The sequence below is a fragment of the Sus scrofa genome, chromosome 6, assembly GCF_054392235.1.
Source record: "Sus scrofa isolate SSC_HxYL_T2T_F1_AM1 chromosome 6, Sscrofa_HxYL_maternal_Yorkshire_Landrace_v2.0, whole genome shotgun sequence".
NCBI lineage: Eukaryota > Metazoa > Chordata > Mammalia > Artiodactyla > Suidae > Sus > Sus scrofa.
In genome coordinates, this window is record NC_139388.1 from 30,081,343 (window position 1) to 30,365,586 (window position 284,244).

General features: G+C 44.5%; 7 protein-coding genes and 4 long non-coding RNA genes across 84 annotated transcripts in view; 6 read left to right on the forward strand and 5 right to left on the reverse strand.

Moving 5' to 3' along the window:
• Positions 1 to 271: 271 nt before the first annotated feature.
• On the forward strand, positions 272 to 140,852 carry NFATC3 (nuclear factor of activated T cells 3). 14 transcript variants are annotated; one of them, XR_014805694.1, is made up of 12 exons: positions 272 to 707; positions 45,553 to 46,687; positions 48,898 to 49,060; positions 71,000 to 71,199; positions 77,282 to 77,454; positions 82,051 to 82,191; positions 86,133 to 86,188; positions 87,982 to 88,108; positions 99,863 to 99,888; positions 100,910 to 101,917; positions 118,097 to 118,200; positions 137,982 to 140,852. XR_014805694.1 is itself a non-coding variant. In XM_021094123.2 (11 exons), the coding sequence occupies exons 1-10, from the start codon at positions 605 to 607 to the stop codon at positions 118,195 to 118,197; spliced, it is 3,207 nt and encodes a 1,068-aa protein (XP_020949782.1). In that variant the 5' UTR covers positions 272 to 604; the 3' UTR covers positions 118,198 to 118,200; positions 137,982 to 140,852. The 14 variants fall into 14 exon arrangements, 10 of the variants coding, with proteins under 10 accessions (XP_020949782.1, XP_020949785.1, XP_020949781.1 ...); XR_014805695.1 differs by lacking the exon at positions 118,097 to 118,200; XM_021094123.2 differs by lacking the exon at positions 99,863 to 99,888.
• LOC146402272 (uncharacterized) lies at positions 24,532 to 30,974 on the forward strand. Its single transcript, XR_014805850.1, has 2 exons — positions 24,532 to 28,495; positions 29,924 to 30,974. It is a non-coding gene; the product is annotated as an uncharacterized LOC146402272 (long non-coding RNA).
• On the reverse strand, positions 140,628 to 147,740 carry ESRP2 (epithelial splicing regulatory protein 2). Of its 6 annotated transcripts, none has more exons than XM_084960017.1 (15): positions 147,440 to 147,740; positions 147,226 to 147,354; positions 145,298 to 145,411; positions 145,068 to 145,135; positions 144,635 to 144,733; positions 144,358 to 144,412; positions 144,177 to 144,287; positions 143,969 to 144,101; positions 143,849 to 143,891; positions 143,385 to 143,686; positions 143,058 to 143,270; positions 142,767 to 142,965; positions 142,431 to 142,533; positions 141,945 to 142,110; positions 140,628 to 141,857 (listed from the first exon to the last, which is right to left on the reverse strand). In XM_084960017.1, exons 3-15 carry the CDS (start codon positions 145,387 to 145,389, stop codon positions 141,768 to 141,770), a joined length of 1,674 nt encoding a protein of 557 aa, XP_084816143.1. In that variant the 5' UTR covers positions 145,390 to 145,411; positions 147,226 to 147,354; positions 147,440 to 147,740; the 3' UTR covers positions 140,628 to 141,767. The 6 variants fall into 6 exon arrangements, with proteins under 6 accessions (XP_084816143.1, XP_020949793.1, XP_084816141.1 ...); XM_021094134.2 differs by having other exon boundaries at positions 142,431 to 142,617; XM_084960015.1 differs by having other exon boundaries at positions 145,068 to 145,182.
• On the forward strand, positions 147,741 to 167,515 carry PLA2G15 (phospholipase A2 group XV). Of its 6 annotated transcripts, none has more exons than XM_084960103.1 (7): positions 147,741 to 148,533; positions 148,685 to 149,349; positions 159,029 to 159,185; positions 162,387 to 162,505; positions 162,733 to 162,831; positions 163,235 to 163,459; positions 165,664 to 167,515. In XM_084960103.1, the coding sequence occupies exons 5-7, from the start codon at positions 162,750 to 162,752 to the stop codon at positions 166,173 to 166,175; spliced, it is 819 nt and encodes a 272-aa protein (XP_084816229.1). In that variant the 5' UTR covers positions 147,741 to 148,533; positions 148,685 to 149,349; positions 159,029 to 159,185; positions 162,387 to 162,505; positions 162,733 to 162,749; the 3' UTR covers positions 166,176 to 167,515. The 6 variants fall into 6 exon arrangements, with proteins under 6 accessions (XP_084816229.1, XP_084816231.1, XP_084816232.1 ...); XM_084960105.1 differs by having other exon boundaries at positions 147,877 to 148,533; positions 163,360 to 163,459; XM_084960106.1 differs by having other exon boundaries at positions 147,888 to 149,349; positions 163,360 to 163,459.
• A 3,192-nt stretch (positions 167,516 to 170,707) lies between these two features.
• On the forward strand, positions 170,708 to 210,904 carry SLC7A6 (solute carrier family 7 member 6). Of its 20 annotated transcripts, none has more exons than XM_021094153.2 (11): positions 170,708 to 171,042; positions 172,478 to 172,605; positions 183,382 to 183,940; positions 195,812 to 195,937; positions 198,246 to 198,390; positions 198,992 to 199,115; positions 199,328 to 199,431; positions 202,934 to 203,030; positions 205,680 to 205,829; positions 205,952 to 206,135; positions 206,561 to 210,904. In XM_021094153.2, the coding sequence occupies exons 3-11, from the start codon at positions 183,418 to 183,420 to the stop codon at positions 206,653 to 206,655; spliced, it is 1,548 nt and encodes a 515-aa protein (XP_020949812.1). In that variant the 5' UTR covers positions 170,708 to 171,042; positions 172,478 to 172,605; positions 183,382 to 183,417; the 3' UTR covers positions 206,656 to 210,904. The 20 variants fall into 20 exon arrangements, with proteins under 20 accessions (XP_020949812.1, XP_084816172.1, XP_020949811.1 ...); XM_084960046.1 differs by having other exon boundaries at positions 170,708 to 170,976; XM_021094152.2 differs by having other exon boundaries at positions 170,708 to 170,958.
• Positions 208,970 to 218,296, reverse strand: SLC7A6OS (solute carrier family 7 member 6 opposite strand). Of its 2 annotated transcripts, none has more exons than XR_014805788.1 (5): positions 218,082 to 218,296; positions 217,689 to 217,973; positions 213,247 to 213,450; positions 211,641 to 211,769; positions 208,970 to 210,721 (listed from the first exon to the last, which is right to left on the reverse strand). XR_014805788.1 is itself a non-coding variant. In XM_021094162.2 (5 exons), exons 1-5 carry the CDS (start codon positions 218,274 to 218,276, stop codon positions 210,591 to 210,593), a joined length of 936 nt encoding a protein of 311 aa, XP_020949821.1. In that variant the 5' UTR covers positions 218,277 to 218,296; the 3' UTR covers positions 208,970 to 210,590. The 2 variants fall into 2 exon arrangements, 1 of the variants encoding a protein (XP_020949821.1); XM_021094162.2 differs by having other exon boundaries at positions 211,641 to 211,761.
• Positions 218,297 to 218,337: 41 nt separating this feature from the next.
• On the forward strand, positions 218,338 to 281,323 carry PRMT7 (protein arginine methyltransferase 7). Of its 26 annotated transcripts, none has more exons than XR_014805705.1 (22): positions 218,338 to 218,453; positions 221,804 to 221,837; positions 222,460 to 222,522; positions 222,733 to 222,911; positions 227,577 to 227,613; positions 236,683 to 236,832; positions 241,956 to 242,064; positions 251,838 to 251,950; positions 255,196 to 255,437; positions 255,657 to 255,837; positions 259,259 to 259,386; positions 259,771 to 259,906; positions 260,882 to 260,965; positions 261,337 to 261,384; positions 262,255 to 262,344; positions 266,900 to 267,061; positions 268,260 to 268,334; positions 271,134 to 271,294; positions 272,180 to 272,276; positions 272,511 to 272,719; positions 277,837 to 277,984; positions 279,600 to 281,323. XR_014805705.1 is itself a non-coding variant. In XM_021094141.2 (21 exons), the coding sequence occupies exons 4-20, from the start codon at positions 222,817 to 222,819 to the stop codon at positions 272,682 to 272,684; spliced, it is 2,121 nt and encodes a 706-aa protein (XP_020949800.1). In that variant the 5' UTR covers positions 218,338 to 218,453; positions 221,804 to 221,837; positions 222,460 to 222,522; positions 222,733 to 222,816; the 3' UTR covers positions 272,685 to 272,719; positions 279,600 to 281,323. The 26 variants fall into 26 exon arrangements, 16 of the variants coding, with proteins under 16 accessions (XP_020949800.1, XP_020949806.1, XP_020949799.1 ...); XR_014805704.1 differs by having other exon boundaries at positions 222,471 to 222,522; XR_014805698.1 differs by lacking the exon at positions 222,460 to 222,522 and having other exon boundaries at positions 271,095 to 271,294.
• LOC146402273 (uncharacterized) lies at positions 218,344 to 226,244 on the reverse strand. 2 transcript variants are annotated; one of them, XR_014805842.1, is made up of 3 exons: positions 224,116 to 226,244; positions 221,236 to 221,405; positions 218,344 to 220,653 (listed from the first exon to the last, which is right to left on the reverse strand). It is a non-coding gene; the product is annotated as an uncharacterized LOC146402273 (long non-coding RNA). The 2 variants fall into 2 exon arrangements; XR_014805843.1 differs by having other exon boundaries at positions 218,346 to 220,653; positions 224,433 to 226,244.
• Positions 245,404 to 249,581, reverse strand: LOC146402274 (uncharacterized). Its single transcript, XR_014805852.1, has 2 exons — positions 248,177 to 249,581; positions 245,404 to 247,242 (listed from the first exon to the last, which is right to left on the reverse strand). It is a non-coding gene; the product is annotated as an uncharacterized LOC146402274 (long non-coding RNA).
• Positions 273,695 to 284,244, reverse strand: part of SMPD3 (sphingomyelin phosphodiesterase 3) — an 87,426-nt gene continuing 76,876 nt past the window's right edge. For all 4 annotated transcript variants that reach the window (XM_005655777.4, XM_021094149.2, XM_021094150.2 and 1 more), the window contains exons 4-9: positions 280,911 to 280,986; positions 280,643 to 280,798; positions 279,982 to 280,071; positions 279,708 to 279,771; positions 276,934 to 277,096; positions 273,695 to 276,688 (exon numbers count right to left, since the gene is read on the reverse strand). In XM_005655777.4, coding sequence (XP_005655834.1) covers positions 276,587 to 276,688; positions 276,934 to 277,096; positions 279,708 to 279,771; positions 279,982 to 280,071; positions 280,643 to 280,798; positions 280,911 to 280,986 — 651 coding nt within the window. In that variant the 3' untranslated portion in view covers positions 273,695 to 276,586. The remainder of the gene's footprint in view (positions 276,689 to 276,933; positions 277,097 to 279,707; positions 279,772 to 279,981; positions 280,072 to 280,642; positions 280,799 to 280,910; positions 280,987 to 284,244) is intronic.
• The window catches only part of LOC146402275 (uncharacterized), a 6,639-nt gene continuing 4,576 nt past the window's right edge, over positions 282,182 to 284,244 (forward strand). The window contains exons 1-2 of one of the 2 annotated variants that reach the window (XR_014805822.1): positions 282,182 to 282,328; positions 284,039 to 284,244. The exon at positions 284,039 to 284,244 is cut by the window's right edge and continues 1,090 nt beyond it. This is a non-coding gene — a long non-coding RNA (uncharacterized LOC146402275). The remainder of the gene's footprint in view (positions 282,329 to 284,038) is intronic. The other variant, XR_014805821.1, reaches the window with a different exon arrangement.

The window sequence follows — 284,244 nt, forward strand, 5'->3', positions numbered from 1 at the left end:
AAGGGATCTTCTCCGATTGGCTGGTGGTGGGCCCCTCAATCCAATTACGTTTTGGACCCCATACCGCGGTGCCGGGTCCTATTTCAGAAATAGTTGAAAGAATACAGGCCAAACTACAAGTCCCAAGAGGTAGCAGGGCTAGCTAGCGCTCCTTAGTCACGTGACTTCCTTCTGCGGGACTGAGTCACGCGGTAGGGCAGTGAGAGGGCGGGGCCGTCGGGCTAGCCCGCGAGGCCGGTGGCCTATGGGCTGCCAGGTCAGATGGGCGCTCGGTAGGGGGCGGGGCCGGGCGCGCGGCAAGGCGCGGGAGCGCGCCGGTGGTGGTGGCGGCGGCGGCGGCTGTGGGGGGGGCGGGGAATATCGTCTAAGGCGACCGTGCCAGCTTGGGCACCGACGACTGGCGGTGACGGGGGTTCCTAGGGTGTTTCGGCCCGCGGCCAGTATTAGAGTTCGGAACGAAACGCTCGGCGTCGCGGTCCCCGCCCGGAAAGTTTGCTGTGGAGCTGCGACCTCCTGGCCGGCGCGGCCCGGCATGAAGCGGCGCTGAGGAGCCGCCGCCGCTGCCGCCGCCTGAGGAGGAGCCGCAGCACCCTGGGCCACGCCGATGACTACTGCAAATTGTGGCGCCCCCGACGAGCTCGACTTTAAACTCGTCTTTGGCGAGGACGGGGCGTCGGCGCCGCCACCCCCGGGCTCGCGGCCTGCAGGTGGGTGCCGGGCGGGGCGAGACCGCAGAGCGTCTACTCTTCTCGCTCTCATGAGCTCGTCCCCTCCCTATTCCTTTGGTTGTCCCAGGTCTGGTTGTCGTGTGTGTGTGTGTGTGTTGCTGAGGAGGCGTGTAGGTCGCAGCGACGTGGAAGTGGCCGCAGCTTGGCTGGAAGCAAACTGGAGGGGAACTCGACTCCGGGACGCTGTGGCCCCTGGACGCCCGGGGTTTGGAGTCTGAGGGTCCGGGCTGCTGCCCAAGTGGCGTCTGGTTGTCGCTGCTTTGCCAGCGTGGTGCGGAGGAAATGTCCCTATGAAGTGTAAGCAGGCTTGGTTTTTCGTCTATTCTAGGTTTTAAAAACAATCTTTATTTGAACGATGCGCATTCTGGAAGTGTAGGAGTTCTCTAAAATTCGAGCACATGTCTGTTTAAATCTACTTTGGTAGGAGAGTAATGCCTTAGTGTTAACGTCGACTTGTGCAAGTTTAATATGGCCCACATTTAATTCGAGCTGTAACTATAACGGGACTTTTCTGAAAACGATTTCTTTTCTTGAGCAAAGTGTTTCAGAAAATTTTAAGAAGTGGAGTACCTTGTTCGTAAATCTCCTAGAAAGTTCTGGAAGTACATTTTTATTTTGAGAAAAAGCTCACCTCACAAGATGTTTTAAAGGAGATCATGAATTGTGAAGAGTGGACACCATAATGCTTGGAGGTCAGACCAATCAGGAAATAGAAACAGGATGGCTGGGGACTTGGAGCTCTCCTGTGACCTGGTTTGGAATACTGTGGTTCATTAAGTTCAGTTTTCCTATTGCATTTGCAGGCGAATTTCAGAAGGAAGGTGGATATGTCTAATCTCCATTTATTCTTTCCGGGTATTAAGCGAATTACTTCATGTTGATATTGATGCTCAACAGACTGTTCTGTAGGGTTGCACTAAAAAACACATCTGAATGTATGGCATAAGGAAGTATTTGTATTATCAGTCCTGTTAGTATTTATATGTTAAATGTCTTTTTCAACGTAATAGTTTATGGTAGTAGTTATTTCTCGGTTGCGTTTATTTCAGTTCCACTGACATCATCTGAGCAGCAATTATGTTGAAGGTATGTTAGGTACTTTGTAGTGTTATGATGGATGCACATAACCCAAATAACTGTTACTAGACTGACTTGAACGGTGATGCATGTTACAATAGTGGTAGAAATGGGAAAAGTGGCATTTGTGGGAAAAGTAGCATTCAGGACTCTTGTTTGAATGAGTATTTTCATCATGGAGAAGATAGTTAATGATGTAAGCAAACTTTTGGAACACAAACTTGATTAGAGCACATTATATATATACCACATACATGATCAATAAAGATGTTGACCAAACAGGAGAATATTAAATGAGTATCATCATGTAAGTAGGAGCTGTATATACATCTGAAACAGTACGTAAATGACATTTAAAAGCTATGGAAACAGCTTTTTAAGAAATTTTTGCCATAGTCCCTGATCCCAAACCATTTTGATATCAAAATAGATCTAGGGATTAAGGTTGAACTCCCGGAATTTGCAAACTTAAGCTTGAGCAGTTTTATTTGTGACAAAAAGTTCACTATACAATAGTCTAGTAGCTATTTTTTGATAGATTTTAAAAAATTAGAGTGAAATACACGTGACATAAACCATTTCAAATTGAATGATTCAGTGGCATTTAGTACATTCACGATGCTGTGTAGCCACCACTTCTGTCTAGTTCCAAAACATTTTCATCACCAGAAGGACACCCCAAACCCATTAAGCAGTTGCTCCTCATTCTCCTTTGTCCCCTCCCAGTCTCTGGCAGCGTATTCCCTGGTCTGGGTTCTGTCTCTGAATTTACCCATTCTGGATATTTCATCTAAATGGAATCATACATATGTGACCTTTTATGTCTGGTTTCTTTCACTTAGCGTAGTGTTTTTGTGGTTCATCCATGTTGTAAAACGTAGCAGTACTTCATTCCTTTCTATAAGTGAATCATACCCTATTGTATATATATTCCAGTTTGTTTTTTCATCCATTGATGGACAAGAGCTATTTCTACCTTTTGACTATTGTAGATAGTGCTGCTATGACTACCTAACAGCTAATTTTAAAATTCTATTGAAAAGGTTGTTATGTATTCAGAACTAAGATTTCCAAGTTATTTGGAAACACAAAATTAGTTTTCTTTTTTCTTTTCTTTTTCCTTTTTTGTGGCTGAGCTAGCAGATGTGGAAGTTTTCCGGCCAAAGATCGAACCCATGCCACAGCAGCAACCCAAGCTACTGCAATGACAATGCTGTATCCTTAACCGTCTGAGCTACCTAGGAGTTCCTAGGTTTCATTTTAATAAGCGTAATTATGAATGTGTAGAACTAAGTGGATTAAATGACATACTTTTAGGATGATTATATGAGTAAAGTGGGCCATGAGAGTAAAATTGCTTGGTAGAGTTCAGATCAATATTGGGTCATATTAGTGCGTTTGTTTGTTTCTGGATTCTCTTCCTCACTGGAATGGAATATTCCATGAGGGGAGGGATAATGTCTGTATTTTTTTCATGGATGCCCATCATAGTGCCTTTAATATAGTAGGCGTCTAGTATTTGTTCAGTTATTGAAAAAGTACTGCTTACATTTTGAGTCAGTGCTTGCTGTTTCTTTGTGGTAGAGGAAGTTGATGAGACTTCTTTCACTTCTTTGGCTTTTATTGGTCAATTCTCTAAGACAGCAGATATTGGAAATTTGGGGCTGCAGGTTTTTCTTCTCTCTAAAGATTTGAGAGTACTTGCATCACAGCTAAATTTCCATACAGAAGATTTTGGGAAAATATTTGCGTGGAGGGATAGTGGATGGAGACAGATGACAGGCCAAGGAGCTGAATTTATTGAATATCCTGAGAAAGCATGTTGAATAGACATATGATGATTGGACACTTGGTAACATCAGATACACTGCGACCCAAAAGATTATTGCTTACTGAGGTGTTTTGGCATTTTTCCATTAAAGAAAATTTAAGACCCTAAAGTCTGTAGCTTTTTTTTAATATGAGGATAGTATTAGCTTTCATTTTTTTCCAGTTAAGAATGAATCAAGCTATTATGTTTAAACTTCCTTTATTTAATACCTAGTTTCAAAATGACCATATACATCAGTAGTAAATAGAAAACTTAAAATTGCTGAGTGTTTAATGTATTTCATTAACATTATTTGCCATTGTTAAAAGGGCAGCTTCTGGTATTCTATTTTAGTGTATTGATTATATATTTCCAATTTAGTTTATGTTATAATTTTCTGTTTCAGATTCAAAGTTTCATTCTCAGGATTTGTTCATTAATATTGACTTTCTAGTTTTGAATGAGAGTCACTGGGAGGAGTGTGTGCTGTAGGTGTGTTATATCTTACCTACTGCTGCTTTTTAAAAGGGGAGAAATAGCTTAGATACAATATGTATTTTTGTAAGAAATTCACTTTATGCTAAGTGTAATTTTGTCAGATATCACTTTAATATACAACTTTGTCCTATGCAAAGTTGAGGAACTTTTTCTAGATCATCATTATAGTTGTTATAGTGTTCCTATTTTTAGTGCTCAGACATTTGATTCCTGTGTTTTTTATAATTTACTATTTCTTAGATAATTTCATTTTCTCACTTTTTAGGTTTTTTTCCCCCCTTGGGGCTGCAGCAACTTGATAAGCAATCTCAGATCCCAGACCCAGGGATTGAACCTGAGCCGCAGTGCTGAATTGTAACCACTAGACGACAGGGAGCTCCCTTATTGATAATCTTTACTCAGCTTTTTTGTTTTTTGTTTTTTTTCTTTTTCTTTTTTTTTGTCATTTGTCTTTTTAGGGCCACACCTGCAAATATGGAGGTTTCCAGGCTAGGGGTCCAATCGAAGCTGTAGCCTCTGGCCTTCTCCAGAGCCACAGCAACAGAGGATCCAAGCCCCGTCTGCGACCTTACACCACAGCTCATGGCAATGCTGGATCCTTAACCCACTGAGCGAGGCCAGGGATTGAACCAGAATCTCCATGGATGCTAGTTGGGTTTGTTAACTGCTGAGCCACAACAGGAACTCCTATTTTTTAAATCTTGTTTTAAGTGAGATAATGTATTTAAAGCTCTTAGCACAGTCCTTGTTTCAGTGGTACTCATGAAGTGGTGATAGTTAATGTTCTTAAAAAACACATGCACAAAAAACTAATAGATATTTTTTATTTTCTCCTCTTTCCTAGACCTTTTTCCTGTACTGAACCAAAATACTGAGAGTAGGGATAGGTGGGAGATCCAGTCTTTTAAACCTTACTTGGATGAGTTTCAATATTTTTCTTAGATATTTTAATTTTTTCCTCTTTTTTTTTTTTTTTTTTTTTTTTTTGTCTTCTTGCCTTTTCTAGGGCCGCACCTGCGGCATGTGGATATTCCCAGGCTAGGAGTCCAGTCAGAGCCATAGCCACCGGCCTACGCCAGGGCCACAGCAACGCAGGATCCGAGCCGCGTCTGCAACCTGCACCTCAGCTCACGGCAACGCCAGATTCTTAACCCACTGAGCAAGGCCAGGGATCGAATCCTCAACCTCATGGTTCCTAGTCTGATTCGTTAACCACTGTGCCATGACGGGAACTCCTTAATTTTTTCCTCCTAATTCTATTATTCTTATCAGTGTTTACCTCCTTTCTCTTATCTTACTAAATATAAGTACTGGCAGTCACTTTCTTTTAATTATGTCTTTCTGTTTTCTTGAATTAAGTTGTTACTGACTCAGTATAGTGTGAAAGATGGTTGATTTGCTAACCATACTAAGTATAATTGGATATTTAAATCAATATGAAAAAAGGGAAGTAGCTTGTATGGTTTCCTGTAGAAATTAATGGTGTGTTTGCAGGGTGCGTTAGGTACTGTAAAGGAAGGTTATATTATTGCTGAATCTTAATGTTACACCATAAGTCAGCTTTGTCTTTAGATTTGAATGCAGTGAGAATATAGGTGATTGAGTCAATGATAAACATTTCACTTGGAGGAATAATGTAATATTCTGTTTTTTTCTTTGATACCTTTCCTGATTGGGGTAGAGGATATTGCTGGGGATATTAGCAGAATTTTGTGATGGAGATTAGTGAAAAATGTTTTAGCATGGGGAAAAGTTGAGGAAAAAAGATTTCTGTGTCATGTTGTTTTGTTAAAACTTTATCATTATAAGAGCGTTGCTATACATGCGCTTTCTTAGATTTTCCCATTTGCCAATATAGAAGGGATATTTTGGCATATATTCCAAACTTTTAGCAGAGGTAATACTGTATTAGTTCTTTTAAATGATATAAAAATGAAAACTTGGTTATTAGGTACTTTGCCAAGAAATTGTGGGGGTCTAGTAAGGCTTGAATCTTAAGTATTTAAGGGCATTTAAGATATTAACTTAAGGGAAGTGTAGAATCAACTTACTATTACTTGCCTTTCCGTGGTAACCAGTAAACAGCCTAAAATTACTGTATATACTTTTATTGAAGCAGATCCCAAACTCTGCTTTTGAGTTTTATTCTGTATTTGTTTTTTCAGTGAAGTGTCATCATCAGGATATTTTGGAAAGAAAAGGTGGAGTTCATTTTTCTTCAGAGGAAATAATAAATAAAATACTGATAAATAAAATGAAAACATTTTAAGAGAAGATAATGAATTGTGTTACTAATTGTGAAATTTAATGCATACTTTACTTTCCTTCTTAGTATTGAGTAGTTGATGATTCAGTATGGTGATATTTTATTTTAAATAAGAAATGGGTTTGGTGATTCAGTATGGTGGTGTTTTATTTTAAAAAAGAGATGGGGTTGAGGAAGCCCTAATACAGCGAAGTCAATTGCATTACTCTTAAGAGATAGGAAACCTGAGTAGGTTGTGCCTCATTTGATAGTAAGCCGCAGTTTAACTGCTCAACAGCAGTAATATAAATAAGGGAGGTGTTGTCTAAAGTTGTCCTGGTGGGTCAGGGGAGTAGACATAGCAGACTTGGCAGTAAGCCTGGCTTCTAAAACAAAATCCAAGTCATCAAATTTGCCCAGGCATGCCATATGAGGCTCAAGTAACAGTGGAATTTAAGAGGAGTGAATTTGTTCAGGGAGGCTTAAGAGTCACAAGCAATAACAAGTTTTTTAAAACATCCATAATTTTAACTCGAACATAGCATGAGTCTACATATGTTTCAGCATTTCTGATAATCTTTATATAATTGTTCTGCATAACTCTCACCTGTTTGCCTGAATTCAGTAAACTTGAGAAGAGGGGAACTCTTGGAACTGTAAGATTAAAGCACAATGATCTGAGTTGTCTATGAATTGATAGTTGAAATTTAATCATTGGGACAGTTCTAGTTAACATATTGGTATTCCTGTGTGTAAGGGAAGTACATGAAAGCATGAAATTCCCAGGTACACTGAAGAAGTAACTTAAAGGCTTCATTTTCCCTCAAAATGTACAGTTTCACTATATCTTATGTTACAGAAGCAAGTGAGATTTTTAATACTTTAAAATACAGTTTTCAGTGTCTTAAAATTTATATATATATTTAAAATGTTATAATTTTTAATTTTTCCATTATAGCTTATTTACAGTGTTCTGTCAGTTTTCTGCTGTACAGCAAGGTGACCCAGTTATACGTAGATGTACACATTCTTTTTTCTCATGTTATCATGTTCCATCATAAGTGACTAGAAAAATTTACATATTTTTAAATTTTGTTAAATTTTAATCAGCTTTGCTATTTAATTAGAAAATAGGTAGGATTATGTGAGCTTTGACATTATAACCTTTTTCAGTAATGTTGACTTGGATCACATGTAAAAATATTTTTAAAGACATTTCTTTCCCCATCATGGCCAGAATACTTTAATGGAGTGAGCTATATACTTAAATGTAAATATTTTGTAATACTGCTTTTTTTTTTTTTTTTTTTTTGTCTTTTTGCCATTTCCTGGGCCGTTCCCACGGCATATGGAGGTTCCCAGGCTAGGGGTCTAATTAGAGCTGTAGTCACCGGCCTACGCCAGAGCCACAGCAACACCAGATCTGAGCCACATCTGCGACCTACACCACAGCTCATGGCAACACCGGATTGTTAACCCACTGGGCAAGGGCGGGAATCGAACCCACAACCTCATGATTCCTAGTCGGATTCGTTAACCACTGCACCACGACGGGAACTCCTAATATTGCTTTAAAAAAGGTTGTTAATTAAAAATGACATTCAGGAAAAAAATGACATTAAAAATTGCTGAAGCTAGATGATGGGTATATAGGAATTCATTATAATGTTCTCTGTACTTCATCTGTGTTTTAAATTTTTCATAATAAAAAGTTGAAAAATGACATTTAAAAAAACTACTTCAGCTCTTTGAAGTTACTGATTAGAAAAGAAAATAAAATTTAGATTAGGATAGGAAAAACATTCCCTTTACAACATTAGTGTTGTGAAGTTAATAGAATTTTTTTTTTTTTTTTTTTTTTTTTTTTTTTTTTTTTTTTTTTGGCTGCACCTGCAGCATACAGAAATTCCTGGGCCAGGGATTGAACTCACCATTTAGTGACAACGCTGAATCCTTAATCCATTAGGCTACCAGGGAACTCTGTGAAGTTATTAATAATAATAATAATACCTCTTGCCTCTCTACTCCAAGAAAGAGTTTTAAGTACAGAAATACTCAGTTTTTCCTTTGGTGAAAACAAGACTCATGGTGAGCACATGGAATCAAATATATCTGAGCCAGGGTTTACAAGTTACACATGTATTCCTATGACTAGGTTTTCTGCTTTTGGCTTGGAATATCTGCTTGAGGGATGCTTCTGCTTTCTCTAGAAATTTTTAAGTGGTATTAATGATATAGCCAGACCAGTAGAGGGTACGATACAGCTGACTGTGCTAGGCCCAAATCTGGCTTTTGGTCTTTGCTTCCTTGTGGATCTGGAGGTCAAGAGGTCATGTTGTTCTAGATTTTAAGTAATGAGGATCTGGCCTTTGTATTTGGTAACTCCCTCCCATGTTGTCCTGATTAGGATCTGATTTGTGATCTTTGCAGGCCAAGCCAGTGTTTCATTTCTTAAAATTTAAAACATTTTTAGGTATTCCCTTGTGATGTAGCAGCTTAAGGGTCTGGTGTTGTCACTGCTGTGGCTTGGGTTTGAACCCTGGCTCAGTAACTTCCACATGCCTTGGGCATGGCAAAAAAAAAAAAAAAATTTTTTTTTTAGATGTGTCATAAATTTTGCCCTAAACCTAAATTAGGCAGAGGTTTAGAATTTAAAAAATGCGAAATTACTAGTTAGGGCAGGTTTTTTTTTTTTGTTTTTTTTTTAAGTTAACATTTTGTTTTCACATGTTCCACGAGATATGTGAGTACTATTTATTTCTTGGTTGAATTTAGAACCCAAGTAAAATTACTCTACCTTCTATAGCCACTAAAGCTGACACACTTTTTTTTCCCCTTGATATTTTAATCAGTTTGCCATCTGCCACTTATTCTTATCTCCCATGATCGTTACTGCCTTTGGGCTTCTCTTTTGTCTACGGTCTGTTTCTTTTCACACAAACCCAGTTTTCTGAGCTTTACCAGCACTCCCTTCATAGCAAAGGCAAAAAAGGCTTTTTTGTTATGTTACCTAGCATGTTAGGTTGACTGATCACTGTTTTGAAACTTTCCTTGACTTTTTATTATCTGATCGCTACTTGAAAGAAATAGTAGCACTCTTAAACATATGCCAGGTGTTCCCATCATGGCTCAGCAGAAACTAATCTGACTAGCATCCATCAGGATGAAGGTTAGATCCCTGGCCTCGATCAGTGGGTTAAGGATCTGGCGTTGCCCTGAGCTGTGGTGTAGGTCAGAGACAAGGGTTGGATTTGGCATTGCTGTGGGTGTGGCGTAGGCTGGCAGTTACAGCTCTTATTTGACCCCTAGCTTGGGAACCTCCATATGCCCTGGGTGTGGCCCTAAAAAGACAAAAAAAAAAAACCCTCCAAAAAACATATGCCAAATGGTTATTTTGGGATTGTTATTTGGTGGAGGGAGGGGAAGAGACACAAACACTGGCTTCACATGACTCTTTTCTTTTTAAGCATGAGGAAAGACTTTTCTAGAAGCCTATAGCAAATATATCCTTTCATTTCATTGACAAAATTGGGTTACATTCCCTTTCCTAAATTAGTTGATGGTAAAGACAAATGGAATTATACTTAGCCAACCAGGCTCATCCCTTGGCCTGATGATGTGATTGGCTTCCCTTGAAGTACATGGCCGCACAGGAGAGGAGTGGATACTTAGAAGAAAATCTGTTAGGAGGAAATGTATACTGGGGGCGGCGGTTGGGAGATCATCCAAAAGAATCCTCTGCGCTTTCTACCCACAGTATTCTAGCAGCTGAGGAACTGTAAAATATAAATGTGACTTTTATTATTTAGTTACTTTTACTGGAACTTGTATTTTCTCTTGTCAAATACAAGAGTGGGCATGGGGGTTCTTAGGATGCAGAAGAAGAGAATGAAGTATGGCTAGTAGGTTTCTATGAATAGTGGGCTTGGTGTCTGATGGCTAGGGTATGTGGAGTCCCAAATTCATGTTCTTTATAAAGTAGAAGTGGAATCAGATGGTCTTGTTGACAGAAACATAAAGGCAACCTTCTAGTTAACCCAGTCCGAATTTTTCTTTTTGGTCACCCTGCAGCATATGGAGTTGCTGGCCAGGGCTCAGATCCAAACCATAGTTGCGACCTAAGCCGCAGCTGTGGCAACAGTGTTTTTTTTGTTTTGTTTTTTTGGTCTTTTTGCCATTTCTTGGGCCGCTCCTGCGGCATGTGGAGGTTCCCAGGCTAGGGGTCCAATCAGCTGTAACCGCCAGCCTACGCCAGAGCCACAGCAACGTGGGATCTGAGCTGCGTCTGCAACCTACACCACAGCTCATGGCAACGCCGGATCGTCAACCCATTGAGCAAGGGCAGGGATCAAACCCACAACCTCATGGTTCTTAGTCGGATTTGTTAACCACTGCGCCACGACGGGAACTCCCCAACACTGGGTTCTTAACCCACTGTGCTGGGCCAAGGATTGAACCTGCATCCCATTGCTCTCAAGATGCTGCTGATCCCATTTTGCCACAGTGGGAACTCCAAGCCTGTTCCAATTTTAAAAAATAGATGTAGTAAAGTGCTTTTTATTTATTTATTTTTTTAAAGAATGATCAGCTTTTTATTTATTTATTTATTTATTTTGAAATTTTTTAGTAAAGTGTTTTTTAAATATTTTTAGGAAGTTCCCATGTGGCTTAGCAGTAACGAGCCCGAGTAGTATCCATGAGGATGCTGGTTTGATCCCTGGCCTTGCTCAGTGGGTTAAAGGATCTAGTATTGACATGAACTGCAGTGTAGGTCGCAGATGTAGCTCGTATGCCAAGTTGCTGTGGCTGTGGAATAGGCCTGCAGCTGTAGCTCCCATTGGACCCCTAGGTAGGGAACTTCCATATGCTGCAGATGTGGCCCTAAAAAGGAAAAAACAAAATAAAAGAAGGTAAAAATAAAATGTTTTCTTCCACCCTTTGTCTTTTTTTTTTTTTCTTTTGGCTGCTCTTGAAGCATGTGGAACTTCCTGGGCCAGGGATTGAACCTACACCAAGGCAGTGACCCAAGCTGCTGCAGTGACAATGCTGGATCCTTAGCCCACTGAGCCACAAGGGAACTCCATTCTTTCTTTGTCTTTAAGGCTAGTCTGAAAGTAACTAGCATTTATTAAAGGGTAAAATAGAAAGATATGTACAGAGAAGAGAAAGTAGAAACTAGGCAGGGACATTGTGTAAGATCTTAGAGTAACTGAGCAGGAAGGGACCTCAAGACTATTAGCTGAGTGAATATACTAAACCATTCAATCTTTTTTTTTTTTTTGGTTGCACCCACAGCATGTGGAAGTTTCTGGGCTGGGGACTGAACCCATGCTGCACTTGCAAGCTGCACCACAACTGGAACAACACCGGATCCTTAACCTGTTGCACCATGAGGGAACTTACTAAACCATTCAATCTTTTTTTATTTGTTTTTGTTTTTGTTTTTTTTAGGGCTGCACCTATGGCATATGGAGGTTCCCAGGCTAGGGGTTGAATCAGATCTGTAGCCGCTGGCCTATGCCACAGCCACAGCCATGCCAGATCCGAGCTGCATCTGTGACCTACACCACAGCTCATGACAACACTGGATCCTTGACCCAGAGAGTGAGGCCAGGGATCAAACCTGCATCCTCATGGATGCTAGTCAGATTCGTTTCCGCTCAGCCACGACGGGAACTCCAACCATTCAGTCTTTTAATACAACTTATTATGTCAGTATTATTATGTATGAATATGATTCTGTTTATTAAAATGGACATGTAATGATTACAGCAGTAGTACAGGTACACAGAAGGCCCTCTGAGAGCACAAATGATGAAGAGCTTAACTTTGAGAGGTCACAGAAGAGGTTACAATTAAGTTGAATCTAATAGGATGATCTCCCTAGGTAGATAAGGTAGGAAATAAATTTCAGGCCCACTGATGACCACTCCCCAAAATACAAATTAGCATGGTCCTTTCATTTTGGAAAGTTGAAGATGAGGCCATAGTATCCAGATGTGGCTGGAGAAGGAGAGCCTGTTATGCTGTATTGAGAAGTTTGGATTTTAGATTGAAGATAGCAGGGAGCTGTCATAGGATTTCAAGCTGGGCAAGAATGTCAGATTTGTGGCTTAGATCATTTTGCTACACTGTGGATAATGGATTGAGTAAGGCAAGAATGGAGGCCAGAGCAGTGTTGTATCTGAGAAATGATATGGGCAGAGGAGTAAAGGTGGCAGGTTTGGAATGAAGCTGAGATAGATTTAGGGGAAAGAAATTGCTAGGACCTGGTATCAGTTGAGTAAGAGGAAGGAGGCTAGGATTATTTCTCTTTTTCTAATTTGGGTCATTTGTGATAGGAGAAGCATATTTGGAGGTGGGGAGGGGGAAAGATGATTCAATTTAATAAAATGTGTCAGGCATTATGAAAAGTCTGGGAGGCTTATATTACCATTTTACCAGAGTGATAAAGTATGGAGATGAGGAGTTCCTGCTGTGGCACAGTGGGTTAAGGATCTGGAATTGTCTCTGTGGCAACTTGGGTCTCTTGATGAGGCATGGGTTCGATTCCCAGCCTGATGCAAGTGGGCTAAGATCCAGCGTTGTGCAGCTCTGGCGTAGGTCACAGCTACTGCTCACATTTCCACCCCTGGCCTAAGAACTTCCATATGCCATGGGTGCAGCCAAAAAACAACAGGACAAAGCAGAACAAAACAAAAATGTGGAGAAGAAACTAGACAAAATGTATAAAGGGGGTTTGGGCTTCTGCTGGGGTGTAAGTTGTGGGAAGTTCTGCTGGGGTGTAAGTTGTGGGAAGTTGTGTGATAAATAAGGATTATTCAGTGAGAGTTGTTATGCAGATAATAGTAGTTATTATTTTCCTGGTACAGAAGATGGGAACATCTTCACAAAGGGAAATTTCTTCCCTGCTTTAAGGGTAGAAAGGGAGAAGGCAGAGAGTTCCTGTCTGCTGTTTTTCAGTTGACTTCAGCTCAAATAATACTTATGCCAGAGTGGTCATTTTGGAGTAGCATATTCTGATCCCCATCAATAATAAACTGTATTTATTTGAAGTGTGCAGTTTGGTAAGTTTTGACTTAACAAAATATATAGACAGACATGTATATCTATGAAAATTTCATCACATTAAAAATAGCAAACATATCCGTCACCCCCAAAAGTTTTCTTGTGTCCTTTGTAATCATCCCCACCCACTCATTCCCCTTTTTCCAGACAACCACAGAAATCATTATGGGAAACGTATAAATAGAATCATGAAGTACATAGTCTTTTTGGTTTGGCTTCTTTCATTTGGTATTATTTTGAGATTTATCCATGTTAATGAACAAAACAATAGGTCATTCGTTCTTATTGGAGAGTAGTTTCCATTCTATGCATATCCCAATATTTGTTCATCCATTCACTTTTTTTTGCTTTTTAGGGCTGCACCCACGGCATATGGAGGTTCCTAGGCTAGGCGTTGAATCGGAGCTACAGCCACTGGCAATGCGGGATCCGAGAGTCTATGACCTACACCACAGCTCATGGCAATGCCAGATCCTTAACCCACTGAGCGAGGCCAGAGATTGAACCCACAACCTCATGGTTCCTAGTCGAACTGGTTTCCGCTGCGCCACAACAGGAACGCCTTATGTGCAATTTTATCACCTGTAGGTTCATGTAACACTACCACAATCAAGATATAGAACAATCAGAGTTCCTGTTGTGGCTTTCAGTGGGTTAAGACTCCAACTAGTATCCATGAGGATGCAAGTCGATCCCTGGCCTCACTTAGTGGGTTGAGGATCCAGCGTTGCTGTGAGCTATGGTAAAGCTTGCAGACACAGCTTGGATTCATCATTGCTGTGGCTGTGGCGTAGACTGGAAGCTGTAGCTCTGATTCACCCCTTAGCCTGGGAATTCATATGTTGCAGGTGCAGCCCTAAAAGTGAAAAAAAAAAAACAAAAAACAAAACTGTTTTCTTATTGTTGAGTTTTAAGAGTTCTTTAACTTTTTTTAGACACAAGTCCTTTGTCAGATAATATGCTTTGCAAAGAGTTTCTCCCAATCTGGCTTCAACAGTGTCTTTTGCAGAAGATTTAGTTTTGATGAAGTTTGATTTATCAATTTGTTCTTTTATGGAGTGTGCTTTTGATGTTATAGCTAAGAAATCTTTGCTTAACCTGTATAACAAAAAGAAGCAGACTCAGCTAAAGAGAACAAACTAGTGGTTACCAGTGGGGAGAAGGGGGGAAAAAGGGTCAATATATAGGGGTAGAGGAGTAAGAAGTACAAATTGTTAGAAAATAAGCTACAAGTATATATTTTACAACATGGGGAAATATAGCCAGTATTTTATAACAACTATAAATGAAGTATAACCTTTAAAAAATAAAATAAATTGTGCAAAAAAAAAAATCTTTGTCTAACCTAATAAGTTCACAAAGATTTTCTCGTAGGTTTTCTTTTGGAAGTTTTATAGTTTGGGATATTTTTTTCTCTTTTTGTGTTTTTGCCATTTCTTGAGCCACTCCCGCAGCATATGGAGGTTCCCAGGCTGGGGATCCAATCAGAGCTGTAGCCACCAGTCTACGCCAGAGCCACAGCAACGCTGGATTCGAGCCGCATCTGCGACCTATGCCACAGCTCACGGCAACACCAGATCATAAACCCACTGAGCAAGGGCAGGGATCGAACCCGCAACCTCATGGTTCCTATTCGGATTCGTTAACCACTGCGCCATGACGGGAACTCCAGTTTGGGGTATTATATTTAGGTCTGTGATCTATTTTGAATTGACTTTTTGTGTGTATGGTATGAGTTAATTGTCTTTACATATGGACATTCAATAATACTTCCAGCCTTGATTGTTGAAAAAGCTGTCTTTTCTCCACTGCATTGCCCTGCACGTTTGTCAAAAATCAGTTGACCATATATGTGTGAGTTTATTTTTAGACTCTGTTCTGTGTTAAGCTATGTCTCTGTCCTTTACTGATACTACACTGTCATTTCTGTACCTTTGTAGTAATTCCTAAAGTCAGATAGTGTCACGTTTCCAGCTTTGCTGTTTTCCAAATTGTTTTGGCTATTCTAAATCTTTTGCTATTCCATGTAAATCTTAGAATCTGCTTGCCAATTTCCACAAAAAGGCCTACTGAAATTTCAATTAGGATTGTGTTGAATCCAGTTTTGGGAGAACTGATAGAAATTTTGAGTCTTCCATCCATGAATAAAATGTCTCTTCATTTATTTCATTGTTTTATTATATATTACTATTATTATTTAATTTCTCAAGCAATATTTTACAGGTTTTAGTGTACAGGTCTTATATATCTTTTGTCAGATTTATCCTTATGTAGTTAATATTTTTTGATGCCATTGAAAGTGTTGCTATGAACTTTCATGTTCAAAGTTTGTGTGTGGAGATTTGGTTTAATTTCTCTTGGATATATACTCAAGAGTGGAATTGCTGGATTATATGTTAATTCTGTGTTTAAACTTTTGAAGAACTGCCAACCTTTTCCAAACTAACTGCACCATTTTACATTTCTGTTAGCAATGTACATGAGTTCCAGTTTCTCTACATCCTTGCTAGTGCCTGTTATTTTTTGATTTTGGTCTCTTACTGTGGTTTTGATTTGCATTTCTCTAATGACTAATAATGTTGAGTATCTTTTCATATCTTTACTGGCTATTTTTATATCTTTTTTGCTGAGATGTGTATTCAACTCCTAAAAATAGTTCCATTTTTAAATTGAGGTTTTTTTGGTTCTTAAGTTTTAATACTTCTTTATATATTCTTGTATACTGGATTTTTTTTTTTGAGATTATATCATATGCTTGTAACACAGTGCATTGTTTTCACATGTATGCATTCCATCCTGGAATCCCCCAAACTCCTGGTTGATTTTTTTTTTCAAAATTTGCATATGTTTGGAGTTCCTACTGTGGCACAGTGGGTTAAAGATCCTGCTTTGCTGCAGCCTTAGGTTGGAGCTCCCTCTTGGATTCAATCCCTGGCCCAGGAATTTCCATATACCTTGAACTTCCATATGCCATGGGGGTGGCCGGAAAAGAAAAAAAAATTGCGTATGTTAAAGTTTCATTCTTTGTGATACATAGTTCTTTGGGTTTTGGCAAATGCATAGAATTATGTATTCCTTATCTCAATACCATATATTATTTTAAAAATTTACCTGCTCCCACTTCATATCTGGTTTCTTCCACTTTGCAAAATACATTTAAGATTCATACATGTCATTGTATGAATTGGAGTTCCCTGGTGGCTCAGGGTAAGGTTCCTGTGTTGTCACTACTAGTGGCTTGGATCACTGCTGTGCCGTGGGTTTGATCCTTGGCCTGGGAATTAAAAAAAAAAAAAATCCATCCATGTCATTGTGTGAATAAATAGCTAATTACTTTTTATTACTATAAAGTATTCCATTGTCCATTTACCTGTTAAAAGATATTTTGGTTCCTCTTGATATTTCCTAATTATGAATAAATCTTCTGTGAAGAGTCACATGTTTTTGTGTGAAAATAAGTTTTTATTTGACTTGGTCTTCTCATAGAATCATCTTTTGGTTTCATTAATTTTTTATCTATTTTCTATTTCATTTATTTTCTGCTTTCAACTTCATTATTGCCTTTCAGGCAGAGGATTTTAAGAAGGCAGAGTGGTTAATATCTGCTTCTTCAATGAGATTGATACAGCTGCAGTGGATGCATGAGACCTGAAGCCAGCCTTACGCTGAAAAGTGAGGAAGTGGAGACAATGGCAGTATACTATTCTTACTAAAAATTAATTAATTAATTAATTGATCAATTTGTCTTTTTGCTTTTCTAGGGCCACTCCCACGGCATATGGAGGTTCCCAGGCTAGGGGTCTATTTGAAGCTGTAACCACCTGACAGAGCTAGAGCCACAGCAATGCGGGATCCGAGCCGCGTCTGCAACCTACACCATGGCTCATGGCAATGCCGGATCCTTAACCCACTGAGCAAGGCCAGGGATAGAACCTGCAACCTCATAGTTCCCAGTCGGATTCCTTAACCACTGTGCCACGACGGGAACTCCTAAAAATTTACTTTTTAGAGCAGTGTCTCTCAACTTTGGCATTATTGATGTTTTGGACTAGATAATTGTTTGTTAAATTGGGGCTGAGTTGTTTAGCAGCATCCCTGGCCCCTACTTGCTATAATGCCAGTTGTATGCCTCAGTTGTGATAATCAAAAATGCCTCTTGATATTGTCAAGTGTTCCCTGTGGAGTAAAATTGCCCCCTCTTGAGAACCAGTGTTTGAGAAGAATGAGAGAAGAGATCCTAAAGAAGAACTCAAATCTCAGGGAAGCTTTTTTTTTTCCTTTCTTTTTATAGCTGCTGCAGATGGAAGTTCCCAGGCTAGGGGTCAAATTGGAGCTGCAGCTGAGGTCTGCACAACAGCCATGACAACACCGAATCTGGGCCACATCTGCCAACCTGTGCCTCAGCTTGCCCCAACACAGGATCCTTAACTCGCTGAGTGAGGCCAGGGGTCAAACCTGCAACCTCACAGACACTGTATCAGGTTCTTAACCTACTCAGTTATAGCAGGAACTTCTTAGGGAAGCTTTTTTTTTTTTTTTTTTCGTGTTTTTAGGGCCACACTTGGGGCATATGGAAGTTCCCAGGCTAGGGGTTAAATCAGAGATGTAGCTGCTGGCCTACACCACAGCTACAGCAGTGTAGGATCTGAGCTGCATCTGCAACCTACACCACAGCTCATAGCAATGCCAGATCCTTAACCCACTGAGCGAGGCCAGGGATCAAACGCACATCCTCATGGACACTAGTTAGGTTCATCACTGCTGAGTCACAAGGGGAACTCTGAAGGAAGCTTTTTAAAGGAGATGACAGATTGAAGGGAGTATCCACTGGAGAGAAGGGGAGGCTTGAAGTTATGAAAGAGAAGATAACTCATGGAACTAGGGAATGGAATTCAGATCATAGGTGGAGAAATTAGCTTCATATCTGAGACAAGTCACTTTTTTTTTTTTTTTTGAGAAAGGAAGAAATGAAAAGGATAATTGTAGCATTTGTAGTGACACATATGTATTTGAGGGTGGTATAGGAGTCACTGGCTCTCTGCTGCCTTTGTCAAGTATGGTCAAGAAGGCTTGCTCTAGGAGTTCCTGTCATGGTGCAGCAGAAACAAATCTGAATAGGAGCCATGAGGTTGTGGGTTCGATCCCTGACCTTGCTCAGTGGGTTGAGGATCCGGCGTTGCTGTGAGCTGTGGTGTAGGTTGCAGACTTGGCTCGGATCCCGTGTTGCTGTGGCTGTGTAGCCCAGCAGGCACAGCTCCCTTTCGACCCCTAGACTGGGAACCTCCATATGCCACGGGAATGGCCCTAGAAAAGGCAAAAAGACAAAAAAAAAAGATGGCTTGTTAAATAGGGTGTCACTCTGGAGAAAGATGACTGAAGAGATTAGAGAAGGTTTGGGATGTGGGAAATGGGAGGGAGGTGCTGAGCAGAAAAAAAAAGCAAAAATGTTACTGAGTGGCATTCAGGGCTCAGCTCAGTAGGCAGTTTGAAGATTTGTGTTTTTACTAGCCTGGATGATTGTTGTCCTGTCCCCCCTATCCGCACAGCAATATTTGAATGTTTAGGTGTAATAACAGAGAAAACAAATGATTGGATTGATTCTGCGCTGAAAGTTGTTGGGTGGAAGGAAAGTCAGAGAGTGGATGAAAATGAACTGCCAAGAAGCAGTCAGTTGAATGATGGAATTTGAGAAAGCCAGGAGATGAAAGATTGAAGGAAAAGGGGGGGATTAAGAGACGTGCATCTGGATGTGGTAACACAGTGAGTATCATGGAATAAGAGAAGAAAGTGATGATTAGGACTAGTGTTCATAGATAGGAATTTGAGTTTTAAGATTATGGACATCACATGGGCTCTGGCAATGTCCACGTCCAAGTTAGATTCCTGGCAGGTGGATGCTGAAGTTAGGTGAGGGTAAAGGACGTAAGTGTTGAAGATACCTAGGATCAAGCAGACTTGGAGTTTAGAGGAAGCCTGTGCCAGATGCCAGTGACTTAGAAGACATTAGCTATTGGTGATAATAGGTGAAAGGTGATTTAGCTGGAAGGGTGCACCTTCTGAAGATGGTAAGAAATGTTCCAAAAGCTGGGAGAGGTGTGTAGGAGTAATTGAAAGAGTGCTGACTGTCTTTTGGCCCCAGAATATGAATTTCAGAATTGGTGGATGAGTAGCTATACATTATAGTGACTTCCAGAGAAGCAGTGTCCTTAAGGGAACCAGCTTTAAATTTGAGAGAGAGGCACAGAGGTAGTCTCCTCTTAAGAGATTAAGATCAGTTGAGGAGACTTGGTGGGAGGTGTCTTCCTTGTTAGTAGCTTGGAGCTCAGGGGAAAAGTGAAGTGTAGTAAGGAATTAAGAGAAAAAGATCTAAAAGAGAATGCTAGGGAGCTCCCTGGTGGCCCAGTGGTTAAAGACTCAGCATTGTCACTGCTGTGGGTTGGGTTACTCCTATGGCTCGGGTTCCCACGCCAGGGATCAAATCTGAGCCCTATCTGCAACCTGCGGCACAGGTTGTGGCAATGCCAGATCCTTAACCCACTGGCTGGGTATCAAATCAGTAATGCCATAGAGATGAGCTAGATCCTTAACCCACTCTGCCACAGTGGGAACTCTAAGCAGACTGTGTTCTCTGTCAATTTTTTTTTTTAAGTGTTAGACTGGGCTGTTTTAACAGAATAGAATGCTGAGTTTGGGAGAAAGGGCAAGATTATATTACATGACATTTCTTTCTAGAAACCATGGTTCTTGTACACTCACTGAAAGTATACGGATTAGTATTCATATCACTGTGGTTGAAGGACTGGTGTGGTTTACTAGAGGACTACTTTTTGTTTGTTTATTTGTTTTTGCTTTTTAGGGCTGCACAAGCGGCATATGGAAGTTACCAGGGTAGGGGGAGGAGGAATCGGAGCTATAGTTGCTGGCCTACCTACGCCACCACAGCCACAGCAATGCAGGGCCCGAGCCAGGTCTGCGACCCATACCACACAGCTCACCACAACACCGGATCCCCGACCTAGTAAGCAAGGCCAGGGATTGAACCCATATTCTCATGGATCCTAGTCAGTTCCTTACTGCTGAGCCATGAGACGTAAACTCCTGTTTCTGTTTTGTTAAATGTTATATATATAAGATAAGCCTTAACATTTATTTGATGTTTGTTCCAGATATGATGCTAGGTGTTAATATCTAATATCTAAAATGCTAACAACAACCTTCTAGTGTAGATATTATCCTCAGTTTACAAATAAAGTAATTGGATCTCAGACAGATTAATGAACTGGTAAGGCAGCTAGTAAGTGTTATAATTCGACTCATATATTTATCCTTCAATTCCCACCCCCCCCCATTCCCCACCCCCCATTCTCCACCCCCCAATTTGGACTTGTTGAGTTATCCCACACTACATCCTAAATAAGATATACAATACAATTTTTATCTAGTATGGTCTTACTATATTCTGTATTTGTGTCGGAATCATGATAAGACCACTTTTTTGTTTTCTCTCTGCTTTTAAGGGTTTTTCCCCGGCTTCTCATGGTCATTTTGAATTTTGTCTTCCATTATACATGGTGGCTGCCATTATGTATAATTAAAATAAATGGTATAATATTTGCAAACATGTACATATATTTGATATCTTTATGTTGTTTACCCATGTAACTTGACAAGCATAAGTTCTAAATGCTGATATCCATGTCTCTGTTTTGAAACAGTTTACCTACCTAGTTGCTAACACAGTTTCTTACCCTGTTCATGAGAATATGACATGAGATAACTCTAAGGCTTATTATTATTTTTTCTTTTATGGCCCCCTTGTGGCATATGGTGTTTTCTGGGCCAGGGGTCATATCCAAACTGTAGTTGTGAACCTTTGCTGCAGCTGTGGCAGTGCTGGATCTTAACCCACTGTGCTCAGCTGGGGATTGAACCTGCATCCCAGTGTTCCAGAGATGTTGCCGATCCTTTTGCACCACAGTGGGAACTCCAAGGCTTATTATTATAATTTAGGTAAATTTAATTTTTTCCTGTTTTTTTCTACTTAGGAGAAAATTATCCTGGCTTTTTTTTTTTTTTTTTTTTTAAAGCAGGAGTTCCTCTCGTGGCACAGTGGTTAACGAATCCGACTAGGAACCATGAGGTTGCTGGTTCAATCCCTGGCCTTGCTCAGTGGGTTAATGATCCGGCGTTGCCGTGAGCTGTGGTGTAGGTTGCAGTCGAGGCTCGGATCCCGCGTTGCTGTGGCTCTGGCGTAGGCCGGTGACTACAGCTCCGATTCGACCCCTAGCCTGGGAACCTCCATATGCTTAGAGCGGCCCAAGAAATAGCAAAAAGACAAAAAAAAAAAAAAAAGCAAAGTCAGACTACTATCTGTTGACTTCATAATTTTAAGTTATAAGGTCTGTAAATTGTAAATTGACCTTGTTTATTTTTTCCTACTTGTGGATATTAAGTTTTGATTGCAGCACCATTTCTGTGCTGTTGACTTTGTCTCCATAACCAAGCAAGTAGTGCTAAGTAAGTAAATGGATGCCAAATGATTCTCCTTTTTTTTTTTTTTTCTTTGCCTGATGAGATTTATTTTGGTCAGTTGTTCGTTATTATAATTTTCAGTAATGATAGAATCTAAAGACCGTAGAATCTCTTGCTTTTTTAAAACTCTTCTCAAGAAATATTTTTTTCTGCTTTGGGATACAGGAATCGAGTACCTGTGTGGAATCCTACATTCATTCTAGCACACCGCTTCTTAATATGACCTAGAATGAAGTGAATTTCCTTTGCTTAATGAATTTGGGCTGTAAGTTCACTTTCTCTTGCTTTATTGCATTATTTTTCAAACTCTAGCTGTGCTAATATAATCTCATTTTCCTTTTTATTACTCATTTTTTTGGGTAATGTTCTTTTTTCTTTACGAATTTCTGAATTTTGAATTTAGCCAATTGATAGATTAACTCATTTTTCCTACAAAGTACTTTTTTTTGTTATTACAAGTATTATCAAAGTTACACATGTCTTGTTTAAAGAATCAAATTATTCAGTAAAGCTTATTCTGTAAAAAGTAGTTCCTTAATTCTGCCTCTACCTCACCTTCCTTTTTCCCCCCCGCCTGGAGGTAGCTGCTTTCAGTTCTTTTAGGAGTTCTTTTAGTAATTACCTTCAGATCTTTAGATAACATGCTCATACTGCTGTTTATTGCCTTTTCAGTTTTAGCTATATCTATTGACTCCTGCTATGGAAAATAAGGTTTTGGCATGCTGTCACTCCCAATTATACATATTTCTCATTCTCCAATATGGTTAAAAGTTTCTTTCTGCTGCTTCACTTTCAGAGAAAGGTCTACACTTAGTCTAAACTCAGTACCTGTTTTCGCTAACTGAAAGGCATTTGAAGAGGATTTTTGTTTTTAAAAGAAAAGATGAAAAGCGAAAACAGTTCATTTGTTTTGCAGCAAGCCATTATAGAAGCAGCATGGCACCCAGAGCTTCGAGAGTGGCACTGCCAAGCTCCTTCCTCGGGAACTGCGCTCAGCATCCCAGCATCAAGCCACCATAGCTTTGGACTGTGTCCATGAACATTTGTGCTTTATCTCTGTTTATTTTGTGCATCTGTTGGTGAGACATCCTAGGGTAACTATTTCTTCACTTTATGCCATTTTGGGTTAGGAAGGTTTCACAGGAATGCACGCTTTCAGATCATGAAAGAAACATATCATGGAGTTCCTATTGTGGCTCAGTGAGTTAAGGACCTGACATAGTCTCTGTGTGGATGAAGGTTCAATCTCTGGCCTCCATTAGTGGGTTAAAGATCCTTCGTTGCCCCAGTCTGCAGCATAGGTCAAAGATGCGGCTTGGATCCGGTGTTGCTGTGATTGTGGCCTAGGCCAGCAGCTGCAGCTCTGATTTGACCTCTAGCCCGGGAACTTCCAATATGATGCAGGTGCAGCCCTAAAAAGAAAAACAAAGAAAACATATCATAATGGTAGTTAGACTAACATTGTTTATATTATTACAATTACATATTGTGCTATTCATAGCTAAGCCATAGCAAAAGTCATAGGATATATCACTATTATTTTTCCTTCCTTGTACAATTTATTATTGTTTCCAATACCGTTTTATGGTTCTGTGTCCTTATACTAATTCATTACTAAAGTCTCCTTCAGGCACCTGAATCTTAACTCAATATTTTCACACATGTCACTTGGTTTATCACTTTTATTTTTGGAGATTTCTCTCTCAGAGCCTTCTAAACTTAATGTCTCTAACCTTGACTGGTTGTTACCTAGGCTCTTGTACATCTGTTATTCTGAGACCTCCCTTCTCTCTCATCTTGTGGAGGCATCTTGTCCCTTTGCCTTTCTGTTGTGTTGGATCACCTGTTTCTTGGATTCATGTCACATGCCCTTTTTTTGTTTGGTTACTTTACACTCATTTTGGTAGAGTAGTTACTCCAGTAGCTTACTGAAGGTAACGGGAAGTAGATATTTGAGACTTTACATATTTTAAATTGCCTTTATTCTCCCCTCACACTTAATTATGGCTGGTTGTAGAAATCTAGATTAGATAGAATTTTTTCTCAAATTTTTTGAAGGTATTGCCCTCCATTTTCTTTAGCTTCCAGACTTGGTTTTGCGAAGTCTGATGACGTTCTAATTCTTGATTTTCCATATATAATGTTACCGCTCATCTCTGTCCTTTATATTCTATAATTTTATGATGATGTGTATCAGTATGGATCTTTTTTCTCCCATTGCGCTGGATCCTCATTGATCCTTTGTTCATTCCTCTTCATTTTCTGTTCTCTTTTTCTGGAACTTAAAATTTCAACTGTGGGATCCTAGACAGATTCTAGCATTCTCTCCCATTTACTATTTGTCTTTTTGCTGAACTCTTTTGGAATTTTTTTTTTCTTTTTTTTCTAGGGCCGCACCCGTGGCATATGGAGGTTCCCAGGCTAAGGGTCTAATCGGAGCTGTAGCCGCCGGCCTACACCACAGCCACAGCAATGCAGGAGCCTTAACCTGCTGAGCGAGGCCAGGGATCGAACCCACAACCTCATGGTTCCTAGTCGGATTCATTAACCACTGAGGCATGACGGGAACTCCTGGAAATTTCTTAAACTCGATCTTTCCATTTTTCTTTGAGTCTTCTGTTTTTGTTTTTTTTCTTAATGGCCTCCCATGGAATATGGAGTTTCTGGGCCAGGGACCAGATCTGAGCTGCACTTGAGATCTAAGCCACAGCTATGACAACACTGGATCCTTAACCCACTGAGCAAGGCCAGGGATCAAACCCAAGTCATTCATGGATACTAGTCAGGTTCATTACCTCTGAGCCACAATGTAAACTCCCCTAAAGATTCTTTCTTGTTATATCTTTTAAAATAATAAGTGCATATTCTTGTTTCAGGGTTGCAATATCTTTTTTTTCTGAGGTTATTGAGGTTGGTTTTGGTTTTATCATTGAGGTTTCCATCTTACTGCATGGTCTTTTTCCTCCACCTTTTTTTTTTCTTCTATTTTTGCCTCTTTTTTTTTTTTTTAAATCTCTGATTTTGTTTTTAATTCTTAAGCTTTATGATCAGATGTTTTACACATTTGTGCTGAAGTTACAGATTCTCTACTTTAATCCTTCTAATGAGTTGGCAAAAGCACCATTCCCAATCACACATACACAGTAGTTCTACAGTTGCATTTTTGAATATCTATTTAAAAGACAGTCCTGAATTATAACTTAGCCTGACTCTGCAAAGAATTCACAAGCAAGGAGTTCCTGTCGTGGAGCAATGGTTAACAAATCTGACTAGGAACCATGAGGTTGTGGGTTCGATCCCTGGCCTTGCTCAGTGGGTTAAGGCTTCAGCATTGCTGTGAGCTGTGGTGTAGGTTGAAGACATGGCTCGGATCCCGCCTTGCTGTGGCTCTGGCGTAGGCTAGTGGCTACAGCTCCGATTCGACCCTAGCCTCGGAACCTCCAAATGCCGTGGGAGCAGCCCTAGAGATGGCAAAAAGACAATAAACAAACAAACAAACAAACAAGTAAATAAATGAAAGAATTCACAAGCAAAGTTTACTAACATATCTTATCTCACTGACTTTTAAAAGCATCTGATCCTAAAGATCATCATCTGTAAAATATCAGAAGTGCTAAAAATACTTCATTTGATGCTGTATATAAACCACACTAAAATGCCTTTCATCAAGTAAAAGGCAGTATTTTAGATACAGAGAATTTTAATTAAATTGGCATAGTTTAGGCCAAAAAGATAAAGTGAACATTGACAATTTATCTTCAGCTCTTGCCTTAACAGGCTAATGAATACGACTTGAAACAGGTGAATCTTTTTCTGTTCTGTGAGACAGTGAAGGGATGTCTCAGTATTTAAATATATTAAAACAACCAGCTATAGAAATCTAAATATAAAAAGTTTCTTGTAAGTTTTGAGAAGGTATTCACCATCTCCCTGAAAAGTTTAACATCCTTATTCAAGTTCAGTCCTCTCTTTAGATGGGGAAAACAATGATAGTCTTTTTGAGCCAGAATTACTACCAAAATTAAAAAAACTGACCGTATTCATTTCGCCTCAAGCCAGTCTTATTGAAATCAGCACTGTCCACCAGAAATATTCCATCAGTCATTCATGATCTGAATTCTAGTATATGACATCAATTTAAATATTGTACACATAAAAAAGTCATGAGAAATTTCTGTTTTGTAATAAATAGTGATCAACGATTACTTATTAGTAACTTTAAAGATAAGCCATCAGATCTGCTTTTTCTCCCTTCTTATTAATGCTGGTGAAGATCGTTTTTGTTCCAGGGATGTAGTTCTTGGAATTCTCCAAATATTCCATCAGCCTCTCCTCAGATGATGTCTTTGTTTTTATTGGTATCTGTGTAAGGGAATCCAACAGTTTTTCTATTTGTCTTTCGCTGAGATAGACCATGGAGATTTGGCCCAGTTTTGTGCTTGCCTCCCTTTGCCACCGTATGGCACTGGGCCCACTTCTGAACAAAAATCTTCTTGCCTTTTCAACATCCCCCATTTTTTTTTAGGGCCACACCCATGGCATATGGAAGTTCCTGGGCTGGGGGTTGGACCTGCATTGTAGTTGTAGCCTGCATCACAGCTGCAGGAGCGCCAGATCCTCAACCTACTGTGCCACAAGCGAACTTCAAACATCACTCATTTTATAGATCATTCTGTCATCACAAATGACAGAGAGGTTGCTGCTCCTAAGTTGAATGTCCTGCTTTCTTTTCCTGTCTTTAATGTTGAAGCTTTTCTTGAATCTTTGGTGATCTTTGGCTGTCTGCTTATTTTTTAAAATGGGGCACCAAAATCTTAATGGTAATTTTGTGATCACAAGTAGCACTTGCTAACTACAGGCCTCACTGTAGTTTTGCTAGGTTAACTGTGATGTCAGTCTGTTGCCTGAGAGTATAAGCCCATTATGCTGTGACAAGGGAGGGAAAAGTGCTGGGAGTTTCAATATATGAGTTTTAGGGAGAATTTTTGTTTATCATTCTCTTTTCAGTATGGTTATTGCTGGCTCTCAGTTATTCTGTTTCACCTTTTCAGAAAACCTCTACTCTTCTGCCTAGAGGGACGGTTACCCAGTAGTGCAGAGTGAGGAGGTGTGGGAAATTGGGAAGGTGTTAAGTGACTCACTAAACAAACTATGTGCCGATCTTGTTTTCAGTTTTGCCTTCACCTCTACTTCCAAAAGTACCCAGTAGTGCATTTCCTGAGCGTGTAGAGTTCTTTGTTAGAAAAAAGTTTTCTTTTCACTGTTGGCTTAAGTTTTAGCTTTTTCAGGTGCTAAATTTACCACGTGTCTGCATTCCAGCTTCTGAAAGTTTTGTTGCCATGGTTTCATCTCCTATTCCTTTTGTTCTTGTGAGTTTACACCCTTAAAATCCTTTCTTTTACTATCATTTGGTGGAGTTTCATTAGGGGATTCAGTCCTCTGGAAGTTTTTTCAATTTGTTTTGTTTTTTATCGAGGTGAAATTTTCGTAACATACATTTAACCATTTTAAAGAATATGGTTAAGTGATGTTTGGTGTATTCACAATGTTGTGCAATTATCAGCTCTCTCTTGTTTCAAAACTTTTTTTTTTTTTTTCTTTTTCGGGCCACACCTGCAGTATAGGGAAGTTCCTGGCTAGGAGCTGAATCAGAGTTATAGCTGCCAGCTTACACCATAGCAACAGTAAGGCCAGATCTGAGACTTGTCTGTGACCTATACCACAGCTCCCGGCAATGCCGAGTCCTTAACCCACTGGAGGGCCAGGGATGGAACCTGTATCCTCATGGATACAGTTGGGTTTGTTTCCGCTGAGCCACCATGAGAACTCCTTGTTTCAAAACTTTTTCATCACCCCTTAAGAACACCCAATACCCATTAAGTAATCATTGTCTATTTCCTCCTCCCCCAATCCTTGGTAACCTCTAATCTGCTTTTGCCTGTTCTGTAAATATCATATAAAAGATACCATACAATATGTGAACTTTTTTGTCCCCCTTATTCTGCTTAGCATAATGTTTCCCAGGTTCATCCAGGTTCCAACATCTGTTAATACTTTGCTTCTTTTTATGACTGAATAATATTCCAGTGTATGTAGGCACCATAGTTTGCTGTCCTTTTCATTTGTTGATGGTCATTTGCTTTATTTCTACCTTTTAGCTATTATGAGTAGTGTTGCTATAAACATTTGTGTATAAGCTTTTTTGAAGACTCTATGTTTGTATTCTCCTGGGTACATACCTAGAGGTAGAATTGCCCAGTCCTGTCGTAATTTAATTTTTTGAGGCAGTGTCAAATTGTTTTCCATACCATCTGTACCATTTTACTTTATCAACATTAATGTATGAGGATTCCTATTTTTCCACATCCTTACCAACATGACACTTGTTATTTCCTTTAGTTTTTTAATTTTTATTCTTAAAATTTAACTTAATTACTTTAGTTTTTAATTTTTATTTTTTGGCTGTGCTTGTGGCATATGGAAGTTCCCTGGGCCAGGGACTGAACCTGTGCCACAGCAGTATCCAGAGCTACAGCAGTGACATCCCTGGATCCTTAACCTGCTGAGCCACCAGGGAACTCCAAAAGTTTTAAGTTTTTAATTCTTTAAATTTATTTTTTATTTTTTTGCTTATTAGGGCTGCACCTGTGGCATATGCAGGTTCCCAGGCTATGGGTTGAATCAGAGCTGCAGCTGCTGGCCTATGCCACAGCCACAGCATTGCGACATCCAAGCTACGTCTATGACCTACAGCACAGCTCAGGGCACTGCCAGATACTTTACCCACTGAGCAAGGCCAGGGATCAAACCCACATCCTTGTGGATACTAATCAGGTTCATTACTGCTGAGCCACAAGGGGAACTCCCAAAAGTTTTTAATTTTTAGGAGGTTTCAGCTAGTTCTTTCTTTTCTTTTTAGTTTTCTTTTTGTTTTCATGGTTTTAGTGTCGTATCTAAGAATCCATTGCCAAATCTAAGATCATACACCTATGTTTTCTTCTGAGAGTTTATGGCTTTAGCTCTTTTTTTTTTTTTTTTTTTTAGTCTTTTGTCCTTTTAGGGCTGCACCTGCGGCACATGGAAGTTCCCAGGCTAGGGGTCCAATCAGAGCTATAGCTGCCGGCCTACATCAGAGCCACAGCAATGCCACATCCGAGCCACGTCTTCGACCCACACCACAGCTCACGGCAACGCCACATCCTTAACCCACTGAGTGAGTCCAGGGATCGAACCCAAAAGCTCATGGTTCCTAGTTGGATTCGCTTCCGCTGCACCATGATGAGAACTCCTGGCTTTAGCTCTTATATGTAGGTCATTGATCCATTTTAATTTTTGTGTATAAAGCAATGAGATTCAACTTCATTCTTTTGTATATGTTTATTCAGTTGTCCCAATACCATTTCTTGAAGGGACTATCCTTCCGCATTGAGTCATCTTAGCACACTTGTCAAAAATCAATTGATTGGATGCTCAACATTGCTAATGATTAGAGAAATGCAAATCAAAAACTACAATGAGAGTTCCCATTGTGGCTCAGCAGTGATAAACTCGACAAGTATCCATGTGGTTGCAGGTTCGATCCCTGGCCTTCAGTGGGTTAACAATTCAGCATTTCTCTGAGCTGCAGTGTAGGTCACAGATGCAACTTGGATCTGGTGTTGCTGTGCCTGTGGCATAGGCCAGCAGCTACAGTTCTCATTTGACCCCTAGCCTGGGAACTTCCATATGCTGCAGGTGCGGCCCTTAAAAATTAAAACAAAAACAAAAACAAAAAACTACAAGGAATCTTCTTAGATCCACCTCCTAGACTAATGACAGTAAAAATAAGTGGGGGAGTTCCCATAGTGGCGCAGTGGTTAACGAATCTGACTAGGAACCATGGGGTTTCGGGTTCAATCCCTGGCCTTGCTCAGTGGGTTAAGGATCCAGCGTTGCCGTGGCTCTGGCGTGGGCTGGCGGCTGCAGCTCTGATTCGACCCCTAGCCTGGGAACCTCCATATGCCGAGGGAGCGGCCCTAGAAAAGGTAAAAAGACCAAATAAAATAAACAAGTGGAGACCTAATTAAATTTAAAAGCTTTTGCACAGCAGAGCTAAACAAAATGAAAAGACAACCCACAGAATGGGAGAAAACATTTGCAAATGAAGCGACTGACAAAGGATTAATCTCCAAAATATGTAAACGCCTCCTGCAGTTCAATAACAGAAAAACAAATGGCCCCATCAAAAAATGGGTAGAGGATCTAAACAGACCATTCTCCAAAGAAGACATACAGATGGCCAAAAATACATGAAAAAATGTTCAGCATCACGAATTATTAGAAAAATGCAAATCAAAACTACTTTGAGGTACCAGCTTAGACCAGCCAGAATGGCCATCATCAAAAAGTCCACAAACAGTGCGGGAGAGGTGGTGGTGTGGTTACACTATTGGTGGGAATGTAAATTGGTGCAACCGCTTGGAAAACAGTATGGAGACTCCACAAAAAACTGGAAATTACTGTTTGATCCAGCAGTCCCACTCCTGGCCATCTATCCAGAGAAAACCATACTGGAAAAGATACATGTATCCCAGTGCTCATTGCAGCACTGTATACAATAGCCAAGACATGGAAGCAACCTAAATGTCCACTGACACGAGGAAGGGGTAAAGAAGATGTGGTACATAACACACAATGGAATATTATTCAGCCGTAAAAAGAAATGAACTAATGGTATTTGCAGCAATATGAATGGACCTAGAAATTATCATGCTAAGTGAAATTAGTGAGGCAGTGAGACACAAACATCATATGCAGTCACTTATACATGGAATCTAAAAAAAGGACATAGTGAACTTCTTTGCAGAACAGAATCTGACTCACGAACTTTGAAAACCTTATAGTTACCAAAGAAGACAGGTTGTGGGGGGTGAGGGATGGGCTAGGGGTTGGGGATTTAAATGTTGTAAAATTAGGTTGTGATAATGGTTGTACAACTATAAATATAAAACTTCATTGAAAAAAACAAACAAACAAACCTAGGAATTCCTGTCGTGGCTGGGCGGAAACAAATCTAACTAGTATCCATGAAGACACAGATTCAATCCCTGGCCTTGCTCAGTGGGTTGAGGATCCAGTGTTGCCATGAGCTGTGGTGTAGGTCACAGACGTGGCTCGCATCTGGTGTTGCTGTGGCTGTGCCGTAGGCCAGCAGCTGCAGCTCTGATTTGACTCCTAGCCTGGGAACCTCCATATGCTTTGGATGCAGCTCTAAAAAATACAAAATACAAAAAAAAAAAAAAAAACCCAAAAAACAAAACTACAGGTGTTCCCATTGTGGCTCAGCAGTAATGAACATGACTAGTATCCATGAGGCAACTGGTTAGATCCCTGGCCTCGATCAGTGGGTTAAGGATCCGGCTGTGGTGTTCGTAGCCTGGGAACCTCCATATGCCGCAGGAAGCTGCCCTAGAAAAGGCAAAAAAAAAAAAAAAAAAAAAAAGATACAAATGAGCTTATTTACAAAACAGAAATAGATTCTTGGATCCCAAGCTGGTGTGGCTGTGGTGTAGGTCGGCAGCTGCAGCTCCATTCAGACCCCAACCTGGAAACCTCCATATGCCTCAAGTGCAGCCCTAAAAAGCAAAAAAAAAAAAAAGCTGGATAGGATGTGGAGAAATGGGAGCTCTCCTATACTGTGGTTGGAATGTACATTGGTGCAACCACTGTGGAGAACACTATAGAGGTTCCTTAAAAAAATCAGAGTTTCCTAATGATCCAGCATTCCCACTCTTGGGCGTATATCTGAAAAGATGAAAACACTAATCCAAAAAGATATCCCAGTACTCATAGAAGCTCTGTTTACAATAGCCAGGACATGGAAGTAATCTGAATGTCCATTGATAGATGAATGGATAAAGATGTGGTGTGTGTGTGTATGTGTGTGTTTATATATAGTGGTATGTACACACCTGGAAGAATATTACTCAGCCATAAAAAAGAATGAAATAATGCCATTTGAAACAATGTGGATGGACCTGGAGATTATTATTATAAGTAAAGTAAGTCAGAAAGACAAGTATCATATGATATCACTTAAAAATGATACAAATGGGAGTTCCCGTTGTGGCGCAGTGGTTAACGGATCCGACTGGGAACGTTGAGGTTGTGGGTTCGATCCCTGGCCTTGCTCAGTGGGTTAAGGAGCCAGCCAGCGTTGCCATGAGCTGTGGTGTGGGTCGCAGACGCAGATCGGATCCTGTATTGCTGTGGCTCTGGCCTAGGCTGTTGGCTACAGCTACGATTAGACCCCTAGCCTGGGAACCTCCATATGCCGCAGGAAGCTGCCCTAGAAAAGGCAAAAAAACAAAAAAACAAACAAAAAAAAAGAAGATACAAATGAGCTTATTTACAAAACAGAAATAGATTCTCCTACAGCAAACAAAGTTATGGTTACCCAAGGGCAAAAGGGTAGGGGGAGGGTTAAATGAGGACTCTGGGATTAATAAATACACAATATTATATAAAAAACAGATGAATAAGGATTTACTATATAGCAAAAGGAACTATATTCAATATCTTATAATAATCTATAATGGAAAATAATCTGAAAAAGATGTGTATATATGTATAGCTTTGATGTATACCAGAAACTAATACAACATTGTAAACTGTAATTTTAAAAAAGGAAAAAAATAAATTGACTATACATTGTACTAAATGAAGTAAGTCAGAGAAAGACATCTTAAAAACCCAACAAACTAGTTAATCTAACAAAAACACAGACTCACAGATACAGAGAACAAAATAGCGGTTGGTTACTAGTTTGAGGGAGGACAAGATAGGGATGGAGGACTGCGAGGCACAAACTGTTGGCTGTAAGGTAGGCTACAAGGATATATTTTACAAAATGGGGAATATAGCCAATGCTTTGTAATAACTGTAGATGGAGTGTAACCTTTAAAAATTGTATAAAAAAATTGGTTGGCCGTAGATGTTTTGGGTTTATTCATTAGTTTGTATGTCTTTCCTTGTGCCAGTATAGAACTGTTCTGATTACTGTTGTTTCGTAGTGAGTTTTTAATTATGAAGTGTGAGTCCTGCTTTTTTATTTTCAATATTATTTTGGCTGTTCTAGACCTGTTTCAGTTCCATTTATTGGAGAAAAAGCCATTGAAATTTTGGTAGGGATTGCACTGACTCTGTAGATTGCTTTGTGAAGTATTACAACATTAGTACTATTTAAATAGTTTTCCAGTCCACGAACAAGGGAAGTCTCTTACATTTACTTAGGTCTTCTTTAATTTCTTTCAGCAATATTTTGTAGTTTTTAGTGTGCAAGTATTTTACCTCCTTGGTTAAATTTTATTTCCAAATATTATATTCTTTTGGAGGCTATTATAAGTAGAATTTTTTTCGGTCTCCTTTTTGTATTATTCGTTGAAACATATAGAAACATAACTGAATTTTATGTTTTGATCTTCTACCCCTCAACTTTCCTGAATTTGTTTTTTAGCCCCAGTTGTGTTTTGTGGATTCTGTTAGATATTCTATATATAGAATCATATCATCATCGGCAAATAAAGATAGTTTTACTTCTTCCTTTCCAAATTGGATGCTTTCTTTTCTTTTCATTGCCTAATTGCTCTGGCTAGGACTTCCAGTACAATGTCGATGGGCAGTGATGAAAGCGGGTATCAATGTCTTACTTTCTGATCTTTATGGGAAAGCTTTCAGTTTTTTACCATTAAGTATGATGTTAGCTGTGGGTTTTTCATAAATGCCCTTGCATTTTAAGGAAGTTCCTATCTATTCCTAGTTTGCTAGGTATTTTCTTCATCATGATAGGATATTGAATTCTTCAGATACTTTTTCTGTGTCACTTCAGATGTTTATGTGTTTTTCGTTTTTTTTATTTTGTTTTTTGTTTTTGCTGTGCCTGTTGCATGTAAAGGTTCCTAGGCCAAGGATCAAACCTGTGCCACAGTAGTAAGCTGAGCCATAGCAGTGACAATGATGAATTAAAGAACTGCTCAGCTACCAGGGAACTCCTAGATGTTCATGTTTTTTCTTTCATTCTAGTAATGTGGTAATTCATTTTTGTATGTTGAACCACTCTTACATTCCTGGGATAAATTCCATTTGCTTCTTTTTTTTTTTTTTTTTTTCTAAGGTAAGAAGTAGATTTATTATGATACAAATGAATTTATCTGCGAAACAGAAACAGACACACAGACATAGAGAATAGACTTGTGGTTGCCAAGGAGGGGCTCTTCAAGTAAATAATAATTGGGTAGAATCAATAACATTTGATTACACCTTAGGAGCCAAGGAAAAACTTGAAACCTTTTGCCTTGTTTTATAATTGCCTATTGATGTTTACTACTAGTGTTCTCAATTTTTCTTTCTCTCCCTTCCTACCTACCTTCCTTCCTTCTTTTCTCTTTTTTTCCCCTCTCTTCTTTCCTTTCTTTTTTGGTCTTTTTAGGGCTGCACTCAGGCATATGAAGTTCCCAGGCTAGGGGTCGAATCGGAGCTGTAGCTGCCAGCCACAACCACGGCCACAGCAACATAGGATCCAAGCCAAGTCTGTGACCTACATCACAGCTCATGGCAACGCTGGATCCTTAACCCACTGAGCAAGGCCAGGGATTGAACCCAAGTCATCATGGATACTAGTCGAATTCATTACTGCTGAGCCATGACAGGAACTCTTTTTTTTTTTTTTTTTTCAATTGAGCTGGCAGCATGTGGAAGTTCCTGGGCCAGGGATTGGCCTGGCACCACAGCAGCGACAATGTGGGATCCTTAACCTGCTGCACCACAAGGACACTCCCTCAATTTTTCAACCACCCATTCTTGCTAATAGTTTTATACAAGCTTATTTTCTCTGAAGAAGTTTCTTCAGTTGCTGCAGACACAATTTAAATAAATCAGTCATTCACCAAAGAAATGGCTTTCTTTCTTTCTTTCTTTTTTTTTTTTCTTTTTAGGGCTGCACCCACGGCATATGGAGGTTCCAGGACTAGGGGTCCAATCGGAGCTATAGCTGCTGGCCTACACCACAGCTCATGGCAACGCTGGATCGTTATCCCCCTGAGCAAGGCCAGGGATTGAACCCGCAACCTCATGGTTCCTAGTCAGATTCGTTTCTGCTGCACCACGACGGGAACTCCTAGAAATGGCTTTCTTTGCTTGGCTAACAAATGAGCCATTCATTTATTTGGTTGCAGCATTATTTTATTTTATTTTATTTTATTTATTATTTGCATTTTAGGGCTGCACCCATGGCATGTGGAGGTTCCCAGGCTAGAGGTCGAATTGGAGCTACAGCTGCCGGCCTACACCACAGCCACAGCAATGCAGGATCTGAGCAACATCTGTGAGCTACACCACAGCTCACAGCAATGCCAGATCCTTAACCCACTGAGCGAGGCCGGGGATCGAACCTACAACTTCATGGTTCATAGTTGGAGTTGTTTCCTTTGCGCCACAACAGGAACTCCTGATTTTTTCCTTCTTTTGAAGAAATCTTCCTGTGATAATGGGCTCTATTTTTAATTTTAATTTTAATTTTGTTTTCCTGTGAGTTGAGAGCATTGTGATGAATGCTTAGTTGTAATGCTGATGTATAATGAATTCCTTTTTTTTTTAAATGCTCACACCTGTGGCATATGGAAGTTCCCAGGCTAGGGGTCAAGTCGGAGCTGCAGCTGAGGCCTATGCCACAAGCCATGGCAATGTCTGACAAGAGCCACATCTGTGACCTCTGCCACAGCTTGTGGCTGTGCCAGATCCTTAACCCACTGAATGAGGCTAGGGATTGAGCCCACATCCTCGTAGATACTAATTGGGTTCTTATCCCGCTGACGGGGACTCCTGATTTATAATGAATTCTTACAGCACAGCCATAATGTTATTGCTCAGTAAACATAATGCTTTGCCAACTGATTTGTAACAAAGTAACCCTCACTCCACTGTGCCTTAAAAACCTAAAAGCATGGGATTCAACTGGAAGTCCCCTTTTCTCTTTCCTGTTTTTGCAGTGATAAGTATATACTAGACAGTTTTTGTTTTTTTTTTAATTACATTTAAAAAAATTGTAGTGGAGGGGGAGTTCCCGAGGTGGTGCAGTGGAAACGAATCTGACTAGGAACCATGAGGTTGCGGGTTCAATCCCTGGCCTTGCTCAGGGGGATAACGATCCAGCGTTGCCATGAGCTGTGGTGTAGGCCAGCAGCTATAGCTCCGATTGGACCCCTAGTCCTGGAACCTCCATATGCCGTGGGTGCAGCCCTAAAAAGAAAAAAAAAAAAGAAAGAAAGAAAGAAAGCCATTTCTTTGGTGAATGACTGATTTATTTAAATTGTGTCTGCAGCAACTGAAGAAACTTCTTCAGAGAAAATAAGCTTGTATAAAACTATTAGCAAGAATGGGTGGTTGAAAAATTGAGGGAGTGTCCTTGTGGTGCAGCAGGTTAAGGATCCCACATTGTCGCTGCTGTGGTGCCAGGCCAATCCCTGGCCCAGGAACTTCCACATGCTGCCAGCTCAATTGAAAAAAAAAAAAAAAAAAGAGTTCCTGTCATGGCTCAGCAGTAATGAATTCGACTAGTATCCATGATGACTTGGGTTCAATCCCTGGCCTTGCTCAGTGGGTTAAGGATCCAGCGTTGCCGTGAGCTGTGGTGTAGGTCGCAGGCGTGGCTCGGATCCTGCATTGCTGGGACAGTGGTGTAGGCTGGCAGCTATAGCTCTGATCGACCCCTAGCCTGGGAACCTCCATATGCCGTGGGTACAGCCCTCAAAAGCACAGAAAAAAAAATTGTATTGGAGTAAAGTTGACTTACAGTGTTGTATTAGTTTCAGGTCTACAGCAAAGTGAATCAGTTACACATATGTATATATCCATTCTTTTTTCCCATATAGGTTACTACAAATTATTGAGTAGATTTCTCTGTGCTATATAGTAGATTCTTGTTAATTTATCTGTCTTATACAGTAGTGTGTATATGTTATTCCCATCTTTCTAATTCCTCCCTCTACCTCACAGTTTCCTCTCTGGTAACCATAAGATTGGTTTTGAAATCTGTGAGTTTGCTTGTTTTATAAATAAATTTTTTTTTGGTCTTTTTAGGGCCGCACCTGAGGCGTCTGGAGGTTCCCAGGCTAGGGGTCTAATCGGAGCTGTTTGCTGCCAGCCTATGCCACAGCCACAGCAACGCCAGATCGGAGCCGAGTCTGTGACCTACACCACAGCTCACGGCAACGCCAGATCCTTAACCCACTGAGCAAGGCGGGGGATCAGACCCGCAACCTCATGGTTCCTAGTTGGATTCATTTTCACTGCACCACGATGGGAACTCCCTATAAATAAATATTTTTGTATCATTTTTATTTGATTCCACATATAAGTAATATCATGATATTTGTCTTTGTCTCAGTATGATTATCTCTAGGTCCATCCACGTTGCTGCAAGAGGCAATATTTCGTTCTTTTTTATGGCCGATATTGGTAACTTTTAAAAAATGTTGCAGTATGAGTTCCCATTGTGGTGCAGCGGAACCGAATCTGACTATCCATGAGGGTGTGGGTTTGATCCCTTGACTCACTCAGTGGGTTGGGGATCCGATGTTGCCGTGGGCTTTGGTGTAGGTCGAAGGTGCAGCTTGGATCCTAAGTTGCTGTGGCTGTGGTGTAGGCCAGCAGCTGTAGCTGCAATTTGATCCCTAGCCTGTGAACTTCCACATGCCGAGGGTGCAGCCCTAAAAAAAAAGAAAAAAGAAAAAGTTGCAATACATCAACATGCATTGCACTCAGAATGCTGTCTAGTTATAATGAACTGTGTCATTGCAATTTGTTAGTGCACCAAGTAACAACAGGAAGCATTAATTCTCACAGCTTCTCAACTCTACCCTCGTTCTACGAACTAACCATAGACTGTATATAAATGAATGAGCATGGCTGTATTCCAATAAAACTGTATTTGTGGATGCTAGAATTTGAATTTCACAGAGTTTTGTGACATTAAACAAATGTATTATTTTTTATTTTTTCTGACCTTTTAAAACTATTCTTAGCTGTAGCCTGTGCAGAAACAGGTGGTAGGCCAGGTTCAGCCTGTGGGCTATATTTTACCAACCGCTGCTTTACAGTTTAAATAAATACATTTTATAGGCAACCTGTGTTGCCCAGATTACTGCACACTTGCCCAGGCCCCCCCACCCCTTGGTGGCTCAAGGGGGCAGTTAAGTTTTGAGATGGTCAGATTTCTTAAGCATTATGAATTTGAGAATTCTAGAGTTGGAAATATAAACTTAGGACTATTTATCATAGTGAGATTGTAGTAGGCGTTCCTATCATTTCCAGAACTTGGGGTTTGGTGACACTTAGGAAAAAGATGAAACAACACTCCCCCACATTTTGTATGTAGATCTCTACAGTGCTTTAAGACATCATTCTGGTGTAGAATGTGTTTCTTCATCTACCTTGGGGGGAAGGGTGTGAATTTCATATTATTCAACCCAGAGTGACATTGGTACAATAATGACATTTGAATGAAACTTTATCTTCCAAGGGTGACTTTCTTCCAGAGTGTTGAGGTTAATAAATTAATAATTTTTGCTACTTTATTGTACATTTCTAAATAAAATTGGATTTTTTAATAAAATCTTTTTAGGGCCGTACCCTCGGCATATGGAGGTTCCCAGGCTAGGGGTTGAATCAGAGCTATAGCTGGCCTACACCACAGCCACAACAAGGTAGGATCTGAGCCGCATCTGTGACCTATACCACAGCTCACAGCAGTGCCAGATCCTTAACCCACTGAGTGAGGCTGGGGATTGAACCTGTGTCCTCATAGATGCTAGTCAGATTCGTTTCTGCTGAGCCATACATAATGGGAACTCTAAAATTGGATTTTTTTTTTTAAACTGCAAGTGTGTGGTGGTGAAGAACTCACTGACTATATAGTTGGTTGCTGCTGTCTTGCTTTGAATTAGAGTGCAAGCAGTTCTTTGTATTTCTATTTTTTATTTTTATTTTATTTTCACCCATAGCATATGGAAGTCCCCAGGCCAGGGACTGAATCTAAGCTGCAGCTGTGACCACAGCCACAGCTGAGGCAAACAGGATCCTTTAACCTACTGTGCCACAGCAGGAACTCCTTAACCATTTTTAAGTAGTGGCATTTAGTTCCATTGTGCAACTATAGGGGTGAGTTTTTTTACTCTCCCATTTTAATTTCTTAGTTTGTGACTGGGATCCAAAAAATGAAACCTCCCTATTCTGGTCAATCCCAGATTTACTATTGTACTTTTATGAATGAAGTTATTCTCAAATTTAATGGAGATCGTGTCAGTCCCTTTTTAAACTTTGGTGGTTTATATTATCCTTAGAATAAAATTTAAAGTCCTTACCATGATCCTTCTGGTTTTGTTTCTTTTTGCTTTCCCCCTTCAGTTGTTACCTCTGGCCATGTAATTGGGCCTTTCACTTCCTCACAGCTAGCTGACTCACTGTTTGCTTATACTGTCCCCTGGTGTTGGGGTTCTCACCTCTACTCATGCTTCCCACCTCCACCTCCCTTTTCTTTGCTTGCTGGTTCCTATTCATATTTTAGGTTTTAGCTTACGTGCTACCTAATCAAAATGGCCATTCCTGTACTCTCTGTGAAATAGCTTTCTTCTTTAGTGTCCTTCCCAGTACTTGGTGATACTTGCAACTTTTAAATTTTGTTTTATCATTCTCCCCTGAGACTGTACACTTCATTAGGGACCATGCATGTTTTATTTATACCCACCATCTAGAATAATTCCTGGAAAATCATAACCATATTATAAATAGTTGTTGAATGTGAATGAGCACTTTGTTCACTTGCCTTCTGGTATGCAAAGTCCTTTGGTTCTTCTTCCATTTCACTGACTGTCCCTTCTTCTTACCCATTCTTCTTGGCTTCTCTATCCCTAAAACTTTGGAATCCCCTGTGTCTCAGTTGCCTGTTTTCTTCTCTAAATTCACTACCTGGTCATCTTTTCCAGTTTTATGGCTTTAAATATTATCTGTACATTAATAAGACACTGAAATTGACATGGCCAGGCTGAGACTTTTTAATGTAATTATCTACTTGATATCTTGGAAAGCTTATTGGAATCTCACATTTAATGTCTAGAGTAAAATTTTTAATTTCATATCTCCCAAATCTTTCAGATTTTCTCCTTCATTTGAGTAATTAGAAATACTCTTCAGGCCCAGAACCTTGGTGTCATCTTTGAATCCAAGCCGCGTCTGCGACCTACATCACAGCTCATGGCACGCCAGATCCTTAACCCACTGAGCAAGGCCAGGGATCGAACCGCAACCTTATGGTTCCTAGTCAGATTCGTTAACCACTGAGCCACGACGGGAACTCCCCCAGGTCCTTTTGCTCCATTATTTTGTACCTGGATTATTACAGTGTCTCTTAAATGTATATAAGATTTATATGTATCAGATCATGAATGACACTCCTTTGCTTAGACTCCTCCAGTGGTTGCTCATCTCATAATAAAAACCAGTCGTTGTACTGGTTTATAAGGCCTTATTTGACTAACCAGTGCCTTCTCCCCACCTCCCCAAGCCCTTATCATTTTTCCCTCTCACTCGTTCCAACTGGCATTGCTTTTTCTCATACACTCCAAAAATGCTCTGTCTCTGGCCTTTGCACTCACTATTTCCTATACCTGCCATGTTCTTCCGCTAGATTTCTGTATAGTTCATTCCTCATATCCTTTTGATGTCTTCTCGAATTATGGACAAAGAGCCCTTTCCTGACCTGTCTAAATTAGCTTCCCCTCCTTCTCACTCTCCTTACTCTATTTTTCCTTACTGCTGATATCACCACTTGACATGTAACATACTAGAATGTAAGCTCTAAGAGGATGGGAACTTTGTTTTGTTTACTCATGTGTTTTTTGGTGTCTACAACATGTCTATTATATAGTAGCTACGCGAAAAATATTTGTTAAATGAATGATCACATTACTTCTGGTTTAGGGTAAAATATACTTATCCTTGGAAAGTGAATAGCGCAAAGTTAGTACCTCTAAAATGGCAAAATGTGCATATGGAAAGAAACTGGTTGATAACCTTGTTGTGCTGAAGAAATAACCCATACTGGAGGTTTTCTACCTTTGGACCTCTTGTTGTTGCTGGATAATAAATACTATCCCTTCCCCTCAGCTGCTTTGAGTTCAGTTTTCTGTTCTTTGCAGCCTACAGACATCATATTTCATACAGAACTATTTTAGTGCTAACTCACACTAAATTTTAAAATAACATAGTGATTGAAGAAATTGAAGTAAAGTTGATTCTCACGTCCCTCCAGTGTTGCAAATTAAAACAAGTTTTTTTTTGAAACAAATGTTTCTCTGTATAGAATGAGTGCTAAAAACATGTGTGCCCTTTCATCTAGTAATTGCACCCTTAATTTATCCTTAAAGACTAATTCAAAAGAAGATAAAAACTATCGGTATAGAGATGATCAGTATTATTTATGAAAGTAAAAAGTAGGAAGTAACTATGATAATTGACTTTTGACATTTTGCAATGGCCTTGAAAACCATTTAGAAACTTTATAAAGCCCAATATAATATAAAAAAAATTGAAAGACCAAGTCGTATGTTACATAGGAAAAACAAATCTAGGCTGTTAGAAGTCCCCTATAGTAGTTACTTTTGTGGGAGAGGTAATAACTGGAGCCAAAGGAGTGACATTTTTCAAGTATAGTTGATTGATGGTGTTGTGTTTTTCTGGTGCGCAAGCAAAGTGATACAGATTTTATATACACACTCTTTTTCAGATTCTCCTCTAAGATACTGAATATAGCTCCCTGTGCTATCCAGTAGGACCTTGTTTATCTATTTTATATATAGTAGTTTGTAGCTGCTAATCCCAAACTACTAATTTATCATTCCCCTCATGTTCTTTTTTTTTTTTTTTTTTTTTTTTTTGTCTTTTTGTTGTTGTTGCTATTTCTTGGGCCGCTCCCGCGGCATATGGAGATTCCCAGGCTAGGGGTTGAATCGGAGCTGTAGCCACCGGCCTACGCCAGAGCCACAGCAACGCGGGATCTGAGCCGTGTCTGCAACCTACACCACAGCTCACAGCAACGCCGGATCATTAACCCACTGAGCAAGGGCAGGGACCGAACCCGCAACCTCATGGTTCCTAGTCGGATTCGTTAACCACTGAGCCACGACGGGAACTCCATCATGTTCTTATTTTTAAAAGGTGATATTACAGGGTATGTGTGTTTGCGACAATTTACCCAAGCTGTATAGTTATTTTTGGTTTAATTTTTTTCCTCAGAGATTTCAGTTGTCATGTTTCTGGTCACAGATCAAATACTGACATAAATATATATATATATAAATATATATATATCATAAATATAAATGTCATATATGTATTTCTGTGTATAAATGTATGTGTATATGTCTGTGTTTCTATGGGACATGCTGTATACTTATGTGCACTTTTGTGTATATACCTATACTTAAATAAAAGGTTAAAAAAAACCCAAAATATTATGGTCACTACTGTATAAAATATATACTATGTAGACTAGGATGTATATATGATAGCACTTGTTTATGATTTTCTTTAATGATTTTCTTATAGTCAGTTAAGAAACAAATGCTTTAACCTTTAAAAAACATTTGTAATCATGAGAAATATACCTAATATTATGTTCCTTACTTGTATTTTTATTGCAGCTTTATTGAGATATAATTCACATACCATACAGTTCATCCATTTCAAGTATACAGTTTAGTGGTTTTTAGTATATTCACAAGTAGTGAAACCATTACCCCAGTGTTACATCATTTCTCCGGAGAGAAACCCAATACTCATTAGCTATTTCCTTTATGCTTTTTTCCCCTTTTTTGGTCACCCTGTGGCGTATGGAGTTCTCTGGCAGGGATCAGGTCTGAGCTGTAGTCGTGACCTAAGCTGCAGCTGCAGCAATGCCGGATCTTTTACCTGTGCGGGGCCAGGGTTTGAACCTGAGTTTCAGCGCTCCAGAGATAGCACCAGTCCCATTGTGCCATAGCAGAAACTTCTTAAGTTACAGATGGGTTTTCTTTCTTTGGAGTAATAACTTTCCACTTCTCTTGATTTAGTAAGTGGGAGAGTGGAGTAAGTGGTATACTTAGAAATGTGTTTCTATTTATTAGGAAATATTTCAGAATTTAAAAAATAAGGTATGCATGGGATTCTTGCCAAATATTAGTTATTTTGTTAGGTTGCTTGCTTTAAAATGGTCCTGTGCATTTTAGGTAATATTCTACTCACTTCTTGCCAGTTTTATAGAAGAAATTCCTCAGAAAACTGAGGTTCAAAAAGATTAAGTAACTTGTCCAAGTTCACACAGTTGTGGAAAGGTAGAGCAAGAGTTTAAACCTAGGGGGTTTTGTTTTGTTGTTTTAATACATGTAAGAACTCTTTACTGAATATGTTCACTAACCACAGACCATTTTTTCTTTTCTTTTTTTTTTTTTTTTTGGTCATTTTAGGGCTGCACCCACAGCATATAGAAGTTCTCTCAGGCTAGGGACCAAATTGGAGCTGTAGCTGCCAGCCCACGCCACAGCCACAGCAGTGCCAGATCTGAACCGCATATTTGACCTGTGCTGCACTTTGCGGCAATGCTCTTAACCCACTGAGCAGGCCAAGGATCGAATCTGTGTCTTCATGGATACTAGTCGGGTTCTTAACTCATTGAGCCACAACGGGAACTCAACCACAGACCATCTTAAAGATTACAAAATTTAGGATTTATGGAAATAGTTAAGTTATAGGATGCTGGCTAATGACAGCATCACCAGGAGTCTAAAGATGTATGTAATTTTCCAGTGGTATTTAATGAAATAATGTGATATCCTTGAGTAGTTTTGAGAAGAGGCTAAAGGTTAATGCTTCTCTATATGGTATTTATGAACAGTTTTGTTTTTGGTTTCCCATTGATGATTTCTTTGGAAAAAGTGAAGGTGTTCAACCTGTACCTTGTACAAGGGGTTAGTACTACTTTTACCTCTGTGAAAATGAAAAATAATCACTCCTTCCTAAAAGTGAAGTTGCAAAATATCCTTACTGTTGCAGATGTTCCCAGTAGGTAATTTGGCAGAACTTGTTAAGTGTTAAATATTCTAGTAAGGGGCGCGTTTTAACGGTTCTGACTTGGAGTTTCCTGGTGGCTCTGGGTTAAGGATCTGGAGTCATCACTGCTGTGGCATGAGTTCATTCCCTGGCCCTGGAACTTCCACATGTCACAAGTGTGGCCAAAAAAAAAGGTTCTGTTTTTATGAGGATTACTTTTACAATTAATCAGTAGTTAAAAGCCTTGAAGAGTTTTTTTCTAGTTAAGGTAAGGAATCCTTTGGGGCGAGTTCCCGTCGTGGCTCAGTGGTTAATGAACCTGACTAGTATCCATGAGGACATGGGATCAAATCCCTGGCCTCGCTCAGTGGTTTGAGGATCCAGCATTTCTGTGAGCTGTGGTGTAGGTCACAGATGCAGCTCGGCGGACCCCCAGTTGCTGTTGCTGTGGCTGTGGCGTAGGCCGGCAGCTACAGCTCCAATTCGACCCCTAGTCTGGGAACTTCCATATACTGTGGGTTTGGCCCTAAAAAAAAGACAAAAGATTTAAAAAAAAAAAAAAAAAAAAAAGAATCCAGTGGCATCATGTGGCTTTTGTAACCTGGTCTGCCATGAACAAAAATATAAATTCTTTTTTTTTTTTTTTTTTTCCTTTTTTGGCCACCCCGTGGCATATGGAGATCCTCGGCCAGGGATGAGAATCCAAGCTGCAGTTTCGATGCCCCAGCAACACTGGATCCTTAACTCACTGTGCTGGGCCAGGGATCGAACCCAAATCCCAGTGACATCCAGAGACACCACCGATCCCATTGTACCACAGCAGGAACTCCCAAAAATATGAATTCTTGATTGTTGACTATGAAGGAAAAAAACTATTTCTGTTAATCATGAAAATTACCTTAATGAAAGGAAAAGTTCTAATTGTATTGCAAGGAAACTGAGGTCTTGGGAGGTTAAAAGATGTAGACTAAGAGCTCACAGTTAATGACAGAGTGTCTAGGTGCCGGTCTCCTGAATTCTAGTCTGTAATTCTTTCCACTAATAAACTAGTGAGTATACTTAAAACTAGAAACCTTTCAAAGACTGTTTTATCCTTTAGTCCATTTTAATCTGCAGACCGCAGATGAGGCTGAATTTATATGATCATATCATTATATAATTCTGTGACTATTTTGTAGAATCATAGATATAATTTTTTGGTACATAAAAGCATTTATTTTCAGATTCTTAGAATATATGGAAATACAGAAAAAGAAGAAATTACATATATAAATATGATAATTATATGTATCTGCAGAAATTATCAGATGAAAACACACACACCACTCTTTAGTGGACCTAATTATGTACATTTTATGTCCCACTGTTTTCTCGAAAGATTATTATTTACTTTCTCATATTGTAATTTATACATCTAAGTTTTCTGATTTCTTATTTTGTTGATTTTTTTTCTTTTTTGCTTCCCCCACCCCCCATAGATCTTGAGCCAGATGATTGTGCATCCATTTACATCTTTAATGTAGATCCACCTCCATCTACTTTAAACTCACCACTTTGCTTACCACATCATGGATTATCGTCTCACTCTTCTGTTTTGTCACCATCGTTTCAGCTCCAAGGTCACAAAAACTATGAAGGAACTTGTGAAATTCCTGAATCTAAATACAGCCCATTAGGTGGTCCCAAACCCTTTGAGTGCCCAAGCATTCAAATTACATCCATCTCCCCTAACTGTCATCAAGAAATTGATTCTCATGAAGATGACCTACACATAAATGACCCAGAAAGGGAATATTTGGAAAGGCCTTCTAGAGATCATCTCTATCTTCCTCTTGAGCCATCCTACCGGGAGTCCTCCCTTAGTCCTAGTCCTGCCAGCAGCATCTCTTCTAGGAGCTGGTTCTCAGATGCATCTTCTTGTGAATCTCTTTCACATATTTATGATGATGTGGATTCAGAGTTGAATGAAGCTGCTGCTCGATTTACTCTTGGATCCCCTCTGACTTCTCCTGGTGGTTCTCCAGGAGGCTGTCCTGGAGAAGAGTCCTGGCATCAGCAGTATGGACTTGGACACTCCTTGTCACCCAGACAGTCTCCTTGCCACTCTCCTAGATCTAGTGTCACTGATGAGAATTGGCTGAGCCCCAGGCCAGCCTCAGGACCCTCATCAAGGCCTACCTCCCCCTGTGGGAAACGACGGCATTCTAGTGCTGAGGTTTGTTATGCTGGGTCTCTTTCACCCCATCACTCACCTGTTCCTTCTCCTGGTCACTCCCCCAGGGGAAGTGTGACAGAAGATACCTGGCTCAATGCTTCTGTCCAGGGTGGATCAGGCCTTGGCCCTGCACTTTATCCGTTTCAGTACTGTGTAGAGACTGATATCCCTCTGAAAACAAGGAAGACTTCTGAAGATCAAGCTACTGTACTACCAGGAAAATTAGAGCTTGGTTCAGATGACCAAGGGAATCTTTCACCATCCCGGGAACCTTCAATAGATGATGGCCTTGGATCTCAGTATCCTTTAAAGAAAGATTCATCTGGTGACCAATTTCTTTCAGTTCCTTCACCCTTTACCTGGAGCAAACCAAAGCCTGGTCACACCCCTATATTTCGGTGAGTTGGTGGAAATGGCTTATGGACATTCTTTATGTTTATGGGTTTTTGGTAGCCTGTAACTACGTTATCTACATAAAATAATTTGATCATTTTTCCGCCTCCTTTTTTTTCTTCAGTTTCTTTCAAATAACTTAAAATTCACATTTATCTTCCTTTTAGTCTTTTTTTTTTTTTTTTTTTTTTTTTAGGGCTGCACCCACGGCATATGGAAGTTCCCAGGCTAGGGGTCAAATCGGAGCTACAGCTGCCAGCCTTCACCATAGCCACAGCAATGAGGGATCTTAGCTGTGTCTGTGACCTATACCCGATGGCAACGCCAGATCCTTAACCCACTGAGCGAGGCCAGGGATCAAACCTGCATCCTTATGGATACTAGTTGGATTCGTTATTGCTGAGCCACCATGAGAATGCCATTTTCCTTTTAGTCTTAAAAGTATCTTTGGATAGTCTCAAGTTACAGGTTTTTTTTTTTTTTTTTGTCTTTTTCTCCTTTCTAGGGCCGCACCTGCAGCATATGGAGGTTCCCAGGCTAGGGGTCTAATCGGAGCTGTAGCCTCTGGCCTACGCCAGAGCCACAGCAATGCGGGATCTGAGCCGCATCTGTGACTTACACCACAGCTCATGGCAACACTGTATCCTTAACCCACTGAGCAAGGCCAGGGATTGAACCTGCAACCTCCTGGTTCCTAGTCGGATTCGTTAACCACTGAGCCACGACGGGAACTCCTCAAGTTACAATTTTAAAAGTTGTAATGAATGGTAGGCAATAATAAATTATATTTCTTATCTAAAGAGCTTCTTGTAAAAGATTGATTATAGTATGGATTAAATTACTAATAAACCACCTTGGGGAATAGACTTTTTATATTTTTCAGAGCTTAATATGCAAATGAAATTTACCTTTTTATATTTGTAGCGATTGGGGTTTTTTTTCATAATTTATTTTTTGGTCTTTTGACTTTATAAGTTTGTGATTTTTTTTTATTACTGTAGAGGAATTTTTAAATTTTATGTATTTGAAATTTGTCTTTTCCCTTATGGTTTTTGGATTTTGTTATGTTTGAAAGCCTATCCCTTTATAAAATAATTTAAAAAACAAAAAGTTAGAGTTTTCATGTGGTGCAGCAGGTTAAGGATCTGGTACTGTCACTGCAGCAGCTCAGGTCGCTGCTGTGGTATGGGTTTGATACCTGGCCTGGGAACTTCCACAAGCTGCAGGTGACAATACCAGATCCTTAACCCACTGAGCCGCCAGGGAAATTCCATAGGTTTTTACCTCAAATTTTAATATGTTGCTAACTACAGAGGGAGGGGAAAAGCAATAGGGAGGAAGGGAGAAGCAACATGTGTGATCAACTGATTTCAATAGCTACACACCAAAGTGAGAGATATATGTCTGTTGAGACACAGGGGAGTTTGGATCCGTGGAGAGATGCTGATGGATATATACAGAGATAAGCATCTTTGCTGTAGGAAATGACATTATTATTTTGACTGTTTTTGTAATTACACATAGTTGAGATATAGTTAACAGTTTTTGTTTTGTTTTTTTTTTCTTTTTACTACTGCACATGTGGCATATGGAAGTTCCTAGGCTAGGGGTCAAATTGGAGCTGCAGCTGCAGGCCTGTGCCACAACCCCAGCAACACTGGGTCTGAGCCACATCTGAGACTTACACCACAACTTGCAGCAACACCAGATCCTTAACTGAGCGAGCCCGCATCCTCTCAGACACTATGTCAGGTTCTTAACCCACTGAGCCACAGTGGGAACTCCTGTTTACAGTTTTATAAAATGTTAGAATTTGTCCTTTTTAAAAAAAAAACCCGGAAATGAAAAAGTAGATAAAAATTGATTTTATTCTTCAGGTGAAAGTTATTTTTTAAATAGCCACCATAGCAAATGTTATAACTTACTGAATGAAGTATTATATGGTTTTTGTCTTTTTTGGCTGCTCTTGCAGCTTGTGAAAATTCCTGGGCCAGGGATCGAGCCTGTGCCAAAGCAGTGACCCAAGCTGATGCAGTGATCATGCCAGATCATTGACCAGCTGTGCCAAAGGAAAATTCCATAAGTGAAGTTGTTTTGGGAATACTTCATTTTGTAGATCACAGGAAGAAATGTTGGTACTTTCAAAGAAGTAATTTGAATCACTGCTTGACAATAATAGCATGGTGAAATGCGTCTTTGTGTGTTTTGTTTATAGCACATCTTCATTACCTCCACTAGACTGGCCTTTACCAACTCATTTTGGACAGTGTGAACTGAAAATAGAAGTGCAGCCTAAAACTCACCATCGAGCCCATTATGAAACTGAAGGTAGCCGAGGAGCTGTAAAAGCATCTACTGGGGGACATCCTGTTGTGAAGGTATGAGATTTGGTATTTTGTAGATATCATACAGCTGTTAATGAAAGAGTCTATTCAGTCAGGTACTATTGAGCCCAAAGAGAAAATTTTCAGACCTAGAAATCTTCTATTGAGGTTTTGTCTCCTTGTCGATATAGCAGCATTTCTGCATTGAGGTTTTTCTTTTTTTTGTTATTTGTTTGTTTTGTTTTGGCTAGGTTAAAAGATATTCTTCCTGGACTGACTCTCCAGCTGGTTAAACTCTGGGGAAAGAAGATTATAATGCTCAATAGTTGTTTTATGATTTAAAAAATGACTGTGTTGTTTATATGTACAATACATGCTTCTTTAAAATCGAAATAATACAGAAAACTAGAGCAAATAAAACAATAAATTAGCTAAAATCTAAATTCCTCAGATAACATTTGATTCATATTCCAAGTAGGAGTTCCCTGATGGCATAGTGGGTTAAGAATCCCATGGTGTCACTACTGTGGTGCAGGTTTGATTCCCGGCCTGGGAACTTCCATATGCCACAGATGTGGCCAAAAAGAAAATATCTGATTCCCTGTTTAAGGGGAGACTAACACTTTGGATATTATCAATATCATCAATGTTTTATATTCTCCCTGTGAGTGACATTTTTTTCTAATTTCCTTTCTTTTTTCTTTTTCTTTTTTTTTTTCCGTTTTTGGCCTCTCTGAGGCATATGGAGTTCCTGGGCCAGGAGTCACATCCGAGCTGTGGTTGTGACCTCCACCACAGCTGTGGCAATGCCGGATCCTTTAACCTGCTGTTCTGGGCTGGGGATTGCACTTGTGTCCTTGGCACTGCAGAGATGCTGTCGATCCAACTGAACCATAGCAGGAACTCCTAACTTGTTTCTTAAAGAAATAAATCATTCATTATACTTGAAATTACTGATTTAACCAGAGTATGTTTGGATGTTGATAGTTCCTTTTAGTTTCCCAGTGCATATGATGCTCCCTTTCAAATTGAGATTCTTCCCTACTGCAAGGAAAATCTACATTATGTATCTATATACATTTCCTATTCCATTTGTTTTGTCCTTTACTTCAGAGACTCCAATTGCTCCTCAGATCTTGACTTGTCTTTGTCCATCCTCCATATCTATGTTCTTTTCTCTGGATATTTTAATGTCTTTTTAAATCATTTATTGTGATTTTTTTTTTTTTTTAAGACTTCCTTTTTTTTTTTTTTTTTTGGTCTTTTTGCTATTTCTTGGGCCGCTCCCGCGACATATGGAGGTTCCCAGGCTAGGGGTCAAATTGGAGCTGTAGCCACCAGCCTATGCCAGAGCCACAGCAACGCGGGATCCGAGCCGCGTCTGCAACCTACACCACAGCTCACGGCAACGCCGGATCGTTCACCCACTGAGCAAGGGCAGGGACCGAACCCGCAACCTCATGGTTCCTAGTCGGATTTGTTAACCACTGCGCCACGACGGGAACTCCGATGTTTTTGATATATTTGTCACTTGCTGCTTCTTTTTTTTTTGGTGGGGAGTGTCAAACCTGTGGCATTTGGAAGTTCCTGGCACAGCCACAGCAACACCAGATCTGACCTGTCTGCAGCCTACGCTGGCAGCTCAAGGCAACACTGGATCCTTAACCCATGGATCCTTAACTCAGTGAGCGGGGCCAGGGAATGAACTCTCATTCTCATGGATTCAGGTTGGGTTTGAACTGCTGAGCCACATCGGGAACTCCCTGTCACTTGCTGTTTCTAATTTAGCTTTTAGATCTGCGACTGTGTTTTGAATTTTAGAAGCAACGCTGTGTGGTTATGTTGTGAGCTACAAGGGAAGTCCTTGATTTTTGTTTGTTTTGTTTTTGTCTAAAAAGGACTGCACTCGTGGCGTATGGTAGTTCCCAGGCTAGGGGTCACATGGCAGCTACAGCCGCTGGCCTATGCCACAGCCACAGCAACGTGGGATCCAAGCTGCATCTGTAACCTACACCACAATGTCGTATCCTTGACCCACTGAGTGAGGCAAGGGATTGAACCTGCATCCTCATGAATACTAGTCAGGTTTATTTCCACTGCAGTACAACAGGAACTCCGGAAGTCCATGTTTTGAATTTTAATTTGGTTCCTTGGCTCCACTTTCCAGTCATTTGATATTTTATCACTTTATTGGTCTCATGGTTTATGTTATTTTATTTTATTTTTATTTTTAGGGCTGCACCCACAGCATATGGAAGTTCCAGGTGTGGAGTCAAATCAGAGCTACCGCTGCCAGCCTATATCACACCCACAGCAACACTGGATCCGTGCTGCATCTGCGACCTACACCACTGCTCATGGCAGTGCCGGATCCTTAACCCACTGAGCAAGGCCAGAGAGTGAACCGGCATCCTCATTGATACTAATTGGGTTTGTTAACCACTGAGCCACAGGGGGAATGGTCTCATGATTTATTGAATTTATATTGTTCAAATTTTTAGTGTGGAACACTCACCAGACTCTGTTTCTGGGTTTTCTTCTATGTGTGTGTGTTGAGCGAAGGCTTTGTTTTCATTTTTATTCTATTTTTCAATTGTCTTTAGCATAATTTCTTATTTTTTTCATTAAGTAAAAACAAAAACAAAAACTGTATATTATGGTTGCCTAATTGCCATGTCTTTTCCTCCCATTTTGTTTGAGAGGTCTGTAGCCTGAGGTGGTTGGGGCAAAAAGGTAGAGAATTAGTTAGGATAGGCCTGGTTGGGTTTGGCTCAGGAGAGTGGACAATATCATGTGTACTCCCAGTACTCTCATATGTATCATATTTTCATGAGCTTTGCTTGTTCCTCTAGTATAACACAGAGTTCTGGAAGGTGGTAAGCACTCCGACCTTTTTTGTCTCTGCCAGAGGCCCTGCAGCAGAACATAGGATCTTTTCTTCTTGAGGGATTATTTTTTCCTTGACTTTCCTTAGAGCTGCCTACTTTGATCTACTCTACAAATTAGTTAGCATTCTATGCTATTTTATTTTCCCACTTTATTACTTTTATTCGATTAATTTGTTCTTTAATTTTATTTACTCACTTTTCCTTATTACTGTTCCTGGTGGATGAAGGTAGGATTTGATTAGCAGCTTTCTCATACTGTATAAGAATCTTCTGTTTCACACTCCTTACCACCTTCTTCCCCTTTTGAAATTTATAACTCAAAGTTGTTCTTTGTTTGGCTATTATTGGTAGATTTTTGGCTGTTTGTTAACCCACACACACATACATTTTGTTTATTTTTTATTTTTTTGTCTTTATTTAGGACCACACCCGTGGTATGGAAATTTCCGGGCTAGGGGTCAAATCAGAGCTGCAGCTGCTGGCCTGAGCCACAGCCACAGCAATTTGGGATCCAAGCAGCATCTTCGACCTATGCCTAAGTGTGCGGCAGTGCTGGATCAGATCCTTAACCCACTGAGCAAGGCCAGTGTTCTGACCCGCATCCTACTGGATATAGTCAGGTTCTCAACCCGCTGAGCCACAATGGGAACTCTGACATTTTGTTTATTTTGTTAGGTATTAGAGGAAGAAGATTGTGATACTACCTTATTCCATCATCTTTATCCAAAAGTTCTTTTGTTTCTCTATCAAGAGAAAAATAAGCATTGCATGATGAGAGCAGATCATCTCAAATTGGAAATGAATCTTTCCTGAGTATACATACTCTACCACACTTGCAGGGTTGTATGCTTTGTATGGAATATTCAATTTGTGTGTACTAACTTCTGAAAGCACATTTTTTCCGCTCACAGAGGTGACCCTTCTCTGGGAACTAAGATGAATATTTGTAATATTTCTTTGCTATTCTAAGAATTTTTTTGTTTGTTTGTCTTTTGTTGTTTTAGGGCCGCCCCTGCGGCATATGGAGGTTCCCAGGCTAGGGGTCTAATGGGAGCTGTTGCTGCCTGCCTACACCGGAACCACAGCAACGTCAGATCTGAGCTGCGTCTGCGACATACACCACAGCTCACGGCAACACCGGATTCTTAACCTGCTGAGCGAGGCCAGGGATTGAATCCGCAACCTCATGGTTCCCAGTCGGATTCCTTTCCTCTGCGCCACAACAGGAACTCCTATAAGAATTTTTTAATACTCAGAAAAAAGGAAAGCATCAATTGCCATTTCAGACCAGATCATCATGCATAAGAGTGGTGTGCTTGGTTCTTAAGACTGGGAAAAATGCCTGGATTTTGTTTTATATGTGCTTTTTTTTTTTTGATGTTGTATTGCTATAATTTCTCTGTCATTCTGTTCATTGACACTTGGTTTGTGTCCAATTTTGAACTATTAATGAATAAAGCTATTATATGTTTTTTTTTCCACACATAAATTTTATGGACAAAGCATTCACATTTTTTGGTATATGTTTATATGTCCAGGAGTGGAATTGCTGGTTTTTCAAAGGAGCTGTAACAGTTTTAACTTCTAACCAGTCATACATGAAAGTTCTAGTTTCTCACCAGTCCTCACCAGTACCAGCACTTGGTTGTTGGTCTTTTAATTTTAACCATTGTAGTAGTGTAAAGATATCACACTGGCTTTATTTTTTTTAATTTTTTAATTTTATTTTTAATTTTTTTTTGTCTTTTGTCGTTTTAGGGCCACACCGTGGCAATGGAGGTTCCCAGGCTAGGGGTCTAATCAGAGCTATAGCTGCCGGGCTACACCAGAGCAATGCCAGATCTGAGCTGCATCTGCGACCTACACCACAGCTCACGGCAACACCGGATCCTCACCCCACTGAGTGAGGCCAGGGATTGAACCCGCAACCTCGTAATTCCTAGTTGGATTCATTTCCACTGTGCCATGATGGGAACTCCTCACACTGGTTTTAAATTGTGGTTTCTTGATAACCAGTGGTGTTGAACATCTTGTCACATGTTTATCAGAGATTTGGTTGTTGTTGTTGTTGTTGTTTTGAAGTTTCTGTTCATATCTCTTGGCCAATTTTTAAGTTATCTTTTTCTTATTGATTTGTAGAGTTGTTAATATTTTGGATGTAAGTCCTTTGTCAGATACATGTATTGCAGATGAAATGTCTTTTCCTAGTCTGTTGCTTGCATTTTCACTTTATTTTTTTCCTTCTGTCTTTTGTCTTTTTAGGGCCGTGTCCTTGCCATATGGAGGTTCCCAGGCTAGGGGTGTAATTGAAGCTATAGCTGCTGGCCTACACCACAGCCACAGCAATGCTGGATCCAAGCTGAGCATTCAACCTACACTACAGCTCATGGCAACATCAGATCCTTAACCCACTGAGCAAGGCCGGCATGGAACCTGCAATCTCATGGTTCCTAGTCGGATTTGTTTCTGTTGCGCCATGATAGGAACTCTTTTTTTTTTTTTTTTTGTCTGCATTTTCACTTTCTTAATTGTGTCTTTTTGATAAAGGGAAGTTTTTAATTTTAATGATGTTCAAATTATCAGTTGTCTTTTTCATGAATCGTGCTTTTGTATCTTTTCAAGAACCTTTGCTTACTCCAAGGTTATGAGGATAGCTTCCTGTGTTTTGTCCTGGAAGCTTTATTGCTTTACCTTTTACCTATAGGTCTTTGCTCTATCTTAAATTAATTTTTGTATATGAAATAAAGGTAAAGATTAAGATTTTTTTTTCCTTATGGATAGAAGTTGACCCAGTACCATTATTGAAAAGCCCATAATTTTTCTACTGTACTACATTGGTCCTTTGTCATAAATCAGGTGGCTGGACATTTAAATGTGACTCTTAACTCTTCTTTCTGTGCCATTGGTCTCTTTGGTCTGTCTTAGTACCATCACTACCTTGTCTTAATTACAATGGCTTTATAGTAAATCTTGATATTTGGTAGTGTGGGTCTTCTTTTTTTTAAGGTTGTTTTGGCTATTCTAGTTCCTTTGCATTATTGTATGAATTTTAGAGTCAGTTTGTCAATCTCCACCCCACTCCCACCCCCAATCCCATTTAAGCAACACCATGCTGGGATTTTGATGAAGATTACGTAAGAGTTGGGATTCCCATTGTGGCTCAGTGGGTTAAGGATTGGGCATTGCCGCAGGCTGTGGTGTGGTTCTAAGATGTAACTTGGATCTGGCGTTGCTGTGGCTGTGATGTAGCCTGGCAGCTGCAGCTCTGATTCTGCCCCTAGTCTGGGAACTTCCACATGCTGCAGGTGCAATCCTAGAAAAGAAAAAGAAGAAAAAAAAGATTACGTAAGAGTTTTATAGTTTAGTCATACATTTAGTTCTTTTCTCCATTTGGGTTAATTTTTGTTAGGTAGGGTCCAACTTTATTCTTTTGCATGTAGGTAACCAGTTTTCCCAGCATCATTTGTTGAGAAAACTGTCTTTTCCTCATTGAATGGTCTTGACATTGTTGTCAGATATCATTTGACTATATGTGCAAGGGTTTATTTCTAGGCTCTCTTCTCTATTCCATTGATTCCTAATGTCTGTCTTTTTGCTTGTCCCATAGTGTTTTGATTATGATAGCTTTATAGTAAGTTTTGAAATCTGAAAGTGTCATCTAGCTTTGTTCTTTGTTTTTAAAGATTGTTTTGGCTGTTTAGGGTCCTTTGAGATTGTATATGACTTTTTTTATTTATATGGCTGCACCCATACCATATTGGAGGTTCCCAGGCAAGGGGTTGAATCGGAGCTGCAACTGCCAGCAATACCAGATCTGAGCCATGTCTGTGACCTATACCACAGCTCACGGCAATGCCAGATCCTTAACCCACTGAGCAAGGCTAGGGATCAAATCTGTGTCCTAATGGGTACTAGTCAGATTGTTTCCACTGAGCCACAATGGCAACTCCTGTATATTACTTTTTTTGGTCTTTTTTTAGGACCGCACCCACAGCATATGGAGGTTCCCAGGCTGGGGTCAAATCAGAGCTGCACCTGCCAGCCTACACCACAGCCACAGCAATCCCAGATCCAAGCTGCGTCTGAGACCTACACAACAGCTCATGGCAACGCCGGATCCTTAACCCACTGAACAAGGACAGGGGTCAAACCCTCGTCCTCATGGATACTAGTCGGGTTTGTTACAACTGAGCCACAACTAAGACTCCTATTTTTGGCTTTTTGATTATTGTAGGCTGTTTCTTTGCCAAGATCAACCTGAAGTATAAACTTAAAGTCTTCTCTGTTTTTTTCTGAGCCTTTCCTTGGGCATGAATGATTATTTTCTAACTTTCCTCATAAATGGACCGTTTTTTAAACAAAATATCCTAGTCTTTAATGTTCGGCTTCCATAAGGGGAAAAAGAAAAATGAGGTAGGGGTGCCAGCACTTTAAGTCTCCTGGAAGTCACTTCATCCAGAGGGGATGGGGTGTACACCAGTGGGGAAGGTGCAACAGCAATGGCTGCTCACCTCTTTGTCTCCGTCTTTATTGTCAGAAGCAGCAGTCAGTACAGTCAGTAGTCAGAGAATAGATCCCTGACATTTAGAGGATGAGCTTCTTTTTGTTTTTATTATTATTATTATTATTATTATTTTCTTTTTAGGGCTGCACCTGCAGCATATAGAAGTTCCTGGGCTGGGGGTTGAATCGGAGCTGCAGCTGCTGGCCTACACCACAGCCCTGGCAACCCCAGATCTGATTTGCATCTGTGATCACAGCTCATGGTTACGCTGAATCGTTAACCCACTGAACGAGGCCAGGGATTGAACCCACATCCTCATGGATACTAGTCAGGTTCTTAACCCGTGGAGCTACAACAGAAACTCCAAGAGGACAGGGCTTTTTTTGCCCTTTCTGATTACCGTAAGCTGCACAGGAACATGACACATGACAACGCATGGGGGATGGGTTGCTGCTACTGTGTTAATAGCGGAAGTTAACTGCAGTTAACTCTCCAGGCCTTTCTCTGGGAATTGTAAGCCTTCAGTAGATTCTGAAGGTTTGAAAAAGCTACATGAGACAGATTCTGCCAGTGCAGTTGTTGTCAAAGTGAGGAGACTGATGCTTTTTCCTCTGCCATCTTTCCAGAATCCTATCTTAATCTTTATATCTTATATTTCTTCTTTTTGTCTTATTGCATTGACTAGCTCCCCTAGTACACAGTCAAATTAAAGTGGTAGGCATTGTCTTTTTCCCAAACTCAGTGGAAAAGCCTTCATAATTGTGCCATTAAGTGATTTGTTAGGTATAGACTTTTGGTGGGTTTTTTCCTTTCAGATTAAGGGTGTTTCTTTATCCTAATTTGCCAGCACGTTTTTATTTCTGTTTTTTGTTTATTTTAAATCACAAATAGGTGTTGGGTATTATCACTTTTTCTTGCAGAAATGTCTTCTATCTGAAGAATGTTAAAAAAAAGGTGTATAGTCATTGTCTACTTTTTAAAAAAATTTTATTATAGTTGATTTACAGTGTTCTGTCAGTTTCCCATTGTCTACTTTTTTTTTTTTTTTTTTTTTTTTGGTCTTTTGTTGTTGTTGTTGCTATTTCTTGGGCCGCTCCCGCGGCATATGGAGGTTCCCAGGCTAGGGGTTGAATCGGAGCTGTAGCCACCGGCCTACGCCAGAGCCACAGCAACACAGGATCCGAGCCGCGCGTCTGCAACCTACACCACAGCTCACGGCAACGCCGGATCGTTAACCCACTGAGCAAGGGCAGGGACCGAACCCGCAACCTCATGGTTCCTAGTCGGATTCGTTAACCACTGTGCCACGACGGGAACTCCTACTTCTTACTTATATTTTCTATAATCTGATGAATTCATAGATGGAGAGTACAAAGTAGAAATGAATGTTCTTTTATTATCAAATTGGGCTGATAGATGAAAGATAAGAGTCTTTTTTTTTTTTTTTTTTTTTTTTTTGTCTTTTTGCCTTTTCTAGGGCCGCTCCCATGGCATGTGGAGGTTCCCAGGCTAGGGGTCTAATTGGAGCTGTAGCTGCCGGACTACGCCAGAGCCACTGCAACGCCAGATCTGAGCCGCACCTGCGACCTACACCACAGCTCACAGGAACACCGGATCATTAACCCACTGAGCAAGGCCAGGGATCAAACCCGCAACCTCATGGTTCCTAATCAGATTTGTTAACCACTGCTACATGATGGGAACTCCGAAAGATAAGAGTCTTTCATCTCTTTTAATAGTTTATGGTTAAGAACTATAGAATTATAAAGTCCTATTTAGAAACGTCTTCCAAGTTCCCAGTGGTTTTTTGGGTTTTATACATTCCACAATATTTTTAATGTGGTGAGAGTAAAAAATTTCTTTAGTGCCTTCAGAATGTACAGACACAATTGAGAAGTAGATGCAGTTTAATCTAAAACAAAAATAACTTGTTTACTTATTGCTAGGAAATTAATCTTTAATAAAGTTAACTGTATAATATATATGAAGCTGTTGAAAAATACCACCTGCCTTCTAGCCAACTAATAACCCTTTCTTTTATTGAAGGTAAATAATCTTATTTATTAATATGGTCTGTAAATATGGTCTGTAATACATTCAGAGTAGTTTGTTTCTGTAGCTGGAGATTCAGGGAGGGGAGTGGAATCAGACATGTTTCCTATAGTTCAGTGAGATTTGCAAATGAGATAATAACAAGAGTATGGTAAAAGTTTAATGGAGGAAATTCAGATCTCTATGAGAGCAGATAGGGACCTGAAACCCAGATGTAGAGGGTGAATCAGGCTGAGGAACTTTTATGTGCCATGGGCACAGCCAAAAAAGAAGTGGGGAGAGGGAGGGAAAAAGGAAGGAAGGAAGGATACACAACATTATTTCATTTGTCCAAAAAGTATTAGTATTTTAGGAATTATTGAAATATTTTATTCTTGTTTTTCAAAATGTAAAAATAATGTAAATTTTTAATTAACATAGGGAATGACAACTTTATTTAAATAACAGATATACTGCTTGTCAAAGTTCCTGTTGTGGCACAGTGAGTTCAGAATCTGACTATGGTGGCTTGTGTCACTGTGGAGGTGCAGGTTCATTCCCCAGCCTGGTGAAGTGGGTTAAAGAATCTGGTGTTGTCGTGGCTGCAGCCGAGGTCTCAGCTGTAGCTCAGATCTACTGGGAATCAGCTCAGTTGATTGTGGTTCAGCTGCTATAGGAATGTAAAATGGTAAAGCCATTCTGGAAAGTAGTTTGTCCCTGGCCCAGGAGCTTCTATATGCCATGTGTTTGACCATAGAAACAGACAAACAAAAAACAAATATACTGCTTATGGACCAAAATGAATGTTCTTTAAGAGCTTTTACATTGTCTTTTTAGCAAATGATGCTGGAGCAATTAGACATCTAAAAGCAAAAAGATAAATCTTAGCCTAAACCTCACATCACATACAAAAGTTAATTCAAGATGGAATTGTGAATTTAAATGTGAATTATAAAACCATAAAACTTTTAGAAAGAAAACGTAGGAGAAAGTCATTCGAACCTCAAGCAATGAGAAAAGTTCTGGGACATGATACCAAAAGAAGAAAAAACTGATAAATCAGACTAAATCAAAATTTAAAAGTTTAGCTCCGTGAAAGATCCTATTAAGAGAACGGGAAAGACAAGCTGTAGACAGGGAGAAAACGTTTGTAAACCACATATCTGATAAGGATCTTGTATCTAGAATATATAAAGAACTCAAAACTCAACAGCGAAAAAGCAATTCAACTAGACATGAACAGACATTTTGCCAAGGAGGAGATAAGTTGGCAGATAAGCATGTGAAAAGATTTTCCACATCATTAGCCATTAGGAAAATGCAAATTAAAACCACAGTGAGATATACAGTATGCCTAGAAGAAGAGTTAAATAAAAAATATTGAAACATTAAGGTGCCAGGAAACTTGATCTCATCCAAACTGCTATTGGGAATGTAACATGGTAGAGCCATTCTGGAAAAATAGTTTGTCAAGTTCTTAAAAAACTAAACTTGCACTTACCATGTGATCCAGCAATTGCACTTGGCATTTATCACAGAGAAATAAATACTTATTCATACAATAACCTGTAAAGTTCATAGTGGCATCATTTTTCATAGTCAGAAATTAGACACAAGCAAATGGATGATAATTATTGTTAAATTCTGGTATGTAGTGCACGATCACTCAGCAGTAAAAAGAAAGAAATTGTTGATACATACATGGATGGTTTTCCATGGAACCATGGTTAGTGGAAAAAAGCACTCTCAAATGGTTAAATACTATGGTTCCATATATATATATATATATATAAAACATTCTCAAAATGGCAAAGCCGTAGATATGGAGACCAGATCAATGATTGCCAGGGAATAGGAACTCATTGAAGATTGTGAATGTAAAGTGGTAACAAGCACAAGAGAGTTCCTTTGTGGTAATGGAGGAGTTCTGGATCTTGACTGTTTTAGTGGTTACTCGAAATCTATGTATGGTAAGAAATTGCATAAAGCTACACACATTTTATTATGTACAGTGATAAGTTTTCTGAAGGAATAAATATTTTGAGTCTTATCCCAAAAGCTACTGAAATTTCAGATGGAGACTGTAGAATTTTTTTCATGACAAGACTTTGTATTTCATTATATACCAAGATCCATTTCCAGGTGATGGGTTTTTTTATATGATTTTGTTAAACGCACATTTTCAGTTTGAAGCAATTCATATTATGGAAACTTAATTTTTGTATGTTTAGTGTCTTCATTGTGCTGTGTTTCTGATATATTCAGATCCTATCCCCCCCCCCCCCAAGTAGAACTGATAACAAAACTCCTCTTATTGAAACTGTTCTAGTCTGTCCTATAGTGACCTTCGGGCTTTAATCCTCTGGCTTTAGTTAAATTAAGCAGGCACAGACCTTTGCTATGGAAATGATTCAGAAACATAACAAACAACTTGGCTTACTTTCTTCTACAGAGCAGAAGGTGGCCTAAAGAGAAGTATACTGATATAAGATGAGAGTTTTTAGAGAGTAGTGTTAACAGTGACAATAATTTGTTTATTGCCTATAACATAATGCTCCTCTGGAAATGAGATGAAATGATAGTCTGATTAATTTATCTGCTGTTCTTTTAAAATCCATGAGATGGCAAAGGAGAAGACCTAGTTTTCTTATGCTATAGTATATGTGCTTGGAGCAGATGTTGACTGAGTATGTGTTATGAAATATATTTCCTTTGAAATCTTATATGTGTGGTTACCTCCCCCCATCACTGGTTCATTTTACTATCAAAGTATAAAGGACAGGTGGCTTATGTCTTTGCCAAGCTGGTATTAATTTGAGTCATCTAATATGACTAGGTTACTTTGGAATATAGTACTTACTGGTATGTTATGTGATATTTGAGTAACTTAATAGATAGCAATAAAATTTTTAGTTTGTATTTTCTGTTTTAGATTTTATTGCTTCATTTTGAACAGCTACTGTAGTGGCTATAATTCTTATTTAAACAATTCTATTGACTAACCTTTTGTGTTATTTTGCTCCACCAAATTATACTCTCTCATTTCAAAATTCATTCATTTAGCATTGATTAAATGCCTGTACTACTAAGCTCTGGAGATAACAAGATAGACAGTGTCTCCTTCACAGTACTTTGAGGCAAATGATAAAATTGTTTGTATCTCTTCCTCCACTATATGGAGGAGTTGGTTCCATAAAATAATTTGTTTAGTACAGGATTAAACATGAACAATCAACAAGTATAGCAGAAAGAAATTGGCTAATCACACGAGTTTGAGATAGTTTCTTAATCTTTTTAGCTTCAGATCTTTCATCTGTAAGCTGGAAAAAATGATATGTACGCCACAGGAGTTTTAGAATTAAATGAACTAATATAAGTTAAAGTATATCACTACTCTCTACCTTCTACTTTTTCACCTCTGTGTACAAATGTGGATGACTCTCATTCTCCATTATCACTTACCCCTTCTGCCACTATACAAACCAAAAGGGAAAAATAACTGAACTTTATTTGTGGGCATATGCACAAATACGCCCACACTTTTACTGGTTCTTCTTTAGTTACTGATCTGTATAGGCTTTTTTTTCTCTTTGCTGTAATCATGTTGGCATTTTATTTTTTTTATGGAATATTTTCCATTCAATTAAAGCTTTAAAATTTATTAACTTGTTTATACCAAAATATGTAAAAAGAAATCACAACTGAAAATATTGATAGATTCCTTAAACACACAAATTTAAATGTTTACAGAAAACTGCAACTTCCAGTTAAATATACTAGATTAAACATGTGTTTACCCTCTTTAGACATTCAGTAGGTATGACTTAAGCTTGTTGGTTGGAGAGAAAAAAAAAAACATTAAATAAGAAGCACAAATCATTTTACACTAAAGAATCTTGGAAAGGCTCACTGGTTTGAGATACAGGTGCCTCTGAATGTGAGGTGAGGCTGAAAACAGAAGCATTGGTTGAAGGTCTACAAAAGAAGCAGTTAAACTTCCCAGATGTTTCTCTCTTATGTGGTTTAACCAAGCGTTAACTTCTTTTTTTTTTTTTTTTTTTTTTTTTTTTTTTGTCTTTTGTCTTTTTTGTTGTTGTTGTTGTTATTGTTGCTATTTCTTGGGCCGCTCCCGCGGCCTACACCACAGCTCACGGCAACGCCGGATCCTTAACCCACTGAGCAAGGGCAGGGACCGAACCTGCAACCTCATGGTTCCTAGTCGGATTCGTTAACCACTGTGCCACGACGGGAACTCCAAACCAAGCGTTAACTTCTGAGTTACCTTAGGAGAATACTGGAGATTTATTCTTTAGAGGGTGTGAAATAGAAATTTTAGGTTCTAGAATAACTGAAGGCAGGGTTTGAGAATTTGTACAGAAAAATGAGGTGGGGATGGAATGGGAGGCATAATGGAAGTCTTTATAGTGAACAGGGTGACCTCTGACCACTCTTGATTCTTAACTCCTAAGATGCTTGCAATAGGTTTATCTTCCCTATGAGAGCCTGGAGGATTTGCTTTTAGGTAGACTGGTCCAAGATAAAATACCTTTGTGCCTCTTGACTTATGTATCTTCTAGACTGGTGGTCCTCAGCCATATCAGACCCAACTCCGCCCTTTTTTAATTTCGAACAAATGTTTTGTAATACTCTATTTACCTGGAATGGAAATGCAAAGACAATATACCAGCCTACACCTATAGGAGTTCCCATTGTGGCACAGCAGAAATGAATCTGACTAGGAACCATGATGTTGCAGGTTTGATCCCTGGCCTCAGTGGGTTAAGGATCGATCATTGCGATGAGCTGTGGTGTAGGTCGCAGATCTGCGTTGCTGGGGCTGTGGTGTAGGCCAGCAGCTGTAGCTCTGATTTGACCCCTAGCCTGGGAACCTCCATATGCCATGGGTGTGGCCCTAAAAAGCAAAAAATAAAAAAACAAAACCAAAAATACTTAGGCCTATAATTTTAAAAATATCAACATAGGAAATCCCTGGTAGCTCAGCAAGTTAAGGATCTTGCATTGTCACTGCTTGGCTTGGGTCACTGCTATGGCATGGGTTCAATCCCTGACCTGGAAACTTTCACATGCTACAGCCAAAAATAAAATCAATATAATGCTTTAATATTAAGAGGAAATAAACTTAGAAAACCAAACTATAACAAAATGTTATGTTTCAAAATGAAAAGTCTTGATAATGACTGTAGAAAACACCATGGAGTAGTTAGATCCTTGGATCTTCAGTATCACTGGGGTGTTGCAAGGCACAAAAAGGCAAGATTGTTGATCAGCAACCCAAATCTCACAAGTGAGTGAATGACATTACTGGCAATGACATGATATTCTGAAATGATGAACTCTTGCTAAAGTTTTTCTCAATTTACATGGTAGTTGCATTTGTGAAAAATTCATATGTGTTAGGTTCCAGGTTTGTAAACTTTTCTGTATATATGACTATATATGATAGTTCTGAAGTTATGTGCAACGTAGGCTAATTCTACTCTTTGAAGAACGAATGATTATCTCATGCATTGGTAGGAATTTGAATCTGAGTCCCCTTTTCATTAAATGCCTGTAGTGCAACTCACTCATCATGTTGCCATACTCATTCATTTATAAATTGTGGCTGTTTTTTTTTTTTGTTTTGTTTTTTTTTTTGTCTTTTTGCCTTTTCTGGGGCTGCTCCCATGGCATATGGAGGTTCCCAGGTTAGGTGTCGAATCGGAGCTGCAGCCACCAGCCTACACCAGAGTCACAGCAACGCAGGATCCGAGCCGTGTCTTTGACCTACACCACAGCTCACGTCAACACCGGATCCTTAACCCACTGAGCAAGGGCAGGGGTCGAACCCACAACCTCATGGTTCTTAGTCGGATTCATTAACCACTGACCCACGATGGGAATTCCATATTGTGGCTGTTTTTGTGTAAGCTGGCAGAGTAGTTAAGATAGAGAACATACTGGCACTCTCATCGCTTCACACTGCTGCTCAGGCACTACAAATCACAGTGATGCAGTTAAAACTCAGTGGTGTTTCAGGTGCTGTGAGTATTGCTGTATGGAAACTTACATTGCATAAGCATCATGTCATCATGAAGTCAGCGTCATATTCATCATGTCAAAACAGAAAAGCAAAGAGGATTTCGAATGTCATCCTTCTAAAACACAGTAGACTGTGTATTATTTTGCTATGGCTAAGCTAAGACAATATATGTCTTATATAGCCTCATGTTCCTATCTAGGTGTTTCAGTGTTACCTTGAATACAGCATGACCAACATTGAAAACATTACTTATTGTCTTTATTCCAAACCTGTTCTAAATCAGTGACTTCTTCACTTTTTTTTTTTTTTTTTTTTTTTTTTTTTTAATGGCTGAACCTGTGACATATGGAAGTTATAGGGCTTAGGGGCTGAATCAGAGCTGTAGCCTACGCCACAGTACAGCACTGGATCCAAGTTGCATCTGCACCCTGTGCCGCAGCTTATGGCAACACTAAATTCTTAACCCACTGAGCCAGGGCAGGGATCGAACCCGCATCCTCACAGTGACAATGCAATGTCAGGTCCTTAATCTGTGGAGCCACAATGAGAATTCCTTCACTTTTTTTATTTGCTAGTGATACCATCATTCTCCTTAGTAATAAAGTTCAGAACTTCTAATTTCTTTGTACCTTTCTCTTAATTATTGTCTTTGTAGTCAGTTACAAAAATCTCTTTAGGGTCTCATAAGAAAGATTTATTTTATTAATCCTTCTTCATTCCTATTTTCTATTTATGTTCTAATTTCTACCCTTGTTTAAACTTCAGTATACATGGTTTTAATGCTTCAGCCTCTTAGCTGATTTCCATATTTACTTTCTTCTCTTCTTCACAGGGCCTTAATTCCTTTTTATCATGTGCTTCCTATAGCATGTATTATTATTATTATTAAATTTCTGCTTTTTAAGGTCTTAACTAGTTCCTTAAAATTTAATACATGCTACTTTGTTCTTTATCTTAATATCACCTATAAAATACTGACTGAGGCAATGATATTTAATATAGATATTTCCATAATGGATCCTAAATAAAAAGAGGAAGAGTAGAGTAGTTAACAAGACAGTTTCTGCCTTTTTGGAACTTATGTGGTACTTATGTGGAATTAGATATAAACAAATATATAAAATACTTTTCGATAGTGATAAATACTATGAAAAATAGTAAAACAGGACAAGGAGAGATACGGTATTTTAGATAGGGTGGTTTTCTCTGAGGAGCTGACCTTTGAGTGTGGAGCTGAAGGAGTGAGGTAATAAGATCAGAGGGAAGAATATTTCAGAGCAATGAAATATTAAGTGTGAAGATCTTGAGGTTAGGAATGAACTTGAATGGTTCATGCAGTAAGGCCAGGCTGGTCAGAGCAGACTGTGGGAAGGGAAAGAGTAGGAGACAGTAAGGCAGCAAGTTAGCCAGGGCCCAGATCACAGAGGACTTGTAAGTCATCATGGGGGATTTGAATTTAGTTCTGAGTGTGGAAGGAAGCCATTAGAGTGTTCTGAGCAGGGAGGTAAAGTTACAAGTTTGTTCTGGCTCCTGGACAGATTGGCTATCAGAGGGCAAGAGTAAGCCTGCAATGTCCAGGCTTTATTTGCTTCTCTATAAATGTTACAGCACTGAAAACCATCTTGGGTAAATTATGTTATCTGATAATAGGCAAAAGTCTTCATGTCCTTTCCCGGGTAGAGTAGGATAATCAATGAATTATGATGTTGCTTGGTTACGAACTCCACCATAAAGCTAAGGATGGGCAAGTGGGGGAGTAAAGCACTTGCTTGAAGGACTATATAATTGAATAAAACTCCTTCTAGACATTTGAAGCTCTCACTAGCTTCCATACTTAGAATCTGGATGCACGCTAATAGCTAACATTTGTTGGCTACATGCCAGACACTGTACTAGGCACTCTGTATTTGAAATCATGTGCCAGGATACTTTATAAACCATAGTACAGAAACAGAAGAGAATTTCTTTAAGGTTTTTCGGTAACATAAAATCTCAGGTTTGGAAGCTGTGTGGCCTAGAACATTGTCCAGCCACCCAACCCAGTTTTGCTCTCATGAAAATGTCACTGACACTGTGACTCACAACCACAACTTGCACAGATAGTGCTTAGGATTAGGCATCAGCAACTCTACCACTACTGCCTTAAAGAGCTGGACACCTCCTCCACTGTGCCTACTGAAAAATTAACTTTATGCAACCTACTTTATCACATTATGCTCTTCCCGATTCAATGAAGTAAAACAGCCACAGAGCAAATCTTGGAGGCACTTGGGGCCAAAAATAGTAGTGGGGATTGTTGAGAGAGATGTCTGAAGCTTGTAAGACTTCCACCAAGTGGAAGGAAGCCAGCCATAAAGCAGGGGAATCAGACTAAGACTGCAGTAAAGCCCAGAAAGCTTAAGAACCGTGACCTGACGAAAAATATAACATGCCCCTTTCTGGAGGTAAATATTTTCTACTTTAGTTCCTAGAGCGCTTTTATACAAAATGTCTAATATATGTTAAACAATACATACACACAAGAAAATGTTTCCCACAATAAAGAGAAGATAGTCAATACAGGCAGACCCAGGTATGGCCTAGCTCTAACTACATCTGTGTTGGAGTTATCAGAAAGAGACTTTAATATAACCATGGTAAAAATGCTAAACTATCTAGTAGAAAAAGTGAGCTAAATATGTGAAGAGATGGAGGAATTTCAGTAGAGACATGGAAAAAATTTTTTAATCAAAAAGTTCCCACTGTGGTGCAGTAGAATCCGTGGTGTCTTGGGAGCGCTGGGACACAGGTTTAATCCCCAGCCCCAGCACAGTGGGTTAAGGATCCAGTGTTGCCGCAGTTGCAGCATAGGTCACAATGTGGCTTGGACCTGATCCCTGCCCTGGGAACTCCATACACTGCCCCCCACCCCCCAAAAAGGGAAAATGATACACAAACAAAACTAGAGACCAATATCCCTAAACAGTATGAAGACAAAACTCAACAACTAGCAAACCTAACCCACAACACATTTAGAGGACTGTAGAGCATGACCAAGTGGGATTTATTTCAAATGCAGAAGGTGATTGAACATATGAAAATCAATCATTGTAATAAACCATATTAATAAAATGAAAGGGAAAAAACCACACACGATCATCTCAATTGACACAGAAAAGGCATTTTATAAAATTTAACAGCAGACTAGGAAAAGGGGGGAAAGTCCTTAACATGATTATCAAGATGAAGAGCCCACAGTTAACGTCATATTTGATGGTAAAAGACTGAAAGCCTTTCCCCTAAGATTAGGAACGAAACAATGCTTGCTTTCATCACTGCTGTTCAACATTTGTGATGAAAGTTCTAGCCAGAGCTATTAGATAATAAAAAGAAATAAAAGACATCCAAATTGGAAAGCAAGAGGTAAAACTATCTCTGTTAACAGAAAGCTGCTAGAGCTAATGAGTTCAGCGGAGTTTCAGGGTAGAGTGTCAATACACACCAATTGCGTTTTCTATGTACCAGTGATAAACAACTTGAAGAGGACATTAAGAAAGCGATTCCGGAGTTCCCGTCGTGGTGCAGTGGTTAACGAATCTGACTAGGAACCTTGAGGTTGCGGGTTCGGTCCCTGCCCTTGCTCAGGGGGTTAACGATCCGGCGTTGCCGTGAGCTGTGGTGTAGGTTGCAGACGCGGCTCGGATCCTGCGTTGCTGTGGCTCTGGCGTAGGCTGGTGGCTACAGCTCCGATTGGACCCCTAACCTGGGAACCTCCATATGCCGCGGGAGCAGCCCAAGAAATAGCAAAAAGACAAAAAAAAAAAAAAAAAAAAAAAAAAAGCGATTCCATTTACAGTAGCATCTGAAAGCATTAAATACTTAGGAATTAATTTAACCAAGGAGGTGTAAGGCTTGTATGCTGAAAACTAAAATATTCCTAAAAGAAATAAATGGAAGGAGATAAGGTAAAAATAAAACCCAAATGTACATAAACAAGAATAAATAGACATCCCCCCATGTTTATGGAGAACATTCTTAAGAAATCAGTACTCCCCAAAGCAATCTACAAATTCATTGCAATACTTGCCAAATTCTAATAGCCCTTTTTACGCTTTTCGAGGAAAAGCGTATCTTTGAATTCACGTGGAGAAGTTCCTGTTGTGGCTCAGCTATAGCAAACCTGACTAGTATGCATGAGAACATGGGTTTGATCCCTGGCCCTGCTTAGTCGGTTGAAGATCCAGTGTAGGCTGGCAGCTGCAGCTTGGATTCAACCCCTAGCCTGGGAACTTCCATGTGCCATTGGTGTGGCCTTAACAAGCCAAAAAAAAAAAAAAAAAAAAAAAAATTTTGCGTGGGACCTCAAATAGACAAAACAATTCTGAAAAAAGAAGAATAAAGTTGGAGGACTCACTGTTCCTGACTTGTAACATGCTACAAAGCTACAGTATTTAAAACTATTGCACTGACATAAAGACAGACCAATGAAATGGAATAGAAAGCCCAGAAATAAGCCCTAATGTGTATGATCAATTCATTTTTGACAGGGAGCCACGACCATTCAGTGGGAGAAAGGACAGTCTTTTCAACAAATGGTACTAGGAAAGTTGGATATCCACATGCAAAATAATTAGTTCAATCCTTACCTTACATCATATACACAAATTAACTAGAAATGGACCAAAGACCTAAGTGTAAAACCTTTAAACTATAAAATTCTTAGAAGAAAACATTGAGGAAGCATTGGGTTTGATAGTGATTTTTTAAGTATGACACCTAAAGCACAGGTAACATAAGTAACAACTAATTAGACACCATCAAAACTAAAAAGCTTTTGTGTAGCAAAGGACACAACCAAGAAGATGTGGTGTTAACAGAAAGCTGCTAGAGCTAATGAGTTCAGCGCAGTTTCAGGGTAGAGTATCAATACACACCTATCTTCCTGTGGTTGGTGGTAGCTCATAATCTCATTTCAGTTATTTTAGCCTTAGGCTGCTTGGATCTGTCCTGTTCATGGATGGTTTACAGGTCAAAGATTAGGCAGAGTGTTAGGTATATATGATTTGGAAACCCACGCCCCCGGGCTGTCGCTTTTCTGGGATTTCCTTCTTACTTTCTCAAGGTTGTAACTGACCCAGACCCTGTCCTGTGTTCTTCAAGCCCTTCAGGCTATAGGTTTCTTTGGTAGTTTCAACCACACTGTGAAGCGTGGACTGTAGCTTTCCCCCAAGTTAAAATCCTTAAAAACAGGAAATATATCTTTTGTTACTCTCTTACATGTTGCAGTTTGATTCCAGTAACTGCTTGCTTTGGGGCTTTCCATCCTTTCAAGTTATTCTTTGTATTTGTTCCAGTTTGTAGTTACTCTCTGCATAATGGTGGGTCAGATGGGTGCTACTCAGCTATCAAACGGGACATGGAAGTCTCCCTAAATGCTTTAGGCTTAGTTTCTTTTAATTGCCTCCTTTCCTGTCATCTTTGTTTTTACCTCCAGCACTTCCTAATCATCACTCTTACTAATCCTGTGTAGCCATCTTAACCTCAGCAGTAGTGATGGGTAGGTACCAAGGAAAGTCAAGCAGCCTAGCTTGTTAAGTCAGTTTTGAATTAGGAGTTCCTGTCGTGGTGCAGTGGTTAACGAATCTGACTAGGAACCATGAGGTTGCAGGTTCGATCCCTGGCCTTGCTCAGTGGGTTGACAATCCGGCGTTGCCGTGAGCTGTGGTGTAGGTCGCAGACGCTGCTCGGATGCCCTGTTGCTGTGGCTCGGATGCCCTGTTGCTGTGGCTCTGGTGAAGGCTGGCAGCTGCAGCTCCGATTGGACCCCTGGCCTGGGAACCTCCATATGCTGCGGGAGCGGCCCGAAGTGTCTCTGATTTTAATAGCCCATTAGAAGACTTTGTGGAGTTCTTGTCCTGGCTCAGTGGTTAATGAATCTGACCAGGAACCATGAGGTTGCGGGATCGATCCCTGGCCTTGCTCAGTGAGGATCCGGTGTTGCTGTGAGCTGTGGTGTAGGTTGCAGACGCGGCTCTGATCTGGCGTTGCTGTGCCTCTGGTGTAGGCCGATGGCTCCAGCTCTGATTTGACCCCTAGCCTGGGAACCTCCGTATGCCATGGGAGTGGCCCCAGAAAAGGCAAAAAGACAAAAAAAAAAAAAAAAAAAAAAAAGACTTTGCCACATACCCAAGTCTTTAGGTCTGGTCTGGATGGTTATTGTTGCCTGGAGCACAGAACCAGCATTTCTTTTGTATTCTCCACAGCACTGTGCCAAGACTTTTCAAAATTTCAGTTGATCTAGATTTTTTAATCCAAAAAACCCAACAAAAACCTTCATCCTTTTGTAAATTATTCCAGCATTATATAACTCAAAATATTTCTGAAATTTAGAGTGCTGTATGTACACTTACTACTTTTTTATTACCTTTTTGAAATAACACTTTATGTATCAGTAGTATATGATACAAATATAACAGACCTACTATTGTAAGCTTATTGTAAAATGCATGGATAATGAATTGTGTTTTTCTGTGTGTGTTCTTCCCAATTAGCTCCTGGGCTATAGTGAAAAGCCGATAAATCTACAGATGTTTATTGGAACAGCAGATGATCGATATTTACGGCCTCATGCATTTTACCAAGTCCATCGAATCACTGGGAAGACAGTTGCTACTGCAAGCCAAGAGATAATAATTGCCAGCACAAAGGTTCTGGAAATTCCACTTCTTCCTGAAAACAATATGTCAGCCAGGTATCTTAAAACATATCCCAAAGTGGACTTTTCTTTCTTTACCTAAAAGAGTTTTCAGAAGAAAAGTATATATACTTTTATAGTACAAAAGTAAAATAGGCATTGTTCTAAATTAACTGAGTAACATTATGTAAATAATTATAGAACATTTGCTAAGGTTGGTGCCATATTTCCATAAATAAAATTCAGTTCCTCTGAAGTTTATGACCAGGTAGTACCAGCCAAGCATCATGCTAGGTTATAGAACAAATATGAATTGATTTTTTCAAGTAGCTCACATTCTAATAGGGTAGAGAGTAAGTAAGCAACTGCTATACAATTATGATTAAGTTTCCTTAAGGAAAACTTTTTTTTTTTCTTTGCTTTTTAAGACTGCACCTGCTACAAATGGAGATTCCTAGGCTAGGGGTCGAATCGGAGCTGTAGCTGCCAGCCTACACCACAGCTCACGGAAACGCCAGATCCTTAACCCACTTATCAAGTCCAGGGGTCAAACCCACATCTTCATGGTTCCTAGTCGGATTTGTTTCTGCTGCACCACGACGGGAACTCTTCCTTAAGGAAAACTTTGACTCTACTTCCAGGTGTCCCATTTGACCCATTTCCAAATAAAATGAGGTGGCCAACTTCTGAATGAGAATATAAGAAGAGTTTTGTTTGTGTGGATTAATTAGGAATAGATATAGTAACTGTTATAAAACCCTGAAAGGCAGTGGCTTAAACAGCTAGAGGTTTAATTTTTCATTCCATAAAAAAAAGAAATACGCAGATAGGTATTTTGAGCTAGCATAGTAACTTCGTAAATCATTCGGGCTCCAAGCTCCTGTCTTTTCTTCTCTCCTCTTTTTAGCATGTGGTTTCTAGCCTCAGTGTTGCCTCGTGATCCACAATGATTGCTGGAGCTCTAGTTATCACAACTATAATCTTGGAAAGAATAGGAAGAATGACTAGGAGTAAGGGTAAAAGAGAACTTCTATCTGAGTCATACCTCTTTAAAGAACTTTCCCCAGAAATTTACCCGACGCCTTTACTACATCTCATTGATTATCCTTGTACATAAGAAAGACCCAGGTATGTTTTTTTACCTGAGTACATTACGACCTCTTAACAAAATAGGGATCTATTACTAAGAAAAACAGAAGAAAAGGAAATTTAGAAAGCGACTATTAATGTGTCACAACTAAGTGTATGAAACTTACTAGAGAAATTGGTTTAAATTATAAGTCCTTTTTTTTTTTTTTTTTTTTTTTAAATGGCCGCACCTGTGGCATATGTAAATTCCTAGGCTAGGGTTCAAATCTGAGCTGTAGCTGCCAGCCTACACCACATCCATGGCAATGCCAGATCCAAGCCACATCTTCAACCTACACTGCAGATTATAGCAACGCAGGATCCTTAACCCACTGAGCAAGGCCCGGGATTCACCCTCATGGATACTAGTCAAGTTCGTAAACCACTGAGCCACAACAGGAACTCCTTAAATTCATATTTAAATAACTTTTTAGGTAAACTGAATATATACCCCTGAGGACATAGTACAATTAATGAAATAATTGTACTATTATAAAATAAGGCTTGGAGTTCCCGTTGTGGCTCAGTGGTTAATGAAACCGGCTAGTAACCGTGAGGTTGCAGGTTCAATCCCTGGCCTCTGGTGTTGCCATGAGCTGTGATGTAGGTCGCAGACGAGGTTTGGATCCTACATTGCTGTGGCTATGGTGTAGGCCAGCAGCTGTAGCTCTGATTCATCCCTTAGCCTGGGAACCTCCATATGCCATGGGTGTGGCCCTAAAAAGCAAAAAAATAAAATACAATAAAATATGGCTTGCCTCTTAATCTAATTATCACCAAAAAAGACAAGTTAACATAAATTTAAATAAAGCCTTATCTTTGCTTGCTTTGTTTAAATGAACAGTATTTGAGAACCCAGCCCCACTAAGTCATTGCACAGACTACAATAGAGTTTATTCATAGAAAAAGGTAGATAGCTAGCTGGTAATCTGAACTCTTAAATTTCTGTAAGAAAAACTTTGGATTCTCAGCCAATCCTTGTTCAGGCACTTGAAGAAAACTTTTAAGAAAAAAGTTGACTCTTCCTTCAAGAATCCTGTTTGACCCATTTTCAAATAACTTGAGGTGGCCAACTCCGGAATGAGAATGCAAGTAGACTTCTCTTTACTCTAGGATCTTTTTCATCTAGCATCAAAAGCACGTGAATATTCAATTATTCAGCTGTAGAGGGGAATTTGAAACTCAACGTTGAACTATTTTTTTCTAAGTACTCATAAAGTTGATCCTTAGGTGGCAGTTTGCAGGCTATGTTTACATTCATTCTTTTGGGTATTCAAAGCAGTGGGCTTCACTCCAGTTAAATAGAAAATCAGGAGTTCTCTTGTATGGTGCAGTGGGTTAAGAATCCACTGTTGTCATTGCTGTGGCTTGGTTCACTGCTGTGGTGAAGATTCAATCCCTGGCCTAGAAACTTTTGCATGCTGCTGGCGTGTTTAAAAAACAAACAAACAAAAAGAGTAAAATAGAAAATCACCAGAAGCTTATTATGCTTTGTAACTTACTTAAAGGACAATATAAGATATAGCCATGTGAATACTTCTTCATAATCTGAAACAATACTGTTAAAGACTCTATCTTAAGTTGGTCATTATTTCATACACACACACACACAGAGGCCGTGTCACTGTAGTGCCAGGACGCAGGTTTGATCTCTGACATGGCACAGTGGGTTAAAGGATCCGGCATTGCCATACTGCAGCTCCGATCTGATCCCTGGCCTGGGAACTCCATATGTCGTGGGGTAGACAAACAAAACAAAACCCCCAAATTTACTTTTTTCTTCCTTCTTTTTTTTGGCCTTTTGTGGAAGTTCCTGGGTCAGGGCTCAAACACACAACACAGGAGCAACCCTAGTTGCTACAGTGACAGTGCTGGATCCTTAACTTGCTACACCACAAGGAACTCCATATCATCTTTTCTTTGTGCCTCAGCTTCCAGGAAGTTCATGGTCAAGCTCAATTATAGTAATTATAGTGATTTATATAACCCTAGATTCGGGATATATTGGTTTCCTGTTTCTTCTGCTACACCCGAGGCATATGGAAGTTCCCAGAGCAGGGATTAAATCCAAGCCGCAGTTCACACTTCTGCAGCAAGAACAGAGCTGCTGCAGTTGGATTCTTAACCTGCTGTGCATTAGTGGGAACTCCTCCTGTTTATCTGAACTTTTTTTCTGTTTCCTTCTTTTTGACTATATTATATTGTTAAAATGCTGCTGCTTCTTTTTAAAAATAATGTATAAATCAATAAATTAAATAGAGTACATGAATTTCTAAGACAGATTCTCAAGAACTTGGGAAAGCCTTACCTATCTGGTAGTTTGAAAAAATCAGAACAGTAGGATCTGAACATATCTCCCTCTTCCTTTTCACTTGGTACAGAGGTGGTAGTCAAGATTCATGTTCCCTTCTCCAGCCAAAGTTGGCATATACTGCCTGGCTGCACCAGGCTAGAAAGAACAAAGTTGTAGAAATGTCATTGTTTCTAGTAATACAAGCAGCTTAGCCACCTCACCCCACCCCATCTTGCCCTGTCATGCACACACCTGAAACTTCTTTGGCCATCTGTCCACTATGGACTGTTAGATTACAGAACAGGAGTTTCTCTAGGAACCAAGATTTTTTTTGCTTTTCTGGGCCGCACTTGCAGCATATGAAGGTTTCCAGGGGAATTCCTGTCATGGCTCATGGAAACGGATCTGACTAGCGTCCATGAGGACACAGGTTCTGTCCCTGGCCTCACTCAGTGGGTTAAAGATCTAGTATTGCCATGAGCTGTGGTGTAGGTCGCATAAGCAGCTTGGATCTGGCATTGCTGTGGCTGTAGTGTAGGCCGGCCTCAACAGCTCCAACTTGACCCCTAGCCTGGGAACCTCCATATGCCATGGGTGTGGCCCTAAAAAGACAAAAGACAAAAAATTGTGAATGATTATTAAGATTATTCAAAATAATTTATGCACACATAAGTTATAGGTATGTATTAAAAGACTCCACTGTTTTCTAAAAATGGTAAGGTGGTGAAAGATTGATAGATATTCCTCTTGTTTTGCCTACTATCCCTTAGGCTTGGTCATTTCAAACCTAATATATCTTGGATGTATAAGACCCTTTAAGACCCCTCTTCTAACCTGTAAGCCATAGAGCCACTCTACAAAATACTTTAAATATAGTGTGCTGGAATGCATTGCCTTACCTTAGTCCTCCCTGTTTTTAAAACTAGATGAATGTGGATGTAGCAGTGTTACACTCTAAAATATAATTGTAGGAGTTCCTGTTGTGGCTCAGAGGAAAGGAATCTGACTAGCATCCATTCGCTCAGTGGGTTAAGGATCCGGCAATGCCGTGAGCTGTGGTATATGTCGAAGACATGATTCTGATCCCGCACTGCTGTGGTTGTGGCATAGGCCAGCAACTAGCTCTGATTCGACCCTTAGCCTGGGAGCCTCCATATGCCGTGGATGTGGCCCTAAAAAGCAAACAAACAAAAAACGAATTTAATAGTTTTTTGTGAGTTTTTTGTCTAGTTAAATAGAACTTATTATTCATAAATGGATAGTGTTTATTTTCAAAAATAGTTATTTTTTAGAAATTTGTTTTCCTTTGTTTTTCTTTCTTTCTTTTTTTTTTTCTGGCCATACCCATGGCCTTTGGAAGTTCCCTGGCCAGTAACTGAATCCAGGCCATAGCTGTGGCAGTACTGAATCCTTTAACTCACTGCATCAGGGCTGAGGATTGAACCAGCTCCTTCACAGCTACCCAAGCCACTGCACTTAGATTCTTAACCCACTGCACCACAGTGGGAACTCCCTCCTTTGTCTTTCTGAAGATGAAAATATTTATTTTTTTTAGATTCTTCCTTGTGGTTCTTGTCTTAATAACCTAGTTCTGTAACATATATTGTCCTTCAAAGTGACTTCTGCAGCCTCTGGGCAGTGAGCATTAAAGTTAGAACTATTTGTAGATAAAGTAAGAGGACAAATAAAAAGAAATGCCATGAGAGAGTAAACTTTGAATGTGTGATCATTATTTACCTCTTGCTTTATTTTTCTAATATGTGAATAATAAAGATAGGTTATAGGTCCTCGTTTCCTACCATGATTGTGTGTTAAACAGCTACACATAGTAACAAATTTTGAATATAGTGAAATGTTAGACCTTAAATGCCAAAACTTTAATCTTTTATTTGCATTCTTTAAAAATACAAGCCTGATGGTGTTTTTATTAATAAACATATCATATGAAACTTTAAATATATTATTAATGACTTATTTGTAGTCCTCGTGTTAATCTTTTCTGGTCTAGTTACATGTATAGAATTAGAGTCTTTTACTTTGTATATAATCACTTAATCTAGTTCTGAAAAGCAAACCATCCCCAAAATTTAATGGCTTAAAGTAATAACTTTTTTGTTTTTCCTGATTCTTCTATTGGCTGGACTTGGCTGATCTGTTCATATAGTGTTGGCTGGGATCACTCATGCATCTGAATTTAGCTGGCAGCTCAGCTGGGGTAACTGGAGTAGTTGAGGACTATCTGGGCCTTTCTCTCCAGCATTCTAGTTTGACTTTCTATGCTGTGGCTCAGGGTTCAAAGATAACAAAAGTAGAAGTTACAGGACCTCTTAAATGTTGGGCTCATAACTTACACAGAATCACTTGGCCACATTCTGTTTGTCAAAGCAAGCCTTAAGGCCCGCTTTCAAGGGAAGGCCCATAGTTACTCCACCTCCTAATTGAAGAAGTAGCATGTGAGTGCAGCAGGAATTAGGAGGAATTATTGACAGCTCTCTTTCCAGAGAGTATGACACACTTAGTATTACACTTTTGTCATACGAAAACATTTAAAATCACATAATTTAAACAGCAAAAAATAGCAATCATATCTTTCTTTTGTGACCTGATTTTGGGTAGTTGAGAGTTCCTCCTGGCAAATTAACAATAACTGTTTACCTGACTTGTTTAGAACCACTAATTTTCAGTAAGTAAATAAAATTTGTATATTTTTTTCCTTAGTATTGACTGTGCAGGTATTTTGAAACTCCGCAATTCAGATATAGAACTTCGAAAAGGAGAAACTGATATTGGCAGGAAGAATACTAGAGTACGACTTGTGTTTCGTGTTCACATCCCACAGCCCAATGGAAAAGTCCTTTCTCTGCAGACAGCATCTATACCTGTTGAATGCTGTAAGTGAGCTTGTGATGGTATTTTAAAATGTTGTTTATAATAGGTCATTCTCTGTTTTGGTTATAATATAGTGCTTGGGTCATTAAGTAAACTGAAACACAGAGCCTGGATGGCTGGTGTGGTTTTCTTATATGAAGACTAGCTACATGTTTAGGTGGCAGGAGTACTGACCTTGGAATTAGAAAATGGCTTCTCATTATAATTTGTCCCTAGGTAGCTGGGTGGCTATGGACATTCTCTTGGCCACACTTTTCTTATCTTAACATGTGGAAGATGGGCTTGATGACAATTGAGCCAAATTATGATTCTGACATTAAGTGTCACTGATACTTGGTCATCTTTGTTTCCTTAAAAATGTCAGCCTTCATGTTGGAAGATGCCTGTCTTTGCAAGCTGATACTTCAGCTAAATAAGGACTTAGAGGATTTTGTTTTTTGTTTTTTTACAATAAATGTTTTTACAACACTGGATTGAGAAAGTGAATGCTATTTCCACGGTTTTTCAAAGCCAAGAAATGGGAAAAGCCCTTAGAACCTTATACCTACTCAAGCCCTGAAGAACTGTGGACCTTTGGCAGGTTAACTGATAGGACTGCAATATTGAGACTGTGGTTTAGATCTTTAGGGCATAGACTTAGAAGTGTTCTAATTCCATGTCTTAACTTTGTGTAGGAGGGAACTAAGACACAAGTATCTCAAGTGCTCCTCCAGGGTTGTTTGCTTATTGGTGATAGAGCTGTGGCTAGAATACAGATTTTATTCTTTTGGATCCATTAGCATTTTATTTCTATTAACAACATACATTCTTACTGTATTACTTTTTCTGTGCCTCCTTTTGCTGTTTGCTGAATTGATGTAATAGTTTATCATTTCCCAATTGACCGAGGGCATCACTGAGCCAACCCATGGTAGTAGAATCACTGTTGAAGTAATTTTTGTATTAATTTTTAATAGATAATACAGGTACATGTACAAAATTCAAAGAAAGAAAAGTACATAATGAAAAATAAATTTTCAAGTCAAGTAGTTCCCACCCCCTTCTTTTTCCTGCCCCAACACATATAGAGTTCAGATCTGAGCTGCAGTTGGGATCTGTGCTGGGTGGGGGATGGAACCTGCCTCCCAGTGCTCCAGAGATGCTGCCAATCTCATTGCACCACAGTGGGAATTCATTCCCCTTCTTAAAAACAGCTATCATTGCCAGAATCTTCGTTACTCTGCCAAAAAGATGCCCATATAAATATATATTTCTCCATTTTTTAGCGATTTTTTTTTTTAATGGCCACACCTATGGCATATGGAAGTTCCCTTGGAGCTGTAGCTGTAGGCCTATGCCACAGCCATGGCACCACCGGATCCCAGCTTTATCTACAACCTATACTACAGCTCACAGCAATGCCAGATCCTTAACCCACTGAGCCAGGCCAGTGGTGGAACCCACATCTTTACAGACAATCTGCCAGGTTCTTAACCTGCTGAGCCACAGGAACTCCCTTAGTGACATAATTTAAATAATATCAATTCATAGAGTAGTTTGAGTTTTTGAGATGAATTTACTCGGAAATGATTTTCTCTTTTTTCTTTTAGTTTATTAATGTGAATTTGTGATTATTGTTGAGAATATAGAAAATGTACAAAAAGTAGTATTAAAATCTTTTGTAATATCTCTTCTCCCGAATAGTCACAATTAACTTTTGTTAATTTTCTTTTTGTTCTTTTTGTATACATACACACACACACACACACACACACACACACACACACACGTATACACACACATGCACACAGTATTTGGTATTTTCACTTATAGTGGGCATTTTCCCATATTGTTAAATAGTCTTCAAAAACATTTCAGGGAGTTCCCTTCATGGCTCAGTGGTTAATGAACCCAACTAGGATCCATGAGGATGCAGGTTTGATCCCTGGCCTTGTTCAGTGGGTTGGGGATCCAGCGTTGCCATGAGTAGGTCCCAGATGCAGCTCAGATCTGGTGTTGCTTTGGCTGTGGCCTAGGCTGGCAGCTACAACTCCGATTAGACCCCTAGTCTGGGAACCTCCATATGCCACGGATGCAGCCCTAAAAAAAAAAAAAAGAAACCTTTCAGCACATGCATAATATTTTAATATGGCTGTGTCATTTGTTTAACATATTTTTGCTGTTACATTGAATATACTTGTGATGGCTAGTTTACACCATAATATCTAAAACTTGGAGTTCCCTAGTGGCTTAGTGGGTTAAGGACCTGGCGTTGTCATTGCTGTGGCACAGGTTTGATCCCAAGCTCAGGAACTTTTACATGCTATGGGTGCAGCCAAAAAAAAATTAAAACTTGGGGAGTTCCCATCATAGCTCAGTGGTAATGAACCCAACTAGTATCCATGAGGATGTGGGTTCCATCCCTGGCCTTGCTCAGTGGCTTAAGGATCCGGTGTTGCCATGAGCTGTGGTGTAGGTTGCAGACACAGCCTGGATCCTGCATTGCTGTGGCTGTGCCATGGACCAGCAGCTGCAGCTCTTGATTTGACCGCTAGCCTAGGACTCTCCATATGCCGCTGGTGCAGCCCTAAGAATAAAAAAATTTAGAAAGTAAAAAATCTAAACTTGAATGAGTCTACTCCCTAGAGTATAGACAGTGCTTGTTTTTATGCCCTTACTTTGTGAGCCATTTAGAACATAAGTAGGGACATAAGTATTTTCTGAGATCTAGATTGGTGCTTGGTACTTGCTAAGTCATAGTTCATCCTAAATCTCAAACCTTTCCCCTATGAAACATTCTCTTTGAACGGAGTGGGGATCCAATTCATATACCTTTTATGGTTTGGTAAAAGTTGGGGAAAACATAGTGAACTGGGAGCATATGCTTTGTAAAGGTGTTCAAGTTGTTTAAATTTCTTTAAATATTGTTCTGGGCAGACAAAGCGTAGCTGACTATCAGAGCCACTAATTTTCTCCCCATGTAGTAGTACTAAAAGTATATCTGTTTCTAAAACATGAAGAAAGTATTCTCCACACTTTTTGTTTTAATCCAGAGAAAAACCTAGTAATTTAGGCATTTGGCAGGAATAAACCCTTAGAGAACCTCACCAGTCAAAAAGAAGTATAATCTATAGCTTGAAACTCGAGCATCTTAAAACAAGAAAAGGAAAACCAAAAATAGGATCTCCAGGAAATATAGCAACTTGGAATGAGTCAATATCAGAAAAAGGTGAAACCAATGAAAAGTTAATGGTTTAAATAACAACTGCTAGGCTTTAAGAAAAATTATGTTCGCATACTCTGGCAATGGAGTTCCCATGGTGGTGCAGTGGTTAAACGAATCCGACTAGGAACCATGAGGTTGCGGGTTCGATCCCTGGCCTTGCTCGCTGGGTTAAGGATCCGGCGTTCCTGTGAGCTGTAGGTCGCAGACTCAGCTCAGATCCCGCATTGCTGTGGCTCTGGCGTAGGCCGGTGGCTACAACTCTGATTAGACCCCTAGCCTGGGAACCTCCACATGCCACGGGAGCGACCCAAGAAATGGCAAAAAAGACAAAAAATAAAATAAAATAATGAAACAGATATCCTGGCAAGGAAGAGTGTAGTGTACTACAGAAGTTTTTACATTCATTTTTTTAAAATTTCGTATTGAGTTCCTGTCGTGGTGCAGTGGTTAACGAATCTGACTAGGAACCATGAGGTTGCAGGTTCTATCCCTGGCCTTGCTCAGTGGGTTAAGGATCTGGTGTTGCCGTGAGCTCTGGTGTAGGTCGTAGACGCGGCTTGGATTCCGTGTTGCTGTAGCTTTGGTGTAGGCCGGCGGCTGCAGCTCCCATTCAACCCCTAGCCTGGGAACCTCCATATGCCGAGGGAGTGGCCCTAGAAAAGGCAAAAAGACCAAAAGTAAATAAATAAAATTGAGTTTTGAGATGTTCCCATTGTGGCTCAGCGGGTTAAGAATCTGATTAGTATCCATGAGAATGTGGGTTCGATCCCTGGCCTTGCTCAGTGGGTTAAAGATCCAGCATTGCTGTGAGCTTGGTGTAGGTGGCTCAGATTTTACCCCTAGCCTGGGAACTTCCATATGCCCTAAAAAAAAAAAAAAATTAAAATTGCATATTGAAATGTGTACTACATGTATACTTGAGTTATTTTTAGTTATTTAGAAGATTGTCCGGAAGGTAATGGTCTAGATTTTTTTTTTTTTTTTTTTTTTTTTTTTTGAGGAAAGGACTACTTGGTGTTTCTCCTTTAAAACGTCTCTTTTAATTGTATGCAGTATAATTACGCATCTTTGGATTTAATTTGCATTTTAGAGACAAGCTAAAAAGAGAAAAGTGGATGAGATGAATGTGTCAGAGTTGGTATGAAATTGCAGGCATTAATTTTTCTTAGTTTCTCTACAGTTGTAGTCTAAGAAAATAGTTTAGAAATCGCATGAATCTTAAGTCTGTTTTGTTTTCTAAATATCATAGTTATTTTAGTGGATATTGTTACCATTGTCTTGCATTTTAAAAGACCAGAGTTTGCTTCTTTTACAGTTAGAACTTGTCATTTACATATGAAAGTTTGTAAATTAATACTTTGTTTCTTCTCAACTCTTAAAAATCATAAAACAGCCCAGCGGTCTGCTCAAGAACTTCCTCATATTGAGAAGTACAGTATCAACAGTTGTTCTGTAAATGGAGGTCATGAAATGATTATTACTGGATCTAATTTTCTTCCAGAATCCAAAATCATCTTTCTTGAAAAAGGACAAGGTAAATAATTTGATTTGAGTTGACATAGACATAAAAAACAGACTTATGGTTACCAAAGGGGAAAGGAGGGAGGAGGGATAAATTAGGAGTTCGGGATTAGCAGATGCAAATTACTATATATTAAGTATATAAACAACAGGGTCCTACTGTATAGCACAGGGAAACTTTATTCATATCTTACAATAAACTGTATTGGAAAAGAGTCTGAAAAAAAAAATATCTATCTGAATCATTTTGCTGTACATTAGAAACCAATACAATGTTGTTAATCAGTTACTCTTTGAGTTAATTAAGATTTGAGTTGATTGACCTCAAACTAAGGGGTACAAGGTTAAAATGAATTGTTCAGATGTATCACTGATACTAATCATAAAATAGTTTTCCTAAAGCTCTAGGCATCTTGGAGTTCCTGCTGTGGTACAGTGATTAAGAATCCCAGAGTTCCCATCGTGGCTCAGTGGTAATGAACCTGACTAGTATCCATGAGGACATGGTTCGATCCCTAGCCTTGCTCAGTGGGTTAAGCATCCAGCATTACTGTGAGCTGTGATGTGGGTTGCATACATGGCTCAATTCCTGCGTCGCTGTGGCTATGGTATAGGCTGGCAGCTGTAGCTATGATTCAACCCCTAGCCTGGGAACTTCCATATGCTGTGGGTGCAACCCTTAAAAAAAAGAAAAAGAAAGAAAGAAAGGAGACAGTTACCTGTGAAAGGCCTCTTGGTGCCCCTTTCCAAATGGATCCTTCTCCTAAATCATTGTTTTATTTTCTTTATGGTTTTAGTTTATATATTTTCCCACTTGGGGGCTTTATATAATACTGCATGCATTTTTCTCAAAATTGCTTTTTTTATAAGTCAGTTTTTCTTTTTTTGGCGTTTCTTTTGTTTTGGGGGTTTTTTGTTTTGTTTTGTTTTTATTATTATATTTTAATGGCTGCATCTGCAGCATATGGAGGTTCCCTTGCCAGGGACTGAACCCAAGCCACAGCTATCGCAACACCAGATCCTTTAACCCACTGCACTGGGCTGGGAATCGAACCTGTGCCTCCACAGTGCCCCAAGCTGCTGCAGTTGAATTATTCATTTATTATATTTTGCTTTTTTGCAGTGGGGGCTACACCTGCAGCATGTGGAAGTTCCCAGGCTAGGGGTCAAATTGGAGCTGCAGCTGCCAGGCTACGCCACAGCCACAGCAATGCCAGATCTGAGCCACATCTTAGAACTACACCACAGCTCATAGCAACGCTGGATCCTTAACCCACTGAGCAGGACCAGGGATTGAACCTGTGTCCTCATGGATACTAGTTGGGTTGGTTACAGCTGAGCCACAATGGGAACTCCTGCAATTGTATTCTTAACCCACACTATACCACAGCGGGAACTCCTATAAGAGCTTTTCTAAATTGAGTCATTTTAAATGGCGGCAAGTATTGGTTTGGCTGAGATTGTAGTTGTAAACATGCAACTCCCATTCTGAAAGCACCTTCCTCGATCCCTTCATTCATTTTTTTAGGCTCCTTAATGTGGCATTCTGGCCATAATCTGTTGCCTGTCTTTACAGCCTCATTTCTTACTGCTCCCTTCCTTTATACTCCACCAGAACATCTGTTTATGGTTCCCTATATCATGTCATTTCTTGCCATCTTGACTCTGTTCATGCTGTGTCTGGTGCCTAGACTTCTCTTCCCCCTACATTATCTTAGTTTGACCTTATCTTTAAGCCTAATTTCAACAGCTACTCAGGAAGCTTTCCTTGTCTCATACCCCTACCCCAAACTAGGTTTAGGACCTTCACCTCTGACTCTTAGTATATCCAGAATACACCTTTATTAGTTATTATATCTGCCACATATCATTATAATGAACAGTTTATATTCACCTTTCATCCACAGACACAGGCCAGGGTATCCTATCTCTGTTATCTCAGGAACCTCAAGTGCTTGGCATATTAAGACTTAGCAAATGATTTCTGAACTGAGCTATAATTCTGAGAAGGCATAATGTTTGTAGTGTCTCTTGTGCACAGGGATAGCTACTATCTGGTTATTGGGCCAGAAAGTGATAGTCACAATCTGGAAGACGTTTAATTCCAGATGAAGTCATGCAAGGTGTGAAAATATTTATATGGGTTAGTCCCTAGGTGAATGCCCGTAGTATAAAAAGAATGCTTTAGAATAGCTGTACATAAGACTATGTACTATAGAGTGAGAGCTCTGGTAGCAGGGGCTCTCCCCAAGTGAACAATTCACTTGGGATGAAGAGACAGAAAATGTACTGGTCGGACCTTAGGTAACACAACTGGAAAGGCTAGCAAATAATTCAGAAGACCATCAGTATCTATAAAAATTTTGACAAGCCAAGCAATCCCAGAAAATGAGATCCAGTAGGAAAAAATTCACAAGTATTGGGTTTAAAAAAAACCCAGTTGGTTATGGGAGCTTGAGCTTGGCAGTAGGAAATGTGGCAGACTTGTACACTGCCCACACGTAAGTGTAAGAGTCAATGTGGTGTAACTCTCCCAGAAAATTTTTATTAAAAGAGACACAGTATCTCCATGTAATATGGCAGGAACCTCAGTCACTCTCTTTCATGCTGGATCATTTCTCACTTGGTCTGTTTGGTCTTGAGACTGATGCATTTGATGGTCACTTTGGAGGAGGAAGGTTCAAAGAAGAATGACCAGGAGGGCTAACATATCGTTTAAGGGATAGATGCAGAACTGGGAATGGTAGCCCGTGTAAAAGCAGACACAGGCAAAAACATAGCTACTTTTAAACATCTGAAATATTGTCTCACAGAGAAGCACACAAGGTAGTTGGGGATTGGTTACAAAGAGTTGCATTTAGACCAGACGTTGGATACTAGAAGGAGACAGATGTCATTATCATGAAGAGCTTTCTAGCAGCAGTTATTATCCAAAGATGAAATTGGTTTCTTGGTTAGGGAGTGAGTTTCCTATTACTTAAGGCATAGAAGCAGAAGTTGGCCACCACTTGGTAGAGGTATTCTCAGAGGATTTTTGAACATCACTAGGTAAAATAAACTCTCTGGGGCCTGCAGCCTCAGGCAGCCCAAGATCTTTCTTCACCTTTTTTTCCCATGGGTACACTTTTTTTTTTTTAATCTTTTTAGGGCCGAACCCATAGCATATGGAGCTTCCCAGGCTAGGGGCTAGGGGTCAAATCAGAGCTGTAGCCACTGGCCTATACCATAACCACAGCAATGAAGGATCCGAGCTATGTCTGCAACCTACACCACTGCTCACAGCAAGGCTGGATCCTTAACCCACTGAGTGGGACCAGGGATTGAATCTGCATCCTCATGGATGCTGGTCAGATTTGTTTCCACTCAACCATGATGGGAACTCCCCTGTGGGAATACATTTTCTTTTCTTTTTTTTTTTGTTTTGTTTTGTTTTGTCTTTTTAGGGCAGCACGTGCAGCAGATGGAAGTTCTCAGGCTAGGGGTTGAATCAGAGCTGTAGCCGCTGGCCTACACCACAGCCACAGCATCACAGGAACTGAGCTGCATCTGCGACCTATGCCACAGCTCACATCAAGGCCTGATCCTTAACCCACTGAGCAGGGCCAGGGATTGAACATGCGTCCTCATGGATGCTAGTAAGATTTGTTTCCGTCATGACAGGAACTCCACATTTTATTTTCTTAACAGGAAGTCAGTGAGATGAAGAATCCTTTTGCCAGTAAGGATTAGTATTTGTGATACTAAATACATAAGATTTTGTTTGTATGCTTTTTTTTCGGCCTCGCTGCTTGCGGCACATGGAAGTCCCTAGGCCAGGGATCACCCAGGCCACAGCAGGAGCCTGAGCGCTACAGTGACAACACTGGATTCTTAACCTCCTGTGCATTAAAAGAACTCCTGTTTGTATGCTTTTTGACTTGAATTACTTTAACTGTAAATTCTTTGTTTCAACAGATGGGCGACCTCAGTGGGAAGTAGAAGGGAAAATAATCAAGGAAAAATGTCAAGGGGTAAGATGGTTACCTTTTTTCTGTAGAAATACTTAAGAAGCTTAGTGAGAAAATTGTATAATGCTGCCTTCTAGTATAGATGAGGAATCTTATATCTGTTGAATAACAGAAAAGTAAATTAGAATTTTTAGAATTTTGGACCTTAGATAGATACATTCCTGATACTAAAATTAAATTTTAGGAAGGATAAACAATTGGTATCTTCTTTTTTGTGTGTGAATAGAAAAGGATCAATTAGAAATGAAAGATTATGGAGTTCCCGTCGTGGTGCAGTGGTTAACGAATCCAACTAGGAACCATGAGGTTGCGGGTTCGGTCCCTGCCCTTGCTCAGTGGGTTAATGATCCGGCGTTGCCATGAGCTGTGGTGTAGGTTGCAGACGCGGCTCGGATCCCGCGTTGCTGTGGCTCTGGCGTAGGCTGGTGGCTACAGCTCCGATTAGACCCCTAGCCTGGGAACCTCCATATGCCGCGGGAGCGGCCCAAGAAATAGCAAAAAAGACAAAAAAGACAAAAAAAAAAAAAAAGAAATGAAAGATTATTAAAAGATTCTTACTGAAGTTATCCGTAACTTATTTTTCTTTTTCTTTTTTTTCACTTTTCAGGGCTGCGTCCAAGGTATGTGGAAGTTCCCAGGCGAGGGGTCGAATCAGAGCTACAGCTGCCAGCCACAGCCACTGCAGCACCATATCCGAGTGGTGTCTGTGACCTACACCACGGCTGTGGCAACGCTAGATCCTTAAGTCACTGAGCAAGGTCAGGGATCGAACCCATATCCTCATGGATACTGGTTGGGTTCGTTACCAGTGAGCCATGCTGAGAACTCCCTTAATTTATCTTTCTGAATTCAGTGAAGGACATACATGGGGGGCAGGGTGGGGGGGCAAAAAATAGGAGGAAGACAAGCCCTCAGGGGTTTAAGTATTGAACACATTATTCCCAACTCCTCCATGTGAAGCCTTCCAGGATTCAGCACTGAAAGCTGTGGTCCCCCTTCATCCTGGTAAGAACGGAGACAAAATTTTCTCCCAAGACAATACCACTTTCTACAGTACTCTCCAGAGACCTAGAAAAATTCGGATAAGGATTGCAGTTGGTTTGGGGCTGAAGGTTTTCACCCTGCTTATGTAAAATCATTATTATTACTATTATTACTATTACTATTATTATTATTATTATCATTATCATTATTATTACTACTACTACTTTCTTTTTGTCCACCCTGCAGCATGTGGAGTTCCCAGGCCAGGGATTAGATCTGAGGTGCAGGTGCAGCAATACTGGATCCTTAACCCCTTGGACCAGGCCAGGAATCAGGCCAGTGCATCCTAGCACTCCAGAGACATTGCTGATCCCGTTGCGCCACAGCAGGAACTCCTTAAAATTATTTTTGATAGGGTTACAGATTTTGTGTATTGCCAGTTTAGAACATTTAGAATATAAAGTTTAAGAAATCTAAACTATAACACAACTTGTGAACTATTAAACTTGATGTAAAACTGGAACAGATTTCCAGTTAAGATGTATAGTAACATGTAATATTTAGTAGAGCACAATGTAAGACTGTTTTTATTTCTGCTACAAATTTAATGGTTTACTTAAAAGAACTTTTATGTTAAAAATAACATATCTGTAGAGTAAATCTCCAAATGACTTACATGACCAGTTAATGTGCACAGTAATCTACGATGGAAGAGCCGGAGAAGTTAAGGCTCATGAGATGTGTTAAGTTTAGCAGGTGCATTTCATTTTTAGTTCTGAGTGTAACATAATCTTCCTTTTCATGCTCCTTAGGCTCACATTGTCCTTGAAGTTCCTCCATATCATAACCCAGCAGTTACAGCTGCAGTGCAGGTGCACTTTTATCTTTGCAATGGCAAGAGGAAAAAAAGCCAGTCTCAACGTTTTACTTATACACCAGGTATGATGCTTTACTTACAGAGCTTTCTTTCATAATGAATAAAAAGGTATTCAGTGAGTCTTGTGTTATAGTGTTTAAAGTAGGGTACTTACAATCAATAAAAATCCCAGCATAAGCCTAATCTGTAAAGTTTGTGTTGACTTTAAACATTAGCTCCTGCACTGTGTTCACTGCTGTTATCTTTGTAATACTAAACAGTCAATCATAGTATTCAAAGGACACCAAAAGGCAGTCTCTTATGCAAAGTTTGTGAGTAGTAAGGAAATTGCCTCTGCCTCAACAGACAGACAGCTAAAGCTGTCTATGTTCTTTTAAGGGTCATATCAATGAAAAAATTTTGTAGGCTTCACTTTCAGTGGAGATTATATAGCTTGTGGAAGCAAAAACAACTCTCTTTGCCTGTACTATAAAGTACTCTCTAAGACTTTGCTGACTTTTTAAAGTTTGATACAAACAAAAGGACCTGCAGAAAGACTGAAAAGATGATACAAATGAGTTTGTTAGTGCTGTGTGTTAGCGGACAATGCCAGATGGGAAATTCTTGCCTTAAAAGAAGGAAGTATGCAACTGAGATCTTGTTTTGTGATTATAGTCCTGTGGCAGTTTGGTATTAGTAGTTCATATCTATTCCACTATCTCCTGTACCCAACTTCTACCTTGAAAGTAAGGCTTTCGGGCAGAGGAGTCCAGTGTGCTGATTGCTGCTAATAGTCAGGGTACAGTTAAGGTGCTACAGTTGGTTTGAAGGGCTAAATTGTACTTAATCCTGCTGAAATAAATCTGCAGCTAACAATAAGAGAAGGCAGAAACTGTCATGTGATGTCTCTCCCCAGAGAGTATGTTTTAAGTATTTTTTTTTTCCTTTCCTTTTTTTTTTTTCTCTTTCTTTTCTCCTTTATGACCTTTAGAACATTGGGACTATCCAGTGAACTCTGCACCATCAGGCTTTACTGCTGTTGGTGGTATGGTTATCTAATTTTTGTGATAGGGAAATGAATTCTTTTGAATGAAAATAAAAGAAAGTATTAGATCTGATATCAGTTGTTATTTTGTAGCATTTATTATAATGAAATTAGAAAATTGAATGTAGAAATTTGAAGTCTGTTTTTCAGCACTTCCAAAAATCACCAGTACCAAAGCAAGGGCAGGTGTTTGTGAATATGTGTGCACTTTCTTTGTGCCCTTAACACTGCAAAAAGGCACTGTGCCTTCATCTCAATTGTTCCAATCAAATGAAGAATCTCCCATTAATTTTTCATTTGGTGAGCAGCAACTTCACATATATATTGGTTGTGTGAAATATATAAGTTGATGGCAGAATTGCTGGTTTTATAGATACTCCTTAACAAAGTAGACTTTCACACATCTTTGTGCAGCAGTTCAAGTGCTGTGATTTTCCAGCTCTTGAGGGTGACACATAAATATTATATGTAATAATTCATGCTGATATTCATATACTTAGAGAACAAATATTTGGAGTGCCCTGGTGGTCTGCGGTTAAGGATCTGGCATTGTCACTGCTGTGCCACAGGTTTGATTCCTGGCCCAGAGCTTCTGCATGCCACAAGCATGGCTAAAAAGAACGATTGAGAGAACAAATATTTATAGAGGTCTTCTCTGTACTAGTTGCTTTGTTAGTCACCAGAAGATAGGATGATTTTTAAAAAACTGTAATGAACTTTATTCTTCTAAACTTATTTTTAGAGTTTTTGCTGTGGTACAGGGGGGTTTAAAATTTGACTGTAGCTGCTCAGATTGCTGCGGGAGGCATGGATTCAATCCCTGTCCAGCATAATGCGTTAAAAGGATCTGGTGTTGCTGCAGCTGCAGTGTAGGTCTCTAACTGAGGCTCAGATTCAATCCCTGGTCCAGGAGCTTCCATATGTCACTGGTGTGCCATAAAATTAAACGAACAAGCAAAACTTACTCTTTTTTTTTTTTTTTTGGTCTGTTTGCCTTTTCTAGGGCTGCTCCTGTGGCATATGGAGGTTCCCAGTTTAGAGGTCTAATCTGAGCTGTAGCCATCGGCCTATGCCACAGCCACGGCAACGCTGGATCGTTAACCCACTGAGCAAGGCCAGGGATCGAACCCACAACCTCATGGTTCCTAATTGGATTTGTTAACGACTGCGCCACGAAGGGAACTCCAAGCAAAACTTATTCTTATAAAAACTTTTAAATGGGGAGTTCCCATTGTGGTGCAGAGGAAACAAATCTGGCTAGGATCCATGAGGACACAGGTTCGATCCCTGGCCTCTCTCAGTGGGTTAAGGATCTGGATTTGCCATAAGCCGTGGTGTAGGTTGCAGGTACAGCTTGGATCTGGCATTGCTGTGGCTGTGGCGTAGGCCAGCAGCTTTGGCTCCTATTTAACCCCTAGCCTGGGAATCTCCATATGCTGCAGGTGCGGCCCTAAAAAAGCAAAAAAAAAGAAAAACAAAAAAAAACTTTTAAATGGTTTATAGTAAATGAAAAAAAAAAAAAAACCCACTGGAATTTGAGAGAGTATTGATTGTTATTAGCGGTCATTCATTTGTCATCATATTCATTAAAGCCTGGCTTAATTTCATTGATAGCCTCTAGAAGCCACTTATATTCCAGAATCTGAAAATTAATATTATTTGCTCATGTTAATATATTACTTGATAATAAAATATTTCAGATAATATAGTATACTAAACTAAAGATTTTGGTTAGCTCTTCATTTATTCATTAATTCAATAAGTAAGGGTACACGCCAGGTGGATAAAACCTATCTCAGTTTCTTCTCTCATAGAATTTATAATCTAGCAGAACAAATAGAAGCAAATAAAATCAATCAATAGATAGATTACTTACAAATTTGTCATTAGAAATGAAGATTAAGGACTCTGAAGGGAAGGGAAACAATGCTGTGGGTGAAAATAACAGAGGGAACCTTGCTTAGGCTAACTGGTGAGAAAAGACTTCTAAGAGATGATACTTGAGTTGATAACTGGAAAATAATAGTAATAGTTGATAATTATATAACATTTACAGTTCTCAGTCCTTTTTATACTTATTCATTTAATCCTCATAATAAACCTGTGAGGGGAGTTCCCGTTGTGGCTCAGTGGTTAATGAATCCGACTAGTATCCATGAGGTTGTGGGTTCGATCCCTGGCCTTGCTCAGTGGGTTAAGGATCCGGCATTGCCGTGAGCTGTGGTGTAGGTTGCAGACTCGGCTTGGATCCTGCTTTGCTGTGGCTCTGGCGTAGGCCAGTGGCTACAGCTCCGATTAGACCCCCTCCATATGCTGCAGGTGCGGCCCTAGAAAAGGCAAAAAGACAAAAAATAAATAAATAAATAAACCTGTGAGATAAATTATTATCTTATTTTACAAAAGAGGAGACAGAGTGTCTAAGTAATATGCCAAAGATCACACATGTCAGAGCCAAACATCATGCACAAGCAGTCTGGTTCCAGAGTCTAGGCTCCTGAATTATCCTAGACTACATCTGTTTGTTCATTTATTTAGCAAACATATAGAGGATGTAGTGTGTGCCAGGTGTAATTGTAAGAAGTTTATACATGATAACTCATTTATTCTCCCATAGCCTTGTAAGTAGTAGTTTGCAAATGAGTGAACTGAGGTCACACAGCTAATAAGCGTAGAGGTGAAATTTGAATTCAGGCAGTTTGGCTTTACAGTCTGTACTGTTAATTACTGTGTTAGATAAAATGTGGAAGAACATTCTAGATTTAGGCAGTAGCATATGTGAAGGTCTTGTGGTTGGTTGAATCATAGAATATTAAAAGCGTTGTAAGGAGTTCCCTAGTGGCTCAGCAGGTTAAGGCTCTGGCGTTGCCACTGCTGTGGCATGGATTCATTTCCTGGCCCTGGAACTTCTGCATGCCACAGGCTAGGCCAATAAATAAATAAATACTTAAAAATAAATAAATAAAAGAATTGTTAAGAAGTGAGCTTTAACTGGAGGTGACATGATCAGATTTGTTTTTCAAAAATAAATTTTTTCCTGTGTTTCTCCTGTCACTTTATAAGATGTTGATGACCAGTTTAGTCTTTTCTCAAATTACTAACTGTGGAGTGTGAGATTTAAAAGGGAAAGGCCCAAGAATTAAAAAGGTGATTCAAACAGCTATAGTATTTTGAGTACAGAAGAGAGTGCCTCAATGGTAATAAAGAATATCAGGTTTCTAAGAAGGGTAGGCAAGAATAGGACTTAAAATATGCAAGTTGAGGAGTTCCCTGTTGGCTCAGTGGGTAAGGATCTGGTGTTGTCACTGCTGTGGCTCTGGTTACTGCTATGGCTTGGGTTTTAATCCTTGGCCTGGGAACTTCTGCATGCCATAGGTGCAGCCAAAACAAAATAAAACATGCAAGTTGGAAAAAAAGTAAAATAAAATTTAAAAAATGCGCAAGTTGGAATGGACTTTTCATGGAAGAAGAAACAGGAGAAAAGGTAAAAAAGATGAACAAGAAGATGTGCTTTTGGAAGTTTTATAGATTTATCAGTGGAAAGTTTGGGGAGTTCCCATACGATAGCTTCATTTTTGTTTCTGTAAAGAATGACATGAAGTATGAGCAGAGAGAGGAAAATGTGGGTGGTGTGGCAGTTTAAGAGTGTGGAGAAGTTTGAAAAACTTGTGAAGAGAAGAGAGAGTTAAGTTGCCACAGAAAACTAACAGTATTCTAGGCATGATCAAAGGGCACCTTTGATGTTGATATTGATGAATTTATGGATTCATCAGTTAGCTCTCCTGTGTAACTTTCTTTTCTTTTGCTTTTTAGGGCTGCACCTGCAACATATGGAAGTTCCCAGGCTAGGGGTCAAATCGGAGCTGCAGCGCTGGCCTATACCACAACCACAGCAATGTGGGATCCAAGCCTCATCTGTGACCTACACTGAAGCTCACACAACACCGGATCCTTAACCCACTGAATGAGGCCAGAGATCTAACCTGCATACTCATGGATACTAGTCGGGTTCGTATTCCACTAAGCCACAGCAGGAACTCCTCCTGTGTGACTTTCTTAAGCAGCGCTCAGATTCTTTAGGGCAAATGGTAAAATATGGATAGTAGAGGATGAGATTTACTAAAGACACCCGGTCCAAGAATGTTGTCAAATGTTATGGAGATTGAGGAACTACAGAACCTAACCTGAAGAAGGGAGAGAGCTTCTAGGATTGGGGAAGAAATAGTAGCATCAGCAGATCAGAGGTATTGATTACTGCCATCATAGTGATGTTAACAGAAACGAAGAGATATAATGGCTTTACATTATCAGCTCTTAAATTGGGAGGACAGTGTAAAGGCAGGGTCCTAGAGGGCATAACATGTGAGAATGGAAATCACTGGGGCCCCAGAGTACAGAGAGAATATTGGACTGCAGCTGCCTTCATTAGCCTTGTGGTTGACAGAATACAAGTCACTAGGTATACACACTAACAGAAGGAAGAATGGACACATAGGAGTGTCTAGACAGTACTCATTCTGGTTGATTACTATCTTTTCTATAATATTTGGCTTTTTTCATTTTTTTTTCTAAAATGAAATTTTGATAAAATTTTTACAAAGTCAAGTATGTAACTGTGATTTTTTTTTTTAAGGTGAAAATGTTTTAAAAACACCCAGGTTCTTGGGAGTTCCTATTTGTGGCTCAGTGTTAAGAACCCGACGAGTATCCATGGGGATGCAGTTTCAATTCCTGGCCTCACTTGTGGTTTAAGGATCTGGCATTGCGTAGGTCACAGATGCGGCTCGGATCTGGTATTGCTGTGGCTGTGGTGTAGGCTGGCAGCTGCAGCTCAGATTTGACCCCTAGCCTGGAAACTTCCATGTGCTGCAGGTATGGCCTAGAAAAAGTAAAGAAAGACAAAAAAAGTCACTCAAGTTCTCTTTCACTCTGCCACTTTTTCCATATATAGATATATCCTTTTAAAAATAGAAATGGGAGGGAATTCCTGATGTGGCTCAGTTGTTAATGAATCCAACTAGGAACCATGAGGTTGCAGGTTCGATCCCTGGCCTTGCTCAGTGGGTTAAGAATCTGGCGTTGCTGTGAGCTGTGGTGTAGGTTGCAGATGTAGCTTGGATCCCATGTTGCTGTGGCTCTTGTGTAGGCCTGCGGCTCCAGCTCCAATTAGACCCCTAGTCTGGGAACCTCCATATGCTGCGGGTGTGGCCCTAGAAAAGACAAAAAGACCAAAAGAAAGAAAGAAAGAAGTAGGAGCATACTATATATACCAATTTTGTAGCCTGAACATTTTTATTTTTCCTTATCTGCGGATAGGGTTTTTACAGAATTTTAACAGCTTAGTATTCTACTGTATGATTATGTTTGAGTTACTGTCTTATTAATTTGTATGAATTCTTCAGAGATTTTAGTTGTTTTGTTATATTGTCGCAATAATTCTTTTTAAAATTTTACTTATTTTTATGTGTTCCGAAGTTGCTTCTTTTTTATTAAAGGATTTGTTCATTTGTTTCCTTTTTGGCAACCCCCTGGCAATGGAGACCTGACCAATATTAGTATACACTGGAGGAATAATCAATCATTAACTGCAAATGGTTGATTTTTTTAAAGAAAAATTTTAAACTAGAGACGGTATTTAGTATTATTTGTCTCACAGTCCATTTACTTTATGGAATGAAGGCACTTCTCAGCGTATGTGTATGATTCACAAAATATCCTAACCACAGATCGTAATAGAGCACAATAGCCTTTCCCTAGTGGTGCTGCCTGAACTTTTCCCCAGCCTCTAGCTTCAGAACCTCTGATGTGTGAGACCCTACCATCACCCACCATCCCTGAAGCTGTTGAACAAATGTACCTCCCTCTGAAGCCTAGCAGAAGTTGTTTGTTCTTAATTTTTTTTTAATTTTTTTTTTTTTTGTCTTTTTGTCTTTTTGCTATTTCTTGGGCCGCTCCCGCAGCATATGGAGGTTCCCAGGCTAGGGGTCGAATCGGAGCTGTAGCCACCGGCCTACGCCAGAGCCACAGCAACGCGGGATCCGAGCCGTGTCTGCAACCTACACCACAGCTCACGGCAACGCCGGATCGTTAACCCACTGAGCAAGGGCAGGGACCGAACCTGCAACCTCATGGTTCCTAGTCGGGTTCGTTAACCACTGTACCACGACTGGAACTCCATGTTCTTGGGGTTCTCCAAAAACCATCTGAGTTCTGGTTTTTTGGAAACATGGGAATTTTCAGAGCAGCATTTGAGCCAAACTCTCATAGATGATATTTTGCCTGTGGGAAGCTGTAGTCTGTGTTCTAAATAGTTGACTGAACAGACTGACTTTAGGATTGTGGTTGTTTTGATTTGGAGAAAAAGCTTGCTTTACAGTCAGGAGAACAGCTGTCAACTCTGCCACAGTCTGTACCTACTGATTAACCTCTATAAAATGAAGATATAATAGTAAAGCAATGTTTTTCAAATTGTTTAGATTCTTTTATTATTCAGATGAAATATTATGCAAAAAGCTGGTATATAAAAAAAGGATGAAAGCTGGTTTTGGTGCTCTCTTTGCACTGGAGAAGGGAATCCAGAGCTCTTACTCTTTGGATTCTGTTCTTCTACATCTACCACTTGGAGAAGAAGAGTGTGAGTCTTCTCATGGCTTGAAAACCACTAGACTAGTAGTATTTTGTTTTGTTTGTGTAGCCTTTGTTTCTCTATCAGCTTTCTAAATTTGAGAATGAGCATGTAACACAAAAGGTAGAGTTAATCTATTTCTGAAAGTCATCTCGTTCTAGGTATTTTAAGGTCTTTTTAACTGTATTTCCCTCCAAACAAGAATAAATTATGACAGACCAGCAGTGAAGACTTCTTATGGTTTGGTCACATTGGAGTCAGAATCCCTTATAGACAAAAAGAGTGATACCTGATTTGGCAGAGTGGAAATGCACTCAGTTTGGTAGTTGACAACTCTCAATCTGGGTATCAAGATTGGCCAGGAACATAGAAATAAGAATTGGATCATGCAAAGAAGATGGATGTTATGCTGTAGTTTTCAATTCCTATGTCTCTTCTTAGTACATAATAAACAGCCACTATGTAACCAAGGGCCCCACCTGCTCCATTCAGGATTAAGGGATGAGAGGAGGCTTTCTTGAATATTCTCCTTCCTTATGTAGAAATATGACTCTGGGTCTTAAGATTCACTGTGGCTTTCCTGGGACCAGAGTAGGAGCCAAAGTAGAAGATGAAAAAATCCAGTAGTCCAGTAACAAAGTTCTAGTTCTGCCAAAATCAGAAGACAAGCAATACATTAAGACAGGAGGGGGAGGGGAGTTCCCATCATGGCACAGTGGAAACAAAGCTGACCAGGAACCTTTAGGTTGCGGGTTCCATCCCTGGCCTCACTCAGTGGGTTAAGTATCTGGTGTTGCCGTGAGCTGTGGTGTAGGTTGAAGATCCGGCTCAGATCGGGCGTGCCTGTGGCCGTGGCATAGGCTGGCAGCTGCAGCTCCGATTAGACCCCTAGCTTGGAAACCTCCATATGCCGAGGGTGCAGCCCTTAAATGTCAAAAGGCCAAAAAAAAAAAAAAAAAAAAAAAAGACAGTGGGGAGAAAAAAGATAGTAGAGCTGTCAGGAGCCAGTAGAAACATTCAGCTATACTTGAAATACCTGAGCAAGACTCAAACTGGATGGAGGCCTGGGTCAGTAACATGAGCACTGTGGCAGAAGCAACAAGAAGATTGATCATAATACCTTTCTTTCAGTCCTTGAGGTTGTTGTCTCATTGTTAGGGGTAGTCTCATGGTTGCCAGATTTAGAGGCAGATGAATGTTGAACCCATCCTGTCCTTCTAGGAAGCTAGGGTAAGGTGTAGAACTCAAATGCAACCCCCAAAAAAGTGCTCCATTAATTACCTCTTCTATAGTAAAATATAGTTCTTACCTTCTTAGTTCTTACCTTCATTTTCTCGGATTGAGACTATCCATATGTGAAGAGACTTGTACTTGGCAAAGTTGTGGTAAATGATCAGATGAAATTTGATTTTGCTTTGGGTCTCATTGCTATCTTCTTTTGATGTAAAATGAAGTTCTTTTTTTGTTTGTTTGTTTTGTTTTTTAGGACCAAACCCACGGCATATGGAGGTTCCCAGGCTAGGCTGCCAGAGCTACAGCTGCCAGCCTATGCCAGAGCCACAGCAACACCAGATCCAAGCCTCATAAGGGACCTACACCACAGCTCATGGCAAAGCCAGATCTTTAACCCACTGAGCAAGGACAGGGATTGAACCCACAACCTCATGGTTCCTAGTCAGATCAGTTTCCGCTGTCCACGACAAGAACTCCATAGAATGAAGTTCTTATATTTTGTGAAGATCATAAAAAGTAATTATGTTAGTAGTATGCACTTGGAAGGAACAATGAGATGTGAATTTAGGAAAATTATTTCTAAATCAGTTACAGCACATCAGTAGGAGGCTAAAGTAGATAGTTTTTAGAAAAGTGAGGAGTTCCCTGGTGGCCTAGCAGTTAAGGATTTGACATTGGCACTGCTGTAGCTCAGGTTGGACTCCCTGGCCCAGGAATTTCCATGTGCCACAGGTGTGGCCAAAAAAAGAAAAAAAAGAAAGAAAAGTGCACTGAAGTGCTTGCCAAGAGAACAACGACATCACTTGTTTTGACACATAATAAATTAACTCATGGTTCTTTGCTGTTTTGATGTGCCTATTAAATAAAATAAGCAAAATGCATTGACTCCTACTTTGAGCAGTCCTTTCATGAAGTGTACTCATCCTAAATCATGGATCTGCTACTTTTTTGATGTTATAAAAAGATGATGATTGTTACTTGTAACTTCTGCTTGCTTGATGAAATGGTAAAGTGGAATCTTCCTTGGTAATACAGTATACTGCAGTGATTAAAAGCCTGGACTTTGGAAGCAGAAAAACAAGTGTTCAAGTCCTTATGATACCACTTAGCTGTTGTGCAATCTTAGTGTCTTTAATCTCCTCTCAGCATTCTCATCTATAAGGCAGGGATAATAATAATCCCTACCTCATAAAGATTGTTTTGAAGTAAATTGGCACTTTCCCATTGCAACTGACAGAAACCCTATTCAAACTCACTTGACAAAAAAGAGAATTTATGGAGTTCCCATCGTGGCTCAGTGGTTAACGAATCTGACTAGGAACCATGAGGTTGCAGGTTCGACTCCTGCCCTTGCCCCATGGGTTAAGGATCCGGCGTTGCTGTGAGCTGTGGTGTAGGTTGCAGACGTGGCTCAGATCTGGCGTTGCTGTGACTCTGGCGTAGGCCGGCAGCTACAGCTCTGATTAGACCCCTAACCAGGGAACCTCCATATGCCGCAGGTGCGGCCCTAGAAAAGACAAGAAGACAAAAAAAAAAAAAAAAAAAGAGCAATGTATACATCTAAGGATGACCTGACCCCCTTGCTGTACAGTGGGAAAATAATTAAAAAAAAAAAAAAAAGAATTTATTGGCTCATGTAACTGGAAGATTAACTGGAATACTGGCTTCAGACATGCTTCAACTCAAGCAGTGTTGTCTCAAGGCTTAGGCTTTTCCTTCATTTTAACTCTGCTTTTCTTTCTGTTGGCTTTACTCTCAGGAAGCCTTTCACCACATGGCATCTCTAGCTTTGTTTCATCTTCATAATTACTGATCCTAGAGAAGAGAGCTGGTAAACATCCCTACCAATCTTGTTGAGTTGTAGTTCTTTTTTTTTTCTTTTAGTCTTTTTAAGGCCACACCCGCAGCACGTGGAAGTTCCCAGGCTAGGGGTCTAATTGGAGCTACAGCTGCCAACCTTCGCCACAGCCACAGCAATGCAGGATCCAAATCATGTCCTCTACTACAGCCCAAGGCATCGCTGGATCCTTTACCCACTGAGCGAGGCCAAGGATCAAACCCACAACCTCTTGGTTACTAGTTGGATTCGTTTCCGCTGAGCCACAATGGGAACTCTTCCAGTACTTTTTTTGATCCCCCATTATTCCTCTTGTAATATGGATCAGATGAGATACACATAAAGACCATTGTAAACTAGAAGCTTTATGAATGTCAGATTCATGATTTCTGGTATGTGATGCTATAAAAGGAATAAAATTCAGGTTTTTTTTCCTTCCTCTGTAGGAGAAAACCCACTTTTTCCCTACTGGGTTTTCTTCTGGGTGTCTCTGTTAGAAAACACCTTACTTCTGATGCTTCTGGTCACCAGATATCTGAAGGTTTTTTCCTCACAGCAAGCAATTCTCTGTGACACTAACTGGGTGAACTCAATTTTCACACTGTCTGCCTGATGATAGTGTCATATCCCACAGGTTAAGGGCTCAGTCCCATAAGACTTCCCCCTGCCCCCACTTCCAGCTTCAAATTCCAGTCACAAGTCCCAGGTTATCTGTCACTTCCACTTTTCACCAAGCAGCTGTAAATCGTAGGTTCCAAAGACCCCCTCCTTGGGTTCACTTAGTTTGCTAGAACAGCTCACAGAACTCAGGAAGACACTTATATTTACCATTTATGAAAGGATGTGGTGAAGGATACAGAGGAACTTCTAGGTGGAAGAGATGTTTTGGGGAGTTCCCATCTCCTGAAACGGGCTGAAAATTCCAAGCTTCTAACCATGACTTGGTCTTTCTGGTGATGAGCCCTCATCCAGCAGCTCACCCAAAATCACCTCATTAGAACAAAAGACACCCCTATCACCCAGGAAATTACAAGGGTTTTAGGAGCTCTGTACTAGGAACTGGGAGCAGAGACCAATGTATATTTTCTATTCTTTCACAGTTGTAACATGTAAAACCAAGTGACTGGTAAGTTTTAGATCAGAGATCCCAAATTCAGGGCTATTAACCTGTAAGTTTTGGGGGTTTTTTGGTTTGTTTTGTTTTTTTGTTTGTTTGTTTGTTTTGGTGGGGGCAGGGGGCGGTGCATGCTTATGGCACTTGGAAGTTCCCAGGTCAGGAATAGAACCTGCTTCCCAGTAGCAGACTGGGCTGCTGCAGTGGCAACACCATATACTTAACCCACTGTGCCACAAGGGGACTCCATAAGTTATTTATTTTAAATAGATAATATATAGAGATGGTGAAAAACATTAAAAAGGCCCCAAAACTTATATAGCTAAAAAGTAAATCTTCATGCTCCTATCCCTTTATCACGTAGTTTCCCTTCCCAGCAGTGAACCCAGCAGTTATGTTTCTTGTGCATCTTTCCTGGAGATGTCCACACATATATAAGCAAAAACATGTGTCATACAATATTTTACATGAATTGTGACATATACACATATTCTGCAGTTCTCTTTTTTTTTTTTTTTTGGTTTCTTAACAATGTGTCTTAGAGGTCTTTCCAGCATCACTTCATAGATTTCTTTACGGCATTTTTTTTTTTCAACTTGAATACTTTTTTTTTTTGTCTTTTTGCCTTTTCTAGGACTGCTCCCGCGGCATATGGAGGTTCCCAGGCTAGGGTTCGAATCAGCCTACACCAGAGCCACAGCAACACAGGATCCGAGCCACGTCTGCAACCTACACCATAGCTCACGGCGACGCCAAATCCTTAACCCACTGAGCAAGGCCAGGGATCGAACCCAAAACCTCATGGTTCCTAGTCGGATTCTTTAACCACTGCCCCACAGTGGAAACTCCCTCAACTTGAATACTTTTAGAGCAGGAGCCTTTCCCTGTTATCTTATACTTACTGGCTTTATATATTTCATATTATCAGCCTTCCCTGGTTTGGGTGCATGCTACTGTTGTGTAACCTAGAATGAAGCCCTTTCATAAATATTTTGTGTATTATGTAATAACATTTGCTTTAATCACTTTTCAGTTTTGATGAAGCAAGAACACAGAGAAGAGATTGACTTGTCTTCAATTCCATCGTTGCCTGTGCCTCATCCTGCCCAGACCCAGAGGCCTTCTTCAGATACAGGACATCTCCATGACAGCATACTCTCTGCACAGAGAAGCTTGGTTTGTCCCATCCAGCAAACATATGCATCCATGGTAACCTCATCCCATCTGCCACAGTTGCAGTGTAGGGATGAGAATGCTGGTAAGGAACAGCATATGATACCTTCTTCAGTTGTGCACCAGCCTTTTCAAGTCACACCAACACCACCCGTGGGGTCTTCCTATCAGCCTATGCAAACTAATGTTGTATTCAACGGACCAACTTGTCTTCCTATTAATGCTGCCTCTGGTCAAGAATTTGATCCAGTTTTGTTTCAGCAGGATGCAGCTCTTCCTAATTTAATAAATCTTAGCTGTCAACCACCATCATCCATACCTTTTCATTCTTCAAATTCAGGCTCAACAGGACATCTCTTAGCCCACACACCCCATTCTGTGCAGACCCTGCCTCAACTGCAGCCACTGGGATACCATTGTTCAAACACAGGACAAAGATCTCTTTCTTCTCCAGTGGCCGACCAGGTTACAGGTCAGCCTTCCCCTCAGTTGCAGCCTATTACGTATGGTCCTTCACATTCAGGGTCTGCTACAACAGCTTCCCCAGCAGGCTCTCTCCCCCTGGCCAGTTCACCACTTTCTGGGCCACCATCTCCTCAGCTACAGCCTATGCCTTACCAATCTCCTAGCTCAGGAACTGCCTCATCGCCGTCTCTAACCACCAGAATGCATTCTGGACAGCACTCAACTCAAGCACAAAATACAGGCCAGGGAAGTCTTTCTGCACCTTCATCTTTATTATGTCACAGTTTGTGTGATCCAGCTTCATTTCCACCTGATGAAGCAACTGTGAACATTAAACCTGAACCTGAAGAACAGGAACCTAACTTTTCAACAATTGGTCTGCAGGATATCACTTTAGATGATGGTAAGTTCATCTTTATGTTTTGAAACAGTGAAGATCCAGGTACTTTCTTCTCTAAGAGTCATGAGAAAGTTTTCATGGATTGTTTATTGGCGTGTGGTTGGGCTTTTTAAAAAAAGTTGTTGTTACTAGAAGTATGTTAATACATGACTCTGAGAATAGACATAAACATATAAGCTTTAAAGTCTGCTTTACCACTTAAATCTTTTGCAAAGGGTTATTACCTTGAGTAATAACCTACCACCCACTTGTGATGGGACTGAAGATATGAGATTTATTGGGCATTTTTTTTTTCTAGAACATATAGTGAGGTCACAGTGTCTAGAGAAAGAAATTCAGAAGTGTTAATTCAGAAAACACTCCAGGATGCCATCCATTTGCGAAGCACAGATTTAAATCCTGGGAATACTAGGAATGTTTTAGGATAGAGCTCCTGTCCTTGAGGAGACTCCCACAAGTAAATAACCTGCTTCTCTGTGGCCTTGCCAGCTTGCTAAGTCAGATAGTAGTGGTGGTACAAGACCAGACTGGTTCGCTGCTGCTGGCATCATGATAAAAAGAAGCTATTTATATAAATGTAGCAAGTTGGTATGCAGACCTCTGTTTTTGTGAAATCATAAATTGGCCAGAAAACTCTGGAATATTAATTATTTCAGTAATTGGAAATTCCTCCAAGATAGGATTTTCAAGTAATAATTTTAGAGTTTATTCTTGTCTTTGTCGTTTGTATGGTAATAAAAATTTGTCCAAATAGGAATTCAGTGGAAATTACCTGTAACTGTTGTCCAGTATGAAAAATGTGAGACGTTGGAGTTCCCGTCGTGGCTCAGCAGAAACAAATCTCAGTAGCATCCATAAGGACGCAGATTCAATCCCTGGCCTTGCTTGGTGGGTTAAGGATCTGGTGTTGCCATGAGCTGTGATGTAGTCCGCAGATGCGGCTCAGATCTGATGTTGCTGTGGCTGTGGTGTAGGCCAAAAAAATTCGATACATGGATATAGAAATTTAGCTCTCTCTGATTCTGTATTAATCTATAAAAAAAATAACTCTAGGTCAGCCATCTCCTTTATACATCTGGAGAGGCTGTTTACTACTGCAAAACTGGTATTAAATTCCAAGCATGAGGGGAAAGGAAGGTAAATAAAATGATAAAATGTGCGAACCCCCCACCCCCTGTTGCAGTCCCATGCCGGGGTCGTACTTTCAGATCAGAACATGAGGATACAGTAATGCAGTAGGTCTTAGTCCCTTACAACTAAGATACAAAAGAAACAGGAGATCAGCAGAAAGATTTGAGAGATTCTATAAGAAGGATTCAGAAAGACTTCCTTGAGGAGATGACATTTAACCCAGTCTTAGAGGATGAATATATGTTTTCAGGAAATGAAAATCAGTCACTTCTTAGACTTTTGGCTAAGAGCAAGTGTAAATGAGAACCAAGGGAAAATCAGACTTCAGAAGCAGAAACATAGAGCTGTGTCTGAGGAAGCATGATTGTGTGTGCCTGGAGGGCAGATGGCATAGTAGAAGATGGTTTTCAAAGCCACAGGAGATGTGCCAGGTCATTTGTATAAAAATAGAAGGTATAGCTGTAAACTAAAGCAAAACCTACAATTTGCATAGCATTGCTATCTAATTTAACCCCTACTAATTTTCTAGATAGCTGTATTTAGAGAATTAGACTTTCCGAAGGTCACATACTGGTAAGTAGCAGAGCTGAGACTGACATCAGATCTTTTCAGTGTAGTCTTTTTCTTAAAGCAGTACAGCTGCCCCCCAGCAACTGCAGGCCATGGTGGTTAGAACACAGTACTAAAGTGAAGTCCCCAAGTTTTTTTTTAATTCCTGTAGAATAGTAGAACATTCTCCAGGAATGTATATGCAGAATTTCACCGCATGTATATATGCTCACAACTACATCTGATCTGTCACACTTGTATTGGGAGTAATTGAGGGCTCTGGTATTGTCTTGCTGTTGTCTTTATGCGAAACTGGTGCACGGATGTCACTGCCTACTTATTAGTGATGCACACACCAGGTAGAGAGGGGGCTACTATTTTGATGCAAAACATATTTGAAATAAATAAAGACTTTCCCAAATAGACTTTTAAAATATTACGCATTCATTCTTTTGGCAGTTTTAGAGTAATTATTCATAGGTGCTTTTCAGATTTGTTTTTAAAATCTTAATCCCTGAAACAGAGGGTTGCCCTTGAGTGTGATAACCTACCACTTCAGTGATGGGCACTGAAGACGCAGGATTTATTTATCAGGTCTCATAGGGTATTCCAGCTTGTTTTCTTTCCCAATGAGGATTTTTTTTCTTTCTAAAAAGAGAGCAAAGTTATTTTTAGCTGCACCCAGGGTATGTGGAACTTCCGGGGCCAGGCAGCATACCTGAATGGCAGAGACAACCCAAGCCGCTGTAGTGACAAAGCTGGATCTCCAACCTGCTGAACTGTCTTTCTTTTTTTTAAATTGGAACTTTTAGAAAGGTTCTTGAAATTTTTATTTATTTCGTCTTTTGGATATGTGAAGATGTGTTTTCAAAACAGAATCTGGAAAACCTAATTCTAGTAGGGCAAGTATAAAAGCAATTTAATTTTTGTTCCATTCTCAATTAAGCAAAGTTCCCAGAGTGTAGCCCCACAGAGGACAAGGACTGGCTACTGAATTCCCTCATTGCCATCTTAAGAAAAGCTCAGTGGTGCTAGCACCGAGAGGAGGGGAACTAAAATACACCCTTCGTATTATTGGAAGTATAATTTTTGCAATTTATATTTTGATGCTTAACTTGAACTCTAAAATGCGTTTTTGATATTTGTCAGCTGATTCATTGATTATGTTACTTGGATTTTCCTTTAAAGGTAAACTTCTTGATGCTTAGAAAATCCTGTAGTTTTAATATAAATTCATTAAAAAACAACAAAAAGTTCCCCTCTGATGCAGCAGGTTAAGGATCCAGCATTGCCACAGCTATGGCGCAGGTCACAACTGCAGCGTGGGTTCCATCCCTGGCCTAGGAACTTCCACATGCTGCAGGTGTGGCCAGAAAACAACAGTAGTAACATATCTCATAACCCTTGAACTCCATGGTATTTGAACTCCTGTAGTACTTGAATGCCCTCTTTCTGGTAAGTTTTAAAAGCCAGCCATAATAGGAGTTCCTGCTGTGGTGAAACCGGATCAGGGTTGTCTTTGGAATGCTGCGACATAGGTTCAATCCCCGGCCCCACAGAGTGGGTTAAGGATCCAGCGTTGCTGCGACTTCAGCTCAGATCAGATCCCTTGCCTGGAAACTCCTCATATTGTGGGTCAGCCAAAAAAGAAAAAAAAAAGTAAGTAATCCATAAAACATGCCAAAAAGAACTAGAAGTAGGTAAAGCAAATTTTGCAGTTAGCTCAAGCTCTGGTTTTATTTTGACTTTTCTGTGTTGCACTAAGTATTAAGTACAAAGTGATTTCCACTCTGTAACTAGAGGACACGCAATTTGTTTTTAAGATTTTTTATTTTTTCTATTATATGTGATTTACAGTGTTCTGTCAATTTCTGCTGTACAGCAAAGTGATCCAGTCATACACACACACACATATATATATACATATTCTTTTGCTTACATCATCCTCCAACATGTTCCATCACAAGTGACTAGATATTGTTCCCTGTGTTATTCAATAGGAACTCATTGCTTATCCACTCCAAATCCAATAGTTTGCATCTACTCACAAGTAATTTTTTTTAATTTGTGTTATACTAGTCAAATATACCTATCATTTAGTCCTAAAATTTTTTGTTAATCCTATTTCCATTTTATGTTTATTTACTCCCTTTTTTAAATCAAATTCTTTATTTTGGGATTTTTTTTTTTTTTTTGTCTTTTTGCTATTTCTTTGGGCCGCTCCTGCGGCATATGGGATGTTCCCAGGCTAAGGGTCTAATCGGAGCTGTAGCCCCTGGCCTATGCCAGAGCCACAGCAACGCAGGATCCGAGCCGTGTCTGCAACCTACACCACAGCTCACAGCAACGTCGGATCGTTAACCCACTGAGCAAGGGCAGGGACCGAACCCGCAACCTCATGGTTCCTAGTCGGATTCGTTAACCACTGTGCCATGATGGGAACTCCTAAGACAGGTGAAATTTTAAAGGCTCTCTATTTCTTCCTCCTAGTGCTATTATATTCCTCTTGGTCTCTTCCACTCCATCTTCTTTGGAACATCTCACAGCCTTTTGAGTTCCTGCTGTTCTTGTTTTATGTGGGCTGTAATGCCTCTGAAATAATGCAAAATCTAATTCTTCTGTAACAGTCCTCATTTGTGAAATCTTTTTTTTTTTAATTGTTATTTCTGCAGTACAATTTTTTTTCTACTGTGCAGCATGGTGTCCCAGTTTCACGTACATGTATACATTCTTTTTTCTCCCATTATCATGCTCCATCATAAGTAACTAGACATAGTTCCCAGTGCTACGCAGCAGGATATCATTGCTAATCCATTCCAAAGGCAATAGTTTGCATCTCTTAACCCCAAGCTGCCAATCCATCCCAGTCCCTCGCCCTTCCCCTTGGCAACCACAAGTCTGTTCTCCAAGTCCATGATTTTCTTTTCTGTGGAAAGGTTCATTTGTGCCGTATATTAAGATTCCAGATATAAGTGATATCATGTGGTATTTGTCTTTCTTTTTCAGACTTACCTCACTCAGTATGAGAGTCTCTAGTTCCATCCATATTGCTGCAAATGGCATTATTTTGTCCTTTTTTATCGAAATCTTGAACTCTTCCCCAAATCCAGCAATTGCATCCTTCCCTCAGCCTCACTAATTTGGTAGTTTCCTTCTGCTTGAACCCTGGTGCTTAGTTCCTTTTCATAGTTCCATATCTAGAAGGGAACACTTTAGCCAGCTCAGAGTGGATTGGGACCATAACCTTCCTTGTTCAGAAGACTTTATCAATATTGTGTGAGGTCAGGGGATTTTCATGGCTCCATCTTGCTGTAATTTAGTGAGTCACAAGTACTAGTCATTAGTCATAACTAAGTCACATCTCTTCTCCACTAGCCCCCTCCCCAACCATCATGTGTTTTCACATATTTTTGGAACCCAAGACTCAACTTTATAGTTATGCTTGTTCAGTTTCATTGAGGTAATTTTGGCCCCTCATATCAACCTTCTAAGCTCAGAAGAGTCCCAGAAACATTTCTCTGTTTCAAAGTAATGTGGCTTTCTCCTCAGGAAAGCTGTTCCTTACGGTAATAGCAATAGCAGAATACCGACCTTTACCAATTGATGTTCTCTTTCAAGCAGTCCCCTTGGAAGGCTGTGATACATACTTATTCAACCAATTAGAGTATTGTTTAAAATTATTTTGCTGCTTTCTTTTATCTTTGTTACCATTGCTCCGTCTGAAAAGCATGTGCTACATCTATAAAATTATCAATGAGTTCTACTCAGATGTTAAAATTTGTATACTTGGAGCTGTAATTTGTCCTGAACATTTCTGTTTTCTGTGCATTCCAGTGTGTATGTCCCCAGTTTTTGGACCAGGTGATATACATGAAAACGGTACAGAAATATAGAAATTGATATGGCTGTGTTTTAAGCATTTTAATTAAGATTATAGTATTGTTAAAATAGTCTATCTTAGACCTTTAAATACAGGCCCATTTAATTTGTGATTGAGCTGAATCCAGTTACGACTTTGCTTTAGAGTCCCTCAGTTCCCTCTTGTCCTCCTTTGTTCACAGACTAACAGAGCCACAGCTGCAGCTTTTCAGCAGAGAGGAGGGTACATGTTAAATATAACTTGACCTGCTGCTGTGGTGAAAAGTGACACTACCACTTGCAGGCTCTGTGCAGTAACATGCTGATCCTGAATGTAGGACAGTTGCTAATTCAGCTGTAAACAGGGACTCTAGACATGACCTCAAGCAGATGAGGCTGCTTTTAAGTAGCAAGGGAATGATAAACACAAGATTCAGGTGGTTAACTTGGATGGTATGGAGGAGAGGTAAATATTATTGTCTGTTCTATTTCACCTGTTGGTGTTTTACTGGTGTTTATTGTATTTAAATAAATAAAACACAAGAAAGTTATGCATAGCCAATAAGGAGAATGGGTCACAAATGAGCTGTTGAATCACTTAGGGACTCAGTAATAGAGGGAAGTAGATAATACTGAACTTTGTCTTTTAACTGGGACTCAAGGGAACTCGTGAATTCTTCATAAGGCATACATGTACCATCCAGCCTCAAACATAACTTAATGATGAACAATTCCAGAGGCAGAAAGATCCTGCAGATAATACTCATGTAGGCTTTGAATCATGGCTCATGCAGAACTGATCATGACGAGGATTCAGGACCTTAGACACAATCACTCTTGGACACATATTAAGAAAATTTAGGAGTTCCCGTCGTGGCGCAGTGGTTAACGAATCCGACTAGGAACCATGAGGTTGCGGGTTCGGTCCCTGCCCTTGCTCAGTGGGTTAACGATCCGGCGTTGCCGTGAGCTGTGGTGTAGGTTGCAGACGCGGCTCGGATCCCGCGTTGCTGTGGCTCTGGCGCAGGCCGGTGGCTACAGCTCCGATTCACCCCCTGGCCTGGGAATCTCCATATGCCGCGGGAGCGGCCCAAGAAATAGCAACAACAACAACAACAACAACAAAAGACAAAAAAAAGAAGAAAAAAAAGAAAATTTAATTTTGAGACCCAGCAAAGCAAGATCTTTTATTTCTCCTGTCAAGTGTATCTCTATATCTCACATGAGCACAAATTAGTTGTACCCCATTTGAACAAATATTTTTCTTTGAGTCAACTTTGCACTAGAATTTATATATAAACTAGGAAAAATACAGGAGATTTTTAAGTAGCCAGCATATCAGAAGTCTTCAAAATAAGTTCACTTCAGAAAGTGTATTTTAAAGAGTTCCTGTTGTGGCTCAGCATGTTAGGAACCTTAACATAGTGTCCGTGGGGATGTAGGTTCGATTCCTGGGGACTCCCATATATTAAAAAAAAAAGAAGAAGAAGAACAAGAAAGAAAGAAAAGTTTATTTTATTTTCTATTTTTTTTTTTTTGTCTTTTTTTAAGGCTGCTCCTGCAGCATATGGAGGTTCCCAGGCTAGGGGTCTGATCAGAGCTGTAGCCGCCAGCCTATGCCAGAGCCACAGCAACGCAGGATCTGAGCCATGTCTGCAACCTACACCACAGTTCACGGCAATGCCAGATCCTTAACCCACTGAGCAAGGCCAGGGATCGAACTCGCAACCTTGTGGTTCCTAGTCGCATTCCCTGACCACTGAGCTAAGACGGGAACTCCAAGAATAGTTTATTTTAAGATAATTAATGAATTATAGTTATTTCCTGATAATAAAACTTCTGTGGTAGACCCTTTGCTAGTAGTTTATTACTTCTTCCCAGCAATCTAGAAAAAGTGAAGTGTTAGCCTTATTTTTAGAGATTTGGCTCAGAGAGCTTAGAGATTTGGCTCAGAGAGCTTAAGGACATTACCAGTGTCATATGACTACAAACACTGGGACTAGGCATCTGAATCCACATCTGTCTGAAATTTAGATCATGTATTTAGTGGTTTCTAAAATAACTATAGGGAGTTCCCGTCGTGGCGCAGTGGTTAACGAATCCGACTAGGAACCATGAGGTTGCGGGTTCGGTCCCTGCCCTTGCTCAGTGGGTTAACGATCCGGCGTTGCCGTGAGCTGTGGTGTAGGTTGCAGACGTGGCTCGGATCCCACGTTGCTGTGGCTCTGGCGTAGGCCAGTGGCTACAGCTCCAATTCGACCCCTAGCCTGGGAACCTCCATATGCTGCGGGAGCGGCCCAAAGAAATAGCAAAAAGACAAAAATAATAATAATAATAATAATAAAAAATAAAATAACTGTAGTTGATTATATCATCTCACCCCTATGAACATAAGTAAACCTAGTAACTTTCCAATGTCTGCCATGTGTAAGATACAAAGCAAGTATCTAAAGATGTATGCTATTTTAAAATTCATGTCCAGTAGAATACTACTCGGCCATGAAAAGGAACGAAATAATGCCTTTTGCAACAACATGGATGCAGCTTGAGCTAGAGAGTATCATACTAAATGAAGTTAGACAGTGAAAGATAAATACTATATGATATCACTTATATGTAGAATCTTAAATATGACACAGTGGGAGCTCCTGTCGTGGCTCAGCAGTAACGATCCCAACCCAACTGGTATCCATGAGGACTTGGGTTCAATCCCTGGCCTTAACCCTGGGTTAAGGCTTGGCGTTGCTGTGAGCTCTTGTGTAGATTGTAGATGCAGCTCAGATCTGGCATTGCTGTGGCTGTGGTGTAGGCCAGCAGCTGCAGCTCCAGTTTGACCCCTAGCCTGGGAATCTTCACGCTGTGGGTGTGGCCCAAAAAAGAAGAAAAAAGAAAATATTCAAACATCTCTGTTCTGTTTGAAGATATCTGACCTTTTTTAAAAACATTTTCCCCCTTCTTTTTACATTTCTTTTTTTTTTCCTTTTTTTTTTTATTTTATTTTTTTATCTTTTTGCTATTTCTTTGGGCCGCTCCCGCGGCATATGGAGGTTCCCAGGCTAGGGGTCCAATCGGAGCTGTAGCCACCAGCCTACGCCAGAGCCACAGCAACGCAGGATCCGAGCCGCGTCTGCAACCTACACCACAGCTCACGGCAACGCCGGATCGTTAACCCACCGAGCAAGCGCAGGGACCGAACCCGCAACCTCATGGTTCCTAGTCGGATTCGTTAACCACTGCGCCACGACGGGAACTCCCCATTTTTTTTTATTACTCAAATGAATTTATTACATCTGTAGTTGTATAATGATCATAACAAGCTGATTTCACAGGATTTCCATCCCACAGCCCAGGCACATCCCCCCACCCCCCATCTTTTTACATTTCTGAAGCCTTACATTAGCCTGTCTGTCTGGGTAAGAGAAAGAGTGTAAAATTCTAAATTCTGGTGGAAGATAAGGCAGAATTGAGAGTGAAGTTTTCAGGCATTCTAGCTTTACATCTCCAAGAATGTGGAACAAATTCAGTCTCTTATAATCATACTGTGTATTTAAAAGAATTTTAAATTTAATTTTATTTGGGTTTCCTAAGATAATCCTTAGTTTTTTAAAAGGTCTGACCTTATTTTACTAGCATATTATGTATACTATTTGGTATTTTGTTATTTCCATATATCGAGTTTTGAAAAAAAAATTTTTTTAAAGATGCAGTGCATATGGCTTTTATTTTTTTTAATTTATTTTTGCTTTTTAGGGCTGCACCCATGGCACATGGATGTTCCCAGGCTAGGGGGTGGAATCAGAGCTACAGCTGTCAGCCTACACCACAGCTCAAGGCAACACTGGATCCCCTGCCCACAGAGCGAGGCCAGGGATCGAACCTGCACCCTCATGGTTCCTAGTCATATTCGTTTCCTTGGTACCATGACTGGAACTCTGAATCTTGAAAACTTTTAATGCTATAATATAAAAGAACTTTCTTGGAAGATCTTTTAAAAGAATGTTCTATTAGAGTTCCCGTTGCGGCTCAGTGGTTAACGAATCCAACTAGGAACCATGAGGTTGTGGGTTCGATCCCCGCCCTTGCTCAGTGGGTTAACGATCCGGCGTTGCCATGAGCTGTAGTGTAGGTTGCAGACTCGGCTCAGATCCCGCATTGCTGTGGCTCTGGCGTAGGCTGGTGGCTACAGCTCCAATTGGACCCCTAGCCTGGGAACCTCCATATGCCGCAGGTGCGGCCCTAGTAAATGCAAAAGGACAGGGAAAAAAAAAGAATATTCTATCAAATATTCCATTATATAGCTGTACCTTTCTCTGTTTAGCAAGTACAGTGAATAACTTTATTTTTCTCTTTTGGCCACACCTATGGCATGCAGAAGTTCTCGGGCCAGGAAACAAACCTCATGCCACAGCACTGTAGTGGACCCAAACCACTATAGTGACAATACCAGATCCTTAACCTGCTGAGCCACAAGAGAATTCCCAGTGAATAACTTTTTATAAGTATTATTTCCCACTTTTTTTATAGACATCTCTCTGTTTATGTGCTTATATATAAGTTCCTAGAAGTGAGATTGCTAGACCAGTATTTTGAAAATGATTGTTAAATTGTCCTCCATAAATGTTGTGTCAGTTTACATTGCCACTGGCATGTAAGAGAATGCCTATTTCTCTCATACCTTTACCAACACATGTGTGTTATTAAGTGTCTTATTATTTGCCAGTGGAATAGGTGGAAAATAGCTTCTCGGGTTTGAATTTTTGTTTGTTTTTGTTTTTTGCTTTTTAGGGCCGCACCCATAGCATATGGAAGTTCCCAGGCTAGGAGTCAAATCAGAGCTGCAGCTGCCAGCCTACATCACAGTCATAGCAGTAGAGGATCTGAGCCGCATCTGTGACCTACCACAGCTCATGGCAACACTGGATAGCTGACCCACTGAACAAGACCAGGAATCGAACTCACATCCTCATGGATACTAGTCGGATTCATTTCTCCTGTGCCACAACGGGAACTTCTTGGATGTATTTTAAAAGTAGAGCTAAAGCATTTCCATGTAAGGTGTGAAAGAAGGAGGTTAAAGATGACACCGATGGAAATTAAAAAAAAAAAAAAGATGACACCGATGAAGTTTTGGCCTGAGCAATTGGAAAGATACGGAGTTGCCGTTGGCTAAGATGAGGAAGGCTGTGGATACACAGCCACAGCAATGCTAGATCCAAACCGAGTCTACAGCCTACACTACAGCTCACGGCAATGCCGGATCCTTAACCTACTGAGTAAAGCCAGGGATCAAACCTGTGTCCTCATGGATGCTAGTCAGATTTGTTTCCGCTGAGCCATAACGGGATCTCTCTGCTTTCTATTTCTACAGCTCTCCCTATTCAAGATACCTCATATAAGTGAAATCAGATATTTGTCTCTTTGTATATGGCTTATTTCACCTAGCATAGTGTTTCCAAGATTTAGCTATATTGTAACCATGTATCAGAATTTCATTCCTTTTTATGCCTGAATAATATTTCAGTGTATGTATATGCCATATTTTGTTTATCCATTCCTCTGTTGAAAGACATTTCATTTATTTCCACCTTTTGGCTATTGTGAATAATGATGTTATGAATATTGGACTATAGGTAGCTGAGTCTCTATTTTCAACTCTGTTGTATATTTTAGAAGTAGAATTGCTGGATCATTTAGAAATTCTTTGTTCAACTTTTTGAGGAACTGCCAGATGGAAACAGTAGTGCTTCATTTTACATTAGTACATGAGGATTCCAGTGTCTCCACATCCTTGCCAACACTTTTTTCATTTAAAAAAAAAAAATAGAAGTTCCTTTTGTGGCGCAGTGGAAATAAATCCAAATAGGAACCTTGAGGTTGCGGGTTCAATCCCTGGCCTTGCTCAGTGGGTTAAGGATCTACATTACCGAGAACTGTGGTGTAGGTTGCAGACACGGCTTGGATCCTGCGTTGCTGTGGCTCTGGCATAGGCCAGTGGCTACAGCTCCAATTAGACCCCTAGCCTGGGAACCTCCATATGCCGCAGGTGTGGCCCTAGAAAAGACAAAAAAAAAAAAAAAAAAAAAGAGAGAGAGAGAGAGAGAGAAAGAGAGTATATGGAATACAACTAAATTTTGTGTGTTGATTTTATGTAACTGCTAACTTTTTGCATGTTGATTCCTTAGAACGTTTTACATACAAAATCATTTCATTTGTGAACAGAAGTCATTCTACCTCTTCCTTTCTAATTTGGATGTTGTCATTTCTTTAGCCTAATCACTTTGGCTAGAACTTCCAGTACTGTGTTAAATAGACATGGACAAAGTGAACATCCTTGTCATGTTCTTGATCTTAGACAGAAAACTTTCAGTCTTTAATGATTGAGTATGATGTTATCTCTGGGTTTTTCATATATGGCCTTTATCATGTTGAGGAAATTCCCTTCTATTAGTAGTTTATTGGGTGTTTTTACCTCAAAAGAGCATTAAATTTGTCCAGTATTTCTTCTGCATTAATTGAGATGATCGTCTAGGTTTTTTCCCCTTCATTCTAGTAATGTACTATTATATTCATTGATTTTAATACGTTGAACGAGTCTTGCATTCTGGGAATAAATCTCCACTTGATCATGATACACTGCTGAACTCAGTTTGCTAGTATTTTTGTTACAAACTTTTGCATCTGTATTCACAGGGGATATACTGTAGTTTTTTTTTCTTGTGCCTTTGGCTGGCCTTGATATCAGGGTAATGCTGGCCTTAAGAATGAGACAGGAAGTATTCTCTTTAATCTTTTGTAAGAGTTTAAGGATTGGTTTTAATCCTTTAAATGTCTGGTCAACGTTTTTAAGATAAGTAAATCAGGTGTTTTTTGGAGCTGTCAACAGTGTTTCAAGGAACTAGAAAAATGTCTCAAGGACTGCAAGTTTCCATAAGCACAGTGTGAAATTATCACTATCAGCCAGCTCATAAAAGCCCCCACTGTCTGTTGGCCTCTTAGCTTTGTTCCTGGGCTTCTTTCTTCTAATTTATGTGCTGATTTACTTAGAATCTCATGTTCTGTACTTTAGGGTCTCTTTTGAAGGAGTCAGTTGTAAAGATTGGGCAACCGCACTCAGAAAAGAGACTTTTAACAGTATATCTGGAGTCTTTAAAATACTTCACACATACTATAATCCTTAAGTCATCCTTGAAAACTAGGTGAGTGATGTCAAATTTAGTAAAGGAAAAGCTTAGGGCCAAAAAACTTTGCATAAGGACAAGGATTTCTGGTTTTTGTTTTGTTTTGACCCCATTAGTAAGACTGCATTGGCTCTTCCTTTATTTCCCTCTTTTGTCTGCCCAAGACGTATTTAATTAGTTCACAAAGGCAACATACAGATTCTCCTCTTCCAAGATAAAATAAGCATTCTTCTACTATCTAATAAAAGGTTAGTTCCTTTTATTTGAAGTTGTACAGCAAAGGCCAACAATCAGTTCCTTATAGGCCAAAGAGGAGGCTTTGCCTCATTGTATTTTGGATTCTTTAACTGGGCATCTAAATGTGTTAGCCATTGTCACAAAATGATAACAGTGACTTTCTTTTTTTTTGCCTTTTAGGGCCGCACCTGCAGCATATGGAGGTTCCCAGGCTAGGGATCGAATCAGAGCTGCAGCTGCTGGCCTACACCACAGCCACAGCAACACAGGATACAAGGCCGAGTGTGAGACCTGCGCTGAAGCTCATGGCAACATCGGATCCCTAACCCACTGAATGAGGCCTGGAATCAAACCCGCATCCTCATGAGTACTAGTAGGATTCTTTTCCACTGAGCCACAGTATGAACTCCTGACTTTCAAATATTTTTGGCAGTTTCTCACAATAAGAAGTAACTTTTAGGGAGTCCCCATCTTGGCACAGTGGAAGTGAATCTGACTAGGAACCATGAGGTTTTGGGTTCGATTCCTGGCCTCGATCAGTGGGTTAAGGATCTGGTGTTGCCGTGAACTGTGGGGTAGGTTGAAGACGTGGCTTGGATCGGCTCTTGCGTAGGCCAGCAACAATAGCTCTGATTTGACCCCTAGCCCGGGGAACCTCCATACGCCTCAGGTGCAGCCCTAAAAAGACAAAACAAAAGTAACTTTTAGGGAGTTCCATAGTGGCTTAGTGGTTAACAAACCCAACTAGTATCCACGAGGACATGAATTCAATCCCTGGCCTTGCTCAGTGGGTTAAGGATCAGGCATTGCTGTGAGCCATGGTTTAGGTTGCGACAGGGCTCGGATCCCACGTTTGTGGCTGTGGCATAGGCTGGCAGGTGCAGCTCTTATTTGACCCCTAGCCTAGGAACCTCCATGCACCTCGAGTTCAGCCCTGAAAAGACAAAAAGGCAAAAAAAAAAAAAAAGAGAGAGAGAGAGGGAGAGAAGGTAACTTTTAGGGAGTTCCCATGGTGACTCCATATGCCACAGCTGCGGTCCTATAAAAAGCAAAAAAAAAGGAAGTGGGTTTTATTCCATGATCCATTTACAACTAATGTGAAAGTCTCCCAAGTCAGTTCTTAACCTTTTTTGAAGGAAAATGCATCCTGTCTTCTGTTTTGTTCCATTTCATTTTATGGTTTTTGTTTTGTTTTTCAGCTGCACCCACAGCATATGGAAATTCACAGGCCAGAGATTGAATCCAAGCCTCAGCAGCAATCCAGCAGTGCTTGGTCCTTAACCCACTGTGCCACAGCAGGAACTCCTCTTTTTTTTTTTTTTTTTTCCAGGGCCATGCCTACAGCATATGGAAGTTTCAAGGCTAGGGGTCTAATCAGAACTAGCTGCCAGAGTATGCCACAGCAACTCAGGATCCAAGCCCTGTCTGCAATGTATACCATAGCTCACAGCAAAGCTGGATCCTTAAGCACTGAGCAAGGCCAGGAATCAAACCCACATCCTCGTGGACTAGTCGGGTTCATAACCCGCTGAGTCACAGCAGGGACTCCCCTCCAACCTTTTTGTTAATACTGATTTCAACTTGCTGAATTGATTTCATAACTCGCTAATGGATGTGAACTTTATTTTTTTTTTTTTTTTTTTTTTTTTTTTTTTTTTTTTTTTTTTTTTTTTTGTTGTTGTTGTTACTATTTCTTGGGCCGCTCCCGCGGCATATGGAGGTTCCCAGGCTAGGGGTTGAATCGGAGCTGTAGCCACCGGCCTACACCAGAGCCACAGCAACGCGGGATCCGAGCCGCGTCTGCAACCTACACCACAGCTCACGGCAACGCCGGATCGTTAACCCACTGAGCAAGGGCAGGGACCGAACCCGCAACCTCATGGTTCCTAGTCGGATTCGTTAACCATTGCGCCACGACGGGAACTCCTGAACTTTATTTTTATTTTTATTTTTTTTTTTGCCTTTTTGCAATTTCTTGGGCCGCTCCTGCGGCATATGGAGGTTCCCAGGCTAGGGGTCCAATCGGAGCTGTAGCCACCGGCCTACGCCAGAGCCACAGCAACACAGGATCCGAGCCTCGTCTGCAACCTACACCACAGCTCACGGCAACGCCGGATCGTTAACCCACTGAGCAAGAGCAGGGACCGAACCCACAACCTTATGGTTCCTAGTCGGATTCGTTAACCACTGTGCCACGACGGGAACTCCGGATGTGAACTTTATAGTTTAAAAAAATATTCCTCCATAACCCCCAAATTTACCCACACATACATAGTATTTTGACCTCCAACCCTTAGACATTTTGATTCTGTGTTCTGGAGTAGAGCTCAGGATTTTTTTTTTTTTTTAATTAAGTGCCCAGATAATGCTGATTTAGCCACAGATAAGTGTTTGGGAACTACTAATTTTTTTTTTTTTTTTTTTTTTTTTTTGTCTTTTTGCTATTTCTTGGGCTGCTCCTGCGGCATATGGAGGTTCCCAGGCTAGGGATCGAATCGGAGCTGTAGCCACCAGCCTACGCCAGAGCCACAGCAACAGAGGATCCGAGCCGCGTCTGCAACCTACACCACAGCTCACGGCAACGCCGGATCGTTAACCCACTGAGCAAGGGCAGGGACCAAACCCGCAACCTCATGGTTCCTAGTCGGATTCGTTAACCACTGCGCCACGACGGGAACTCCTGGGAACTACTAATTGATGTAATCTAATAAAAACTAGTTTATTTAAAACTAAATCTGGAGTTTTTGCTGTGGCACAACAGGATTGGCTGTGTCTCTGGGCACTGGGATGCAAGTTTGATCCCTGGCCTGGCACCGTGGGTTAAGGATCCAGCATTGCTGCAACTGCAGCATAGGTCACAACTGTGCCTTGGATCTGATCCTGGCCCAGGAACTCCATATGCCAGGGGGATGGGGGATGATGGGAGTGGGGGACAAAACAAAAACAAAAACAAATCCATCTTTAAAATCACTGAAGACCATCATTGTAACTTTTGAAAATTATTTCTCTTTTAAATTTAGTAAATAAATCAGCATTGCCTAAACTCTCTGGACTCCAGTATTCATACTATCTGATAAAATGTGGGGAGTCATTTTTTGGAGTGATTGACAGATAAAGAACAACTAAATTCCCCTTGATTATAGAAGAAAAAAACAAGCTGGGCATGTAGTAGATTAAGTTACCTTCTGGTTTGTTCCATTCAGTAGTGATGTTGTCTTCTTTGACACAGACCAGTTTATGTCTGACTTGGAACACCAGCCATCAGGTTCAGCAGAGAAATGGCCTAACCACAGTGAGCTCTCATGTCCAGCTCATATCTGGAGAATCTAGAGGGTGAGTGTTGATTGAAATGTGTCATTGTTTTTGTGCCCAAGTCTGATATTTGCATGCAGTGGTCAGATTTGCATGTGCTGAACAGGAGGGGGTATATAGGGTACCTTCTTGGTAGGGGCCAGCTCATTATCTTTGGAGCTAAACTTTGGCTAGAAGACTCTGCCTTTTTTTTTTTTTTTCCATTAAAAAAAAATTTATTGATGGATAGTTGATTTACAATGTTGTGTGAGCTTCAAGTGTACTGCAAAGTGACTAGGTTACACAATTTTATGTATATATCCTTTTTGAGATTCTTTTCCATTATAGGTTATTACAAGATGTTGAATATAGTTCCCTATGCTCTGCAGTCGGGCCTTGTTGGTTTTCTACTGTGTATGTAGTCGTGTGTATATATGTTAATCCCAAACTCCTGATTTATCCCTACCCCATCCTTGACCCTCTGGTAACCATATGTGTGTTTTCCTTTTTTTCCCTTTTTTTTTTTTACAAAATAAAATACATATATTTAAACACAATTACATTCACACAGATTATTATAACATGGATCTTAGAGTAAGTGACTCCCTCTGAAGAAGTGGAATGGAAAATATGCTGAGACAAATAGGAAATTTATTCTATACTTTATCCCATTTTGTATGGCGTTCATCTTTACTATTTAGTATTATCTATTACATTTCAATTTTTCTTTAAAAGTTAGCATTATATTAAAATTGTGTATATTATGCAACTAAAATTTATAAAGAAGAAAGCCTTATATACCATTAAATATTTTATATAGCATAATAAAAAGAATAACTTAACTGGTAAGAATAACAAAAATAATACACCCTCTGAAAATAAGTAAAATATAAAATGCATAAATTGGTTAAAAAACAGTGTAACTATATAAATATGTCCTCACAATTTGTTACATCTTATTGATTCTTCAATAAAGGCATTACACCATTCTAGGTGATGTGATAAACAAGACATTATAGACTTTACATTATACCATGGAGAGAAATGGTTATTAATAATACAATTGTAGACCTATATTATTTAATTGTACAGTTGCATTATTTAATTATAATTATCATAAATTCTTTGATGTAGAGGAAGTCAGAAACAGTTCTAAGAAGACTTCAGCATTCCAAGAATGATGTCAAATGACCCCCTTCATGGTGGATTATGCACTTATTTACTATGGGATATATTTCTTCTTCAGAGATTCCTTGTTTATGTATCAATTGTAGATTTTTGGTTTGCAGTTATTCTGAAGTTTTGATATGAGTCTATATGTATACGAGATTGTTTTAAGTTGTTGTTCTCTTAATTGCAACTTCATCTCCAGTGTCCTGCACTGGTACCCACCTCTTCTCACGATTTCTGATTTTGGTGGTATAATTGTGCATGGATGATTTCATATCTTTACTGTATATATACCTTTACTGGTGAGCCTTGTCATTTGTGGAATTTTTGTTTCCTGTTGCTGTCTTTTCTTTTCTGCCTAGAGAAGTTCCTTTAGTATTTGTTGTAAGGCTGATTTAGTGTTGCTGAATTCTCTCAGCTTTTGCTTATCTGTGAAGGTTTTGATTTCTCCTTTAAATCTGAATGAGAGCCTTGCTGGGTAGAGTAATCTTGGTTGGAGGTTTTTTCCTTTCATCACGTTAAGTATATCATGCCACTCCCTTCTGGCCTGCAGAGTTTCTGCTGAAAAATCTGCTGATAACCTTATCGGTATTCCCTTGTATGTTACTTGTTTATTTTCCCTAGCTGCTTTCAAGATTTTCTCTTTGTCTTTAATTTTGGTTAGTTTGATTAATATGTGTCTCAGTGTATTCCTCCTTGGGTTTATTTTATATGGTACTCGTTGTGCTTCCTGGATTTGGGTGAGTGGTTCCTTTCCCATTTTAGGGAAGTTTTCGGCTATTATCTCTTGGAGTATTTTTTCTGTCCCCTTCACTCTCTCTTCTCCTTCTGGCACCTCTATAATACGGATGTTGTTGTGTTTCACGTTGTCCCAGGGTTCTCTGAGACTCTTCATTTGTTTTCAATCTTTTTTCTCTTTTCTGTTCTGCATCCTGTAATTTCCACTAATCTGTCCTTCACCGTGCTTATTCGTTCTTCTGCCTCCTGTATTCTGCTGTTGGCTGCCTCTAGTGAATTTTTTATTTCAGTTATTGATTTTGCATCTCTTCTTGTTTAAGTTTTATGTCTTGTATCTCTTTGGTCAGTGTTTCCTGTAAGTTATCCACCTTTGCCTCCAGTTTATTCCCAATGTCTTGTGTCATCTTCAGCATCAACAATCTAAAGCCTTTTTCCTGGAGGCTAAGAATCTCCTGTTGCTTAGCTGATTTTCTGGGGTTTTTCCTTTCTCCCTCATCTGAGTATAGTTCTCTGTCTTTTCATTTTTATAGGTTTTTGGTGTGGTGACCTTTTTACAGATAATAGGGTTGTAGCCTCTCTTACTTCTGGTGTCTGCCCCCCTTGTGGCTGAAGTCTGTATGGGGGCTTGCTGTAGGCTTCCTGATGGGAGGGGCTGATGCCTGCCCACTGGTAGGTGGAGCTGATTCTAATCCCTCTGGTGGGTGGGGCTTAGTCTCTGGATGAGATTAGAGGCAGCTGTGTGCCTGAGGGGTCTTTAGGTAGCCTGTTTACTGAGGGGTGGGGCTGTAATCCCACCTGCATTGTTGTTTGCCCTGGGGCTTCTCAGCACTGACTGATGGGTAGGGCCAGATTTTCCCAAAATGGCCACCTCCAGCGAAAGGCAGCTGCTGAATATTCCCGAGAGTTTTGCCTTCAGTGTCCCTCCCTCACAACAAGCCACATTCACCCCTGTTTTCCCAGGATGTCCTTCAAGAACTGCAGTCAGGTTTGACCCAGATTACTATGGAGACCTCGCTCTGCCCTGGGATCCGTGCACATGGAAGTCCGTGTGCACCTTTTAAGAATGGGGTCTCCGTTTCCCCCAGTCCTGTGGAGCTCCTGTGCACAAGCCCCACTGGCCTTCAATGCCAGATGCTCCAGGGGCTCTTTCTCCCAGTGCCAGATCCCCACACGTGAGGGTTTGATGTGGGACTCAGAACTCTCACTCTGGTAGGTGAGTCTCTCTCCGTGAACCAGTTAGTTTTCAGTCTGTGGAGCTTCCCACCAGGGAGGTATGGGTTGTTTATATCATGAAATCACCCCTCCTACCTCTTGATGTGGTCTCTTCTTTTTCTTCTATAGTAGGGTATCTTTTTTAAGGTTTCCGGTCCATTCGGGTGGGGATTGCTCAGCTTTTAGTTGTGAATTTTGTTGTTCTTAGGAGAGAAGTTGAGCTCCAGTCCCTCTATTCTGCCATATTAATCCTCTCTCAGAAGCTTGATTTTTATTTTCAGTTAATGGAAGGAGAACAGTGTGCAGAGAGCTCCCATATGTGTGTTTTCTATGTCTGTGAATCCAAATGGCATTATTTCATTCTTTTCCATGGCTAAGTAATATTCCATTATTATGTGTGTGGGAATGCATGCCTGTGTGTGTCCAGACTCTGCTTTTTAAATCTAACCACATTCGCAGTCTCACACTTGTACTTATAAATTTAGTCTGGGTTTGAATAGAAGGCCAGCATTGATTGGATTTATTAAACCAAAGCAGAGGGAGGCCTATCTGTATGAATTCTATGGCTTGGATGCCGAATAAGTTTGGTTGATGATCAGGTGTGTAAGCCTACTCATTTCTGGTCAAGTACTCTAAGTTTTGATGTAAGGCAGTATGGAATGATAATAAAGCAGGAAATGTTAGCCATTTGCCAAATGCAACCTGGATCATTTACCCTTGAGCCTGCCCTTTAGGCCCATGTTTGCACTCCCGGAAGTTCACCCAGAGCTCCATTTGGAAGGAATCAGTGCTTGTGAGGGAGGGAGCTGGGCCTCAGACCTCTCTACCTCAGCAACCAACCATAGCCCTCCCTTTCCCTCACACAGACAGCTTCTTTCTTCAAAGACTCTCGAAGACACATGAGAAAGTCTATGATGGAAATTATAAATATACAGGAAGTTCCTGTTGTGGCACAGCGGAAATGAACCCGACTAATATTGAATATGCGGGTTCAATCCCTGGTCTTGCTCAGTGTCTTGGGGATCCACCGTTGAGGTGAGCTCTGGTGTAAGTCACAGACGCAACTTGGATCCTGAGTTGCTGTGGCTATGGTATGGGCCGGCAGCTATAGCTCCGATTAGACTCCTTGTCTGGGAACTTTCATATGTCACAGGTGCAGTCCTAAAAAAAAAAAAAAAAAAAAAAGAAGAAAAAGAAATTATAAATATATGGCTTGTAATTCTCAAAATGCCATTTGAATTTGATTTTAATGAAATTAGATTTGGAAGAGGACTTAGAAATCATGCCCACTACCCAACTCTTTATACTGAAGATACTAAAGCCTGCTGATAAGCCATAGGACCAAAATCCTGGCTTCTCCCAGAAGCTGGGCCAGCCTCACCTGGTTTTACATCTTTGGCAAAGAAATTTCTACCTGTCTATAAAACTCTCAGGAGAGTTATACCCAGAAGGACTTAAATGAATATCCTCACATGATTGTTATAGTTGAGAAAATCAATTCAAAGACTGAGTTGCCCTCTGTAAATCAACTATAATAAAAAATGCTTTAAAAAAAGATTAAGTTGGGAGTTCCCGTTGTGGCGCAGTGGTTAACACATCCGACTAGGAACCATGAGGTTGCGGGTTCGGTCCCTACCCTTGCTCAGTGGGTTGACGATCCGGCGTTGCCGTGAGCTGTGGTGTAGGTTGCAGACACGGCTCGGATCCTGCATTGCTGTGGCTCTGGCATAGGCTGTCGGGCTACAGCTCCGATTCGACCCCTAGCCTGGGAACCTCCATATGCCGCAGGAGCGGCCCTAGAAATGGCAAAAAGACAAAAAAAAAAAAAAAGATTAAGTTGGGGGAGTTCCCGTCATGGCTCAGTGCTTAACGAATCCGACTAGGAACCATGAGGTTGCACGTTCGATCCCTGGCCTCGCTGTGGCTGTGGTGTAAGCCGGCAGCTGTGGCTCCGATTGGACCCCTAGTCTGCGAACCTCCATGTGCTGCGGGTGCGGCCCTAAAAAGAAAAAAAAAAAAAAAAAAAACTAAGTTGAAGTTCCCTTCATGGTGCAGTGGAAACGAGTCCGACTAGGAACCATGAGGTTGCGGGTTCCACCCCTGGCCTTGCTCAGTGGGTTAAGGGTCTGGCATTGCCGTGAGCTAAGGTTTAGGTTGCAGACTCGGCTGGGATCTTGCATTTGCTGTGGCTATGGCGTAGGCCATCAGCTGTAGCTCTGATTAGATCCTCACCCAGGGAACCTCCATATGTCAAGAGTGTGGCCCTAAAACAAAACAAACAAACAAAAAGATTAAGTTGCCTTAGTCACATCAAAGCTGAACCAAAATTAAAGCTTATTTTTCCTAGTGTTTACTCCATTGTTCTTCCCATGTGTGAAGGAACAAGTTGGTCACTAGTGATCTCGGTAAGAAATGTGTCTGTGAGGGAGTTCCTGTCGTGGCGCAGTGGTTAACAAATCCGACTAGGAACCATGAGGTTGCGGGTTCGGTCCCTGCCCTTGCTCAGTGGGTTAACGATCCGGCGTTGCCGTGAGCTGTGGTGTAGGTTGCAGACACGGCTTGGATCCCAAGTTGCTGTGGCTCTGGCGTAGGCTGGCGGCTACAGCTCCGATTCAACCCCTAGCCTGGGAACCTCCATATGCCGCAGGAGCGGCCCAAGAAATAGCAACAACAACAACAACAACAACAAAAAAGACAAAAAAAAAAAAAAAAGAAAAAGAAATGTGTCTGTGGATGGAGTTCCCGTCGTGGCTCCGTGGTTAATGAATCTGACTAGGAACCATGAGGTTGCAGGTTTGATCCCTGGCCTTGCTCAGTGGGTTAAGGATCCAGCATTGCTGTGAGCTGTGGTATAGGTCACAGACACGGCTCGGATCCCATGCTGCTGTGACTGTGGTGTAGGCCAGCGGCTACAGCTCCAGTTAGACCCCTACCCTGGGATCTTCCATATGCAGCAGGTGTGGCCCTAGAAAGAACAAAAAGACAAAAAATAAAAATAAAAAAAAGAAATGTGTTCTGTGAAATGAAGGGATCAATGGATGACTAAGGAGTGAACAGGAGGTAAGAACATAGAAACGGCAGTGTAGATGACTCCTTTAAGATGTTAAACAGTGAAAGAAAAAACATAACAGACCCATGTGGGTCTAGGACTTTATTAGTTTGTTTACTTGCTTATTTGAGATAGAGACATACCCATATTTAATGCTGAGAAGAATCCAGGAGGAGAGAGTGGGTGAGTAGACTGATTAAAGAGTTGGAAGAGTAGAAAAAGTTGATGGAGCAAGGTCTTGAAAAAGCAAGCCTGTAGGATTCATAGTATAGGTTGTGGAATGAGTCATGCGGATTGTCTTACAGCACTGGGGCTCAGTTTGGGCCCTGGAGACAATGGATTTGGCAGTATATAGAAATGGACAAAATTACTCAGAGATGTACAAAATTAATAAAAAATATAGAGAAGGACAGGGGTTGTTGTTGTTGGTTTTTTTTTTTTTCCTTTTTTTCTTTTTTTTTTTTTGGCTGCACCTGAGACATATGACTGTCCCAGGCCAGGGATTGAATCTGAGATGCAGCAACTGCTGTTGCAAAGCAGGATCCTTAACCCACTATGCCAGGCTGGAATTGAACCCTCTCCACAGCAGAGACAATGCCGGTTCAGGAACTCCAAGGACAGAGTATTTTTATAAACCTGAAATTCAGAATCGCACATCTTAACCCAAATTGAAAATCTTTCCTTCCTTCCTTCCTTCCTTCCTTCCTTCCTTCCTTCCTTCTTTCTTTCTTTTTCTTTCTTTCTCTTTTTGCTTTTTAGGGCCACACTTGTGGCATATGGAAGTTCCCAGCCTAGGGTTCAAATTGGAGCTGCCAGCCACAGCCACAGCAATCCCAGATCTGAGCCATGTCTGTGACCTACACCACAGCTAATAGCAATACCGGATCCTTAAACCACTGAGAAAGGCCAGGGAGCGACTCAAATCCTCATGGGTGCTAGTCGGGTTCATTACCACTGAACCACAACAGGAACTCCAGAAATTTCTTATTTTGGCTTTTTTCCCCCCCTACAGTTCAGTTTTTGCAGATACAAAAACATACGTAGGAGTTCCGTCATGGCTCGGTGGTTAACGAATCCAACTAGGAACCATGAGGTTGCGGGTTCAATCCCTGGCCTTGCTCAGTGGGTTAAGGATCCTGCGTTGCTGTGGCTCTGGCGTAGGCCAGTGGCTACAGCTCCAATTAGACCCCTAGCCTGGGAACCTCCATATGCCACGAGAGTGGCCCAAGAAATGCCAAAAAGCCAAAAAGCCAAAAAGCCAAAAAAAAAAAAAAAAAAAAAAAAAAAACAACCAAACATATGTATTAGAGTTCTCTTCTGGCACAGTAGCTTAAGGATCCAGCATTGTCATTGAAGCGGCCTGGGTCACTGCTCTTACATGGATTTGATCCCTACCCTGAGAACTTCCACATGCAGCTGGTGCCACAACAACAACAAAAATATATATGTTGGAGTTATTTGGTGGCTCAACAGTTTAAGGATCCAGCTTTGTCACTGCTATAGCTCTGGTTACTGCTGTGGCATGAGTTGGATCTCTGGCCCAAAACTTTTTTTGCATGTTGTGGACACAGCCAAAAGAAAACATACATGCTGATACTTGAATATACTTTCAAGTAACTCTTTACTCAGCTGGACATTTAATGTATGTTTTTGTAGAATGTTTTAACAACTTTTTTCTAGAAGAAAGACATGTATGACACTCAGTATGGCATAACATGTGTAAAAGGAAAGACCCATAATAATAGGACTGATCTCCCCCTCAGTCAGTTGTGAAATAAAAAGTATCATAATTTCCCTTTATTAGTATTAAAACTAATGTTAAAAGTGAAGACTAGATTTCCCATTGTGGTGCAGTGGAAATGAATCCAACTAGGAACCATGAGATTGTGGGTTCGATCCTTGGCCTTGCTCAGTCGGTTAAGGATCCAGTGTTGCCCTGAGCTATGGTATAGGTCTCAGACACGACTCAGATCCCACAGCCAGCGGCTACAGCTCCAACTAGACTCCTAGCTTGGGAACCTCCATATGCCGCAGGTGTGGCCCTAGAAAAGGCAAAAAGACAAAAAAAAAGGTGAAGATTATATAGGAGTTCCCGTGTGGCTCAGCAGGTGAAGGATCTAGAGTTATCACTGCAGTGGCCTGAGTCACTACTGTGGCACATGTTCAGTCCCTGGTCTGAGAATTTCCATATGCCGAGGGTACAGCCAAAAAAAAAGTGTAGAATTTCTGATCGTTGTACGTATAATTTTCAATTTGTCCTATGGTGAGAAGCTGTCTAGACTCAGTGTGAAAGTTAAAATAACTTAGTTAAAAACTTGGTTTGAGGAGTTCTTGCTATGGCACCGTGGGTTAAGAATCTGACTACAGCATTTGGGTTACTGCAGATGCATGGGTTTGATCCCCATCCTGGTGCCAGGAAATGTTGTCTGTAGCTGAGTAGCCATGTGACTAAACTCAGTTACTAGAGAAAAATGAATTAGGTTAGTTAGCAAGCAGTCTACCCACAGATACATTCTAAATTTTCAGAAACTTTTTTTCTCTCTGTAGCTTAAAATAGCAAATTAATCAGATTTTGAATGCAACTTAATTCTTCAGCTCATTTCATAAATAGTTGAATTCAGTATTTTATGGGTTTTGGGTTTTTTTGTTTGTTTTTTTTTTTTTTTTTTTTTGTCTTTTTAGGGCCACACCTGAGGCATATGGAGGTTCCCAGGCTAGAGGTTGAATTGGAGCTACAGCTGCCGACCTACACTAGAGTCACAGCAACACCAGATCCGAGCCAAGGCAGTGACCTACATCATAGCTCATAGATAGCAACGCTGGATTCTTAACCCACTGAGTGAGGCCAGGGATTAAACCTGCAACCTCATGGGTCCTAGTTGGATTTGTTTCCATTGCGCCACGGTGGGAACTCCTTTTTTTTTTTTTTTAATGTATTTAGTTTAGATGCAATTTTTATAAATTATCTAATAACTTAAAAGTAATCTTTAAGAAAACTATGCTATAGAGTAATAAACTATAAAGTAATATTAGTTTCTCATTCATTTAAAATCATTTTTAAGCATTCTCATTGTGGCACAGTGGGTTAAGGATCCCATGTTCTCTCTGGCAGCGTGGGTTCAATCCCTGGCCTGGATCAATGAATTAAAGTATCACATTGCCCCAGCTTCGGCGTAGGTTGCAGCTGAAGCTTAGATTCAGTCCCTAGCCTGGGAACTTGCATATGCTGCAGATGTGGGGAAAAAAATTATTTCTATTCTTTTACTTCCAAATTTATCTCGTTTCTTCATTTCAAGCGAAATTCAGAAAACAGTCACACCAATATATAGTCTTCATTTTATATGAAGTAATGTCATAAAATTGTTCACCAGGGAGTTTCCGTTGTGGCTCAGTAGTTAACGAATCCAACTGGGAACCACAAGGTTGCGGGTTCGATCCCTGGCCTTGCTCAGTGGGTTAAGGATCTGGTGTTGCCGTGAGCTGTGGTGTAGGTTGCAGACGTGGCTCAGATCCCGCATTGCTGAGGCTCTGGCGTAGGCCGGTGGCTGCAGCTCCAATTGGACCCCTAGCCTGGGAACCTCCATATGCTGCAGGAGCGGCCCAAGAAATGGCAAAAAGACCAAAAAAAAAATTGTTCTCCAGGTGTTCCTTTCGTGGCCCAGCAGAAATGTATCTGACTAGGAATCATGAGGTTGCTGGTTTGATCCCTGGCCTCGCTCAGTGGGTTAAGGATCCAGCATTGCTTTGAGCTGTGGTGTAGGTCGCATATGCAGCTTGGATCTTGCATTATTATAGCTGTGGTATAGGCCCGCATCTGTAGCTCTGATTTGACCCCTACCCTGGGAACTTCCATATGCCATGGGTGTGGCCATAAAAAAGCAAAAAAAAAAAAATAATAATAATAGTAATAATAAATAAATAAATAAAAATAAATAAAATTGTTCACCTAGAGAATGAATTAAACCTCAATCTTAGAGTGTAGGGAAAGGAGTAAAAGATAAATTTGCCAGTCTTTGATGAATGTTCATTGCAGCTTTATCTTTTTATTTTTACTTTTTTTAAGGACCCATACCAACAGCATATGGAAGTTCCCAGGCTAGGGGTTGAATTGGAGCTGCAGCTGCTGGTCTACACCACAGCCACAGCAACACCAGATCCAAGCCTTGTCTGTGACCTGCACCACAGCTCTCGGCAATGCCCGATCCTTAACCCACTGAGCAGGGCCACATATCAAAACCACATCCTCATGGGTACTAGTTGGGTTTGTTACTGCTGAGCCACAATGGAAACTCCCAGTTGCAGCTTTAAGATGAAATAATATACATAACCAAAGTCTGATTATAACCTGAAATACTTTGCAGAAATGATCAAGATGTTATAGATGCTAGTTTTGGACTTTTGTGTATTTGACAATGTGCATCCCCCTACTCCAGAGGCCATGCCTTGGGTTACCCTGCCCCTCCACCTGGTGGTGAGATTTCATACCACACTATGCTTGCCTGCTCTACTCTGAGTGCTTAAGCATTGGAAATAGCTTTAAATAAGAGGTCTGTTGTTACTCACATACCTTATTCTTGTGTATAGAAGTTTTTTCTTATAGCAGCTATTGCAGGTGGCTCTGATGACTTCTTTTGTAGTGGCACAGGCAATCCAGGTGTTGAGGTAATGGGAGTCAGGGATGGTGGCTGCTACAAGTGGGCCAAATGCTGTGACCTACATAACCTGTTACCATGGGTATTGACTCTTGTTCTAGGCTTTTTTTTTTTTTTTTTGACTGAACTGCAACATATGGAGTTCCCAGGTCAGGAATCAGATCCAAGCCACGGTTGTGATCTAAGCCTCAGCTGTGGCAACACTGGATCCTTAACCCGTACTGAGCCGGTACTTGAACCTGTGTCCCAACACTCCCAAGGCACTTCTGTTCCTGTTGCACCAAAGCGGGAGCTCCTTGTTCTAGGATTTTAATTCATTATACTCTTTATGTGGGGGAAATGATAAAATTGTACAGGAGGGGCATAAGCAACTTTATGTTCTTTTCTTAAATTGGTGGAAAAAAAATAAAGCCACCTCCATGCTTTATGGAGTAGTTTAAATATATTGATAAATTAATGCATCTCTACATTCAAAAGGAAGTGAAAATGAAATTGCAAGTATTAATTTTTTTTTTTTTTTTTTTTTTTTTTGGTCTTTTTAGGGCCATACCCGCAACATACGGAGGTTCCCAGGCTAGGGGCTGAATTAGAGCTGTAGCCACTGGCCTATGCCACAGCTACATACTGTCTGATCTGAGCCGCATCTGCAACATATACTGCAGCTCACAGCAATGCTGGATCCTCAACTCACTGAGCGAGGCCAGGGATCGAACCTGCATCCTCATGGTTCCTAGTCGGATTCGTTTCTGCTGAGCCACGATGGGAACTCCCCATAATAATTTTTAATTTGCTTAAGTTGACACTCAAATTTTGGCCAGTCACATTAGAAGTCTAGGAACACAGAGATGGGAGCCAGGTTCCAGAGCTTCCAGCCTAAAGGAGAAGTGAGGGCAAAGGAGAGCAGTGGACTTGTATACCGTACTGCACTCAAGTTATTGCTAAAGGATGGTGAAAGGACTGCTTTGTTGCAGTTCTGACTTTGTCCTAAAATTCATATTCAGTAGCTTTTATTTGTGCATAATGTGTGTTGTTGTTTTGGCAAGTCCCCAGATTATATTTAAGATACACTTGACACGTGATTTCAGTCAGCAGTCAGTATTTACCAAGCAATAACGATTCAGTGGAGAACAAGATAGACAAGTTCCTTGCCCTGTTGGGACTTAAATCTGCTTACTAATTATTATGTATTAATGTTATGTATTAAAGTACATTTGAGTATAGTCAAATGTATTAAAGTACATTTGAGTACTTCTTTGTGGGAAATCTTCTTGGCTTTATCCTAGTCTTAAAATCCTAAACTCAGGAGTTCCCGTTGACTAGTATCCATGAGGATATGGGTTTGATCAGTGGCCTCACTCAGTGGGTTAAGGATCCAGCATTGCTGCAAGTTGCAGTTTTAGGTTGAAGACTCAGCTCAGATCTGGCATTGCTGTGGCTGTGGCATTAGAATGGCAGCTGCAGCCCAATTCAACCCCTAGCCGAGAAACTTAAATATGTTGCAGGTGCAGCTCTAAAAAGGAAAGGGAAAAAAATCCTGAACTGTCAAGAACCTTCTAGATTGCTTCTACTAAATGAGGTTAGGCACACTATGTAAAAGAACAGCATAACTTTGGTAAGGGGGAACAGAAGCAACACAGCTTTGATCAGGCTTTTGCTATAAAGGTCACTACCTGGTTACTGCAGAAAATCATGTGTTAATCCTTATTATCAAATTGTACTTGGTAAGTGGGTGGATAGTACTAATTATAGACCCACATCCTTAAGAAAAGGTAAGCACTGGAGTTCCCGTCGTGGTGCAGTGGTTAACGAATCCGACTAGGAACCATGAGGTTGCGGGTTCGGTCCCTGCCCTTGCTCAGTGGGTTAATGATCCGGCGTTGCCGTGAGCTGTGGTGTAGGTTGCAGATGCGGCTCGGATCCTGCGTTGCTGTGGCTCTGGCGTAGGCCGGTGGCTACAGCTCCGATTCAACCCCTAGCCTGGGAACCTCCATATGCCGAGGGAGCGGCCCAAGAAATAGCAACAGCAACAACAAAAGACAAAAAGACAAAAAGACAGAAAAAAAGAAAAGGTAAGCACTGACTTCCTCATAAAGGCACAGGAAGGAGCTCCCTGGTGGCCTAGTTGGGTTAAAGATCCAGTGTTGGCACTGCAGTGGCTCAGGCCACTGCTGTGGCACAGGTTTGACCCTGGCCTGGGAACTTCTACATGCCATGGATACAGCCAAAAACAATAAATAAAGACATAGGAAAACAGTATATGATTTTTTTTTTTTAAGACCACAGGTACGGCATAGGGAAGTTTCCAGGCCAGGGGTCGAATCGGAGCTACAGCTGCTGGTCTATGCCACAGCCAAGGCAACACCAGATCCAAGCTGCATCTATGACCTATAACCTACAAGGGGCCGGGGATCAAACCCATATCCTCATGGATGCTAGTCTGGTTCGTTTTCACTGAGGCACAGCAGGGAACTCTTATCACATGATTTTTGATGATGATAAAGCATCTTTTTTTTTTTGAATGGCCACACCAGTGGCATGTGGAAGTTCCCAGGCCAGGGATTGAATCTGAGCTGTAGCTATGTTAACACTGGATTCTTTAACCCACCGAGCTGGGCCAGGAACCAAACCTGAGAATCCGCAGTTATCTGAGCCGCTGCAGTGGGATTCTTAACCCACTGTACCACAGAGGGGACTCTTAAGCAACATGTTTAATCATCTTGTTTTTAAACTTGAATAATAAGATAAGAATTGAATAAGGTGTATTTCATGGCAGTCTGAAACATCTTTTTTTTTTTTTTTTTTTCTTTTTAGAACCTCACACGTGGCATATGCAAGTTCCCAAGCCAGGGGCCTACACCATAGCCACACCAACACCGGCTCCAGGCCGCATCTGCAGCCTACACCACAGTTCACAGCAACGCCAGATCCTTAACCCACTGAGCAAGGCCAGGGATCAAATCCACATCCTTATGGATACTAGTCAGGTTCGTTTCTACTGAGCTACAAGGGCAACTCCTGCCTGGAACATCTTTGAAGCTACCATCTTTGGAAGGAATAATCGATGAGAAAAGATAGCTTGAATTCAAGCTCAATACTTGATTTATATTTGGCTTTTTGCCGTGCTGTGAGACCTGTCTAAATAGACACTGCCAAAATTAAAATCAGATGCCATGTGTTACGTTAGTCTTATTAATATTCCTGGTCCCTTTCCTACCCTCCAACTTCATCAACTTTCAGTGTACTAGTTCCAGATAGCTTCCAAGTAGTTGTATTGAATTAGGATTCGTATATTCAAGACATCAGAAATTGATGTTTCCTCTTTAATAAGGTTCTTGTCCTTCAGGAGCTCACAGGCTATTTGAGAGACAGATAACACTGATGCCTATTGATAACCTAATGTGATGAGTAATCCTCGAGGCGTTGCACAGAGATCGAAGGCCATCCTTGTGCTTCCTTTTAGCATGAGACTAACTCATAGACCCACACATTAAATCCACACTGAAAAGTGTTTGTTCCTGTTGTTATGACAGAGGTGCCAAAGGCTGCCTTGTCTGTTTATGTCCCTTTATATTCTATATAAGGGTTTAAAAAAAAAAAACCTCCATTATACTTATGAGGAAACTGAAATGTATTGCCATGCAAAGCATTCCCATAATTTTTCATTTACATAGAAACTGTTTCAGTGAGTTATTTTTATCACTCAGGAATCGGTTTAGATTAATTCCATCCTTCATCATGAATGGTCAATAAAGCCGTGCCTGGAAAAATTATTTAAAAAACATCCTCATCATTCTCACTGTGGCACTGTAAGTTAAGGATCTGGTATTTTTGCAGCTATGGCATAGGTCACTGCTGTGGATTGGATTCAGTCCCTGGTCTGGGAACTTCCATATGCTGTGGGTGTAGCCAAGAAAAAGAAAAAAAAAAAAAAAAGCACCTTCTATCTGGAGTTTTCCTGTGACACAGTGGATTAAGGATCTGGCATTGTTACTAAAGTTGCTGCTGTGGCAAGGGTTCAATCCCTGCTCCTTGGAATTTCCACATGCCATGGGTGCAGCGAAAAGAAAAAAAAAAAAGCACCCTCTGTCTGACAAAGACCTTCATAAGTCTGTATCAGTGACCTTCAGAAAGTGATCTCAAGGAGTTCCTGTTGTGGCGCAGTGGTTAACGAATCTGACTAGGAACCATGAGGTTGCAGGTTCGATCCCTGGCCTTGCTCAGTGGGTTAAGGATCCGGCATTGCTGTGAGCCGTGGTGTAGGTCGCAGACTCGGCTCAGATCCCACGTTGCTGTGGCTCTGGCGTAGGCTGGTGGCTACAGCTCTGATTAGACCCCTAGCCTGGGAACCTCCATATGCCACGGGATGGCCCCAGAAAAGGCAAAAAAGACAAAAAATAAATAAATAAAAAAGAAATTGATCTCAATTAATAACTATTAGAGTTCACCAGCACTGCTTAATATTCACCTTTTTGTAATTAGAGACTTTTGCTTCTAGTCCTACTTACTTACTATTCTACATGAAAACTAACCACAGTCAAGCCAAATTTTCATCCTTCACTCCTTTGTCCTTCTGAGTGCTGGCACTTGAAAATTTGTTGACAAATCACAGACTTTTACAGTTTAAGAGGCCTTTATTAATATAACACCATCATTATATAGATAAGGAAACGGGAGTCTTAGATGTATGAAGTAATTTGTCCAAGGACACACATGGAATTAGTGGCAGAACTTATATTCATACCAAAAGTTCTCTTTTTTTTTTTTTCTTTATTTCATATGGTTTTTGTTTATTTACTTATTAAATTTATTTTTTGGCCAGACGTACAACATTTGGAAGTTCCCAGGCCAGGGATCAAACCTGTGGGCACAGTAGCTACCTGAGCCACGTCAGGGACAGTGCTGGATACTTAACCCACGGAGCCACATGGCAACTCCCCAAAAGTAATTTCCAGGCCATTCTTCTGTTTACATATTTGCTTTCCCAGGTCTTATTTTCTCATCAGATGACAAGGCTACTTCCACTCTTTTTTTTCCCCCCAGCCTTTTGCTCTTCAAGTGGAACTGTGAAATTTCTCCCATATTTTCAGTCTCTAGTAAGAAGATGACTTAAATCTCTTCTTGCTCTGACCAACCATTCACTGTAGTCTCTTACCCACAGGGTTTGTCCATTTGGATATTCTAATTTCCAAATCCAGTTCCAGACCTAACCCAACACGTTCCTCCTCTAAATTCCTCCTCAGCTTATTTCCACGAGTGACAGCACGATTATTCCTAGACTTAAAAACCTTGGTGGTAGTGGCGAATCAATCCTTCTTTCCTCTCCTTCTTCTAACCATCCACCCCACTCATTCTCCCTCCCCTAGAAACACCACATTTGTCCAGATCCTTTACATTTTCTTTGTCTAAATAATTTCCCTGCTCTTCTACTCTTTTGGCCTCTAAAAAGTAATAGGTGTTCTGAAACCAATTCCATTACTTACTAAGCAAATTGTGTGAATCGGCAAAAAGCCTCTGTTAGCTGATTTGTGAAGTGTGGTAATAGTGATCATAAAATGTTAAGATTAATTGGAATATGATATAAAATTTCAGTTGTAAAGCTTATTAATCCATGGATGCTCAATAAATATTTGTGGAGCAAATGTTAATATCCTTCTTCTTATGGTCATAATGAATGAATGAGTTTGAAGAATATTTTTTAGTTAAGAACTAAACTATTTGGAGTTCCCATTGTGGCTCAGCAGTAACAAACCTGACTAGTATCCATGAGGATTCAGGTTCTATCCCTGGCTTCACTCAGTGGGCTAATGATCCGGCATTGCCGTGAGCTGTGCTCTAAGTCACAGACTAGGCTCGGATCCCGTGTTGCTGTGGCTTTGGTGTGGACCAGCAGCTACAGCTCTCTTTCCACTCCTAGCCTGGGAACTTCCACATGATGCAGGTACAGCCCTTAAAAAAAAAAAAAAAAGAGGGAGTTCCGTCGTGGCGCAGTGGTTAACGAATCCGACTAGGAACCATGAGGTTGCGGGTTCGGTCCCTGCCCTTGCTCAGTGGGTTAACGATCCGGCGTTGCCGTGAGCTGTGGTGTAGGTCGCAGACGCGGCTCGGATCCCGCGTTGCTGTGGCTCTGGCGTAGGCCGGTGGCTACAGCTCCAATTCAACCCCTAGCCTGGGAACCTCCATATGCCGAGGGAGCAGCCCAAGAAATAGCAACAACAACAAAAAAAGACAAAAGACAAAAAAAAAAAAAAAAAGAACTAAACTATAAGAAATATTAGATGGTAAAACCTGAAGATTTTTTAAATGATTATTAGTGGCTCCTTTGCTTTATGATCACTTCAGATGCTACTAATAGAATTCTTTTTATCTTGGTCTAATTTTGTTTATAACAGCTGTGTGGAGATAGAATTCATTGCTATAACATTCATCCTTGAAAATGTACCATTCGGAGTTCCCATCATGGCGCAGTGGTTAACGAATCCGACTAGGAACCATGAGGTTGCGGGTTCAATCCCTGGCCTTGCTCAGTGGGTTAGGGATTTGGCGTTGCTGTGAGCTGTGGTGTAGGTTGCAGATGCGGTTCGGATCCCCCATTGCTGTGGCTCTGGCATAGGCTGGTGGCTACAGCTCCAATTCGACCCCTAGCCTGGGAACCTCCATATGCCACAGGAGTGGCCCTAGAAAAGGCAAAAAGACAAAAAAAAAAAAAAAAAAAAAAAAGAAAATATACCATTCAGTGGGTTTTAGTATATTCATAAAGTTGTGCACCCATTACCAGTATCTAATTTGAGAACATTTTCATTACTTTTGAGACCCCATACGCTTTAGCAGTCACTCCGCTTTCCTTCCTTCCTATAACTCTTGGTAATCACCTGTTTATTTTCTGTCCGTGTCGATTGGCTTCTTATGGCCATTATATACAAATAGAATCAAATAATATAGACCTTTTGTGTTTGGCTTCTTTCACTTAGCATAATGTTTTCAAGGTTCATCCATGTTATGGCATGTATTTGAACTTTATTCTTTTTTATGGCTGAATAATATTTCATTGTGTGGAATAGACCACATTTAGTTTATCTATTCATCACTTGGTAGACATTTGGGAGCTATTGTGAATAATGCTGGTATGAAAATTAGAGTGTAAGGTTTTGTTATTTTGGTGGTTTTTTTGGTCTTTTGTCTTTTTAGGGCTGCATCCTCAGCATATGGAGGTTCCCAGACTAGGGGTCAAAACCAGAGCTAAAGCCACCGGCCTACATCACAGCCACAGCAATGTGGGATCTGAGCCGAGTCTGCAACCTACACCACAGCTCATGGCAACGCTGGATCCTTAACCCACTGAGTGGGGCCAGGGATCCAACCGAATCCTCATGGATGCTAGTCAGGTTCGATGACCACTGAGGCATGACAGGAACTCCTGGAGTGCAAGTTTTTATGTGGGGTATATGGTTTCAGTTTTCTTGAGTATATGGCTAGGAGTGGAATTAGTATAGAATCATTATTTATTTATTTTGGTTTTTAGGGCTGAACCTGCTTATGGACATTCCCAGGGTAGGTAGGTAGAACCTGCATCCTCATGGATACTAGTTGGGTTTGTTTCCCACTGAGCCACAATGGGAACTTCTTTAGTTGATAAAGCAAAGAATTTTCATTTCAAAGCAGAGAGTTCTTGGAGTTCCTGCAGAGGCGCAACAGTATTGTCAGCGTCTTGGGAGTGATGGGACTCAGGTTTGATCCCCTGCCCGGTACAGTGGGTTGGGGATCCGGCATTGCCAAGGCTGCAACTTGGATCAGATCCCTGGCCCAGGAGCTCCATATGCTGCAGGGCGGCCAAACAAAACAAAAGCGAAGAGTTCTCATGGTGAGGGAACTAAAAGGGTCTCATTTGGGGATGTTCCCTTCTATATTGGTTCCTTAAGATCAAAAATCTTTGCACTGGACCTCACAGAAGACTGCTTCCTGAGGTGCTTGGCACATTAGAAAAACCAACAAAACCCAGAGCCTTTTCTGAGAGGATCAGAAACAATACAAATGCCCCCACATAATGAAGGATGTTTGTATTAATAACATAGAGTAACAAAATAAAAGAACCACCAAATCTCAATGGTTTACTCTCACCAAAGCATTTATTTTAATTCATTTTATTTACAAGGTGCACTGCAGGAATCAGGGAAAACTCTCCTAAAGGGATGACACACATTAAGGAAAAATTAGATTAAAGGTGAACACATTTCGAAAATATCCTATTCATGAGGACGCAGGTTCAATCCCTGGCCTTGCTCACTGGGTTAAGGATCTGGCATTGTCATGAGCTGTGGTGTCAGTCACAGACATGGCTCGGATCTGGCATTGCTGTGACTGTGGCATAGGCCAGCGGCTACAACTCAGATTGGACCCCTAGCCTGGAAACCTCCATATGTTGCGGGAATGGCTCTAAAAAGACAGGAAAAAAACCCCAAAAACCCTATCCTGCTCTTCCCTTTAGAGTGAGGGAAGAATGTTTTGGAGTTCCCATTGTGGCTCCCTAGGTTAAGAACCCAACATAGTATCCATGAGAATATGAGATCAATCCCTGGCCTTGCTCAGTGGGTTAAGTATCCAGCATGCTGCAAACTGCGATGTAGGTCAAAGATGTGACTCAGATCTGACTTTGCTGTGTCTGTGGTGCAGGCCGGTAGCTGTAGCTCCGATTCAATCCCTGGCCTGGGAACTTGCATATGCTGCAGGTGCGGCCATAAAGATAAGAAAAAAAAGAACGTTTCCCTTTTTGTCAGCCATTCCCCTTCCCAATCAAAATTGAACTGAAAGGGAAAGAAAGGGCATTCTGGAACAACTTCTGGAATGATGTTTCCATTCAGTTGAAGAGTAGGCCTCAAATCCTGCCCTTACCTTTATAGAAAGCCACTGAAAGGTGGAAAATGTCTTTGAAGTAGGGCTTGGAATTGAGCATCATATGGTCAGTCACACAGAGGTTACTAATCACTTTCCTCTTTCTTATTTTTCAGTGAACGAGATAATTGGGAGAGACATGTCCCAGATTTCAGTTTCCCAAGGAACAGGGGCGAGCAGGCAGGCTCCCCTCCCAGGTCCTGATTCCCTGGATTTAGGAAGATCCGATGGGCTCTGACAATGCTCCTTGCAGCCTCATGTCTACCACCGTGTGCTTCTCAGCATGTTTCTCTCCTTGGACCTTGGGTTTCCAACTCTGTGACCTTCACGATGGAGCCAGGAGTTGGGATCACCGTATGTGGGGAAAGCAGCATTCCTCCAACTCAGGCCTTGGGTAGATTTTGTAAAAGAGCAGGAGCAGCACAGGCTGTTAGAGCTTTGGGGAAATGAGCTTTGCTTTTTATATTTAAATAGGATACTTTTATATGATGGGTGCTTTGAGTGTGAATGCAGCAGGCTCTCCATTTCAGAGGTGCTGCTTTTGCAGGTGACCTGGTTGCTTAGCTAGGATTGGTGATTTGTACTGCGTAATGGTCATTTGAAGGACTCTTTAGCTTTGATGATATTTTTAAAGTAGAAACTTTTGATAAAACCTTCCGGAGGCAAACATGAAAGAAAAAAATTCTCCCAAGCCCACACCTATGCCTCAGAAACTCAGCATGTATCCTGAAGCCTTTCATAGATTCATAGGAAGTAAAGCCAAATGTAGCTCATACCTCTTTATAAAAGTAAACTGTTAGATAAAATGAGAAGAGACCATTCCAATCATAGGTATTGGAATAGAAACATTCCAGAGCATAGCCTTTTTGTAACTTTCTAGGTAATCTTCCTGCAATCTCTCCATACTGTCTCCATGTTGAAATTGCTTTTTCCCTCAGGGCCTTGGGTAAGATAACTAACTATGCGTAAGGCAACTTGGAAAGGTGGGTTTTTTTTTTAGCTTGGTAGCTTTAATTTCCTGCCATCCTACAAACAGGTAGGCTGTGGAGTACTGTTCCATTTTGTGTCCTTTGCTCCCAGACCTTTCCCAAGTGGGAGCATCAGCATTTGGCTGCCACAATCTTATGATGGTTTAGGCAGTTTTGCTGGTTCTAGCTTATCTCTAGAGGCCAGGCTGTGTCAGAAGCTAAGCACAAATGAGCTATGCTTCAATACAGGAGCAGAGAATATGCAGGACTCCAGATAGGAAGCTTTTAAGATTCACACCGGCATAGAAGACTTTTCCTTCCGTTTACAGCCTAAAATGGTTCTGGCCTACCCTGTCCCATCTGCATGGCCTAAAAAACAGCCTTTTTCCAAAAGGCCTTGAGGCAGATTTAGAAATTATATAGCATCATAAACCTGACCCTCCATACCAAAGATGCCCTGGTGCTGCTGCTGGTGAGACTGGTGCCCAAGGAGGGGCCAGCAAGAATCTCCAGCCTGCTGTCTACCAAAGGAGCTGCCCGATTTGGGTGCTCTTTTCAAACCCTGCCCTCAGACCTCCCCTTAATAGAATTAGCTTCTCGTTCCAAGGCTTTGGGCCTGTTTCAGAGCCCCTGAAGTTTGCAGTATGTTTTCACATAAAATGTTCTACTTTTATTCAGGAAGCAAATTTTTTGAGTGCCTATATGAGACAGTGTGCTGAGCTGGTCAAAGTCTTGATGCTCTTATTGCAGGGGATTGTGGGTCCTAGATGCCAGTACTCTGCTGAGGCCAGTGGAGGGCGTCAGCTCATTGCCCACCACCTCTGATTAGCCAGTTAGCAGCTGTTGACCCAGGAAGAGGAAGTATGGTCTTTAAAAAAATATAAACAGGATGTTTTAGATTCTCCCCTAAAACTAGTTAGGAAAAATTGCCTATCCAGATCACTCTAGTCCCTCTTGGAGCCTGGTGTTTTCATATTTTCTTTGGAAGTGAGTTTTGTGTCATGGAGTGTGAATAGTGAGATTTGCTTTGGGGCCTGTGGTTGGGAGCCCAGAGCTTCCTTTGGAGGGGTTGTGGGGGACTAGCCCCTGAGATGAAGTTCCAGAGAGTTGGCCAGACTTCACCTCCACCCTCTTGCCCCTGGTGTAGCTGCCTCACATGGGGTTCTTGCAAGAGCTCCCCTTGCAAGACCCTTTGGGGGTTGCTCTGCTGCCCTCAAGAATAAAAGCCTCTATGATCCAGAGTTGCTATGCACCAAATTTTGATGCCTTTTAAATACCTTGATGCCTGTAGCACTAGAAATGCTTTCCTATTTAAAATAAAAGTTAAATTTTAAAATAGAGCTTTGTATACTATGTAAGCAGTTTTGTATCAGCTTTAAAAAAGCTTTGGTGTAAGAGTCAGTATTTTTTGGCTTTGTAGATAAGAGATTTTAATTTTTGTGCAGCATTGTGGTGTTAAAGCACACATCCATTGGACTCTGCAAATTGATTTCTAGTAGCAGCACTGAGCAACTGGGCATGTGCTAGCACCTACCCCTTCCCCCTCCAACCCATGCTAGATCTTGGGTTGAGAAATGGGATGAGAAGCCTTTTGCTTAATGGCAATGCAAGAGAAACATGGCTGGAAGCAGCTTTTAAAGGAACAGATATCTTTGGGTTTGCGCATGGTGCTGATGCCCAGGGTGCAACCCATCCCTGCCCAGGGCTGGCCACTATCACCAGAGCTTCACTTGGCCTGGCTGTGAAGCCCTGTTTTTTGAATCTCAGAAGAGATGGTCATCTGTAAGGCTCAGATGGGCTCAAGTTGAAACCTTGTATTTTATAAAACGGGTCAGTTAAGGAACTGGTTCTCAGTTATGTTTACGGCACTTGAGATTGTTGTTTTCTTGTACATTTTGTATCTTAAAACCTTTTATAGGAGTACAGTGCTCCTTACACAAATGCAAAGGGAAGAAGAGCCAGCAATTCAGGCTCCTCAGTTACAGTGCTGAAATAATAAATGGTGATAGGTCAACAGTCTCCTTGAAATCTGCCTGAGTTTTCCTGTTTGGGGCTGGTGCCCCTCAGTCTGAGCCAAAGTGAAGGGCACTTTGGCTTTTAAAAAGTCCACTTGGTTAGGAACCTTTGTTTATTTTACGGAGAAGAGGGTAGAGTTCCAAATTCCTTCTGAAGCTTCAGTTCTGCACCCTTGAATGGGCGCAAAGGACATTCCAAGGTGTCTGCTGAGTTCAGGACGACTGGCCTGCCCAAGGTGTGCATGAAAAGTGGGCAGAAAGTCCCTTTTAAAAGTCAAGCCTGAGTTTTTCTGTGAGGGCCTCTTGCCCCCTAGTGTCCTCTGAGGATACGGCAGTACAGTCCATCCAAACAGGCTGTGATTTTCCCATCTGATATTCCTGTGCAAACATCCTTAGGTGGGACCACCCCTGACACAGTGTGGCCACTGAGGTCCAAGTATCCTGGGGGCTGAGGCCAGCACTCTCTGCCTCCCTGACCCCCACCAGAAGGGGAAGGTAGAACGTTGGGATCTTTACTTAGAAGCTCCCTGGAATCATATGTTGAAGGCACCAGTGCTCACGTTTTTAAAAGCAAGCCTGCTGTGGATCTTAGCCCTACAAAATCTGTAGGTATGGGCCATGGCCAGAATAGACCAAAGGCTCTTCGAGTGCTACTTAAGAGGCCCAGATCAGACCACTGGGGGCAGGGTAATGCCATTTCACCCCCAGCCCTGCATGCAGGGTCCAGCCATCATCTTTGGGGTGAACAGGCAGAGCAGTAGGTGGGGGATGGAGCCGAGGCTTGAACTCCTCTGGGTGCCTTCTGAGAATTTTGACAAGCCAGAGAGAAGCCACTGGGTTGAGGGTTCTGGTTCTCTGGATGCAGGAGAGACCTGTTAGCTGAGGACATCAGCCAGCTCTTACCTCCTGGCTCCCTCACCTATAAACACACCCATTCTTTGGGAGCCTGTAGCATAGTGCGAGATGGGTCACCAACAGGCATCAGACTGGTGTAGTCATCGGGAGCTAGCTGTAGAAGTGACAAGAAATTTAGGTCAGGGAGCTGCTCCAGGCTGAGCCAGGCTCCCAAGCCACCCCCTCCCCTGCCACACCTCACCTGGTAGGCCTGGAAGACACTGAGCAGATCCTTCATGCCAGCTGTGTATGGGACACCCTGCATACGGACCAGGGCTCCTGGCTGGGACAACACTGAAGTGGGAGCAGAGGCCAGGGCAGCAGGGGGTGTGGTGAGGTAGCCCACAGTGGTTGGGGAGACTGGGGGGCTAGGGTGGGAGAGGCAGAGGTTCAGTAGTGCAGTGCCACCGAGGGCCCTAGACCAAGACCTCCCTGCCCATTCCCTGGCCCCTGCCTTGTACTTGGTTCATTGTCTCCTCCCTAAAAGCTCTGCCTCTACAGAGTCCTCTCTGTTCTCATTTGTAGGTGGCATCAGGTAGCCCACACCTGTCACTCCCTTGTTGTCTCAGAGTCAGGTCAAAGTTCCAGCAGACCTTGAGTTATCTGGCCCAGGAAGGGGATCGCAACCCTCCCCCAAACTAGGACAAAGAAGTAAGACTAGGAAGTTCTCTTAGCAGCAGCAGGGTACCTGGGGTAGTAAGCTGTGTAGTTCATGTAGAGTTGAGTGGCTGGCCCTGGGTAGTAGGCAACTGGGGTGGGGGTGGCGGGCACCCTGGCAGCCGAGAGCAGCGCTGAAGAGGGATACAGAGCTGCTGTCTCAGTGGGAATGAGTGTTGGGGTGGCCTGGAAGGTGGCGTAGGCAGGCGGTGAGAGGCCTAGAGGCAGAAGTAGAGAGCACATCTGCAGGGAGCCCAGCACTGCCCTGGGTGAGGCAGCCAGAAAGGAGTCCCCAGTGTAGAAAGTGAGGGTTATAACTGCCCAGCCCCCACGTGCCTCCTCCTCCCCCAGCCCCTGGGATGCTCACAGGGCAGCTTGCAGGGTGGAGGCGACATGCCACTGCGGCCCAACGTGCCCCCCATCAGAACACGGCTCATCTCCTCCGTGGAGCAGGGCACCACCTCCACATAGCGTTCCTTCATTGCTTTCTTATGGCAACGCTGAGCAGCAGCAAGGGCCCGCTCTGCTGATATCATCTGGATGAAGGCATCACCCGAAGGCCGGCCCTGTGCACGCCATCTTATAAGCAGTCCGTCCTGTGCAAGGATGCCTCACTCCCAACCACACGTGCCCTCCCCACCCCTGACAGTAGCTTTACCTGCTGGTTGAGTACCATGTGCACACCGTGGGGCCGAATGTCAGCCGCTGCCTCCCCCAGAAAACTCAGGATGTCTTCAATGGTGGCTGTGTAGGGCAGGCCTCGAAGGCGTACACAGTCTCTCCCAGTCCCAGCTGCCAGCGGGAAGGGGATGGGCAGCAGTGGAGCAGTCAGTGTGGGAAGGAGTGGGCTGGAGGCGTAGCGGTTCAGGACCTAGTAAGGAAGGCAGCAACAGGCCCGTTAGGCCAAGGAGGGCAGGGCCAAGGAGGGGCAACAAGGGGCACCCTGGAGAAGCACACGGGGTAAAGGGAGCCCTGGGTGGCTCACCTGCTGCACCTCGGCTGCAGTGCTCCGGAAGAGTTCAATGTATCGCTTACCCAGCATGCCTTTATGCCTGCGTAGTGCAGCCTGTGCCAGCTCCTCACAGGCAAAGAGTGCAAAGGCATCACCAGTGGGTCGGCCGTCAGGGTGGCGCACAAAAAGCAGCCCATCGGCACCCCCAGTCACTGGGCACTCTGGCCCTAGGAAGCCTAGCACGTCTGCTGGCCCAGCCGAGAAGGGCAGTCCCCGCAGCCGCAGGATCACTTGGTCTTCCCGTGACAGGAAACGAGCCACCTCTAGTGATGTGCCTTGGTGGGGTGGGAGTGGGAGTCACCTACTGACTTCATTTGTGCCCTTCCAAATACCCACCCACACCTGGTACATGGGGGAGCAGAAGGGCGAGGGGCACTGGGGAAGCAGGACATGGATCAAGATCTGGGGGAGCCAGGCGCTCTTGGGAGCATACTCACCCCCTGCAATCTTTACAAACTCCTCTCCTGTTGCTTTATATACCTGTCAAACAGCCCGTGGATTTCATTCCTGCCTGGCCTTGACTCTGCCCTGCTCCGCTCCCAAGCCCAGAGCCCCACCTCGATATAGCGGACACCCATGTGGTGCTTGTGTCTCTGCAGCGCTAGGTCCCGCTGCTCGCTGTCCACAAAGCGGATGAGAGCCTCACCGTTTCTGCGGCCCTGAGCGTTGAGGCACAGGGCTACACCACCCCTGCGGAGCCAGTGCTGTGTTAGTGCCTCCTGGGTAGGTCTGCCCTCCTGGGCCCACCCATCCTGTGGTACCCACCTGGCAATATTGAGTCCTTTGAAGAATCTGGCCACATCCTGGTCTGATGACTGCCAGGGCAGCCCACGGGCTCGAACCACAGTCTCACTGTCCACCACATCGGCCTTGTTACTGTGGAGGCAGGGCACAGTCAGAGCTGTCCAGCTCTTGTCACCCCCCCACACCCTGCCCCCACACTCACCAAGGCCCTGTCTCATATTTCTGCTTTACCACTTCGGGCTTCAAAAACAATTGACCTGAGAGGAGATGGCATGGGGGTCAGTAGGGTCTGGTGGAGGGGGGTCTCCCCACCAAGCTCTGCAAAAAGAGGACAGTTGATGGGGATGAGGAGGTGACAAAGGGGCTTTCACCTTGTGGTCTCTCAGGGAAGCTAACAAAAGGGGAGGGGAACTTTGAGGCAGTAATAGGCAGGCATTCACCCAGCCCTGAGAAGTGAAAGGTGGTGAAGGGAACCTTACCACTGGGCCCTTCAAGCAGATGGAGGATGACAGCTACCATTGTCTTCACCTCCCACACCCCAAAATCGTCCTCTGTGGCATCTGTCTCCAGCCCCAAGTCTATGAGCAGAGAAATAACAATGAGGAAATCCCAGCATGAGAGGGCAACCAGCATGTCCCACCGAGGTTCAAGTCCCCTACAGAGAAACATGCAGACTTCCAGCAAGCATACTTGCCTTGGCCCAGATCATATATGCCCTATGGGTCCCCAGCCCAGACATAAGTAGATATATGCTCACATTCCAAACGCGCCCCAGCACAAAGAGACTTGCACTGAGGGGCTCAGCTGGTATTGTAGATGTGCATGTGTCCACAGAACCCACCAGCACGCACATATTCAGACACATTCAGCCTGCAGCCACCCTCTACCCTAACCCTGCTGAATCACAAATACCCTGTGCCATGGTGGCCACGGTGAGGTCCCTCGCAGGGCGGGTGCTCGGGTGCTGCATGTGGAACTCTCTGCGGAGGTCGTAGAAGGAGAAGAAGGTGTCGGGGAGCACCAGGTTCTGGGGGCACATGGGAATGGGGATGAAAGGGGGGAACTGAGAGGCCCTGCCCACATCTGTGACAGTGGGGATCCTGGGAACCCTACTCCTTGTTGTGCCCTCCTTGTTGGCATACCTTCCTGGAGGCCTCAGGGTGCAGGACTTGTCGTAGCAGCTGCTGTCCATCAGTGCAGAGCATGTAGGGGCCCCCGCCCAGCAGAGCCACATCCCCGCTCACCAGCTGTGAGAACTGGGAATAAGGAAGAGAGCGAGACAGACTCACAGCTAGGCGGGCACGGGGAGGGAGGGCGCAGGCTTGCAAAGCTGGTTCAGCCAGATGTTCAGCCCTACCCTGCCTGGGGAGGAGATGGCCACGCCTGTTGGGCTGGCTCTGTGTCCTCCTTCTCCCCCAGTCCACTGTCACCTTCTCCAGGCCAAATGGGGGCAGTCACATATCACCTGAGCCCCCATCACATACACTCCAGGAGTCTGGAGTGGGGCCAGAGTAAACACCTGGTGGAGTGGGACAAGCAGGTGGGAAGGGGAGGGGTAAAGCAGGTTAAACCTGTCCCTGACCAGGCACCACCCTCAGACAGGTGGGGGTGGCCCAGTCCTACCCCAGGCACAGCCTGCTCATGGTCAACGGCAGCCCCGCCCCTAGGTTTGACCAGTCGAGGGGCAGAGAAACTCAAGGACAGAGCTAGACACCTGGACTCTAGGGGTAGCATGAGCTTTGACCCAGACCCTATCGACCGTTCTGCACTGAGCTGTTTGCTCACAAAGGGGGCGGGAAGCTGCCCAGCCCCTCCCCCATCCTCTATCCCTGCTGGAGAACAAGTATAAGCACTAACCACAGGCCCAAGACCCTCCCCCAGCCCCAACTTTACAAGCTAAGGCTCAACAGAGCAAGGCGACCCAGCACTAAGTGGGGTCTAGCTTGGGAGTCCTTCTGGAGCCAACTCAGGTTCAACATCTTAATCCTGTTTCCTCTTCAGGAACCACCAAAGTTGTTGGAAGATTAAAGAATTTGTGTAGGGGAGTTCCCGTCGTGGCGCAGTGGTTAACGAATCCGACTAGGAACCATGAGGTTGCGGGTTCGGTCCCTGCCCTTGCTCAGTGGGTTAACGATCCGGCGTTGCCGTGAGCTGTGGTGTAGGTTGCAGACGCGGCTCGGATCCTGCGTTGCTGTGGCTCTGGCGTAGGCCGGTGGCTACAGCTCCGATTCGACCCCTAGCCTGGGAACCTCCATATGCCGCGAGAGCGGCCCAAGAAATAGCAACAACAAGAACAACAACAACTAAAGACAAAAAGACAAAAAAAAAAAAAAAAAAAAAAAAAAAAAAAAAAAAAAGAATTTGTGTAAAGCACTTTCACTCACTCAAGAGTCAGGCACAGGGTGAGCTCAGTAGTGAAGATAAAAAAAACAGCAATGGGAGCCGCCTCCCATTTAAGCCAGAGCCGGGAGGCACCCCAGGCCTTTGCACTCAAGACGCAGGTAACCTCCAGGCGGGGTCCGGACAGCGCCCACGCCTGGCCAGCCGGCCGGGACAGGCCTGGACGAGCAGCTTACACCTAGCGGCGTCTGCCTCTGAGGCAGACACCGCCCTACACCCCCGCTCCAGCGTCTCCCAGGCGGGTGGGTGGGTCACAAGGACGCAAGCGGCAGGGACCGTGACCTATGGCCAAGTCTGGGCCCCTCGGCCCTTTCAGCTTCCGGCCGCTGGGCTGGGAGACCCGGCCAGGCAGGTTCCCAGAGGCGCCTCAGTTTAGCTCCCCAGCAGGCCGGGGACTCTGGGAGGGGTCTCACAGCCTCCATCTCCACCCCCTCAGTAGGAGTGGATCGCTGTAAAGACGCCCCCCCCCACCCCCGCCCCCAGGAATGGCCCGCACACGCGGACACACGCACACGCGGGAGTCGCTGAAAGTTTCAAACAACAGGAACCCGTCCTACCGCCCCGGCCAGTTGGTTGTGGCGCGCCAGGCCTCGCCTCCTGCCGCCTCTCCCGCCGAGAAATGTCCCTGCGGCCCGGCGGTGCCTCCATTCACCCCAGCCCCGCCGCTCACCTGCTGCAGCACCTTGTCCAGCGGCTCGGCCCGCGCCAGGCTGTCGGCGCTCAGGCCGCTCGCCTCGCGGCACTGCGGGCTCAGTGCGGCCGCCTCGGCGCGAACCAGTGATTTATGTAATGTCCCCACCTGAGAGCGAGGAAAACCTATTAGCAACTGCGTCCCTCGGATCCTGAAGCTCCCTGGAGACCTCACCGTCCCCTTTCCACCCTACCTGGCGGCTCCGCGGCTCCACCACTTGCCAGACTAGGAGGATTAAGTCGGTCTCATCAGAGCCCAGGTCTGGCCCCAGCGCACCGGCCGTAGCCCCGAACAGTACGACTAGGGGTCCAGGCCCGGGTCGGGGGTCGGCAGCGGAGTCTGCTGTGGGGTTCGGGCCTGGGGGCGGTGGCTGGGGTGGCGGCGGAGTCATGGCCGCAGAGGAAGGGGGCGCTCGGCCAGACACACGCGGACCGACGAAGCTCACGCACGCACCGACAGACGGCAGACGCGGATCGGCTTGGGCGGGACACGGTGTGTTGGGGGCGGCACCTGCGGCCCGGCTGGCGCTGTGGGCGCTGCTGAGACCCGCCCGCAGCGCCCGGCGGGGCGGGGCGGCTACCGGCCCCCGCCCTCTCTGGGCGAGATACCTGTCGGCCCTGCGGGCCACGTGACCCGAGGGCGGCCCCCGGAACCGTGGGGGAGGGCCACTAGAACCTAGCCCTGGACGCGCGTGCTCACAGGCCTGGCCTGGGCTAATTCTCAGAACCCGGACTCCCACTCCCCTTAGCAGAACCTGCCTGACTAACGGGGCGACTCCACACTCCGCTCCCACGAGGCTTCCTCCTCACTCCTCCACCAGGAGGCCTTCGCCAAGGGAAGTGCAAAACCAAGGACCTTCTTCAGTCCGTTAGGAGTAGTGAAAATCACCAGGAGGCAGCGTAGAGGCTGAGGGAGTCATGACGGCTGGTCTGGACGGGTAGTAGAAGTCACCCATGGTCACAAGGAGTGGTGAAAATTACCGGGCATCACCCAAAGGCTTGTAGGGGGATCACCATAGGTCGATTGAGGGGGAGGGAAGGGTGTCAGAGAGCACCAAGGAACCCTTGGGATCAGTAGTCAGGGCTTGTCCCTACAGGTGCAAAGGCTGGGCCTTAGCCTGGCTTCAGGAAGGGCCCACGGTGCCAAAGCATGGTTGGAGGTGAGCAGGCCTCGGTGCTGGGGAAGAAAGAAGCGCGTTCCCACCACCTCGGCCCCAGCTCCCAAGAGCGGCACCCCAGACGGCACTGAACCAGAAGCTCCCGACCAGAAGCCTCACTCCTACCCCAGGTGAGGACTGCGACCTGCCGCCTTCCCCCTTGACCACAGGCCTGTTGCCTGGAGATATGAGCGTGCTGGGGCGGGGGGGGGGGGGCAGCGGCAAAAGCGCATTGTGCGCAAAGGGGCTGCAGATCCTCCATCTCTTCTCTCCTCCGGACAGTTCCTGTGGAGGGCTCCCAGCACCCTTTCGCCCAGTCAGGCTTGCTGAGGCTCCTTTATGGTTGAGTCTCCAGGCCGCTCCGGACTTCCCCCGGTTCTCCCATTTATGCGACTCAGAAACTGAAGATGAATCCAGCGGGTAGGAGGGACTCCAGCCCAGCAGAAGCAGACACATAGGGAGGGTTGCCAAGCCCCAGCGGAAGCTGGGGCGAGAGCCACACCTCACTCTTTCGGAGAAACTGGGCGCTGCGTCCAGACCTTCGGACCACTGAGAGAGCGAAGGAGCCCAGCGTAGAGGGGGCGCCTACGAGGCTTTGTCCACTAATTCACACTGCATCGCGTCCCCATTTGACGGATAAGAGACTGAGGCGTCTGGGAGGGTAATGACTCGCGCTGGGACACGGCGGCCAAGAGGGAGAGGGAAGTAGACGGGTCTTCCAGCGGCTTTGGGCAACAAGCACTTCCCCCTGGGATGTACGCGAGTGTCTGCGCTTTACTGCCCTACGCGAGACTGCTACCCGGCGCCTGCACACTTAACCCCACCCCCGCGAAGCGCTAAGCCAATCAGGACCGGAGGGAGGAGGACATGTCGCTCTTCGGGCTCCGCCCTCCTCTAGATAAACCTGGAATGTCAAATATTTGTTCTGTGGTCCGCGCAACAGCGAGGTAAGTTCCCTCCACCCAATCCTGGAGCGCACGTGTGCCCGGCTGAGTCGGCCTTCCTTCAGGCTCTGCCCTTGCAGCTAATTCCACCCCAAAAGCACCCCAGCCTCTCCTAAAACTTCCCTGGCGTACATCGCCCCAGGTTAGGCTCCAGTCTGGGTTCTCCTCCTAGAGGACAGAGCCCTGGCGCCCTTGCTGGGCCATCCAGCTGCTACCTGATCTCAGTCTCGCCCTTTCTGGCGACCCCTATCCATTCAACCTCTAGACCTTCGCGTTAGGCTATTCTTCCTCCAGCGCGGGTCTCAATGAGGAAGCCTCCCCCTTGAGGTGACCTCTTGGCACTTCGGACAGTCCTGAACGCATTTCCATTGGAGATGCATACATGCATGTACAGGTCCCTGCGGGGTAATGAACCCAAGTGTGGGGGGTTTCGGCTCCCCCAAACCCCCGTATACCTGTCTGACCACCCCCACCCACATGGCAATAACCATAACCCATGTTTGGACTCTTTGAAAAACGAAATTCAAATTCATTAAAATAACATTAGGGAATTCCTGTCGTGGTGGAGTGGGAATCAGACTAGGAACCATGAGGTTGCAAGTTCGACCCCTGGCCTGCTTAGCAGGTTAAGGATCCGGTGTTGTGGTGAACTGTGGTGTAGGTTGCAGAGGCAGCTTTGAACCTGCGTTGCCGTGGCTGTGGCATAGGCTGGCAGCTACAGCTCCGAATTGCCCCTTAGCCTGGGAACCTCCATATGCTGCAGGTGCAGGCCTAAAAAGGAAAAAAAAAAAAAAAAAAAAATTAGGCCCCTGTGTTGCTGTGCTCCCTTACCTAATCTTCAAATGGGTCCTCCTAGATCAAGCCATTATTACAAAGCAACCCACACTCCTGTTCCCCTACTGGCTCTCACATCTTCTTTCTGCTACTACAGTAAATCACTTATTGCCTCCCTACCCCACCACCCACCCACTCGCAAGGATATCAGATCCTAGAGAAAAGCTCATCCCCAGAGGAATCACTGGGCCTGCCTGGCACACAGTAGTAGCTCACAAATGAATGACGGGAGTTCCCCTGGGGCTCAGCAAGTTAAGTATTGTCACAGCAGTGGCACTGGTTGGATCCCTGGCCAGGAAAATTCCTCTTGCCTCGGGTGTGGCCAGAATGGTTGACTAAGTGCACTTCCAATATTCCATCAATAGTAACCTTCCCTGGGGCCACCAGGACCTTCGCACTAGACTCTCATTTGTGCCTTTTCCTCCCCTCCCAACTCGCCCTTGCCCTAGTTAATCACTGTTCCTCCAAATTTTCTCCTCTCAAGGCTATCTCCCTCTGTAGCAGGGGTCCCCATTGTAGTTTGAGATTTCTGTATTTCGCTGATAAATATCCCCTATCCCCACCCTGCTACTAGCTAGTGTTCATGGATACCAAATGAAGGAATAGGAGAGACTATGCAACAGGCGTCACCATGGCTCCAACAACACAGCCAGATTCCTTTCCAAAACAGTACTCTGGGTATTTTGGGAAAAAGGAACGTGGTCCCGCCAACTTGCCCAAAAGCTAGCGAAATCCCTTGGAGGCCTGCCACTAAGACAGCAGGCATTGTAGCTGCAGGTACCTGAAGGTCCAGGCAGATACAGGGTGAGGTTCCTCACCTGGGGAGTGTGGCTATTCTCTCAGACCTCCAAGGCCTGTAAGAGTGGTGTAAAATATCTCTCCCTCCTGGGAGATATTTCTCTGTGGAGGAGGATTCACCGCTGGGTGCTTGCTTGGGATCCATCGCAGCGATCCACACTTGTCGGCCCAGGCCCATCCCCACCCTCAGCGGCCAGAAGCCACCAGTGGGGGCAGCTGCAACCCTTCCTTACCTCCCAGGCCCCCAGGGGAGCAAGTGCATTGGAGTTCCCACCTCCCTTGCTTTTGCCTCGAAATAGCCGCTGAGTACCCACCAGAGGGCGCGCTGACTCTGTAGTCTGGAACCAGGTGTTGCTGGTCAAGGAGGAGCTGGCACTAGAGGGCTTGACCCTGGAGGGATGCTCCAGGTCTTTGGGTGAAAGGGGAAGCCCTTGGCACCGCCCCACCCCAAGGACACTAACCTCCCACTTGAGGGTCTTCTCTCGAGGCTCCTAGCTCTCTGTACAAAGGCCAAGGTTTTAAGCTTAGATTTCAGGGCCCTGCACCATTTTCACTCCCTGCGTACTCCAGATACACTGCTGTGATCTTTCAGGTCTCCAGACTGCTGCACATGCTAAGCTCCCTGCGTGGAGCACCCATCTAATTACTCATCCTTTTATTTTCCTGGCAAATTCCTATCTATCCTTCAAGACACAGCTCTAGTAATTCATCCTCCAGGCAGCCTTCCTTGATGTCTAGGCCAGGTTAGAAGCATTGTTCTGGGCCCCTTATCCCAGGATTCTGTCATGATTGGGTCAGTGTTTGGCTTCTCAGGACTCCAGGAAGCCGGGCAGCAGAGGAATAGAAGCCTGCTGAGCTGTGAGCTTTAAGAAGATTCATTTAGCCTCCAAACAGGCTCAGCTCTGGCTACCAAACCAGCTCAGAGGCCCTAGTCTTGATTGGGTTCCCACAAGCCCAGCCACACACCTGGTCCAGGCGGGGGAACTTAGAGCTTTATCGAGGGAGAGGGGCTGCAAAGGGCCAGGTTACAAGAGTTCCCGTTGTGGTGCAGTGGAAATGAATCCAGCTAGTAACCATGAGGTTGCAGGTTCAATCTCTGGCCTCACTCAGTGGGTTGAGGTTTCAGCGTTGCCATGAGCTGTGGTGTGGGTCACAGACGCGGCTTGGATCCTGCATTGATGTAGACTGGCCGCTGTAGCTCCGATTCAACCCCTAGCCTAGGAACTTCCATGTGCTGTGGGTGCAGCCCTCAAAAAGCAAAAAGGAAAAGGGGGGGGGTATCGGGTTACACAGGAGGGACAGATTCTCACCTGAAGAAGACACCTCATCTGGCCTGGCTCTTCAGTCTCATGATTTACTCCCTCTTCTAGCCTTTACCCAGAATGTTCTACTCCACCGTAACACTTTGTCTTTTTCCCAGTCTTTCCCAGAGCTCACATCCAACCCCGCGGCCCTCGCAGTCCCTTATTTTCTTCTCTAGGTCTGACAGGCGCCAGGACCTTATCCTGGAAAGAGGGAGCATTATAAGGAAGAGGTTCATCATTCATTCATTCAACATCTGTTAAGCATCTGCTGTGTGCCAGGGACTATGCTGGTGGTAACTCGTAACTGAGGAGGTGACAGTTCATAGGACCGAGGAGGGGCTGGCTCTTCCAACGGCTATATTTTAATGAGAGCTAGGCAGGGGCTGCTTCAAAGACAGTGGTCATGTCTGAGCTGAGACCTAATTGCAGAGCTCAGTTGAGTCCCCACAATTGGGGTCTTCAGAGTGGTCTCAGTGCAACAAGTACAGAAGTCCTGAGGGAGAATGAAGTTGTCCCGTTCTAGGCAGCAAGGGAGGCGTTGAGGCTGGAGATGAGAAAGCTGGGAAGAGGGAGAGTAGAAGTTGGGGGAAATAGCCAGAATACCTTACATGGCCCTCACTCACTGTAAGTGAGATGCATATGATGCATGCAATGGGAGGGTTGTGAGTGGGTTAGGTGGACAGTGATGGGACCTGATTTTTTTTTTTTTTTTTTTTTTTGCTTCCTTTTAGGCCTTAGGCCCGCACTCACGGCACATGGAGGTTCCCAGGCTAGGGGTCAAATTGGAGTTGTAGCTGCTGGCCTAAGCCACAGCCACAGCAATGCCAAATCCAAGCCGTGTCTGCAACCTATACCACAGCTCAGGCAATTCCAGATCCTTAACCTGCTGAGCAAGGCCAGGGATTGAACCTGCATCCTCATGGATGCTAGTCAGATTTGTTCCTATGGAGCCACAACAGGAACTCCCTGATTTAATTTTTAGTGCCACAGGAATAAGGGCATAGATTGGACATCAATAAGGAAGACACTGGAGTTCCCGTCATGGCGCAGCGGAAAAAAATCCAACAAGGGAACCATGAGGTTGTGGGTTCGATCCCTGGCCTTGCTCAGTGGGTTAAGGATCCGGTGTTGCTGTGAGCTGTAGGCTGGCAGTTATAGCTCCCATTTGACCCCTAGCCTGGGAACTTCCATATGCCTTGGGTGCAGCCCTGAAAAGACAAAAGACTATATGGATGAGGGTAGTTTGGTTTGGGGAGGGTAGAGTTGGCAAAACCTGGTGACCACCTAGTTGTGGGTCTGAGAGTCAAGGAGGTATCTAGAGTCCAGGATGACCCCAGGTCTGTAGCCAGAATAATCATGTAGATGGTGGGGTCATAGTCAAAAGGGGAGACCTTCACCTGCTGCCCCCTCTCCACAGTGCCAGCACAGGTTATTGCTGACCAGGCCTTGGCACCCCCTCCCTCCATGGCCATAATCCTATCATCTGCAGGAACTATGGGAGTGGGCACCAGGGAACCAAGGACAGGGCCACACTTCGAGGCGCCTGTGGTCACCTGAGGCTGCTAGGCTGAGAAGACATTCAGACTGTGGCTGTAGTCCAAGGCAGCCTAGATTGTCCTGATTCTTATCCTACCCCCACTTAGCACTTGCCCTGGCAGGAGGGCCTCTAGGTTCTCTCACACTGGCCCTCTGCTGGGGCCTGGGTTGAAGGTGAGGGAGGCAGTGGTTTTAGAAGGTGGATCCCCTGGGCCAGGGTCTGAGGTGAGAGATAGCTGGACCTTAGGAGAGGAGGGTACCCCAATTACCAATGTGCTTCACTAAAAGAACACAAGAGAGGCAGGCCAAGACAGTGAGTATGTTCATTGACTGTCACTCCAGAGAGGCTGGATAAAGAGGAAAAAAGAAGGGAGGGAGGGAGGGGCAGGACAGAAGTCTTGGGACCAGCCAGGCATAACCAGGGTGTTTACTGGCCCTCCAGAGAGGGTATGTGAAGGATCAAGACCTCCAGTCTCCAAACACGCTGGTCTCTCTATTCCAGAATGAAGTATGGTACTGGAGTATTACTGGCTGTTAAGTCTTTTGCCCACTCTATTCACCCCAATTCCATGTGCAGAGTCTGTGTCCTCTCTGGAATGAGTTTGCATGGGGTGGGAGTGGCCTGGGGCATGAGATTCCAACACCACCCCTCCTGCTTTTCGTAGAAACTTGCAGATGGCCATGGCACTGGGTTGAGGCTCAAGCTCACTCTTTTTTTTTTTTTTTTGTCTTTTTTGTCTTTTGTCTTTTGTTGTTGTTGTTGTTGCTATTTCTTGGGCCGCTCCCGCGGCATATGGAGGTTCCCAGGCTAGGGGTCGAATCGGAGCTGTAGCCACCGGCCTACGCCAGAGCCACAGCAACGCGGGATCCGAGCCACGTCTGCAACCTGCACCACAGCTCACGGCAACGCCGGATCGTTAACCCACTGAGCAAGGGCAGGGACCGAACCCGCAACCTCATGGTTCCTAGTCGGATTCGTTAACCACTGCGCCATGACGGGAACTCCTCAAGCTCACTCTTGCTTAACCCAGCCAGCGAACTGCTTGGTCAAGGCGAAGTGGTGTTTATGAAACCCCGAAACAGGCGAACTGAATTCTCACTGGAAAGAGAAATGCTTACCAGGCTAATGTTGCCTGAACCCAGATGCCCTTGGGGCAGAGTGCAAAGAACCAGCCTGGGAGATGCATAAGGTTGCTGGTCAGCTCCTGGTCCCAAGTTCCAGAACTAGTTGCCGGGGAATGACTTATCCCCTTTTTCCTCTTATTTGATCCGGGTCACTCAGCAGCAGCGAGCATTGGACCCGCTCGGCCCGGCGCATTCTAGATCCCTGGTAAGGGAGGCGCCAGGAATCGGGGGTGAGGGCTACGCAGCGTGGACTTTGGGGTGTCCAGCGGCGAGCTGGGTCCGACCAGCTGGGAATATGAGTGGAAACCGGGCTGAGCCTCAGCCGATCGATGCACTCGGCGTGCAGCGCGGTTAAGGGAGTTGGCCCGGGATGAGCAGGGGCGGGGCGGTGAGCTCTGACTGGGAGGGACGCCCAGGCAGCGAGTCCCTATTGGCAGACCATTTGCAGGAGGCGGGCCCTGATTGGCCCAGCCTCTGTGAAGGCTGTGAGCGGCGGGGTTAAGTGCGTCGCCGCCGCCCGGGCCTAGGCACGAGACGCGAGAGCTGAATCCGCACCTCAGACCAGCAGCTGCAGTCGCTGCTATGGGTCTCTGCCCCTACCGCGCCGCCCTGCTTCCGAGTGTCCTCCTGTTCCTCCTGATGCTCACAGACCCGGCGCTCCCAGCCGGACGTCCCCCACCGGTGGTGCTAGGTAAGGCGCGCGTCCAGTCGTGGGTCCGTTTGTTCGTGCGTCCAGCTGGATGGGGCTCGGGCGAGGCTGTCTTCCAGTTCTGCATCTGCTCTAAGCATGGGATTGGGGAAGATATGACTGTCTTGTCACCTGGGTCGGTCCGTCCGCTTCCCGCTTTGCTGGGCGCGGGTGTGGTGAAACTCTTGTCACCTTCCACTGTAGAATATAGGGATAAGTGGGATGGTTACCGCGCATTTGTGCGTCAGTTCAGTCGTTATTCCCAAACATGTCAGCCCCAAACATCCCCATTTTTCACCTGGAAAGACCGAGGCCCTTTGGCCCCGCAAAGGAGGTGGGGTGGCTTCGGAGTTGGCTCTCAGAAGCCTCAGCGTTGACTTGGGCCTGGCTAGAAGATGGTCTCCCTTTGCCTTTCAAGCCCCACAAGTTTCAGAGTGCATTACTGAAAGGAAGTTCTTTGGAGAAAGGATTCCTCTCCTAGCCTTCCACGAGGGCTCCGCCTGACTTAGCAAATGTGTGGCCCTGAGCCTGAGAGAAGAGGCTCAAGGGTATCCGAGGGTGGCCATAGACAGAGGTAGGAGTTGAGACAATGACTGTGAACAGATGTCATACTCTACCCTTACTTCTGCCACACCTTCTTGGACTACGCTATGTTGGGGTTAGGCAACCTCCCCTGCCTGTGTTCTCCTTGGTCCTGGCCCAGGCCGCTCAGTGTTTCCTACTGGTGGGTGTGGACATGGATGAGGCCTCTGTCTTGAGGGCTTTGGGTACCTCATTCAGGCCGTGACCAGCCAGGACTCTAGAAGGCAGAGGCATGCTGAGGTATACGTTACATACTGAACGGCTGCAGCATGACCCCCCCCCCCCCATGCTCTTTCTACTGTAGTGTTTTAATGAGGATGATGCAGATCACAGAGGGTGGGGTTGGCATGCAGTCCCAGGCACGCCCACCAGGAGCTCTGGGCCAAGAAATGCTCCAGGGGTATGCCAAGTTCACCAGAGGGTCTGGGCAGATTTGGTCCTGCTTCCCCTAAGCTGGCAGGATGATCCTGAGAGCTGAGGTCTGTGATAGGCAAACACAGAGAATCCACCAACCCAGTCGGGGAAGGCTTCCTGGAGTACGCAGCTGGGGCTGAGGCCCAGAGAGAGCTCCAGGCAGAGGGAACTGCATATCGGAGGGAGGGAACTAAGCAGTCCTGGCTGCCTGGAATGGAGTGGGGGCAGGGGTGGATTGTGCGGGCCTCGTGACTGGATGGGTCATCCGGACTTTATCGTGGGGGCCTTTAGGGAGCCTTATGTGAACCTAAGGAGTTTTGAGTATGAACACTGTGGCATTGGGAAGTGTGTGGTCTCTGACTGGACTGGTCCTAGGCCTTTTTACCTCATTAATTCGTTCAGTTCTGGGTTATCCTGGGTCACAGCAGAAGAGCCTCAGGCCTCACCTAGAGGCTCAGAGTAACTGGAATCCTAACCTGCCTAACTCGTCAGAGTATGAGGCTATTGGCATTAATCCTGGGAAACCCCATTGTGGGCAGCAGACAAGCTCTTCCTGGGCACAGAGCAGGGACCGACCTGACCTTGACCATCAGAGGATTGGCATCCAAGGGTGACTGGTCTCTATGGGTGGGACCCAGATTGAAGGGAGAGGAAGCAGAAGCCAGAGAAGGGGTACAGAAGACCCTGGGCAAGGGGAAGGGACTGTAGCAAGCCATTTCCACCTCTCACCCTCAGTCGCCTTATCTATAAAGTAGACATAATAAGGATATTCTCAGTGTTATGTGAGGTTAAATGCACATGGATGCCTCCTATTCTAGTTTTTGGTGTAAAGAGGCTCTGGAAGTGACCACTGGTGTTTTTAAAGGCCGCACAGCCTGGCCAGGGCAAAGGGTATCCAGATGAAGCAGATCAGGTGACTTCCTCTTTCAGGCATTTCCTCTCTGGTGGAGACAGTGACTGAGGTCTTTACACTGTCCTGCGTGGTCCATAGGCATGTCATCCAGAGGCTATCATTCTGGGGACTCCCTACTTCTACACCACCTCATGAAGGGAGGTAAAGGCAGGTGCCACACTTGCCTGCCATGGTTGCTCTGAGGACACTGTAGGGTGGTGCACAGGAAGGGTGTGCCCTCTGCAGGATTGGGGTCACAGCCAGAGCCCAGTGAATGCCCAGGAGAGCCAGGTACTACTGGTTGTCCACTTTGTTTTTTTGTCTTTTTGCCATTTCTTGGGCCGCTCCTGTGGTATATGGAGGTTCCCAGGCTAGGGGTCGAATCGGAGCTGTAGCTGCCGGCCTACGCCAGAGCCACAGCAACGCGGGATCCGAGCCGCGTCTGCAGCCTACACCACAGCTCACGGCAATGCCGGATCGTTAACCCACTGAGCAAGGGCAGGGATCGAACCCGCAACCTCATGGTTCCTAGTCGGATTCGTCAACCACTGCGCCACGACGGGAACTCCCAGGTTGTCCACTTTGTGATCATGGATCCTAAATTGGAATATGTTTGAAAAGTGTCAAGAGCATTACATGTGTGGGAGTTCCCGTTGTTGCTCAGCAGAAAGAATCTGGCTAGCATCCACGATGTAGGTTCGATCCCTGGCCTCACTCAGTGGGGTAAGGATGTGGTGTTGCTTCAAGCTGTGACATAGGTTACAGGTATGGCTTGGATCCTGAGTTGCTGTACCTGTGACATAGGCTGGCAGCTGCAGTTCCGATTCAACCCCTAGCTGAGAACTTCCGTATGCCACAGGTATGGCCCTATTAAAGAAAAACAAAACAAAACCAAACCATGGCGTTTGGGAACAGGTGAGGCCTGAAGGTCACTGGGAGTAAATGGTCTGTGAAGGGGCTTGACTGTTGGGTTAGTGAAGCAATAGGGAGGGCTGGGTTTGAGTGTCACAAGAGCCCCAGGGCCCTGTGTAGACTGAACAGGCCCCCTCAGGTAGAGAGAAGTCATCCTTGTGGCCTGGTCGCACCACTGGCACTGGGCTGTGGCTGGAATGGTAGGTGCTTCAGGATAGCCCTTTCCAGCACAGCATCCTGGTGTGCCAAGACGCTAGGGCCCTCTAGATGATCTGCCCTCTAGAACTTTAGCAGGGTTTAGCAGCTGGGCTCTGGCCTTTAGCAAAGGCCTGGAGGACCTGGGTAGGCCAGCAGATGCCAGTCTGAGCCTCTCTCATGTATTTCTGTTCACTATCCTTCTATACCGGCCTGTCCTAGAATGCCGCCTTTGGATTCAGTTTTGGCTCATTGAGCGGCCCAGTGCTCTGTCCTATTTCCCGATCCTTCTGTTGGAATATACTCGACACTGCCTGCTCTGAGGGCAGCTGTAGATAGAAGGCCTTTGGGTCTCCAGCCTGCCAGGCCCAGGGCCTCATAGAACTCTCTGTCCCCCTGCAGTGCCCGGCGATTTGGGCAACCAGCTGGAGGCAAAGCTGGACAAGCCGTCAGTCGTGCACTACCTCTGCTCCAAGAGGACCATCAGCTACTTCACACTCTGGCTGAACCTAGAGCTGCTGCTGCCTGTCATCATCGACTGCTGGATTGACAATATCAGGTGGGGGCTGGGGCACAGATGGGGTGCTGCTCACTGACCCTGCGTCCAGAGCCCATGTCTTTTTTTCTTTTTTGGCCACCCCAAGGCATATGGAGTTCCCGGGCCAGGGATCAGATCTGAGTCACCTAAGCTGCAGCTGTGGCAATTCTGACTCCTTAACCCACTGTGCCTGGCAGGGCGATCGAGTCCTCTGTGCCACAGTGGGAACTCCTCCAGAGCTCATTTCTACTTCATCTGTACCTCAGGAGACCTCGAGGTCACTGACCTTTCTCCCATCCCATTTCCTCAGACTTGTTACCACTTCTGCACTCCCCCAGACAGAACCCTTCCCCTTCCAGCTGCTCTGTTCCCTGCCCTCTCCAGCGCCTTAGGTCCTGTTTGTGGTTTCTGTGCTCCAGCTCCTACCCCCTCTCTTGCCCCCTGACTTGGCCACACCTGCCCCTCCAGCTGCTGCTTCCTGGGATTTCTTAGTGCTTGCTCTTCTTTCCACCTGAATCTCATCTATACCCTTTGTCGATAAATTCCCTCCCATTTACTCTTTCAAACCCAGAGTCCTGGAGGCAAAGCTGGTTTCTCTGTGAAGCTGTTAATCTCTCCTTCCCCCAGGCCACAGGCCTATTTCATCTAACCTGCATTCCTGCCTGCCAAACATTGTTACCTTGGCTATTTCTTTTTTTTTTTTTTTTGTCTTTTTGTTGTTGTTGTTGCTATTTCTTGGGCCGCTCCTGCGGCATATGGAGGTTCCCAGGCTAGGGGTCGAGTCGGAGCTGTAGCTGCCGGCCTACGCCAGAGCCACAGCAACGCGGGATCCGAGCCGCATCTGCAACCTACACCACAGCTCACGGCAATGCCGGATCGGTAACCCACTGAGCAAGGGCAGGGACCGAACCCGCAACCTCATGGTTCCTAGTCGGATTCGTTAACCACTGCACCACGACGGGAACTCCGCTATTTCTTCCATAGTAAAATAATCTCATAAAGAGAATTATTCCTGGAGTTCCCATCGTGTCTCAGCGGTTAAGGAACCCGACTAGTAGCCATGAGGACACAGGTTTGATCCCTGACCTCGCTCAGTGGGTTAAGGATCCAGCACTGTTGTGAGCTGTGGTGTAGGTCGCAGATGCGGCTCTGATCCTACATTGCTGTGGCTGTGGTGCAGGCCATCAGCTGCAGCTCCGATTCGACCCCTAGCGTAGGAACCTCCATATGCCAAGGGTGCGGCCCTAGGAAAAAAAAAAAAGAGAGAATTATTGAATACAGACACTGTACATTTTAAATACTTTCTTTCATTGAGTTGTACAACAATCTTGTGAAACAAGTGCTGTTTTAAAACCTTTTTTAGAAATGAGGAAATCTAGAAGCTGAAATGGGTTACAAAATTGCTCATCCAACTAAACTGAGTCATTCAACTAATAAGTGGCGGAACTAAAATTCCAACCCAGAGTTGCATGCCTCGAAGCTAAGGTTCTTTCCCAGGCTGAGCCCCCTGAAGGCAGATACTCTTTCTTTTATCTTATAGCTGTAGGACCAGAAACACAGTTGGTGTTCCATAAATATTTGAGCCAAATGGAGTCTCACAAAGATTTTTTTCCCTGGAGACACACTAGTTTGTTCTAGTTGGTTCTCCCGCCTCATGCCTTTCCTGTTGTTTACGATACCTGCTTTGTTGACTCCTTCCTTCTCAGTATGCCATCAGGGTTATTTCTGGGCTGTTGATCTGCATTTCTATTTTTGTAGCAGAGACATAGTCTCGGGTACTGCCAATTGGAAGTGCAGGCTGATACCAAGAGGGGCTTGTCTACCTTCATTGGTTCCCTGACATGTTTAGACTTTCATCCAGCACAGCGTGCTTTCGCTTTCTAGAACTCTGCTGAGTGGGCCATTGGGGTCATCTACAGATTACCCTGGAGAAAGTGGGTCTCCAATGCCACAGCTTGCTCCAAGGTCGGATCCTTAATCCACTAAGCGAGGCCAGGGATTGAACCTGCCTTCTCGACACTATGTTGGATTCTTAACCTGCTGAGTCTGTGGCTGATCTTTAAGGGTGGGTGGGACTCAGGACCACCAGGCTGCAGGTCTAGCCTGAGTTTTCTTGGGCACATTTGCCTCCTTAGTATCAGGGGAGGCCAGAGCAGGGTGCCTGGTCTGGCACCAGGCTTTTCTCCTGTATCCCACCACCCTTTCCCCATCATTTTCTCTAGGCCTTGCCCACCCACCCACTCACCAGCCACAGGCTCATGTCCTGTTTCTGTTGTGTGTTGCAGTCATCATCTCCTTTGCCCTGTGTTGTGTTATGGTGGGTGGCAGGAGCTGGATCCATAGAGATGGAGTGATGGGAGCCTGCAGAATTAGGCTGCCTGCCTTTTGGGGCCAAGTGGGATATTCATGGCAGAGCCAGGCCTGACATGACCCTCTCCCATTCACATCTAAGACCTGCGTTCTGGTGTGGGTGACATTGAGGAGAAGGAGATAATGCCCAAAAGTGATCCTGGGGTGAGGCTTTGGAGTGAGCCTCAGTGAGGGTTCGCATCTGAATGTGGTTACTCTGATCTGTGCTTTATAAAGTAGCTTTAATACTTCTTGGTCTGACCAAGAAGTGCATCTGACCAAACATGAGGTTGGGAAGGGTAGGGAGTATGGCTCAAGACATTAAAAAAAGAACGTTCCCATTGCGGTTGAGTGGGTTAAGAACCTGACTGCTATGCATGAGGATGTGGGTTCAATCCTTGGCCTCGCTCAGTGGGTTAAGGATCCAGCTTTGCCACAAGCTGTGGTGTGGGTCCCAGACATGGCTCACATTGCGTGTTGCTGTGTTTGTGGCCTTGGCTGGCAGCTGCAGCTCCAGCTTGACCCCTAGCCTGGGAACTTCCATATGCTGCAGGTGCAGCCCTAAAAAGAAAAAAGAAGGGAGTGGTGCTATTGGGACACACCAACTTTATTATTTTTTTAAGTTTTATTGAAGTATAGTAATCTACAAGGTTATGATAATTTCTGCTGTACAGTGAAGTTACTCAGTCATACATATCCACACATCCCTTCTCTCTCGGAATCTTTTCCCACATAGATGATCACAGAATACTGAGTAGAGTTTTCCATGCTATACAGCAGGTCCCTGATGGCCCATCATTCCATATACCTCAGTGGGACACACCAACTTTAGTATGACCTCTGGGTCACCGGCTCAATATCCCTTCCTGACAGGCTGGTCTATAACAGAACAACCCACGCCACCCAGTTTCCCGATGGTGTTGATGTGCGTGTCCCTGGCTTTGGGCAGACCTTCTCGCTGGAGTTCCTGGACCCCAGCAAAAGCAGTGTGGGTATGTAGCCCTTCCTCCTGCCTCCCAGGGAGTGGGGATGGAGGTTCTGGTGGACTCCTGAGTGGGAGGAACCTTGTTGGTTCGAAGGGGTAGCCGGTGATGGGCCCAGAGCCCTATAGCACTGCTGGGGGGTCTCCTGGCAGTAGATGTCACAGTCCCCCATGCAGGCGTGTGTCAGTGGCTAACAGTGGCTATATCTTTCTAATCCTATGCATTTCTGTCTATAGGTTCCTATTTTCACACCATGGTGGAGAGCCTTGTAGGCTGGGGCTACACACGAGGCGAGGATGTCCGAGGGGCCCCCTACGATTGGCGCCGAGCCCCAAGTAAGCGGTTGCTCTCATTTCCTCCCTGAGGTCTTAGGAGGTGGGGATGAGGACATCATAGCCACCACAGGCCCTTGGCCTTCAAGAGACCCGACTCCTGGTTCTCTGGCATCTAGCCTAATGGTCACAGCTGCCACCCCTGGTTAATCTATCCTGTCCTTTCCTCACCCTCAGCCCAGGATTTCTGGGCCTCTGAGCCCTGGGGAGAGAGAATGAGGCTGAGGAAGGGAAAGGAGTGTCTTTGTTTCCTCCCTTCATGGAAACCGAGGTGGACCCAGACCCTTCCCACTTGGACTTTAGCACTCCCCCCACCCACCCAGTCCTGGGTCTGGCCTGAGACATGGTCAGTGATTCAGGTCCCAGGACCCTGCCTGCCTGACCCCTGCCTGGCTCTGGCCTGCAGATGAAAATGGGCCCTACTTCCTGGCCCTCCGCGAGATGATCGAGGAGATGCACCAGCTGTATGGGGGCCCCGTGGTGCTGGTTGCCCACAGTATGGGCAACATGTACACGCTCTACTTTCTGCAGCGGCAGCCACAGGCCTGGAAGGACAAGTACATCCGTGCCTTCGTGGCACTGGGTCCGCCCTGGGGGGGCGTGGCCAAGACCCTGCGTGTCCTGGCCTCAGGTAAGACCCTGCCTGGCCCAGCGTCAAGGGGCTGGCATTTGGGGTGGGACACTCTAGCACTACCATGTTCCCCTGGGCCACCCTCCTGTCGCTTCTCTTGGGTCAGCACCCTTCCTTCTCCAGTGTGATACTCTTTTCCAGACAGCTCTTTCCAAAAGAGCATCTAATACTACTTGTAGATTTGCCTCTCTAGTTGACGGTCTTTGTTACCTGTGGAAGTTTCTTAGAGCAGGAGTGGCATAACTGTTGGTCACGTGGAGTACGTGGCCACACACACTCTGCTTGGGCCTGGCCGACCTAACTTGGTTTGACCTTTGGTTCTTTGGAGGAATCTTTTCCCTCTCTTACCTCATCCTCACTTCTTCATCTCCACCTTTGCCCCAGAGAAGGAAAGTTGAGCTTGAGCTTCCTGTTTATGAGTTAGGCCTCCCTCTGTGGCAGCGGGGAGGAAGCAGGCGCAGATTTTTTTTTTTTTTTGGTCATTTCTTGGGCTGCTCCCGTGGCATATGGAGGTTCCCAGGCTAGGGGTTGAATCGGAGCTGTAGCTGCCAGCCTATGCCAGAGCCACAGCAACGCAGGATCCGAGCCGCGTCTGCGACCTACACCACAGCTCACGGCAACACCGGATCATTAACCCACTGAGCAAGGGCAGGGATCAAACCCGCAACCTCATGGTTCCTAGTCGGATTCATTAACCGCTGTGCCACGACGGGAACTCCCAAGCAGGTGCAGATTTGTTGGGGCCTACATGCTTGGCAGTTAGGACAGCCACCTCCTTCCCCGTTCCTCTCCAATCCACCTGCCTTTTCACAAGTGTTAGAACCTGCCAGCTAGGAGTTCCCGTTGTGGCTAAGTGGTTAACAAACCCAGCTGGCATCCATGGGGACCCGGGTTCGATCCCTGGCCTCGTTAAGAGGATTAAGGATCCGGTGTTGCCGTGAGCTGTGGTGTAGGTCGCAGACGCGGCTTGGATCTGGCATGGCTGTGGCTGTGGTGTAGGCCAGCGGCTACAGCTCCAATTCGACCCCTAGCCTGGGAACCTCCATATGCCTCAAGTGTGGCCCTAAAAAGACAAAAAAAAGGACCTGTCAGCTAGAGCCATAGGGCCTTCCTCCCGCTGCTGAGACTGGATCTGAGCCCTGTGGCCTCTCTCTTTAAGAGCCCTGAGCCAGCGCTGTGCCAAGCGTCCGATGAGCTTCCTTCCTCAAATTGCCAGCACAGCCTGACATGCTTGTTGGTTGACTGGTCATTGTGATTGGGTCAGACCCGGGGTCTCTCCCAGCAGTGACCCTGGACTGGCTGGACAATGAATCCAGTTACAGTGAAGACTCATTACAGCTGCTTACTCTGCCCAGCCTGGACCGGAAGGGACAGATGTGGGCACCCCCAGGACTTGAGACAGTCTGTCATAGTGGTGGTGTCCAGGCCCAGCCCTTTCAGATCTTCCCCACAAGTCCCTTTGGAGCTTTATCTCAGATTCTGGGAAACTGCTGTCAGCCCTAGCAGTCTGGGAGTGGAGGTGGTGCAGGAGGGGTGGCAGTCGTGAAACCCTAGCTAGGGACTTCCCTTTCCTTGGGGGTCCTAGAGCCAGGCCCCAACAGGCAGAGCTGAAGGTCTGCAGTCCGAGAGGTGGGGTGATGGATGGCCATGGGTCCTGCGCAAGGCAAAGGGTTCCAGCTCATCCTCTGAGGTCTCACTGGCTGGTGGGTGTGCTTGTGTTATTGGCATTCCTGTGTGAGAAGACCCTCACTCATTCTGCAGCCTGCCCTTCTCCAGGTCAGTGCCAGGCAGGTGAGTGGGATGAGGCCAGGGCTGGCTGGCTGCAGGTCTAACCTAGGAAGAGAAAAATGTTTACATGGCTCAATGTAATAAAAGATTAGGAGGAATGTGTCCCTGGGCTACCAACCTGCTGATTCACCTTTGACAAGGTCAGTGCCCACAAGCCAGGTGATAAGTGCTCTGAGGGGGTATTGTTTTTACCATAGATCACCCTGTGGGTGTGGCCTGCCTAAGCCCCTGGTGACAAAATGCCACAGGAAAGAAACAAATAGAGCAAAAATACAGGGAAACAGGAGAGTTGTAAGGACGTTAACGGTGCAGCGATGCTGGGGTGTGGTGGCGGGCGGACGGGGGTGGGGGCATTGGTGAGCATGCAGCCGGCTTGCATTCCTGAGCACAGACCAACTGGAACCCCCTCCCGGCAGGAGACAACAACCGTATCCCGGTCATCAGGCCCCTGAAGATCCGGGAGCAGCAGCGGTCTGCCGTCTCCACCAGCTGGCTGCTGCCCTACAACTATTCCTGGTCACCTGAAAAGGTCTTCTTGCACACGCCCACGACCAACTACACGCTGCAGGACTATCGCAGGTTCTTCCAGGACATTGGCTTCGAAGATGGCTGGCTCATGCGGCAGGACACGGAGGGGCTGGTTGACGCCATGGTGCCGCCTGGTGTGCAGCTGCATTGCCTCTATGGCACTGGCGTCCCCACGCCAGACTCTTTCTACTATGAGAGCTTCCCAGACCACGACCCTAGGATCTGCTTTGGTGATGGTGATGGCACGGTGAACTTGGAGAGTGCCCTGCAGTGCCAGGCCTGGCGTGGCCGCCAGGAGCAAGAAGTGTCGTTGCAGGCACTGCCAGGCAGCGAGCACATTGCGATGCTGGCCAATGCCACTACCCTGGCCTACCTGAAACGCGTGCTCCTCGGTCCCTGACTCCTGTGTCAGGCAGGGCTGTGCGATGGCCTGGCCACCGCTGTTTCTTCTGGCTTCTGGGGCTACCTTGGCCCATGACTTTAGCAGTTTGACTGACCATCGAAAGCCGTGGATCTTGGGCTGTGAAAAGCCTGCCATGTGGAAATGCTGTTTCTTATCCTTCCTCTCTGGGAGTGAGGATGGAAGACATAGTCTGCACTTACTTGAGGGACCCTTGATGGAAAGAATGCTGCTGGTGGTGGAACAGTTGTGACCTCAGGACTGGCTCTGCAGGTGGATTGGCTGGCACCTGGCCCCAATCCCCAGCTCTGGGGCCATGTGTCCCTCCTACCCCTGTGGCCTTTTCATACTCGCCCACCAGGTCCTGGCTTCTTAGCCTTCCTGTGAGGGATATTCCTGAACTGTGGTCCCTAGGATGGGCTCCTGGTCCCTAGGGTGAACCTTCTCACACACTGGCCATAAGTCAGCCTGCTACCATGGGTGGCCTAGCTGTCCAGACAGCCTGACAGTAGCTTTCTAGGGGGGCCCAGTTCCCCCTGCAGGCAGGGGTGAGTTGTGTTCTCCATGGTTCCCAGGGCCGGGGGCATTCACTCCTACCTCCCTTACCTCTAAGAACAGCTTCACTCAGGACTGGGCAGCAGATGGCCCCCTGGTTCTAGGGGCTGTGTTCCAGGAGCCCTAATCTCCTTGGTTGGGCTGTTGCCCACGTTATTGATGCTGGCTCCCTTTGCCCTGGGACTGTGGCTGAAAGATGAGAGCAGGGCCTGCTGCCATGGCCCTTTAGGTACTCATGAAGAAGGAGAATTCAAGGAAGCAGCCAAGGCCAATCAGAGCTGCCCTGAGCTGCCTTCTTGCCAACCCACCACCACATTGCCACCCTGCCCTAAGGTCTCTAGCCCCGATGTGGGCTGGCACAGGCCTGAGAGGAGGTAGGAATCTTGCCCACCCTGCCTAGCACCTGTCCCCACCCCTGGCAGCTTAGTGGCATTTAGTCAGCAGGGACTAGCCCAGAAACTTGAGTGGGCCCCTGAGGGAGCCAGGTGCCTGGGGGTCCCCTGAGGGTTTTCTTCTGACTCTAGAGGTGCTGTGTGGGTCTCCCTGTGATAGCAGGATGGAGAATCTGGATCTGCCTTGGTGGCAGTGGTTTCCAGATGGATGACAGCCACAGTCAGGCTGGACTGTGCTGTTCTCCTCCAAGGTTTCTGTGGAGTGGGACTTTCTCTGTTGCATTCCTACCCAGCATCTGTCTTTCCCTTTGTTCCTGAGTGGTAGACCCCTCATGGGGCTTTGAGCAGGCTGTACCTCGGTTCTGGCAATAAAAGTATTCTGAATGTTGTAAAGTGCCCTGGCCTAGCCTCTGCTCTGAGTGTGAGAGGAGGGAGACAGTGGAAGAGTGGAGGGGCTGGAGAGCCAGTAATCAGGGGCTAGACCCTGACCGTTCCTGGGGCCTTGGTGGGTTCTCAGCACCAAAGTGTGGCTCCTATGCACCTCCTTGGGCTTCATCCTCCTGCCCCCTCTCCTGGCATCTAGTTCCCCTCCTGGGACTGAGAACCAGGATCCGAAACATTCCTGTTGGACTGAAGCTTCATCCTCCCCCTGCTCCTGTCTGGTCAATAGGCTTCAAATGCCTCCGGAGCTGGAGACCAGGGACAATCCCTGCAGGTCGCCCTGCTGGATTTCCATTCCCAGCCTTCTGGCCTCCTTCAACTTGCAGGTCTCAGCATCCTTTGATCTTAGAGGTTTTTTTAGGATGCCCCCCTTCTACTTTGCTTCATTTCCTTTGCTGCCCACTATCTGTCTGTCTTTGAGGACGGTGAGACTGAGGGAGGAAGAGAGACCAAAATGGTCAAGGACAAGGACTGAGAGACTGGGGACCAAATGGAGCAGGATAGGGGCAGGGAAATATGCATAGAAATGGCGTCTAGGCCTGAGTTCTGTGGTGCAGACCCCATCCTGCCTCCTTCACAGGAGCCTGGGCAGTCTGGGCTTCAGGCGTCAATACACCCTGCACCACTAGAGGGCGCTCTGAACCCTCGCGCTGCCCCAGTTTTTGGCCAAACCTGGAAGAATGGATGGCCCAGAAAGGATTAGGACGCCTAGGAATACATAGGTCCAGCTGCATTGGTGGCCTTCAAAAAAGGATAACCATATGAAACCCAGGTCCTGGAGTTACCATTGTGGCGCAGCGGAAACAAATCCAACTAGGAACCATGAGGTTGCGGGTTCAATCCCAGGCCTTGCTCAGTGGGTTAAGGATCCGGTGTCTCCGTGAGCTGTGGTGTAGGTCGCAGACATGGCTCAGGTCCCTCATTGCTGTAGCTGTGGCGTAGGCCAGTGTCTACAGCTCCGATTCGACCCTCAGCCTGGGAACCACACGGCCCTAGAAAGACAAAAAACAAACCCAGGTCCTGCCTAGGGTGACTCAGCTCTGCCCTGACATCTACCCACTCATACTACTGTCCTTGCAGACACCCTCTCACCCCTGACCCATTTCAATCCACTTCCACCCTCTGTCTTGTAGCTGCAGAGAAAGAGCATGGAGGTAGAAGAGGCTTCAGGGCCAGCAAATCGGAATTCAAGGCTGAGCTCTCCCAGCTCTAGCCAAGTGGCCTGGGGAGTCTCCTAACCTCCCTAAGCCTCAGTTTGCTCATATGAAGAATGGGGATGAATAAATGTACCCTGCAGGGTAATCTGAGGAACACTGATGGTGTTGGAGAAGATCTGATTCAGTGCTTGGTTCATGGTGGCTTTCAGCTGGCAGGCTGCTGTAATGGTATAAGACAGTGAAGCCAGAGGTTTTGGGAACTTTTAGGTCATATATGCTGCTGTTACAAGGACAAGTGAACTGGCTGCTGTTGAGAGACATGAGTGTCCAGAGCCCTTCCTCTTCCAGACCAGGGGGCAAAAGGGCAGAATCTAAGGACTCCAAGTATATAAACGCAGACATACCTCAGAGATATTGGAGTTCAGCTCCAGATCACCACAAAATAAATATCTCAGTAAAACAAGTCACATGAATTTTTTTGTTTCCTGGTGCATCTAAAAGTTGTTTACACCATAGCCTATTAAGTGTGCAATAGCATTATGTCTTAAAAAAAGTTCATTCCTTAATTTAGAAATACCTCATTGTGGAGTTCCCATTGTGGTGCAGTGGGTTAAGGATCCAGTGTTGCCACAGCTGTGGCGTGAATCACATTTGTGGCTTGGATTCATTCCTTGGCCCAGGAACTTCCATATACCTCGGTATGGCAGAAAAAGAAAAAAAAAAACTTTATTGCCAAAAAAATGCTAACTATCATCTGACAATGCAGCCTTGCCACAAAACTTCTACCTGCAAAAAATTCAGTATCTGTGAATTGCAATAAAGAGAAGAGCAATAAGATATAAGGTATGCCTGCACTCTCATTCACAATTTCATTCTAAGCAGAGAGCACAGGAGAGCAACACCAATGAGGACTCTTCAACGGTCACCATCTCGGGTCTAGAGGGAGAGGATGGAAGGGTTTTTCAGCAGAGGAAATAGTCATTCTGCTCTGAATTGTAGAAGTACCTCCTACCCTGTGGGGATGGGTTAGAGAGAGCAGAGCAGGGATTGGGAGGCTACTACAGCTGGAGAGAAGAAAACAGTGAGATGCAGGGCCTGGGGGTGCCTGAGGAGGAAGGGTCCAGGGTGATGCCCATCCCTTGCCAGGTCACTAGGGTGGGGAGCAGGATTTTGTGTGTGGTCAGACTGGAACCAGAGGATGTGGTGCAGTTGTGAAGAGCTGTCTGGGGGAAATGACTTCATGGCCCAGGAGAGTCATGGGCTGAGGTGTGGACAGGAAGCTAAGAATAGGGTGCAGCCAGCCATGAGTTCAGGAGGCCCTAGAAAGAGCCCTAGAGCTACCAGAGGAAATGTAGCCCCAGAAGGAGTTGGAGGAGCAACCAGAGGGAGAGGAAGAGGACAGGAGGGGTCAGGCAGGGTGAGGACTCAAAAATGTCCTCAAGCCTGAGCTCCAGGCAGGCGCGGGGTTGGTTATAGAAGGCCAGCGGTGTCCATGTGTCTGTGGGGACCATGGTGGGGGCTGTGACCTGGAGGACGAATCCTCCGTCGGTCTGTGTCTCCCTAGTGTCTCTAGGTGGAGGGCTGGCTGTGAACCGGGTATGGAGACCTTTAGAGCTCCTTGTGTGAGCTGTATGAGGCCCCCCCGGGTGTTCTAGGCCAAGGGCCACAGAGGAACCGGTGTGGGGCATTTAAAGGTCCCGGCGGGGCGCGTTCGGGTATTGAGTCCCTTGGAGACCCTGAGAGATTGCGGGGTCGGGGAACCGCCGTCCAGTTGGCTAGGGCGGCTGGGCCCAGGTCGAGGCCTGCCGGGGGTGTTGGGCCGCTCAAGCGGGCGCCTGGGCGCAGCTCACCTCCCCATCCCCCGCTTCCCCCGGGCCCGGAAGCGCCGCCGCCCGCGGGCCCCTTGCGGAGCCGGTCTCCCTGTCCCGACGCGGCGCGCGCTGTCGCGATCCGGCTGCGGGTGACGTGGCGGGGGCGGGGCTTGAGTGGTCGCTGCGGAGGCGGGGGCAGCGCGACAGAGCATCCTGGAGGCTCCCGGCCGCCACGAGGTAACGGGCCACGAGCCGGGCCGAGGAGGGGAAGCGGGGCCGAGGCCGCGTCCTCTGAGGCCGGAATTCTCCCCGCCGCTGCCGCCACTGCGGCGTACGGGATGCGGTTCTGGGAACCCGGCGCGGGGCCGGCCGCGGGCACGTGAGAGACGCTGCGCTTGAGAGCGAGCCCGAGGGGGACGCCGTGCGTGTGAGCGGGACCTTGAGCGTGAGGGGCCCTCCAGCCGTGGAGGACTGAGCGTGCGAGGAGGACGCCGTGTGTGCGCGCGCGCGTGTACGTGTGTGTGTGTCTGTGTGTGTGAGAGAGAGGGAGGCTCGGGGGTGACTGCGTGTGCGAGACGCAGAGTGTGCGGGTGCCGACGTTAGTGTGAGGGAGACTCCGTGTGTGTGTGTGTGTGTGTGGCTGAGAGGGGCCCTGAGTGTGAGGGCGACTCCATTTGTGAGAGACTGGGAGGGAGATTGAGAGAGACCGTGAGTGAGAGAGACCGCAGTCAGAGTGGCCCCGAGTGCGACACTGTGACCGTGAGGGACCGCGTGAGACCCTCCAGTGTGAATCTGAAGCTGGGGAAGAACCTGTGCCGCGTGGGAGAGACTCTGAAAATGAGAAGGGCCCCGGGGGGCGAGACCGAGGATGTGGGGCGCCAAGTAGAGCTTTTGGGGGCCGCGGGGAATCCATCCCGCGTTGGGCTGGGAGTCCGGCCTGTTGGAGGGAGGATGATGGCTCCTGCTCTTACTGCTCTTCTCAGTGGCTTCACATTGGGTCATCTCATGTCATAAATGGAAGGAGATATTTGTGAAACAATCTGAGTATTCTTCACGGAGCACTGAGCAAACAGTTTGGGCACCACTTGTGTTGCGGCCAGTTTTAAGCAGGAATCCATATTTAATTTAACGTTTATTTTTGGCGTACCTCTTGTGTGCACGGGACTGTGTGCTTGAGAAAAAGAATTCAGTCTTTATCCTTGATGGGGGAAAAAAAGCACTGCCAGCCAATCTTTCGCGGTTAGCAGAATGCTCCGCCATCCGCTGCTTATCTCTGAGGGCTGCTCCCTGATTTCGAAGCTCTGGAAGGAGCAGACTTTTGAAAGCCCGTGTGTGCTTCCTGAGATCATTTTCAGCTCTCTCTGCTTGCTGGGAGGCCCCTTGAGGAAATGGCCCAGGCGCTCACATTGCTGAGGTCCTCCCGCTGTGTGCTAATGGCTTTTGCATCCAATTTTGGTCTCAGATTGTCTTTTAAAGTTCTTATATTTGATTTTCCTTTCCTGAAAAATATGTGGAAAACCACAGGCTCCATATTCTGTCTTCCTCCTTCTCTGTGGACATATTTTTATCATAGATCAAAAGTAAATACCAGTTATGTGACTGACCTCCTGGCACTTCTTGGTACAGGAAATTTCCTGACCTTTGTCCTCTTTGCTTCCTGCTGTAGTCTCCAGGATGTGTGCATACTCTACAAAAGAGACACAAGTGGTGCTCATGGGACCTGGGACAGAGGGAGTAGCAGCTGTCTAGACATGCATGATTTGAAATGGCCAGGGTAGTTCTCTGACACGTGTTGAGTTACACCCCACCGTGGCTGTGATGGAACTTCTCAGTAATTGAGTGCTACCCCTGCTGGCATGTAAAAATTAGATTTTACAAAAGGAAATATCATCCTGCTGATTACTCAGTTCATTTTTTGATAAGTTGCCTCTCACTCTTTGTTGCAGAGATTAATTGGCCAAAACAGACACGTGGAATTAGGCCTGGCTACGGAGACTTCATTTTTTTTCTCTGTACCTGACCATTTACAATGAGGTGGCTTATGAAAGTGTGATGTCTGCTTATTTCCTCACAGGTGAATGTTATTGCTCTGTTCTTTGTTAGCTTTCTTTGATCTTTGTGATTTGTAAAAAGTTTTAATTATTTGAGTACAGTATGAATACAATACCAGTAAAAAGACTGACTTGCACATAACTTACAATTATGTAACACTATAATTTATTATATAATTAAATTATATATTTTTAATATTTTAGCTCTTTCTAAAGAGTAACTGTAGTGGATTTATTTTTTGGGGGGTGGCTATGCCCATGGCCAGGGATTGAACCTGAGCCACAGCAGCGACAATGCTGGATTCTTTTTTTTTTTTTTTTTGCTTTTTAGGGCCACACCCATGGCATATGGAGGTTCCTAGGCTAGAGGTCAAATCGGAGCTGTAGCTGCTGGCCTACACCACAGTCACAGCAACGCCAGATGTGAACTCTGTCTACACACTACACCGCAGCTCACGGCAACCCCAGATCCTTAACCCTCTGAGCAAGCTCAGGGATTGGGCCTGTGTCCTCATGGATCCTAGTCAGATTTGTTTCTGCTGCGCCATGACGGGAACTCAAGTTGTGGTGGTTTATAATTAAAGATACTTGCAATGAGGTTGTTAAAAATAGGAAACCAAAGCCATGGAAAAGACTAGATATCAGGTATTGTTGAAAAGTGAGGGTATCTGTTTGTTATGATTGAGAGTTGAATTTGATCTTGAGTTTCCTGGTGTTCTAGGTAAAAAGACAAATGTAAAGAGTCACATAATTTTCATTTCTTTCTTTTTTTTTTTTTTTTTTTCCCACTGTACAGCAAGGGGATCAAGTTATCCTTACATGTATACATTACAATTACATTTTTTCCCCCACCCTTTGTTCCCTTTGTTCTGTTGCAAGATGAGTATCTAGACATAGTTCTCAATGCTACTCAGCAGGATCTCCTTGTAAATCTATTCTAAGTTGTGTCTGATAAGCCCAAGCTCCCCATCCCTCCCACTCCCTCCCCCTCCCATCAGGCAGCCACAGGTCTTTTCTCCAAGTCTATGATTTTCTTTTCTGAGGAGATGTTCATTTGTGCTGGATATTAGATTCCAGTTATAAGTGATATCATATGGTATTTGTCTTTGTCTTTCTGGCTCATTTCACTCAGTATGAGATTCTCTAGTTCCATCCATGTTGCTGTAAATGGCATTATGTCGTTCTTTTTTTATGGCTGAGTAGTATTCCATTGTGTATATATACCACATCTTCCGAATCCAATCCTCTGTTTATGGACATTTGGGTTGTTTCCATGTCCTGGCTATTGTGAATAGTGCTGCAATGAACATGCGGGTGCATGTGTCTCTTTTGAGTAGAGTTTTGTCCGGATAGATGCCCAAGAGTGGGATTGCAGTGTCATATAGAAGTTCTATGTATAGATTTCTAAGGTATCTCCAAACTGTTCTCCATAGTGGCTGTACCAGTTTACATTCCCACCAGCAGTGCAGGAGGGTTCCCTTTTCTCCACAACCCCTCCAGCACTTGTTATTTGTGGATTTATTAATGATGGCCATTCTGACTGGTGTGAGGTGGTATCTCATGGTAGTTTTGATTTGCATTTCTCTTATAATCAACGATGTTGAGCATTTTTTCATGTGTTTGTTGGCCATCTGTATATCTTCCTTGGAGAAACGTCTATTCAGGTCTTTTGCCCATTTTTCCATTGATTGATTGGCTTTTTTGCTGTTGGGTTGTATAAGTTGTTTATATATTCTAGAGATTAAGCCCTTGTCGGTTGCATCATTTGAAACTATTTTCTCCCATTCTGAAAGTTGTCTTTTTGTTTTCTTTTTGGTTTCCTTTGCTGTGCAAAAGCTTTTCAGTTTGATGAGGTCCCATGGGTTTATTTTTGCTCTAATTTCTATTGCTTTGGGAGACTGACCTGAGAAAATATTCATGATGTTGATGTCAGAGAGTGTTTTGCCTATGTTTTCTTCTAGGGGTTTGATGGTGTCCTGTCGTATATTTAAGTCTTTCAGCCATTTTGAGTTTATTTTTGTGCATGGTGTCATTTCTTGATATAAGTACTATAAATATATATTTAAACATTTTTTTTTTTGTCTTTTTGCTATTTCTTTGTCTTTTTGTTGTTGTTGTTGCCATTTCTTGGGCCGCTCCCGCGGCATATGGAGGTTCCCAGGCTAGGGGTCGAATCGGAGCTGTAGCCACCAGCCTACGCCAGAGCCACAGCAACGCGGGATCCGAGCCGCGTCTGCAACCTACACCACAGCTCACGGCAACGCCGGATCGTTAACCCACTGAGCAAGGGCAGAGATCAAACCCGCAACCTCATGGTTCCTAGTCAGATTCGTTAACCACTGCGCCACGACGGGAACTCCTATAAATATATATTTAAGTTTAAGCATTAAAAAAAATAATGCATTTTCATTGTGGAAAATTTGTAAAACTCAAAATATAGAAAAGAAAAAGTCCTCTGTTTTTACCACAGTTAAGATTTTGGTGTCTTTCTCAACAGCACCTTTTGTCATAGTCATCAATTATAAAAGTTTTAAAATTCAGCTTGTAGAGTATTCTTTATGATTGAAATTTGAAAGAGCCATTTTTTTCCCCTGAAAACTGCATATGATAGTTTCATGGTGAAATTTTCATGAAGAAATTTTAGTGGTTTGGTGAATTCCTTTATTATCTGTGGCAGGAGCCTGAAAAATAGCCTATAAGAACACTGTATTGTGTCCTTACAAGGAGGGTTTAGCATCAGTTTCTCAAGACAGGAACTTCTAGGGTACAAGGAATTGTTAAATGAAAATCATCTTCAATGATAATTTTAGAGACTGTATGTTTTAGAGAGAGAGAGACTGAAGTACACACACACACACACACACACACACGCACACACACACACACTCACACACGGACATAAGATGTATGGAGAAAGATGGGAGCCAGGGTGTTGAGGAAAAGGTGAGAGAAGAAGGATATTAGAGGCAAAGGACTCAGCATAAGGAAAGATGTGTTTGTCTGATGGGCTTTGGAAACCCTGGAATACTTCATGTTTTGGAAACTGCAAGTAATTCAGTGTGATTGGACCACGGGTGAGACTATACTCAGCAAGGGGTCTAGTTAGAAGGCTCTGCTAAGAAGCTTGGAATTGATTCTACAGACCAGGCAGCACTTGAAGGAGGGTTTCTAACTGTGCTCGGATGCCAACCAACTCAGTGGATAGTAAGGTTGGTATTCTCATGTGAAACTTGAGGTGCCAAAGCTGTGTTTTTCCCTTTTGTAAGGCTCTCTCCCACCCCTGATTTTCCCCCATTTCCTGCATGGAGATAAGCTCTATTCCAGTCTTTTTTCTCAGAGTTCACCTAATTTTAGATAAGAACTATGTGAGAACATTCCATTTTCAGGTGTTCTAGATCCTTGCTGACTTTATGTCTACTTGTTCTATCATTGACCAACAGTGGTGAGTTGAGGTCTCCAACTATAATTGTGGATTTGTCTATTTTTCCTTTCAGATCTATCAATCAGTCTTTAGAGTTTCCGTGTGGCTCAGCAGGTTAAGGACTGGTGATCTGGCTTTGTGGCTTGGGTCACTGCTGTGGTGAGGGTTCAGTCCCTGGCCTGGGAACTTCCACATGCCACAGATGTGGCCCCCCCCAGCAAAAAAAATGCCACCTTGCTAGTTGTTTTCTCTATTCTGTTTGTTTCGTATATTCTTTGCTTCTTTTTTCTACCTACTTTGGGATTGAGTATTTATTGTGATCTGTTTTATCTCCACTGTTGACTTATTATTTATACCTCTATTTTTCTGGTTTTGTTTTGCCTTTTTTTAGGGCCGCCCCCGCAGCAGATGGAGGTTCCCAGGCTAGGGGTCTAATTGGAGCTGTAGCTGCTGGCCTACACCACATCCGCAGCAGCATGGGATCCAAGCCACGTCTGCAACCTACACCACAGCTCATGGCAACGCTGGATCCTTAACCCGCTGAGCGAGGCCAGGGATCGAACCCACAACCTCATGGTTCCTGTCAGATTCGTTTCTGCTGCGCCATGAGGGGCACTCCTATACCTCATTTCTTTGTCTTTTTTTTTTTTCTCCCAGAGCTGCACCCAGGGCATATGGAGGTTCCCAGGCTAGGGGTTGTATTTATACCTCTTTTAATTTTTTAGTGGTTGCCCTTGTTTCACAATGTACATCTTTTTTTTTTATCCCTTTTTTGGCTGCACCTCAGCATGTGGAGCTCCCAGTCAGGGATCAGATCCAAGCTGCAGTTGCGACCTAAGCCGCACCTGTGGCAACACTAGGGCCAGGAATCAAATCTGTGTCCCAGTGTTCCCAAGACACTGCTGATCCTGAAGTGCCACAATGGAAACTACAATATGAATCTTTTTTTTTTTTTTCTTTCAGCATATGAAGTTCCCAGGCTCAGGGTTGAATCAGAGCTACAGTTGCCGCCCTATGCCACAGACACAGCAACGTGGGGTCCGAGCCTTGTTTGACCTACACCAAGGCTGATGGCAACACAGGATGCTTAATCCACTGAGGGAGGCCAGGGATTGAACCCGAGTCCTCATGGATACCAGTCAGGTCATTACCACTGAGCCACAATGGGAACTCCCCACATCTTTTAATTAATCATAGTCTACCGCTAAATAATATTACTTCATTTTCACATGTAAGGACTTTACAGCAGTGTAACTCTCAAATCTTTCCTATTTTTGTGCTATTGTTTTTTTATATTTTTAAAATTATTATTATTATTATTATTATTTTTTTGAATAGTACACTGAGTATTGAATATCTGTATACCCACCACCTAGATCTGCAGGAACGCATTAGCACTCTTGCAAGTCTCCCGAATCTCTCCACCTCTCTGCGCTCGGATCCGTCGGTCCTACAAACTGTCTTTTGTTTTCAAACACATCAAGCTTGCGATCGTCAGTCCTAAAATTATTTTTTAAAATTTATATTTCTTTGTGCTCTTGTTGTACATTTTAGTTTTACATATGCTAGAAATTAACAATGCATTGCTACTATTTTTGCTTTAGGTAGTCAGTTATGTTCTAAGGCAATTAAAACAAGCGAAAAAAAGGAGTTCCCTGGTGGTCTAGTGGTTCTGACTCAGCACTTTCACCACTGTGGCCTGCATTCAGTCCCTGGTCTGGAAACTGAGATCCTATATCTGTTTACCTCAGAGCATTTGATAGTGTCCTATACCTCTTAGATGCTCTGTTCTGTTTTTTGTTTTTGTTTTTTTTTTTCACATTTTGACTCTTACGGTTTTCATTTTTTTGCTGAAATTTCACATCTGTACTTATATGCTGTCCAACTTTTCCATTAGAACCTTTAATATATTAATCATAGTTATTTTAAATTCTGTGTCCAGTTCTAATGTCTGGATCATCTCAAAGTCTTGTCCTGCTGATTAATTTGCCTCTTGATAGTGGGTTGTTCTTGCTTTTTTGCGTTGCTTGTGATTTGTCATTGGTTGTCAGATGTAATATATGGATGCTAGTCAGATTTGTTTCCGCTGAGCCACAATGGAAACTCGCAGATGTAATACATGGGTTGACGTATATAGTCTTTATTTTAGGAAATGGGTACACTTTCTTTTGCTAGCCTGTTAATGTGAGAGTTTGAGTCAGGATATGAGTTGGATTTGGATTTGGATTTTGTTGTTGCTATGGTTACCTTATGTGCATCAGTGGCTCCACATTCCTCTGGTGTTTCCTTGCCCTGAGGGTGGATTTTTGTGTGTTTATGCTCTACCCTCAGCTTTAGGTCTTTGTGCACCTGTGCCTCTGTGCACAGTCTACCAGCGCCTTGTTGCTGGGTGCTTGCTAACCTGGTTTGAGGGAGTGGTAGAGGGCTTCTCTGTTGTTTTGGTTTAGCCTCAGCCTTGGGCAGGCCCTGTTTCCCCAGGTCTGGTGGGTGGATGTTTCTGGGTGAGCCTGCCATCTCTAATGGTCTGGACCAGAATTTCCTTTCTCCCCGCCAGGCATAGAGGGTTGTTTTATTTTTCTTTCACACTATCCCAGCTGTTGGGAGAGATGGGGTTTGCGCTTTAGCCAGGGGCTTAAGATTTTTATTCTTTAGAGACTGGAGCAGATAGATCTTTGTGTTTTTTCCAGAGCAGTGACTGCTTTCCTTCTCCAGGGCAGCACTCCTGAGAGGCTTTCTCTAGCTTAGTATTTCTTGTGAACACCCATGAGGTCTCACTGGAGAAATATCTCTGAGTGTCTCTTGATAACCCACACTTAACCTTTAGTAATTCATTAAAAATTGTCCCTGAATTCTTTCTTGCCTGTATGGTGGTTCCGTTGTTCTCCATCCACCATAGTTAAGCCAGAGCTTGCATCTCTGCATCTGGTTGGTTGGCTTGTAACCTCAGCTCCTTACTGACTTCAAGAAAAGTTGTGGAGTTCCTGTCGTGGCGCAGTGGTTAACGAATCCGACTAGGAACCATGAGGTTGCGGGTTCGGTCCCTGCCCTTGCTCAGTAGGTTAACGATCCGGCGTTGCCGTGAGCTGTGGTGTAGGTTGCAGACACGGCTCGGATCCCGTGTTGCTGTGGCTCTGGTGTAGGCCGGTGGCTACAGCTCCGATTCAACCCCTAGCCTGGGAACCTCCATATGCTGCGGGAGCGGCCCAAGAAATAGCAACAATAACAACAAAAGACAAAAAAAAAAAAAAGAAAAGAAAAGAAAAGTTGTGATTTTGTAGATTATCCAGCTTTTTATTGTCATTGGAGTGGAAGTGATGTACCCCAGCTTTCTACATCTTAAATGGAAGTTAGAAGTCAAGGCAGGAGTTCCTGCTCTGGTGCAATGGGATCGGTAGCGTCTCTGGAGTGCTGGGACTCAGGTTCTGTTCCATATCTGGCCCAAACAGTATGGGTTAGGGATCTGGCGTTGCCACAGCTGCAGCATCGGTCACAATTATGGCTCAGATCTGATCCCTGGCTGGAGTACTAACTCCATATGCTGCTGCAAGGCCGAAAAAGAAAAAGTCAAAGTAATTACATTTCTTACTGTTTTTAAATTTTCCAGTGAAATGAGCATACCTCTTTTTTTCCCTTCCTGTGATACTGTGATTAAATATATATTTGGTCTTTGTCCACCATTCCTGGCACACAGCTCCTGTAATTTTCTAATAAGAATCATAGCGGCGTCTTTTGTTATAACATTAGTTTTGTTCCCATTTCCTGAAATAGCTCCAGATCAATAAAGGTGAAATGGATGTCTTTTGTTATTTATGTGGTAAGCTTCTTTCAGCACACCTGAGTTTATGTTAATGAGGTGATTTTTCGAAAGCATCTAGATCCTCTAAGGATAGGGGCTGCTTGCCAGGGGAACCAACCCTGTGATTAGAGGGTTGGGACTTTTAGTTCAGGTCTGACTTTGTGGGAGGGGAGAGGGGCTGGAGGTTGAATCAGTCACCAATGGTCAGTGATTTGATCAGCTATGCTTTGTGATGAAGCCTCCATAAAGAGCCCAAAAGGGATGGGTTTTAGAAAGCTTCCTATGCCCCTTCCCCATACCTTGCCTGACCCTTCCATCTTATTATTCCTAAATTATGTCCTTTATACCAAACTGGTAATCTAGTAAGTAAACTGTTTTCCTGAGTTCTGTGCTCAGCTTTAGCAAATTAATTGAACCTAAAGAGGGTGTAGTGGGAACCTCCGATTTATAGCTGGATGGTCAGAAGCACAGGACTTGTGACTTGGCATCTCAAATTGGAGGGTGGCTGTTTTATAGGTTGAGTCCTTAATCTGGGGAATCTGTTGCTGTCTCCAGGTAGATGTTAGAGTTGGTTAAACTATGGAAGATACCAGATCTGCTGGGAGTTGAGAATTGTTTGATGTATAGAAAGCACATATATTTGGTATCAAAAGTTCAAAAAGAGGAGTTCTCATTGTGGCACAACGGAAACAAACCCACATGAAGATGCGGGTTCTATCCCTGGCCTCGCTCAGTGAGTTGGGACCCCGTGTTGCCGTGAACTGTGGTGTGGGTCACAGACAAGAATGTGGCTCAGATCTCTCGTTGCAATGGCTGTGGCATAGGCTGGCAGCTGTTGCTCTGATTCAACCCCTAGCCTGGGAACCTCCGTATATGGATGGGCCCCAAAAAGCAAAAAAAAAAAAAAAGTTAAAAAAGAATACCTGGGAGCCCGATCTCCCCTCCCCACCAGCTAGGGTCTGATGAATAGGGGAAGGCTTTTCGTTGCTTGCCTCCATATTGAGCTCAGTGGAAAGGGCAACCTAGAAGTTCCTGTATTGGCGCAGCAGAAAGGAATCTGACTAGAACCATGAGGTTGTAGGTTCGATCCCTGTCCTTGCTCAGTGGGTTAAGGATCCAGGGTTCCTGTGAGCTGTGGTGTGGTCACAAACGTGGCTTGGATCTGGCGTGGCTGTGGCTGTGGTGTAGGCTGGCAGCTGTAGCTCTGATTCGACCCCTAGCCTGCGAACCTCCATATGCCACAGGTTCGGCCCTAAAAAAAACCAAAAAAACAAAAAAAGAAAGGCCAACCTAAGTCTCTTTGTACTGAGTTTTTTTTTTAAGGAATGTAAGGGAGGGGAAAATCCCTTTTCCCTCTACCCATCTTAGGTTCTCTGGCTGGGGCGTGTAAATTACACTGACAGAAGACAAATTAACAACAGAACACCAACCAGGTTTTATTAACATGTATTGAGCATGCACATGGAAACACTCACTGATGAATGAAGACCCTGCACCTGACTCTTACATAGGACTATAGGCTCCTCAGGTGTTTCCTGGTTTTGTTTTCATGCTTGGCTGGACTCACCCAATAGACATGTGAAAACAAACATTTCCCCATGTGCCTGCATAGAGTAACATGCATGGCATGGTGCCAGGAGTGAAAGGAAAGCTTTGCCGCCTTAGAGCCAGTCCTCATAGTAAGCAGAGGTAGGCTGGTTCAACGTTTCTGGGAGTGGGAGAAGGCTTATTAATGGCCCCAGAGAAACTTTTTCACTTGGGCGCAGGCCTAGACTCCAAAAGGGGACTGTGACAGGTAAGGGAGGCGTTTGGGGGCAGGGGGCCTGTGCAGATTGGAATTTTCCTGAGAACTACTCACTCTTGAGTGACTGTGGTTCCCTTGCTTTGAGCTCCATGAGGCAAGATTCACTGTTGACTAGATGAGAAGCTTCTGGGAAGATGATGTACTGATCCCATTCTTAGTTCTGGAAGTAACCTCTGTGACCTTAAAGGACTGACAACTGAGTGGGAATTAAATAGCCTACCAGGTTCCTTTCTCCTGGAGATGAGGAAGGAGTTGGGGATCTGAATTCCCCATTCCTAGGGCACAGATATTGGAGGGACATGGCCCTGCTGTGTGCAGGGTCAGGAAGGTGCTTGTCTTCCTCTGACAGATTCTGAATCCTTCATAGGTAAGTTGGTGTGGAATCCAACTTTCTTGAGGTTAATGGACGGGACCAATGCTAATCCAAAAGTAGTAGTAGTGGTAGTAATAATAGTAATGTATGTGTACACATGTGCGTGCTCACCATTTCCCTACAGGATGCCTTCCCATGCCAGATACGTGGATAAGAGAAGCCTTTTTTTGTTCATTTGTTTTTTGTTTTTTGTTTGATAGGGCCACACCTGCAGCATATGGAGGTTCCCAGGCTGGGGGTCCAATTGGATCTGTAGCCGCTGGTCTATGCCACAGCCACAGCAATGCCAGATCGGAGCCTCGTCTGCAACCTACACCACAGCTCACGGCAACACCGTATCCTTAACCCCCTGAGCAAGGCCAGGGATCAAACCTGCAACCTCATGGTTCCTAGTTGGATTCGTTTCTTCTGCACCACAACGGGAACTCCAAGAGAAGCCCCCCCTTTTTTTGACTGCACCCACAACACGTGGAAGTTTCTGGGCCAAGGGTTGAATCTGAGCCACAGCAGTGATAATGCCAGATCCTTAACTCACTGTGCCACATGGGAACTCAAGAAGCCTTATGGCTTTGATTGGATGTCAAGAGTCCTGGGTCCTGTTTTGTGGGAATCTTTTTGTATCCCCAGGTTATTGTGAGAAGAGGAAAGCAAATAAGCCAATAGCAAAAGAGTCCCACATTAGGGGGCCCTCTGGTCTTGTTATATTATCCCTCTTTTCGGGGCACATTGGAACAAACTGTTGAGTGGGCAAGTAGCAATGTGGGAAGTCAGGTGGGAGTTGAGGACACAGCAACACCCAGGTGTGTTTTCATGGAGGTTCTCTCCTTGGTCCAGTCTCTGCAGTAAACATATGCCCTTGTCTCAGCATCTTCCTAGCACTTCCCACCACCTGTTCATGTTCTTTGCTGGCTTGAGAGTAGCTCCAGACCTCTCCACTTCTGGCTGTTGATGTTTGGGTGGAGATCCGTGGGTATGGAAACTGAGATGCCCAACAGACTGGCTAGGGCTGTGACCCTGGTGCTGGCACTCTGGTCTTCTCTGCAGGGCAGGTGTGCCAGTTTTGAGTTGGTAAGAAAAGAGCAAAATCTACATCTGAGGGAGAATCCATGCTATGGCTAAACCCAATGCCCGCCTACCCTGGGTGTCAAGCCAGGTACCTCTTGTTGGAAGTCACCCTCATATCATGCCTGAGCATGTTATCTTTTTTGGGGAGCTGTGGAGGTCAGCCTGCCTCCATTTCTCTGTCCTATAGTGAGAATGAGACAGGCTTATTGTCTTTAGGCCTGTGTATGACTCATGCTGTCCCCACACAAGAGGTGGGCAGGGAAACCTGCCTGCCTCGCAGGTCTAAACTAGAGCCTTATCAGCTCCTACCCTACACTGACATACTTATATTCTTTACCAGGCCAGAGTAAACACAGGTGTGAAGGAACCAATTGCCATGGAAGCCGGGGAGCTGGAGAGCCCCCAACCCACGTACCATCTTATTCCTAAGGCCGGCCAGCCCAGGGAGGAGGAAGATGTCAGCATGCTACCTCAGCAGTCCGCAGAAGCTATGCAGCTGAAGAAAGAGATCTCTCTGCTGAATGGGATCAGCCTGGTGGTGGGCAACATGATCGGCTCAGGAATCTTTGTCTCACCCAAGGGCGTGCTGGTCTACACTGCTTCCTATGGGTTGTCACTGGTCGTATGGGCCATTGGTGGGCTTTTCTCTGTTGTGGGTGCCCTTTGCTATGCCGAACTGGGGACCACCATCACCAAGTCTGGGGCCAGCTATGCTTATATTCTTGAGGCCTTTGGAGGCTTCATTGCCTTTATCCGCCTCTGGGCCTCTCTGCTAATTGTTGAGCCCACCAGTCAGGCCATCATTGCTATCACCTTCGCCAACTACATCATCCAGCCCTCCTTTCCCACCTGTGAGCCCCCGTACCTGGCCTGCCGTCTCCTCGCTGCCGCCTGCATGTGTAAGTCTGAGGGTTTAGTCGGAGGAGTATGTGTGGGGGTGGGGGTTACTTTTTTTTTTGTCTTTTTAGGGCCGCACCCACGGCATGCAGAGGTTCCCAAGCTAGGGGTCCAATTGGAGCTGTAGTCACCGGCTTACGCCACAGCCACAGCAACACTGGATCCGAGCTGCGTCCGTGACCTACACCTCAGCTCACGGCAATGCCGGATCCTCAACCCACTGCTGAGGCTAGGGATTGAAGCGGCATCCTCATGGATGCTAGTGGGGCTCCTTAACGGCTGAACCACGACGGGAACTGCAGGGGTTACTTTTTTAATGCTAATGATACTTCATATTTGAATAGCATATTTTGCTTTTTTGTGGGGAAAGAGTGGTATCTCACCTATTGAAGAATTAATCTCACAAGTCATTTTTTTCCTGAGATAAATAAGGGTGAAGGATGGTGATCGGGGAAGTTTGAAAATGTTTGTGGCTTTTGGTGCCTCACATTCCTTCCACTCTTGGCTGTCCCTGAGTTCTGCTCCCCAGTCTATGTGACAGGTTGGTGCATGTCTTGTCAGGTGTTTTGATTGGTGTCAGCATCACTGGTTGTAACTTAGCACAGGAGAAAACCCTCAGTGCTGAGCCCTTTATTCTGCTGCTCTGAAAAAAAAAGTTATTTTGTTTCCCAGCTTTTACTCCTAAACCAGTGTAAAGCCATCAGTGAGGAAATGGGCTTCTCTAGACTGTGATGGTCCCAAGGCATTTTATCCCTCAGGCTCACAGCAGAACCCTTCCCTCCTGCTGCTGCCGCAATTTGCAGCCCATTCTGAGCAGCAGGCACCACACCAAAATGGCTTTTTCCCATTGGTGTTTCAGATTTCTTTACACTGACTTTGTAAACAAGCTCTGTCTGCGGTCAGCGAGGAAGGTGGCTTCTACCCTGTATTTGGGTTTCTCAGAACAGGACCTGAGTGATTCCAGTGTATCTGTCTTTATTTTCCTTTTTCTCTTATGAGGTAGTAAGGAGGAATTCTGTGTGAAATTGCTGAAAGGGAGAGAATATTGTGAACTTGGTCTAGTAAAGCTAGTGTTTTAGCTGAGAAGTGGCCAGAAATCCCTGTGTTCCTTAGCACTGTGCTGCCAGAGGCACTTAATTATACTCTGTTCTTTCCGTATCTTTGCTTGCAAAAGCTTTGGCAGTATGTGTAGTTTATCCACAGTGTTAAAAATAGACTGAAAGTACCTTGGAGTTAGCAATAAAGGATTGTACAATATGCTGTGCCTCCTGACTCTAGGGAATTTATTAAAGACAGATGTTAAAGGGAGCGCCTCCACAGAAACCCCTGGGCGGAGGGAAGGTGGGTACTCAGCTGATTATCTGATAGGGTTTTGCTTGGGGAATCCTACCTGACTGAGTTCTCTGAAAAAGGGGATAATTTTCTGATTATAAAACACATTCATTAAGGAGAAAATTAAATTGGCCTCAAATCACCTATAATCTACCACCAAGAAATGAGCACTTTTAATAATTCAGTTGCATCTTCATTTCTTTCTGTTATGTGGAATTAGAACAATACTTTGCACATTATATTCTGCTTTTTAAACATAAGTATATTATGGATTTCTCTCCTTGTGAAATGTTCTTCAAAAGAAACAATTTTAGTAGTATTTGTCTTTTTTTTTAAATTAAAATATAATGCATAGGCTGTTATAAAAAAATGCCCCCCCCCAAAAAAAAAATAGAAAAAAGAAAGTTAAGGAATTCCTGTTGTGGTGCAGCAGTTAATGAATGAACCTGACTAGTATCTGGAGGATGTGGGTTTGATCCCTGGCCTTGCTCAGTGGGTTAAGAATCCGGCGTTGCCATGAGCTGTGGTGTAGGTTGCAGATGTGGCTCAGATCCTGCATTGCTGTGGCTGTGGTGTAGACCAGCCAGCAATTACAGCTCCCATTTGACCCCTAGCTTGGGAACTTACATATGCTACAGGTGCAGCGCTAAAAGGATGAAAAAAAAGAAAAAAGAAAGTTAAAAATCACCCCTGATTTTATCTCCCAGAGAACTTTTGTTACTTTTTCTGTGAACTACCTTTCAGTATTTTTTTTTCTGTGCTTATCCATCATTTTTTAAAAAAGTACACTTGGGAGTTCCCGTCGTGGCACAGCGGTTAACGAATCTGACTAGGAACCATGAGGTTGCAGGTTCGATCCCTGGCCTTGCTCAGTGGGTTAAGGATCTGGCGTTGCTGTGAGCTGTGGGGTAGATTGCAGATGTGGCTCGGATCCCACGTTGCTGTGGCTCTGGCATAGGCCGGTGGCGGCTATAGCTCCAATTAGACCCCTAGCCTGGGAACCTCCGTATGCCGCGGGAGTGGCCCTAGAAAAGGCAAAAAGACCAAAAAAAAAAAAAAAAAAAAAAGATATATATATATATGTATATAAAGTACTCTTAAGATCAAACTCTTTGTGGTTTATAAACTATATTTTTTAAAAATTAATATTTAATCCCTTTTATCAGTTATTCTTAGAAAACATGGTTTGGGACACATAAGTAGTTTCCAGGAAATGTAACACAGTGGTTAAGATCACAGGCTCCTGGGTTTGATTCCAGTTTTACCATCCAGGAGCTGTTGACCTTAAGGAGATAGTTAACTGTTGCTTTAGTTTTCTTATTTGTGAAATGGGACTATTGATTGTACCTATCTGAAAAGATGGTTGTGAGGAATAAATTAAACAATGTACATATAGTGCTTCTGGCATATAGTTAGTGTCTTGTAATATTATTAAAAATAATGTGGCTAGGAGTTCCCGTCGTGGCTCAGTGGTTAACGAATCCGACTAGGAACCATGAAGTTGTGGGTTCAATCCCTGGCCTTGCTCAGTGGGCTAAGGATCTGGCGTTGCCATGAGCTGTGGTGTAGGTCACAGACGAAGCTTGGAACCTGCGTTGCTATGGCCCTGGCGTAAGCTGACAGCTTCAGCTCCAATTTGACTCCTGGCCTGGGAACCTCCATATGCTGAGGGAATGACCCTAGAAAAGACAAAAATATAAAAAAATAATGTGGCTATGGGAAACCTTTGTGTATAAATCATTTTCAGAGTTTTTTCATATTTTATTAGGATAGAATTATATAAGAAATCCCTGTGTCTAAAGAATTAAACTGTTTCAAATTTCTTCATTTGCTTTCTAAAAGAATTGGTGAATTTGTACTCTTGATTCTGAGCACCTGAGAGTGCCTATGCATTGGTCCTGTGATGGTTTCAGATTGAATTCCAAGAATAACCCAGTCAAAGGGCACCATGTACATAATTTTTCATATAAAGATTTTTTCGGAGTTCCTGTTGTGGCAACAGTGGTCAACGAACCCGACGAGGAACCATGAGGTTGCGGGTTCCATCCCTGGCCTTGCTCAGTGGCATGGGGATCCAGCATTGCTGTGAGCTGTGGTGTAGGTCGCAGATGCAGCTCGGATCCCGAGTTGCTGTGGCTCTGGCGTGGGCTGGCAGCTACAGCTCCGTTTAGACCCCTAGCCTGGGAACCTCCATGTACCGTGGGAAGCGGCCCTAGAAAAGGCAAAAAGACAAAGAAAAAAAGATTTTTTTTTATTAAATCTTTTTTCTTCATGATTTTTCCCATTGTTTTTTGTGCTTAGTAATAAGTCCATCCCCATACCAGGAACTGATCTTTTGACTGGAGAGAGACTTCACCTCTTAGAAATGCGGAGTCATGGTATCTCATAACTTCTTTCTTTCAAATATACTTGTAGCCAGATTACTCAGTATTTGAATTCCCGCAACTCCCTATCCCCGAATCCAAAGCTTTTCCATAAAGCAGGACTGAAGGCAGGAACTTGTCAGAGATGGGGCCAAATCATAAAATCTTGTCCTATCCTTACAGACTAAGTTTGTTTGTTTGTTTGTTTGTTTGTTTTTTTTGCTTTTTAGGGCCACACTTGAGGCATATAGAAGTTCCCAGGCTAGTGGTCAAATCTAAGCTGCTGACCTACACCACAGCCACAGCAATGCAGTATCTTTAACCCACTGAGTAAGGCCAGGGATTGAACCCGCATCCTCATGGATCTTAGTTGTGTTCGTAGTCTCTGTGCCACAGCAGGAACTCTCAGACTAGGTTTTAGGACTCAGTTTACTTCTCCTCTTGGAAATTAGGGTGTGGAATCAAGCTGATATATCAACTGACAAAGCTAGGTGTGCTGGAGGGATCCTCCTGGGACAGGGGTAGCATGGAGAGCAGCCTGGTCTCAAGAGACATAGATTGGAAGGAACCAATTATAACAATTAGAGGAAAAAACAAAGATCACTGAATCTTGGGGTGAGGTAGGAGAATTAAGTTAGTTTTGAAACTGAGATATGAGAGGGATACAGGTTGTTGGTTGGGAGACTGACAAAAGAAGTTAGATCCATGTCAGACTAGATAATTAAAGTTCCATCTTTTTTTTTGCTTTACCCTCAGCATGTGGAAAAAGTTTCATCTTGGGAGACAGGGCCCAGGTAGTTTCCATATAACTAACTGTAAGCTGGTGGCCCATAGGCCAGACTTAGCCCACAGATAAATTTGTTGGGCCTGCACAGTGTTCTAAATAATTTTGAATTACTTGCCAACGTTTAAAAATTGGGATTTGGAGCTTCTATTGTGGCTCAGTGGGTTAAGGATCTGGTGTTGCTGCAAGCTGTAGCGTAAGTTGCAGGTGCGGCTTGGGTCCGATGTTTCCATAGCTAAGGCATAGGCCTCAGCTGCAGCTCCAGTTCAGCCTATAACCTGGGAACTTCCATATGCTGTAGGTGTGGCATAAAAAGAAAAAAAAACAAAAAACAAAAAAACGAAACAGAACTTTCCTTTTCTCTTGATAATTGAAAAGTTCTGGCAAACGTGGACCATATTCCTGCCTGACATAATCAGCCACTACTCAGCCCCATTTGAGTAGTGGTTATTCCTTTTTTTTTTTTTTTAAATTCAATGAATTTTATAGTTGTACAACCATCTGGTTATTCCTTTAAAAGAAGCTTATTTGGAGTTCCCACTGTGGCTCAGTGGTAATGAAATCGACTAGTATCTGTGAGGACCGGAGTTTGATCCCTGGCCTCACTTAGTGGGTTAAGTGTCCAGTGTTGCCATGAGCTGTGGTGTAGGTCACAGATACAACTTGGATCCTGCGTTGCTGTGGTTGTGGTGTAGGCTGGTGGCTGCAGCTCCAGTTAGACCCCTAGCCTGGAAACCTCCATATGCTGCAGGTACAGCCCTAAAAAGACAAAAAGTAAATAAATAAAAGGAGCATATTCTCCCATTCACTCCAGTCCCCTACTCCCCAACACCCCTTCTTTTTTTTAATATCCAGATAATCTTGCTGTTGCTCATTTATATTACCTTTTTGGGCCCTAGAGGCATTGCTCTTTCAGATCCTGGCTTTCAGCAGCTCAGTCCCAAGTTATACCAACAGGGAGCTAGATTCAAACTGTTTTTTGTTTTTTTGGGTTTTTTGGGAGATTTTAGGTTGTCTTAAGCTACTCATTATGTTAGAGCAGCGATTTTCAATTGGATGTGAGTTTGCCCCCCACCAGGAGACAGTTGGCAAGATTTGGAGACTTTTTTGGTTGTCACAATTGCTGGAAAAGGGGTGCTGCTGGCATCCAGTGGGTAGAGGTCCGGGTGTTTTGGACCATTGTATAATGCACAAGACAGCCCTTTGCAATAAACTTGTCTGACCCAAAATATCAGTCATGCTGAGGTTGAGAAACTGTCTTTGTTCTCATACATATTCTGGGACCTTGGACTCTTCTGTGGTTGGTAGGGTCTCAGGCTGCCCACTGAACTCAGTATGCTGAGGGGCTCTTACTCACTTACGTCATGGTAAGGGAAAATGGCACTTCTTGAGGTCCATAAGCCGCTTCTTGGGAGTTCCCTTGTGGCACAGTAGATTAAGGATCTAGTGTGGTTATTGTGATGGTTCTGGTTGCTACTGTGGTACAGGTTTGACTCTGGCCCTGGAACTTCCACATGCCATGGGGGGTATGGCCAAAAAAAAAAAAAAAAAAAAAAAAAATCACTTCCTGACAAAGTGACTGGCTGTATTTTCAGCAATCCACATGCCCAGCGTTGTAGGAGTACTTGATTTGCCTGCAGAAGCATGTGTTTCTGGCTTAGGTCTGGTCAGAGCATTTATCTTGGTGGGATCCTCTCTGTTATGTAAACTCAAATACAACACTGGAGAGTACTTGCCATGAAGGTTTCAACATGGAAATCAGTTCAGCAGTGATGCATCGGCAGAGGTCCACTCAGCACTGAGGCTCCATTGACCCTGAGGGTTGGTTTGGTAAGGCTAATAGGGAAGGAGGAGGAGGAGGAAGAAGGGGAGGGAGACTGTCAATGGTGAGACTACAGTGAGGAAATACTGCGTGATGCCTGAATAGCTTTCCTATTGCCTTTTGCTGTCTTGGACTCATGTCTGGGCAGGGTTCTGAGTAAGACGGCTACTCTTCCCTATTTGGTCAGTTGTTGCTATGGATTGATGGTTTTCATATTCTGACAGTGACAGGCCTAAGGAGTACTGGTCTTGACCAGAATTACTCAAAGACCCTGGACTCTAAACCTGTATATAGTTTGAATGTTTCTATAAGACTAAATGTGGAAGTTCCCATTGTGGCTCAGCAGAAACAAACCCGACTTGTATCCATGAGGATATGGGTTTAATACCTGGCCTTGCTCAGTGGGTTAAGGATCCAGTGTTGCCATGATCTGTGTTATATGTCACAGACATGGCTTGGATCCCATGTTGCTGTGGCATAGGCTGGCAGCTGCAGCTCTGATTAGACTCCTAGCCTGGGAACTTCCATGTGCCACACTTGTGGGCCTAAAAAAAAAAAGACTAAATGTGTATATTTGTGTAGTTAAAAACAAGGAGGCTTTTAAAAAAGGAATGTATAGGAGTTCCCATCGTGGCTCAGTGGTTAATGAACCCAATTAGTATCCTTGAGGACTCAGGTTCAATCCCCGGCCTCGGTTGGTGAGTTAAGGATCCAGCATTGCCTTGAGCTGTGGTGTAGGTCACAGATGCGGCTCAGATCCTGTGTGGCTGTGGCTGTGATGTAGGCCAGCGGCTGTAGCTCCGATTGGCCCCCTAGCCTGGGAACTTCCATATGCCCAGGGTACGGCCCTAAAGAGACAAAAAAACAAAAAAAAGGGGGGGAGGATGTACATTACATATTCATACACATGCCAAGTAGTAGCTTCTGATTTCGAGATCTCCATTTGGAAGGGTTTACCTCTCCTGGATTCTTCTAGAACATTTCTCTCGTAAGAGAATTGTCAGTGTTTTTTCTGCCTTTTTTTTCTTTTCCTACTTTGTTGTCGTTAAGGATTGTGCTCATTGACGTGACTGGAACTACAGTTGCAGATGCCAGGCCACCTTCTCATCTGCAAGAGAGTGTAGTATGAGAGACGTAGTTCTTTTTGAGGGCAGGATTCAGGATTAGTTTGGATTTCAAAGAACTGAAAACCAAAAGCAGCATGGTGCTAGCATGCTGAATAATTAAAATTTATTTCTCTTACATGTTAAAAGTGGACAGCGTGAGGCTGGTAGGATGACTTCATAATTCTTCAGGGAGAAAGATTCCTTATGTTTTACTGCTCTGTCATCCTCAGTGTGTGACTTGTGGCTGGTGGCTACTCAAGCCTTAGTCATGCCTATCTATGTTGTAGCTGACAGGGAGGACAAAAAAGGCACCTCCCGCCCTTCAAAGATACTTCTGTAAGGTCTCTTTGTGTGAACTTTTGCTTACATCCCTGGGATTAGAACTTAGTTACTTGGCCATGCCTGCCTGCAAGAGAGGCTGGGAAATGTCAGTTTTGTTTTGGGCTGCTGTGTCTCCAGCTAAAATTTCTATTACTAAGGAAAGATGGAAAAACTTGATAGAAGGTATGTAGCCATCTTTGTCACCAAGAGACTTTAGGGATTTTTTTTCTGCTTTGGGCTTGGGTCTGGATCTGCTGTTTGAGTATTTCTTAGCAATAAGCCCCTAGAGAACCTGGAAGACCCTCTCATGGGTCCCACACTCATTGGTACAGGCTTTCCAGCAAGGAAATGAGGTCAGTGGAAAACGGAGGGCTTGGATGTTTTCATTGCGATAATTGAATCTGCGTACCTGACTGCCAGGCTCAGCCAGTTGTCTTGTGTTTGAGCTATGATCGAGTCTTTGGTGTTAGATGGGGATGGAGGTTCTGAGAGGCATGAAGAGGTGGGGATCAGATGGTGAAATTTTGTTTCTTAATTGGAATCAGGAAAACATTTGAGGGACTTGGCTTCTGCTAGGTAGGCTGTTCTTGGGGCTCTCTGTTCTCTGGCAGGGCTGGGAGTCTGGTGAGGCAAGCAAGTCTCTTGGAGCCAGCACTGAAGCATGCGCTCACTCTCTGGTTTGCCAGCTCGTCCCCTGACAGTGAGCACCTCCTTCAATTTTGTGCCCTCGGCTCCTTACCTTACTCTACTTCTGGCCTTGCTCCCTGGCTGCACATTGTTTTGTTTTATTTTGTTTTTTAAATTTTATTCATTTATTTGCTTTTTAGGGCTGCACCCGTGGCATATGGAGGTTCCCAGGCTAGGGCTTGAATTGGAGCTACACCACAGCCACAGCAACACGGGATCCAAGCCGCATCTTCGACCTACACCACAGCACCACAGCTCGTGGCAACACCGGATCCTTAACCCACTGAGCGAGGCCAGGGATTGAAAACGCAACCTCATGGTTCCTAGTCAGATTCCTTTCTGCTGTGCCAGAACAGGAACTCCTGCACATTGTTTTAAATTAAGTAGTTTTATTTATATTAAGAAAGAAATGGAAGTTCCTGTTGTGACTTAGTGGGTTAAGAACCCAGCTAGTATCTGTGGGGATGTGGGTTCCATCCCTGGTCTCGCTCAGTGGGTTAAGTAATCCAGCATTGCCGTGAGCTGTAGTGTAGGTCACAGATGAGGCTCAGATTCCGTATTGCTGTGGCTGTGGCTTAGGCTGGTAGCTGTAGCTCCGATTTGACCTCTAGCCTGGGAACTTCCATATGCACCAGGTTTGGCCATAAAAAGCAAAAAAAAAAAAAAAAAAAAAAAAGGGAAAGAAGTGTATGCGCACAGTAAATAAGTCCAAGTGTAAAAGGGTGTACAGTGCAGAAGTCTCCTTTTCAGAGCTTTGGTCTTCCTGAGGCAACCGCTATCACCGGGCTCTTTCACATCCTTCCAGCTGGTCTTTTAGAAGGGGCACTGCAGGGCCTTCCATGAGGTGCTGCCTTCACTCATTGAATCTCACTGTGTGCACAGAGGCCCAAGCCATGGGGGCAGTTTGTAGCAGGAGGGAAGAAAGGAGGAGCAGAAGTCAGAGGAGGGAGGCCCTGTCAATGGGCTGAGGAGTCTGTCAGTGTCCCTCCCCACCCTACAGCCACATCTTAGTGCTACAAACCAGAAGCACAGTGAGCACAGCTGGGACACTGTTGAAACAATCTCTTCTCCCATCTTTCTGTCTCTATTTCTCTTTCTGTTCCTTTCTGTCTCTGCCTCCTTGTCTTTGTCTCTTACCTGTCTCACCTCTGCCTCTGTGTTCTGTGTATTTCTATGTCCTTCATCAGTCTTTTTTCTCATGAGCTGCTTTCTCTTCTGCTTCTTTTTGTAGTCCTGCTTCCTTCCTCTGCTTTCTCGTGGTTTTTGTTCCTCTGTCACAAGGGCGTGTATGTGATTTTGACTTGCTCTGGCTCCTGACTCCGTTGCTATTAGATACGTTCAGTTTCTTGATATCTTGACTCCATATTTTTGGGAGAGCTAATCAGATAGGCTCGGCTTGGGTCTGTTGTCAGGCTCTATCAGCCACGATAGGGCGGGGGGAGCCACTCCCAGGAAAGGGCCTAGCAGGTGCTTGAAAACGTGCTTACTGTATTGCACAGGGCTCTGTGGCTTACTGGTGGCTAACAACTGGGTAATCCTCATGTTAGCTGATCTAGGCTTGGCTCCACATAGAGAACGTTGATTACCAGGGCAGGTCTCTGGGAACACCTGCCAGCAGTGTGTACTCCTTTGGCCTTCTCCCCTCCTTCACCTTGGCCATTATTTACTGTCTCTACCCGCTCATATGACTGACTAGTAAGCACCTGTGTCTTTTGCCAGAGTACTGTGTGAAAACTCTTAACGTGCCACAGAGGCTGTCCAGCCACCTGTGTTAATATCCATAGGCTGGCCCTGGGCTCTCCTCTCTAATTGAGGGGAGGCCTGCCCAACTTTTTGACAATTGTGTTGCTCCAAGGGGATTGGCAGTTAGGTGAAACTCATCACCATCTTGATTCCAACCAGGGTTCATCAGTTCCCATCTTTGCTTGGCATTAAGAAAACAGTATGCTTTTGGATCCCCTTAAGAATTTGTAGTCTTCTTGGGGAAGTACCACCCAGATGCCTGAGGATGAGAGACAGACCTTCTTGAAACAGATGTCTATATGACAGTAGCATGAAGTACTAAGTGTGCTGTGAAGCGAGAATTCTGTAGGGTTCAGGGAGAGAGAGCTCAGCGAGGGGCTGGCTGATAGATTTGGGCAAAGTTTTACACAGGAAGTGGCTGAGCTAGGCCTTTAAAGTGGGAGTTGATATTGGCTATGGCGGGGGGGGGGGGGGAGGACATTTCTTTTATGTGTTTATTTGGCACCAGTAAGGCGAGAGTCTGGGTGAAGGAGAAAGTACAAACATGGGTAGGAGTAAGTAGAGGTGGCCTGGAGGATGAGCCCCAAATTTTGTAATAACATTTGAGGTTCTTATAAAAGTTCTGTTTTTGCAGGCTAAGGGCAGTACTTAGAGGTGTCCCTGTGCAGCCCCTTGGGTACTACTCTTGTGTCCTCTCCATGGATCAGAGCAGTCCCTGTTTAGCATAAGTAAGGTGGCAGGACACCACAGCACAGGGCCCAGATATCACTGAGGTACATGAAGAACTGGAACATGAAGTTAGCAGTGCTGATGCCAGCTCACTCTTCCATGGGCCCCTCCAAGAATCGGGAGGTTTGGATAGGAGTGGGGATGGGGGAGATCAGTAGAATCCACGTGAGCTTGGGAATGGTAGTTAGCCTCTCTTAACCTCAGTCGCCTCATCTAAAAAATGGGAATAGGAATGTCTTTTCTGGTTGGGAGACTTAATTGAGAGGATATATGTGAAATTGTGAGGCACATGACAGGCTTTTTAAAAATAATTATAAACAGGGAGTGCCCATTGTGGCTCAGCAAGAACCTGACTAGAATCCATGAGGATGTGAGTTTGATCTCTGGGCTTGCTCAGTGGGTAAAGGATCTGGCGTTACTGTGGTGTGGCGTAGGCAGGCAGCTACAGCTCTGATTTGACCCCTAGCCTGGGAACCTCCAGATGCCAAGGTGCGGCCCTAAAAAAAAAAAAAAAATGCATATGCAATATTGTCTAATTCCTAGGTGACCTGCCACCTACATGCAAATTGACTTCATTTGGTGATGGGCCTCTCTTGTCCTCACTCTCTAGTGTGGCCATGGAGAGGTCCTGTGTCCCAGGTGGTTTGAAACTCTGGGAGTCTGAGTGGGGGAGAGTGAATGAAGTCTACCATTTTTGGGCCTGAGGGGAATTTCCAAAAATAGTCTGACTGTCAGAATGTATGAATGTATGAATATGTGGTCATACATGCCTTTGTATATTTACTTATCAACAGTGATGGGATATTTATGGGATCTCTCAGCTTGGCAGATGGGGGATGTCTACCCATTTGTCTGCTCTGGTTCTGACCGGTCCACTGGCCCCTTTGCCTTAGGCAGACAGGTTAGAGGATGTGCTTTGTAAAGAAAGGTTGCGTGTCTGTGCCTTCAGCTCAAGCCTGCTGCTGACTTTATGGTTTTCTTCCTAGGTCTGCTGACATTTGTGAACTGTGCCTATGTCAAGTGGGGCACACGTGTGCAGGACACATTCACTTATGCCAAGGTCCTGGCACTCATTGCCATCATTGTCATGGGCCTTGTTAAACTGTGCCAGGGTAAGAAGGGCCCAAGGTGGGAAGAAGGGTGGGTGACTCTGGGAGTTCCCTTGGATTCCCTGAGGAGGATGTGGAGACTCTGTTAGCTTTATTGCTCAGCTCTTTCTGTATACATGTTAGACTGTGTCAGTGAGAGCAAGGAACTTATCCTTGGGCCAGTCTGGCTTAGCCAAGTGGACATGAGTTATTAGCCCCTCTTTCAGGGTTGCTTTTTCTTTGTGAAAGTGGGGAGCACATCAAGAAGCCAGCCAAGGTCCTAGGAACTTTTAAAACTTGGGTTGTAATTGAGCCATAAATCAGTGGGGATTGGAGTTCCCTTCATGGCTCAGCGGTTGGCAAACCTGACCAGGTTCCATGAAGATGCGGGTTTGATCCCTGGCCTCACTCAGTGGGTTAAGAATCCGGTGTTGCTGTGAGCTGTGGTGTAGGTCGCAGGCACAGCTCGGATCCAGCATTGCTGTGGCTGTGGTGTAGGCTGGCAGCTACTTCTCCGATTTGTCCCCTAGCCTGGAAACTTGCATATGCTGCGTGTGGGGCCCTAAAAAGCAAAAAAAATTAAAAAAAAATAAAAAATCTGTGGGGATAGAGTGAGCCCTACTCTGGTTCCTGTTTTTTCAGTCTGTGACTGCCGGCAGTGAGGAGAGAGGCTTGGCCCTCCTTGAGAAGGGTGGGAGGCGAGTATGAGGCAGGGAGATGGGGTGTAGAAATGAGTGGTTATTTTGTAACCTTTAATTTTCATTTGGATTTGTTCTTATTTAGCATTCCCATACAAAATCAGCTATCAGGGAGTTCTTGTGGCTCAGCGGAAACAAATCTGACTAGTATCCATGAGGATGTGGGTTTGATCCCTGGCCTTGCTCAGTGGGTTAAGGATCCAGCGTTGCTGTGAGCTGAGGTATAGGTCGCAGATGCGGCTCGGATCTGGCATGGCTGTGGCGTAGGCCAGCAGCTGTAGTTCTGATTTGACCCCAAACCTGGGAATTTCCATATGCCTTGGGTGCAGCCCTAAAAAAAAAAAAAAAAAAAAAAAACCCAAACTCAGCTCTCAGCAAAATATTAAAATATTGTGAGTTTGGCACTGACCCAGACTTCTGAGGAAGCCTGCTGTCACCCCCTGCAGAAAGCCTAGACCCAGCCCCAGCACTGTTCAACTCCAAATTGTACTGACATTTTTCTGCAGCTGAAGTTGCGATAAAATGAAACACTCTATCAGTGAAAAAATAAGTGTCCTGGGTTAGTCTTAGGCAGCTGGTCCACACCATTATGCCCATGTGCCAAGTTAGTACAGCCAGCCCTCTGGATGTTCCTAGAGTCTCAGAAACTTCTTGGGGTCAAATTGGGTAGTTGAGTAATTCTCTCCTGAAGATCTGTGCCCTTGGAAATGACTGCTGTGTGGGATGACTGACACCCCTCAGGCTCAGAGTCTCTGTTTTTCCTCCTCTTTGCTGCCCACCCGGCTCTTTTTGTCACATTGAGTGCTGGGTCTGGGCTTTCTGCAGGGGGTGACAGCAGGCTTCTTTAGAAGTCTGGGTCATGTTAAAAACCCCAGTGTGTCCGGAAGGTCTCTCTCCTGGACAGCTGGGTGCTGCTCCCTGGGCTTTCAAGTTGGCGATCTCTAGAGGCCTCCAAGGAGAATGACAGATGTCTAGGCTGGCAAGGGTGGAGGTGGCCCAGGCCTACACCTGGCCCAGTGAGAGATAAGACCCCAGTTCTTGTGTACCTGTGATTTCCTACCCCACACCGAAATACCCATGGTAGAGTAGCAGAGTTCTCTCTATGAGACAGGAAACCCATTTGATCAAATTGTGCAGTGGGCTGGCCCAAGAGAGGTAGTTCTATAGGAAGATCTAATTGCTAATGAAAAATAACTCATTTTGTGAAACAAGGTTCTTTCTAAAAATAGGAAGAGCTGTGGCCTGCCATGCGGTTTCTTGCAGGAAATGGAAATTTATTAGGGCTTTGGAAAAGGTGTTAGCACTTCAGAAGGCCTCCAGGAATGCCTTTGTTTTTCTGAGATTGGCTAGTTCTACTAAAGGGAGATGAACTGTCCAGAGGGTGTGGGTGAGGTGGTAAAGTGGGGGGTGCTGCTGGTGGTGGTTCTTTTGGTATTAAATCTTTTTTTTTTTTCCCCTCCCTGCCCTCTTGCTTTTCCCTTCTTTTCTTGACCATCCTCCTTTCTTCTTTTTTCCATCTTCCTCTCCTTTTTCTTGCTGCCCCTCCCCCTCCTTCCTCTTTCCCTTATACCCCTGTCTCTCCTCTCCTTCTTCCTCTTTTCCTCTCTGCACCCCACCTACCTTTGCCCCCACAGGACACTCTGAGCACTTTCAGGACGCCTTTGAGGGTTCCTCCTGGGACATGGGAGATCTCTCTCTCGCCCTCTACTCTGCCCTCTTCTCTTACTCAGGTTGGGACACCCTTAATTTTGTAACAGAAGAAATCAAAAACCCAGAAAGGTAAAGGCGGGATCCCACTCTGGCTCCCCAACTTGGCTGGAACTCATGCTGATAGTGGGCACACTTGCCCTCTTCCCTCCCTTGCTCCCTCTGTCTCTCATCTCTTCTTCTCCCTACACCCCCTTCTCTAGCCTGGAGGGATTAGGGGCCAGGATGGGAAAGAGTGAAGGTGGGAAAGCCCCTGGCTCCTTGACCTCATGTTCACGCTGGAGGATCCCAGGTTCCTTCCTGGAGGAGAGGTCCTTTAGTGTGCGACACTGATCAAGCTGGGGCTGAGGTATTAAGACCTTGCACTGAAGCCTGGGGAGCCAGAAGCTTATTCTGGGCAGCCAGGTTCCCAGCCTGGCCTCCAGTCCCTGGAGAACACTGGGGCAAAATCAAATATTGATCATCAGTCATCTTCACAGAGAAGAGTTTCTTTCTCTCTCTCTTTGAGTAGAAAGACTGAAAGAGCCCAGAGCCTGGTACTCATACCTCCCTTAGGCACTGTGGGGAAGAGCAGTCAGCCTCAAAGACCCAGAGGCCAGGGAACCCCTGGGTGAATTTCCATCCCCCAAGGAGAGTTTGGTTCTAGGTAGTCCTGTCTCACTTGTCCTGACAGAAATTTGCCTCTGGCCATTGGGATTTCTATGCCAATCGTGACGCTCATCTACATTCTGACCAATGTGGCCTATTACACAGTGCTGAGCATTTCAGACGTCCTTGGCAGCGATGCCGTGGCTGTGGTGAGTCTCTTGGGATCTCCATTTGCTTGTCGTCTTGTAATACTTAGTAGCTCCATCTCTGTTTCTCCAGCCACTCCGGCTCGGCCAGGAAGAGACGATGGGTCTGAGCAAGAGGGTGGGCTGTTCAGCAGTGACTGTTTTTGTCCTGAGGGATGCAAGAGGTGTGGAAACCCTGTCCTGCACTGATGGCCCTTTCTGTGTTCTGTCCCCAGACATTTGCTGACCAGACATTTGGCATGTTCAGCTGGACCATTCCCATTGCTGTTGCCCTGTCCTGCTTTGGGGGCCTCAACGCATCTATCTTTGCTTCATCAAGGTACTGTGTCTCTGCTTCACTGATTACAGACTACAGAACAGACTGCAGTGTTTAATTCTCTGAGGCTCTAGGTGAATCTATCAGAACCCTTCTTTCCCTCTGTCTCTCTTAGACACGCAGAATGTGTTTGTGTGTATGCTCGTGTACATGCATGTGCTTCCTTTTGTGCAAACATTTGTGTGCTGGTAGCTCACATTGCCATCTGAAGTGAGTACAGATTTGTAATAGGTAGAGGGGAGGAAGGCAGTATCTTGGAGTCATGTTCCTGTCAGGGTCCAGACTCTAGGCTCCTGGGGTTATGCTACACAGGATTCACTCCCATATGAAATGATTATTGAGGAGTTCCCGTCATGGCTCAGTGGTTAACAAATCCGACTAGAAACCATGAGGTCGTGGGTTTGATCCCTGGCCTTGCTCAGTGGGTTAAGGATCCAGCATTGCCATGAGCTGTGCTGTAGGTCACAGACGTGGCTTGGATCTCTCATTGCTGTGGTTGTGGCATAGGCCGGTGGCTACAGCTCCGATTAGACCCCTAGTCTGGGAACCTCCATATGCCCTGGGTGTGGCCCTAGAAAAGACAAAAAGAAAAAAAGAAATGATTATTGAGAACTTGCTGTGTCCCACGTACTGGTATAGGGTGAGTGCCCCTCATGGCTCAGGAGACACTGAGGCCAACGTGTAGGCTCCGGCTCTTGCCTCTGTGCAGATACTTACCTGCGAGAGCACAGTCCTTCCAGTTGTTTCAGAGAGTGGACCGTTCCTACCTTTCCAGACTGGTTGTGCTATAGGTCCCAGGGTGCCCACACTGCCCCTCTTCTGCAGCACTTTGCTTCATCACTTGGCCCTTCTTTTTGGTATATGTTCAGTTGGAGGTAGCTCTGCTCTCATTTCCACTCAGAGAAATGACAAAATAGCAAATTCTCATCTACCTTTTTCTTACTGGACATACTTCTCGAGGGAATGGTTTACATTTTGACTTGTCTTGCTCTTTTCTACCATAGGTAGGCTTCTGATACCTAAAAAATGTTCTTATCAAAGGTACCAGTGGAGTTCCCTCGAGGCGCAGCAGGTTAAGGATCCGGCATTGTCACTGCTGTGGCTCAGGTCCCTACTGTGGAACAGGTTGGATCCCTGGCCCAGGGAACTTCCACATGCCGTGAGCAGCCAAAAAAAAAAAAAAGAAAAAGAAAAAAAAAAGGTACCAGTGACCTCCTTCTTAGTCTGCTTTTAGTCCTTATCCTACTGGACTCCCAAAGCAAGAGATGTTTACCATCTTCTACTTGTGAAACTATTCTCATGGCTTCTGTGACACTCATATCTGAGAGGAAGTCTTCTTTCTTCTACTCATCCTATAAATGTTGCTATCCTGAGAGCCAGGCGTGTGATTGGTGTTCAATAAATATCTGCCACATGAACAGATAGGAGGATGAATTAATGAAAGAAATAGTTTTGTCCTGTTCATTCTTCTTAGTAACTTTGATACACCAGTCCATGTACTTGGGGCCTCTGTGGGTCAACCAGGGTAATAGAAAAATCAGGTGTTATAAAAGACTATGATGTCATCTTCCCTCACCACAGCTTGGTGTGGCCAAAGTTATACCCATGTGGCTTTTCATAAGTTTCCCACCCAACAATTTTGTTTCTCATAGCCTTACCCTTATTGAGGCCTAAGACATCCCAACTGACTGCCAATTTTCACAAATATGCAATTCCCATTGTGGCTCAGTGGGTTAAGAGTCTGATTAGTATCTGTGAGGATGCAGGTTTGATCCCTGGCCTTGCTCACTGGGTTAAGGATCCGGCGTTGCCAGGAGCTGTGGTGTAGGTCACGGACATGGCTCAGATCTGGCGTTGCTATGGCTATGGTATAGGCTGGTAGCTGCAACTCTGATTTGACCCCTAGCCTAGGAACTTCCGCATACTGCAGGTGCGGTCCTAAAAAATAATTCAAAGAAGGAAAATTTTTTTTCCCCAAATATTTACATAGTGGGAACATTCTAACCTCACTTGGCTGTCTTGTGGCATTGACAGGATGAGAGTGGGGGTTAGGGTAGGGGACTCAGAGTAAGAATCTGGGACTGCACATAAAGGGGACTGCAGAAATGTCAAGGTTATGCACAATTATTTCTGCCTGTGTTAGCTTCTTCACGTTTTCCTTATTACTCATCTGGCTATCTTTGGTTTTGTTCTAGACACCTTTGCCTCACTTATATATTATCCTCTTCCAGCATTCCCTCTGCCATTTTCCTTCTCTCTTTTAGTACAAATATTTGATCTTGTGAGCCAACTCCAACATCTAAACTCCAACATCTTAACCTTTCAGATGATGCCATCAACTCTTGTGACTCCACCTGCATGACGCATAAGTATCTCAGACTTAACATGCATGCCGAGTGTGCTTTGTCTCCATTTGTGATTTGTGGACTATCAGTCTTCCTTACTTGCCTCTTGACCTCATGATTTTTCCCTTGGTGTCCACCCTTATCTCCCAGCTCAGATGTGTGCGCACACGCAGAAGGTCACCAGATTTGACTGAGGTTGTCCCATCTGTCTTATTCTCGCCTCTGCCAGGGTGTCCACCCACGTTAAGGCTTCTTCTTTTGTGGAACAGGTGTCATGGAGGACCTTCTTGTCTGGCTTTCTCCCCCACCCTAGCCTCAATGATGCCACCAGAGTATCTTTGTCAAATCTGGTCAGGCCCTTACTTCAGAGCCACACCTGGCTTTTGGTGTTTGTTCAGACTTCAGGGCATGGCATCATGAGCAGGTTTTCCCATCACTGTCCTCACACACTGTATCCTGGGATTATATGCATTCTAATACCAACCTTCAAAAGAGGCTACACTTCATTCTTCTAAGCCTATTTTGCCTTTGCCCCATCCTGTTTCCTCACCCAACGTTTACCTTCTGGAAAACCTCAACTCTTCTTCCCAGGCCAGATAGGGTCATCTCTTGTGAAGCTTTTTGTTCCCTAAGATCACCCCTAAGCCTAGTGAATGCTATGTTCTCTATGATGCTGCTGACTACAAGCGTGGTGATTCATTTTTCTGCTGCCCTGTCGATAGGGCTGTTTAGGTGCGGAGAGGAAGCTTGGGTTGTCTCTGTGAGCCCCAGGCTCTCCCTGACTTTTCATGTGTCATGAGCTCAGGGAAGATATATGGAGGGCACAATGAGAAGTCTGGTCGCCCTTCTTTAAAACCCATTATGTTAAATAGGAAATTTGTGGGGTGGCAGAGTGAGGGCACCCCTGGTGGAGTGGATTGGGGTGCCATTGGGTGATGGCAGGTGTGTAGCTGAGGGCCTGGGGTGTCGGTGGGCGACAGTGTGGTAGGGCATTCATGGATAATGGTGGGGACATGCGTAGGTAAAGTTGGGCAGGTTGGGAGGTTCCTGAGAGCCTGCCCCCTGCTTCTTCCTAGAGCTAAGCCTAGTTTGTCTGAGTGAGGAGTATGGCTGCATGGCTGAGTACAAGGATCCTCCTGACACATTTCTTGTCCTTCCAGGTTGTTCTTTGTAGGATCCCGTGAGGGCCACCTTCCTGACCTTCTGTCCATGATCCACATTGAGCGTTTTACACCCATCCCTGCTTTACTATTCAATGTAAGCTGTGCTGGGAGTGTGGGGATTGGACATATCTGTGTGATACTCTTGCTAACTTTATGAGTAGTCTGGTTGGGGGGAGGTATACTAGTTTCTTGGGACACTTGTTGAGCCTCTTAGTATTTCTTCTTTTTTCTTAAAACTTTTTAAAAGTAAAATAGATTAGAGAATGCAAATGCTACAAAAGAATATAAAAATTAATTTGTAAGTTTTCTATATTTTCCTTCAGTGGCTTCTTTTTCTCTCCTTCTGCCGTCTAGCTTCTTTTCAAAAAAAAAAAAAAAATCATATTTGGAGTTCCCTGTGGAGGAGCAGGTTAAAGATCCGGCATTGTCACTGCAGCAGCTCAGGTTGCTGCTGTGGCATGGGTTCGATCCCTGGCCCAGGAACTTCCACATGCTGCAGGTGTAGCCAAAAAAAGTAAATCATATTTGGAAAAGCCAGTCCAGTTTTACACCAGTTAGCCTAGGGACCTCTGTTCATATCATAGGTATTATAGATTTATATAGAGTAGGTGGCATTCAAGTGTTTTATTCCAACAAAATCAGTAAATTATGAAGTATTCTGGCAGACAGAAGGAGTCTTGAAGAAGGACCACCTTTTTCTAATTTGCACTAAGGTATTATATATGTAAAGGCAAACAGAGACTCTGAGAAAGGCCTTACTCCAAGATTTGAAAAATAGTTCATTTTTGTTGTCATTTAGTTCTTTTATGGTTTTATTACTTAATTTTAAGTTTTGGATTCAGCTGAAATTTATATTTTGGAGTATGGAGTGAGGTAGGGATTCACTTAATTTTTTTTCTCAAATGGCTAGCCAGATATACTAGTACTATTCAGTATTTGTTTGTTTATTTCATTTTTTGGCTGCCCTGTGGCATATGGAGTTGTTGGGCCAGAGATCTGAGCCATAGTTGTGACCTACATTGCAGCTGTGGCAACGCTTGATCCTTTAACCCACTATGCCAGGGTAGGGATCAAACCTATGTTCTGGTGCTGCAGAGATGCCACTGATCCCATTGCACCACAGCAGGAACTCCTATTCAATATTTATTAAAGAGTCCATTTTTCCACATTTTTCAAATTTTTATCTTATAAAAATAAAATCTGAGTTTTTCAGTGCTTCATATATACCAAGTGCAGTGATCTGCCCTTTAAATGTATAATCATCTCAACTCACCCTTCCATCAGCACCAAGCTTCCTTATTTAGCTTTATACTGAATTATTTGAGAACTAAAGAGGGGTTGAGGAGTTCCCGTCGTGGCACAGTGGTTAACGAATCCGACTAGGAACCATGAGGTTGTGGGTTCGGTCCCTGCCCTTGCTCAGTGGGTTAATGATCCGGCGTTGCCGTGAGCTGTGGTGTAGGTTGCAGACGCGGCTCGGATCCTGCGTTGCTGTGGCTCTGGCATAGGCCGGTGACTACAGGTCCGATTCGACCCCTAGCCTGGGAAGCTCCATATGCCGCAGGAGTGGCCCAAAGAAATAGAAAAAAGACAAAAAAAAAAAAAAAAAAAAAAGAGGGGTTGAGGGTACTTCTTTAGTTCCCCTCTTCCCCCTGGAATTCTAATGGCAATTCTCATCTGCTTATTTGTCTTGATAAACTTTGATACTATTTTATCAAAATAGTAAAAATTCCTCTCAATATTTTGATTGGGATAGCACTGAATTTATAAATTTACGGGGGCAGTTCCTGTTGTGGCTCAGCAGGTTTAGAACCCAATGTTGTCTCTGTGAGGATGCAGGTTTCTATCCATGGCCTTGCTCAGTGGGTTTATGATCTGGCGTTGTTGCAAGCTGTTGTGTAGGTTGCAGATGCGGCTTGAATCTAGTGTTGCTGTGGCTGTGGTGTAGGCCGGCGGCAGCAGCTCCTGTTCGACCCCTAGCCTGGGAACTTGCATATCCTGCAGGTGTGGCCCTAAAAAGGAAAAAAAAAATTTAGGGGAGCTCTGACATCTTAGCCTTTAATCACCCTCCACTCGACTTTTCTCATCTAGATACAGAATCCCCTTTCTCTCTCTACGATGGGCTCTTTTTGTTTTAAATTCTTTATTGATAATATGGGGGAAAAGATAGGTGGGAGGAGCTCCACATTCTTAAAGTTTAAGCTAATCTAACCTTGTCCCAGGACTCGAGGCCCTGCCTCCTGTCTTCTAGGACTCTTTTGTTCCAGAGGGTAGATTCAGTCATATTTCTGCCCAAAGGTATGGATCCGTTGCTAATCTGCATTTCTAAGGCTCCAGGACAGTGAGATGGTTCTGGAGACACTGGCTCCACTTGTATGCCAGGTAGTTGGGACCCACATGTAACAGTCTCCAGAAGGCACAGCACGCTTCATGTTGAGGTTGGTGCATGCAGTGAGGAGGGCCTCAGTGTCTGCCATCAGAAGGGAAAAGGAGTCTAGCTTGTTACTGAAGTGTTTGCATTGAGTGCAGGAAGGGCCCCCAGCAGAAGAGGGAGAGATGATGCCACCTTGAAGGCTAATATGGACAATGGAATTCTCTGATGCCAAGGGGTCACTGAGAAGAATTGGAGGTCATCTGGTGAAGCTAAATCAGCAGTCAGCATTGCCAACTGCTGGATGGTAGTCCCCTGGGTAACCTGATGGTGACAATACCTATTCCTCCCCATCAACCTCTCCCGCTCCAGTGCACCATGACACTCATCTACCTCACTGTGGAGGATGTTTTCCTGCTTATCAACTACTTCAGCTTTAGCTATTGGTTCTTCGTGGGCCTCTCTGTTGCTGGACAGCTCTACCTTCGCTGGAAGGAGCCCGAGTGGCCCCGGCCTCTCAAGGTCAGTGGCCCTGGGGAAGGTAGGAGGGGTTGGCCATCTCCCCAAGGTGACTTCTTTCCTATACCCCATCTTCTCATTCCCTCATCTCACTTTACCTAATATCTCACCTCCCTTTCTTTCAGCTGAGCCTGTTTTTTCCCATCGTGTTCTGCATATGTTCCTTGTTTCTTGTGATTGTGCCCCTCTTCAGTGACACCATCAATTCCCTCATTGGCATCGGTATTGCCCTCTCTGGGGTCCCTGTCTACTTCCTGGGTGTTTATCTGCCAGAGTCCCGAAGGCCACTCTTTATTCGGAATGTCCTTGGTAAGTTTCTCTTTGCTCATCATACGCTGGCCGTGTGTGTGTGTGTGTGTGTGTGTGTACATGAAGATGCGTGCACAGGTGGGTGTGGTGGCCATCAGCTTCCCTATACTAGTAATACACTGGAAACCCAGCTGCCTCTTTTGATCTTGACATGATTGCTTTAATTCTGACTTTAGAGTCCAGTTTAGGGGTAAAACCCTCCCTCCTGAAAGTGCAGTCCCCTTTTAAGATGAGGAGTCATGCATCAGACTGTCTGGTTGGGTGTGGGATGGAGAACAGTGAGGCTTGCTGTGGGTGAGCTTGGCCCAGGGTACCTAGGGGACAGGTGGGGAGGGAACCATGTGCTTTAATCAGCCTTATTGTGTTCAGATTGGGGCAATAGCTAAATGTCAGTTTACTAAATTCTGTTCTCTATCTTCATTTAGCTGCTATCACCAAAGTCACCCAGAAGCTTTGCTTTTGCGTCCTGACTGAGCTAGATGTAGCTGAAGAGAGACGGGTTGAGAGGAAAACTGAGTAGAGGCCAGAGGAGATATCCCCTGAGGCCTGGAAAGTTGCTACTTGTGGCCACAGCCACCAAAGTCCAGATGACAAGACTCTGTGGATCCAACCCTGTTGTGCCAAAGGGGGGCTGTTGGCCCACATTATGTAAGGGGGCTCAGGGCTGATGGCCTACTCAGGTGGTCACTCTCATGGCTAAGCTGTGGGAGGAGTCTCAGGGTCTGGGGCCAGCCTGAAGGTGGGGACTTCAGAGGGAGGTGGTGGGAGAGGGCTTGGGGAATAGGGGAATGATTGTCTGGTTTTGTTCCTAGTGAGTGAGTACAGCCCTTACACATACATATTTGTGAGTTGCACTGGGGAAAGAGGGAGTGCCAGTTTAATAGCTATGGCTGGTGGATTCTGAATTCTTATTTGACGTTTGAACCAGGAGTCTCTACAAAGGGGCTGCTTTGTGGTAAGTTTTCCTCTGACCAGGTCCAAGACCCAGAAATGGTCTCTGACCAGAAATGACCATTTCTTCCTCTGGCTCAAAGTCTTTCGCTGGAGAAAAGGGTTGTATTCTGTTATTTAATCCAGAAAACCAATTCTAGCAAAGTATTGGTGTTCTTTCCATCTGCAGGATGCAATATAGGCTGATTGTGTTTAAAAATTCAAAGCACCCCAAACCAAGTCCCTCCCACCTAATAGGTATCTGGTGGTGGGTCACACTCTTGACCATAGATTTTTTTTTGCTCGGTTTTAACACAGTCTTCTGTTGAGTCTTATCTGCAGAAGTGAACTTTAAAGGTTTTTTTATTCATGTACTGGTTACATTTTAGTATATAGATAGGTCATCTGTTACAAATACCTGCTTCAAGTTCAGCAAGGACAGATGAGCACATTATTAAGACATTTAGTAGTATTGCTACTTGGAAAGATAATCTTTTATGTGAGACCTTAGGTCTTTGTTCTAGCTGACAAAAAGCAAATCCCCGGGTTTCTGGTGTGAAGTTAGGAGGGCAGAAACTGTTCTAAGATTCAGGTGAATCACTTGAATTCTTTCAGCTGTCAATGGCTTAGAGAACATCTCTTGGACCCAAGCCAACAAGTAGCTTGTTCCTCTCTGTAAGGGCCAGTATGAGGGGCTGCTGTGCGGACCCATGAAGCCCACTTTGGTGCTAGAAGTGGTCATTTTTTTCCTGAAAACCTCACACCAGGCTGCATCCTCCTCTTCTATCCCTGGTACCAGGCTTTGTTTACACACTGAGCCACCTTGATGTGCATCTTCGGGATAGTGTGCTCCTCTCCTGCTGCTCCCTTGCCTGAGGTCTGGTGGGGCTGCAGTCTCAGGAAGAACTTGGTACTTTGTGGGGACTTCTGTCTTCTCCTTGTGGAGATTAGTGAAGACTCTGTGAATAAAGCTGCTTCAGCCTCATTTGGCTCTTCATCGGACTATATGATCAGAAGCAAAGAACTCTGGTGCTCAAGCTGTGCTTTAGCACTCAGTTCAGGCCAGAGAAGTAGGTTTGGCCTCATCGATGTTCCTTTATGGGCAGCGTGGCTGCACTGGATTGGACAACTGTCCTGTGATGGTTCGAGCCACTGTCATCCAGGACCCAGAAGAACCTGCTGGTTTGGTATGCCCCATGGGCTTCTTCTTAGGTTTTGAAATTGGTCAATGATAAAGAGGAGAGCCATTTTTCTCCAGCAGTCTGGCCCCAGCTACAGACAAGGAATAAGCTTGGTCATACTTGTTCAATAAAGGCAATTTAGGGGAGCATGGTCACAGCTGCTTGTGGTCCAGGGCCTGCGTCTGTGAGAACGTGGGAGTACATTCCTACTGTCATGGGTTGGGGATTTGCCTGACAACAGGGGGTCTTGTGCAAAGGCTGACTTGTCCAGACTATATAAACATGACTCCTGTCTGACCCAGACTGGCACCTCTCCCGGGGATCCTCTGGAGTTAATCCTTCAAGCAGGGTGCTTCAAAGATCCTTGACCCAGGCTTTAGTTTTCTCCACTGAAGTAAAAGACCAGCTAATCTCAGGAAGTTGTTGTTTCCCAGTGGCTCCTGGGGAAAGCAAGGGCCTCACACTCTAGGTACCCTAGTACTTGCTTTAGTGAGCCATGTCACCCTCCTCTCATTACTGGATGGTGACTGCATTCTCCCCCTCTGTGCTGGATACAGACTTCTCCTAGGAACTCTTCGAGGGAGGGAAGCCAGAGGTTCCCTACAGCACTCTCAAGCTTTATAGTGGAATTAATTTCTGTGAGATTTTTGTTGTCTCCTTCAATCCTTCTCCTGGTGTGCTAATCCTTTTTGCAGTGAGTACAGTTTATGAAGTTGTCAGCCCTTTAATGTTGGCAAACTTTATTGAGTACATAAACAGCAAGTGAGCACATTATAATGGCAGAGTGGTTTTCAATCCTTTGTTTCTTTGCTCACAGGAGACAGAGATAGCTATTAGATGTGTAAGTTGCTGCTCATTACTTGCAACATGGAACTGCACCTTAGCGGATAGCTAGGATGGGAAACCAGGTCTGTTTGATGGCTTTATAACTACAGTAGTAGGGCCTGAGTATATGCACAAATAGAAATTAATCACTTTGGGTGGTTTAACAACTATGTAGATAAAAATATAGAGACATATAAAAAACATAAAGTGAGATGGGTGGAGGTAGGATAGAAAAGTAGAGATGCTTATGAAATCTTAGAATGGCAGGAAGACAGCTCTCTGTATAATTTATTTTCCCGTGTGATAATAAGTCCATGCTTCTGGGAAAAGGGGCACACTTTGATGAATCAAAAGTTCTAGTATTGTTTCCCTAGGCCTGTGCTATCCAGAGTGGTAGCTACTAGTCACATGTAGCTAGTTAAGTTAAAGTTAAATAAAATAAAAAATTGAGAAAAAAAAAATTCAGTTCCTCAGTTGCACTAATCACATTTTAAATATTCAAGAGCCGTATGTAGCTAATGGCTCTTTCGCAGTGCAGATATAGAACATGTTTGTCATTGCAGAATAAATGCCAATTCAAGTAAGAGTTAAGGCATTGGTGGTTTGGAGAGGAGGAGGGGACAGAGTTTGCTTACAAGAGATACCAGCTTTGGTAACAAAATTGGTCTTGTTGATGGTAGTTTGTTTTCAGTGAGTGCCGCGAATAAACATTTCTCAATGGAAAGCCAAGTTTAGGACGTGCTTTACTTTTCCTCATTTGCCTTAAGTCTTTAGTGCCTGAAACTTATCACCAGCCCCTCACCCCTCTGGGTGGGCAGAAGCTGGGAGAGCAGGGACTATGGTGGGAAAATACCTAAGATAGATTTTAAAGTTTTAAAGGAACTACTTGCTCCTGTGTTCAAAGTTAGTTTTTATTAAAGACATTCATACATACTGTTCCTTGGCATTGTTGCCAGAGGAAAACAGCAATCTTTACAACCATTGTCAGAGTCAGGAAGCAGGGAGGTAGAGATAGCCATTAACTAAAGCCTCTCATACCTCACGTGGATCCTAATTCCTTTCCTAATGACCATTGCTATCTAGTTTGTGCTGCTACAAGAGACCTACTAAAGCCCTTCCAAAGTCTATCAAAAGGAGCAGGCTTTTACTGGAGGCAGGTCGCCTGGGAAAGCCCTGTCTTAGTGCTGATAAAACAGGAGACTCTATTCCACTTACTGGCTTCAGGGTAGGAGGAGAATGGGAATGCCAGGAAAATGCCTGGGCCAGGAAGCTTCACTTGCATAGCATTTCCTCCTGGGCTGTAGGATCACTTGATTGAGACAAGGGGCGCTACAGTTAGTAGAAAAGACACACTCCCTTAGTGCAAGTTTTCACCACGGTGGAATGGTGCTGTTGGATATGCTTTGTCCTTCCACAAGGTAAGCCAGGAAACCCGAGAGGATGTTACTAGTGTGGCTGACGCTGCAGTCACAGAACCCTCAAGGGCTTGTGGTAGAACCTCATGGCTATCACAAGATCATCAGTCTGAATCCAGGTCATGGGGGCCATCGTAGCCAAACTCCTTCTGCACATCCAAAGGGTATTTGCTCCATCTCTGTGGGCTGCTGTTGTCTCTTTCTTCTTCACTGAGGCTGTTGTAATCATCAGAACCTAGAATGAGATAACAGGAATGAGCGCGAACTGTATCATTTTCTAGATGACTACAAGAGCCCTTCCCTTCTCAAAAAAGTCTGCTTTTTGTTCCCTATTATAAAAGACTTGTTCAGTAAAGAGAATTTAGAATACAGAACAATTTTCAAAAAAGGCAATAAAATTCCTACCACATAAATCAAATCCTTTAACACTGGAGTACTTTGTCATTTCTCCCCTAAGTATAGGATTTTTTGTTATAATAGTTGTAGTTATATTGCAAATATAATTTTGTACCTTGTGCCTTTTCTTTGAAGGTGTTATAGGATACTTCCCGAATAGAATATTCCATAGTTTGATCAACTGTTCCTCCATTATCGAATACCAAGAAATTCAAGGACCTCTTGCACCGGAGCATCCTTCCTTCTTTCCTCTTCCCCCAGGGACCATGCCTGGGTTGTGCCTTTCTTAAAACACTCATAGCAGTTCCCTCATGGTGCAAGGGGTTGGGGATCTGGCATTGTCACTGCAGTGGCACAGATTTGATTCCTTGCCTGGGAACTTCTACATGCTACAGGCTCAGCCAAGAAAATAAACTCCCAAACAAAACACTTGCAAATGCAGCAACTCCTTGTTTTATGAAAACCTGGGTCTACTGCTGGTGAAACCCTCTAGGACTTTATTCAAAGTAGCAGGGAAAGGCACTTTTTTTGCTAGGCAATGACAGAACTAAGGACTTGAGCCCAGCCCTGATGGATACTGAACCTCCAGCAGCACCCTCTTGAAACCCTGTTCCTTGCATCTTCTACAAATTGTGTTTGAGCTGGTGGGGCTCACATGGCAAAAAAGGAAAGCCCATTAAAATAAACATGTCAACTTTGCTCACACTGCAGTCCCAGATCCCACCAGCCTCTCTCTGTCCAGGGCTGCTACCACCTACCTCTAGAATCTTCATCTCCATCACTGTTTTCCTCCTCCGGATACTCATTGCGCCAATTATTTTCACTGTTTTCGTCATCTTCATCTTCATAAATGTCCTCTGGTTGTTGGTCATCATTCACCTGCACATCTCAACACAAACGTAAGTGTAAGTCAAAACCTCTAAAGTTATGCTCTGAGGGAAGCTATCAGCAGACCAGCCTGGAGAGATGTCATTTAAGGGTGCTGAGTGAAAAAGAAAGAACCTAGGAGCTAGTTTGCTAGAGGTTACAGAAACCTTGGCTATGAGAGGGAGATAATAGCCCTACTCTACTCAAGAGTCCAGCTCCAGGAACCACACTCCTGGTCGGATGGTCTGAACTCCACTGGAAGGGAATGCAGCAGGGAGGGGAGGAGAGACAGTTCTGAACAGGATTATCTTCAAGCTGTGGAAAGGCTGCCATGTAGGAGAGGGATTATATGGATTATGGGTGATGCCATTGGTCAGAACCAAAACCCGAGTGTGAAGGATGCTGAAAGGCAGAAGTGGGGCCTATTCAGTGGTCCAAGGTGGGTACCTTACTGCGAGACTACAGTTGTAGTGCAGGTGTGGGATAAGGTACTTCTCATAATAAGAGAATGACAGGTACACCTTAACTTTTCCCATTAATCATTTTTGAAATTAACAGTGTCAGGATGTTAGCTTTCTTTCTTTTTTTTCCTTTTTCAGCCACACCAGTGGTATATGGAAGTTCCTGGGCCAGGGATCAGATCTGAGCTATATCTGCGACCTATGTCACAGCTGCGGCAATGCCAAATCCTTAATCCACTGCACTGGCTTGGGGACTGAACTGGCAACGCCACAAAAATGAGCCAGATCATTAACCCACTGCACCACAGCAGGAACTCCAGGATGTTAGTTTTCTTTTTCCACCTTTTAAGACATAAAGTTTTTAAAAAAGCTTTGTTTTCATAAGTTCTTTCCACAAAATCACTAAGTATTTGCATATAACCTATGCACATCTTTTTCATGTACTTAATCTTTAGATTACTTAATGTGCTTAATCTCTAGATTACTTGTAATACCTACTACTATGTGAATAGTTGTCAGTGTACTGCAAATTCAAATTTTTGGTATGACATTCTCCCCTTGGAGATCCACATGCCCACAGCAGAACCTCTATGGCTGACCTCCAAATGGATCTGCATTTTGTGTGGCTTCTTATAGGGACTTAAGGGTAATTCCTGCACCCTGGTGACTGCCGCTTTTTGGGACTTTCTGAAATTTTCCCCCCAAAAATATTTTCAATCTATGGTTGGTTGAATCTGAAGATGCAGAGCCCATAGAACCTGCAGGTATGTAAGGCCAACCGTATAAACAATAATCTTGCAAATCTTGTAAAGGACTCATTAAGAGCAAAAAGTATCAATGTAGATTGTCTTTCCCAAAATTTCCTGCACTAAACCCAGGCTTCTAAAAGGCCTTTAGAATAAATCTTTCCTTTTAAGCAAGGACAAGAACTAAGGACAATGGTGATCAGGAGTGGAACCCAGGGAGGCAAAGTACCCTGACTAGAAAAATGAACTTCGGCTGCCTCATGCCCCCTTGTCCTCATGGGCCCTCTTACCAACTCCCACTCCTGGCTGTAGGGCTGGACAGAGAGGATGTTCTCAATCCATCCTGGAGTGGCCATGTCCAAATAGTAAATGTCATACACATAGTCATCCTTCTGTTCCTCCTGGTGCTCAACTTTTGGTCCATCTTCTGATATAGTCAACCGCTCACGGATCAATTCCACAGAATTGCAGAGGATCACATCTGGGTCAGATGTCTGTAAAGAGAACAGCTGATAATACACGCATAACCTAAAACATGGATGGAGAAAGCTAGGAGCTAGGTAAAGGAAGCCTCTCTACAGTTCAAGATTCTTATCCCTATGGCCTACTAGTCTCTTCTCAGCTATGAAATTTTAAAAAGCAAGAGTCTCTACATGTAGTATTTCTTTCAAGACAGATGCTTACAAGGTAGCGTTCTGTTCTTTTGTACTTGGCTGACACAACAGAACACATGGGAAGACTGTCCTGACGAAGCAGAGAGCCAGCAGAGCCGGCTAGTCTTGCCCCTAGGCTCTGCTTCTATAGACCTCTGAGCTCCTTTGGTATGATGTTCTCCCCTTGGAGATCCACAGGCCCACAGCAGCACCTCTATTGTTGACCTCCAATGGATCTGTGTGGCCTCTTATTGGGGCCTAAAAGTGATTTCTGCACCCTGGTGACTACTGCCAGCCATCACCCACCACTTGCCTTGCTCACACTGACATCCTGCTTTTACAATTTTCTTTTTTTTGTCTCCTGTCTTTTTAGGGCCGCACATGTGGCATATGGAGGTTCCCAGGCTAGGGGTCGAATCAGAGCTACAGCTTCTGGCCTACCCCACAGCCACAGCAACACCAGATCTGAGCTGCATCTGCGACCTACACCACAGCTCACAGCAACACCAGATCCTTAACCCACTGATCGGGGCCAGCAATCGAACCTGAAACCTCATGGTTACTAGTCGGGTTCGTTAACCACTGAGCCATGATAGGAACTCCTTTACAATATATATATATTTTTCACATCCTGCTTTTAATCATAAACCAGGAGAGGACTCCTCTATAATCCTTTTTCTGTTAGTTTTGGGCTGTGTTATCCGGGGTAGGACAGGTCACTTTGGAAACCATAAGGATATGCTGCAGGTCACTCTCAACAGGTTCATCACCAGACGCTGTGCAACTCAAACCAGACACCATACAGGGGGAGGTGGGGAGTATCCCATGACCAAGGCAAATAAAGGGAACCAATGTTGGTTAAAGGGAATTAATTTTTTCTTGCTCCAAAGTAAAAAGGAACCAGAGGCATCAATTTTTATGCAGACTCCTGACCAACTTCAAAGCTGTTTAGAATTCTACACTCAGAAGGGAATAAACCAATTTTACTCTAGTTATCTCTGGGATGGGGTAAAATGGGTGCTCCCCTCCACTTTTTATTCTGTATTTTTTCAAATTTCCTATAATGAATGTATATCATTTTCATAAAAGAAAAATTATTTAGTCTATGTGTATGTTTACCTTTATTTTCAATTACACATAGCATTTCCTATTGTTAGACATAGATAGGTAATTTCCCATCTTGCCAATCTTCATGGTTATCAATTTAATGGTAGAACTAGTTGTGTATGTCAATTTTTCGGACATAATTTCTAGCCTCCATACAAAACACTGTGACGAGTGTGTCATTTCTTGCATTTGAAAAATGAAGATGAAAGTATCGACCTCATACAGTTTTTGTGAGGATAAAATGAGTTAAAAAAAAAGTACAGTACTTGACACATAATTAAATAGTAAATCAGCAGTAGCTTTTGCTACTGCCACAGCTATTTGCTTCTGCTGAATTATTTCCCTAGAATACATCTTGGGTGAGATTACAAGATAAAATGAACTTAACTTTTCCACTTTCTTAGATTTCTTCTCAAATTTTTTTTAATTGTTCTATCCTTTTAAAAAAATTTATTTGAGTATGGTTGGTTTAGAATGTTGTATGATCAAATAGTACTTTAAAACTTAGACCATATCACTTTAAGAAGAAACCCACTGTAACGGGCATATAAATGCTGTCACTAATTTTTAAATTTCTTTAGATTTTTGGATGGCTTTAGAGTCCAAATGATATAAAAATAAATAGTTCTGCCAATGGGGAGGGGGTGGTTGTGGAATGGAATTTGGGGTTGCTAGATGGAAACTATTACATTTGATAGATAAACAATGAGGTCCTACTGTATAGCACAGGTAACTATATCCAATCTCTTGGGAGAGACCATTATGGAAGATAGTATAAAAAAGAGAGTGTGTATATATGTATGACTTGGTCACTTTGCTGTACAGAAGAAATCGGCACAACATTATAAATTAAGTGTATTGTAATAAAAAAATACAGTTAGAAAATAGTTTTAAAATAGGCCCTGATCTGTTTTTAGGGTTCCTGAAATTACGAAGCCCTGCTGTTTTCCCAAAGGCTTGCATCAATTTTAAGCACTACAATCATGTACAGTTTTAATACAGCCTTGCCAGCAGTACTATCAACATCTCTTTTCCTGATAATCTAGTAGGCATAAAACCTCAAGTTTGCTTTCACCTTAAATTTATGTTTTTTATGGTTAATCTGTGCAAGTATTTTTTTTTTTTTTTTGGCTTCACCTGCAGCATGTGGAAGTTCTTGGGCTATGGATCAAATCTACACCACAGCAGTGACAACACTAGGTCCTTAACCCGCTGAGCAACCAGGAAACTCCCATGTGCAAACATTTTTAATGTGTTTATAGTTTGTATTGCACTATTGGGAAAATCTCTGTTCATATCTTTCCTAGCTCATCTACTAGTTTTCCCTCTATGATTTAATGAGCTATTTAATTGATTTGATTCCACTGAATACTGGTTCACTTTTTTTCTTTTTTTTAGCTTTTTAGGGCCACCCCTGCAGCACATGCAAGTTACTAGGTCAGGGGTCAAATCAGAGCTATAGCTGCCAACCTACACTACAGCCACAGCAACGTGGGATCTGAGCCACGTCTGCGAACTACAGCTCACAGCAATGCTGGATCCCCCACCCACTAAACAAGGCCAGGGATGCACCGGCATCCTCATGGATATTAGCTGGATTTGTTTCCACTGTGCCACAACGGGAACATCCTGGTTCACTTTTAAGAATGTGTAACTAAGGAGTTCCCTGGTGGCCTTCAGCACTGCCACTGCTGTGGCTTGGGTTTGATCCCTGGCCCAAGAACTTCTACATGCCATGAGCCAGGCCAAAAAAATAAAGTGTCTTCTTTATTATTAGTATTTTTAAAATATTTTGGCTGCACCTGTGGTACATGAAAGTTCTTGGGCCAAGGATCAGGCCTGAGCCACTGCAGTAACCAGAGCCACAGCAGTGACAATGCTGGATCCTTAACCTACTGAGCCACAAGGGAACTCCTGTCAATCTGTATTTAAGAAAAAACAAAAACAAAACTTCATAACTCATGAAGCAGTATGAATTCGTGTGGAACTAGTTTTGGCAAGAGAGGTGGCTATGGTCACCATGCCCAAATTGTTATCCAAGTATAGTAGCAACATGATAAAATATTTTTTGCTTGATACATTTTGAATAAAAATCTCATTTTTTAAACTACGAGAACTACTAAAAGGAGATCTGAAAAATGTTTATCAAGAGGAAGCATACCTGAGGTTGAGAATTTTCTATTTCTTTGGTTTTACTGCATGTAGCTGACTTTGTTTTTTGGAAGTGAGGGACAAAACTAACTTAGTAAATGTAATTAGTAGAAAGTAATACTGAATTAAATGTAAGAGGTCTTGCACTCTAATTCTAAATTACCTCAAACCTGGTAGCCTACCCAGGGCTGGTCCTTTAACCTCCCTTAAATATAGAGTTTTCCCATCTGCTCTATTTTTACCTTGGTCAAAAGCCTCCAGTGATTCCCCATCTCAGGACGAAAGGCAGTGTATCCTTGCAAGTATCTACTTGAAAGGGTCTAGCAAGTATCCTCTCCCCAAATTTCTTACTATCTTTCCCCATCTCACTGGGCTCCAGGCACAATGACTCTGAAAACACCAGATAAATTTGGCTTCAGGGTCTTTGCAGTTATAGCTCCCCAGTCTGGAATCCTCCCCAGATATATACAGTGCCCTGCCATTCACCTCCAAGTCTTCACTCAAATGGCATTTTCTCAATGAGATGGGATCATAGTTTTCCTTTTTCTCTCCCTGTCCTTATAGCCCATATCGCTACCTGAAATTGAATTTATTTCCTTGATCTTTCTCTCCTCTAAGTTAGGTCCTCACTGCTGTATCCACAGAACTTAAGAACAAGGAGTGGCACATAGTGGCCTGTGAATAAATACTTGTTGAATGAAAAACCTAACCTATAAACTGAGCTTATCAATATGGTTGGAGCATCCATCTCTAAAGTGAAGTCATGTGTACCCTCTTTAACTGTGTAGAAGCCCAGTGCGCGACTGCGGACGTGTACTCACTTTGCGGGAGATTGTGGCGTTCGCGGCTTCTGGGTCTTCTTCCTCACGGACCAGGTCCAACAGCTGGAAGCCTGCGTCCTCAGCCGTGGCCTCTGGGCTTCCCGGCGCGTCTTCGGATTCCAAGCCACCCGAGGGAATCCCCGAAGATCGGTGGCTAGAGACTACTCTGTAGCGGCCCTCCTGCCGCATCTCCTGAGCAGACGCGCGGAGATGACTGCGGATGCGCTGCTGGCTGCTCTGGGATGGGCGCAGGGCCGCCCGCAGGAGAGGCTGGACTGGCTCCTCCTGGTGGGAGAGGGTGGAAGCAAGGGTTCAAGAGAGTGTCAGAGATAAGGACGCACCACAGCTGAGCCCTAAGATCCCTTTCACACCGGCTCCCTCCCAGCCCAATACCTGGGAGCGCAAAGTGGCCACCAACTGGAAGACATTATTTTCTGCTGCACTCTCCAGACCATCCGGAGGCGTCTTTTGGACTCCCGACTCAACTGCGCTGGAGCGGAGGCGTTTACAAGCGAGGACAAGTGCCTCAGCTGGTTCTGCGCTGCGCTTCCGCTTCACTCGGAGCACCGCTGTCCTGCCGGCCTCCATACTGGCTGTCGTGGAGCACTGTGGGAACGCGAGAGGTGCGACGGAAGAGCTTTCTGCTTCCGCTTCCGGGCTCCGTGCCCCGCACGCTCCGCGAGCCAAGGGAGGTCCCGCCCTTGCACGCCTGCCGCGGCAATATGGCGGGGGCGGCAGACGTGAGTGGAGAGATTCTTGCGGCGGGTGAGGCGCTGGGCGGGTTGGGAAGGTCGGTCGCGGTTGGAGGCTTGGGTGCAGCCAGCTTCCAGTCCTCAGCTCAAGGCCTCGGAGCCTGGGGTACGCATGTCTTCGAGACTCTCGAGGACCTTTCTAGAGTCCGCCTGAGGCGGCTCGGAGCTCCCGGGCCGGCGAGAGTGCGGGGTTCCGGGAGGTCTCCGTCTCTGCCATCCAGTCGGGTGATTGCTTCTAGCTGGGTCTGTGACTGAGCACCTCCACGGGGACCTCGGTCATAGTACCTGGCGTCTCTCCTCAGCGACAGAGACTTGCACCACGGTCATATGGACCTCCAGCTGTCGCACGGCTGTCTGGTTCGCTAGGCTTTCCCAGTCACAGTGTTTTCAGTAGTCGGAAACCTATTTACCACATACCGGCCTGAGTGGTCTGTAAAACCATACACTCACCGTAGGTATTTTTTTTTTTTTTTTTTGCTTGAAATCCTTGAGTTGCTCCCAGTGCATCTAGAACAAAATGCAAACCACTTTTCCAAAGCCAACAGGCCACAGTGATTTGCAGAAGCCCACCCCTAATCTGTCATTTCTTCTACTCAAAGTGCTTCAGTCCGGCAGGCTTTTGTCACTATGCACCTGGTTTTTTATATCCTAGGGCCTTTTCTTGGGAAAAGTTGGGGTAAGGATTCCTGAAATATGAGCACTACACTTTCACAGCTTTTAATTTGGCTTGTCTTGTAGGCCTCAACTTGTATGCTGCCTTTCTCAGAGAATCTTCCCATAACTTTCTCTCTTTCATAGCACTCTGTGTATTTCCTTCCTTTGCCTTGTGAAGTCTTTGTTTATATATACTCTCTTCCCATTAGAGTATATAAATTCTTGGGGGACAAGGACCTTCGCTATCTTGTTTGTGATAGCCCTCCAGTCCTAACGTAGGGCCCGGCATACAGAAGGTGCCTGGTAAATTTTAAATGAATGAACCAGACATCTGCTGTGAAATCTACCAAGTAAAACAGGGCTTGACAGGTGATTGCCATTCTCTCCTTGTAAATAACAATTTGAGTTCCTAGTTCTTAGAGAATGAGGAGGTTAGGGTATCCTGAACCTGGAGTGTGGGCTCCTTCTAGGAGAGGACAAGTCATAGTAATAGATGAGGGGATTTATCCATAGAAGATGTGTAGTGTTCACACAGAGTGGTTACAGGACATGATTTCTGTTCTCAAACATTTACTTAGATTTATATGAAATCAAAATTTATAGTTATGGGAAGACACTGTGTCCTAGTTGTGTTGTGTCCCCTACAACATCATAGAGGGAACGGAATTCCTTAAAGTTGTTTACTCTACTCTTCACCTGTAAGTGAGTTCTTGGTTGATTCCACATGGGCCATAGGATAAGTGTCTCAGGAACTCTATAACATGAACCACAGGAACATGTGTGATTGCTTGTTCAGTTTCACATTCTCCCTCCTCTCACCCACCTAAATAAATCCTAGCCATCTTTTAAACTTTCCCTGAACATTCAGCCAGATGTAGTATTTCTTTCTCCTGTAGTATTTGTTGGACACAGTTTTCTAAAGCACATTACATGTTCTGGTAATTCTAGATACCCTGTCTTTTAATAATAAATATTAGCGTATGAGATATAAAGACTTGATTCTAGCAGTGGTTTTCAAACTGTAGGTTGCAGTCCATTGGAGAGTTATTAAATTAATTTGGTGGATCATGACCAGCATAAGGAAAGTTAAACAGAGTCAACTGTATCAGAGGGTCTTACCCATAGGAAGGCCAAATACTGTTTGTGGAACTTTAAGTTATATGTGTGTGTGTGTATTTCTTACTGGAGTTGTCAGAAAGCCACTAGATTGGATAATAGATACGCCTAAGTAGAGTTAGAAGTAGGATTTACTGAAGGACAAATTGACTATTTTGAACCAGGCCAGTGACTGCCTGAGCCTTTTAGAAAAGATTGTTCCCCATCCTCTAGTGTAAGGATTGCGGTGTTTTCTTAAATTAGATAACGTCAAAAGAAAGTGACTCTGGCCAATGAAGATGCCTTAGGGTGGTTTAGGGAATTGAGGAGGCATTCTTTTTAAGGTTTCTTGGTGATGGATCAGTGTTTACGAAGAACTGAAGGGGAATGTGGAACACTTGTTTTCTGAATAGTGAGAGGGACCGCATAGTGAGAGGCCTTATCTACTGAGAAATACCTTCAAACTTTTTTTTTTTTTTTTTTTTTTGTTGCTATTTCTTGGGCCGCTCCCGAGGCATATGGAGGTTCCCAGGCTAGGGGTTGAATCGGAGCTGTAGCCACCGGCCTACGCCAGAGGCACAGCAACGCGGGATCCGAGCCGCGTCTGCAACCTACACCACAGCTCACGGCAACGCCGGATCGTTAACCCACTGAGCAAGGGCAGGGACCGAACCCGCAACCTCATGGTTCCTAGTAGGATTCGTTAACCACTGCGCCACAACGGGAACTCCATTAAGTTCAGTCTTTTTTTTTTGTTTGTTTGTTTGTTTTTTGTTTTTTTGTTTTTGTCTTTTTGCTATTTCTTGGGCCGCTCTCGCAGCATATGGAGGTTCCCAGGCTAGGGGTTGAATCGGAGCTGTAGCCACCGGCCTACACCAGAGCCACAACAACGCGGGATCCGAGCCGCGTCTGCAACCCACACCACAACTCACGGCAACGCCGGATCGTTAACCCACTGAGCAAGGGCAGGGATCGAACCCGCAACCTCATGGTTCCTAGTCGGATTCATTAACCACTGCGCCACGACGGGAACTCCTCCTTCAAACTTTTTGAGTTTGGTATTTATCTCTCAGAAATAGATCTCTTTGGGGAAGTAGCCCATATGAGATACGAATCTGGTAACATTTTATTTATTTGAAGCATTTTAATTTTAATTTTTAATTTTTTTGTCTTTTTATTTTTATTATTTTTTTGTTTTTTGCCTTTTCTAGGGCTGCTCCCACGGCATATGGAGGTTCCCAGGCTAGGGGTCTAATTGGAGCTGTAGCTGCCGGCCTACACCACAGCCACAACGCTGGATCCGAGCTGCATCTGCAACCTATACCGCAGCTCACGGCAACGCCGGATCCTTAACCCTCTGAGCAAGACCAGGGATCGAACCCATTACCTCATAGTTCCTAGTCAGATGTGTCAAGCACTGAGCCACGATGGGAACTCCAAAATTGCTTTTAAAATTGAATGTTGAGTAGATAAGAAGTAATCATTATAAAGAATAGTAAGGGATAAAGAATGACAATGTATTACTACCATCCATTTTTAGAAAAGAACAGTGCTGTTACTTTTGAAATCCCTGTGTGGCCTTCTTTGATCTCATGCTTTTCCCTTCTTTCTTAGAGGCAACCACCATCCTCATTCCCTGCTCTGCTTTGTAAGTGATCCTTGAAGAATATATTGTTCTCTTTGCATGATTATAAATTTCATATGAATGTAATCATATATATTCTGTGATTTGCTTCTTTTTAAGTTCAACATGATAGCCCTGTGATTATCCATATTTGCGTATAGCTATGATTTATTTGTTTTTTTTTTTAATTAAAAAAAATTTTTTTTTTTCGCTTTTAAGGGCTACAGATGCAGCATATGGAAGTTCCCAGGGTAGGGGTTTAATCAGAGCCACAGCCGCCGGCCCATAGCACAGCCACAGCAATGCAGGATCTGAGCCGTCTTTGACCTTTACCACAGCTCACAGCAATGCCGGATCCTCAACCCACTGAGTGAGGCCAGGGATCAAACCTGCATCCTCATGGATCCTAGTTGGGTTTGTTTCTGCCCAGCCACAATGGGAACTCCTGGTTTATTTGTTTAGACAAAGGTTTTCTTATTTGGTTTGAATTGCTCTTATCTTTGTATTTTTCTGAAACTAAATGTTTAATATCCTGAGGCAGTCTTGGTGATACTCTTTTACCACCACCCCAAAATCTCTTTCTGTTTTCCTTTCCTTCTTGCCCTTTCCTCTGCTTTATTTCCCTTCTCACCTGCCTTCATCTGAGGCTGTACTCAGGTGGACCTGCAAGGCTCATTTGACCCTTGTTGAGGACTGCTAAAGTTTCCAGGTAGCCTTCTGAATTTTTGTCTTAATAGTTTTGATGTTATATGCTGAATATAAAACCAAGTAACAATTGCTGGAAAAGGTTAAAATACTGGTTAATAAATTTTTCCAGGTGCTCTGACATTTTTGTTCATTTTTGATTTCTTTTTTCTTTTTTTCCCTTGTCTTAAAATATGCCCTGCCTCCCCCTTTTGGGGCATTATGATTTGATTAGATTTCTGCTGATCAGACCTGTCTACAAGAAGTGAGCAGGCAAGAGTGCTTTTCTAATGCTAAAACTGAGGAGCTGACTGGCACCATGAAAGTCTTCTGTGGAAGGGCCAATCCGACCACAGGATCTGTGGAATGGCTGGAGGAGGATGAGCATTACGATTACCACCAGGAGATTGCAAGGTAACAAGTTTTCCCACAGTTGGCCATGGCTGGCCAGAGCCCTTGATCTCAAAGCACATGTCTTGGAATCCAGTCTGAGTGGGAAATAGGCTGTCAGTCACTCAGTGCTTCTGATCAGGGCAGGTCTTGCCCACTAGCCGGTCTGCTCAGCCAGGTAGGTTTGTGTGGGAGTTAGGCAAAGTCATGCCTTTGTAGAGAGTCAGACATCATGTAGCAGCCTTACCAGAGTCCCAGAGGATCTGTCCAGTAGACCAAAGAGAACTCAAGTTTCTGTAGTAGTAATAGAAGAGTTTATGCAGTGTTATTTGTGTCACTGAAAGGGTGACACTTCCCCCCCTTCTTTGGAGGAATGTTTAAAAGTTTGTGAGTTACTGTTATTTAGCAATCATTAAGTGGATGCGATACTGTGCTAGGGTTGTGAATACCAAAATGAGGAAGATAGGGTCCCCATTCTCAAGGATCATGGAGTTTTGTGAACGAGGCAGACATATAAAAAATCATGACACCATGAGCTAAAGGCCAGTGGAAGTGGGCACAAAACTTCATGGAAGCAGCAGAACCAGTTGGATTGGGAGGGTGATATTTGAGTGCTTTCCCAAGTCTAAAGGGAGCAAGATTGCTTTCTGAGCAACAAGGATTTTGTGCAGACTTCCAGATGAGCTAGTTTGGGGGATGGCTAGCAGATCAATGTGGCTGGAGTGTGGTGCAAAAGTATGATGAGAGAGAATACTGAGAAAAGGTAGGCAGGATTGTGTTATAATTGGTGGTAGCAAAATGCAGGAAGAGGGAGTTCCTGCTGTGGTGCAGTAGGTTGAGAGTTCGAGTGCAGCGGCTTGGGTCACTGCAGAGGTGCACGTTTGATCCCTGGCTCGGCACAGTGAGTTAAAGGACCCATTGTTGCCACAGCTGCAGCTTGGGTCGCAGCTGTGGCTTGCATTCAGTCTCTGGCCCAGGAACTTCCATATGCTATGCATGGGGCCATTTAAAAAAATTCAGGGGAGTTCCCGTCGTGGCGCAGTGGTTAACGAATCCGACTAGGAACCATGAGGTTGCGGGTTCGGTCCCTGCCCTTGCTCAGTGGGTTAACGATCCGGCGTTGCCGTGAGCTGTGGTGTAGGTTGCAGTCGCGGCTCGGATCACGTGTTGCTGTGGCTCTGGCGTAGGCCGGTGGCTACAGCTCCGATTCAACCCCTAGCCTGGGAACCTCCATATGCCTCAGGAGCGGCCCAAGAAATAGCATCAACAGCAACAACAACAACAACAGACAAAAAGACAAAAAGACCAAAAAAAAAAAAAAAAAATGCAGGAAGTGGGGGAGTTCCCGTCGTGGCGCAGTGGTTAACGAATCCGACTAGGAACCATGAGGTTGCGGGTTCGGTCCCTGCCCTTGCTCAGTGGGTTAACGATCCGGCGTTGCCGTGAGCTGTGGTGTAGGTTGCAGTCGTGGCTCGGATCACGTGTTGCTGTGGCTGTGGTGTAGGCCGGTGGCTACAGCTCCGATTCAACCCCTAGCCTGGGAACCTCCATATGCCGCGGGAGCGGCCCAAGAAATAGCAACAACAACAACAAAAGACAAAAAAAAAAAAAATGCAGGAAGTGTAATGTGATTTTATAAGTTCTAGCTTTGCTACTTCTTAACTCTGTGACATTGGGCAAGCTACATAACTTCTGAGACTCAATATAATAACATGTGCCTCAATATGCAATTTAACAGTATATGCCTAGGAGTTCCCATCATGGTTCAGTGTTAACGAAGCCTACTACTATCCATGAGGACGTGGGTTCGATCTCTGACCTTCCTCAGTGGGTTAAGGGCCTGGTGGTGCCATGAGTTGTGGTGTAGGTAGCAGATGCGGCTAGGATCATGTGTTGCTGTGCTGTGGTGTAGGTTGGCATCTATAGCTCCAATTCAACCCCTAGCCTGGGAACTTCCATGTGTTGTGGATGTGGCCATAAAAAGAAGGAAAAAAAAAGTATATGCCTCAATATAATAATGTTTATTATCAAAAAGTACCCTTATCTGAGGGTTGTTTGATGAGTGAATGAATGAAGGACGATGTCTGGTATAGAATAAGGGCTCAAACATATTTCCTTCTAAATAATTTAGACATTTTCTGGGTGATTGAGATGTTAAACGGGAGAGGGAGAAAAAAAAAAAAAGGTTGCATTTTGGAGAAATCACTGAGAGCAGTGTGGAAAGTGAGTTGGGGGGAGCAGAGACCATATGGGCATTTGGGTGGATATTGCAACTGCAAAGCTGAGGCAGAGGAGGTAGAGAGAGGAGGAGACAGCTTTGAGGGAGCTTGAGTTTGGCAACTCATTGGATGCAGTGATAGATGGAGAGAGAAAATTGAAGAAGCACCAAGATTTCTGGTTAGAGTGACTAGGTGGATGGAACTGTTGTTTCCTGAAAAGAACAACACAGGAGAAATGGGCATTGTTGGGTGGTGGAGGTTAGGTGTCTGGATTTAGACATCCAGATGGAAATGCCAGTGGGCAGATAAATGTGGATCTGGAAACAGTTTGCAGTTGTTAAGAGTTGAAACTGGAAGAGATTGCAGGCTTTCAGAGCTTGCGTAGATTGAGGAAGGTAGAGGGTGAGAGAAGGAATTTTGGAATAGCTGCTGAGGCAGGAGGGAATGGCCAGAGAATAGAAAGGAAGAGATGGTTTCAGGAAGAGAGAGTGTTCAGCATCAGAGAAATCCTGGACTTTACTGATGGGAGTGAGCTAGTGGTGCCTAGGGAGATTGATATCGGTGGAATTGGGGGGAGCGAGTGGGTGATAAGGCAGGGAAGATGAGTGAAAAAGCCCCTTAAAAGGTGGGAAAAAGTAGATAGGATCAGATTTCAACTAAACACTCATAGGTGGGTTCAACTGTAAAAACCTTGGTATGCCATGAAGAAAAACCCTGTACTTTTTGTGCAGTGTGCCTCAAAATGTAAAGTGTGGAATGCCTGTTTCATAGTTGCCTTAACCAATCAAAGTGCAAATTTCCAGACTGCAGCTCCATATTCTGGATCAAAAGCATGTATAGTGGGAATCTCCATTTAAAATAAACTCTCCTGGGAGTTCCTGTTGTGGCTCAGAGGTTAACGAATCTGACTAGGAACTTCGAGGTTGCAGGTTCAATCCCTGCCCTTGCTCAGTGTGTTAAGGATCCAGCAGTGCCATAAGCTGGGGTGTAGGTCGCAGACTCGGCTCGGATCCCACATTGCTGTGGTTGTGGTGTAGGCCGGTGGCTATAGCTCTGATTAGACCTCTAGCCTGGGAACCTCCATGTGCTGAAGGAGCGGCCCTAGAAATGGCAAAAAAAAAAAAAAAAAAAAAAAAAAGCTCTCCAGGGAATTCCCGCTGTGGTACAGTGGGTTATGGATTCGGTGTTCCTGCAGTTGTGGCACAGGCTGCAGCTGTGGTTTGGGTTCATTCCCTGGCCCAGAAACTTCCACCTGCCACAGGTAAAGCTCTCCATTAATTCTGATATTGACCAGAAGCTGGAGGTCCTTTGTTTCTAGTGATGAGAATTTTTTTTTTGTCTTTTTAGGGCCTTACCTGGGGCATTTGGAAGTTCCAGACTAGGGGTCAAATTGAACCTGTAGCTGCTGGCCTATACCAAAGCCACAGCAACTCAGGATTCAAGTTGAGTCTGTGACCTACACCAGAGCTCATGGCAACACCAGATCCTTAACCCACTGAACAAGGCCAGGGATTGAACCTACATCCTCATGGATACTAGTCAGGTTTGTTACTGCTAAGCCATGGCGAGAACTTGCAGTCCTTTGTTTCTTGACTCTCACCTGGAATTCTCAGAACGCATCTTCAGGCTGAGCCTGCTGAGCTGTGGTGGCTTATTCTAACCCTGCCAGAGATATTTCATGTTTGTGAATTACTATGGTAGAAAATAGGGGTAAGCGACTCTCCTCCCTGTAGTTTGGTGAACTCTTAGTTATCGTTGATGACATAAGAGAAAGTGCCAGACACAGTACCCTACACATGAACAGCAGGCATGTACTTTCCCTTTCCCTCATTCCTCTCCCCATTGTTATGTCTGTGATTATCCCAATGTACAAATGTGTGCAAGATTATTATGTAAAGTATTACACATATCTGAGTTGTTCCTGAGGGAAAAAATTGTATGATGTATAACATGACCATTCTGCTGGAGCTATGGAATTACTGTGACAGAGCTAACAACTAGAGCATTTTTAGTCTGAAATTCTTTTTTTTTTTTTTCTTTTTACTGGCATATGGAAGTTCCTGGCCAGGGGTTGAATTGGAGCTGTGACTGGCCTGCACCACAGCCAAGGCAACAATGAATATGAGCTGTATCTGCAACCTATGCCACAATGCCAGATCCTTAACCCACTGAGTGAGGCCAGAGATTGAACCCGCATCCTCATAGAGACAACATCTGGTCCTTAACCCACTGAGCCACAACGGAACTCCTAGTCTGAGATCCTTTACTGAAAATAAACATCTCTCTTTGAGATTTTTTTTCTGCAATATGGCAGAATGACAGTTTATAACTCTGTTAAAATAGTTTAAAATGGGCCTGGATGTTTGTTCCATTTGATTTAGAAATGCATTTGTATGTGTGAATATTCTCATTTATTGATGTTTATCAATCATTATTAGCAGATGTATCTGATGTATCTTTTTTTTTTAAGGTCATCCTATGCTGATATGCTGCATGACAAAGATCGGGTAAGTGTAAAAGGAATCCATTATCTTGCTGTAGTATTTGAAACCTTCCATTATAAGAATGTTAAAAGCTCCCCCCAGAGGTATGGTTTTAGAATGATGCAGACAGGCAGTATGGAAAATCAGGAGGTGAGACCAGGTTCTACTTCATGCTCTGTTATTGACCTGAGTGGAACCTTGGAGAAAACATGGGACCTCTGCAGACCTAACTTAATGAGAATTTGTTTGTTTATTTATTTATTTGGCCACGCCTGCAACATGTGGAAATTCCCAGGCTAGAGATCAAACCCACACTACAGCAGCAACCTGAGCTGCTGCAGTGACAATGCTGGATCCTTAACCTACTGCACCACAAGGGAACTCCTGTTAGAATTTAAAATGAGTAGATCATACTGGCTGATCTCCATGATCTCTGGATAAAAATAATTAGGGGAGTTCCCGTCCTGGCGCAACAGAAACGAATCCGACTAGGAACCATGTGGTTGTGGGTTCATTCCCTGGCCTCGCTCAGTGGGTTGAGGATCTGGCATTGCCGTGAGCTGTGGGGTGTAGGTCACAGACATGGCTCGCATCTGATGTAGGTATGGCTGTGGCGTAGGCCGGTGGCTACAGTTCCAATTAGACCTCTAGCCTAGGAACCTCCATATGCTGTGGGTGTGGCCCTAAAAAGACAAAAAAGAAAAAAAAATGCTCTAATTACACCGTTTCACCTTCTATAGAAATTTTATTTTTATTTTTACTTATTTATTTATTTATTTATTTATTTATTTATTTATCTTTTTAGGGCCATACCCACGGCATTTGGAGGTTCCCAGGCTAGGGGTCTAATTGGCACTACAGCTGCCAGCCTACACCACAGCAACACAGGACCCAAACTGCTTCTGTGACCTGCTTCTCTGACCTACAATGCCAGATCCTTAACCCACTAAGCAAGGCCAGGGATTGAACCCACATCCTCATGGTCAGGTTCATTAACCACTAAGCCACGACGGGAACTCCTATATAGTAATTTTAAAACAAAATCTCTAGAGGTCACTGTAGACTGTATTTTGTAAAACGTATTTGGCTTTCATGGCAGAATTACATTTCGGCTTCTTTCCTCCATTTTTGTTTCATCTGAGTTTCCTTTCTTTGAGTTTATTACATTTCTGGTCTTAGGACGGTTAGCAACCCAGGATTTTTCCTGTCTACCAGAGTGCTTGACTAGTCAGCCTCATCTGGATGGTTCAGAAATTGAGATTCTTTGAAGGAGAAGGATGCAGGGCCATGCTAAGAAACTGGTGCATGGCAGAAGGATCAGGGCAGAAGGTAGGGCTGGTCGTGAGGCCAGGTTGGTGGTGGTTTCTGCTTCACCCAGCCCTGGTTAACTTCTCAGCATGCCTACTTCTTGGCAACACTGACAGAAAGACCTCCTTAAGCACCATTTGTGTGTAGGCTATACCAGATGGGCTGGGTGCCTCCGTAGTTTTCATCAAATATCTGAGTGCCTTTGCTGAGTTGTTGGGGAATTACAGAATGTGGAACAAACGTTGTTCCTGTTTTTTTTTTTTATTTTTTTTTATTTTTTTTTGGTCTTTTTGCTATTTCCTGGGCCGTTCCCAGGGCATATGGAGGTTCCCAGGCTAGGGATCCAATTGGAGCTGTAGCCACCGGCCTACACCAGAGCCATAGCAACGCAGGATCCGAGCCGCATCTGCGACCTACACCACAGCTCACGGCAACGCCAGATCGTTAACCCACTGAGCAAGGGCAGGGACTGAACCTGCAACCTGATGGTTCCTAGTAGGATTCGTTAACCACTGCGCCACACGGGAACTCCTGTTCCTGGTTTTTGACTAACCTTTCTAGTTTAGTGGTCTTGACTTTTTAAATTTTTTTGTCTTTTTACAGTTGTACCTGCAGCATATGGAAATTCCCAGGCTAGGGGTTGAATCGGAGCTGCAGCTGCTGGCCTGTACCACAGCCATAGCAGCATGGGATCTGAGCTGCATCTGTGACCTACACCACAGCTTGTGGTAATACCAGATCCTTAACCCACTGAGTGAGGCCAGGGATGGAACCTGCATCATCATAGAGGCAACATTGGGTCCTTAACCTGCTGAGCCACATTGGTAACTCCAATCTTGACTTCTTATTAGACTCCTGGGCCTGAGAGCCTCTCTGATTTTAGTGTCATCTGCAGAGTGGCTTCTTTTTGCCTCAGTTTCCGTGGGATTTGGACAAGTGGCATTGTTATCCATCTGATCAGCCAAGCCAGAAAGGTAGTACCCTTTTCCTTATCTAAGTCTGCACTTGGTCATCAAATTGTATGATTCTTTCAATCCCATTGTCTGCTCAGCCCTCATTTACTGGTGTTGGTCCCTCTTTTTCTTCCTCACTATGGCAGCCTCATGGGTCTTGGCCTGAAATACCAGTCTAATCGTGTTATTACTCTGCTTAAAACCATTTAGTGGCCTCTCACTGCTTTTGAGGTAAAATTCAGTCTCTTTGGTGGAGCTTTCCTGACTCTACATTATTTAATTCTAATTCTGTTCTCCCCTCCCCAAGTGTGCACTTGAGAAAATGGAGTCAGAAGTTGCTGGCTAGTGAAAGAGTCAAGATGAACAAATTTCTCTCTACTTTTGCATGGTACCTTACATTTTGTTGTTTTAAAACACTTCCGTTATCCTATAAAATTATCTCATGCTTTGTAATAAATCCTGGTGCCCACCCCTAGAGCTAGGCAACCATTAGTTTTGCCTTTTCTAGAAATTTCATCTAAATGAAATCATATGATATATAGTCACATATAAGTATTTGGTGGACATGTTTTCATTCCTTTAGGATAAATATATGAGTGGAATTGCTGGATGTTAAGTGTGCATTATCTAGCTTTGTAACTTTAATTTCCATTTTTTTCTAATGGCTAATCATGTCATATACCTCTTGTTTATTTATTTATTTTTTGCTTTTTAGGGCTGCACCTGTGGCATATGGAGTTTCCCATGTTAGGGGTCCTATTGGAGCTGTAGCTGCTGGCCTGCAGCATAACCGAAGCAACATAGAATCCGAGCCATGTCTGTGACCTGTACCACAGCTCACGGCAGTGCTGGATCCTTAACCCACTGAGCAAGGGCAGGGATCGAACCCACGTCCTCATGAATCCTAGTCGGGTTCATTAACCACTGAGCCACAATGGGAACTCCCCAGTTGCCTTTTAAGAGGGCTGCAGTGGTAGTAGCTTCAAGTTATCATCTCAAAAGTGATGGGAGTTCCCATTGTGGCGCAGTGGTTAACGAATCCGACTAGGAACCATGAGGTTGCGGGTTCGGTCCCTGCCCTTGCTCAGTGGGTTAATGATCCAGCGTTGCCGTGAGCTGTGGTGTAGGTTGCAGATGCGGCTCAGATCCCGAGTTGCTGTGGCTCTGGCAAAGGTCGGTGGCTACAGCTCTGATTGGACCCCTGGCCTGGGAACCTCCATATGCTGCAGGAGCGGCCCAAAGAAATAGCTAAAAGACAAAAAAAAAAGAAAAAAAAAAGGGGGGGGATAACTAATTTAATGGTTGTCATTGGAGCATATGCTGACCCTGTTTACTGTTGTGGATGCTGCTAATCAGGGTTCTCTGGTGATGAGCTCACTGTACTGACACTTCCAGGCTAGCTCCTAGTCCTACTTTCTTTGTTACCCTACAGCCACAGCTACACAGAGAAAAACTGCACCCCCCTGCGTTGGGGGGATATAGTGTGTTTGATGTTCATTTTCCTAGTTCAACAATTGTAACAACTGTCATCCTGATTTTTTAAAACTTTATCTTTTCTCATTGTGGTTAAAAGCACATACCATAAGGGAGTTCCCATTGTGGCTCAGCGGATTAAGAACCCAACTGGTATCTATGAGGATGCAGGTTCGATCCCTGGCCTCTCTCAGTGGGTTAAGGATCTGATGTTGCCCTGAGCTGTGGTGTAGGTCACATTTGTGGCTTGGATCCTGAGTTGCTGTGGCTGTGGTGTAGGCCTGCAGCTGCAGGTGCAATTTAACTCCTAGTTTAGGAACCTTCGTATGCCTCAGGTGTGGCCCTAAACAGCAAGAAAAAAAAGAAATGAACAAAAACCATATGAAATGCCATACCTATTTTATCCAAGACGTAAATGCAATTACTTTTAAGGGTCACATGTTTCTTTGAGGCTTATGGTGAAGAAGAGCAATCCCCTTGGTGGATCATTTCCCCCAGACAAAACCTTTTTTTTTTTTTTTTTTTGCACTTTAGGGCCCCACTCGCAGCATATGGAAGTTCCCAGGCTAGGGATCGAATCAGAGCTGTAGCTGCTGGCCTACACCACAGCCATGGTAATGCAGGATCCGAGAGCTGCACCTGCGACCTATATCACAGCTCACAGCAGTGCCGATCCTTAACCCACTGAGCAAGGGCAGGGATCGAACCTGCAACCTCATGGTTCCTAGTCGGGTTCGTTAACCACTGAGCCACAACGGGAACTCCCAGACAAAAACCTTTTTATGCTTACCCTTAGAAGCCTCCTCTTTCTTCTTTTTGAGCTATTTGTTTTATATCTACTTCCAGATCTAAATAGCTGTTGCCTATTGACTTCCCACTGTTACAGCTGATAATTTGGTATTCTTTCAGCTTCTCCTTCCCACTCATTCTTTCCTCCCAATGAAGTTATAATTTTTGCTAAATTAATATTCAGGAAAAAATAAATAAATTAACGTTCAGTGTTTGGAATTCCTGTAGTGGTGCACTGGAAATGACTAGGAATCATGAGGTTGTGGGTTTGATCCCTGGCCTCACTCAGTGGTTTAAGGATCTGGTGTTGCCATGAGCTGTGGTGTAGGTCGAGGATGTGGCTCAGATCTGATGTTGCTGTGGCTCCAATTGGACCCCTATCCTGGGAACCTCCATATGCCACTGGTGCAGCCCTAAAAAGCAGAAGAAAAAAAAAATGCTAATATTCAGTGTTTCAGTAGACAAGCCATTTAAATTCTTCGTGCTTTTATTTCCTCATCTTGTAAAATAAGGATAATAGTAATACCCTCTTTGAAGGGTTGTGATGAGGTAAACAGTTACATCAATGTGTGTGTGTTAAAATCATTTGCTAACTTTATTAGGCATGTGTAAACACTATTCACACTTGAGCTGTGTGATGTACTTTGATTACTTTTCCTTTCTTGCATAATTCTTTGTTAATGATTATCTTATTTTTGCTTAGTTTTCTGTGTACACACCATTTTTTTATATCCAAACTTTCCCCTAATAGTCTAGATTTCCTTGCAGGAGGAAAGGTCAAAACAATCTGCTATTCTGTTGGTTTCATCCTCTTGGTCACAGATGCTGCTTGGATCTCGAGTTGCTCTGGCTGTGGTGTAGGCCGGGTGGCTCTAGCTCTGATTAGACCCCTAGCCTGGGTACCTCCGTATGCTCCCAGTGTGGCCCTAAAATGCAAAAAATAAAAATAAAAACAAAAACATAAAAAAAAATCCTACAGTCTTAAACTTTGTATCAGTTACTCTCTTGCTTTTCTTTATAGTTTTATCACATACTGCATATCCTTAAAATTATTAGTTTAGCTTTTTTGCTTTTTAAGGCCGTACCTGTGGCATATGGAGGTTCCCAGGCTAGGGCTTGAATTGGAGCTGTAGCTGCTGGACAATGCCACAGCCACAGCAACACAGGATCTGAGCCACGTCTGCCAGCCTACACCAAAGCTCATGGCAAAGCTGGATCCTTAACCCACTGAGCAAGGCCAGGGATCGAAAGTGCGTCCTCATGGATGCTAGTCAGATTCCTTAACCATTGAGCCACGATGGGAGCTTCAGTTTAGTTTCTTTTTGAACTTTACATAATGGATTCGTATTGTGTTATTCTTTGTGACATGCGTTTTGGCTCCGCATTGTTTCTGAGATTCACCCATTTTGCATGTAGCTGTATCTTCATTCATTTTCACTGCTGTATTCATTCTATTGTGTAAATATTCACTGCTTACCCATTCTTCTGTTGATAGGCTTTGGGTTTGTTTCCAGCTTCTTGCTATTGTAAGTAGTGCTACCTGGAACGTTCCAGTACCTGGACTATGGTGCATATGCATGCTTCTCTCTAGGGTGTGTATACCTGGAAATGGAATTGCTGGCCATTGACCATCAAGTGTGTTAAGCTCTGCTGGGTAATGTCAAATTCTTTTCCAAGTTAATCATGCCAGTTCACATTCTCACTTCCTGTGTTAAGCAGTTTTTACATTTTTGATAATCTAGTAGGTTTGAACTAGTCTCTCACTGTACTTTTTATTTTTCTTGTGGGCTACACCTGTGGCATGCAGAAGTTCCCAGGCTAGGGATCAAACCCACGCTGTAACAGTGACCTGAGCCACTACAGTGATAACACAGGCTACTTATCCCAGTGAGCCACAAGGGAACTCCCTCACTGTAGTTTTAATTTGCATTGTTCCGATTACTACTGAGTGTGAGCTTTTTTTGCTCATTCATTGGCTACTCATGTTCTTTTTTTTTTTTTGGCTGCACCCTTGGCATGCAGAAGTTCTTGGGCCAGGGATTGAACCACAGATGTAACCAGAGCCACGGCAATGACAGTGCTGGATCCTTAACCCGCTGAGCCACCAGGAAATGCCTAGTGACTTAGTAATTTATAGGAATTCTTTATATGTACTGGGTACTAACCATTTATCAGTTATATGTATTCCTGGTCTCTTAGTTTGTGAGTTGTTTTTTTGAAAGACAGGTTCTTAAATTTACTGTCAGATTTATCCTATATATTTTTTATTTGCTGGTGCTTTTGTCTCTTATTTAAGAAATCTTACACTTTGCCAAGGCTTTAAAGGCTGTTACTAATAATGCCAAATTTCAGTTGTTTTTTATTTCTTGATTTGGAATCCTATAATCAGAATTTCTGGAGTTCCTGTCATGGCTCAGTGGTTAACAAATCTGACTAGGAACCATGAGGTTGCGGGCTCAATCCCTGGCCTAGCTCAGTGGGTTAAGGATCCAGTGTTGCCATGAGCTGTGGTGTAGGTCGCAGACCTAGCTCAGATCTTGCGTTGCTGTGGCATAGGCCAGTGGCTACAGCTCCGATTCGACCCCTAGCCTGGGAACCTCCATATGCCTCAGGTGTGACACTAGAAAAGGCAAAAAGACAAAAAAAAAAAAAAAAAATTTCTAAGTTCTCTTAATTCTGATAATTATCTATAGGTGTTTTGGATTCACAGATATTCATCTCATCTGTGAGTAATAATTTTGTTTCTTTTATTTTTTAAGTTTTTTTTGGGCTGTGCCCGTGTCTTATGAAAACTTCTGGGCCAGGGATTGAATCTGAGCTGCAGCTGAAACCTATACCACAACTGCAGCAATGCCAGATCCTTAACCCATTGCACCAGGCTAGAGATTGATCCTCTGCCTCAGCAGCGACCTGAGCCACCACATAGTCAGTGCCAGATCCTTAACCCACTGCGCTACAAGGGAATTTCCGCTATAATAGTTATTTTCTATTGCATAACAAATTATCCCAAAATTAAATGGCTTAAAAGAGTTGTTATCTCACAGTTTATGTGGGTCAGAAGTCTTAGCTTGTGCCCCTGCCTCCAGGTCTCTTACAGGCTGTGATTAAGGTGTCAGCTGACGGGTTCCCGTCGTGGCTCAGTGGGAACGAATCTGACTAATATCCATGAGGATGCAGGTTTGATCAGTGGGTTAAGAATCCAGCATTGCCCTAAGCTGTGGTGTGGATGTGGCTTGGATCCCACATTGCTGTGGCTGTGGTATACAGCAGTGGCTACAGCTCCAGTTTGACCCCTAACCTGGGAACCTCCATATGCCATGGGTGTGGCCCTAAAAATAAAAAAAAAAAGTGTCAGCTGGTAGGGGAGTCATCTTAAGGCTCATCTAGGGTGAATCCATGTCTAGGTGTTCGGCCTTTTAATATTCCTCACTAACTTGCAAGCTCATCTGTGTATTTAAACAGATTTACAAATATTTTCACCATCTTTTTTTTTTTCCTTCTTTTGCCTTTTTAGGGCCACACCTGCAGCATATGGAGGTTCCCAGGCTAGGGGTCGAATTGGAGCTGTAGCCGCTGGCCTATGCCAGAGCCATAGCAATTCCAGATCAAAGCCACATCTGCGACGTACAACACAGCTCATGGCAATGCCGGATCCTTAACGCACTGAGCAAGGCCAGGGATCGAATCTACAACCTCATGGTTCCTAGTTGGATTCGTTTCCACTGTGCCAAGACGGGAACTCCCTCACCATCATTTTTAGTTATTTTCAATAGAAGGGTCAGGGTACTTAATCAGGCAAACTGATACAGAGAAAAAAACGTGTCTGTTTAAGCTAGTAAGAACTGATCAAATAATGAAATAATTTCATGAGGGGAAAATATTTTTTAGCTCAGAAAGCTCTTGGAATTAGAGTCCATTAAGGGAACCAAAAACCACATTGCATATTTCAACAGAGGGAATTTAATAGAGGGAATTGGTTACACAGGTATGAGAGGACTGGGAAGCCATCAGGGTAACCTAGTGGTAGTAATTGCAGGAAGCAGTTCCCTTTTCTAGGGCTGGGGAAACAAAGGGAGGAGATTGGGGTTTCCAGAACCTAGCTGTGTGGAAGAGAGGTCCTGTGGAGCTGGTGCTCAGACCTCTGAGAGAGGTCACAGCTCAAGTGCTGTGGCTCTCTGAATAGCCTGAGGAGAGCAGCTGTATGGGAAGGCGTGGGCTTTCTCCTTCCTCTTGCCTTCCAGTCTCCCTCTAGTTCCCCTGTTGTCCAGTCCTAACAGCTGAAAAAGGAGAATGTGGTGCAGAGCCCCAGCCCCAGCATCTCTAAGCAGAGTGTGGAAGAGTGGATGTGGAGAGAGGGGAGAGACAGTCCTTAATAAATTCAGGAAGCTGACCCACTGCCCTTGGAGTCTTGCAGGGCCTTCTGGACTCAGTCAGTGCTGGTCTTCAGTGAGCCAGAGAGGCCCTGAGGTCATGTCTCACACTGCTGCTGCTGCCTGCTGTGACTCCAGACCTTCACAAAGCACTTACTTAGAATAACTGGTGTAAAGTAACAGCTATTTCTTTTTCTTAGAATATGAAATATTACCAAGGTATTCGGGCTGCTGTGAGCAGGGTGAAGGACAGAGGACAGAAGGCTTTGGTTCTGGACATTGGCACTGGCACAGGACTTCTGTCAATGATGGCGGTCACAGCAGGCGCCGACTTCTGCTATGCTGTTGAGGTGAGTCATATGTCTTGTGTGGGAAGTCCCTTGTGTCCCCTGCTCTATGACCATTCATTTGTTCACAGACATACACAGAGTGTTCCCTCTGTGCCGAACCCAGGGCCAGGTTCTGGGGATATAGAGATGAATCAGACAATTCTTTTCTCCAGGAGTTCATTTTCTTCCTCTGAAATCAGTGGTTCTCAGCCTTGGCTGCATGTCAGAATCATGAGGAGCTTTAAAAAATACTGATACTTCGTCAGTTGTCCCCCAGCCTCCTGATTTTAATTTAATTGTTCTGGGATGTGGCCTCAGAATTGGGATTTTTGAATGTGCATCTAGGTTGAGATATGCTACCTTCAGTGTCCCCACAGAGCCAGGTTATCTTACTACATTTACCAGTAGTTTGCCAATCTGCTATTTTTTTTTTCTTTTTAATGCCACGCGTGTGTCATATGGAAGTTCCCAGGCTAGGGGTCGAATCAGAGGTGTAGCTACTGGCCTATACCACAGCCACAGCAACTCGGAATCTGAGCCGCATCTATGACCTACCCCAAAGCTCACAGCAACACTGGATCCTTAACACACTGGGTGGGGCCAGGGATCGAACCTGCATTCTTGTGGATACTAGTGAGGTTCATTGCTGCTGAGCCACAACAGGAACTCCTTGCTGTTTCTTTCCTTTCCTAAAACAGTAAACATGTTATTTTTTGATAATATAAATAATACATATCACTAGAGGAAATTTGATAAATATAAAATAAAACAAATTTTTAATGCACAGTTAACCATGTTAAAATGTTGGTGTATTTTCTTCCAAGCTTTTGGGAAGGGGGCATGTATATAAGCACTTTGCCCTTCAAAATATGGTTCATATGGTGATTGAGCTGCAGACAAATCCCTAATCAACAGTGGCTTAAACACTTTTTTTTAAAGCTTTTTGCTTTCTTATGTAAAATCTGGAATTTAGCACTCTAGGCTATTCTAGCCAGGATCTTTCCAGTTCCCCACCCCACAGGGTGGCCCGCATGCTTATGGTCCAGAAAGATGGCCAGTTTGGGTTAAAGAAATACCGTAGTGTGTTTGGAGAATAATGTCATCCAGAGCTGTGGCAAAGGGTGTCACAGTAGAAAAACTCAGAAAACTGGATTGTAGCCAGACTCTGGAGGACCTAAGTATCACAGTAAAGACTTGTAACTATCTTAAGTTTTCTTAACCTGAGATAAGAGTAATGGGTTTCAGGAGTTCCCACTGTGGCGCAGTAGGTTGAGGATCTGGTGTTGTTTCTGTGGCAGTGCAGGTTCAATCCCTGGCCTGGAACTTTCATATGCTGTGGATGCGGCCAAAAAGGGTGTGGGGAGGGAAGAGTAATGGGTTTTAGGTGTCCCTGAAAGTCCTGGGAAGGGTGTGTGTGCATGCACGCACGTGATTCTGTACACTTGTCTCAGGATTTCATAAAAATGATTAAGAGCCGTTTCTTTGCCTTTGGGGGAGTATTCAAGGCTTTTGAGCTGATAAAAAGAAAACAGTGTTTTAGGGTAGTTACCTTGATAACCTCAAGTAGTTTTTGTTATCTTTACAAATGAAGAAACTAAGAGCCAGAGAGGTTAAAGACTTAAGTCCCACAGTTGATAAGCAGGCGAGCTAGACCTAGAACTTGGTCTTTTGGTTCCTAATATGGTTCTCAGTCCTTAGTGGTAGCTTTGGTTGGAGGTGTGCTGTGCGTGTGTGAGAGAGTTTTCTAGTGTGGGTGTCTCGGGTGGGGGCAGGGATACCATGGACTCATAGGAGGAACTCAGAGGAAAATACTTTGGTGGGAAAGACAATGCATTGAATTTTGGAGGTGTTAAGTATGAGAGAACCGGCCCTGGGGCAGGAACCAGTATATATATGGACTGTGAATTACAAATACAGAGCGACAACATGTTTTTTGATAGAATTGGTAAGACTCTTGGGTTTTTCTTTATTCCTAGCTCACTTACCTGGGTTTCTAATTCTCTCTTGCTGCTCTGGCTTGTAACTCTCAGACCTCTTCTGTTTGACTCTTGACATCTTATGATGGCCTCCCAGTTTGTGTTTTAGTGACCACCTGTTTGATCCTCTGTTCATCCTTTCTGTGGACTGCCCTGTGGTTTTCTGCTCTGCCTGAGCTGCATGGCAAGAGGAAAGACAGGTCCAGAATGAGAGAGAGAGAGAGAGAGAGAGAGAGAGAGAGCGCCAGAGAGAGAGAGCCTACTGGTCCCTAGAGACAGAAGTCTGAACCTTGAGAGGGGTGCACGTACAGGTGGATTTGGGACTCACTTGCTAAAGATGTGACAGGTGAAGCTGGCAATGTAGGTGGCTGTCCCAGGAGAGAGAGTAGACTGAAAAGAGCAAACCTTGGAACATGCCTCTGTTCAGGGGGCTGAGGGGAGAAAAGTGACCATAAAGTTAAGTTGAGGCAGACATGAAGAGACCCTAGAGGGCAGAGGCAGACTGCATGGAAATTGTGAGAAAGAGGGAGTGGTCAGCAGGTGTGGATATGAGAGAGCAGCACTAACAGAACTTTCTGATGATGAAATCTTCGATGGTAGTTCTAGCCAGTATGGTGGTCCCTAGCCACATGTGGCTGCTCAGCACTTGAAATGTAACTAGTATGACTGAGGAACTGAACTTTTAAATTTTATTCACTTGTAATTTACATTTAAATAGCTACACGTGGCTGCTGTATTAGCGCAAGTGTAGAAGTTGCACAGGATGAGGAGTAAGAAAGCTGTTGGCGTGACAGCCTGGTTATTGATGACCCCTTTTAGGTGATGTTTTCAGGAGAGGGTAGGGTTGAGGAGAGGATGGAATATAAGAAATCACAAATATTGACTATAGGATTCTCTTTTAGTACATTTGAAAAGGAAAGAATATTTGGGGAAGCTGTATCGGTTACAGTGATTTCTGTGGTAAATGCCTTGAAAACAAGGCATGGTCCTGGCTTCCTCACTTTCTTTCTCCTATTTAAAGGCAAGAAAGAACTTTGCCAGGAATCTCTAGCAAACTTCTCCTTGGGTATCATTGACCAGTGTGAGGTTAAATATCGTTTGACTTATTACTTCATTGACCTGACAAGAAAGATTCAGTTACCCTTAGAACAGACAGGTGCACTACTTGAAGGAAGGTCATTTACCCAAACTGATTTGCAGGGCAGGGGAGGAACGGAATGGTTCTGGGAAGTCAACTCAGAGTTCATTCCAGATAGTGTTTGGGGTGTGTTCTTGAGTTGTTGGTGGCTGAGGAGGAGACTATGGACGACAGAGCCTGAAGGGTCGGCAGAGGAGATAAATGATAGATAAAATAGTTTATTTTTTCTTTTTTTTTTTGTTTCTTAGGGCTACACCTGTGGCATATGGAAGTTCCCAGGCTAGGGGTCAAAGCTGAGCTAAAGCCAATGCCAAATCTGAGCCTCGTCTTCGGCAAACTATACCACAGCCTCAGGGCAACACCAGATCTTTAACCCACTGAACGAGGCCAGGGATCGAACCCGTGCCCTCATGGATGCAAGTTAGGTTCATTACCACTGAGCCACAATGGGAACTCCTTAAATGATAGATAAAAGAGAGGAGGACTGAGAGGGTGGTATATGTTAGTGGTGCTTTTGGGGTGGAGGCATAGTGATTGGTGAGAACTGAGGATTTGAGGCCTTCAGACTACAGCAAAACCAGCCAGCCAGATCAGGTCCTAGAAATAATTTGAAACAGATTGTGAAGACTTTTTCCTCTCTGACTGAGCATATATGCACTCTTTATAGAAGAGTATAACATTTTCCTCTTGATTATAGTAAAAAGTGTGTTCATGACAGAAAATTTGGGTGATGCAGAAAAGGACCTAGAAAAAAAATGGAACTTGTGTCATTGTGACCAGTCACTACATCATTTAAAAAAATTTTCTCTGTGTGTGTGTGTTTTGTTGCATGTGCATCTGTATGTTTTATGTAGTAACATGGTCGGGCTGTGCTGTCTAAATTGGGCAAGCCAGAAAGTAAGAGTTGGAGGAGCTTATGTTTAGGGACGTGCGAAGGGCTCAGGGAAGACTTTTGTGGGGGGATTTGTGATGCCCTGGGAAATTGGGTTTGCTTTGGCATGTTGGGTTAGGGCAGGGAAGGCTCAGGCTTGCGGAAGATCATTTCAGCTGTAGCATTGGTAGTGTGTGCGTGTGTGCACACATGTGTGCATGCACACTGAGGGGCTTGGGAGGGGAGTAAGGCTGGGTAAAGTAAGGTGGTGCACTGTAGAGGGCCTCAGATACAGTAAGGAAATATAAGCTGTGTTCTGCTAGCAGTGGGGGTTTGAGACAGTGTTAAGCAGGAGAGTGACCTGTTACACTTAACATCCAATACAGTTATAGTCTCCCTTTGTTCTAAAGAGCACATACCGGCGGAGTTCCCATCACGGCTTAGCAAAAACGAATCTGACTAGAATCCATGAGGACACAGGTTCGATGCCTGGCCTCACTCAGTGGGTTAAGGATCTGGTGCTGCCTTGAGCTGTAGTGTAGGTCGCCGACACAGCTTGGATCTGGCACTGCTGTAGCATAGGCCGGTGGCTACAGCTCCAATTTGACCCCTAGCCTGGGAACCTCCATATACCGAGGGTGTGTCCCTTAAAAAAAAAAAAAAAAAAAAAAGACGGATAAAAATAAAGAGCACATGCATTTCCCATCCCAGGTCACAGATCATGGTTTTGTGAAGCAGGTCCCCTTCCTGGCTTCTTCTAGCTTAGCTGATGCCATCCTTACAAGGTAGTGCAACCTCCTTGGGACCCACCCTTCATCCTCGGGTGCCTCATATGTAATGGAAACTCCTAGCTGCAAGTTAAATCCAACAGAATCTCATCCTTCTGTATTCATTTCCATGACACACATTTGGAGATTAAAGTATTTAAGTTATGTAGATGAAGTCTTGTCAATTTATATCAAATCAGCCTAATGAAATGTTTTGCCTATCTCAAATGGTAACAAAGCTCCATTTTGTATATTCAGGAAGAAATTGTATAGTGGAGGCCTCTTTTACTTCAGATCTTACAGCCAAAATTAAGGCATATTTCGCTAATCTTGGGTGTTAGGATGCTATTTATTGCTTCTTTTTATTTGTTTTTTTTTTCTCTAATATCTAGGTTTTTAAGCCTATGGCTGATGCTGCAGTGAAGATTGTAGAGAAAAATGGCTTCAGTGATAAGATTAAGGTTATCAACAAGCATTCCACTGAGGTGACCATAGGGTCAGGTAAGATCAGCACATCCTGTGCCAAAAGTTTTACCTGCTGTTGTAGGAAAGAGGAAAAGGTTTATTCCAGTTTCTGGGATAAATGTAGCCATATAATCACAGAGAATTGGGGCCTCTCCATGTGCAGGTCTAAAGATAAGTACTTTGCTTCTCTTATTAGTTTATTTCTCTACTAGTTAAAATAAATCAGGAATGAGTAAACCAGAGCTAATCAAGTGTAAGAGTGCTTGTGCTTAGGAAGTTGGATTTCTTGTGGGGCTCAGTGTGTCTGAGTTGTGAGTTTTATCAGACAGAAGTGAAACTAAGTTGACAGTAGAAAGAGGTTTGCTTACATCCAACATCCTGCCTCAGCTTCCAGTGTGAGAGATTTCCCTGTATAACTCAGTCTTTGTAGGTTTTCAAAATATTTTACATAGTCTAGAAATTTGAATTAGACTTCTAACATTTCACATGCCACTAATACCGGCAGAGCACGTGGAAAGATTTACAAAGAAGCTTCTAGGATGAGGTTATGGATATCATCATGGTTATTAAAAATGCAGTATTTTATTTTTTTTAATATTTTTAAATTTTATTTTATTTTTCATTTTCCAACGGCATATGGAAGTTCCTGGGTCAGGTATCTAATCCAAGCCACAGCTGCGGTAACACCTGATTCTTTAACCCGCTGCACCAGGCTAGGGATTGATCTCGAACCTCGTGAAGCAGCCTGAGCCACTGCAGAGACAACACCAGATCCTTATCCACTGCACCACAGTGTGAACTCCAAAAATATGGTATTTTAGAATAAAGCATCTGCCTAAAGTCAGCTTTTTCTCTCACTTAAGATTTTTTTATGGAGAATCTGAAACATGCATAAAAGAAGGGATTAGTATCCCCTTTATTTTTAAAGCATACCATACAGGAATTCTCTGCTGGCCTAGAGGTTAAGGTTCTGCATTGTTACCACTGTGGTGTGGGTTTGATCCCTTCCCCAGGAACTTCCACATGCTACAGGCACGGCACCCCGCTCTCCAATAAATAAGTAAACCAATCACTCAGTCAGTCAACCATACCATACCATACCATACCATACACATGTACGCATAAAAGATCGAACAGATCATCCCCCCATAGCACATGGAATTCTCTTGCCAGGGATCTAATCCATGCTGCAGCTGCATGCCATTGCCAAATCCTTAACTCACTGCACCTGGTCGGGGATCAGACCTGTGCTGCCACATAGGCAACACCGGATCCTCAACCCACTGTGCCACAGTGGGAATTACTATCATCCCATTTTTAATCAACATTATTATTATATTTTTTGCTTTTTAGGGACACACCCATGGCATATGGAGGTTCTCAGGCTAGGGATCTATAATTGGAGCTACAGCTGCTGGCCTATACCACAGGCACAGCAGTGCCAGATCCGAGCCAAGTCTATGACCTACACCGCAGCTCACGGCAATGCCAGATCCTTAACCCACTGAGCAAGTCCGGGGATCGAACTTGCAACCTTGTGGTTCCTAGTCAGATTTGTTTCTGCTGCGCCACGATGGAACTCCTTAATCAACATTATTTAGGTGTAACTTACATTAAGTGGATACACTCACTTGAAGTGTATAGTTTCAGTTCTGACAAACACATTTGTAACCACTTCCACTATCAAGATAATAGAATATCTCCATCATGCTCAGAGGTTCCTTATGACCCTTTACAGTCATTTCCCACCCCCCAACCCCCCCATATCCCTGGCCCTAGGGATCTTCTTTCTTCAATATAAGTTAAATTGGCCTTTTCTAGAGTTTTGAGTAAGTGAAATCATACGGCGTGTGCTCGTTTGTGCTTTTCTGTAGCACGATGCTTTTAAGTTTTGTCTTCAGTATTTTAAGTGTCAAAAATTATCCTCAACAGTTCCTGCTGTGATGCAGCAGGATTGGTGGCTTCTTTGAAGTACCAGGACACAGGTTTGATCCCTGGCCTGGCACAGTGGGTTAAGAACTCGTTGTCACTATAGAAATATAGTATAGGTTGCAGCTGCAGCTCAGATCTGATCCCTGGCCTGGGAACCTCATATGCCATGGGGTGGCCATAAAAGAAAAAAGAAAAAAAACAAAACAAAACTCCCCCCACAACAGACACACACATACTTCGCATTCTCTTAAAAAAAAAAAAAAAAAAAAAAGAATTATTCTTCAAGTTCCTGTTGTGGCTCAGAGGTGTAAGAACCTGACACAGTGTCCACAAGGATATTGGTTTGATCCCTGACCTCGCTCGGTAGGTTAAGGATCCAGTTTTGCTGCAAGCTGGGGCATAGTTTGCAGCTGCAGCTTGGATCCATTGTTGCTGTGGCTGTGACATAGGCCTGCAGCTGCAGCTTGGATCCATTGTTGCTGTGGCTGTGACATAGGCCTGCAGCTGCAGCTCCAGTTCAGCCCCTAGCCGGGGAACTTCCATATGGCACAGGTGCAGCCGTAAAAAGAATCATTCCCTTCTATGACTGAGCAGTGCTTCATGTGTGTACATTCCATAATCTGTTCATCCTTTCGCCTGTTGATGAACATGGGTATTTTCTTGGATCCTTTTTTTTTTTTTTTTTTTTTTTTTGGCCACACCCACTGCATATGGAAGTTCCTAGGCCAGGGATGGACCAGCTGTGGCCTATGCTGCAGCTGTGGCAACACTAGATCCTTAATCCACTGTGTTGGGCTGGGGATAGAACTGTGCCTCAGTAGCGACCCAAGCCACCACAGAGACAACACTGGATCCTTAACCTGCTGCACCAATAGGAACTCCCAATGATGTTTTCTTTTGTGGTATTTGATCTTCTGTCATGTACATCTAGTGAACTTTTCACTTCTGATACTGTATTTTTCACCTCTAAAAGTTCCCTTTGATTCTTTTTAAAAACTTAATCCTCATAGATTCATTGTGTTCCTTTAAATAGTTAACATATAATAATAGTTAACATATCAGCTATTTTAGCATCCTTATCTTTTTTTTATTTTCTTATTTTTAGGGCCATACCTGCGGCACATGGAAGTTCCCAGACTAGGGATCAAATCAGAGCTACAGCTGCTGGCCTGCTCCACAGCCACATCAACGCAGGATCCAAGCCTCATCTGTGACCTGCACCGCAGCTCACGGCAACGCCAAATCCTTAATCCACTGATGGATGCCAGGGATCAAACCTGCATCCTCATGGATACTAGTTGGATTTGTTTCCACTGTGCCACATTGGGAACTCCAAATCCTTGTCTTTTATTCAACTGCTTCTCTGTCTTCTCTGGGTTTGTTCTGTGGGTAAATTTTTATTCTGGTTTTGGGTCCTGTTTTCCTTCTTTGCATGTCTAGTAATTTTTATTTGGATATTGTGTATGTTGGAGATTTGCATTGCTGAGTGGTGGGTTTTGTTGTCTTCCATTAAAAGCTTTGCATGCAGTTGGGTTTCTTGCAGATCAGTTTGATTCTTTCAAGGCTTGTTGTTATTGTTGGGCCACACGTGCAGCAGCTCAATGTGGGATCTCAGTTCCCAGACCAGAGATTGAACCTGGTCTGTAGTGGTGAAAGTGCCAAATCCTAACAACTAGACCACCAGGAAACTCCCTCAGTACTTGTTTTAGAGCTTTGTTGGAGCAGGGTTAGAATAGATTTCTAGATTTCAAGATTTCTCAGCTTCAGCACTATTGACATTTGGGGCCTGATGATTCTCTTTTTTTTAATGACTGCAATCTTGGCATATGGAAGTTCCCAGGCCAGGGATAGAACCCACACTTCACCTCTGCAGTGACCCGAGCTGATGCAATTGGATTCTTAACCCATTGTGCCACAGCGGGAACTCCTGGGCCTGATAGTTCTTTGCTGGGAGAGTTGTCCTGTGCATTGTGGAATGTTTACCCCTGTCTCTGGTAGAATTTGAGAGCACCTCCCTCTTTTCCACACCATTTGTGCCGACCAAAAATGTCTCCAGATATTGCCAGTGTCCCGGGTGTGTGGGGGGAGCTGGGGGCAAAATCTCCTCCTATTGAGAACTCCTGCTCTAAGCCTACTTTAGCCATACTAGTACAGCATGACTTTTCTGGGGTCCCTGCCGAGTGCCTGGGTGCTGGCTAATCAGAACTAGAATGTTTCTCAGTTCTCTGAGCTCTGGAAATTGTTCAGCTTATAGCTACATGGTCATCCTTTGCTGGCCTTCTAGAGGCTTACCCCATGTGTATTTAGCAAGAGCACAATGTATTTGTGCAGATTTCTGAAGCCCTTTTTTCCCTGTAACTTCGTCTCTAGTTCTCTCCCTTGCAAATCCCAGCCACTTTCACTTCCCTGGACTCCACTTGCTATCTCCTTATCTCAGTAAGACACTTTGTTCTGCTTGGCTTCTCACTCTGTGTACTGAGGTCTGGAAAGTGCCTGCTGGCTGGAAGCCTGGGCAGTAGAAAGGGTCACCTTGTTTCCCATTGTTCAAGATCTGAAAACATTTGTTTCACGTATTTTACCTGGTTTTCTGGTTGATTACAGTGGTGGATAAATCTGAACCTAGTTACTCCCTTTTGGCCTGAGGTGGAGATCTTGACAGTGCAGCAGCTGACCTGTGGAGCAGTTTTTGCCGTGTTACTGACTCTATGCTCTGCCCTGTGCCTCCTCCAGGCGTGTCTTGTTCACACACACCCTGTAGTAGACCAGGCCTCTTATATACTTTCTTAATATTTTTCTAAGTAGTGCTTATTATTGTAGTAATCAAATAATTATGTAATTATGTATTCATTGTCTATATCCCCTCAGAGCTGAAGCATCCTGAATTCATGGACTGTGTGGTCTTATTAATTTATTCCATTCTATAACTTGACACAGGGCCTGGCACATGAAAGAATGCAGTAATATTTGTTTAGTGAGTAGATTGTCAACTCTGCTCAGTCCTTAGCCTTTTATAAATGGTACTTTGTTTGTACTCCTTCAGCTTGACAAGTAGCTTCCTCACTGTCAAGGTTGGTAGTCTTTCCTTTGCTTTTCAAACACTGCAGCTTTGGTACTGCTGCCATTCACGCCTGGGAGCCATCTCTTCCCAGGCCTCAGTGACATCTCCCAGGCTTGCTTCTCTTTTGCAGGTTCCTTTTTGCTCTCAAGTGCATATTTCCAAGCTTCTCTCTCTTTTTTTTTTTTTTTTTTTTTTTTTTGTCTTTTTGCCATTTTCTTGGGCCGCTCCCACAGCATAGGGAGGTTCCCAGGCTAGGGGTCGAATCGGGGCTGTAGCCTCTGGCCTACACCAGAGCCACAGCAACGTGGGATCCGAGCCGCGTCTGCGACCTATACCACAGCTCACGGCAACACTGGATCCTTAACGCACTGAGCAAGGCCAGGGATCGAACCCGCAACCTCATGGTTCCTAGTCGGATTCGGGAACCACTGCGCCACGACGGGAACTCCCAAGCTTCTCTTCTGAAGCTTTTAAAATGGCATCTGAGTTGGTTGCTTATTCCTCCAGAGATGGATTGTACACTGAGGCATGTGGAGCAGTCTGCTTGGGTTGGCATTAATTCAACCATCCAGTCATCTGGTGAAGCCTTTAGAGGCACCTGGGGGTAACTGCCCCTCCTCAGGCTCCCCTTGCACTCTCTGTACCCTTCTACCTTAGTACTCACAGGGAAACTCATTGGATCACAAAGCTTCCTTCCTTCCTCCCTCCCTCCCTTTTTGGGGCCACGTGGAAGTTCCTAGGCTTGGGGTCAAATCGGAGCTACAGCTGCTGGCCTACAGCACAGCCACGGCAGTGCCGGATCCTTAACCCATCGAGCAAGGCAAGGGATCAAACCTGTGTTCTCATGGACTCTAGTTGGATTCATTTCTACTGTGCCACAATGGGAACTCCCCAAAGCTTTATTTTTGAAGCAAATTTGGACAATAAATAGTTTTAAGTTAAATAATTGGCTTAAAAATTATTCAGGGAGTTCCTGTCGTGGCGCAGTGGTTAACAAATCCGGCTAGGAACCATGAGGTTTCGGGTTCGGTCCCTGGCCTAGCTCAGTGGGTTAACGATCCGGCGTTGCCGTGAGCTGTGGTGTGGGTTGCAGACGCGGCTCGGATCCTGCGTTGCTGTGGCTCTGGTGTAGGCTGGTGGCTACAGCTCCGATTCGACCCCTAGCCTGGGAACCTCCATATGCCGTGGTAGCGGCCCAAGAAATAGCAAAAAAAAAAAAAGAAAAAAAAATTATTCAGAAGGTAGAGTTGGCAGGGCTTGGTGATTGATTGGTTGTAGGGGTGATGGTGAGGAATCAGGAATTCAGTTAATGGCATTTCTGTTGTGGTTCAGTGGTAATGAACCTGATGAGTAACCATGAAGATGTGGGTTAGATCCCTGGCCTCACTCGATGGGTTAAGGATCTGGCATTGCTGTGAGCTATGACATAGGTTGCAAACGACTTGGATCCCACATTGCCGTGGCTATGGTGTAGGCTCGCGGCTATAGCTCTGATTCAACCCCTAGCCTGGGAACTTCCATATGCCATATGCCTCAGGTATGGCCCTTAAAAGAATTCAGCTAATGTTTGCTGGGTGCTAGGCCTTGTTCTGGGCACAGGGGTGCGATGGTGAACAGGCCAATCAGGGTTCCTGCTCTCCTGGAGCTAGTCAGGCACCCTTGGGTTTTAGGACTGTGTGACTAGTTGGGCCACTCACTGCGGTGGCAACATCGGAGGGAGGAGCAGATGCGTGTGAGTGGGATGCAGTTGGCTCAGAGTATTTCATTTGGAGTCGGGTGTGATATCAGGATGGGCAGTGACTCGGGAGAGTGGTCTCTACACCCGGAACTTTTCCTCAGCCTCTTTTCATGTCATGCTGCCATTGAGCACCCATGTACTGCAGGGAAGTGCCAGGTTTTACCTTTGTTACCCTGACCACCACCACGTGAAGCATATCCTGTTACTTGATCTTCTTTTTACAGATGAAGTGACTGATAGTCAGGACTGAGGATTCAGGGCTAAAAAGTGGGATCTGAGCCCAGGTCCCTGACTCAGGTTCAACCTCTCTCTACTGCACCTTTTCTTACATCATCCATGATACTTTTGTTTTCAGTTTTTAATGTTTTATTGAAGTATAGTTGATTTACAATGTTGTGATAATTTCTGCTCTACAGCAAAGTGATTCAGTTATACATATGCACACACCCATTCTTTTTCAGATTCTTTTCCCATATAGATTACTACAGAATATGGGGAAGAGTTGCCTGTGCTATACTGCAGGTCCCCATTGGCCAATCATTCCATATACCACAGTGTGCATATACCAGTTCCAAACCCCTATTCCATCCCTCCCACACACCTGTCCCCTTTGGTAATCGTAAGCTTGTTTTCAGAGTCTCTGAGTCTGTTTCTGTTCTGCAAATAAGTTCATTTTTGTCCTTTTCTAAGATTCCACGTATAAGTGATGTCATACGATGTTTATCTTTCACTAACTTCACTTAGTGTGATAATCTCTGGGTCCATCCATGTTGCTGCAAATGGGATTTTCTTCCTTCCTTCCTTTATTTCTTATGGCTGCACCTGTGGTATATGAAAGTTCCCAGGCCAGGGATTGAATCTGAGCTGCAGATGCAGCAACACTGGACTTTACCCACTGACCCATTGCACTGGGCAGGGAATCGAACCTGTACCTCCACAGCAACCCGAGCTGCTGCAGCTGGATTCTTAACCCACTTTGCCATAGTGGGAACTCCTCTATTTCATTCTTTTTTTTACTGCTAAGTAATGTTCTAGTGTATATATATATATCACATCTTTATCCATTTCCTCTGTCAGTGAACATTTAGGTTGCTTCCATGTCTTGGCTATTATAGATAGTGCTGCAGGGAACATTGGGGTGCATGTTTTTCTCCGGATAGATGCCTAATAGTGGGATTGCTGGATCTGTGTTGGTAGTTTCAGTTTTAGTTTTTTGGGGAACCTCCATACTGTTTTCCACAGTGGTTGTACTAGTTGACATTCCCACCAGCAGTGTAAGAGGTTTATGTTTTCTCCACCTCTTCTCTAGCATTTATTGTCTGTAGACTTTTTTATTTTTATTTTTTTCTTTTTAGGGTCACACCTGAGGCATATAGAGGTTCCCAGGCTAGGGGTCTAATCTGAGCTACAACTACTAGCCTACACCACAGCCACAGCAACTCCAGATCTGAGCCGTGTCTGCGGCATACACCTCAGCTCATGGCAATGCCAGATCCTTAACCCATTGAGCGAGGCCAGGGATTGAACCCACAACCTCATGGTTCCTAGTCAGATTTGTTTCCACTGAGCCACATTGGGAACTCCTGTTTGTAGACTTTTTGATGACAGCCATTCTGGCTGGTATAAAGTGGTACCTCATAGTTGTTTTGATTTGCATTTCTCTAATAATTAGTGATGTTTGAGCATCTTTTCATATTTTTTTTTGCCATCTGTCTTCTTTGGAGAAATGTCTGTTTAGATCTTCTGCCCATTTTTTGATGGGGTTGTTTTTTTGATATTGAACTGCATGAGTTGTTTGTATCCATGATAACTTATGTTCTGTGTAGGGAAGATGAGTAGGCTTTGTCAAATTGTAATTCATGAGCCATTCAAAGTATTTACAGTTGATTCTCCATGATGAATAGCACCTTCCAAAGTTTATTTTGTCTTGGCTCATTAAAAGTTGTAATTTTAGAAGTAACACTATATTACATTATAGAGGTTTAAAAAATAGAGTTTAACAGAAAGACCTTCCATAATCCTACTCTCCTAAGAAAAACTTAGTTGGGGGATTGTTTGGTAGCAGGAAACTAACTGGATTAAGGGGGATTTCATGTAAGGAACTGAGATTCTGAATCCCGCATCTCAGTTGCATCAGTGGGTGTCAGCGCTGTCAGCCTCTCTCTTGCTTTGGTTTTCTCTCCTTCTCTGCAGCCTAGAAATACTAGAAGTACCAGGATTCAGTGTTTGCTTTTCAAGTAATTTTAGCTAGTTTAGCATTTAATAGTTTGTTATCTCTCCAGTTGCTAATTAGAATGAAAAATTTTCCATGTATTTTAATTGATTTGTTTTCTGTTTTGAATTGTTTATTCGTATTTTTGCCTCGTTTTCTTTTTGTGTATAGTTTTCTCATCAGTTTTATAAGTCCCTTGCAATATTAAACATAGAGAAAAACTGAAAGAGTTGTACTCTGAATACTCATGTTTTCTCTTTTTGAAAAAGTTTTATTGATGAATAGTTGATTTATAGGGTTGTGTTAATTTCTGCTCTACAGCAACACTCATATTCTCTCTCTCTCTCTCTTTTTTTTTTTTTTTTTTTTTTTTTTTTTTTTTGTCTTTTCTAGGGCTGCTCCTGCGGCACATGGAAGTTCCCAGGCTAGGGGTCGAATCGGAGCTGTAGCCGCTGGCCTGCGCCACAGCCACAGCAACGTGGGATCCGAGCCTCGTCTGCAACCTATACCACAGCTCACGGCAACGCCGGATCCTTAACCCACTGAGCAAGGCCAGGGACCGAACCTGCAACCTCATGGTTTCTAGTCGGATTCGTTAACCACTGAGCCTCGATGGGAACTCCCAACACTCATATTCTCTTAATACAACTTGCCAGTTAGCATTTTGATGTGTACGTGTGTATCAATGTGGATTTTTTTCTGCTGAACTGTTGGAAAGTCAGTTGCAGACATGATGACACTTCTAAATACTTCAGCATATGTATAAGCTTTCAATTTAATGACCTACGAACCTTTTGTCTTTATTTATTTGCTGTAAATACTTGTTTTAATCTGTTGCTTGCTTCTGACTCATTGCTTATGTTTCTCAGATGGTGACATGCCATGCCGTGCCAACATCCTGATCACAGAGCTGTTCGACACAGAATTGATTGGGGAGGGAGCGCTGCCCTCCTATGAACACGCACACAGGCATCTTGTGCAGGTTTGGGACTAAGGGCCTCCCTCAGGCAAATTGCTGCAGTCTCAGCCGGCTCACACAGCTCTCACTGGTGCAGCACATTCTACACAGCCTGACCCTTCAGTATCCCTATACACCCTTGGGCATCCTTTGATTCCTATAAGACTCTGGTTCTCCTCAGTTGTGACTTCTGTGGCTCTTGAATGCCAGGTCTTAGAGTCAAAAGACTAGAAACTCTGCTTAAATTCAGTTCGATTCAGCAGACGTTCTTTGAATGTCATCTGTGTATAAGGTGTTTGGCATCCAGGCAGACCAGGCAGACATGTGAGACATCCTTCTTGCTTCTAAGACCCACACTGGTCAGCAGGGTTCAGGACCTGATGGGCCAAATGGAGAAGTAGGCAGAAGCACCACTGACATTTAGTGCAGGGCTGATAGAAAAGGTCAAGGGTCAGGAAGGAGATGAGGGCATGTGTGGAGAGGGTAGAATTTGTAAAGGCACTGAGGAGGAGAGAGGTCCCAGTGGGGCACCCGTTTGGTAGGTCAGTGAGAACACCAGCCTCTGGTGCTTGTAAGCTAATCGTGGAGCATAGGGTGGGGAGTGGAAAGCCTTGAATGCCAGCCATTCCAGATGAAGGGGTTTGAGTGGTCATCATCTTTGACAGTTGTTTTGAGAAGGGAGAGACCTGATGAAAATGTTATTTTAGAGGCATTGGTCTTTTTTGTTGGGGGTGGTGAGGCCTATACCCACGCATGTAGAAGTTCCCTGGGCCAGGGATCGGACCTGAGCCACTGCAGTGACAGTGCTTGATCCTTAACCCTCTACCACAAGGGAATTCCTGGCCTTACTTTTTTATAGGCATAAACTGGGAGGTGGAAACTCATAGGCAGAGGCTAACTGGGGAGGTGTGAGTGTCTGCTTCTGCTGGCACCTGCTCTGTGGGCACTGTTCACATGAGCCTGTGACCGCCTTAGCCCAGGAGCCTTCTTAGATGTTCTTAGTGTCCCCAGAGTGGGCAAGAGGGCTCCTTCCTGGGTGGGTGAGGCCAGAGACCACATTAATCACATGGTCAGCATGTGATGGTGACTGTCCTGCACATCTCTGTGCTACGTGAGATGTCTTGTCTCCCAAAATCAACATCCTTTTCTGGTAACTTTGGTAGAAATTATTTCTATTTCTTCACATTAAAACCATTAATTAGGGTAAATCCCTGAAAGAGAGAACAAAGATATTTAGGAGTATATTAATGTTGCCCAATTTGTCTTTCCTCTAATTCATGTAGTCATTAAAAGGTGTATTGGCAGCTGTCCTCAGCTTCCTTTCCCAGCTGGTCTGCAGCAGCCAGGTGTGTGTGTCTACTCTCACCACTGTCCTGATCTGCTCCGCCTCTGTCTGAGCTTGAAGGAAGTATGGCAGTACCCAGTCCCTTTACCCTTGCCCTCTTCCTCCTATTTTGGAAGTCATGGGACTGGGTGCTGGAGCACCTGACAGTCCCTGTAGTGTTGCAGTGACCCAGGAGTTGATCTCAGAAGACACAATTATTGGTGTCTTCATTTTCTCAGCCCTTTTCTGGGTACCAAGAATACATGTGTGAACTCCTGGGGAGGTGGGGGTGGTGAGTAAGTTGTCACAGTATAGTTTGAAGTCCACTCTGATGGTGATCCATGGGGTGAGATCCTGCTCCCTCTGGTGGGGAAGGCGGGGAGATCAGGGAAGAGGAAGCGAGAGCTGAATCAGTCTTGAGAGTGAACAGGGGTTGGCCTGGCACCTGGGGGTAGTCAGGGCCGAGATCAGCCTGTACAAAGATGTGAAGATGAGTCGGATTATGTGGGATGTAGGGTTGGAGGGAAGTCTGGAGGGCTGAGCAGACCCTGACCAAGAAGAGCTTCTGTGCTCCGGAGGGCAGTGTGGTAGCTCAGAAGGGTTTGATGTCAGGTTTATGCCGGCACATGTGTGGAGAACAGCTGAGGTATAGCATTAGAGGCAGGAAGACTAGTTAGAAGGTGATTGAAGCTGTCCAGGAGCTGGGCTGAGGGCCTTATTAGCTAAGGGCATAGAAATGGACCCAGAGAGGTAGACTCGGAGAAGAGCAAGGTGGTCAAGGACTTGTTATTACTTTGATGTGGAGGCATTGAGGATGATGTCAGGGCTTAAGGTTTGGGCAGCTGGCTTGGATGGTGGTGCTCTCTGTTGGCTGAGAGTCTGGGAGGAGGAGCAGGCCTGGGAGGGTGGGGCAGAGGTGACTTGGTTGGTTTAGACAGAGTTTGAGCTGAGGGTAAGCCAAGTAGAGAGGACCAAGAGGCAGTTGGATACAGGGTATTTGGTAAATGAAGATGGAGTGGTTGAGGTCAAGCTTAAGGAAGAGTGTATGGAAGGAAGAAAGGATGGTCCAGACTGGGGGGTTGGACAGGGGCACAGCCTTGTGAAGGAGACCAGGGTGGGCAGAGCTGTGCTTCTGATCCAGAGCTGTGTCTGGAAACAGTTTTGGTGTCACAGTTGAGAAGGGGGTGCTACTGTCATCTTGAAGGTATAGGCCAGGGTTGTCAAACATCCTACAACACTCAGAGCAGCCCTCATAGCAAAGGATCATCTGGCCCAGAAGGTCACTAGTGCTGGGGTAGAGAAAGTCTGTGCTTGTGCTTTACATGTGGTCGCAGCTGTGAGTGTCCCCTTTGTGGCTGGGCCCCTAGTGCCTGGTGTGTAGAGGATGTCAGATGAGTGAATGGGGTAGGAGGGATACTGAATGGGGGAGTGTAGCCAGAGCCCAATGAGGAGGGCGTTAGCAGTGCCCGGTTAGGCCAGGAGATCAAAATGGTTGAGGATAGGATGGACACTTGTCCATTGGGCTGTGCAGGAAGAGGTGTCTGGATGAGAGCTGCATGGAAGGGAAGCTCCAAGCCTAGTGCCAGGGTTCCTGCCTTGCAGGAAGCCTTGGACTCTTTCTTCAAAGTTGCTGTGGGAGTTAATTGGCATGATGACAATTAAAGTTTATTTTTGGAGTATTCAAGAGTGTCAGGTAGCTAGGAACTTACCTGACATAAATCATCTTAGGCATAATGTGTATTCGTTCTGAAGTCTAGTTTCTTTTCTTTTTTTCCTAGGACACTGGCCTGAAAACTGTTTGCTCTCCTAATAGTGATAAGGCATTAGATGTTACTAAACCTGCCTAATACTAAGGAATAAACTTCTTTTGCTCAATGGGAATTACTGTGGGTCAACATAACTATTTTTTTTTTTTTTATTCTTTTGTTTAATTTTTTTAACTTAGGAAAATTGCGAGGCGGTGCCTCACAGAGCAACTGTCTATGCTCAGCTGGTGGAGTCCAGGAAGATGTGGTCATGGAACAAGCTGTTTCCCATCCATGTTCAGACTAGCCTTGGAGAGCAGGTCATTGTTCCCCCCTCGGAACTGGAGAGGTGCCCTGGTGCGCCCTCTGTCTACGATATTCAGCTGAACCAGGTCTCGCCTACTGACTTCACTGTCCTCAGTGATGTGCTGCCGATGTTCAGGTACCAAGGAGCCACCCAGGGTTATGGTGCTTGGAGACATTTGGTAGAACTGGGTCTTTGGCAATTCTTTCTGACATCAGCCCCTAGCTGATGTCCCATGCCTCTGAAGGCAGGAATCCATTGCAAACAATTCTCATGGCTGGTGAGGTCACCATAAAAGCTTAAGAAGAGAGTGTGTGAGCCTAAAAAATGCTTCAGTTCCTGAATATTCTTCCACAGTGTGGACTTCAGCAAGCAAGTCAGTAGTTCAACAGCCTGCCACTGCAGGTACTTTGAACCTTTGGCATCAGGCCGAGCTCAGGTGGTTCTCTCCTGGTGGGACATTGAAATGGACCCCGAGGGGAAGATCAAGTGCACCATGGCCCCCTTCTGGGCACAGTCGAACCCGGAGGAGCTCCAGGTAAGAGACAGGAGCTGAGCACATTCTCATGGAAATCAGGAAACTTGTCGACTTACGGTCATGGGAAAGGAGCACGCTGGACCTTAGATCTACAGGAATTTAGAGATAGAAGGGTCAGAATCAATGTCAAAGAAGAGTTTAACCAAAAAAAAAAAAAAAAAAGCAAGGCTTTGAGTAAGCTGTCAGACCTCTCTGCCTTGTGGGCAATAGCAGTAGGCACAGTAAGCCATAGGGCAGCTTTGGTGTACTGGCTCTCCTGCATCCTGGCACAGCCACTCATAGACCCCTACCCTGCCCACTCCGCCCCAGTAATCCCCCGGGGTCCTCAGATTAGCTTGGAATAGAGAAATAGAGCCATTCTGCAGCCTCGTCTTTTGTGGCCTCAAAATCTTCCTTCTTCAGCTCAATGTAAAGTGGGTGGAAGATGTGAACTACAGAAAAGGAAATACATATTATATTGCTCTTTAACGTGTGAAAAGTTGTTCAGCCTCACTCTGAACCATGCAAATTTAAACTGCAATGAAATAGCACTTTCACCTATTAGGGAATAAAGTTGAAAGTTTTCACTTTGTTGGTGGAGCCATGAGGCGGAGCAGGAAAGTGATGATCAGGGCATCCTGGAGCACAGCAAGGCCCACAGTCCGTTGGTATGGGAAGTGATGCCTATCTAGACATTTGGGCTCTGGATGGATTTGTATAGATGTAGAATGACATGTGTGCCAGGAGACTCGCTGCAGCCCTGATTTAATAGAAAAGACTGGAAGAACCTAGAGGCCATCTTTAGGGACTGGCTAAGTCCATTCTCCTGCATCCACTCAAAGGGCAAGGTGGCTCTCTCTGCACTGAGGTGGAACAATCAAGGTAGATCAAGTGAAACAAAGAGAGCCACAGATATGTGCTGTGCCAGTGTTGGTGTTAACTAAAAATAATAAGCATGTATGTGTTTATGAGTGTATCTGTGTGGTGCATGGTATAAGGGTGTCTTTGGAAGAACTCACAGAAATTGGTAAAAATGATTGCTTCTTGGAAGGGGGCTGGAGATTAAGGGTGGAAAGGAAGCTTCTTTTTCACTCCATAACCCTTTTATATCTTTTGAGTTTTCTCTTATGAGCATGTGTTACCCATACACACACAAGGGAAAAAAGTGGGAAAGGTGCTTCAGGGCCACGGAGTGAAACTTCCCTCTCTGCCGGAAGGCCTGGGCACCATCCTCTGTGTGTTCTGACTTCCTGTTACCACTGGCTGGGCCCTGGCTTTCTTTTAATTGCTCATGTGCTGCTTCTGGATATACACATGGTGTCTTCAGAGAAGGCCTTAGCAGCTCCCTCGCTTACTGCTTAGGCTGAAGGGTCGTGACTGCTGAGGGATTGTGGTCTCTTGGGCCAGTGAGCTCCTTTAGCTCCACTCTGCACAGCCTTGATCTTCTGCAGACTGAATGTGTGTATGTGTGTCTCTGTGTGTGTATGTATATGTTGGGGGAAAATCAGAGGAAATGAAATTGGCACTCGGCCGCTTTCTTCCTTTCCAGGAGAGTGATGGTTGCAAAATTAGCTTAAGAATTTCATAAAGATGTTAATACTTTTCATTTGCATATCTTCACAGTGCTTCTTACATAGATTTTCTCCTTGAATCTTCATATAAGACATGCTAGGTAACCACATAATGCCAGGCCTGGTGAGCGGAACAGGGCCTCATGTCTAGGCAGCAGTCATGAGTGCTTGTTCCCAGAGTATGGGGCTTGAGTCCTTTCTCTACCAAAGGTGACTTTCGGACTCTTAGGAGTTTGAAGAGCTGCTAATGAATCTCCTTTCTGACTTCACTGAAGTGCTCCTAATAAGCCCATCTCACCTCAGACAGTGGGTTCTGACTGTCATAGCTCTTTTAACATTTGGGCCTGGGAGGCTGCGTGTGTGGGAAGGACATGATGACAGGGAAGCACCGCAGGAGCGTGGGAGGGGTCACGGGAGGCTTCTCTATCTTTGGATCCATTTGCATAGAGAGGAATGAGTAACAGGGTTTAGAGATGCCCCCCCCCGCCCCGTGTTATTGTTTTTTTTTTTTTCCCCAGAATGTATCTGGTTAGATTTTCATTTTCTAGCTTTTATGTTCAAATAGACATCTTAGATGGGAATGTCACTCCTATGCCTTTTAGTTAAATTCAACACCAGGTAAGATAGAATGTGTCGACTGGGGGGCGGGGGCGAAAATAAATAAATAAATAAATAAAAAGCATGATGTTAAGAGTTGTGAGTTAAGTTTTATTTGAAGCCAAATGAGGACCACAGCCTGGGAGACAGCTTCTCAGATGGCTCTGAGGAGCGGCTCTGAAGAGGTAGAAGGGAGGTCACTTATGTTGTGAGCCACACGGGAACTCCAAGAGGTCACTTATGTATGATATTAGTGCACAGAGGATACGTGCGGTCCAGCACATATTTTGGCAAAAGGTTGCTGCTAGTCACGAGGTTACTGCTAGGCATGAGGAGTAGATATCTCTGTTAATGACTTTAGTGCTTTTCTAGATATAAGATGCAAGAAATTAGGCCCACAAAATCTCCTGAAAATATCTACCTGAAGGCCTGTTTTGCCAGTTTTTCTTAGAGCATCAAGTGCCTCATTCCTAATCTCTAAGCTGAACTCCTTTCAGGATGTGTTGAAGGGCAGGGACTGCAGTGGCTCGTCACTTCATACTTGTAGAACCAGGGGTAAACAACAATATTTAATTGGTAAATGCCTTCCTGAGAAGGGGCATTGGCTGTTTTCTCAATTTTTTATTTTGAAAATCTTAAATCCACAAAATAAGTGAAAATGAACATCGATATGCCCTCTACTTAAATTTTTATGAGCTGTTAACATTTACATTGGCTTTCAGGGGCTGGAGTCCCCTCCCCTGAGCCCACCTTGAAGACCATTACCCTAGGTCACATTCTATCTTCCTGAACCCTAGGCCACATTCTGTCTTCCTGAAGCCAGAAAGGGCCTTAGCCTCTCTGACTTGAGAATTTTTTTCCTTATCTCTCTGGCCACAGTTGCTATCTGCAGTCCACCCAGTAGTCTCCCTGCAAATTGATTGCTGGCTTGGGTTTTGGTTCTTGGATTAAATGCATTCCTGGGGGTTTTTTGGGTTTTTTGCTTTTTAGGGCTGCACTCGCGGCATGTGGAGGTTCCCAGGCTAGGGATCTAATCAGAGCTACAGCTGGCGGCCTGTACCACAGCCATAGCAACTCAGGATCCAAGCCCTGTCTGTGAGCTACACTATAGTTCAAGGCAACACCAGATCCTTAACTCACTGAGCGAGGCCAGGGATCGAACCCTCGTCCTCATGGATATTAGTCGGATTTGTTTCTGTTGCTCCACAGTGGCAATTCCCAGATGTGTTGCTCTTACTGCAGCTTGGTGACAGCTGATTCTCTTTGTGTTTCAGTGGCGGGACCACTGGATGCAGTGTGTGTACTTCCTGCCACAAGAGGAGCCTGTTGTCCAGGGCTTAGCCGTCTGGCTGGTGGCTCACCATGACGACTACTGTGTGTGGTACAGCCTCCAGAGGACCAGGTGTGCCCCAAGCCTTGTAGGGTGGGCGCTAGGTTTGTGACACTATGCATTTGTGTAAATACCCTCTATAGACCCAGGAGAGGTTTGAATGGGCACATTTGTATCTGAATAGAATAAGGGCAGTTTGTGACTGGATATTTCTTTGCTTATTTATGTACTCAGAAGAGGCTGCCCTAGTTGTAGGATCCCCCATTTGGGGCAGCCATATATACCAGCCTCTAAGGCCACTTAAGAGTCAGTGCCTAGACCATGCCCCCAGAGGACCATGGGTGACTGGCCCCTTTCCATCTCAGTTTCCCTGGGGCAGGACCCGGTGCTCTGCCTTCATGCTCGTGCCTAGCAGGTTACGCCCATCACCCCCTGTCTGTTCATTTCCTGGCCCAGCCCTGAAGAGAATGAGAGAGTCCACCCACTGCGCCCCGTGTGTGACTGCCAGGCTCACCTGCTCTGGACCCGGCCTCGGTTTGGCGAGATCAATGATCAGGACAGAACTGATCAATATGTCCAGGCCCTGAGGACAGTAAGTATCCAGCCCTTTGGCTGACTGTGGGCAAGAAGGGGTTTGTCCCGTGGACCCCAGCTCATTACTTGCTTATGATTTGCTGGTTTTGTTTACCGTGCTTTCCCGTTGGTCCATGAGTAGCTTCAGCCAGCTCCTTCTGAGCGAGGATTCAAGCAGGAGCTTGTTTTTGGACTACCTGAGGGATTGTTTTTTGCTATTCTATGAGAGCCTCTGATGGGGAGCCTCCCCCTGGCCTGGCCTTTGTCCCTCTGGACACTTTTCCTTTGTGGTCACCAGCAGTTCCTGTGGCCCATTCCTGTGGATTCAGCCACCCCATTACTCCTTTCGTCTGCTGCTTCCTTGCTAAAATTTTTTGTAATTTAAATCTGGTCATGTGACACTCTTGAAAACCTTTGCTCCCTGTTGCCTGTAGTAGGGTTCTTTCTACTTGGGGACCACACAGAAGGTTTCACGGCAGGGTCTCTGGACTCCTTGGAGTCATATGCAGAAATATGTGTGCATGTGTAGACATGCAGGCATATTTGGGGCTGGGGGGGAGGGGGTTCCCGACAGTCCTGAGTTTCTCTCAGAGGGATCTATGATCCTGAGACAGTTTCTTCCCAGGCAGGGGAGAGGCCTATGGTTGTGGCCTGGGAGGTGGCCTTCAGCAAACAGGGCAGGCCTTCAGCTGGGCCTTCTAGGATGGCTTGGGAAAGGGCTTTCCTGACAGTGGGACCCAGGGGGCGAAGCGGTGAGGGAAGTGGGTGTGTTAGAAGGTGGCTGGTTTCCACCTGGGCCTGGGAGGCAAGTATGACTGGAGTGGAGGCACAGGTAGATCCAGCTGGGTGTATGGGAGATGGAGTGAGGAGATGATCAGATTGAATCATCACAGAGTGAGTTAGGGAGTCAGGTGGGTGGGAAATGTTCCTGTTATTTTGTCAATAAGAATTTCTTGACACTGTAAGAAAACTTGGGGTTGCTCTCTTCCTTCAGGTGCTGAAACCAGACAGTGTCTGTCTGTGCGTCAGTGATGGCAGTCTGCTTTCCATGCTGGCCTATCACCTTGGAGCAGAGCAGGTACTGGATGTGTGCTTTCTACCAGCTTTCTGACCACAGCTCTTGAATCAGGGTGTCATGTGGTCTGGATACAGTTTTGCTACTGAACTCTTTGCAAGTACAGCTGCCACATATGTGGCAGGTATGTTTGGGTCGGTTGCTGCGCATGTGGGCAGGAGTCAGCCTGTAGCTGTTGTCACGTAGCTTCAGCCCTGAGTCTGAGTCAGCCACCTTGCTTGGGTCAGTGCAGAATGTTGTACTGTCCTGGTGGGTATGAGCACAGCTAGAGTTGGTTAAGTGTTGTCCTCTGCCCTGGTGTTGCATTTTAATATTTATTTTCTTTCTCTGGTAAGTGCATTTCCTACAGCTAATATCATGGTTTCTCTTTTTAGGTATTTACAATAGAGAATTCAGCAGCTTCTCATAGAGTGATGAAAAAAGTAAGTGATCATTGTTACTGTAGTCATGAGAGGATCTGTGGGGCCTGCTTTCCTGAGTCTGGAATTGATCGCTAGCAGCCTCCATACCAAGGGAACTAGAGGAAGTAACTGCTGCCAGTGAAGCTCTCCTGACTCCTGCATCGAGAGCTGACTTGGAAATCTTTTAGGGCTTTCATTGAATAGCAGCCAGTATTTAGACTCTGCTTTGTTTCTTATGGCTGAAGAAGTGTAGACTTTTCTCCTCACTTCACATAAAACTAAAAACACTGAAATTTTTGCAGGGATAAAAGTGAATTGAAGATTTGTTTCTGGGGTAGTTCCTGTTGTGGTTCAATGGGTTAAGAACTCAACTAGTATTCATGAGGATGCTGGTTCTATCCCTGGCCTTGCTTAGTGGGTTAAAGATCCCATGTTCCCTCAAGCTGCGGTGTAGGTTGCAGATCTGGCTCTGATTCGACCCTTAGCCCAGTAACTTCCATTTGCTGTGGGTGCAGCCCTAAAAAGGGGAAAAAAAAAAAAAGATTTGTTTCTGAAGTACCAGAAACAAACTGACCTGACTGGTTGTTTCCCTGATGGTTTTTCTCCTGCTGGCTAGTGAGTGGTTTTGTTTTCTTAAAGATAACCCATCTCCAGCAGACTACAAGCCTACTGCTAAGTCTGTCTGCAAGAGAAATTTTCTTTTGCTCTTAATGACATTTTGCTCTTGATCTGATCTGAGGTCTCTAGGGGGCCCTCAAGGCGGGGAAGTTCCACAAAGTAGGTGAAAGTGGTGCTCCAGAGCTGTTGGGCCAGAGAATTGCACACGGATAAAGCAACTCTGGGGTGTTCTTTTTCTGAACAAAAATAATACCTTTTTTTTTTCTTTCTAAGATCTTCAAGGCTAACCATTTGGAAGATAAAATTAATATCATAGAGAAACGGCCTGAATTATTAGCACCTGCAGACCTGGAGGGTAAAAAGGTGAGTAGCAAGTGCTCTGCATTTGTTCTGAACAGCACAGCTCTGAGATGGCCTGAGTTGCCCCCTTCTCCAGGCCTCACTATGGTTCCCCTACTCACTCACCAGCTAAGGACTCAGCAAGGTTAAGGATGTGGTGAGGTTGACAGAGATGCCCACTGAGCAGATAAATATTTGCACTACTCTTTTTTTTTTTTTTTTTTTTTTTTTTTTGGCTTTTTAAGGCCATACCCACGGCATATGGGGTCGAATTGGAGCTGTAGCTGCCAGCCTACACCACAGCCACAGCAATGCCAGATCCGAGCTGTGTCTGCAACCTACACCACAGCTCACAGCATCGCCGGATCCTTAACCCACTGAGCAAGGTCTGGGATAGAACCCACGTCCTCATGGATGCCAGTCAGATTCGTTTCCACTGAGCCATGACGGGAACTCCACTTGCACTTGTCTTGATTCCAGTTAATCCCTGACCCTTCACTGACAGCAGACTGGCTCTGCTGGGATGGGCAGCAGCACGTATGTGTCCCTTCACGGCACTGCTGGGCTGGCTTCTGCTTCCTGTCTGTTCCTCCCTCCTCCTGCAGCCGTGCTTGGTCTTTGGTCCCCTGTGTGTGCCTCCCAAACCCTCCCCCCCACCCCGACTTGGTGACCTTAGCTACTAAACATGGTTTCCCTGCTCCTTCATCTCCCAGGTCTCCTGGACCCTCATGACAGGGACCTCTCCCTTCATAACACCTTCTCGGGATTTCTTAAGAGGCTGCCTTTCCAGAGTTCCTCTTCTCTTTCTGACTGCTCCTTCTCAGCCCTTCGTCTGTCTCTTCCTTCACTTGATCCTCCCCTACAGGTGTCCTTGGTGCTCTCTCCTTATCCATCCTCTCTTCTCCCGTGGTGTCTCCTCTCAGGGCCATCGCATCCCTTCCCACGTGGGAATCAGAGTGGTTTTAAAACTTCCACAACCCAGTCCCTAGCCCCGGGCAAGCACTATTCTGTCTTGATAAATCTGCCTTTTCTGGGCATTTCATGTGAGTGGAATAATACAGTATGTTGTCTTTTGTATCTGGCATGGCTGAACAGTTCATCCATGTTGCAGAATATGTTAGTATTTTGTTCCTTTTTAATGCCGAATAGTATTCCAAGGTATGAGTGTGCAGTATTTTGTTCATCCATTCACTTGTTGGTGGACATTTGGATTGTTTCCAGTTTTGGGCTGTTATGAATAATGCTATTTGAACATGGGTATGTAAGTCTTTGTGAGGGAATTTGTGTGTGTGTGTATGTGTGCTCTTTAGGGCCACACCCCTGGCATTTGGAAGTTTCAAGGCTAGGGGTCAGGTCAGAGCTGCAGCTTCTGGCCTACGCCACAGCCACAGCAACACCAGATCTGAGCCGCATCTGTGACCTACACCACAGCTCATAACAAGGCCGGATCCCCGACCCACTGAGAGAGGCCAGGGATCAAACCCACATCTTCATGGATCCTAGTCAGGTTCATTTCCACTGTGCCACAACGGAAACTCCAGGAATATGTTTTCAGTTCCCTTAGATCCCTAGGCTTGGAATTGTTGGGTTGTATGTTTTTGTTTAACTCTTCAAGAAACTTCTGGAGTTTCCTGGTGGCTTAGTGGTTAAGGATCTGGCATTTTCACTGCTTTGGCTTGGGTTTGACTCCTGGCCTGGAAACTTCTGCATGCCCTCAGATGCAGCCAAAAATATAAAATAAAATAAAAATTTAGGGGTTCCTGCTGTGGTTAAGAATGGACTGCATTCCATTCCAGTGGAGTTAAAAGAATCTGACTGCAGTGGTTCTGGTTGTTGTGGAGGCATGGATTTGATACCCCACCCAGCACAGTGGGTTAAAAAAAGGCATGGCATAGGTCATAGCTACAGCTTGGGTTCAGTCCCTGGCCCAAGATTGAATGAATAAATTAATGAATGGAAGAATAAATGAATAAATAAATTTTTTAAATTGCTATAATGTTGTCCAAAGCGGCTATAACACTATATCGCCACCAGTAATGTTTGAGGGTGAAGTTTCTCTGTAGCTTTTCCAACACTTGCTACTGTCTTTTTTATGATAGCCATTTTAGCAGGTGTGTAGTGATAGCTCATAGTTCTGATTTGTATTTGCCTAATGACTAGTAATGTTGAACACCTTTTCAGGTGCTTATTAGCTATTCTCTGTCTCGTTTGGTGAAATATGTACATTTTTTGCCTGTTTTCCTCCTGTGCCTTTTTGGGGGGGGGGGGGGCTGTGCTTGCAGCATGCGAAGTTCCTGGGCCAGGGATCACACTTGTGGCACAGCAGTGACCTAAGCCACTGCATTGACAACACCAGATCCCTTACCCACTGCACCACAGGGGAACTCCCTCTTGACTTTGTTTATTTTTAAAGAACTGCTTTTTTTGAGATATGATTCACATAGCATACAAATTTAAAGTGTACAGTTCAGGATTTGGTATATTCATAAGATTGCACAATCAATTTTAGAACATTTTCATCACCTAGAAACTCCCTGCCCATTAGCAGTCACTCCCCATATATCCCCAGTCCTCCCAGCCCTAGGCAACCACTAGTCATTTTTCTTTCTGTGTGTATGTGCCAGTTCTAGACATTTCATACAAATGGAATCATGTCATATATAGTCCTTTGTCGGCTTCTCTCAGAGTTCATCCACGTTATGGCATAAGTCAGTACTTCATTTCTTTCTACTGCTGAATAATACTCCACGATATGATATACCACATTTTATTTATCTTTTCAATAGCCATTTGTTTATTTATCCATATTGATGGACAGTTGATGGACATTTGGGTTTTTTGGTACTTTTTGGCTGTGATGAAGAATGCTAGAAACTTCATTCATGTACAAGTTGCCCTTTTATTTTTCCTCATTGATGAGTATTAAAAAGATTCTTAAATTCTTTTTTTTATTTTTTGTTTTTTTAGGGCCGCCCCTGTGGCAAATGGAAGTTCCCAGGCTGGGGTAGAATCAGAGCTACAGCCACCAGCCTACCCCACAGCCACAGATAGCAATGCAAGATCCAAGCCCTGTCTGTGACCTGCACTACAGCTCATGGCAACACCAGATCACTGACCCACTGAGCGAGGCCAAGGATTGAACCTGTGTCCTCATGATTACTAGTCAGATTCGTTTCTACTGAGCCATGACGGGAACTCTCAAGATACTTAAATTCTGTAAGTCATTGTCAAGTAGAAGTGAGAGTGGCCAGTCTTGCCTTGTTCCCAATGTCGGGGGAGCCGGGAATACGCAGGGCCAACCTCATTCTGTCTTCAGTGTTTGCTTCTGCATTTCCGTCATCTCAGGCAGGAACTCAGGTGTCATCTTAGACTGGCTCTGTCCTGAGCCCATCTGCTTGGGCCTAACCATGAGTGATCTGTCTCCTCAGCATTGGCCATCTCTCTTCCCTTTTTTTTCTTTAAATTAAAAAAAATTTTTTGTTTTTGGTCTTTTGAGGGCCAAACCTGCGGCATGTGGAGGTTCCCAGGCTAGGGATCCAGTCGGAGCTACAGCTGCCGGCCTACACCACAGCCACGGCAATGCCGGATCCTTAACCCACTGAGTGAGGCCAGGGATTGAACCTGCAACCTCATGGTTCCTAGTTGGATTAATTTCCGCTGTGCCATGGGTCGGGAACTCCTCCCTCTCCTCCCTTTGACACAGACTTGGCTGGATTGTAGCAGTACTTGCCCAAGTCAGCTCCTGTCCCCAGGTCTACCTGCAGGTAGCCTCCCCACATACTTCGTGGTCCTTAGAGGGATCTTTCTAAAGCACATTCCTTCTTATTTTAAACCCTGATGAAAGCTTTTAGTGATCCCCTTTTGTTTCCAGGGCAGATGCAGTCCCCTTTACCTGTCATCAGCTTCCTCAGGGTGACCTGGCTCCTCGCCACCATTCTGGCTTTGCCCTTTACTGTCCTACCCCATCTGCTAATCTAACAAGCTCCCAAAAGGGCCTTGCTCTCATTCACACCCCTGTTTTTGCCTCTGCCCAGAATCCCCACTTTGTTGCTTTTCAGACTCCTGTTCATGCATTTATTCATCTAATCAGCAAACCTTCACTGACCATCTGCTCTGGGCCAGCTACTATGCTGGGAATACTGTTCTGCCAATGTCCTCACTTGGGTGGTTCCTCGATCCTGGTGAAGGAGACAGACAAGCACTAAAATAAATTGTCATGATAAGGCTTGAGTGGGATTTACAGGATGCCATCACGGGAGCCCTTCCCAATGCTCTCAGTTCTGGGGTCCCTCCATGAGCCCCTTCATTGCGTCTGTGAGAGCTTACTGCACCCTCTGGAGATGGCCCCCAGCCTCACCTGCTCTTTCTTCCATTCTGTACTCCCGAGGATAGGGCTTGTATCTGTTTCTCATCTCTGTATCTTCAGGGGTGGGTACAGACCTTGACATGCTTGTTTGTGGACTGACTGACTGACTGGATTAGTGAATGAACGAATGTGCCTGTGAAACTTATGATCTGTCATTCAATTATCAGCTAAATCCTTCTGACACCCTGGTCTTGCATCTTGCTCTGACCCCAGGTCTCTCTCTTCCTGGGTGAACCGTTCTTCACCACCAGCCTGCTGCCGTGGCACAACCTGTACTTCTGGTATGTGCGGACTGCAGTGGCACAACATCTGGGGCCTGGTGCCGTCGTGATGCCTCAGGCTGCCTCATTGCACATGGTGGTCGTGGAATTCAAGGTAGGCCACCCAGAGTTTTTTGTGGAAGGGCCAGGGGAACCATGTTTTCTCATAAAGACCTTGGATGCAGGTGGAGCAACTAGGGTCTTAATGATTTGGGCCTTAGCTTTTCTGTATCAGCACACTGCAGGGCTGAATAGAAAAGGCTTACTTTTGTAAAAATGCAGTAATTTGGCACATGAAATGGAAATGGCTCTGTGTTGTCATTTTACAATTATGGCTTATCAGAATAATTTAAAAATATAAATTAAGAGTTTCAGAAGACAAGCTGTGCAGCTTGCTCTGCTCTCATTAAGAGCTGAGGCTCCAGTTGTTAAAAGCATTTTGAGATGGGCAAGTCAGCTTCTTTATGCAAGAAAAAAATTGAAAAGCTTCATTTTAATTTTCTCATCAAAGCAGAACCACAGTCACAAAGTCATTTGGGGAAAGGCATTTTTTATTAAAAGGATTTTGAAATGCTTTTAACCTGAAATATAGAGTGAACCTCATTTGATGTTTCTTTGATAAGAACTGCTTTATCCACTGGTAGCTTAGTAGTTCCATCACTTAATTTTCTAGGCATTTCTTCTGTGTTATGTATTCACTTGATCAGATTTCCATGTGAATTCTGGTTTTCATGGCCAGAGAAGGGATGTGCAGAATGACGTTTATTCCTAGGCGTACATCCAAGAGACAGTGCAAAGCTGACTGGCCTGAGTGCACCTCTGGTCCTCTCGTGGGCTCCGTCATCGTCATGCTCTTTTTTGGGTGCAGAGCCTTGAGAACTGCTTTTCAGAGCTCTTCCCAATAAACCAGTGTTTAGCATGCACAGGGAGGGACTTAGAGACCCTACCCAAGCCTAGTAGCTCTGGCTGATTGTCCCCTATAGGGGAGGGCTTGGGGTCATGTGAAGCTTTGCAGGTTTGAAGAACCATCCTAGGTCTTTGGTGTGTCTGGGTCGCTTTAACTGTGGGAGTCCCTTCCAAGCTTGCAGGAACAGCTAGCTGTGCCTCATATTTAGAACTGGGACAACCCCTAGCCTGACCGTACTGACCCTTTCTCCTCTTGTCACCACATTGCCGTATGCCTGGGTGGATGTGGGTGTCTGTGTGCTATCCTACAGAACCTTTGGCCTGGCCTGCCCACCCGCTTTGGGTGGGTATGGATGTCAGCATGCCATGGCAGGTGGGTATCAGTGAAGGCTATGCTTTCCCTACAGGATCTGTGGAGAATCCGGAGCCCCTGTGGTGACTGTGAAGGCTTTGATGTGCACATCATGGATGATATGATTAAGGTAGGCAGGGCCACACCTCCCACCCCCACTGTCCCACCCACCCCTTCCACATGGCCATAGGCTTCTGATGGGGACATCTGGCTTCCATGGAGGGACCCAGGTTGGGCAGTGCAGGCAGCATGCAGAGAGCTCCTCTGTTGGGGGCAGGGAGGGCACCTGTGTCCCGTTGTACTTGGTTCACTGTGAGCATGAACCTGAGAGCTATTGCATCTCCAAGTCTGGTATTAGGCCCTTCTTGGCCCTGGACTATAACCCCTGAAACAGAATTTTGGGCTGGGGTCTGTCTGTCTGTCTATCACCAGGTCACTGGAATCACTTCTGCTTATGTCAGCAGATTCTCTCTTTTGGGATGGCCTCTCTAGAATGCACTTTTGGCAGCCTTCTGAGCCAGTTATTTTCAGCTTGGGGACTCCATTCCAGGGGAAGGTGCTGAGCGTGGAGGAGGTGGGATATGGAAGAAGAGTTCTCTAGGGTTATTTGTACATCAGTAGGAGATCAGGTCAGTTGCCAGGATCTGCTCAGAACCCAGGGCAGTCATGAAAGTGCCAGTGATATTTGGCTCCACATGCATGGACCGGAAGAGTCATGAGTCCTGTGAGAAGGGCAGGACAGGGAGGACCATCCCATTTTTGTAAAAGCATTAAGAAAATTCATACATGTAAGAACTATAAATGGAAAGTAACCTTTAAAAATTGTATACAACAGGAGTTCCAGTCATGGCTCAGTGGTTCACAAAACTGACTAGTATCCATGAAGACGTGGGTTTGATCCCTGGCCTTGCTCAGTGGCTTAAGAATCCAGCATTGCCATAAGCTGTGGTATAAGTTGCGGACATGGCTCAGATCCTGCATTGCCATGGCTGTGGTTAGGGTGGCAGCTGTAGCTCTGATTTGACCCCTAGCCTGGGAACTTCGTATGCCGTGGGTGCGGACCTAAAATAAATAAATAAATAAAAATTATATAAAACATTAAAAAAAATTTTTTTTTGGGTGCTCCTGCAGCATACAAAAGCTCCCAGGCCAGGAATCAAACCCATGCCACAGCAGTGACCTGAGCCACAGCAGTGACAGTGCTGTATCCTTAACCACTAGGTCACCAGGGAACTCTTTAAAATTGTGTTTTTGTCTTTTTGGGCCACACTCAAGGCATATGGAAGTTTCCAGGGTAGGGGGTCCAATCGGGAGCTATAGCCAATGTCCTACGCCACAGCCACAGAAATGCTGAATCCGAGCCATGTCTGCAACCTATACCACAGCTCACTGCAACGCCGGATCCTTAACCCACTAAGTGAGGCCAGGGATTGAATGCAGGTCCTCATGGATACTAGTTGGTTACCAATGAGCCATGACGGGAACTCCCCCACCCCAAATTTTTTTAATTGAAAAAAAAATTCACACACAGAAAAAGAGGTAGAGTAGTGGACACCAAAATGTTAGTTGTGGAATTAGGAATTGGTTAAGTTTTTCCTCCTTTTGTTTATCTTTCTGTTTTCTACAGTGATTGTAGATTGCTTGTGTAAACATTTTTTAAGTAAATAAATTCAGTGAACATTTTCAATTTGCATCTTACCTGCTTCTCCACAGCAGACCAGTGACTTCCATGCTTCTAGAAAACTCCTTTGTGCCAAGTCACCACACATTTCTGGCTCCCTCTGGCCACTCCTTAATCTCCTTCCTGGGCTCCCTTCCCCCACCTTTCCATTCCCTAAGATGATGTGGGTTCTGGGTCTCCCTCAGGCCCTTACCCTGACCCTGCCCTCTGTGGCTGTCCGCATCCTCTCTCTTTGCTGGCCAGTGTCTGCCTCTTTCCTGAGCTCAGACCAAATAGCTAAGAGCAGTAGGCTCTCCACTGAGATGTCTTCAGGCACTCTGACCTGGTGCTTCCAGAATTCACCTGTCTTCCCCATCCCCAGCCTGGTCCCTTCCAGTGCTCCTGTCCTTGACCTGCCACTACTTCATACCTGACTTCTGGGCTCAGGGCCACCACCTCCTCCCAGATGAGTCTTGGCCTTCCCTTGCAGTTGGTTGTTGGGTTCCATAGCCATCAGGCCCTCCATGAACCAGTTTTCTTGCCCTGCTGCTGCTGGTCTGGTCTGGGCCACTTTGGTCTCTTGTCTCTTGCCTGCCTTCACATGGAGCCCAAGTGAATCTGTAGATCTAAAGACTGGTTCTGTCTGTCCCCTGTGGGAAAACCCTGGGAGGCTCCCTGAGGGCCCCCATCCCCCCGCCCCACACCCCTGCAGTCACCCCCCGCCACTTGGCCCACCCTGTCCTGCTCTCTACCCTCTCCCTGCTGGGCTTTGTCTTCTCTCCTCCCTGCTGCCAACTTCCGTATGACCTTCAGGAGGCAGCCCAGAGATCACGTCTCTGGGCAGCTTTCCTGCTCAGCCCTGTTCTCAGCCAGTCCGTGTTCCCCAGATGCTGTGGTTGCTTGTCTCCCTCTGGACTGGGAGCCTGGTGTGGGGATCTGGCAGCTGTAGTGCTCATTAAGGGTCACTTCATGGGCGAGTGTCCAAATGGCAGGTGTTTTCTCCAGTAAAGACATTTGATCTTTCATGTAGCTCATGAGACGGGCAGTGTCATCCAGTTTTAAAAGGGCGAAAATGAAGCTTACCAAAGAGATGGTTCATGAGTGGTGGCAGGGAACCGAGAAACCAACTGGTCCGATTCAGGCACTTGTGGTTTTTTGTGAGGACCCACTGCCCCCATGTGATTCTGGCAGTTGCCCAGGGACATGAGCCCTTGTCCCCTGGCCACCCAGCTCTGTCTCTGCAGATCCCTGCTTCCCTTCCCTTCTCAGCGTGCCCTGGACTTCAGAGAGAGCAAGGAGGCTGAGCCCCATCCGCTGTGGGAGTACCCGTGCCGCAGCCTCTCCGAGCCCCAGAAGGTTCTGACCTTTGATTTTCGGCAGCCAGTCCCCTCACAGCCTGTCCGTGCTGAGGGCACCATTAAGCTCAGGCGGTGAGTGTAGGCTCCAGGGTTGGGGGAGTGGAGGAACTGGGCTTGCTTTCTGTCTAATAGTTACTGCCCGAGTGGCTCAGCCTTTACTTTGGTCACATTCATATGGGTTGGCTCTCCTTGTCTTGGCCCTGCCCTTCCCTGTCTGCAGTGACTGTGAGTATATAATGGGCCCCTCAGCTTCGGAGTAGGGAGGGAGAGCCCCGGTGGGCTTACTCATCCTCCCACATCTGAGGCTCTCTTTGAGCTAAGAAGCATGTTACGCACAGCTGCAGAGAAACGTGAATTTGGTTGCTATGGTTACCCATTGGCCCATGTTTCTGAACTCTCCTGGGAACTAAAGCAGGTTAGGAATTGGCAGGGGCTGTCGTTGTGATGCATGACCAGGCCCATCCAGCTTAGCTCCAGCTCCCTTCATGGGGAGGAGGCAGCTTCTTCCTGGAGGAACAAACCTCATCTGATTGGGTGGAAGCCATGAGCCCAGAGTGCCGGGGGCCCCTTTGGTAATGAGGAGGCAGGGCAGTGGCCCATCTGGGCCTGCCCTCCAGGGTGTCTAGGAGAGATCTAATAGACTTTGACGCTGGTCTCTTCTCCAGGGTTTCTGGACCAAACCTTTCTGTGACCTCAGGCTGAGGAGGTGGTCCTGCAGCCAGCTGGCCCTGTCCTATGGTTACTTTTGGTACTTGGCCAGGCTTCCGGAATGAATGGGGGCTTTGGGCTGTGGCCTTTCCTGTTCAGTATTTTACTGAGTGGCCTTAAGTCAGGTGGAGTGTTAGGAGTCTCCTGACTGGGCAGAGGGGAAGCTGGGGAGACCAGAGGAGAGCCATGGCCACGCCCACCTGTCCCTCCTGTAGCATTTCTAATTGTCCCAACATCCTCCGCCCATAGGCCTGGGAGGAGCCACGGGGCTGTCTTATGGATGGAATACCACCTGACCCCGGACAGCACGGTCAGCACCGGCCTCCTGAAGCCCACAGAGGACAAGGTAATGCTGGGTGCATGGGTCTCAGAGTGGCCAACCCTGAGAGCAAGTGCTGCCATGCCTCCCGCCTGCCCTCCAAGTTTTCCTGGCATATTCAGCCAGATGCTAACTCCTCAGTGGACCCATCACCCGGCCCTGAGCCGCAGCTTCTCACTGCAAGCTTCCCAGGGTGGAGGCTGGCAAGGATGGACTCAGGTGCTAGAAGCCCTCACTGCCTTCTTGCTGTTTCCCTTGTAGGGGGACTGTTGCTGGAACCCCCACTGCAAGCAGGCTGTGTACTTCTTCAACACCACACTAGACCCCAGCGTGGCATCAGGCAGCCCCCGGACCGTCGGCTACACTGTGGAGTTCCACTCTCACACTGGAGACATCACCATGGATTTCATACTCCCTGATGTCCTCTCTTGTTGAGAAATAAAGTGGCCAAGGGCTCCAGGCTCTGCATGGTATGGCTTTCTCGGAAGGAAGGTGAAGGCGCCTCTCCTTTCAGGGCCCATCTTGGCCTCTAGGCTTGGAGGAGACGTCTTCCCTTTTTGTGTTTTCACACTGTTGGCTTCTTGTTCCAGCTGTGGTGGGAAGCAGGGCTCGGCTTTGGAGCTCACCTGCACTTCCCGGAAGGGATCCAGAGTTGGCTGGGCCTAGCAGATTGGATGGCCATCTGCTGCACAATGCCGGGGTAGGCTGCTCCTGTGAGAGCTGGCCTAGCTGGGCTCATGCTCTGGGAACTTGGCCCTACCTGCCTGCTCCAGCTAGGAGGGGCTTCTGGGGCAGAGCCACTGACTTATGGCTGGGTCCCAGCCCTTGAAGACCATGCCAGGATCAGACTGAGGACCAGGTTCAGGCCCGGTCACTTGCTAGGTAATGGCACCAAGCCACATTTGTAAAGGTCTGGCTTCATTGAACAGCACCAACAGGTGACCAAGACTATCACCTGGACACCAGGCTGCTCTTCAGAGGACAGGGAGGAAGCTGTCCCAAAGCATTTCCTAAGAGACAGACCCAGGGAACCAGCCATCGGGAGAAGGGAGCCAGGAGGTACACTCCTTTCCCATGTGCCCTTCTTCTAGCAGAAGGACCTCGTTCCCCACAAGTCTGAGGCATATGCGTACCAGCACAGTCACCCCAGCCTTGCCTTACCAGGGAAGGTCAAAAGAGTCCCAGAGAGGCCCCAGACCTGCTGCTCCCCATGCTTAAGGTGCTCTTCTGCTATTTACTCCTAGTTTCACAGGGAGTAAGAGAACCCAGTGGCCCAGTTTCCGGTAGCTCAGGGCAGACTCAGGCCGTGCCCATCCTGAGGGGAGAGGCAGGAAAGGCAGGCCCCTCACAGTGGCCTCTCGGCCCCATCTGGCTGCCTAGCCCCTTGGAGTCAGAGCAGGGCCCAGCCTCAGCTTTTCACACAAATAACTAGAGAACACCAACCATGAGCCTCACAGTTTTATTTTTTCCTCGTTATCCATCCTTCCTTTCAGCACCAGTAAAGGAACAAAACAAAACAAAACAAAAAAACACCTCTCTTTTCAAAATATTTTATCAGATGTAAAGATTGTTTTTCTTCTGGGGAAGAATCAACTGGATATATATTTGATGATGTTTTTACCAAAACCTTAGGTGTGTTTACCATATAAAACCCCTAATGTCCCATGAGGATATAATACAGAAAAAAATACAGAAATTAAAAAATTTTTTTTCTTTTTTAAAACAGTATTTCTAAATCTCAGCAAGTTAATACAATAGTTAAAAAGCATCAAGATTAATATTCATACTTAAAACTCAAGGTGTTTTGGACAAATGAAATGACCATTTTCTTCCGAAGCTGACCCCTGCCTCCTGGCTTCTCTGGAAGAGGCTGGGCCCAGGGCAGGTGTGGGACCTCGGGGATTTGGGTGACCCCTGTGTCCGTCCTTTCCAGGCCTAGATGCCACAGAGATATCTGAGATGTTTGTTTTCTTCCTTTTTAAAAATTGAAATGGAAAAATCTGGCTTGTGCCCGGCTCTAGGGGGGGTCCACAGGCTTGATGAAACTTGTGGTTGGGCGATGGTGGCCTCGGTGCTGAGGCCGTGCCAGAGGGAGGTGTGAGGGGATCAAGGAGGCAGGCAGCCCTGCTCATTAGGACAGGAAATGACCGAGGCACAGGGAGGTATGACTTGCCTAAGGCCGCCCCACGAGTAGGGGGAGAAGCATGTGCCCCTGTGCCTTGGTCCCCACTCAGCTGCTGTGGGAGGGAGGCATCCTCTCTGAGGGGTGGACGCTGTGCTGTAGTTGCTCTGCTTCAGAGGCCCTGGCTCTGCCTCTAATGCTCTCCTGGGCACACAGCTGGCCTGCAGCCTGAGGACCTCGGCTCGGGCCCAGATATCAGGCCTCACGCCTGCCCAGTTGAGCTCCGCCTGTGAGCAGATTGCTCGCTGCTCTTGGGAGTGGGGGCCTCTGACCCCATGGAGCTTAGCTGAGGCCCCGAGAGCAGGGGTGCAGTGATGAGCTCGGCAAGGACCATGCCTTAGGCGGTGAGCATCCCCTTCTGGCTCTGCTTGGGGGGTGGGGCTGGGGGCCTGGCCAGGGAAGTGCTCCAGGCAGTGAGGCCCTCAGCCCAGCTGCTGCCTTAGCCAGGGAGGTTCAGGCAAACCAGTGCTGCCTGAACACTGGCTCTCAGCAGTGTCCTCCCCCAGCGTGGGGCCTGGCCTCTGGCCTTGGCCCCTCTTGGTCTCTTGCAGCTCGGTGAGTGGCAAGGCACAGTGTCAGCCTACTGGCACTAGGAGGCTCCTGACAGCAGGGTCCTGGTGCTCCCTCAGCCTCATTGGGCAGAACTGGCTTCAAGCCGGGTGGGCATGTTGATGGGGGCGCAGTGATGAGGGCAGACCAGTGGAAGTTGTCCAGAATTGCCCTGGGGTTGGACGGGCCTCATGCTTGGAAACAGATAAAACCCTCCCTGCATGACCATGGGGGCAGGGGAGGGGAGCGTCCCCAGGTATGTTTAAAAAGGCAGGTGGCAGAGACTGCTGCTGTGGGACGGGGAGTTGCGGGCTTCACCTGCAGGCTCTGCCACGCTGTGCGTGGGTGCCCAGGGCTGGCCCTGTTCACATGGTGGCAGAGTGGATATCTGTGCCTGGACGCCAACCAGTACCACTCCCTACCCAGGGCGAGTGGTGGCTGTTGGCTTTGCCACCCCAAGCCTGCGCGCTGGTGAGGGGACAGGGTGCTCTGCACCTTGGCTTCCAGCCCCTTCATCCAGGGCCCCCTTGTCGCTGTTGAGGTTAGGCCTGGGAGGACAGAGCCACAGCCCCACCAAGAGGCAGGTGGACGGTTCCTGAGCTCAGCCAGCACGTGGATGGGGACAGTCCCCAGGAGAGGATTGGTCCTGAACCAGAGAGATGTCCGAAGGGGAGACGGGGTCAGGCAGAAAGAGGAGGTGTTGGTTTTGACGGAAGAGAAGCTACAAATCTTTCATTTTCAAAACCATTTCCCTTCTTCCTGTAAAAAAACGTGATGCTTTCTCCTTAGATTCCTGTCTCTGACTCCACCGACCACTTTGGAGTCTCGGAGGGAGGCTCCAGGCTCTGCTGTGCTGGGGAAAGGGAGCCTGTCTCAGAAAGAGCAGCGTTCTCCCTCGTGGCTTATAGACCCTCTAAAGTGAAGGGTTGTTTTTGTTCTTAACTTTTTCTGTTTTTCTTTTTAAAATGTAATCGCCCTTGAATGCAAGACCCTGGGGAAGAGCCCAGGCTCGCTGGTAACTGGACACAGCCCTCAAGGTCCCGGCTTGTGGGCTGTCCAGGCTGGAGGCGGCGAGCTGGTGGCCCTGTGTCCAGGAATGCGTCTTTGGCTGGTTCTGATTACGTTTGGAGTTTGGCCTTGGGTGAGGCCCGAGGGAGGGGTCTGTGGCTACGGTATGGCATGTGACATGCGGGCAGCGTGCATGCGAGGGTGCAGGCATGCGAGACAACATGGCAGCAGACAAAAATAATGAACCCTGGACAAAGCTTGAGAAGAAATTACAAAGAGTACAGAAACCCGATTCTCATACTAACCCACGGGTTACAAACTATGTTGTGCTGTAAATTTGTAGAAAATCACGGTTTGAAAGAATGGCACTGGTTGGGCAGCCGGGACTCCCCAGGCCCGCCTGACTGCTGTCCAAAGTGAGTGCCCAGAGGTGCTGGGCAGCGCTGGTCCCAGCTCACCCAGGACTGGCCGTGGCCCTCCCAGGCTCCTGCCCTCCTCCCCCAGCACCGGTGGTGCCTGCTGGAGGGGACATGGCTAGGGAGGGACTGCGGCTCAAAGGGCTGGCGGAGGCCCTGCTGCTTGTGATGACTTGGCCAGTCTACGCCTCGTCCTCCCCTGCAGACACCATCAGCCGCATGGCCACTGGGAGGTGGTCAGTCAGGCCCGACAGCTGGGTGATGAAGCTGAATTCTTCCACCTCCTGCGGGGGCGGGGCGGGGGAGAGGAAGAAACATCCCAGTTAGACAGAAAGGGCATCCTGTAAAGGAGAGGCCTGGCCTGGACCTTGCCGAAAGCAGAGGGTTAGGGGGATCCATGGGCCCCAAAGGCCTCCTGGACTGGCTCGTCCCATTTTCAGGGGAGAGCTTAGTGCTGCTAAGGGGTGCAGGGCACAGGGTCCCCTATCTACATGCACAGCTTGGCTGCCCAGTCCAGCCCCAGACTCACAGCTTTCCAGTCTGGGCACAGCCCCTCCTCCCCGTGAAGCATGTAGTCGATGCGCCTGCCGTTGCCCTTCAGCAGGTCCTTGCGTCCTTTCTGGCCACCCCCAGGGCTCTTGCTGGTGGGGAAGGCGAGGTACTCCCGGCGACCTTCCTCGCTCTCCAAGACCCTGCTCACACAGAAAGCACAGGAAGGCAAGGTCAGCCTTGGCCCAGCCCTGGCCCCGGGTCCTAAGTGTGGTGGAGCCATATTCCACCCCCAGGTCAGACCAAACCCCTGCATTTAAGATTTGTCTTCCCTGTGAGCCCAAAAAGGGACTGGGATGGAAGGAGCCCGAGTCCAAGCCTGCAAGTCCCTGACTGAACTGGGCCACTCTAGAATCTGCCCAGGAGTGTCCCATGTCCACCTCAAGCTGGCCAGCTCCTACTTTACTTTTTTTTTTTTTTTTTTTTTTTTTTTGGCTTTTTAGGGCCACACTTGCGGCATATGGAAGTTCCCAGGCTAGGGGTTGAATCGGAGCTACAGCTGTTGGCCTGCGCCATGGCCACAGCAATGCAGGACCTGAGCCTTGTCTATGAGCTACACCACAGCTCACAGCAATGCCAAATCCCCGACCCACTGAGCGAGGCCAGGGATCGAACCCATGTCCTCATGGATGTTAGTTGGATTTGTTTCTGCTGAGCCACAACGGGAACTCCTCTACTTTCTCTTTCTGAACAGGATGTTGGCACCACCCAGAGCCTGTGACCGAGCTAGGGAGAGAATTTCCCCCACTCTCTTCGGGATGGGGTTCTGCTCTGAGCTAGTGGGGTTCTCTTTTGGAGAACTTTGTCTTTGCAGTGAACCACTGGAACCCTTCTGTTCTGGAACAACCACCACGCCCAGTTTCCTCCATGACTCTTGTTTCAGATCATTGGGAGCCAGGAGAGCACCCAGACCCCATCCCAGGACTGCATCTGTCTGTCCCTGAGTTGCTGTGCCATCAAACCTCTGAGTCTCCATTTCGTCCTCTAATATAAGAATGATGGCTGTGGCCCCAGCACACTTTGGGGATCAGGTGTGTCAAGATAGGAACAGGTGGGATGTAGCTATGGTCCTGTTTCTCAGGAAGGAAATGAATATGGGTGATTAACTGCTGGTCATAGTTCTACAGGGAGGGCAGGGTGCTCAGGTGGAATGTCACACCCTGATCCTGGGTCTTCTGACTCCTTGTCTGCAGTCTGCTTCCTGCCGGGTTTCCTTCAGAGCCCAAGCACCAATGGGGAGGAGGCTTCAAGGGACACCCCAGCACAGAGCAGGGGTGCAGGCCAACTTCTAGGGCAAGAGGTATAGCCACCAAGAGACACTGCATTGGCTTGCCTGGATAGATGGACAGGACACCTGGACAGGCACAGCCAGTAAATAGGGATTTCTGCAAGATCTTTATCAGCCTTGAGATAGATACACCAATGATGTGCAGAACATCACTACATCTCAGGAATGTAATCAATTACTGTCCTTTGCCTTTTATAATGAATTCCAGCATCAGTGAGCTAAGAGTTAGGGATAGTCATTTTTAAATCATCATCTCATAAAAAGATAATTTTTTCGGCATAGGATGATGTTTCAAATTTAGTCTATAATCTAATTAATTGTCCCAAATTAGCTACAAAGAGCCATCACTGTGACTGTGCAGTCTCAGGCTGTGAGTGATGAATTGGCTCTGCTGCTGGCCTCAAATGTGTCCTTCATGGAAGTCTCGTCGGGTTCAAGAATATAGTTTGGCTGGGATGGAGCTGTCTCTACTTTGAAAATGACTGGCTTGTGTTAGCTCTCTTTTTGCCTAATTGGTGGTTACGAGCTGCCATAGCAGACACGGTCCCTAGGGCTCTTGCATAAGGGTCTCTTGACCTGGGAGATTCTGCTCCTTCCTCCTGTGCCCAAGGCAGGCTGGGGCTCGGGCAGGCTCTGGTAGAGTGGGCCCGGACTCTGGGTGTTGGTGTAGGAAATGCCACCTCAGGGCCCCCAGCCTGGAACTCTCGTTGTGGCTCGGTGGTTAATGACCCCGACTAGTAGCCATGAGGATGCAGGTTCCATCCCTGGCCTCGCTCAGTGGGTTAAGGATCCGGTGTTGCCGTGACCTGAGGTGTAGGTCATAGACGTGGCTTGGATCCCCCATTGCTGTGTCTCTGGCGTAGGCTGGCCACTACAGCTCCGATTGGACCCCTAGCCTGGGAACCTCCATAAGCCACGGTTCAGCCCTAAGAACAAAAGGCAAAAAAAAGACAAAATGGCCCCATACTTACTCAGAGGCTTCTCCTTGGTAAGGACAGCCCTGGGATGTGAGGGCCGCCATGGCCTCCATGCACCCCAGCCCAAGCCCCTGAGGCTCTCACAGGTGTCCTTTTTTTTTTTTTTCCCCTCATATCTGTAGTTGTATAATGATTGTAACAATCCAGTTTCACAGGATTTCCATCCCACAACCCAAGCATATCCCCCCACCCCCGAAACGGTCCCCTTTGGAGACCGTAAGTTTTTCAGTGTCTGTGAGTCAGCATCTGTTCTGCAAAGAAGTTTAGTCTGTCCTTTTTTCAGATTCCACATGTCAGTGAAAGCATTTGATGTTGGTGTCTCATTGTATGGCTGACTCACAGGTGTCCTTCTACAGAGCTGTGCCCTCTTGTCTCCCACAGGGCCCATCTCGCCACACCTGAGTTCGGGCTTGGTGCTCATCCCAGACCTGGGAGCCACCTGGATCTGCCTACCCCGCCTGACCACAGCAGCTGGGAGCTGGAGCTTACTTTTGCAGATTGTCAGGGGTGCACACTTCCTCATCGTAGAGACCATCCTTGTCCAAAAGGGTACCTGGGGACAAGGGGACAAGAGTGGTCACTGAAGGCAGGGCTCAGCCACCCTTGAGGAGGGCTGCCTCCCTGGGGCAGGAGGGGAAGCAGGGGCTTCTGCTGGCCCGGCAGCTGAGTGTCCCCCTCCCCGCAGCAGTGGGGTCTTGCTGGGGCTCCAGTGCTCCTCAGTCTCAATCCCCCACCCCCCCCACCCCCCGCCGCCCCAGCTCACCGATAGCCCATGGCTTCTCCTCCCCCGGCCCGAGGCGGCAAGGGTCCTTGTAGCGTGTAAACAGGGAGTGCTGTTGCTCCAGCTTATCATCTGTGCAGGGAGAGAGGGAAGGAGTGCTGAGAGACTTGGGATGTCTGCCCTGTGCTAGAGGGCCACCTGCCTTGGGTTCCAATCTGACCAGAGTCACTGAGTCCCTGTCCCTTGGGTAACTGGCTCTGGATAGGGTCTCTAGTCCCAGACAGATGGATCTATGATCATCTGTCACTGGGTTTCTGTGTCCTTGAGACTGCCACCCCCTCCACCAGAGCTGTTAGAATTGTGCCTGGTGAAGAGTGAGAGGTGAACAATGACTTGGTGAGTACCATTAGCTGACCTGCCCTTAGGCTTTCACAGGCTCCCAGCCTTCCCTGCCAGAGGTTCATCTGTAGGAGATCTCTTTTTTTTCCAGCAAAGTGGCCTCTGAGCTTTCTAGGCAGAGTTCTTCTCATTCTAGGATTTCTCAGGGGCAGAAGAATCATAGTCTTATTAAATGTCCCACCCCCCTGCTCCTGAGGAGCAGGAAGTTCTTCAAGCTGCCTAACCTAACCCCAGTCTTGCCAGCCTTGACTGGAGCCCACGCCTCCCCCGGTGGCCAACCCTAACGGGGAGGAGCACGCCTCACCAGAGGAGCAGTTGTCAAAGTTAAAATCTCCGCAGATGATGTCAAATGCCACCAGCTCCTCGGGGTTGGCTGTGCTGGACGAGGAGGTAGATTTTCGGAAATCAGCCAGCCAGTCCTGAAGCATGTTCAGCTGCTCACACCGAATGTCACTGTCCTCTGGGACAGAACCACAAAGAGATGATGTAGCTACAGCCAGACCCCAGCCAGGCCAATCCCACCCTCTAAAGGGACATTCCCCACCCCTGAAGCACGGGCCCCTGGGCCCTACCTGGCAGGGCATGCAGGTGTGTGCAGGAGATGTACCCGACAATTCTTTGGTCCTGAGGTGTGCTTCCCACCTGCACCTGTGAGGGAAGAGGGGAGGTGTTGGTGACAAGGCCTATGAGCTATTGTTGCTCGGAGTACAAAGGGACACCTGTGACACCCCCTCCCCCTCCAAACTGCCAGCTCAAACCCTCAGAAGCCCATCTCTGTCAGCTTCTGGCTAGACTTGGGCCCAGTGAGGACCAGCACATGACCTGCTTCTAGAAGCTTCTGGTCCAACGTGGGAATATACATGAAGAAACGCCGGCCTATGCCACGGTGATACCACCAACAGTTCATGCAGGGCTTTGTATTATTTTTCTTTCTTTTAATGAATTTCATTACATTTATGATTGTACAACGATCATCACAACCCAATTTTATAGCATTTCTTTTTTCTTTTTTTTTGAATTTTCGTCTTTTTGCCATTTCTAGGGCCTCTTCTGTGGTATATGGAGGTTCCCAGGCTAGGGGTCCAATCGGAGCTATATCTGCCGGCCTACACCAGAGTCACAGCAACATGGTATCCGAGCCGCATCTGCGACCTACACCACAGCTCATGGCAACGCTGGATCGTTAACCCATTGAGCAAGGCCAGGCATCAAACCCGCAACCTCATGGTTCCTAATCGGATTCGGTAACCACTGTGCCATGACGGGAACTCTCCAGTTTTATAGCATTTCCATTCCAAACCCCCAAGGCGTGTCGTGCAAGGCTTTGTAGAGTAGAGATGCAGAAATCTCCACAGATTTCCTCCCCAAGCCCCTGCTATCTCCTGGTGACCAGAATGTTCACATGGATGACCCTCAAGCACCAGCCCCTCAGTTCCTTGTCCACTCTTTCTTCCTCTCCTTGGTCACACACCCTCCAGGGACCATACCCTGGAGCCCATTTCTCTGAAGTCTAAGGCTCCCCTCTGTGAGGGGCCACCTGCAAAGCCCACCACCCTCCTCCACTGTGAGAGGCGTCAAACCCTGCCCACTGCTCTCTCTTCCCAGTCTCTGCCCCTCTGGCTTTATGAGTAATCATTTTATTTGCCTTTTGGCTATGGTCCCCATTAGTCCCCCATCTGGGATGACAGCTGTGTCCATTTTCTCCATGGCATCCATGTCATGGGCTGACCCTAGGCACTCCAAGCCTCCATCCCGAGTCCAGTCTGCCTCCCTCCACAGGGGCCTCTTCACACTCTTCTCTCCCCCATCTCAGTCTGCCTCCTGATCACTTCCTTCACTCCAGACAGAGTCCCTGGCGGGTAGAGTGGGGCTGAAAGCTGCTCCCTGACTCCCTGCCCAGCTGCAGGTGACCCTGGCAGGCCGTCTCCACAGGTTGGCAGATGAAAATGAGCATCTCACACGTACAGCACAGAAAACTCTGCACCCAGTGGTAAGCCTGGGGCAAGCCTGAGCTCTTGTCTGCCTGTGGTTGGGGAGGGGAGGGTTGGCCACCCAGCCTGCTGGCTCTCTCAAGCCCTCTGCTAGAGACCGTGGTGGGAGAGTGCCTCCCGCCTCCTCCTGAGACCATCCCTGAGTGCCTTTCCCAGAGGCCTCTAGTTGGCTCCTCATCCTCTTCCTCTCTGGCTTTCCTTTTCCTCCCATCTGAGCCTCAGCTGTCTTCCCCAAACTTCGCTAATCTATTCCAGACCGGGTTTTCTATGATGACGAGTCCCTGGACCCCAGGATGTGTCCAGGGAGGGTGACCATAGAGGCCAGTTCTTGGCTGAGGTGTGTGCAGCAGCAGGGCAGGTGTACCTGGCATCTGCTGAGCACAGCACTGCCTGTCCTCTAGCTAACAGTGGCCTGGACTCATTCTCTGCTCTGAGAGCCTCCGGAGGCTTCCATCCTGGTTTTTGCTGCCGAAGTTAGGTTGGCACTGTTCTCATCCACGGGGACTTTTGCATCATCACCCTTAGCTTTCTGCAGTTCTTCATCCCCTTCCCTAGTGCGGATGGATGCACATCTTTCCTTTTCCAGTGCCCAAGTGGATGGATGACTGGTTACTTGATAATGGGCCTATATTTGGGGCTGTTTAAAAATTCGCTTGTTCACCATTCACTTCTTGCCCATATTCCAGACCCAGACCTTGGCTCAGTGGTACCCTCTCCCCTGGAATGCCTTGGAAATCACACACCTTTGGTTCCCCTGTTGCAAAAACACAACAGTTTTAAAACCACAGTGTCCCCAAAGGGCACATGATGGAGCTTTCCCCTCTGCATTCCTCAGGCCAGAAGTCTGTTCCTTGCTCAACATTCATGCTGTGAGCACCGTCACTTAGTGCTTCATGGACTCGGCCTTACTAGATCCTTACAACAACCATGGAGATTATACTGAAAATACATCATCATTGGCCGGGGCCATGAGGCTCTGGTGACTGAGGGCGATTCAAATCTGATGCTCAAATCTGGTGTTTGTGACCTATACCCCATTCCACCCCTGCTCTATGCTGCTTTCTGAGCTCCTGGTGACTGAGCCGGGCTTTTCAGTAGCCACCTATTTGATGCTTTTAGCGCGTAAGCCCCACAGTCATTCAGCACTTCATGTCACCTGCCTGTGCTGAGTCCTGGGCAGGGACTGGGGCAAGTGCAGGGAGGCACCACTTGGCCCTGCTGCTAAGGAGAGGGAAGACATGCAGCGTGAGGTATCTCAACTCCTCCCGCCCCCTGCCCAGCTTCAGTCAGTCCTGTCAGCTCACCAAGATCCACTTTATTATGTGCTGGGACTTATTGATTCCCGGCTTGAGTCCTCAGGAGCCACAGAGGCTCATGTTTCTCTTGCAAAAACAAACAATCATTCCGAGAGGTTGTGCCTTTAGTCCTGGTGGGCAAAGACTGTCAATAGAGCAGGGCCCAGAATCTGGCTCGCTTGTGAGGCAGAAGTCATTCCTGTCCCCCCTTCTCAGGGTGTCTTGGCAACAGGAAAAGACGCTTTCCTTGAGAATGGGAAGCTCCTAGAGTAAACGAGGAGGCAGAGTTGGAAGGGGAGTCCCAGGTGAAGGGTGCTGCCTTCCATGCAGCCAGGCCAGAATCTTTCCAGCCCCCAGGCCCTTCCGGGGCTGGCCTGGCTCTGGAAACCTCACTCATTTCACTCCTCCATGCAGGGAAACAGGCCTGCTCTTGCCACCAGAGGCAGTTGGGTCTGCTGTGCCGGGCACGATGGCTCCACGCTAGTTCTGTCTAATGGGAGAGACGGAGACAAGACACCCAGGACGAGGGCTGAGGAACCCATGAGGGAAAGCTGGCTTGTGCTGGATGCTGCTGAGGAAACGCCACCCAGGAGCAGTCAGGACCATGGGGGCACACATGG

Coding starts and splice junctions, on each gene's coding strand:
- SLC7A6OS (XM_021094162.2), bottom strand. CDS start 218,276: ATGGAGGCCGGCAGGACAGCGGTGCTCCGAGTGAAGCGGAAGCGCAGC. Junction 217,974..218,081: donor TGGCCACTTTGCGCTCCCAG/GTATTGGGCTGG, acceptor CTCTCCCACCAG/GAGGAGCCAGTCCAGCCTCT. Junction 211,762..213,246: donor ACAGCCAGGAGTGGGAGTTG/GTAAGAGGGCCC, acceptor TGAGATGTGCAG/GTGAATGATGACCAACAACC.
- NFATC3 (XM_021094122.2), top strand. CDS start 605: ATGACTACTGCAAATTGTGGCGCCCCCGACGAGCTCGACTTTAAACTC. Junction 71,200..77,281: donor GAAAACAATATGTCAGCCAG/GTATCTTAAAAC, acceptor TTTTTTCCTTAG/TATTGACTGTGCAGGTATTT. Junction 82,192..86,132: donor CTTTCTTGAAAAAGGACAAG/GTAAATAATTTG, acceptor TTGTTTCAACAG/ATGGGCGACCTCAGTGGGAA.
- PRMT7 (XM_021094135.2), top strand. Junction 268,335..271,094: donor TCATGGATGATATGATTAAG/GTAGGCAGGGCC, acceptor CTGGCCACCCAG/CTCTGTCTCTGCAGATCCCT. Junction 272,277..272,510: donor TGAAGCCCACAGAGGACAAG/GTAATGCTGGGT, acceptor TTTCCCTTGTAG/GGGGACTGTTGCTGGAACCC.
- PLA2G15 (XM_021094160.2), top strand. CDS start 155,526: ATGGGTCTCTGCCCCTACCGCGCCGCCCTGCTTCCGAGTGTCCTCCTG. Junction 155,635..159,028: donor TCCCCCACCGGTGGTGCTAG/GTAAGGCGCGCG, acceptor GTCCCCCTGCAG/TGCCCGGCGATTTGGGCAAC. Junction 159,186..162,386: donor TGCTGGATTGACAATATCAG/GTGGGGGCTGGG, acceptor CCTTCCTGACAG/GCTGGTCTATAACAGAACAA.
- ESRP2 (XM_021094132.2), bottom strand. CDS start 147,637: ATGACTCCGCCGCCACCCCAGCCACCGCCCCCAGGCCCGAACCCCACA. Junction 144,413..144,634: donor TCTGCTTGAAGGGCCCAGTG/GTAAGGTTCCCT, acceptor ATCTCCTCTCAG/GTCAATTGTTTTTGAAGCCC. Junction 141,858..141,944: donor GTGTCTTCCAGGCCTACCAG/GTGAGGTGTGGC, acceptor TCACTTCTACAG/CTAGCTCCCGATGACTACAC.
- SLC7A6 (XM_021094153.2), top strand. CDS start 183,418: ATGGAAGCCGGGGAGCTGGAGAGCCCCCAACCCACGTACCATCTTATT. Junction 183,941..195,811: donor CCTCGCTGCCGCCTGCATGT/GTAAGTCTGAGG, acceptor TTTTCTTCCTAG/GTCTGCTGACATTTGTGAAC. Junction 199,116..199,327: donor GCAGCGATGCCGTGGCTGTG/GTGAGTCTCTTG, acceptor TTCTGTCCCCAG/ACATTTGCTGACCAGACATT.